Source organism: Haliotis cracherodii, unplaced genomic scaffold, assembly GCF_022045235.1.
Source record: "Haliotis cracherodii isolate W230 unplaced genomic scaffold, xgHalCrac1.p SCAF_1, whole genome shotgun sequence".
Taxonomy (NCBI): Eukaryota; Metazoa; Mollusca; class Gastropoda; order Lepetellida; family Haliotidae; genus Haliotis; species Haliotis cracherodii.
The window spans coordinates 73,999,356-74,287,713 of record NW_027266264.1 but is presented as its reverse complement, the minus strand read 5'-3'; the positions used below and the strand labels follow the sequence as shown (position 1 = coordinate 74,287,713).

Sequence of the window (288,358 nt, the reverse complement as noted above, 5' to 3'; positions counted from 1 at the left end):
TTGACCTCCAGCCAGTGAACCAGCTGGCGACATTTGAAAGGATGTCTAAAAGTGGTATCGGCAACACCCACGTATCGGACTGCCACACAAATATGAGGGCCCCTGTTATAAACTCAAGTAAATGAATTAAGCTGTCAAAAGAATATAATATTGCGGTTAGAACTCATAACATAATACATTAGGTGGTTTCTTTGCAGTCATAATATTCCCCGAACTACCTTAGGTTATGTCGCTCGGTCCAACCTTGATCAGCTTGATCGAGCGTTCGTTTTCTCAAATATTCGGGCAATCAGCTTTGTAATAATTGTTTTGCCTTTTTTGTCCATTTTTGAAGCATAACAGTCACAAACATAATTTATAATCGTTAAAAAGCACTCAAATGAAAAAAAGATATTTCCCTACATTCCTTAATTCCCTACATTTGCCATCTACGTTTCTTCACAAATGACCCAACAATACACGTCTATCAACTCGGGTGACTTATCAGTCACCCACCCACGACTGTTAAGTCTAATTCTGAAGTCACAGACCGCGGCCGTGGTCTAGTGGTAGACCGTCCGCCCGAACCGCGTCATACCAAAACATACCAAATGGTACTTGTTGTTACCCTGTCTGGCGCTCGGCATTAAGGGGCTAAAACAAGCACTGGTCGGCTCGGAGTCAGTATACTGTGTCTGAGTGGGGTATTCATGTTAAACTGCGGCATGGTATCTCAGTCAGCTAGCACTATAAATCGGCATCAGTCCGGACTTATACAAGCAGACACACAAACACACACACGTACATGCACGTCGCTATATAAGTGCAATAATCTTGGACACGACGTTAAACACCATTTCACCTCACACCTGAAGTCACCATGCAACTGTATTGACTTACACAGAAAACATTGTAATTAATTTCAACATGGGGTTTATAGTAGGTCTATCATAATACCTACAGAAAATGTTTTTAGTAAGTTTCACTTTCTAACTATCCACCCAAAGCTACCTGCATATCCTATGTAGGTGACAAGACATACGTATCTTTTACTGCTACGACTTGAAGCTGATACAACTACGTGCTTTAATCCATGAGGAGAGTCCTATGTGAGAACTTGAAGGACATTGTTTATATCCTGATTTACTCGGCCAATATGCAAACATGTTCATAGTGTCCTCCTCCTTTCGACCCCTGAAGGTCCGGGCTAGAATAGGTTTTTAGCAACCCATGCTTGTCGTAAAAGGCGACTATGCTTGTCGTAAGAGGTGACTATCGGGTGGTCGGGCTCGCTGACTTGGTTGATGCATGTCATCGTATCCCAATTGCGTGGATCGATGCTCATGATGTCAATCACTGGCTTGTCTGGTACAGACTCGATTATTTACAGACCGTCTGGAATGTTGCTGAGTTAAACAACAAACAAACAAACAAACTCCTCCTTGCAACTGAACCAGAAAACTTTGAATTGATACAGAATGTGTCGTCTTCATCATAACCACCACATGTACCATTAGATAGAAAGGTTTTCACTTTCAATGAGAATCAAGGGTTCAAATGTTTGAGAGCTGATGTAGGAACCCGCTCGATTGGGATACAAACTACATTTTGTGACATAAGTAAAAATAAACGACAGAACCATTGCGATAATCATGAGCATCTCTGCTAAAAGGAGAGCTCATTATGCCATCCTAACCATATCATAAGCATGTGTCTATGAATAACTTTCACTATGAACTTAGAATTTTTTTATAAGGATTTCAACTTCTTTATTGTGGATAAGCATACATGGTTGGCGATTGTTCAGCAAAATATCGATTATCAATAAATGATTGATACTTCAGTTTCTGAATAATTATTTCATGATGAATGCCAAACATGTTCATATATATGTTTTACACAGGGTTACTATTCCACATGTGACAGATACGGTACTATCGTTTTACTATAATTATCACAATATTTACAAATATCAAGCTTTTGAAGTATCAGGACAGTTGGTTATGTTGCCATGCATGGCGTTAGGGGTTTAACTGCATGAGACCATGATATGATCACAAGCGCTGAGGTTTTGAAATCCTTGACAAGAACTTGGTTGAATTGGGTTGATCTTGGGCCACCAGGAAGTGTATTCACGCCTAGCATGCAGCTGATATCATCAGTTTATTTTCGTTTATTTTGTTTTTCGTTCTTCTCCCGACGGAGAGCTAGCGGCGTAGCCTACGGCTGCCCCGGCCGTGCCCAATGCTACCTTCGTGCCCACAGCTACGCCAGCGGACCCTGTGAGAAAACAAAATCATACGATGCAAGATGATAGTTGATTATTTGTAACTGATGTATATTATTGTTTCAAGTATTAGACTGTCAGTAGTCATGTACCGAGCCTTCAGCAATATTATATCTGTATCACGTTAGGGGACACCAGGAATAGGCTTCACATATTGTACCCGTGTGAGGAATAGAATTCAGATGTTTTAACCTCTAGGCTACCCCACTGTCCCTTTAAGAAAATACGAATTATTTAAGCGATAAAGGAACTAATACATGCAAAAAATCTGACCATTTAATCCAGCCTGTGAAAACATGATGACAAGAGTGGGGTCAACGAAAAAACAAAGATTAGTCAACAAATGCTCACATCAATTGTATCAAGGGCTAAAACTTTTTATTATTAAGACCGTGGGTAAATCAGTGATGAAGTTAAAACGTAAAAATGGTACGATCGCTAGTTTGGACACCTGTTCGATAATTGTAACATATTTCATAGGCTCATTAATTAGCTATACGTAATAGACTCAATGCTTTGTTCAAAGCAACAGACAACACTCCTACTCCACTGATACATCGAACAGACGTACCTACAGACTGTGCCAAAACAACGAGACCCGCGCCAACTCCCGTCGTTGCCGCTGCTGACATGGCACCCGCTGTCAAAGAGCTCGCTGTAATCAATGTCGCTGTGAACCCCATTCCTGCAAGTCCAGCCGTCAGTACAACTGGCCCCAGTGCCACACCTGCTACTGCACCACCCACAACAGCAGGAACCCAAAACAATGGGCAGCTCCAAAACCCATCGTCATTGTCATCTGAAATACATGCACATCTTTCATGAATTATGGTTCTAATTCAAAATTCTTTTCCGCAATGTAAGTAAGAATTTTGAGATCCTACTCTGGCGATCATGTACATGTTCATTGACATTCGTCAACTCCCAATCATATTATGTTCACGGACTTCCCTTACACCTTCAATGTTATCCATTTAAATCTTAAGTAAACTTCCCAAGGGCTATATAGGTGGTCTACAAAGAAAGATTGGATTGGATTGGATTGTTGTTTAACGCCGCACTCAGCAATATTCCAGCTATATGATGGTGGTCTGTAAATAATCGAGTCTGGGCCAGACAATCCAGTGATTAATATCATGAGCATCGATCCATGCAATTGGGATCGATGACATGCAAGAACCAAGTCAAGCGAACCTGACCACCCGATCCCGTTAGTCGCCTTTAACAAGCATAGTTTTACGGCAAGCATGGGATGCTGAAGACCTATTCTACCCCGGATCTTCACGGGTCCTACAAAGAAAGACGTGTCTGACGTTTCGACTGAGAAAACGAATTGCGGCTACAGAGGGGCTACTTATGTCACATGACCTATGTGGGATCGACCGATGTGCTCGGTATTTTCTAAGAGGATCGGAGAAAGACATAATGCCTGGAAAAAAAGACAACGAAAGGGCCGGTTTTAAAAGATATTATGTAAACAATGTAAACATGCAAAAAGGATTAGATTCCATAAATTACATAAATATGTTCCTTGTAAGTACAGGTCCGTTAAATCACAACATACTAATAAAATGAATAATTAAATCATTGGAACATATTCAATTATGTTTGATGATCAACTTCAACATATTCCTTTGCCATCGTTGGATGAATTATAATTCGTCCTAGGTATCATCAAAGTGGAAAATGTCTCAGCATCGCTGTCCTCGCACATGAAGCTAATACGCGGTGATAAAACTAAAATGCCTTTTAAAAGCAGTGTTAAAACCAAACGCACACACTCATGTATCGATCCTGGTGAAAGAATATATGGCAAAATAATGTTATGTGTCTGTTTGTGGTTTAGAAATTCAGCAATATTTAATTTACATGACGGTCTGTAAAAAATCGAGTCTGAACCAGACCATCAAGTGATTGATTACATGGACATTTGTCCACGAACCTGGGATACGATGACATTCGCCAACAAGTCACTGTCAACAACATGGGGTACTTACACACCTGCCACAGCCACATTCAACAATATGGGGTACTTGCACACCCGCCACAGCCACATTCAACATCATAGGGTACCCACAACATGCCAGTCAATTTCGGTAACATTTGGTACTCACAACATGCCAGTCACATTTAACAACATGTGTACTCACAACCTGCAAGTCACATTCAACAACATTAGGTTCTCACAACATGCCAGTCACATTCAACAGCATGTGTACTCACAACCTGCAAGTCACATTCAACAACATTGGGTTTTCACACCATGCCAGTCACATTCAACAGCATGTGTACTCACAACCTGCCAGTCACATTCAACAACATTGGGTTCTCACACCATGTCAGTCACATTCAACAACATGTGTACTCACAACCTACAGGTCACATTCAACAACATTGGGTTCTCACACCATGCCAGTCACATTCAACAGCATGTGTACTCACAACCTGCCAGTCACATTCAACAACATTGGGTTCTCACACCATGTCAGTCACATTCAACAACATGTGTACTCACAACCTGCAGGTCACATTCAACAACATTGGGTTCTCACAACCTGCCAGTCAAATTCGGCAACATGGGGTACTCACAACCTCCAAGTCACATTCAACAACATTGGGTTCTCACAACATGCCAGTCACATTCAACAACATGAGTACTTGAACAGGCGGCGTTTGCTGAGCACAATAGACAAACATATAGTCCATGAAATAACATTATGCTTCAGGTTTAACCTACGATTATTTAAGGAAGTACAACCCTCGTGATGCCTCAATTTCAGGAACTAAATAAATCAGCCAAGCTCTTATTTGGAGGAACGTGCAAACAGTTGTGGGAGGCATTCTTAATTACTGGGCCCTGTCACTGGACAAGAGGGATGGATGGCATAGTTCTTTTCCGTACTCCATGATGACCAGTGCTTAATTCTTTAAATCAAAAATATTTTCCTGTTTTATATCAAAAACGTGGTCAATGATCGGTATGGGGATCACAGAGTTTAGGCGGTTTTGTTGAGTTTGTTTTGCTTAGGCTTCGTGATTAGCCCCCCATACCATCGGACCGCGCTCCTATTGATATATTGGTGTAACATTATATACAGTCACACTCAACCGTATTCAACAGATAGGTATTGCAAGACGATTAACGTTTATTAATCTAATTCCGAGTTGTCAAGATCTAATTAATCGAACAGTGTTACCCTGGACTATTCACACATTTATGGTATAAGAACATGCGATAAATGTTTTCTCTGGCTCCTTTAAACGTCAATAAATGTAAGATTTTGTCGCCTTAGTTGTGGACATGAAGTTGTTTTTCCAGATTAAAATAGCTCCACGAATATAGCCATGACGTGGCACGGACAGCAATGGGACGTCCCCAAGGGGTCTTCTACCCCTACTCAACTGTGAGCACCCTTTTCAGCCGTGATGGTCTCGTTGTATTACAGGTGTAGATGTTGTATGCTAACATATTCATGATATCTCTTGATACAACTTTCTATTGTGAAACCGAAAGTGAAAGTAGACAAAATTCACTGTAATACAGCAGAGAGTTCTCAGAAATCGATCTGCGTGTCAAACATGCGCCGGCATTCGATTGTAGTATTTCAATGGAATATTGTATGAAGGTACAATACGATATTGTTAAATGTTATCACAATGTTAAATGTTCAAATTCCGCATTTTCGGGTTCAGTTCAGATTCGAGTTTTGAGAAAAGGTAGAATGGACAAAAACACGAGAACATAAGATCGCGAGAAGGCGACACTTTTGCCCAAATCTAGTATTCTCCTACACTTCATAAGCACATGCTCACAATGTAATTGGTAGCGTTCGTCGAAATACATTCGTATGAACATGAAAAAGGGTTTTGTCGCATTTTTCAAATTCTTTTGCAGCTGATTTTCAAAGTAATAACTACATGTACACAATATGTGTATTATCCTATTTTCCGCGATTCTGATTGGCTACCGTGTAATCAGGGCTCAATGTTATTTTTCTCTATCTGCAGAAACAAAATTGAGATCCGGAAGTACTTTCTCAATAGGGTTGCCCTTGACCTCCAGCCAGTGCACCAGCTGGCGACATTTGAAAGGATGTCTAAAAATAGTATCGGCAACACCCACGTATCACGCACAAATATGAGGGCCCCTGTTATAAACTCAAGTAAATGAATTAAGCTGTCAAAAGAAGATAATATTGCGGTTAGAATCCATAACATAATACATTAGGTGGTTTCTTTACAGTCATAATATTCCCCGAACTACCTTAGGTTATGTCGCTCGGTCCAACCTTGATCAGCTTGATCGAGCGTTCGTTTTCTCAAATATTTGGGCGATCAGCTTTGTAATTATTGTTTTGCCATTTTTGTCCATTTTTGAAGCATAACAGTCACAAACGTAATTTATAATCGTTAAAAAGCACTCAAATGAAAAAAATATTTCCCTACATTTCTTAATTCCCTACATTTGCCATCTACTCTTCTTCACAAATGACCCAACAATACACGTCTATCAACTCGGGTGACTTATCAGTTATCCATACCCACCCATGACTGTTAAGTCTGATTCTGAAGTCACAGACCGCCTCCATGGTCTAGTGGTAGAGCGTCCGCCCGAAGAGCGGAAGGTCCAGGGTTCGATCCCCGACCGCGTAATACCAAAGACGTTAAAAGATGGTACTTGTTGTTACCCTGTCTGGCTCTCGGCATTAAGGGGCTAAAACAAGGACTGGTCGGCTCGGAGTCAGTATACTGTGTCTGAGTGGGGTATTCATGTTAAACTGCGGCATGGTATCTAGCTAGCACTGTAAATCGGCATCAGTCCGGACTTGTACAAGCAGACACACAAACACACACACGTACATGCACGTCGCTATATAAGTGCAATAATCTTGGACACGACGTTAAACCCCATTTCACCTCACACCTGAAGTCACCATGCAACTGTATTGACTACAGTAGCATGATATTGACTTACACAGAAAACATTGTAATGAATTTCAACATGGGGTTTATGATAGGTCTATCATAATACCCACAGAAAATGTTTTTATTAAGTTTCACTTTCTAACTATCCACCCAAAGCTACCTGCATATCCTATGTAGGTGACAAGACATACGTATCTTTTACTGCTACGACTTGAAGCTGATACAAGTACGTGCTTTAATCCATGAAGAGAGTCCCATGTGAGAACATGAAGGACTTTGTTTATATCCTGATTTACTCGACCAATATGCAAACATGTTCATAGTGTCCTCCTCCTTTCGACCCGTGAAGGTCCGGGGTAGAATAGGTTTTCAGCAACCCATGCTTGTCGTAAAAGGCGACTATGCTTGTCGTAAGAGGTGACTATCGGGTGGTCGGGCTCGCTGACTTGGTTGATGCATGTCATCGTATCCCAATTGCGTGGATCGATGCTCATGATGTCAATCACTGGATTGTCTGGTACAGACTCGATTATTTACAGACCGTCGTCATATAGCTGGAATGTTGCTGAGTTAAACCCCAAACAAATAAACAAACTCCTCCTTACAATGAACCAGAAAACTTTGAATTGATACAGAATGTGTCGTCTTCCTCATAACCACCACATGTACCATTAGATAGAAAGGTTTTCACTTTCAATGAGAATCAAGGGTTCAAATGTTTGAGAACTGATGTAGGAACCCGCTCGATTGGGATACAAACTACATTTTGTGACATAAGTAAAAATAAACGACAGAACCATTGCGATAATCATGAGCATCTCTGCTAAAAGGAGAGCTCATTATGCCATCCTAACCATATCATAAGCATGTGTCTATGAATAACTTTCACTATGAACTAAGAAGTTTTTTATAAGGATTTAGAAGTGGTGTACACAAGAACAAAGCTTTGTGAAGGTCAACTGCTTTATTGTGGATAAGCATACATGGTTGGCGATTGTTCAGCAAAACATCGATTATCAATAACTGATTGATACTTCAGTTTCTGAATAATTATTTCATGATGAATGCAAAACATGTTCATATACATGTTTTACACAGGGTGCACAACTAAGATCTATTTATTGTCTTTGGTGGTAATTTATACAGAAATAAAGATTCTTTTCGAAATAAAAAGGGGGGCTTCACATATTGTACCCGTGTGAGGAATAGAATTCAGATGTTTTAACCTCTAAGCTTCCCCACTGTCCGTTTAAGAAAATACGAATTATTTAAGTGAACTAATACATGCAAAGAATCTGACCATTTAATCCAGCCTGTGAAAAAATGATGACAAGAGTGTGGTCAACGAAAAAGCAAAGATTAGTCAACAAATGCTCACATCAATTGTATGAAGGGCTAAAACTTATTATTAAGACCGTGGGTAAATCAGTGATGAAGTTAAAACGTGAAAATGGTACGATCGCTAGTTTGCACACTTGTTCAATAATTGTAACATATTTCATGGCTATACGTAATAGACTCAATGCTTTGTTCAAAGCAACAGACAACACTCCTACTCCACTGATACATCGAAGAAACGTACCTACAGACTGTGCCAAACCAACGAGACCCGCTCCAACTCCCGTCGTTGCCGCAGCTGACATGGCACCCGCTGCAGCAGGAACCCAAAATAATGGGCAGCTCCAAAACCCATCATTATCGTCATCTGAAATACATGGACATCTTTCATGAATTATGGTTCTAATTCAAAACTGTTTTCTGCAATGTAAGTAAGAATTTTAAGATCCTACTCTGGCGATCATGTACATTGACATTCGTCAACTCCCAATCATATTATGTTTACGGACTTCTCTTACACCATCAATGTCATCCTTTTAAATGTAAAGTAAACATCCCAAGGGCTATATAGGTGGTCTACAAAGAAAGATTGGATTGGATTGGATTGTTGTTTAACGCCGCACTCAGCAATATTCCAGCTATATGATGGCGGTCTGTAAATAATCGAGTCTGGGCCAGACAATCCAGTGATTAATATCATGAGCATCGATCCACGCAATTGGGATCAATTACATTCATCAACCAAGTCAAGTGAACCTGACCACCCGATCCCGTTAGTCGCCTTTTACGACAAGCATAGTCACCTTTTACGGCAAGCATAGGATGCTGAAGACCTATTCTACCCCGGATCTTCACGGGTCCTACAAAGAAAGACGTGTCTGACGTTTCGACTGAGAAAACGAATTGCGGCTACAAAGGGGCTACCTATGTCACATGACCTATGTGGGGTCGACCTATGTGCTAGGTATCTTCTAAGATCACAATACATTCACTTGTGACGCAGAGAAACTGAAATACTGATACTACTTCCAAGGTGTACCTTTTGAAGGAGCTTGTTCATACCGGAACATGAAAAGTAGTATGGAGGTTCACTCACCTCTGGCACCGACATCCGCGGAGATGATAAGGAGCAGGTAACATTCCACGAGCGCTCGAGAACCGGAGAGAGACATAATGTCTGGAAAAGAGACAACGAAAGGGCCGGTTTTAAAAGATATTATGTAAACAATGTAAACATGCAAAAAGCATTACATTACATAAATTACATAAATATGTTCCTTGTAAGTAAAGGTCCGTTAAATCACAGCATACTAATAAAATGAATTAAATCATTGGAACATATTCAATCATGTTTGATGATCAACTTCAACATATTCCTTTGCCATCGTTGGATGAATTATAATTCGTCCTAGGTATCATCAAAGTGGAAAATGTCTCAGCATCACATCCAGTTGGACATTTGTCCACGAAATTGGGATACGATGACATTCGCCAACAAGTCAGCGAGCCTGGCCACCCGATCCCGTCAGTCGTTTCTTTCGACCAAGTCTACCATGCCATTAAAAGAAGATCTCCTTTGATTGGTTAATTTTGATTGTTTAATATTCCTAAGAAATCAACGATAGAGGGGTTGAAGAATTTCAAGGGTGGGAGCCTAAGGTTTCAACAGTAGAATATGAAGTAATTGAGCACTGTCACCATACTTATCTAGAATGGCACGTGGCCTATGTCAGGGTTGATTCTATATGAATGTAGGGAAGATGGGCTAATGCAGATCTTGCTATGCAAAACTAGATCCATTTGTCATCTGAATTTTAAAATGAGAGTAAACTGCATTCCGGCCGCATCACTTCGATGAATGCGTGCGCAAGAAAAGAGTCCGTTTTAAAGACTAATTCTAGTCTAATTGCAAGCCGGAATTTTATGAGGCATTTTTAAGAAATGCAACATTACACTGGAAAAACAAGATATCTATGGGTAGGTTTCATCACAAATTCCTATTTGACAAAAAAACATTTGTATCCGCTTATCCCAGGATACATGGGTCAAGAAAAAGTATGTTTATTTATATAATTATCCAACCGATAGCATGAAGTATTAAAATTACCGGTATTATCACACAAACAATTGCAACCTAGAGTACACTTAACGTCCCACACCTGCTTTCCTCTCACAAACTGACACTTGTGTGGAGAAGGGAACTTCCTTACCCCAATACTAAGTCACTTAACCCTACATGCTATCATCGATGACGGGCTGTTAGGCTGAAAATCATTTAAGTTGAAACTATGGCTACTAGTTCAACCCAATGTGTACAAAGTAAAACAAAACGGGTTAAAATGCTTTCAATGAAGATATTTAAACACTTAGCATATAATGACTAATATCAATCCAATCACATACCCTATATCCTGCCGCTGCCCTTGCCGCCAGTTCTGACAATGAATGCTCTCTGCTTGCTACATTTGTCATCTCTAACCCAAATATGGGATACCTTGAACCTGTCTTGGTAAAGTTTTTACCAATATGGATAACCTTGAACCTATCTTGGTAAAGTTTTTACCAATATGGATAGCCTTGAACCTGTCTTGATAAAGTTTTTACCAATATGGGAAACCTTGAACCTGTCTTGATAAAGTTTTTACCAATATGGGAAACCTTGAACCTGTCTTGAAAAAGTTTTTATATGGGTATCATTGAAACTGTCTTGGTAACGTTTTTACCAATATAGGATATCAAAAAGTATCAAAAATAGCCACACACCTGCCTCGTTACATTCAACAACATAGGGTACCCTCAGCCTGTCATAGTCACATTCAACAACATGGGACACCAACACTCTGCCACAGTCACAATGGGTACTCAGTTCCTGCTACAGTTACATTAAACGCAATAGGATACCCACAACCTCCCACAGTCACAGTCGAGAAGAATGGGTTCTCAGAAACTGCTACATCCACATTCAACAACAAGTGTACTCACACACACGCCACAGTCATATCCATCAAGATGGGGTACTCACAACCTGCCATAGTCACAGTCAACAACATGGGGAACTTACACACCTGCCACAGCCACATTCAACACAATAGGGTACCCACAACATGCCAGTCAAATTCGAATTCGGTAACATGGGATACTCACAACATGCCAGTCACATTCAACAACATGTATACTCACAACCTGCCAGTCACATTCAACAACATGTATCCTCATAACCTGCCAGTCACATTCAACAACATGTGTCCTCATAACCTGCCAGTCACATTCAACAACATTTGTACTCACAACCTGCTAGTCACATTCAACAACATTTGTACTCTCAACCTGCCAGTCACATTCAACAACATTAGGTTCTCACAACCTGCCAGTCACATTCAACAACGTAGGGTACCCACAAACTGCCAGTCAAATTCGGTAACATGGAGTACTCACAACCTACAAGTCACATTCAACAACATTGGGTTCTCACAACATGCCAGTCACATTCAACAACATGAGTACTTGAACAGGCGGCGTTAGCTGAGCACAACAGACAAACATATAGTCCATGAAATAAAATTATGCTTCAGGTTTAACCTACGAGTATTTAAGGAACCCTCATGATGCCTCTTCAGGAACTAAATAAATCAGCCAAGCTCTTATTTGGAGGAATGTGCCAACAGTTGTGGAAGACATTCTTAATTACTGGCCACTGTCACTGGACGAGACGGATGGATTCCATAGGTCTTTTCCGTACTCCATGATGACCAGTGCTTAATTCTTTAAATCAAAAATATTTTCCTGTTTTATATTAAAAACGTGGTCAGTGATCGGTATGGGGATCACAGAGTTTGGGCGGTTTTGTTGAGTTTTGTTTTGCTTAGGCTTCGTGATTAGCCCCCCATACCATCGGACCGCGCTACTATCGATAAAATGGTGCAACATTATATACAGTCACACTCAACCGTATTCAACAGATAGGTGTTGCAAGACGATTAACGTTTATTAATCTAATTCCGAGTTGTCAAGATCTAATCAATTGAACAGTGTTACCCTGGACTATTCACACATTTATGGTATAAGAACATGCGATAAATGCTTTCTCTGGCTCCTTTAAACGTCAATAAATGTAAGATTTTGTCGCCTTAATTGTGGACATCAAGTTGTTTTTCCAGATGAAAATAGCTCCACGAATATAGCCATGACGTGGCACGGACAGCAGTGGAACGTCCCCGGGGGTCTTCTACCCCTAGTCAACTGTGAGCACCCTTTTCAGCCGTGATGGTCTCGTTGTATGACAGGTGTAGATGTTGTATACTAACATATTCCTGATATCTCTTGATACAACTTTCTATTGCGAAACCGAAAGTGAAAGTAGACAAAATTCACTGTAATACAGCAGAGAGTTCTCAGAAATCGATCTGCGTGTCAAACATGCGCCGGCATTCGATTGTAGTATTTCAATGGAATATTGTATGAAGGTACAATACGATATTGTTAAATGTTATCACAATGTTAAATGTTCAAATTCCGCATTTTCGGGTTCAGTTCAGATTCGAGTTTTGAGAAAAGGTAGAATGGACAAAAACACGAGAACGTAAGATCGAGAGAAGGCGACACTTTTGCCCAAATCTAGTATTCTCCTACACTTCATAAACACATGCTCACAATGTAATTGGTAGCGTTCCGTCGAAACACATTCGTATGAATATGAAAAAGGGTTTTGTCGCGTTTTTCAAATTGTTTTGGAGCTGATTTTCAAAGTAATAACTACATGTACACAATAGTCGTATTATCCTATTTTCCGCGATTTTGATTGTCTACCGTGTAATCAGGGCTCAATGTTATTTTTCTCTATCTGCAGAAACAAAATTGAGATCCGGAACTACTTTCTCAATAGGGTTGCCCTTGACCTACAGCCAGTGCACCAGCTGGCGACATTTGAAAGGATGTCTAAAAGTAGTATCGGCAACACCCACGTATCGGACTGCCACACAAATATGAGGGCCCCTGTTGTAAACTCAAGTAAATGAATTAAGCTGTCAAAAGAAGATAATATTGCGGTTAGAACTCATAACATAATACATTAGGTGGTTTCTTTGCAGTCATAATATTCCCCGAACTACCTTAGGTTATGTCGCTCGGTCCAACCTTGATCAGCTTGATCGCGCGTTCGTTTTCTCAAATATTCGGGCAATCAGCTTTGTAATAATTGTTTTGCCTTTTTTGTCCATTTTTGAAGCATAACAGTCACAAACATAATTCATAATCGTTAAAAAGCACTCAAATGAAAAAAAGATATTTCCCTACATTCCTTAATTCCCTACATTTGCCATCTACGTTTCTTCACAAATGACCCAACAATACACGTCTATCAACTCGGGTGACTTATCAGTCACCCACCCACGACTGTTAAGTCTAATTCTGAAGTCACCATGCAACTGTATTGGCTATCATGATATTGACTTACACAGAAAACATAGTAATGAGTGAGCGACTGAGTGAGTATGGTTTTACGCCGCTTTTAGCAATATTCCAGCAATATCACGGCGGCAACACCAGAAATGGGCTTCACACATTGTACCCATGTCGGGAATCGAACCCAGATCTTCGGCGTGACGAGCGAACGCTTTAACCACTAGGCCACTCGACCGCCCCTCATAGTAATGAATTTCAACATGGGGTTTATAGTAGGTCTATCATAATACCCATAGAAAATGTTTTTAGTAAGTTTCACTTTCTAACTATCCACCCAAAGCTACCTGCAGATCCAATGTAGGTGACAAGACATACGTATCTTTTACTGCTACGACTTGAAGCTGATACAACTACGTGCTATAATCCATGAAGAGAGTCCCATGTGAGAACTTGAAGGACCTTGTTTATATCCTGATTTACTCGGCCAATATGCAAACATGTTCATAGTGACCTCCTCCTTTCGACCCGTGAAGATCCGGGGTAGAATTGGTCTTCAGCAACCCATGCTTGCCGTAAAAGGCGACTATGCTTGTCGTAAGAGGTGACTATCGGGTGGTCGGGCTCGCTGACTTGGTTGATGCATGTCCTCGTATCCCAATTGCGTGGATCGATGCTCATGATGTCAATCACTGGATTGTCTGGTAGAGACTCGATTATTTACAGACCGTCGTCATATAGCTGGAATGTTGCTGAGTTAAACCCCAAACAAATAAACAAACTCCTCCTTACAATGAACCAGAAAACTTTGAATTGATACAGAATGTGTCGTCTTCATCATAACCACCACATGTACCATTAGATAGAAAGGTTTTCACTTTCAATGAGAATCAAGGGTTCAAATGTTTGAGAACTGATGTAGGAACCCGCTCGATTGGGATACAAACTACATTTTGTGACATAAGTAAAAATAAACGACAGAACCATTGCGATAATCATGAGCATCTCTGCTAAAAGGAGAGGTCATTATGCCATCCTTACCATATCATAAGCATGTGTCTATGAATAACTTTTGCTATGTACTTAGAAGGTTTTTTTATAAGGGTTTAGAAGTGGTGTACACAAGAACAAAGCTTGTGGATGTCAACTTCTTTATTGTGGATAAGCATACATGGTTGGCGATTGTTCAGCAAAACATCGATTATCAATAAATGATTGATACTTCAGTTTCTGAATAATTATTTCATGATGTGTGCCAAACATGTTCATATACATGTTTTACACAGGGTTACTATTCCACATGTGACAGATACGGTATTATTGTTTTACTATAATTATCACAATATTTACAAATATGAAGCTTTTGAAGTATCAGGACAGTTGGTTATGTTGCCATGCATGGCGTTAGGGGTTTAACTGTATGAGACCATGATATGATCACAAGCACTGAGGTTTTGTAATCCTTGACAAGTAGTTGTAATTAGAATTTGGTTGATCTTGGGCCACCAGGAAGTGTATTTGTGCACAACTAAGATCTATTTATTGTCTTTGGTGGTAATTTATACAGAAATAAAGATTCTTTTCGAAATAAAAAAAAGGGGGGGGGGGGGGGGGGGGCTCTTCACATATTGTACCCGTGTGAGGAATAGAATTCAGATGTTTTAACCTCTAGGCTACCCCACTGTCCCTTTAAGAAAATACGAATTATTTAAATGATAAAGGAACTAATACATGCAAAGAATCTGACCATTTAATCCAGCCTGTGAAAAAATGATGACAAGCGTGTGGTCAACAAAAAAACAAAGATTAGTCAACAAATGCTCACATCAATTGTATGAAGGGCTAAAACTTCTTATTATTAAGACCATGGGTAAATCAGTGATGAAGTAAAACGTAAAAATGGTACGATCGCTAGTTTGCACACCTGTTCGATAATTGTAACATATTTCATAGGCTCATTAATTAGCTATATGTAATAGACTCAACGCTTTGTTCAAAGCAACAGACAACACTCCTACTCCTGATACATCGAACCAACGTACCTACAGACTGCCAAACCAACGAGACCCGCTCCAACTCCCGTCGCTGCCGCTGTTGACATGGCACTCGCTGCCGCAGAGCCCGCCGTAATCCCTGTCGCTGTGAACCCCATTCCTCCCAGTCCAGCCGTCAGTGCAACTGGACCCAGTGCCACACCTGCTACTGCACCACCCACAACAACAGGAACCCAAAACAATGGGCAGCTCCAAAACCCATCGTCATTGTCATCTGAAATACATGCACATCTTTCATGAATTATGCTTCTAATTCAAAATTCTTTTCCGCAATGTAAGTAAGAATTTTGAGATCCAGCATTGGATTTTTTACATGTAGGTGTTAGTTGGCATTAGAATGTCTAGAAAGTGACTTTAAAACACCCTAGTTACTTTTAATGCGGTAGAATTTGTTAAGATATTTACGAGTTAAGACTGGCACTTGAATGATCAACAATAATACACTATTTCAAACTGTTCATTTCATATTTACCCTGAAGAGGTCCTACGTATACTGATGGTGTTGTGAGTACCTGGAATCATCGCTCGCCGCTACTGCAGCAGGTCACACAAAACATGAGAATAACGTCAACACTATTCGTGCATCTAAGCTTCCTCTACTGCTAGTATAATAAATTATCGTTTTATGTATATTTGGCGGAAATCATACAAAAACGAACCGTTCTATAGTCAACAGGATTATCAATTTTCAACAAATATCGAATTAATCAAAATTCGTTTGTTCTGTTGGTATTGAATTTTAAAAATAAATAAGGGACACTGCACACATACATAGTAAAGCCACTTGCCATTGTGATCATTGAATAGGGGTAAAAAGACGGCAACGGACACTTTCTGAATATCGTTTATGTTGATTTTATGAGCTCGTCTCTTCCGACGTTTTTCTAACAGTTTTCTAACTATTTCGCTGAATACGTGCGCAAGAAAAGAGTCCGGTTTTCACAGACCCATTTTAGTCTAATTGCAAGCCGGAATTTTACGAGAATTTTTTAAGAAATGCAATATTACACTGGAAAAATAAGATATCTATGGGTAGGTTTCATCACAAATTCCTATTGTATACACATAAATATTTAATGGAGCCATGTATCCGCTTATCCCAGGATACATGGGTCAAGAAAAAGTATGTTTATTTGTGTACTGGTACGAATTCCTGCGGTTTCATGAACACATTGTTGAGGAATGAATGTTGATTTGACCTCTCTGTCACTGTACAGTCTTATGTCTCCAAATTCTTTTCTGTGTGTTGCAAATGGTTGTCGAGCGCTTGGCTTTTATAAGCTTGTTAATAAAACCATGACGTCAGCCGCCACGTGGAATATAGTATAACTGTATATATTCACACGAATCCGTTCTACTTTCGGTTTCGCTTCTGTGAATATGTGCTACTTTTGGTTAATAACTGTTCAATGAAATCAATTGATCACCTGGTAGGTTTACAAGCCGCCATCGCATGGCGGGATTACTGCCATGCGGCGGTTGGCAACAAACACTTACTTTTTCAGACAAATTGTGTTGGTTGTTTTCAATGAAAGTTCAATGCAGGAACTTCCAAGACGTTTTGCTATAATTATTATTTACTTTGAAACTAGCTGCCATTGGGATTCGAATCCGTGATATCATCTCAAAGGCTGAGGAATGTAGTCATTCACCAAGGACGCAATTGAAATGAGTAACAATTTAATATTTATGAACTTTAATACGAATAGTTTACTGTTGAATAAAGGGGAAACATTTTCACTGAAAGAGCCATAAACATGTGTCGGCTTTTGGAAAGAATATCTTATTACCCACGTGGTGAAGATACAGGTGGTAAGATACTAAATCCGTACGTCACACGTGTGTTGTACAAGGTTGACCTTGTTTTATTCGTTTTGATTGGATAACCGTGACCTCTATCAAAACCGGGACGACTTATTTCATTCATAAAACATCGCGAGACGTAATTCATTTTGCAACCACAAGGCAGAACTGATGAAATTAATGAGAACGAGAGATATTTACAAACACTTTATTAAACCAAACAAAACAGTCACACGCATCAAATTCGGTTTGCATTATATATAAGTTATGGATAGAGCTTCTAAAGACATTATATAATCCAGCTTTATCAATTAACAATGTAATATGCGACTACCGAAAAGGGATAAGCGTGGTGAAATGAAGTCTGTTTGAACTATCTGGACAGATATTTAAACTTACTTGGGATGATCCGGTTGTGCCATCATTGCCCACTTCGAAGCGTATTTTGTGGCGCTGTTTCGGAAGGTGTTGTTCATGAATGAACGTACACGACCGCACTACCAAATCACCAAAAGTGAACAGTTCTGATACAAATCATTCGAAAACTCCGTGGAAGTGTGCCTGACTTCTGATTTTGTGGCCCCAAACATCCCAAATGTGAACAATAACATTCCCTATCTCTAGCGTAAAACGCTGTGAGTAGGCCTAGATCACGGTTGTCTTTTCTTATTCCGGAGGTGACCTTGCCCTTCGATCGTTCGAAGCTGTGACTGACATGCAAACAGACTTGAGTTTGTTGATTTTCACGTCTTCAGTATAGGGTGGTACAGTTAACATGAATGTCTTTGGCGAACACTCTGATTTCCCTCTTCCAAAATGGTACGAACATGATATAAATTCAGCTGATTGATCAAGGAAACCGAACCATTTTGATTGCACAGACGTGACAACGGCAGTGCAAGTGACCGACTGTTAGTCCGATATTCAAAGCGCGGCGCTAATGTGACTTTTCAAATTTTCATAAAGGTGTCCTTGAATTACCATAAGTTGAAGAATTTCTTCCAAAAGGATCCTGAGCGTCGGTGCTGTTTTGTTTGCAAACACAACTGCAGGGGCATGTTGTTTATGCGTATGCATAGACATGTCAACAATGCCCATATTTGGGCATATATCAATATTCATGCGCAACCAGATTTTGCAACCGGTTTCAGTTTGGTCGGTCAACGAACGAAAGTTGTAATGTATTTACACTTAAATATATATTTAACGTGGGTAATAAATAAAATACCACACTCATTCTCGTTAGATACCATTTTTACTAAAACTCGTGAACTTTCTATGGTATCTAACGAGAACGAGTGTAGTATTCTCTATATATTTTCTTGATCAGGTCTGTAAAAACATAGCGAAGTAATATCCGTTTATATATAACGATTATTGATAAACATGGCTGAGTAAATCATTTAGAAAAGACTGGAGTTCGGTAACAGCTGGCAACTCATAGTCAAGTGATCAAGATACGTCTATGTAGCCACACCTCCGCATTTCATGGTGACGCCACGATAAGTCTACACCCGCTATTACAACTTGTTTACAGTATATGGGAGTCGATCTGTTTGCAAATTGTTTCGATGTGTCAACCCGGAGAGCGTGTCCTGCGCCTCGTGATTAGCAGACCGGAATATTGATTATTATGACCAGGTCGGCCCGTCAAAATAAGTACAAGAAGATAATTATTGTACGTGTCACAGATTGTATGACATACAATATCCTGCCTGATGGTACCTTTCCGAGGAAAGGGCGTTAAGTGACTATAAGATTCTAATTTTCACCCTTGCCGAACTAGGCTGCAATTTCAAGCCTAGATCGTAACGCCACCAGTGGCTATTTTGTTATGTCCCTTCTATGTTCCTCCTCTTTACCAATCAGATTCCATCACTCATATTACAAGACGTTCTGATCGATAATCAAGATCCATATTGCAATAAAACGGGAGAGAGAGAGAGAGAGAGAGAGAGAGAGAGAGAGACACAGAGAGAGAGAGAGAGAGAGAGAGATATGTATAAAATTGGATTTAGATTCACGTTCATTCCCACGGGATTTAGGAAATTCGCTTTTCACCATCTGACTATTACAGTATGTCCAGTTATTTGCATATACTATCGTTGTTCAACAGCCACCTCTTTACTTAGATAATATATGTATCCGCCGAAACAGATTTCATTGGGGGTAAAAGGCAAAAGGTAAATTATATGAATGGATCAGTGATGACACCAGGTGTTAGCGAAAATTACCCTACCCTTCCATATCATTATTGTTCAAATACGAATCACCGTTGGGATTAAGCACCCACCAATCTATGTCGTTGTCGTAGGCGCCTCCGAAGGCGTTGAACGTTGCTCGTAATTTCAATCACTGTTTTTTCTGACCCAGACTCGATTATTTACAGGCCGTCATCGAATCGCAGTTGATTGTGGCGTTAAACAACGATCAACAATCCGCATTATCGTAAGTTGTAACTTAAGTTTGAAGTATATGGAATTCACAGATAGATACGAGGAAATTGTAAAAGTCAGTGTGGCCAAAGATAAAAAGAAATCCGTGTTTTGTAAATATACTCGCCTATAAATGGTACTAGGACATTAACACAGACAGATCTCAAATACATATTTCGTAGTTACAATGTGTTGTTGGAGTGTAGAGAAAACTGTAATATCTATAGCCATTGCCGTTGTCCCCGCACACAGTAACATGTTTCATACATTCGCATTGCGACTGAGCTCTGCCCAGTGATTGGTCGAGGTAATTCCGTCTCTCCGTTCTCATCGTTATGAATTACACCACAAACGCATAATTCGATATCTTTATTCACAGTCACGGTCCATGTGAATGTTTCTTTCTTCTTTTATCATGGCAATCTTGCCCTGAACAGCTGTTTGGAAAGTAGTCGTTGACTGCCGACTTCAAAGCATCACCTGTTTGGAAAGAATATCTACTTTAATAATATGAAGGTATTAAAACTATACACTGTTATGTAATTATAAAGATACAAAGAAAATTGTGGATACCCTCGATCTATCAACAGTTTAGAGACATTTGGACATTGACTTTAAAAAGAAAATGAATATTATCCTAATGCTACTCACGATGAATAGATGGCTGAACAAATTATATATATGTATAAACCCTGTACCTCATAACCGTAAACGCGATCCTCGTTGAAATCCACATGTGCAGAACAGTGTACAGTGAATATAATTATCCAACCGATAGCATGAAGTATTAAAACTAACGGTATTATCACACAAACTATTGCAACCTAGAGTACACTTAACGTCTCACACCTGCTTTCCTCTCACAAACTGACACTTGTGTGGAGAAGGGAACGTCCTTACCGCAATACTAAGTCACTTAACCCTACATGCTGTCATCGATGACGGGCTGTTAGGCTGAAAATCATTTCCGTTGAAACTATGGCTACTAGTTAAACCTAATGTGTACAAAGTAAAACAAAACGGGTGAAAATGCTTTCAATGAAGACATTTAAACACTCGGCATATAATGACTAATATCAATCCAATCACATACCGATATATCCTGCCGCTGCCCTTGCCGCCAGCTCTGTCAATGAATACTCTCTGCTTGCTACATTTGTACCCGCTTTGTTCTTTCTGTTCCTTCCTGAAAAAACATCATTTGTAATGCAGCAGCTATATCTACGCTAAAGAGAAAAATATATTTTTGTGAGAATAATCTTATAAGCTACATGCAAGGACATCATATTATGTCTAAGGGACTGACGATATGTTATTCTTTTTTTATTCAAGAAACAACTGCATAACCAAATGCTTGGTGTTTTGGTCTGAAGCAAAATTATTTTTTTCAAGAATCGTCTTGGGCAATTTATTTTTGTCGTAAAAAGCCCAGTATTATGGAACATTTTAACCCCCATGCCTTTACAAAGTAAATGAAAAATTGTTATGATATGGAATTACCTTATTATACACAAAGGGCAAAAACTATTACAACAATCATAAGTTACCTCTAGTAAAGGAAGAGTACATTGCTTGATTCCAACTATAGCTATGATATAAGTGATGACATCTCACCTCTGGTATTGACAACCAGTGAGATGACGAGAAGTAGACATAGAACAAGGGCCGTTTTCGACATGACTGTGTTTGGCACACAAGAAGGACAACTCTGTAAATAGAAAACACAAATGACGACTGTTTTTTTTCAGAATGAGTAAGGTTTCACTTATATGCTAGAACATAATGAAATCTTATACATATTAGCATAATTTAGAAAAAATCACTACACAAACCCTTAAAAAACCAAGTGTCCAAAGTGTTTGAAAGTTATAAAGAATTCAACACATTATTGGCTGTAATAATGACAAATCACGCAATATTTCGGACAAAATGTACACTTACATTTGCTGCAGTGTTACAGTGTTCTTCACCCTGTGTTTCTCGCAGGTAGTGTCGAAAGCTCCACCTACATATGCTGCCATCTTATGTCGGAAAACCCCAGAAGTAAGTTACTAATATTACACGTTCTTCACGTGGCAAATCCTCTTCTTTAAATAATACAAGTAAAACCCATGACTCAAACACCATTTGCATGTTGGCAAAATGGCTCAGTTTTATTATTTCTTTAGGACTCCAGCCCTGCTGCTTTCACTTTCGTTTCCGACACTGTGGGCCTGGCTTGTTGTGTATTTTGAGTAGTTCAGTTCTTTATTGTTAACCTGACAGTATTTCCCACCATACATCTATATCAGCTGTTCTGAAAACATATCCATCGGAATTATAAATACTTTTACAATTCAAACATGTACAAAACAGTGTACTGTGCACAACATACCCCATACGCTTTGAACAGAACTTAACAAACCCATGTGATCTTACTATCTAAATCATGGTCTATGGGGATCCCAGAGTTTGGGCGTTTTTTGTTTGTTTGTTTCTGTTGAGTTTTGCCTAGGCTTTGTGATATAGCCTCCCCATACCATCGAACCGTGCTGGATGTTATCTGCTGATCTGCGGTTATATACAGAAACACCGAGCCACATTCAAAAGATAGGTATCGCTACATATTGAACTTTTCTTAACCTTATTCTCAGTTTTCAAGATGTTATCTGTGAAAAGGTGTTAGGCTTTATTATTTTCAAATTTAAGTTATAAAAAACATGCAATAATTGTTTTCCCTAGCTCCTCTAAACGTTGTAAATGTAATATTTGTTCGTGTAAAATGTCAACAGCAAAGTTTTGTTCAAGATGGAAATAGCGCCACGTTCACAGCCACGACGTGGCACTGATAGCATTGGGGACTTCTCTTCTATTCAACTGTAACCACACTTGTCAGCCGTGGTGGTCTCGTTTGACACGTGCGGAAATTTTCCACTGTCATATACAAAACTTTTCTGTAAAAGACTCCTTTGTATTGTGAAGAGCGAAAGTGACACAGTTCACGGAAATCTCGGAGGGAGTTGTCCACAATCGGTTTGCATGTCAATCATACGCCAGTATTTCAATAAACTATTAATAGAATTTGTTTGGAATAGTTTAAGGCACATTGCGAGACAGATGACAGACGTTATGTCTAAATTTCGCATTTTCTCCGAAACAATGTACTTAAAACACCGGCGCACAGAATATGCGACACCATAGTGTTCCGTGTGGGTAATACTTACATTACCAACTGAAAAACGACTTGACGACCTGTACATCAAGTTTGACTCAGACAAACCAATGCCTAAAAGCATGAGCGGCGATCCACGCCATCGGAGCACGGTGCTTCCCAAATCAGCCAAGTCGCAGACCAGTCATTTGTCGGTTTCTTTGCGACAAGCATGGGACACTGGTGATCTTGATTCACCTTTCTGATTTAACGAATTATAGGGATTGAGTGGTACGGTCTCCTTAATTATAGAGAAACGTTCCAAAGTCAACGTCCGATTTCCGGTGTCCGGAATAATTGGTCATGGGTTTATTTGGTCACGTAAGGTCTAATTTTATTCATTTTCTGTCTGAAGTCATGAGGTGGATGAGTATGAGTGAGTGAGTATGGTTTTGCGCCGCTTTTAGCAATATTCCAGCAATATCACAGCGGGGGACCCCAGAAATGGGCTTCACACAAAGCGAACGCTTTAACCACTAGGCTTTAACCGGCCCCCTCCCCCAAATGTGGGGAAGGCATGCTAATTGTGAATGTCCTGACCTTGTCATCTGTACTACGTCACGTTATTGTGAAAAAGTGCGAGGCATATCTTAATTCCGTCACTTAACGGAGCTGTTGGGGTTGTTGTCCACACAGGTACTTAACAAGTGTACCCTACATGTAGGTACCTTTATGTATACATGTATGTACCCTACCCAAAATTGAAAATACAGAAATTCCCAGCGTGGAGTTATTAATGGCGATGATGCCAGGATTTAGAGGATAAGGTAACAGAAACACTTGCGGCATATTACACATGCGAGTCTACATGACAGCCAATCTGAAACCGATTCCATGCATTGTAAAAACAGACTGTCGTAAATTTATTGCCTAGCTGACGTAATTTGTGCCTACAGAAATGTAACTGTACATTTGGTTATACAGAAAGTAACCCGGGGTTAAATTGCTGTAGTAATATGTCCACTACAGTCTGCAAGAGCCTAAATGACCAATATGACGTCATTGTCACGTTAAATTTTAAACTTTCCTTGCAATAACAGAGCCATTAAATCTCGTAAGATCAATAAATCAGTTTTCATGCTGATCGTCTTCAACATGATACAGGGACATGCATGGCCCAGTCGTCTAAGGCGCCGCGATTCGCTGTGCAGAATTGCGTCCCTTGGGCACACCAGAAACCTGTGATTGTGGGTTCGAATCCCGGTTCGCCCCGATTATGTTTCAAGGTTTTTCAGCACCACGTGCTCGTGGGTTTCACCGAAGTGGTAAACGTCTGAGACCTGCATCGCTTGGGGCTTTCCTCCCACACTAAGGTGACACGCCGTGTTATAACTGGAATATTGTTTAAAGCGGCGTTAACCCAAACTCACTCACTCACTCACTCTTCCTGTCGCAGGTGGTTACTGAGCGCTCCGCTTTTTCAAGCTTGAAATCAATCGCGGGTAAACCTGTGAGCATCTAAGAATTTATGCGGATAATAGCCTTGCTGTTTATCCACACGAACCTGTTCTACTTTCTCTTTCGTTTCTGTGAACATGTGCTACCTTTGGTCCGGACTCATTATAACAAGTAAATACCTCGCGCCCGTCACAGACGATTAACATTATAGGGCTACATTAACAGTGGTTTGCAGATATTTGAAATGAGTAGAGGGTTCCTAGAAAGGACAACAAGCTGTGAAGATGTAGACTGTTTCAAACAGAGTTGTGCCCACAGCCTTATATACCAGAGTTATGTCTAGACATCACCGTAAAACCTTCAAGGGATTACCTGCATGTATCCTACCTATGGCAATCGAGGTTGGAAGGCATCCCAACCCGCCGATCCCTCTTAAAATAGACTCTACACCTTGTGCCCGTCATTTGTTGAACATGAAACTTATATGTTCATGAAAACGTATTGATCGCGCTACCTAATTCAAATTTCGGGCGGTCGGGTAGCCCAGTGGTTAAAGCGTTCGCTCGTCACGTCGAAGGCCCGGGTTCGATTCCCGACATGGGTACAATGTTTGAAGTCCATGTTTCCACATTGCGAGTGAACTCCACTCATTGATTTGTTGAGGTATTTTTTTTCTCCCTCCGTGTTACAATGACGTATAACTTGACACAAACATGGCGAATGATTAGCGTTATGGAATTTAATCATGTCATCATTATAACTTTCATCTCAAACGTTAATTAAATCGACATTTTCGTCTCTGTCCCTGATACCTTTTCAATCGTCTTTTATACTGCGTATGTATGATATAAGGGAGACCAGTGAAGATCCGGGGTAGAATGGGTCTTCAGCAACCCATGCTTGGCGTAAAAGGCGACTATGCTTGTCGTAAGGCGACGTACGGGATCGGGTGGTCAGGCTCGCTGACTTGGTTGATGAATGTCATCGTATCCCAAGTGCGTGTATTGATGCTTCCGATATCAATCACTGGATTGTCTGGTCCAGACTCGATTTATTTACAGACCGCCGTCATATAGCTGGAATATTGCTGAGTGCGGCGTTAAACAATAAACCAACCAACCAATGATATTCTTAGTTATTTCCTATCACTTGTATCCAGGAGCACGCATCAGTGTAAGAGCTCCTAGTAGCAACCGATGCTTGTCGTTAGAAGCGACTAACGGGTTCGGGTGGCCAGGCTCACTGACTTGATTGATGCTTGTCATCGTTCACCAATTGCCTAGATCGATATTCAAGATGTCAATCACTGGAATGTCTGGTCCAGTCTCGATTATTGACAGACCGCCGTCTTATATAGCTGGAATATTGGAATATTGCCGAGTGCGGCGACAAAGAACAAATATCTTAGTTGCATCCATTCATAGAGGGAAGTTCCACCATGTATGTCCATGTTTACGGTAATAACCCCTCTGTTATTGATAGAGTTGTTGTAAAATGACACTTTTGGGGAAAGGCTTTATCACACGATGTGTCACAAACAAAGAAACGGGCTTCACACATTGTGCCCATGTGGGGAATAGAATCCGGGTCTTCGGCGTGACGAGAGACTGCTTTAATCACTGGGCTACCTAACCGCCCTTCGGCTACAGAAAGAACACCACGCTTACTAAGCATGCTGCAGAGGTATGGTATAATTCATTTCATGTAATGGGCGATCATATTCAGGAATAAAAAACATAAAAAGTTTGTACTAATATTTGCTGTTATAAATAGTGTATGACGCACATACTTGTCTGACGATGTATGTCATCGGTCCCAATTGCGTGGATCGATGCTCATGATATCAATCACTGGATTGTATGGTCCAGACTCGATTATTTACACAGACCGCCGTCAAATAGCTGGAATATTGCTGAGTGCGGCGTTAAATAAGAACAAACAAACTTGTCTGACGCTTTAGACGATCGTGCAGACAACGATTTGATTTCAACCACTAGCTGACCAAACACATCTTGGATTTATTTTTGGTTCGTGGCAGGTGACGAGGCCTGCATCCATCACCTTGACCCCGGGAGCCAAACCAAACCAAGCTCTAGAAGTCTGAAGCAACCGGATCCTCTGAGAAGGTTACGACCACTTTCGTTTGGGACAGCAAAGTGATACATCGATTATTCAAATACGGGTACAACTGTGAATGGTGAATATTATGCCAACCTATTGAGAAAATTTTGCATGTCAATCAGCGAGAGCGTCTCGTCAATAACGTGATGTTCTCCTCCAGGATAATGCTCCAGTTCACCAGTCATGTTGCTATGGTTGCTGTACGAGAATGTGGATACAAGTATCTACTCCAGGATTTGGCCTTCTACAAAGTTTATGACAACTGACTGGGACAAGAGATGAAACAAACGTATTGAACTTCATGGGACTATGTTGAAAAATATTTAAAGCTCAATAAAATATTCGTTTGTGTGTTCATTAACGCCGCACTCAACACGAAAATATTTAAGGTTTAAGTAAGCTGGGCTCAAAACATTTGATAACCACTGGTATTATAAATATAATCTTTCAGAAGTGACTTGTTAAAGGTATCACCTGATTGTGAATAAGATTAATTATATTACAAAATACTGATCGACGTGTCACTGTGCTATGTTATGTCCCTTAGCCCAGAAACCCTATGATCGTTGGTTCGAATCTTGGGTCGCCTTGGTTATGTTTATTGGTTATCAGAGCCGTGGTTGTGTGTTTCACCAAAGTGGAAAACGCCTAATATCTGCACGACTTAAGACTTTCGATCCTCATCAAGACGTGATAAAACTGAAATAGCGTTCAAAGTGCTCTTAAATCAAACTAACTTTCTCGATATGTTAACTCCTTATTTCAATGGGGGCACGGGTGGCCCAGTCGTCTAAGGCGCCGCGATTCGCTGTGCAGAGTTGCGTCCCTTGGGCATGACAGAAACCTATGGTTGTGGGTTCGAATCCCGGTTCGCTCCGATTATGTTTCAAGGTTTGTCAGCACCATATCCGTGCTCGTGGGTGTCACCGAAGTGGTAAACGTCTGAGACCTGCATCACTTCGGGCTTCCTTCCCACATTAAGCTGACACGTCGCGATATAACTGGAATAATGTTAAAAGCGGCGTTAAACCCAACTCACTCCCGCATTCCTTATTTCAAACTTTGTGGGATCGTGTCAAATGTTTGGGTTACACAGGACTGAATTCAAATACGTGTCCTTTACGTTATTCAGATGATAGCATGTTACTTTATCCCGTCACTCGAGTACTTTATGTCAACGAAAATAACACATATTTCTTAGAGGATGATTCATTGAAAAAATGAGTAATTGCATTAACAAATCCTTTTCAAAATAAATGAAAAAATCTCTTTAATAATTCTGTTAAATGTAATTTTCTTCAAGGCCCCTCTGTTCTCACACTGGACGCATTGCAGGCTGGGGCGGGTTCAACATGCTGTTGACACATGTGGCTGAAATAGGAAATAGAACAAATATCTGGTTTTGGTTTGGTTTGGTTTGTTGTTTTACGCCGCACTTATCAATATTCCAGCTATATGACGGCGGTCTGTAAATAATCGAGTCTGAGCCGGACAATCCAGAGATTTACATCATGAACATCGATCCACGCAATTGGGAGCGATGACATGCATCAACCAAGTCAGCCAGTCTGACCACCCGATCCCGTTAGTCGCCTTTTACGACAAGTATAGTCACCTTTTACTGCCAGCATGGGTTGCTGAAGACCTATTCTACCCCGGATCTTCACGGTTTAACACATATCTGGATCAGCTACAGGTTACCATGTAAATGTACGCAATTTCGTGTCACACACATGCATCAGTTTGCATATATTTCATTTGAAACAGGAATGACAATTCAAAGATACGGATAGAGACGAAGGGCATGTAACGCTATTTCTACCATGGACAGTTCAATCGGGTTTCAAATCATATCACCCTCCTGTGATTGAAACAGGTAATTTAACGACCGTATCATCGCGGAAGTTAATATTTATAGATACCAATAATTTCTCAATGATTGCCAGTTGGCATTTAATAATAATAATATTATTATTGCCTTTCGCAAATTCGTTTTGAGAATCATCTATCTGTTTACCTTCATTTAGTGTGAGATTAGCTGAGGTCAAGTCTTGGTTAACTCTGTACTCGTAGTTCCCTGTGTCCTCAAACTGTACATCTGTTATCGTTAACTCACGTTCCCTGCCATCGACAGCGATGCGAGTCTTGTCTGAGTGTGTCAGTGGTACATTGTTTCGGAACCACTGTCCTATAGCCGCCGTGTCACCATTCAACACGCACCTGAAGATGGCGGAAGCTCTCCGTATTACCTCGAGGTTCTTCAGTCTGCTAAAGAAGCCTAATGAAAATTCATCTATTGTACTTGAAAACTGTCATTCTTAGAGCGATCAACTAGACATCATTGACATTGTCTCGAAACAAAACACATATGATAATATTTTTACTTCAGAATCAGAACCTCGGTTGAAATCACCAAGCCTTTGAATGCATAAAACTTTATATCTTGGGGTTAATATTTCATTATGATTTAGTTTTTAATTAACATCATGGTGTGGTACATTTGTTTAAGAATTTGTTTATATGAGCGAGTGTGATCACCAATCTGGAAGCCACGAAATATTTATTGTAAATTATTGTAAATACCCATATCTACATACCTGATGTTGAAAATAATGGCCACAAAACGGTGCTTTTAGGCGGCGTCAATGAGGTATAATAGGTCGTACCTTTACCTATATCGAGGGATGGGAATTCGTCAAACTGCAAAAAATCAAGACAGGGATGTGTCATGTTAACATTCGTTGTAATTTGATAGTGTGTATTGATTATAGGATTTAAATCTCTATATTCCATTTTGTATAGAGTATTTTCCTTTTTTTATAAATCTTATCGTGACCACGAGGATGCAGCCTTAGTATGACAAGTAAGCAGTTCACTTTCAGAAAGGACGGTGCACATCTCAAGAAGAATGTGCTATAATTCCTCTCGTACAATGGGCGATCACATTTAGCAATGAAAAATAGATTTGTACGAATATTTGGTGTAATGTTTAACATAATTAATTATCTCTGTTGTGATGCTTAAAACAATCGAGCCGACAACATTTTGATTGGGCATGTTTTGTGCACCCTTTGTGTATTATTACGGTCGCAATGTCAATGTTCTTTTTAACTTAACTCGTTTTCATTCGACATTATTGGCGTCATTAGAAATATAGCGCCAAACTACAAACACATTAAGAAAGGAACTGTGTATCTTAAAATTAAATTAAGTCAAATAAACACAAATAGCAAGAAAACACTGAATTTTGAAAAACTTGAACTTGAAACATAGAAATGTCATTTTGGTAAACACACACCAGAATAGGAGGCAGTTGAGCATAACATTCAGACCTGGTTTCGTCTCTCTCTCTCTCTCTCTCTCTCTCTCTCTCTCTCTCTCTATATATATATATATATATATATATATATAATAAAACAAAACGTTAAGCAGCAGCCTGACAACATTAAAAACTGAAAGTTCCATTTATTTAGGAAATAAACGTTGGAAATATGGTGGGTTCAAGCAAAAACCTGAAAAGTTACAAATGCATACATTTTGACATAAATTAAAAACAGATAAAAAAACGGCTTGCCCGTCAGATACTCAAATGTCAATGAAACTCATTTGGCGGGTGTTAGAAATGTCATTCCTAATGTCAACAGGCTGACACGGCTCAGTAACATGTAGAGGTACCATGTGCAGATCAGACGTTGAATTGTTAGCTTTTTGTAAAGCAGAATCCAGGTCTGACAGTCTTGACTTGGGAACTGCTACGTTGAATTTGCCGTCCAAGAATGTCCCACGGGTGCTCTGTGGGATTAAGATCCGGGCTCCGAGCAGGCCACGGCAAGGTTGTAATCATGGCTTCGTGGCGTAGAAACTCTATCACTGCTCGTGATCTGTGTGGTCAGGCATTATCGTCCATGTACACAGGCCGTATCCTCAATGGTTGTCCTAATAGCCTACCTATGTCCCTTTAAGACATCCGAGTGTTTACCATGCCAATTTGGGTCTGTCTTTAACCAACAGATATTCGTCGACGAGCCATTGGACCGTATCAAACAATATGTATTTATTTGTTTAGTTATCCCGCGATATGCCAAGGAGAGGCACGGGCCACCGAGCCGTTGGTGCCCGTGCCTGTAATAAAACAGAAGATGAGATTGGGTTAAATGGCCGAGGGTGTGCAGGTACTAGTGGGCTACTTAGCTGCTAATTGTATATACCAAAAATGCTACCGTTGCCATGGCCACGCGCGTGGCCGACGGCGATTGCAGCTAGCGCTGCTGGCCTGAGACTGCTACCGCTGTCCGGCCCCCACGGTAGCATATTTAAACGCTACCATTGCTTGGCAACTCCCACGTTGCCAAAAGCAGCTCCACGCTGCTGGCCTAAGTCAGACTGCCGCTGCCCGGCCCCAGGTAGCCGGCCAAAGCAGATCCCACTGCCCGGCCCCATTTGCAAAACCATTGTGCGGCTCCCGCCGCGGACCCAACTGTCAGCTACCGCTTGACAAGACGACTTCCGCCGCCGGGCCCATATACGTGGCAACTGTTTGCCCCAACGTATGTTATTCTACGATTCCCCGGCTGAAAAGTCGGGAAAGACAAGGTTCCCACTGAGAAGCAGGTAACCCCGGAAAGGTTCCCGCTGAAAAGCAGGTAGCCTTCAGCACGAGTATTAATTTGGAAGCAAGTTAATTTGTTACTAGCAGTGTAGCCCACAAGAACCCCGCACACCTCGACATAGTTTATTGTTGAGACAGGTATTGCATATATACAGATATACAGCTATTAAGAAGTCATGTTTATTTACATATATCAGAATCGTTTAGAAGTATGTACATATATACAAGCGCTCTGAAAACCTATTTTACATATTTACAGGTTTATATACATATATATACAATCCGTTCTGCTGGTACCTGTAATAGAATAAACGCTGAAGAAAAGAAGTGATTAGCATTCCAGGTGAAGAGGACACGTCAGGCTGAAAAGGAAAGAAAAAGGAGTGGCAAGCTGGGTGGGTGGGTGGGTGGGAAAGCGATTAGATACAGTGACACACGTGTGTACTTGGGGAAGGGCTGCTCGCGAATGACGGACTAACAAAGGGCGGGATGATGCTTGCGCGGGATTATTCCCCGGGCACGGTGCCGAGTGGTGGCCCGGGGTGATTCAGTTACGAGGGGTGATTGGGTTACAGACGTAATTAGCCCATGGTTTGGATACGCGCGATAAAGTCATTTAGTAGTTAGTACTAAATGTAATTATCCCGCGATATGCCAAGGAGAGGCACGGGCCACCGAGCCGTTGGTGCCCGTGCCTGTAATAAAACAGAAGATGAGATTGGGTTAAATGGCCGAGGGTGTGCAGGTACTAGTGGGCTACTTAGCTGCTAATTGTATATACCAAAAATGCTACCGTTGCCATGGCCACGCGCGTGGCCGACGGCGATTGCAGCTAGCGCTGCTGGCCTGAGACTGCTACCGCTGTCCGGCCCCCACGGTAGCATATTTAAACGCTACCATTGCTTGGCAACTCCCACGTTGCCAAAAGCAGCTCCACGCTGCTGGCCTAAGTCAGACTGCCGCTGCCCGGCCCCAGGTAGCCGGCCAAAGCAGATCCCACTGCCCGGCCCCATTTGCAAAACCATTGTGCGGCTCCCGCCGCGGACCCAACTGTCAGCTACCGCTTGACAAGACGACTTCCGCCGCCGGGCCCATATACGTGGCAACTGTTTGCCCCAACGTATGTTATTCTACGATTCCCCGGCTGAAAAGTCGGGAAAGACAAGGTTCCCACTGAGAAGCAGGTAACCCCGGAAAGGTTCCCGCTGAAAAGCAGGTAGCCTTCAGCACGAGTATTAATTTGGAAGCAAGTTAATTTGTTACTAGCAGTGTAGCCCACAAGAACCCCGCCACAAAGCACCAGAGTGCTACCCCACACCCACGACCACGCGATACGCGGAGATAGCATTGTTGCCCGGCTTGCTTATGTACTGAAAGGAAACACTAACCTGTGGAGATAATATCCTTACTGGCGCAAAACGAGCGCCAGGGCATGCAATAAATTGTCCGTAAACACACACAGTCCTTTGTCACTGAGGTGGACGCCCTCCCAGGCGTACCATGTCTTGTCAGATGCCAGGATCTGGGGATGTGGCACTGTTGTACCGCCGAGCTCTTTGACTCGGTTGGTCAGTCGGCGGTTGATATTCTTTCGCATCCCCTCGATCTTTCGTGGATCCCTGGCATCGTGCCAGTAGCGCCTGGGCAGCATTGAGGATACGATGATCTTGGTGTCAGGAAGCTGGAGTTGTATCCGAAGGATTGATGCCACCATGTCAAGGTAGAGTTGGCTGCCTTTGACCGAGCACAGGTCGTTGGAGCCCAGGTGAATGATGAGGGCTCTGGGGCTGCGCCGTGTCGCCTTGACCTGTGTATCCAGAATGGTGTCCAGCTCCTTCCACCTCATCCCCCCTCGTGCCAGCCATTGCATCCTCGGTTGGTTCGGGCTGGTGCCCTTCAGGAGCAAGTACTGCCGTGCCCTGGCCATGTAGCTGGATCCCACCTTCCAAACTGTAAACAATAAGAAGTGTAGTAAGTACCATGAAAGACTATTTGATTTAATTGTGCAACATTGAATTTGTTGGTAAGCGTATGTAAGCATTGTAGCAATCTGATTTCCACCTGCCGTATTGTTGTATGAGGTGTTCAGGCACCCCGTTCATGGCTGCTGATGTGGCTGCCCCAATGCGGCAGGAGTGCGAAGAATAGCAGGCCGTGTTTATGTTGCTGTGTGCTAAGGCCTTTTTTAGGAGTGCCTGGAATTGGTACCTTGTAACGGGGGAATGGTCAAAGTGGACGAATGCATGTTGTGGGCCGGAGGGGCGCGCCTCCAGGTAGTGCTTGATGGCGACTACCGGACATAGCGGATTACCTGGTATAGGTGACATTGTAACTGTTGTCCCCATCCTGTACTGATCAGACTTTGAGTGTGGTAAATGGATTGAAAGCTGCTGGGGGTTGCCCGAGAAGCTTAAATTCTGGATGGCGCAACCTGTTTTTGAGGGTCCAGTTTGGACGAGTTCGCTAACCCTAAAGAAACCGAAGAATGCTGTGCAGTAGACTGCCTTGAACAACCTGGCTTCATATGCTGATGAGCATACATGAGGCAGATTGTTGGTTACTACCTGCAGCAGATCTGCAGTGATCGGTTTTCTGGTGTCTGGTCGGCCCGCTGATTTGTGTAAGCCGGTTACAATCTTGCCTACCAGGAAATGGTTTGTACAGTCGGTGAGCCCGTGGAATTTGTGGTGTGAAGACAGCGCTGCAATGTAAGTCTTGACTGTGTTAGGGGAGTGGTGAGTGACTGACAGATAAGCAATAAAGTTTACGACCTGATCCAGCGGGACTGGCCACACCTCTTGTAGCTGGTGTGCGGACCGGAACTGGTGCAAGGCATTGATGCCTGTTTGGTAAGTGGCCCATGTATTAGTAGACAGAGATTGTTGTAGGAGTCTGCCGGCTTCCTGCCTCAGATCAGCCATATGTTGCACGGGATAGGTGTGGGGTTCTGGTCCGCGGCTGGTGCTGCCTCTCGGAAGCGTTTGAGCTGAAACCTCGAGAGAGCATCGGCAATAGTGTTAGCAGTGGAACATACATACTTTGCCTTAAACATAATATTATATCGGAGACACTGCAGGATTAGGCGACGGAGTAGGCTCATCACTCTGGGGGCCTTGGTTGACTGCTTGTTGATTATTGTTACGACGGCTTGGTTGTCGCAGTAAAAGAGGACCTTTTTGTTTACGAGTTGCTTGCCCCAGATTTGGATGGCCAGTGTGATGGGGAACAGCTCCAGGAGCGTCAAGTCCCGTGTAGTTCCATCCGTCACCCACTGGGGTGACCATGCGCCGTTAAACCATTTGCCCTGCATGTAGGCCCCAAAGCCGGCGCCACCCGCTGCGTCTGAAAACAGCTGGAGGAAATCGCTGTCCACCCATAGTTGGTCCTGAAACACTGAAATGCCGTTATAACTCGTAAGAAATGTTAACCACATTTGTAGGTCTTCCTTGACCCAGCTGGTAATCCTAATGTGGTGAAATGGTTGCTTACCTTTGCTAAGCAGATCGATTAGCCTGCGGCTGAATACCCTTGCCATTGGTATAGCCCTGCACATAAAGTTAAGCTTGCCTATGAGGGACTGAAGGGCCCTTTTTGTGACCTTGATGTTACCTGTTGACAGGATGTCTTGGATTTCCCTTGTTGCCTCCTTGATCTTGGGCTCTGGGATTCTGATCTGCATTGCAATGGTGTCGATTTCCAGCCCTAGGAATGTCAGTTTGGTTGTGGGGCCCACCGTCTTGTCGTGCGCAATAGGAACCCCAAGCTGTTCAAGTGTATTCACGCATCCGTTGAGGTTGTCTGAGCAGTGGCTGGTGCCTGCTGTGCCCCCCGTTAGGAAGTCATCCAGGTAATGCATGACCGGACACGTTGGAAGATGCGATTGCATGCACCATTGCAAGAAGGTACTAAACGTTTCAAATATGGCGCAAGATATGGAGCAGCCAAATGGTAAGCATTTATCGAAATAGAACTCACCCTCGAATCTGATGCCTAGCAGCTCGAAATCGGATGGGTGGACTGGTATAATTCTAAAGGCCGACTGAATGTCGAATTTTGCTAGTAATGCTCCCTTTCCCAGTTGTTGCACCATCTGGGTAGCTTCATCAAATCTGGCGTACACAACGGAGCAGGCCTCTGTGTCTATGAAGTCATTTATAGATTTACCCCTGGGATAGGATAGATGGTGAATTAGACGGAATTCCTCCGCATGCTTACCCAGGTGCTGACCATATCCTGGCTGCTTCTTGGGCACCAGGCCTATTGGGGATACTTGGAGGTTGTCTAGGGGGGTGTCCTTGAAGGGGCCCGCCATCCTGCCAAGGTCGACTTCCTTTTGTAGTTTTTGTTTCACGTAGCCTGCCGTATCTTGGTGTGTGGCTGATCGCAAGTTTCGTGCCAGGCGACCCGTGCGGCTTCCCTGGAACTCGAGCTTAAAGCCAAAGCTAAAACCTACCCATAAATAATTTGCATCTCTGTAATTGACCCTAGCATATTGGCGTAACCAGGGTGCCATTTCATTGAGATCCACGGGGGAAGGGGCCACTGAATTTACCTGCCTTGCCGGCTGGTTTTCTGTTAGGAAAGGGCTGATTGGGCTTGTATGGGGTCGGTTGGACCCCATTCCCTCGAAAGCAGGTCCTAGAGCTATGGGAATGTTTGCCACACTTACCGCAATTGTGAGTGTACTTACAGTTGACCCTGCTACAGCCAAATTTATTGAAATCCCAGCATACCTGACTGGCGATGTCCCCCTGTACGCGTGTCATTGCGCCCCGTCCGCCTGATTCTGGTTGTAGTACCGGCTGTGTTACCATGTACTTCAGCCACAACTCCCCGTCGATGTTGTCCCAGCGTCGTGAGGGGTCCCTTGACATTCTGTGTCGGAATTGTTGGTCGTAGGTTGACCAGGCATCCCCCCCGAATCGAAGTGCCGCCGTTCTTATGGTTTCCATGTAGGACAGCAACCCCTGGGTTGTGCGGACCTCGGAGTGCCTACTAACGTAAGTACACATGAAAATGTGGAAAGCTGAAGTCCAGCTTGCCAGGGACAGGCGCTTTGGTTGCTGTTTTATTGGTTTAAAAATTACCTTACCTGAGGAGTCATACGCCATGGTAATCGTATTGTAATAGTGTAAATCGTTTCAATACTTTTATTTAACATTTCATTTATCTAAATACCTAACTGGTTCAATATGTTTCCAAGTCCACCGAAATTCTATGCCCTTTGTCTGTTTTATTTATTCAGTAACAATTCGGCGTATCCCCTCTTATCATAAGCCCCTCCGGGCAGGACCCTTAATCTCCAGCGCTATCTATAAATTTCAATTAACACCTCCTAACGTCGCCGGAGCTTACGTATATAAATACACGTGGGACAATGACCTTGCCACGCGTTACGTAATACCTCGCTCTACAAAACCGGACTGACATGGTCAGTCAGGGAGACAGCCTAGAGAACAGCCAGAAGGTAAGTGACAGAACGGTTCTCCCACCCGGGAAGATTGGCCACTCGGTCCCGGTGTGCGTTCTGTCACGTTATTATCAACATGTACCATTTCGATTTATTCCAAACCATCAACAATAAACATGGCTGCTGTCGTCTTAAACTTCACCCCTGAGTTTTGTCTTCCGTCATCACCCTGAGCTACCATCCGAGGGCCGAAACATACGCCCTTGGACAGTACCGTCCTCGTGACTTCCCTCGGTGTTTGGTAGTATTGTGCCGAGGTCGACATACTCGCCACGCCAGATTTTTTCCCTCACCTGTTGTTTGACGTGCGCGTCTATTCCGTCCGCACGGAAGGAAAGGGAATCCCCGTATCCGGCGATGTGATTGGCTGGGGCCGCGTCACCGTCGGCCTCGTTGTGCGCATCGGGGATTCTCCCTATGTTGGGCGAAATGGCGGGAGAACTAAAACCAAGCCCTACCTGTTGGTTTGCGCTAACCGGCCCGGGCGCTGAATGTTCCAGCAACTGGAGTATTTTTCCCAGTTGCTCGTTTACCTGGGTAGCCGAGTTGGCAACCTGCGCGGCATTTACAAGCTGCGCCGATTGTACGTTAATTCTGTTGCCACCTTCGATATTTCCGTAATTGGCAGACTCACCATCAGCTGTTGTCTCCTGTACACTGTGTACTCCCGGGGTTTGTCTTCTGGTTGTCCTGGCCTGCTTGGCTCCCCTCACAAGCTTGTGGTTGACGGTTGCTCTTCTCTTGGGAGGCATCACGAAAAGTCGGGGTGGCGAGTTGGTATTCCACAAGCGTAAATTGTCCCGAGGGTGAAGTTCGGGAGCAGAGCGGAATAAATGCGATACGGCGAGTGCTGAAATAGATGGTATTCAAAGCGTAATCGGCGAAACGGTCGCGATTGTGTAAATGCGATACGGCGAGTGTTGGAATAGATGGTATTCAAAGCGTAATCGGCGAAACGTTCGCGACTGGGTACAAAGGAAACGTAAAATGGGAAAGCGATTAGATACAGTGACACACGTGTGTACTTGGGGAAGGGCTGCTCGCGAATGACGGACTAACAAAGGGCGGGATGATGCTTGCGCGGGATTATTCCCCGGGCACGGTGCCGAGTGGTGGCCCGGGGTGATTCAGTTACGAGGGGTGATTGGGTTACAGACGTAATTAGCCCATGGTTTGGATACGCGCGATAAAGTCATTTAGTAGTTAGTACTAAATGTAATTGTTTGCCACACTCAGCAATATTCCAGCTATATGACGACAGTCTGTAGATAATCGAGTCTCGACCAGACAATCCAGCGATTGAGATCATGAGCATCTATCCACGCAGTTGGGATGCAATGACCGTCAACCATGTCAGCGAGCCTGACCACCCGATCCCGTTAGTCGCCTCATACGACAAGAATGGGTTGCTGAAGACCAATTCTCTACTCGGATCTTCACCGGCTCCTAGTGTATTCACAATATAGATAACGGGAACTAAATCGAACTGAATGCATGTTTAATGACGATACGCTCACCTTTTCGCGAGAACCTGGTATCATACAATTTGATAGTGATTCATAAACACATGCTCGTGGTGTAGTCGGAACCGTACAAACGACTCTGTTTTTGACAGAGATTTCTTATGATTATGGAAAGGGTTTTGACGCTTTTATTTACAATATATTTAATAAAGAATGAAATATAAGGTATGCGAACATTATTATTAACCATATGCCCTATCAGCACTTGCATACACTGAACCCAAATATGACATTATTACATTTCAAAATGTACCTATAACAATGTATTGGCGAGGAAAAAGATCATACAATAAATACGCAATTTAACATAAATTTATATTACATCGTTCTATTGTTCAGAATAATGGGCAACATAATATAAACTGAATAAAATTTATTTGACACATGTCATAGTAATAATATGTTATCTATTAAACGCCAATAATTTATTTTGAAGATACTGTACTATACCGATTTCTTTCTTATCTTCCTTGTTTCTCCTTTGTCCGTCCTGGAGAAAGAATTTCCCATTCTGCTTCTGAAACAAATGCCTTTTTGTATTCACTACTTATTCCATATACCGATGCTTTGTACAAGGCCCGTTTAACACATGGGACTTGAGTATTATCCGTTTGACAATCCATATTTTATGAACTTTCAGGATGGAATACCAGAACCGCCAGTACAGCAGCTCTGAGAATGGCCTCAGGCTACAAGGCTACAGTCGAATCCAGGATGACTCCTCAGTGATAAGTACATTCAATGCATTCAAGTGCATTCGATTACATTCAAAGCCTCAGTAAAATTGTCACCATGTTTTATGGTAGATGTGAGGAGGAAACATGACTGTTTGAAAGTGAATGTAGCATTGTAAGAAATTGATAATAATACCTTACCTCTGGCACTGACACTAAATCTTATCAGGAACAGATGAAATAAGATCAGGTGCACGTGCGGCATGTCTTACAAGGCAATGTGATTCCGAGACTCATCTTAGTGAGTGCAGTTTTCCTACTTTCCCTTTATGTCGAGCAATATTGCTGCAGCTCGAGCGCCTGGTGTCTTCATTTCACAATGTTTTTGGTACAACCCAACATGCTCCTATTTCTACCAAGATTTCGCCAAACAAGGAGCGTCATAAAACTCTGCCTAAAAGTTGTTTGATCAAAGTTACATTCAAGGCATCAGTGGGGGCGGTCAGGTAGCCTTGTGGTTAAAGCGTTCGCTCGTCACGCCGAAGACCCGGGTTCGATTTCCGACATGGTTAGAATATGTGAAGCCCATTGCTGGTGTCCCCAGCCTTTAACAACGGCGTAAAACCAAACTCACATGCATCAGTGATGCTTTGAAACGTTTTACGGTAGATATGTGATGGACATTTGACGCATCAGTAACACAAATGATGTTCGATGCAATTCTCTATTTCGACTTGTCCTTTATTTTTCCGTGTGTTTTTTTCAGGTAAACAATCGCCTTTCCTTTGCATGTATTTGTGACGGGTGCCACCGGTGGGGCAGGGTACGTTCACCTTATCGTCCGGTAATTCTCTGGCGTTAACGTTTTATATCAATAATTATGGAAATAATTTTGTCTCTTATATTTTATTAAATTAGTATTTAAGAAATGAAAGAGAAACCAACAGTTTTCATTAACCAGTGATTACCAAACCCATAATATGTTTTTGGCATAAGCTGATCGGCGGTAGAATGGAAGAAAAAATTAATTCAGAGAATGACAAATGTCAGGGATTATTGCTTTCCCTCACTGAATATATTCCCTGTAACACATATCATATTGATAGATCTTACCTATCTTAATGCGACGCATACATTCACGTCCTCTCTTCCCTTTCCATCCAAATGACCGTGTTGGACCCTGACACATTGCAGTAAATGAGTGAATTGAGATAAGAACTAATCTATGCACCTTAGTTAAAAGGTACATAGTCCATAGCGAGGTCGCTGTGCAAAGCGTATGATTTCTGTTTGGTGGCTGACTACTACTAAGGAATCCATGCATGGTATTGAATACAGGTTAAGGCTGCACATCTTTGCCCATGCCTACACACATTCACTTTTGCCCATTCCTACACTCGCATTTTCGCATTTAATTCACGCTCGCGTTAATTTCAAGATTTACGGTGTATACATCTGACATACAAAAATTTAGGAGTTGGAAAAACACGAATATATGAAACGCTTGTGGATAACACCGCTTTCTTGTATGCAAATATGTTACAGCACTACTTCTTGCCCCCATCATAGGTTTGAGTAAGTGTATGATTATATGTTTACCCAGGGTAGGGTCAGATAACACCATAACAAGGAATACACTTTGATTAACGGGAGAGAAGTCAATGGGGCTTGTAAGCAGGTTTCAGGTCAATGGCATTAGCGGTGTTACGTTTGACTGAACATGGCCAATAACACTCGATGGTCGCTGGTGCAATTTTTTTTAAAACTTCCCAGGCTAAAATACGCTCGAGCTAGGTAACATGTGTGCGCTTGTAAATGCTGTTGCTGTGTTGTAAAAACGTCCAAAGACGACAAAGGCTGTGCTCGAAGTCAACACGGCCTTCACCCATTCATTATTAATCATAGTTTATTGCCAAGTTCCACTGATATGCATTGTATATCAAATACAAATTAACCAGTCTTGAATATGTCCCAATATATCGTAATAAGGTATCTCACAAAATCATATTTGTGTGTCCAGGTGAGATGAGACAAATTAAATTAATAAATTATGTGCATTATGACCATTGTAAATTGACTGAAAGCTCCAACATGCGACCAGTCTCACTGGCAATGCTTTTACAATGAATGCGAATATTCTTTTCTCTTTTTCCCAAATACCTTTCCTTCATATATGGTTTAAATACATATACACGGATGTAAAATATATTGTTATTCTTTTGCTATACTCTGATACAGACATATCCACTGATATATTTGATATTAATTTAAAACTTTTAAGCTTCTAAAACATCAGTACTTCCTCTTCATTTCACTTTTTAATTACATGTAGTTTTTTTTCACTTTAAAAAAAACTAACATCAAAATGATCGAATTGATCCAACAGGTCAGGTAAAAAATGTCGTGAAAATGGTGATGGATTGTTGTTATAATTAATATTGGCCCTTTTCTATACACGGGGGCTAGTTTGGGTCCAATGGTGTCATCAGTACGCGACTGGTTTAATAAAAGGCAAATATTGAGGCAGATATTTTGGAAGCACCCCACACTACATTCTCAGTGGATTCAGTGAACATATCTATCAAATAAAGAGAAAATTTGCAGTCTGCTTAAATTTGAAGTGCAATGAGTGATACTGGCTTTTTGAAAGTATAATTATGTATCAGAAATTATATTCTTCGGGCTATTGTAGCACTGGTCAATAGGTTCGTATGATATGATATCATGCTACAGAATTGCTCAGTGTGTTCGAGATAAACTGACGTCCAAAAGAAACGTTACCAGAGTTTGAAATCACTCTTGCTCAAAAACAACAAAACATACATGCATGAAGTAAAGTGTATTGAGAAGATGAATATATCAACATAATCAACACTGAAAATGACAATCATACCGCGACCGAGAATGACGTCAGAGCCCCCCAAAGTTGGGTGTGGTACAAAACTCGAGCTTTCAGAATAATGGACAATAGACAATAGAGTACATAAACAATCGTTCACGTTCAATAACAAGTCATTAGTAGCGTGTGTGGCCACCAAATGCCTCAATACACGCAAAAACTCTTCGACGCACAGAAAAAGTCAGTCGTCTTATGAGGTCACGTGGGATTTGACGCCATTCTTCTTGGAGGGGCCAAGATACGTTCTTGCAGGTTGGCTGGAGAGTGTGGTCATCAAGTCACAGAGGTGTTCTATGGGGGACATGTAGGGTGAGCGTGCAGGCCACGGCAGGTCGTTGACGTTGTTGGCTGCGAGGAAGTTAGTGACAATTCTGGCTGTATGGGCTCTAGCGTTGTCATGCTGATAAATGACACCACGTGGCTGCTGTTGGAGAAATGGTAGGTCAACTGGACATAAAAGGCATATAGGCATAAAAGTACAGTAATTAACAACTAATTAAAGTAATTAACAATTCATTAAGACACCTACGTCATTGTATATAAAGGCCAAGAAGAGGAGTTGAAACCAGCAAGATGTAAACATAACACATTGATATATATACGAGACGGGCAACTCTGATAGCTGAAGACTACGGGGAACATTCTTGGCCACGAATAACCAGGGATGAGGGTAGTAGGTCGAGGGTTATACATTAATGAAAAATGATTAACCAGATGGGAAGTAGATAAAAAGTGGGACGGAGATGTTAGGGACCTGAGACATATATGGTATTGGGGGGAAAATAGTTCGAATTCGAGAAGGCTGAGAAGCTACATCATAACAAGTCTGAATAAGGTACTGGTTATTAGATAAGAGTGGGTTAGAATGATCTAGTGTAGGGGGGAAATTTGGTTGACCAATGATAGATGGAAAAATGAGTAGAGCTGTGACGTAGGTACCGGTTTAAAAAGGGGTAAAAATCCCAAATCAAGGACTACGGCTGGAGAGACGAATAGAGACGGCTAGAGAGCGGCTAGGTAGCGGCCGCGGCTGGGGAGACTACATCTGGACTGGTGCTCCGCTCTCGGCTTGTTGTCTCGATCTTTCGAACCAGAAACCAAACCTAGGCACCAGCATTTCGACTGAGACTGAAGCTTTGCGGCCGAAGTCTCATAATTAAGTGACAAATAGTGTGGGTTGACCGGCAACACAAAGTGGGAATAAAAGCTGTTAAACGAAGATCACTCTTTGTGCTTGTTGGAGGAACTACGGTAATAGGTCCAAGGCCCTCGGGTACTGACATTGTACCTCTCGCTCATCCCAGACAGTCAGCACCAAAGAACGAGGGGATTACCGTAGTTCAGAAGAAGAGGTACGCGACTGGCCACACTCCGGTAACTAAAGACAATTACCGCCGGTCTTTAATGCGTTTTAAAATTACCTTGGACAGAATGTTATCCATGTAACGCTGAGCTGTCAAGTTTCCGTCAACGATGACCAACGGTGTCCTCTCCTGCCCACAGATCCCTCCCCACACCATGACACTCCCTCCACCATATGTTACGACCTCCTGCACGCAACACGCCGCCTTTCGTTCAGCCCTTCGGCGGTAACCACGGTAAACAGACAGAATCGACTTTCGTCAGTGAAGACAACCCTCTGCCAGTCACGTCATTGCCAACGTCGTACAGTCCGGGCCCATCTCAATCGCAGACGACGATGTTGCGCTGTCAATAGCTGTCCTCTGTATGGTCTAAAAGCCCTGATTCCATGAGCCCTGAGTCTCCTGGCCACTGTCGATTAACCCTGTGACCTAAGGCATTTGTCGCCGATGACGTCACTGCCAGGAAGCGATTTCGGAGGTGCGAGGTACGTGGTCACCCTGGGTCTGCCTGTTCTTGGCCTGTCAGCGGTCCGCCCTGTCTGTAACGTTGCATCAAGTTGGTAACGGCAACACGGGAGCAACCGAAGGTTGTGCGTGAGTGGTTCCCATCTGTACCATACCCAAGGCTCGTTTACGTTGTTCGACTGTGAGTCGTGGCATTTCTTTTGTGTTTTTTTATCACTGTAAATGTCTGACTTGCCGTTGCAATCGTTTTATACCCTTACCCGCACGTGCATTTGCAGTTGTCCCTGGTGCACGTGTTTTTCACTTTTTCGCATGTTATTTCGCAAACATGTAACAGACGATTAACATTTTCTGCATACACTATTGTTGTATTTAGGTTATGTGTTTTAGATAGACATCATCGAAAACAAATTCATACTTGTCTGAAATTTATATTTTCAATTGGTAAAGTTTCTTTTGGACGTCAGTTAATATTTGCTTTTCTTAGACTGTATAAAATTTTTGCAATTGACATGTATCATCTATCATGGAATAGTATTACAGAAAATAGTTCAAGATATAACACATATAAATAGTTTAAAAGCATAATCGAACAGAGAAGTACCTCTCCCTTATAACAGATAGAAAACAAGGTACCACGATGATAAGACTGAGAGCGGTGGTTGTTAAGGTTGAAGGTTAACGAAGGGAGATAATCGGGGAATGATTTAAGTTGACGTTTATGTCCCCTTTGTAATCTAGGGATAGAAGATGAATATCATTTTATCTTAATATGTAATTCGCTCGTCATACCGAGGTTCGATTCCCGACATGGGTACAATGTGTGAAGCCCATATCTGGTGTCCCCCGCCGTGATGTTGCTGGAATATTGCTAAAATCGGCGCAAAACCATACTCACTACTCTTAAATTGTAACCCCTATAAGAACATAAAACACCCCTATTTGCCTGAAATGTATTGCTATAATCCGAATATCTATAAATTTAGAATGCTTCTGTCTTCGAACGATGTAAGGTTATTACGAAACTTATGTAAATATCTATGTCGAAGTTATGAAGCGAGACAAAGTTTTGCAAACACTAGACTATATACTATGATATAAGTTACTTATGAATGTATATGCCATTGCAATATGTATGTATCCATGTTATCTCTATATAGGCCAGGGGCCCTCATGCGAGTAAAAGACTTGACTTCTTGACACTTCATGTTGGTCTAAGGTCATCTGTGTCTGGTGGCATATTGCTTTCAAGCCGTATTTAGTTTTGACAGAGTCATTTTTATGTAAATGACGTCATAAGAGACTTACATCTACTAAATACCCCTCAAAGTACTCACAAAGGACCAAGTTTCAATACTACATACTGCATAATCTACTTTCAGTTTTACGGATTATCTATCTTGGCACAATAACAATAATCATTCCAAGCAGCAATCATCCAATATGAGGTTTCTTAATCCAATCCGTACGGAGTAACTCGACAAAAGCTGTTGAAAACAAAGAGTTAGTATTTTTATTTGGCTAAATAGGTTAAGCAATGCATAAGCACATAATTATATAAAATAGTAAATGAAGCAAACCAACATATCTATGGAAATAATATTTTCCACAAAACAGTTTATTAGATGTGCACACATAATACGAGACAAACTCCCTGCGTTCAATAAAAGCGACGAAAAAGATGTTGTGACATATACATATACTTTATTTCCTCCGTTGTCACGAAGAACAGTTCACGATATGAACAAGACGAAATACAACATAATGAGTCAGTCATAATGCAGGAACGAACAAAGATATTACAGATGTACATGTACATAGAGGTTATCACGCGAGTGTGTTTGGGGATGGTAAATATCCTGCATTAGGAATAAACATTGTATTTAGCGAGCCTTGGCGAGCTAAATACATAGTGTTTATTCCTAATACAGGATATTTACCATCCCCAAACACACAAGCGTGATAACCTCTTTATCATATAATGTCATTCTTTTATTCTGTGCTTCAAAATCGCTTTCCCTCTCTCACAAACATTACGGAAACATTGCGAGTTTTCCTGGAATGCGCGCATTAATATTTTTTACGTCACAGGGTAAGTGATGTATCAGTCGGACAGTGACAGTAGCCAACTGAAATCTGTTTCTTATACAGTGGTGAAGCAACACATACGCAAAACAACAATTGTTATTAATTGCCTTTCGCGGCAATCCACCAGTCTGTCCGCTTGAGTAACTGCCCTTTGTCAAATGTTCTTGATACTGATCGGATGGCTAGTTGAGGGCTGGATATACTTACATGTTCTTGATACTGATCGGATGGCTAGTTGAGGGCTGGATATATATTTATATACATTTGTGTACGAATTTAGGAAGTTTTAACATGAGGAATATTTACATTTATCAAATGGTCCAAGTCATAGTGGTTGACCCCTTGGTTCAACCTTGTCAGTGAAACAGTTGACAGCGAAAAATGTATTAGTATCTTAATTTGGCCATATAGATTAAGTGTTACATTAACATATATGTAGCTAAATAAAATCTAAATTGTTTATTAGGTATGCATACATTAATACATGAGAAACTCGTTGCATTCTGCAAAAATGGCGAAAAAAATGTCATGTATATTTGTACATTGTGTCTTCAAAACAAGAGATGTTCACAACTTTACATCTTATCTTCTGAAGGTGTTTGGTGGTATCACGGTGTTCGCACAACATCGAAAAGGTCTTCCAGGACTTCATCAACCACCACGTCATCATCATTGGACGTGTCAACAAGTCTGACTGATACCACTGCATTGTCATCAGCTCTATCACATATCAGACAAACAAAGTCCCGCTCTGTTGTGATATTACTGAAATCTATTCGAGCCTGCTCGGACCACTGGTTGCTTCCGTCAGCTGGGGCAACACCTGGAACAGGGGGTTAGTGTAGCTGCATGTTCTATCTTGGAAACCTGGTGAACGTATTAGACCAAAACTTAAGTTGGTGTAAATTTAATTTTCCAGAGCAGAACATGCTTATCCTTTCGCGAACACCTGGTGTCATCACATTTGTTGTCAGTGATCCTTTCATATAATTTTCATCACTAATACCAATGGAGTTTGTTTCGGCAGATAATCGAAAACGGGTATTCCCTGCGTTGACCTTATATATATACTGTAGGATGTATGATTAGATAGTGTAACCTTAACAACTGGATATTATAAGAGAACTATTTACCTGTAACTAACAAGGAGACATGTGATCTCGTGGGTGCACAAATATTTGACAGTTTCTGATATGTGTGTATCTACATACCATTATCAGATGTCAACATTAATCACTTAATTTCAAAATGGCTCTAAGTCGTTAGAAACAAACATGATATGAGAACGAAATTAACCAACCATGAAGTCGTGCTTTAAAACTACCGAAAGGAAGGCTGTGAAATTTGTTTGGTAGTTCCTGTAGCTGGTCCTTATTGAGCTTTACAGCATTGCAGTAATCAGCCAAATACGTCATCACCTCGAATGAAAAAGTGTTTGTGCAAAACAAGGAATAAAGCTAGTGTCCGAGTTTAACGAGGCTTTAAGCAATATTTAAGTTACAATGTGCCAGCAGTGGTAGCAAAACCCGAAGACTATTTCACTCATTCTTTCTGTATTGAATTCGGATTTTATCATAAGATTCAATATCCATGTTAACATATTCTGGACAATGTTTAGGGCAGCAAATAATAAAAGCAGCAGTATTTCTTTCTCACCATGTTATCTTCTGAATATCCCTTAAAGATAACTCGATACCAAGTGCCACGGTAATTCCCCGCATATACGTCATCTGGAACCAGTGCCGCATTCAACATTGTCTACAGGAAAAATAAAAGATAAATGTTTACAGTTTACAGGTGCATTTGAACCCTCTTTTAGGATGAAACCCTATCGCAAAACAATTTCAGTATAAAAGAAGACTTGAAACTATACATTACATAGAGGTTTGCAAACTTTCAAATTTGTAAAAAACATTCTCAGATGAAAGCTGGAATTGTTGATACATTTGTCCACAAACATTCCCAAAATACGTAGTTCCTTATACATGTGTGTGCTAATAAGTGAAACAATGTATTTGTTTGTGCGTGTAGTTTTCATGGACACGCGTTTGTCTTCATACTTCTGATTTAGCAGCAAGGCATGCGTTGAGCTCTTCCATCATTGATTTTAGTTCCGGATGATGTTTATACAGGATACACTGTAACAGGAAACATAATTGTGACCATTAATATTTCTACCAATGGCTGAAATCTAGTATGGAATATTAATGGTTTTGTACCACACAATGCGATGGAATGCGTAGCTCTTAACAGACACGCCGTGATATATATTTCATCTGGCAGAGGTGTGTAGTGACATCAAATAGTAATGTGTGTTTAATTTTTATGCATAATTAGCACCAATGTAACAAACTGTCCTGAAGCGGATGTCGACCTCGGTACACAGTATGGAACTACCTATGCACCACCTATATAACGGTATCTGTTCGTATAAGTGATGTTCATAACTTTAAGTTACTATCTGGCTCGTCGATAATAAAACTTCGTACACATAATGACAAACAGTCTCTTACACAAAAGTCTGTTGGGCTTTCCGACCATTTTACGTGCACGTCCAAAAATGATCCTTCTTCAGGTATGCAGACTGACTTGGAAACTGTTTTGTTATCTGAAGTGCTTCAAAATTGATTGGATTGTTTATTAAAGCTGAAAAGATGTGAAATACGAAACCCATATTTTAGCATGTGTTTCACCTCAATACTAAACACAATCAGGGGATGTATTGCTTAATAGTGTGTTGTGAATATGAAGTTAGTGAAAACAGCATCTCACCTGCCCCCTAAGACATAATTTATAATCTAACCATATCATAACATTAGCCCAAATTAAGATGTTTGAAAACCTGTTTTACCTTTCCTTCATGACCAGTGTGTCTTCGTCTTGTGGTTTCTAAAATTAGAATGAGAAAATATTTTTTCCTTGTTATTTACTTGTTGGTCAATAACGAAATGCAAACATTATGCAATTCAGCAATGAGGAATATGAATGTCCGGATGAGTGAGAAAGATCTACTTTGAAGTTGGTTCACCTTTGGATGGCGTGTTGGAGATATTCTTGATGTTGACGTCATAATCTCTCGTCCATGAATACTAGAAAGACAAAGACGATAACATTATACAGGAAAAGACTTTGTCATACTCATGTGTATGCACGCATGACAATGCAAGAGGAATGCACTGTTTTCCTAACGCATGACACACCAAACTAAACTAAAACATATAATCAGTTACCAAACTACAAACTGTTTTAAAACAGTTTCATAGTTGAGAAATCTGGCATTCTGGTAACACCTACCTTTCGATTTGAACCATATTAGTCCATGACCGTGTCTTCGTAATCAGATCTTCAGGTGCCGGAGCATTGAAGTTTTCTTTGAAGAGACGAGGAATATCCGTCATCAAAATTCCACTGTTGCTTTTGGACAGTTCCTTTTGTATCATTAAAGCATGTATAAATGCATGATCTCATCGTAACATGTTACTACTAACAAACTTGTATTTACAGATTTTAGTCACCTTTTTTGTTTTTTAGTTTGATAAACGTTGCCGGATCCATTTTCATTCATTTTTTCTTTCAAAATAAGCTTTCCTAATACATCTGTAAAAAGGTGTCAATATATCTTTATTTCACATACTTGAAGGACACAGGCCTATAGTACATTACAAATTGTCAAGTAGTGAGTTTCTTGCATGACAAACAAACCTTTATCCAACATATTTTCTAAAATTCATAGCCGGAAATATATACATGGATACGTTTCGCAAACGTATCACATTTTCTGTTGACATGAGTACACTAAGGTGAAATACTGTCATAATAAGTGAACTGGAATAGGACACCTCTGTTATATTCAACCAACGTAATCACATATGTTAGTGATTGACGTTCATCCACACACACACACACACACACATACACACACACACACACACAATTACCTTTTTCAGCCAAATCTGTATGTACTTGTCCGGAACAGTTTCAACATTTGGTGTTGATTCCTTCAAATGAAAAGTCAGAATTCTGCGTCAAAACTCAATTTTCATATCCATAAAATATGGATAATATATGCCTTAAAACCACAAACTTGATATTAGAAACAAATATCACTTTGTTCAGTATTTACCTCTGTATTTCCTCCTTGTTCAACGTGGACTTCGGGTGACAGCCGTATGATTTCTCCTCCTGTGATGCTAGAAAGAATAAGCAGGATGTCATATAGCTTATGCAAATAGTGTATGGAAATATAAGCGACAAAACACTTTCCATAGTCATCAGAAATTTCTGCCAATAGTGGAGCCGATTGTATGTTCAATCAACATGAAACCTCTCAACACCACAAAACGTACAGTAATACAATTGGTACAATACCTGAATCAGATTACAAAGTGTTTACGATCTCCATAAACCTATATATAATTTGATATTATTACATCCAATGAAAATGCTAATAGCAGGTGCGACGGACAAGAAATGTCAAAGACAACACCAACCTGTCAATTTGAAACATTTGAGACCAACTCTGTATCTTCCTGATGAAGTCATCTGGCGCACTGGCATGAAAGAATTTGCTAAAGAACTCCGGCAAATGCCTGGTCCATATCCCACCGTTGCGTCCGGTCAGCTCCTGTATTATATGTGATGTTAAAAGTTCACTTTTTAACAGTATCCTGGCAGGCAGTTTAATTTGAAAGAAGAAAGAAAATCGTTTTGGCAATCTTTACGAGCAGGAAAAATAGGGCGTTTTACAGAATGACTGCCTCCAACATGTTCGTCAAAATTGGTAACTTATTTTATATAACAGTCATATATATTCATGTTGCATTCATTTAAAAAAAAACGTTTAATGCTTAAGGGAAGAAAATGAAACGTGAAGAGAGCAGATACCGTTATTTTCATTTCCTCCACTGAAGTTAAAATCGAAAGGTGTGTTATGTGTGTTGACTGCTGTACTACAAATTATTGAGGGAGAGCTGACATCTCAGCGGAAGCTTACAAATCGTTGTCGCCCATCTCTCGAAGTTTCTGCATGCAAGTAGGAACAAGGCTCGTGGAATAGCCAAAGCCATTACTGCTCAGTTTTTAACTGGTCATATTTATTGACAATTAGCTCCTCTCTATGTGTGTCTGATCTTGCAAGAACTGCTTTTAGAAATGTCGTCCAATAACCATAGTTTAAATTCACCCATGGAACTAATCAACATTTAAGAGTTAGAAATTCATCCAACCAATGACAACTTTAAACGGAACAATATGGCATGTAAGTTTTCGCGGGTGCTCATTTTGTAGTAAAGACTTATGTAGCATGCAGTTTCTGTAATGGGAAGAAAACCTACCTCTTTTAACCATTTCTTGATCTCTTCGTCTGATGCAGTCGATTGATTTGGTTCTTGGACTAATAAAAAAGAGTGTGTTTTTTAAGCTTTGATACATGCTCTCTAAACCAAACAAGCATCATTTATAGATGAAGTAGCATTCCAGATCGGCAATACTGCGGTAACTAACCACGTGTTCGTGTTCAAGATTTATGGTGGAGTATGTTGATATACTCACTTTTTGACATTTCTCCAGTATTTGTTTCGGATTTCACCTGAGTGAAAAGGAGAACATGTGCACGTTTATAACAATACAGATTTATTGGTAATTACAAGAAAAGAGGATCAAAACAACATGAACTTTCAATAGGCTTATTGTGACTGCCAGTACTCATCATACTGCTGTTGGTCACAGGTGACAAGTGACTACTTAATTGTTCACAATGACAACCTTCGCCAGTTATTCAAATTTGGACCAGAATATCGTGAACATCCTGCTACTATTTGAGATAATAACTTTAACTCATTGTGGATGATATAGAAGCCTATGCCAATGAATGGGCCAGTAGAGAACATGAACCTTTTGAATGCCTTTCAGAGTGGGTTAAGTTAGTGTGGATGTGCCTGAACTAAGTTCAATTATGTCAAAACATTTTGTAAACCATTATCTCACACGACAAACTTTATGAAAAGCTTCGTCCCTTGATCCATTTGATATTTGTCACTAAACGTGGTGACCATACCTATAGTTACATCTCCATCTTCACAGCTTGGAAAGAATGCATCCCAGACAGGTTATCAACAAGCTCTTTTATTGACAACCATCCATAAGATATAGTTGATTGTTGTTTCAGGGCGATTCAGCGATATAGGGTTTTCTAAATGTTAATCTTTGTATTGAAAGTTTGCAGTATTACAGAAGAAGAGCTTTCTTGCATCACTGAGATCTTATAGCTGGTGGATGGAGCTAGTTTAAATACAGTAACCACTAACATCGAAGTACACACCAGCACAAAAGCAAAGAACTAAAACGCTATTCTAAATAGCCCATTCTTGTCACATAAAAGAATAATCGCATGGTGCCATTGTTATAGAAAAAGTTGGGTTTTTTATTCTAAGTGAAGCATGTATAACGGTTCGTGTTGATTACCCTATTAGTTGATGTTGCGTCTTCAATGGCTTGCTTCAGGATATACCCCCTTCCCCGTCCACACCCTTGACCGAGTCCAACGTCCGGCTGGTCCATACTGCGTCTGTTACTATGACTGCAAAGTGCTTAATAGATTTTAGTACGCGGTGGCGTGGTTTCCTTGGTGTGTGTCTGTGCTTACAGTAGGTAGGTTGCGGTTCTCACAACATTTCTTCTCTATGCCAAAAGATGCATTCCATGTGTTGTTTTTTTTGGAAATGGCCTTTGTAACGACTGAAACGAAAATCACGATCGTCTTAATCATTCTTCATCTATAATTAGACAGCAGATTCTGTAAATAAGGGGATGTGTTATTCTAAAAAATTGAAATCAGCAAATCATCATGTCCATCTCTGTCATGTACAAAAATAGAATGAAATTTTGTTTCGCGAACACCTGACGTTATCACGATGTGATCATGAAACACATATTCGATATAGTCGAAATCGTATAATTGACGCTGCTATTGGCAGCGATTTCTTATGAATATCGGAAGGGTTTTGTCCCTTTATTCCATTGATTAAAGTGTACTGACGTCAATAATATATTGTCCATCACAAGACACCTTCTAATCCCCACAAAGTGAATGTAAGTTGAACTACGAATAGAATTTCAGCAAAAACTCACAAGACGGTTAACGATATCCTTGTATTATTTTAGTTCAACTGTTGTAAATAAGTTGGCTTTTTTTGAGTTGCTCAAAAATATGCTCAAAAACGAAATTTATTGTGACATGGATTTGTTTTCTAAGGAGCATTGGGTTGCTTTATATGATCCAGAAAATTGTTTATGAATAAATCGTTGTTTTTAGTAATAGTTGCTTCAATTACAGTTGACAGAAGGAATAATATAAATATGGATAAACTCAAAAATGACATATAAGGGTTGAAATCAAGAAAAAACATTGCTCTTAATCTTAAATCACAGAAGAGAATTGGGCCGTTCACTTTGTAAATGAAGCGACAAACCCCTTTCCATATCCAATAGAAACCTATTGTCGATTTACGATTCCGACTATATCATGAGCATGTGTTTATGAATCACTATCAAATAGTAATGATACCAGGTGTTCGCAAAAAGGTGAGCGTATTCTGCCCCTCCGGTTGCACACGTCACAAACACATGCAAAGGCAAATCGATTGTTCACCTGAAAAAAATACACGGGAACATATTGTACAAGTCAAAAAGTCATTTCAAGTCATTTGTTAGCGACTTCATTTGTCTTCTCTTGTAGTTTTATGTTAGGACATGTGTGTAATTCGGTACTTTTGTGAACGACTTTATAGCTTTAGTTCGCGGACGCTTTTAGTGATATGACAGATAAAACACGGCGGAAATATAGAACGGGCTTTATATATATAGGACACCTGTAGTTTAGTCATAACAGTTAACGTTTCAGATTATACCTGATAACAGAAGATAGTAAAACACCAACGAACACGGGTATGGTACAAACAGACAGTCATAATCGGGACGACAACCTTCGACCTGCAGACCTGTAACTCAGAATCTTGTTTTGACACAGAGTGACGTCAACACACCATTGTTAGCCAACAGCCTTCAAAAGATCGACTTCAGAGTCAATAACTTGCAAGTTACAGTACATAACGACGGCGACGTATTAAGGAACTACTCAGCGACAGTTGGTTCAAACGGATTTTGGAATATCAATAATACAATGAAACAAGGGACCCTAGAATGTTTTCGTTGATATATTTCTATTGGCTACATCACACACCCAAGCTTATCGCGGGAATGATTATAAACATTATTCGAACCAGTTGTGTCATGTGTCACATATTATGCAAAGAATATGAGTACACAAAAATGAACTCGATGAATTTTTCTTGCAAGTTTACAGTTGGGGGATGATTCCATCGAGTGCACGTCTTGCTTCCGGGTATCACATACGAGATCAACAATTTTTAACCAACTGCGGAAATAGCGTATAAAAAATACATTAAAAGTCAAGTCCTAGATTGATTGAGATAGACGCATGTTTTAGTTACCTATCCTTTAAGGATATCTTCAGTTATATTTTAATAATTCATTTAAAACATATTGTAAAGAAAATAATTACGAAGGATGGGCTTTATTCTCCCTCGTAACAAGACCATATGCGTGATTATTATGTCTCAAAGGGAGATTGACCAATCGGAGAGCAGAACTACTGACACCACATGAGCCCGTATACCGTAAGTAAAATTCCAAGATGGTTATTTCTGACCTAATATGACCTAATACCTCACATACTTCACCTGAAAATTCTGGTACAGAAATTCGTTATTCGACACTATTTTGTGTTTTAATATCATTGATTGTGATGAGCAAAGACATTATTTATTAAAGAACCCATATTCGGGACTTTATTTATAAAGAAATTATAGAGAAAAAAAGGTCACTGAGTTACAGATAGCAACGTCATAGAACACACTATTGGATGACGTCACAAAAAAGAAACGCGACGTCAATGACGTCACATAGCAATAGAATAGATGGCAGCCCGTCGTTAGGAGAAAGCGGACTGCTATCAAGGTACAGTGGCCCGCAGATTTCTGAAAACATGCGGGCATTTCTTTAATAATTCTATCCATTTTAGCTATAGTAATTTAAACGTTCACATTGGGTGCATTATATATTCCATTGTGAACGTTTATGTTTACATTAAAGCGTTGTATCGGACACATATGTACCGGTCCGGTCGTTTATACCGGTTATAAGTGTCAAATTTTCATTTTGACATGACATGTGCGACAAAGATACCAAATAGTGTAAACTTTTCGGCATAATAAATTCGTTTTGTTGTCTTTAGTTGGCGTCTAAAATATAATTTCCTGCTAACCTGATATGACACCGTATACGGCTACTAAAGACACCATAACTGTGACCCGTGAGGATCCGGGGAAGAATAGGAAATGGTTGCTGCATTTCATCATATCCCAATTACGTGAATTGATGCTTATGATGTCAGTCACTGGATTGTCTGGTACAGACTCGATTATTTACCAACCGCCGTCATATAGTTTGAACATTGCTGAGTGCGGCGTTAAACAAAAAACAAACAAACAAATCATGAACATGTAACAACATAATTAAAAGAATACGTTCTTGAAACATGTTCACAATACGCTTCTTAATAATGATAAACCGTAAACCCTCTATCACACAATACAATGTCATTTCCTCAATGTGATTCTATGTTAAGTTCCCAAAATTACTTCCACGGTGTTTATATGTAATGTCAAATTCAAATTACAGTTCCAGAATTCTAACGTCTCAGTACAAATATAAAACCATGTAAATCTTTAACAATGCATCATAAATTAGGTATAAAATGACATACACTATACCTGCACTTGACATGACGTGAGGATCAAACTATACTTCACTCGCTTCAGGTCATGGTGTCCTGTACAAGGACTGTGTCCAATCATGTTTAAGTCGGTCACTATCACATCAACTGGGGAACAGGATAGGATGTAATGATATATGTTGATATAAATGTAACCTTCACCTAAACATGCAAGATATCGAGTTCCTGACTGATATTTATAACCGGCCGTTATGAAAGCGAATGTGCGCGTTAGTATTGGCAAATCGTTGCAGCACAACACTTCTTTGTTTGAAACGAGGCGTTGACGCCGTGCAACCGGACTAACCTGTCCTTATCACGTCATATCAATCGTTTATGGAGTATAGTTATATATCGGGCTCTTAAGCGGGTACATGTTCAACACATGTCCAAGGGTGTGGCGAGGATCATAAAGAAATAACACTGTACACATAGTTGGGGAGGGTCATGAAAGAATTGACATTGTATGATAAAATATCTAATAAGGGGGGTGGGGGGTGTCATCCAAACACTGTTACAGGCATTAAGAGAGGGTCATTATTTTCAATACATTACGGTATCGAAAACCTCTGGCTCACGCACCCTGTGATAAATAACTGGTCCCCAGGGACATGTCCTTGACATGGTGTGCTATTCATATGATAAGTTTGTCCTATATTGCTATTACCAATACAAAAGTATTACACTGATTATTCCCCGTAATGTATAAATGCTGATTTCATGTATTCGGGTTAAAATATTTGGATAGATACACGTTCCTTAGCTTGGCAAATAATCTATCGTCTATCATGTTTGAGTCATGGAAGCCTCAGCTGACATGTCACACATGCACCCTATGCACGTACATCTGAATCCCCAACCCACACACGAACATACATGTGACCCGAGTATCCATTAAGATTTCAACACTGAATGTGTGATTTATTGACATAAACTGTACACGCCAGTACCCATGTGCTATTTAGATCAATGCAAGGCAGTAATGTCACTCTGACCCAATACGCCCAGTGCGAGGTCTACAAATCCATGGTGAAACACGAACCACATAATACTCATACGCTGGCATGCAGTTGAGAATACTTACACGTAACATACACCGTCAGGCCGTATGTAGAACCGCCATCGACATATTCTTGTTGTATTGATTTGAGTGTTGTCTCACGACTATGTTGTAGCAAAACAATCTGGTATACTGCTGAACCGAAAGTTGACATGACTTCTGAGAAACTATCAATAATGCAAAGCACCGGGAAGTAAATGTACAACTCCTACTGATATCGAATCTAGCAGCTTGAATTCCGGTCACCGTATAGTACGATATTGACGAACAAGTAAAAATTTAACACAGAACGCTGCTGTTAACTGAGGCATGGACACATTGCTTGCTGCTTTTTATTATACATAATTTGCTTAAAATCATAACTGATATTTTCCTTCATTTAAATGTAAACTGAGCAGGATTTGCTACATGAGTGAATGTTGTTTCACACAATATTTAGCTCTATGCATGTGTGTGTGTGTGTGTGTGTGTGTGTGTGTGTGTGTGTGTGTGTATGTATGTATGTATGTATGTATGTATGTGTGTGTGTGTGTGTGTGTGTGTGTGTGTGTGTGTGTGTGTGTGTGTGTGTGTGTGTGTGTTACACACAGAGAGAGTGTGGGGGAGGGGGGGGGGGGGGGGGGGGGAGGATCCTGTCTGTTAAACATAAATCTAAATTTCATATTTCATCGTCGAAATATTTCATTCTGGTCGCCGACAGCGCATACCGATGCTGAAAACAAACAAGACCCGGAAATCAGCCAGTGTTAGTCTTTTCATAATTTAATATCATATATATTTTTCAAAATATTTTACTACTAATCAACTGTGCAATATGTATTTCCCCTGGGGTAATAAAGTCTTATCTTATCTTATCTGATTCACTGGAACATATGGCACAATTTAAAATAGGGAATTTCATCGACATAATTTTTGTTACTGATACATCAAATTTGGAAATGTTTTGTACATGCCGACCATTTCTAACCCTATTCAAACAAGAGTCCTTACGCTTCACATCATCTTGGGGCACACATAACTATGCTTGGAGGTGAGATAGAATGCGGTTTAACGTCACGTCCAAGATTATTGCACTTATAAAGCGACCTGCTGTGTGTGTGTGTGTGTGTGTGTGTGTGTGTGTGTGTGTGTGTGTGTGTGTGTGTGTGTGTGTGTGTGTGTGTGTGTGTGTGCTTGTACTAGTCCGGACTAGTGCCGATTTTATAATGCTAGCCCACTGAGTTAACATGCCGAAGTTTTAACATGAATACCCCACTCTGACACAGTATACTGACTCCTGAGCCGATCAGTCCTTGTTTTAGCTCCTTAAAGCCGAGCTCCAGACAGGGTAACAATAAGTACCACATTTTGGTATGATACGGCCGGGGATCAAACTCGGGACCTCCCTCTCTCCGGGCGGACGCTCTACCACTGGACCTACGGAGGTGGTCAGTTATGCCTAGAACAGGGTTGTAAGCTACCTGTATGTTTTAGAGATGAACTCTGACAAAACTGCTTAGTTATTTCTGTAAAGGTCATATATTATAGGGGAGGCTGTACGTAGAGTTTAACAACGCAATCACAGTCCTCATACCTTCCTAGTCGAGCCAACGTCCAATAGGCGATAACTCGTCCGACCTTATCGATAGTTTGTCTGAAGATCGTCGCTGATGTTACCCAATTTGCATGATGACGAATCCTGGTACCTTGCCAGCCTCAGACGGAATGGTTCACAACATGTGCGCCAACCTCTACTTACGCGTATTTGGTGGTTGCCTGACACTTATATCCAACTGAAATTATGTTTGTTACGTAACAAATGTCTTCGGGTAAACATAAACAGTCGCCATGTTGTCTCCTTGATCTGGTCTATAAACCTATAAACCCCTTTTCTGACATCAGGATTTGTAAACGTCCTTCACAAGATGTAGACACTAGACCATCTGGGAATGTTCTAAGTGATTGTATTCGTTATGTTTTTTCAAGAGTTTCCAGAACTGTTTTGGTTCAGATTTTGATGACGATAATAATGTACTCTGTTTATCAAATAGGGTATTCGTTTTTCAGGTAAATAATAATTGCTTAAACTGTTTTCTCTCTGTTCTATAAATGTCATTATCATGTCTCAGATCTTGGTGGCTTCTTAACGCTCCGTAATTAATTTACTTAGTTTCAAATATTGTCCGAATCCCACCATAGTGGTTGTTTACGCTTTGTGCTAAATTGATATTTCTTGAAGATTTTAACAAAGTCCTTCCCTGGTATGTGATACAGATTGGCGATTCACTGGTGGACTTTATGAATATTATCCAGAATCAATCAGTGTCATATATAATCACATTTGCCTTGAAATAATAAATGAAAATTCCTTGAGAATACAACACTGTTTTCTTCATTTAAACCGTGTTTCAACATTCATATGGTCATATTTGGTTTCTCTATAGCAAATGTCAGACCTGTTGATTAGTGTCATCATGACAACCATATCAAATGGCTGCTTGAAGCTGATTTTATGGGAGAGTGGGAAGTAACAAGATACACCTTCCCAGCACTCCAAGTGAAACGTGTGGAAACAGATCAGAAGAAGCTAACATAAAATCCACAAATATTGCCCCGTTACGTGTAATTCATGTACATGTACAGCTTTATCTTCAAACAGACGCCGATTAAGAGTGTGAATGCCACAAATTGCCCAGTATTATCCATAATTATTATGCATAACATTGTCCTTAGCACATCGAGGTATGTCGAAGTTATCTGCAGGGTAGTCTTCATTATCTGTATGGATAAACTCAATATTTTCGGACGGTTATAGATAATAATAATCATCATGTTCATGATTGTTTCAATTTATTATGATAAGCGATCAATTCCATCCAAATCCATCAAGTTGTATGTTAGCGAATTGACCGAAAAAATATACATGAAGAGTAAAATAGTATCGTTCTTAAAACTAAAGACACTGGTCCGAAAGTGCAGTGCAATACAGTCTTCTGATTTACCTCGATATCGCAGCTTAACAATAGTAATGAAAACACCAACTGGATTAAGGAAACACTACGCTTATCCAGGGAAATGACCCGTAGATGCGTTCGGCACTTACTTTTTGCACCCTTTTTGTTCCGTACTTACACCCTTTGTATAGAAGTATTGGACACGTGGTCTTGTTCAGTTTACACAGCATGCTAACCAGCCCATATTCAAGATATCCTTGCTTGAGTGTTAAGTTGTATGTAATTTTATTCATACAAACAGTCAACGGATTTGCTATGCGTGTCGTTATACAATGTCTTTGAGGTCTGTCCACGTTTTGTTGCCATATCTGACATCTCATTTTAGTTGCAAAACCTTGCAACATTCCGACAGCTTTCCAAGAGTTAAATGGAAATCTGACACGTACACTACGACCGAAGTTGTATATGATCAGGTGCACTTCAGATTGCACTACAATTTATCCAGGTTTATTGTCAGATAGGTTGACTCTCCACAAATCTATGCCAGTTGTGCCAGGTGCCAGTACAGTAGACTGATTATGTACACTGATTACTCTTTGGCGCTGAGGGTATGATTTGCCCCTAATCCTTGTCCATTATTTCCTCGTGATGTCATGTGTAGTTATGTAAATGAGGAATGATATGAAATATGACCACTTGCTTTCACCTGAAGTTGCCATTTGCTTGGATGCCCGTTGGGATTTCGGTTCAAAATGGGTCCTCAGCAACCTTGGCTTGTGTCCCAATCGGGAGTCCGGGTTACAATAGATCCTCAGCAACATAGGTTGGTCTCCCCGTCGGGATTCCGGGTTACAATAGGTCCTCAGCAACCTGTGCTGGTCTCCCAGTCGGGAGTCCGGGTAACAATAGGTCCTCAGCAACATATGTTGGTCTCCCCGTCGGGAGTCGGGGTTACAGTAGGTCCTCAGTAACATATGTTGGTCCCATACATATCCCTCATTCTGTTAATCTTTATTCTCATTAAAACCTACGTAATCGTAGACAGTCCAACTGTGCCTATTTTACAGGACAACTACGCATGCGTAAAACCTACGCACAGGACGTCACAGGTAATGCCATTCAATCTCGCCACTACTTTGTTCGTGCTCCTCCTTCCTCTCCCGCTGGAAACGTAATTCATCTTGTTTAACGCTGCATTCGGCACTCGGCATGTCGGCACGAAGCAACGTTAGTGTTAGACGATTTCACATGAGCACGGATGTGGTGCTGACAAACCTACAATCACTATGAGGCTATATTTAGACTAGAGAAACGTGATCAAAACACATTTTACCTTTATAAACCCAAATGTCATACTAAACCAAAAGGACGATAATTCGTCTGTCCATATTGATTCCAGGATAAACATGGGCTCAAGTACCACTTTGAATGTTAGGCTGTCAAAATTGTTTTGTAGTTGATTCACTCATGGGTATTTTATATGCAACAAATTTCAAACCTAACTTCATGGCGCTCGGCATTAAGGGGCTAAAACAAGGACTGGTCGGCTCGGAGTCAGTATACTGTGTACAAGCAGCCACACACACACGCACACGCACACGCTATATGAGTGCAATAATCTTGGACGCGACGTTAAACCCCATTTCACCTCACCTCACCTCAAACCTAACTTCAAGTCTGCGCCAGTGCTCCTTTCGACATGTAACATGGGACACTAAACGTTGTCAACCGATCTCGAGGGGTGTACGGTGCGATGTACCCTGTGCCTCGAGGAATCGGGTGACAACGAATTTATCTCACCGACATTCACACAGACCCGTAATATGTGTCCCAAGTTTCACTGAGTGAAACGCTCTGATTCAGCCATTGTGACAGCTAGCAGACGACGCAAACGAACTGAATTACTTATACGAGATATGCAAGTTACCTCGGGTATGTTTCAATTTATTTCTCAGTCGGGTACTTGGTCGGGTTATATGAGCGGGAGACATGGAAAATAATTGCCCGCTCCTAAACCTATCAGAAGCTAGTACTTTAATGTAGTGTGAGATATAAATCCTGCCTCTGTTAACACGCTCCTTCTTCAAGAATGATTATAGTCCTTTGTATTTTACAGTAAAATTGGACTAAGCGAGGTCAGAACACAGCGGACAAAAAATCAGTTACACCTGACTTACTGGTCTATTTCTGGTGAGAAGATGTGATGAAAAGAAACTTCTGACTTCAATGGGGAAATGACCTTCATGCTTCAACACAGTTTGACTCACACAAACTTCTTCCAGGTCGTGGCGGTGGGATAGTCTTTAAGGAGTGATTATAGCGTTGGTTTGCCACGCTCAATTTCGCGGGTTGGATTCGGGGATCCGGCAGATTTGACTGAAATCTTTCCTAATCACATCGGCAATATTACAGACATATCGCGATAACAATTAATTAATCTTAAATGCCTGTGGACAAAGGACAGTAAAATAGGAATGTAAATATCACAGTTTAGGTAGAAAACAAACCAGATCAAAGTTAAAACAAATAATCTTTCAATAGATAAGACAGTATAAATTAAAAACAGGTTGTAGACCACTAGCAACCTAAGCTAGACCACCTTACTAAGCATATTAGGGATGATTAGTATGATATCTTGACGTTCCGTTCTCATAGATTAACTGGTCTTCAACTGTATTTTGTTGGCAATACATACAATCGTGCTCCGTTCGTCTGTTTGTATGTATACAATCGCTGTGAGACCTGTAGGACGTGTTTTTTATGCTTGTTAACTAGGACACACAACTCTGGTACTGTACCAGATCATGAGGAGTAAAAGCTACATGTACGTTCTTAAATCTAAGACATTACGGTGCGAGCCTGCAAATTCCGCTTAATATCGAAACTCCTCCAACGTGATGTACTATTTAAGTCATGAAAGTCTGTTTAACCTGACAGGAGAACTCTGAGGCATGTATGTTTCTCGCAAACTAAAAGTTACATAAAAGTCGGACATTAATAACCTCTACCTCATACCTTCTTATCTAATACAATTGCACTATGACTTCAAACCCGATATTCAGCTATGTGAGCATTACAATCACTTTTGAGTGTGTGAGTTAGAAATAGAGACTCCTGGCCCACTTTTAAATACTGAACTTCAGTGTCCCCGATTTAAAATGTGATCTCTCAAATTTAGAAGTGGTTCAGCATCACAAATAACATTCCATTGCCAATGACCGCCGTCATATAGTTGGAATAGTGCTGAGTGTGGTGTTAAATAAGGAACCGACTTAAATCAGGTTGGTACTTCACAACACTACAATCCCCGTAAAATCAATCATGATATATTTGCATATAATTACAATTAGGGAAGCAAAGCAATCTTGTCGAGACGGGTAATACCCATTATCGATGTTCATCCTGGAAGCACCGTATAAATACTGATTTGGTGCGTTGTACGGGAACATGCACGTGTCGTTGTATACAGAAATTAGACAAACACGATATGAACCTGACACTGCAGTTTTTTAATAGAAAACTAGAAAAATAATATGTTTAAACACTTAAAATAAAAATATTGACATGTCATGTCTTCTACTTTGGGTGACTGTATATCTAGGTTGTAAATTGTTTCTCTGGTCTGAACGCTTTGGAATAACTTTCACAAAATCCTTGTCTTAACGACCATTTTATCATTATATGTATAAATATTTTATAAAATTCCTAACTGCACTACAGCTTTGATGTTGATCTTGTAGAGAATGTTGATGACAGGACAAGGCAGGGTGTATTCACGATCTGGTTCAGTATGGCTTTGATTCCAGAAGATTCAGTTAAACCATTTGGGATCCGTCATATGGACACCTGCATCCGTGTCGACAAGACACGACATTCTTGTAACCAATGGCATATCCAGTGCAAGTTCTTCTATAGCCGGTTCTGTAGGATAAATAAATGAAAATGAATTAGATGTTTTCCACACTATTTTACCTGTGCCAAGTTGAAATTAATAACATGTGATGCAATCGATCGCATGATTCATAAGTGAATATTATTTATCATCACACGTGCAATTAAATAACACGTGATGAATGACTTATATTATATCTAAGCTACACTCATTCACTTGGGATAATTACATTTGATTGTTTAACGCTGTCTTATGTATTTCAGCAATGTGACGACGGCCTGTAAACAAGTGAGACTTGACCAGGCAAACCAGTGATCGTTATTGCGAACAACGTCCCACGCCGTCTGGGAAGGGGTACGATAATACGCAATCAACCGAGGCACCTGATCTATCACTATATCCATTTAGTTGCCACTTACGACAAGCATAGTCTGTTTGGATCTTTTCTAACCCGGAATTTGATGAAATGATTTCAAAGTGAACATTTTTACAATCTCACCGGTATCTGGTACACCTTTCCAATCTCCAAAATCCACAACCTGTGGTGTATCTTTGACGATAGGTTGTTGATGTGTATATACTTCAATAAAAATGTCAAGTCTTTGTAAATGAACACATTTCAAGTAATAATATACACACAAAATAATTAGTCTATTCGATGTTCCACTGAATTAATTTAAGGCCCATCCTGCCTTTGATGTGAGGTGGAGTGTCCACGGCTTTACAGGTGAAAGTTGCAGTTACATGTTCCTGATTTTGTCATTTGGGAATACAAAACAAGTTCGAGGAAATCGAAAATTCAAATAATGACAAAGGATTGAAGGAATTCAGCTGAACTGGACAGACAATTACTTCAATTACAGAGTTAAACACAACAAAATTAAATAAAAAATCAACAGTGGCCTTACGGTTTCTTGAACGAGACACACTCCGTTACTTTGCACCTGTCACAGAAGCAGTCCCGGACTGAAAGGAAATAAGATACTCTACACGTATACACACCCACGGAAACACAAAAAAACACAGCCACACAAACATTCGCGCAGGCGCGCTCACTTCTCTAAGAAATACAGCAGCGTGACACAACACCCTGCATCAGCTCTAGATATATTCATATTTTATGAGATACTATTAATTCAAACATTAAGCGAATTGTGTCGTGAGCGTCAAGATATCTGAGGAAACACATACATTTCTGGCATATCAGAGCAGATTTTAGCAGTAAAAGTGTTATTGTGTGAAATTTGTGGATATGTTTCATGAACACAAAAAAGTTCCAATTAATGGAATTAATGCTTTTAACATGAACGAGTCACTTCAAAACCAACTTTATCACAATTCACTTTCAATTCAAACGTGAGCATAATGAAAGAAAGTGTAACCCTAAAGAATGTATGCCCCTCTCGAAATCCACGCCCAAGGGCTCTCCCTAAAGGCGAGGTATGTTGTTGCTATGTTTATTACACATATGCTATCAATATTTCAATCACAAAACTTGCGTAACTTCATTCCATGACTCTGAGTCCTGCATCACTTCGGGCTTTCCTCCCACATTAAGCTGACACGCCGTGATATAACTGGAATACTGTTAAAAGCGGCGTTAAACCCAACTCACTCACTCACTCACTCATTCCATGACCCTTCCCCTTACGTTTCCAAACGTGTTTCGTAACGCATACCCTAATCATATACACAACACAACACATCACAACGCACAACTTAAAGATCACTGGTATTTTTCATTGATATCGATATGTTGGATTTCGTGTTATAAATAAAGGCCATGCATCGATAGATAGATAGATAGATAGATAGATAGACAGATAGATAGATAGATAGATAGATCAGTCGTTACTCCCTTTTATGATATAAAGGTATGGTTGAAAGGTGCCCGAACAGTTCTTTTTTTAGGAAGAGCTAAACACGAACACGAATGATCTTTGACCCAAGTTGTGTCTGCAGGTGAAGGCAGCGCACACGTTTGGCAAAACCTCATCTATGTCTTCATGAAAGTTATACACTTCGCATTTGTCACTCATTCAGTCAAAGTTAGACATATTATCTCATGATTCCAAAAGTTCAAACAACTTCCTAGTTGCCGTGTCAAAATGTCCAAAACTTTCAGTAGAATCGACGGTCATATGAACATGACCGATAGGCTTTCTGTACATCAAAATTTAACACGTACACATCACTGTCATTGCCCTTATCTTACCCATCATTAGACTAACGGCATCGATATGAAAAAACAACAACATTCATGTCAAGAAACTTTACACTCAATTCCTCATGAATTCAGAATATGATTAATAAACGCTACTGACTCTAAATGGACAAAGCCTGTCTTACCGAGTGACTCCACCAGTCCAAGACAGATGAGGACCACGCACAGTTTCAGTACAGCTGCCATTGTTGTTTTGCCTCCGTGGACAACACCAGACTGATGTATGTGAGGGCCGCCTCAAATGTTTAACCAGTCGTAACATCGTATGCTACGTATAATACACAGGGCCAATTAGACTTCTCCTTAAACCTCATATAGATGTGCATTATAAAAAAAACATGTTATGACGCGAGTATATCTATATTTAGAAAACAAGTCCCGGTAACCTTGAAGTAAATGTGAACAGTTTCCTTCAGGAAAATTTAGGTAAAAGAAAAACAATGCACATATATGGTGTGCATCTAAACTTGTACACATAATTACACACAGGATATATACTCTCCAAGAAAGATAGAGAACATCAGAAAATAACAAATGTTTGCAATAATGCAAAGTGATATCGAGAAATCTCTGCTAAATGCAGAGTCCATTGTACGATTTCGAGTATATCATAAGCATGTCATAAGCATACTAGGCAAGTCAATTGTTCACCTAAAACTAACACGTGCACACACAGCACAAGTAAAAATAGTGAATTGCATCGCACATACTTTTTGTCAATATAGCGTCAAATTTGGAAATGACCTCCACATGTCTACCATAAAACATGTTTAAAGATTCTCTGAGGCCTTGAATGTTGTAAACAACTTTTGAGCAAGAGTCGTATTACGTCCTGTGACATTTTCGCAGGAAATGCATGCTCGATTGCACCTACAAAGCTGTGAAATGTAGACGTAACGTGCAGGTAAAATAACCAATGGCATTACTCTTTGCAACGAGACTTACATTTTGTTACTTATTAATGCTCTGTTCACAGTGTATGTGCATCGTTTGTTTCTTTCATGGCATTGTGAATAGATGGTTCCAACGAAATACATTGTTATCTGAGTTTGAAATTGTACATAAACTTGAAAGAAAACGGGTAAAAATATCTGTGCTGTAATAACGGTAACACCCACTGTGCATGAAGATCGAGGTCATTGCATCACAGTTTTAGAATTTTGACAAATATTACAGAAAAGACGATTTTTCCAAAAACGTATAACTCCAATCCATATGTCTACAACTACGTATCTGGTTGTCTGGATTCGCAGCTGTTTGTTTGTGATATTGGTGTTCGACAGGGATATTGTCTCAGTCCTTCTTACTCTCCATGTTTATATATAAATTCGCGAAAGATATAGAGACTGAACAAAAGGACATTCTGGAATATCTGATACATGGTCACGATTGTATGACAGTATTTTACACATGCTATGCAAAATCTCTTCCGTTCAAATGTTTATTCCACTGAAACGAGAGCCAGACGATGATTTTGACGGAATAGGTCTCTGGTTCGGAATAGCCCGGGTTAACCTTTTCGAGGTTGCATGATTAGAAAAACACATTCCGTCTGTCATTTCCTGATCTGGTAGGCGACGCTCTGATTGGTAGTATGAAATGTGGTTCTGACGTGAGCCGTAATGGGATGTCCTCCGATCTTTGTATAGCGGTAGCGAGAACTAAGATCTGATTTAAATGAGATTGTGGTGTGACAAACCAAGAAACAAAATCGGGATTCGAACCAATCGTCATAGGTCTCTGGCGTGCCCAAGGGACTTAACCCTGCACAGCGAATTGCTACGTCTTAGACGATTGAGCGACCCATGCCCCCCGTATCGCTGCAGAATGATTTGGTACACCATAATTGGCTGAATGTAATTCCATATTCATTAGCAATCGAATCCCAACGCCACCTTCTAGTAATGATCTCCCCCATAAAGATCCGGGTTAGTATTGCTCTTAACCAACCCATGCTTGCAGAAAGAGGCGTCAAGCGGGATCGGGTGGTCAGGCTCGTTGACGTGGTTGATGTATGTCATCGTTTCATTGATCGATGCTCATGATATCAATCACCGGATTGTCAAGTCCAGACTCGATTATTTACCGACATAAAACAAGAAACAAACAAACAAGAAAAACTTTTAAGAATTTTATGAGATTGGTACTTCCTGACACCACAAGTCATGATGTATTTGCAAAGAATTTCAATTAAGATACCAGAGTCTAATAGGCCCTTTGGAATATTTGATTAAGCTTTCAGTGAATATCTTATTTGCATCGTTATTTACTATTCAATAGCCAAATTAAAGGAAATCTTGTCGAGGCAGGGAATACTCATCATCGATGTTCATCCGGGAAGTACCGTTTAAATACTAATTTGCTTCGTTGAACGGGAACATGTGCGTTCAATAGAAAACCAGAAAACCAGCCTGCTGTGGAATGACGTACACGAAATCACCATCTTAACGACAATTTTATTATTCTATATGTCAATATGTTCTGAAATTCTAAGCTGCAACATTGATGTTGACCTTGCAGAGAAAGTAGGAGACTTTGGACAAGGCCGGGTTTATTCAAGATCCGGTTCAATACGGCTTAAATTCCAGAAGCTTCAGTAAAATAGCCTCTTTTAACTTGACGTCTTTGGACACTTGCAACCGAGTCGACAAGACACGAAACTCTTCTTGTAGCATAAGGGATGGCCAGTGCAAGTACTTCTGTAGCCCGTTCTGTATTTGTATGACAAATGGATATGTCGTGGATGTTTTCTTCAATATATCACATTGGCCAAGTTGGAATTGATAATATACTGAACAACAAAAGTTCCTTTGACATTGAATAAGATTCAATGCAAAGTTATGTTTTTTACCAAATCTGAAACAATTTCGGTTTGCAACAGATAAAAGTCTCCTGTAAGTGTTCAAATGGTTTAATTTGCCAAACTGGCTTCAGAAAATGCGTAATAAAAACATGAACATGCCAAAATGTCAATTTACAAATCAGTAGCGTGTGTGTCCACTTCTGGTTGCGATGCAAGCAACACATCTTTGTCTCATGGAATGAACCAGGCGTCGCTCAAAGTCCTATGGGATACCTGTCCATATCTGCTGGAGCATGTTTCGAAGTTCCTGGAGTGTCTGTGGAACACGTGGTTGACGTCGAAGGCGCCGATCCATCTCATCCCACATGTGCTCGATTGGTGAGAGATCAGGGGAGCGAGCCCGCCAGGGGATGACATTCACGTTGTTTTGTTGAAGAGACTCCTGAACAAGTCGAGCAATATGAGGCCGGGCGTTGTCATGTTGAAAGGTAATGCCTGGGCCATGACGACGCAAAAAGGGTAGAACAAAAGGGCCGATGATCTCGTCGCAGTAGCGCTGTCCATTGAGATTTCCCTCTACCATTATCAAACGGTTCCTCTGTCTTGCTGTAATCCCACCCCATACCATAACGCTGCCGCCCCCGAACCGATCTTCTTCCATGACACAATGATTGACGTAACGTTCACCTCGACGTCGGTACACTCGAATCCGTCCATCGCTGTGGCTGAGGTGAAAACGAGACTCGTCAGTGAATAGAACTTGTCCCCACTGCATGGCCGTCTAGCGTAGACGCTGTCTGCACCACTGTAGACGTGCTTGACGGCGGTTTCCTGTCAAAATGGGACGTCTGGTGGGTCTTCTGGCAAAAATCCCTGCACATCTGAGGCGACGACGTAAGATATTCGTCGAAGGCCAGGGATGCTTCTTACAGTCACCGTTGCTGGCTGGAATCGATTTCGTAGGTGTGTTCGAATCCAGTTGTCTTGTCGATTTTAGGTTACGCGAGGCCTGCCACTCCGAGGATGGTCTCTGATTGCATTCGTCTGTTGCCAATGTTGGGATAAACACCAAATGGTGTTTCTGTGGACGTTAAATTGTCTTGCAACATCACGTTGACTCGATCCTGCTTCAAACATACCAATGGCTCGAAGACGCTCAATTTCGGACAGGCGTGGCATTTCGTAATGTTGAATAATTGCGTAATTTTGTTGTTTTTCTGAGTGGTTGTTGTCAGCACGATGCTTAACAATGCATATGGAATCCCGTTAACGCACATGTTTTTATACTCATTCTTGGGTAGTGAAATGCATGGGGCTTGCATAAAAGTCAACTTTTGCATGGAATGTATGCTTTTCTGTAGCAGTTGCGTTTTTGTGACTTGATTCCATACATGAACTACAATATTGAAAACCAAACTTTACTTGTTTGAAAAATACACTAAAATTAGGTGTCACAGGAACTTTTGTTGTTGAGTATATGTAACAATCGATTGCATGATTCAAAAGTGAATATTATTAATCACATGTGCAATTTAATAGCACTTGATGAATGACAAGTGTTTTATATTATTTCTAACTGAGCTGATATACAGATGTGGAACACAAAAATTCAAGACCTGTTCAAGGCTTTCAACTTTTTAAAAGTCTTTTTAGTTGAGTTATTAGCTCTGGCTGTCAATATGTTTTTAAATCCTGTACACTATTTATTAGTCAAACGACCTAAAAAGCAGTATGAGCCGTATTAATAGTTTTAGTACATGTACATTTTGTAGAAATTCATGAATGAATTGGTGATTTTCAAGGCTTTTCAATGTTATCACTAAAAGAGAGAGAGAGATGAGGGGGGGGGGGGGGGGGGGAGGGAGGGGGGCTTAAAACACCTTATTGGTGCTCTAATGTACACAATGCACCACTGTGATGATATAGTACGTCACCGCAGTCGCCCGTGACGTGATGTCAGACAAGACACTTTCCTTGTTGTGGTTGTCTAGACGGTACACTAAAATGTATGTCAATTATGCTAAATTACCTTTACTTCGGTGATCATAACGTGACTTAATTTTGTTCTTTTATCTTCAAATTCCCGACGACAATAAATACACCAGTTTAAAACCATATTTAACAAAGCTTCCATGTAAAATTAGTATAATCAAATCTACAGGTAGCATACAATTTACCTCCATACTGAAAAGCAGTATGTGTAGCTTCATTCTATTCTACCTTGACAATGTAAAACGCGAACTATTTTATGTCAAATAATGAGTGAAGCAGAACAGGTGGATTCCAATGTTTTGAGCGGCTGTCGAATGTGGAAGTATCTCTCATAAACATTAAACAGCGGCGTGCCTTTATATGCTCTAGTTCTGCTGTTTGCAACGATGTAGTTTACTCGCATATATCAAATGTATAGAAAGTGTATACAACAGCGACTTTCGTGAACAAACATTAAGCGGTCACCCCTAACGAAATGAAGGTACATGCAGAGCTATTACCAATTCACACAACGTTTCAGCTTTCTAGGCCTTGCATATCTTGAGAATACACATGTGATGTAATTTCTTAAAAATAAAGATAGATTCACCATTCTGAACAAACATCTGATGTCTCCATTAGAAGGAACGTTCAGATTTCAGCTTTCACAAGTCCAAAAAACATTTCTATCAGTGATGCGTTCAATCTGGAAATATCCCCCACATGTCTACATAAAACATTTCGAAAGCTTTGCTGAAGCCTTTAAGCACGTGGTCAAAATAAATACGTCAAATCAAAGTCAATATTAAACGTATTGCAAACACGGAACACATACGACAAACTGCGAGAGCTTTACTCATAGTTGTTAGAGCTTTACAGAAGGCAGTTTGTGATTACATTGTAGGGTATTTCAGTGAAGGATCCGGGTATGCATATCTCGTTACACAACAGGTACAAACCAGTGCTTGTGTGTGCTGTGGCGTGGCGTGGCGTGGCGTGGCGTGGCGTGCCGTGTTAACAATTTCCAAGTTATATCATGGCTTCAAATCGCGGTTGAAGAATCGGGTTGGTTTAACGCCTCACGCAGCAATATTCCAGCTTCATGAAGGCGGTCCGAAAATAAACGACTCTGGACCAGACAATTCAGTGATTGACATCATGAGCATCGATCCACGCAAATGGGACCGATGACATGCATCAACCAAGTCAGCGAGTGTGTAAATTGAGATAGATTTTGATATAATACTCAATTTCGGAAGAAACACACACCCTAAAATATGAGATATTCGAAAACGAAAAGATATTTTACAAATAGTTTTCGGACATTTCTTACTTAAGAATGTGTTTCTCTTTTGGAAATCATTATAAATTACATAATTTATACAAATAGAAAAACACTCGTTTGTACGTTTGATCAGTATGTGCCATGACACATGATAGTGTACCGCCATTCATTCAAGTAACAGGGCTCCAACTGTAGTTCAAACCCCATATTCAGCTAAGTGAGCATTAAAATCACGTTTGAGTGTGTGAGTTAGAAATAGAGCCTACTGGCCCATTTTAAAATACTAAACTTCATTGTCCCCGATTTAAAATGTGATCTCTCAAATTTAAAAGTGGCCCGTGTACGGTTCAGTATCAAAAATAACATTCCATTGCCAATGATTGCCTTTATATAGTTGGAATAGTGCTGAGTGTGGCGTTAAACAAGAAACCGACTTAAATCAGGTTGGTACTTCACGACACTACAATCCCCTTAAAATAAATCATGAGATATCTGCACATAATTCAAATTAAGGTTCCAAAGCCTAATAGGCAATTTTGAATAATGGATTAAGCTTTTAGTGGAGATCTTTGATACTATTTGCATTGTTATTTACTATCCAACAGCCAAATTAGAGGCGGCCTTGTCGAGACGGGTAATACCCGTCCGTGAACATGCACGTGTTGTTGTATACAGAAATTAGACAAACACACGATATAAACGTGACACTGCAGTTTTTTAATGGAAAACTAGAAAAACTATATGCTGTTTAACCATTAAAGATAAAAATATTGAGAAAAAACACAAGTCTTCTACTTTGGGGGACAGTACTTGTTGGTAATAAATTGTTTCTCTGATGTGAACACTGTGGAATAACTTTCACAAAATCGTTGTCTGAACGACCATTTCATAATTATATATATATAAATGTTTTTTGTTTTTTTAATACTTTACTATACTACAACTTTGATGTTGATCTTGTAGAGAATGTAAGAGACAGGGCAAGGCAGGGTGTATTCACGATCTGGTTCAGTATGGCTTTGATTCCAGAAGATTCAGTTCACCTTGGAATTGGGCCCTTCGGACACCTGCAACCGCGTCGACAAGACACGAAACTATCCACATAACCAATGGTATAGCCAGTGCAAGTTCTTCTAGAGGCGGTTCTGTAGGATGAATAAATCAAAATGTATAAGATGTTTTCTACACGATTTTACATATTCCGAGTTGGAATTATGAACATATGACGCGATCGATGGCATGATTCATAAGTGAATAGTATTAATCAAACGGGCAATTAAAAAACACGTGATGAATTACTTAATTTTTTTGCTAAGCTACACACATTCAGTTGAGACAATTACATTTGATTGTTTAATGCCGTAAAACGTATTTTAGTTATGTGACGAGGACCTGTAAACAATTGAGGACTTGACCAGGAAACCAGTGATCGTTATTGCGAACAACGTCCCACGCCGTCTGGGTAGTGGGACGATAACACGCAATCAACCGATACACCTGATTGGTCTATTCTAACCCGGAATTTGATGAAATGATTTCTAAGTGAACATTTTTTCAATCTCACCGGTATCTGGCACATCTTCCCCATCCCCAAAAGCCACAACTTGTGGTATATCTTTGAGAATACTTTGTATATTTCCATATTCTGCAATAAAAATGTCAATTCAATTCAAGTAATATCATACACACAAAATAATTAGCCTATAAGATGTTCCACTGGATTTATTTAAGGCCCATCCTCCCTTTGATGTGTGGTGGAGTGTCCACGGCTTTACAGGTGAAAGTTGCAGTTACATGTACCTGATTTTGTCATTTGTGACTACAAAACAAGTTCGAGGAAATCGAAAATTAAAATTCGACTGATCAGAGATCAAATAATGACAAAGGATTGAAGGAATTCAGCTTAACTGAACAGACAATTATTTCGGTATAACAGAGTTCGACACAACAAAACTAAATAACCAACAGTGGCCTTACGGTTCTTTCCTCGAAACACGCTCCGTTATTTTGCACTCAACACAGTGGCAGTCCCAGACTGAAAGGAAATACGATATTGTATTGGAGGGTTCATGTGTGAAATTTGTGGACATGTTTCATGAACACAAAAAGATCCAATTAATGCAATTGATGCTAGTAACATGATCGAGTCAGTTCAAAGACAACTGTATCACAAATCACATACAATTCAAACGTGAGCATCATGAAAGATGGTGTAACCTTCAACAAATGTATGTCCTTTCTTCAGCCCCTCTCGAAATCCACGCCCGTGCGCCCTGCGTAAGGTCAAGGTAGTTTGTTGCTATGTTAATGACACATATGCTATCAATATTTCAATCACGTGTGTAGTTATATTCCATAACCCTTCACCTTAAGTATCCAAACATGTTTCGTTACGCATATCCTAAACATATATACAACACAACACAACACACAACAACCCAAACCGTAAGGATATTGATTTTCATTGAGATTTATATCTTGGCTTTCGGGTTATGAATAAACCAAATGCATTGATAAATAGATCAGCCGTCCAGTAACATTACCCTGATCTTACCCATCATAAGACTAACGGCATCCATATTAAAACCAAACAAAACATTCATATCATGAACCTTTACACCCAATACATTATGAATAAAGAATATGATTAATAAACCCTACTGGATGAATAGACTGAATGACTGAATGGACTTAGCATAACTCACTCACTGACTCCACCAGTCCAAGACAGATGAGGACCACACATAGTTTCAGTACAGCTGCCATGGTTGTTTTGCCTCTGTGGTCAACACCAGACTGATGTATGTAAGGGCCGCCTCAAACGTTTAACGAGTTGTAACATCCGCTTGCTATGTAAAGTAAACATGGCCAGACTCCTTAGACTGCTCCTCACACCTCATATGCACCTGCATTGTGAATACACATTTTATGGCGCGAGTATATCTATATTTAGAAAACATGTCATGGTAACCTTGAAGTAAATGTAAACAGTTTCTTCGGTTTCGGCCTCGCTCTTTAAACAGTCACATTTTCTAGCATGTGTGTTACGTAGATTGTCATGTGTATTTATGTACAATAACACTAAGTTAGATAGTATAAAAATCACAAATCACAGACAATTCAGTGATTGACATTATGAGCATCGATCCACGCAAATGGGACCGATGACATGCATCAACCAAGTCAGCGAGCCTGAAGAATCAGGAATCCCCACAAGGGTTTGTGTAAATTGAGATAGATTTTGATATGGTACTCAATTTCGGAAGAAACACACACCCTAAAGTATGAGATATTCGAAAACGAAAAGATATTTTACAAATAGTTTTCGTACATTTCTTACTTAAGAATGTGTTTCTCTTTTGGAAATCATTATAAATTATATAATTTATACAAATAGAAAAATACTCGTTTGTACGTTTGATCTGTATGTGCCATGACACATGATAGTGTACCGCCATTCATTCAAGTAACAGGGCTCCAACTGTAGTTCAAACCCCATATTCAGCTATGTGAGCATTAAAATCACGTTTGAGTGTGTGAGTTAGAAATAGAGCCTACTGGCCCACTTTAAAATACTAAATTTCAGTGTCCCCGATTTAAAATGTGATCTCTCAGATTTAAAAGTGGCCCGTGTACTGTTCAGTATCAAAAATAGCATTCCATTGCCAATGACCACCATCATATAGTTGGAATAGTGCTGAGTGTGGCGTTAAACAAGAAACCGACTTAAATCAGGTTGGTACTTCACGACACTACAATCCCCTTAAAATAAATCATGATATATCTGCACATAATTCAAATTAAGGTACCAAAGCCTAATAGGCAATTTTGAATAATGGATTAAGCTTTTAGTGGAGATCTTTGATACTATTTGCATTGTTATTTACTATCCAACAGCCAAATTAGAGGCGGCCTTGTCGAGACGGGTAATACCCGTCCGTGAACATGCACGTGTTGTTGTATACAGAAATTAGACAAACACACGATATAAACGTGACACTGCAGTTTTTTAATGGAAAACTAGAAAAACTATATGCTGTTTAACCATTAAAGATAAAAATATTGAGAAAAAACACAAGTCTTCTACTTTGGGGGACAGTACTTGTTGGTAATAAATTGTTTCTCTGATGTGAACACTGTGGAATAACTTTCACAAAATCGTTGTCTGAACGACCATTTCATAATTATATATATATAAATGTTTTTTGTTTTTTTAATACTGTACTATACTACAACTTTGATGTTGATCTTGTAGAGAATGTAAGAGACAGGGCAAGACAGGGTGTATTCACGATCTGGTTCAGTATGGCTTTGATTCCAGAAGATTCAGTTCACCTTGGAATTGGGCCCTTTGGACACCTGCAACCGCGTCGACAAGACACGAACCTATCCACGTAACCAATGGTATAGCCAGTGCAAGTTCTCCTATAGCCGGTTCTGTAGGATGAATAAATCAAAATGTATAAGATGTTTTCTACACGATTTTACATATTCCGAGTTGGAATTATGAACATATGACGCGATCGATGGCATGATTCATAAGTGAATAGTATTAATCAAACGGGCAATTAAAAAACACGTGATGAATTACTTAATTTTTTGCTAAGCTACACACATTCAGTTGAGACAATTACATTTGATTGTTTAATGCCGTAAAACGTATTTTAGTTATGTGACGAGGACCTGTAAACAATTGAGGACTTGACCAGGAAACCAGTGATCGTTATTGCGAACAACGTTCCACGCCGTCTGGGTAGTGGGACGATAACACGCAATCAACCGATACACCTGATTGGTCTATTCTAACCCGGAATTTGATGAAATGATTTCTAAGTGAACATTTTTTCAATCTCACCGGTATCTGGCACACCTTCCCCATCCCCAAAAGCCACAACTTGTGGTATATCTTTGAAAATACTTTGTATATTTCCATATTCTGCAATAAAAATGTCAATTCAATTCAAGTAATATCATACACACAAAATAATTAGCCTATAGGATGTTCCACTGGATTTATTTAAGGCCCATCCTCCCTTTGATGTGTGGTGGAGTGTCCACGGCTTTACAGGTGAAAGTTGCAGTTACATGTACCTGATTTTGTCATTTGTGACTACAAAACAAGTTCGAGGAAATCGAAAATTAAAATTCGACTGATCAGAGATCAAATAATGACAAAGGATTGAAGGAATTCAGCTTAACTGAACAGACAATTATTTCGGTATAACAGAGTTCGACACAACAAAACTAAATAACCAACAGTGGCCTTACGGTTCTTTCCTCGAAACACACTCCGTTATTTTGCACTCAACACAGTGGCAGTCCCAGACTGATAGGAAATACGATATTGTATTGGAGGGTTCATGTGTGAAATTTGTGGACATGTTTCATGAACACAAAAAGATCCAATTAATGCAATTGATGCTAGTAACATGATCGAGTCAGTTCAAAGACAACTGTATCACAAATCACATACAATTCAAACGTGAGCATCATGAAAGATGGTGTAACCTTCAACAAATGTATGTCCTTTCTTCAGCCCCTCTCGAAATCCACGCCCGTGCGCCCTGCGTAAGGTCAAGGTAGTTTGTTGCTATGTTAATGACACATATGCTATCAATATTTCAATCACGTGTGTAGTTATACTTAACCCTTCACCTTAAGTATCCAAACATGTTTCGTTACGCATATCCTAAACATATATACAACACAACACAACACAACAACACAACACAACACACAACAACCCAAACCGTAAGGATATTGATTTTCATTGAGATTTATATCTTGGCTTTCGGGTTATGAATAAACCAAATGCATTGATAAATAGATCAGCCGTCCAGTAACATTGCCCTGATCTTACCCATCATAAGACTAACGGCATCCATATTAAAACCAAACAAAACATTCGTATCATGAAACTTTACACCCAATACATTATGAATTCAGAATATGATTAATAAACCCTACTGGACGAATGGACTGAATGACTGAATGGACTTAGCATAACTCCACCAGTCCAAGACAGATGAGGACCACACATAGTTTCAGTACAGCTGCCATGGTTGTTTTGCCTCTGTGCTTACTTACTTACTTACTTACTTTGGAGATTTAACGTGCGCTTTCCGACTGATGCGTTTTTCGCACAATGGCCCGGCCAGGCCATTTAATGTGTTTCTGAAAGGGGCGAAGGTGGCCTGTGCAACCCTAAGAGGGGGCTTTAGGGGTTGCTTATATAATTTGGGAATTTTGAGATTTGGAATAGATGCCGATGGGGTTGGGGAGGAGAACTAAGGGAGCTGGGTATGGTGGATGTTTGTTTATTTATGTGATTTTGATTTGGTAGGTTATTATGTTTTTAGATGTGTTTTATTAGTTCCGTTTTGATTAAGAATACGCCTAAGGCCTTGAAGTTTTCTAGTTTATTTTGTGGGTTTAGTATTGCTTCTAGAGTGAGAGCCTTGTTTAGATTGAGGGTGGTTTGTAATGCGGTTCGATGTGTGAGGTAGTGTGTGCAGTGGATGAGTGCGTGTTCTGGGGTTTCTGGTTGTTTGCAATGTGGGCAGTTACCTGTAGTGTGTTTTTTAATTTTTTTTAGGTGGTTATTTAGGTTGGTGTGTCCTGTTTGGAATTTAGTGATTACTCTGTCGATTTTTTTTGATGGATGGAGAATTTTTGGTTTGGTTAGTGGTTTGCTGAGCACTTTTTTGATTTGGCTATTTGAGTTTAGATAAAGCATTACCATTTTTTGGTGATTTTTTGCTTGTTTTACACTTTTAATTTCTGATTTTGAGATGGGTAAGTTTAAGCTTATTTCTGGGATTTTGAGGGATAGTTTAGCTGCTTTATCTGCGTTTTCATTACCGTATATTCCTACGTGGGCGGGGATCCCCAAGAAGGTTATTTGTTTGCCTGCCTTAGTTAGGTCGTTGGAGCTTTTAAGTATTTGATTTATTAATTTAGGTCGGTTTTTGGTATTTTTGTTTTGGAGGGCTTGCTGTCCACTTAGGAAGTCGGTAAGTATTAGGATTTTTTTGTGGTTTTTGGATTCTTGATTATGGAGGGCTGAGGCCATGCCCATTAGTTCTGCCGTGAATATTGATTGGTTATTTGGGAGTCGGAAGGATTGTATGGTTTTAGTTGGTTGTGTGGTATGGACTCCGAAACCTGTGTGTTTGGAGGTCGGATCTGAGGATCCGTCCGTGTAAATGTGACACCAATTTGGCCAATTTTCGTGTATGTATGCTAGTGTGGTGGTTTTAGCTATGTTTGGGTCGGTTTGTTTATTTATTTGGCTAGCTAGTGTTGTGTCTATTTTGGGTATTTTAAGTTTAGGGGTGAAGATATTTGATTGTTTGCTGTTTTGTTTAAGATTTTTAATTTGGTGTTCATTTAGGTAGTTTGTTATTCTTTGGGATATTGGGGTAAGTAAGGGGTGTTTACGAGCTAGAGCTTGGTTTTTAGGGCTGATGTTTTGGTTTATTAAGTTTTGGATGAGAGGGTTTGATTGGGACGCGGCCCAGAAATTTAAGCTTAGCTGTTCCCTGCGTAGACTTAGTGGCATCTCTCCTGTTAAGGCCTGAAGTGAGGTGTAGGAGGTGCCATGTTGGGTGCGTGTAATTAGTTTGAGAGCCTGATATTGTATTGAGTCAAGTTTTTTAGATAGGGAGTTGTTAAGGGTGTTGTATATGGCGCAGCCGTAGTCTAGTTTTGATCTAATTAGTGCTTATGTAGAGAGAGAGAAGAGTATCTTTGGAGGCTCCCCAGTTAGAGCCAGTTAGGCATCTTAGGGTGTTTAGGTCTTTACTGCATTTAGTTGTTAGGTTTTGGATGTGAGCATCCCAGGTGAGATGTTCATCGAAAATAAGTCCTAAGAATTTGGTTTGTTTTTGAAATTTGATTGTTTGATTGTTTAGCTGGAGGATTGGGGAGTCGGGTTTCATGTTTTTATGTTTGAATACTATTCCTGTTGTTTTTTCTGAGTTAAGGGAGAAGCCCCATTTGTCAGCCCATTGTTGTATTTTATTAAGAGATTTTTGGAGTAAATTTTGGGCCATTTTCATGCTTTTAGTGCGGATCCAGATGGCTCCATCATCCGCGAATTTTGATGTGTTTACCTTAGGGGATAGGCCCTCGAATAGATCGTTTATCATTATATTGAAGAGGGTGGGGCTGTCTCTGTGGTCAACACAAAACTGATGTATGTGAGGGCCGCCTCAAACGTTTAACGAGTTGTAACATCCGCTTGCTATGTAAAGTAAACATGGCCAGACTCCTTAGATTGCTCCTCACACCTCATATACACCTGTATTGTGAATACACATTTTATGGCGCGAGTATATCTATGTTTAGAAAACATGTCATGGTAACCTTGAAGTAAATGTAAACAGTTTCTTCGGTTTCGGCCTCGCTCTTTAAACAGTCACATTTTCTAGCATGTGTGTTACGTAGATTGTCATGTGTATTTATGTACAATAACACTAAGTTAGATAGTATTTGAAAAACACGTTCAAACGGGACAGAATATTGTTTGTGAACAGTGTATCCCCGTAAGAAATATGCACCATGCACAATGTCGTAACACCACCATGAAAGATGTCCTCACAAAAAGCCTGCGCATTAATGTGTTCGCTGGATCACCCTTTATTCGGTTACTGTTAAATCTCGTACATGGTGTTCATACCATACATAACCACTTCTTTTCTCAGGTTTCCACGTCAGCAAATACACCTGTTTAGTTTATACAATATGCTTTCTGGAAAGATGAAAGCACTTGGTGCTAAAAGTGGAACATTACAATGAAGAACAAGTTATATTATGTAAGATACCTATTGATTCAACCCACACAAACAAACCTTCATGGTCCATTTCAAAACTGCGCATATCAATCCCAACTCCATATTTCTGATCACATTGTTCCTATATGCAGGCAAGTATCAATGCACAATGTACATGTACGTACATATCGTCTTTCAGCAATAAATATATCTGCTATTTTCGTTTGAGTTGTTTGATCATGGTCACTACAATCAAGAGCTCAGTAAACCAAACTCGGACCTGTCCATCCAACGCTGGCATTTGCAAGGGGACCACGTCTCACAAGTCTGAGCAATGCACTGTTTTCTCTTACTGATGTTACTCTGGGTCTTCCTAATCTTGGTTGATCCTGCACATAATTGATTTGACTGCTAAACGACTGATAACAGTACGTTGATACCCTAATTGGCTACCTACATGTATGTTCCTGTAAGATATCCCAGTGTTTATTATTACAATTCTGGTCTGTCTTTAACGTACAGATATTGGAGGAGGAAGTGACTTACTCAACAAATGTGCTTCCTGTCACATATCACTTAAATAGGACGAGGAAGTGAGAAATAAAGACATGAAAACCCACTTTGACATGTTATTGCTGACTCAACAGGATGTGGGAACATTAGTTATTCTCCAAATGAAATTTACGGCATTGCATTTTTGGGGTACAATTTGAGGTTGGTGTGTTCATAAACATAAAACACCATTTACGAGTGTATTTGCATGTAATTATCCCCCGCCCCAAAGAAGTTGGGGGATATAGAAATATAGAAATGGGTTCCGTCCGTGTGTGTGTGTGTGTGTGTGTGTGTGTGCGTGCGTGTGTGCGTGCGTGTGTGTGTGTGTGTGTGTGCGTGTGTGCGTGTGTGTGTGTGTGTGTGTGTGTGTGTGTGTGTGTGTGTGTGTGTGTGTGTGTGTGTGTGTGTGTGTGTGTGTGCGTGTGCGAGTGTGCGTCCCGATATCGTTTCCGGAGCATGCGATTTAGGAATTTTATAAATTGATATTTTTTACGTTTCCATGGCAACAAGTTGGACTTAGGTTCTAAAAGGGTGGTATTCGTTTCCGGAGCGTAACTCAAAAACCATTAAATCCTTTCTTACAAAACTTTGCATGTCTACTAGGCACATACTGAACTGGTGCCTTTTGCTATTTAGGAATTTTATTATTTTTTATTTTTTACGTTTCCATTGCAACAAGTTGGACTTAAGTTCTATAAGGGTGGTGTTCGTTTCCAGAGCATGCCTCAAAAACTGTTAAATCCTTTCTTACAAAACTTTGCATGTCTACTAGGCACATACTGAACTGGTGCCTTTTGCTATTTAGGAATTTTATAAATTTTTATTTTTTACGTTTCCATTGCAACAAGTTGGACTTCGGTTCTATAGGGTAGAGTTTCTTTCCGGAGCATAACTCAAAACCCATTCAATACTTTCCAACAAAAACTGTGCATGTTTACCAGACACATACTGGACTGGTGCCTCTTGCTATTTAGGAATTTTAGAAATTTATATTTTTCACGTTTCCATGGCAATTAGTTGGACTTAGGTTCTACAGGGGTGTAACTCCAGAGTGTAACTCAAAAACCATTAAATACTTTCTTACAAAACTTTGCATGTCTACCAGGCACATACTGAACTGGTGCCTTTTGATATATAGCACTTTTAGAAATTTTTATTGTTTATGTTTCCATGACAACAAGTTGGATTTAAGTTTTAAAATATGATTGGTTTACTTAAGTAGTATAACAAATAAACTGTTAAATATTTCCTTGCCAAACATTGCATGTCTATATATAAAGCGCATACTGAACTAGTGCCATTTGATATTAAGAAGTTTAAGAAATGTTTATTTTAGAATTTCCATTGCAGTTATTTTGACATGGGCTAAAAGAAATGTTGGGTCAGTTACCTGGTAGGGACAATAACGTGTTAAAATGGGCGGGGGACAATAACGTGTTAAAATGGGCGGGGGATATAGATGACTTTGTCAACTATACGCTTGTTACAATTAAGGTGTCAAAGCCTGATAGGTCATTTTGAATATTGGATTAAGCTTTTAGTACAGACTATTTGCCTTGTTATTTACTAAACACAAAAATATTGACATGACAAGTCTTCTACTTTGGGTGACTGTACATGTAGGTAATAAATTGTATCTCTGGTCTGAATGCTGTGGAATAACTTCAACAAAATCATTGTCTTAACGACAATTTTATAAATATATGTATACATATTTTTCTAAAATTCTTTTCTGCGCTACAACTGTGATGTTGGTGACAGGACAAGGCAGAGTTTATTCACGATCTGGTTCAATATGGCTTTGATTCCAGAAGATTCAGTTAAACCATTTGACACCTGCAACCGGGTCGACAAGACACGAACCTATCCCCGTAGCCAATGGTATAGCCAGTGCAAGTTCTCCTGTAGCCGGTTCTGCAGGATAAATAGATGAAAATGAATTAGATGTTTTCCACACTATTTCAAATATTCCAAGTTCGAATTAATAACATGTGATGCAATCGATCGCATGATTCATAAGTGAATATATTAATCACACGTGCAATTAAATAACACGTGATGAATGACTTATATTATATCTAAGCTACACGCATTCACTTGGGATAATTACATTGGATTGTTTAACGCTGTCTTACGTATTTCAGCAATGTGACGACGGCCTGTAAACAAGTGAGACTTGACCAGGCAAACCAGTGATCGTTATTGCGAACAACGTCTCACGATGTCTGGGTAGTGGGACGATAACAGGCTATCAACTGAGACACCTGATCTATCACTATATACATTTAATTGCCACTTACGACAAGCATAGTCTGCTTTTGATCTATTCTAACCCGGAATTTGATGAAATTATTTCAAAGTGAACATTTTTACACATTTCAAGTGAAACATTTTTACAATCTCACCGGTATCTGATACACCTTTCCCATCCCCAAAATCCACAACATGTGGTGTATCTTTGACGATAGGTTGTTGATGTGTATATACTGCAATAGAAATGTCAAGTCTTTGTAAATGAACACATTTCAAGTAATAACATACACACAAAATAATTAGCCTATAAGATGTTCCACTGGATTTATTTAAGGCCCACTCTGCCTTTGATGTGTGGTGGAGTGTCCACGGCTTTACAGGTGAAAGTTGCAGTTACATGTTCCTGATTTTGTCATTTTGGACTACAAAACAAGTTCGAGGAAATCGAAAATTCGGTACTGATAGAGAAAAAATAATGACAAAGGATTGAAGGAATTCAGCTGAATTGAACAGACAACTAATTCGGCATAACAGAGTTAGAGTCAACAAAAATGAATAAATAATCAACCATGGCCTTACGGTTTCCTGACCGAGACATGCTTCATTATTTTGCACTTGTCACAGGGGCAGTCCCCGACTGAAAGGAAATAAGATACTGTTCACGTATGCACACCCAAAGGATCACCAACGAAACACAGACAAATCAACATATGCGCAATCGCACAAACTTCATTAAAAAATAGGTTTTCACCCCTCTTGAAATACAGCAGCCTGTCACAAAACCCTGCATCAATTCTAGATATGTTCATGTTTTATGAGATTCTATTAATTCAAACATATAGCGAATTGTGTCGTGAGTGTCACGATATCTGAGGAAACACACATATTTCTGGCATATCAGATTTTAGCAGTCAAACAGCCATGCAGGGTTCTTGTGTGAAATTTGTGGACAGGTTTCATGAACACAAAAAGTTCAAAACCAACTGTATCACAAATCACTTACAATTCAAACGTGAGCATAATGAAAGAAGGTGAAACCCTCAACAAATGTTTGTCCTTTCTTCAGCCCCTCTCTAAATCCACGTCCAAGCGCTCCCCGTTACGTCGAGGCAGTTTGTTGCCATGTAAATAACACATATGCTATCAATATTTCAATCACAAAACTTGTGTAGTTTTATTCAAAGACCCTTCCCCTTAAGTTTCCAAACTTGTTTCGTTACGCATATGCTAATCATATACACAATACAAGAAAACAAAACACAACACAACACAACATACAACTTTAGGGTCACTGGTATTTTTCATTGATATTGATATCTTGGATTTGAATATATGCAATGTATCGAGAAATAGATCAGTCGTTAATCCCTTACAGGATATAAAAATATGGCTGAAAGGTGCCAAAGTATCTATTTTTAGGAAGAGTCTTTGACCCAAGATGTGTATCGTAGAGTTTGTCGGTAAAGGCATCACACACTTTTGGCAAAACCTCTTCTTTTTCACGAAAGGTAAACACTTCGCATTTGTCGCTCATTTTAGTCAAATGAATGCATGTTATCTCATCATCACAAAAGTTAAAACACTGATAGTTTTTTCATAATTATCGTGTCAAAAGGTCCAAAACTTTCAGTAAAATCGACGGTCAAATGAACGTGTCCGATAGGCTTTTTACGTCAAAGAATAACATGTCCACATCAGTGTCATTGCCCTCATCCAGCATTAGACCAACGACATTGATGTTAAAAAACATTCATTTCATGAAACTTTACACTAAATACCTCATGAATTCAGAATATGATTAATAAACTTTACTGACTCTGAATTGGCGATGCCTGTCTTACCGAATGACTCCACCAGTCCAAGACAGATGAGGACCACGCACAGTTTCAGTACAGCTGCCATGGTTGTGTTTGCCTCCGTGGTCAACACCCGACTGATGTATGTGAAGGCCGCCTCAAATGTTTAACCAGTCGTAACATGGTTGGTAATTGTAACCAATTGTAACATTGTATGGTACACATGGCCATTTAGACTTCTCCTTACACCTCAATGTACACCTCCTATAGACCTGCATTATAAATAAACATTTTATGGCGCGAATATATCTATATTTAGAAAACGAGTTCTGGTAACCTTGAAGTAAATGTGAACAGTTTTTTCAGGAGAATTTGAGTAAAGAAAACAATGCACATTTATGGTGTGCATCTAAACTTGTACACATAATTACACACTTGATATATACTCTCCAAGAAAGATAGAGAACATTAGAAAATAAAAAAATGTTTGCAGAAATGCAAAGAGATATGGAGAAATCTCTGCTAAATGCTGAGTCCATTGTACGATTTCGAGAATACCATAAGCATGTCATAAGCATACTAGGCAAGTCAATTGTTCACCTTAAACAAACACGTGACCACACATACGGTGTAAGTCAAAATAGTAAATTGCATCGCACATACTGTTTGTCAATATAGCGTCAAATTTAGAAATGACTTCCACATGTCTACCATAAAACATGTTTAAAGCTTCACTTGTGGCCTTGAATGTTGTAAACAACTTTTGAGCAAGAGTCGTATGACGTTTTATGACATTGTCGTTGGAAATGTATGCTCGATTGCACCTCTAAAGCTGTGGAATGTAGACGTAACGTGCAGGTAAAATAACCAATGACATTACTCTTTGCAACGAGACTTACATTTTTGTGCTTATAAACGTTCTGTTAGCATTGTGAATAGATGGTTTCAACGAAATACATTTTCATCTGAATTTGAAATTGTACATAAACTTGGACTTTGAAAGAAAAAGTGTGAAAATATATCATAACGGTAACACCCACTGTGCGTGAAGATCGAGGTCAATGCACCACAGTTTTATAATTTTGACAATATTAGAGAAACGACGATGTTTCCAAAAACGTATAACTCCAATCCATATGTCTACAACTACGCATCTGGTTGTGCTAAATTTAACAATTCTGATTCACAGCTGTTTGTGATCTTGGTGTTTGACAGGGATATTTCCTCAGTCCTTTTTACTCTCTATGTTTATAAATGAATTCGCGAAAGAAGTAGAGAGTTCATGTGAACTTCATTCAGACATTACTCCTACTACAGATCTTATATTTGGTTTACAGAAACGAATTGACATTCTGGAAAAATATTATTTTAAGTACCATTTGACTGTGAATTAAGATAAAACCATGGTGGTTGAAGTAAAAAGGTGGAATGTTATCAAAGTACGAGAGATGGTATTACCGTAGTGAGAAGTATAAGTATATAAACGTCCTTCACAAGATGTAGTCACTAGACCATCTGGAAATATTCTAAGTGATTGGATCCGTTATGTTTTTTTCAAAAGTTTCCAGAACTGTTTTTGTTCAGATGCTGATGACGATAATAATGTACTCTGTTTATCAAAACATGGTATTCGTTTTTCAGGTGAATAATAATTGCTTCAACTGTTTTCTCTGTTCTGTAAATGTCAATATCATGTCTAAAATCTCTGTGGCTCCTTAATGTTCCGTATTTACTTAGTTTCAAATATTATCCGTAACCCACCATAGTGGTTGTTTATGCTTTGTGCTAAATTGATATTTCTTGAAGATTTTAACAAAGTCCCCCCCTGGTGTTCGATACAGATGGACGATTCACTGGTTGATTTATGAATCAATCAGTGTCATATATAATCACATTTGCCTTGAAATAATAAATGAAAATTCCTTGAGAATACAGCACTGTTTTCTTCTGTAGTTTTTCTATAGCATATCAACCATATCAACCATATCAACCATATCAAATAGCTGCTTGGGACTGATTGTATGGGAGAGTGGGAAGTAACATAACATTGTCCTTAGCACATCGAGGTATGTCGAAGTTATCTGCAGGGTAGTCTTCATTATCTGTATGGATAAACTCAATATTTTCGGACGGTTATAGATAATGATAATCATCATGTTCATGATTGTTTCAATTTATTATGATAAGCCATCAATACCATCCAAATCCATCAAGTGGTATGTTGGCGAATTGTCCTAGGAAATATACATGAAGAGTAAAATAGTATCGTTCTTAAAACTAAAGACAATGGTCCGAAAGTGCAGTGCAATACACTCAGTCTTCTGATTTTCCTCGACATCGCAGCTTGACAATAGTAATGAAAACACCAACTGGATTAAGGAAACACTACGCTTATCCAGGGAAATGACCCGTAGATGCGTTCGGCACTTACTTTTTGCACCCTTTTTGTTCCGTACTTACACCCTTTGTATAGAAGTATTGGACACGTGGTCTTGTTCAGTTTACACAGCATGCTAACCAGCCCATATTCAAGATATCCTTGCTTGAGTGTTAAATTGTATGTAATTTTATTCATACAAACAGTCAACGGATTCGCTATGCGTGTCGTTATACAATATCTTTGAGATCTGTCCACGTTTTGTTGCCATATCTGACATCTCATTTTAGTTGCAAAACCTTGCAACATTCTGACAGCTTTCCAAGAGTTAAATGGAAATCTGACACGTTCACTACGACCGAAGTTGTATATGATCAGGTGCACTTCAGATTGCACTACAATTTATCCAGGTTTATTGTCAGATAGGTTGACTCTCCACAAATCTATGCCAGTTGTGCCAGGTGCTAGTACAGTAGACTGATTATGTACACTGATTACTCTTTGGCGCTGAGGGTATGATTTGCCCCTAATCCTTGTCCATTATTTCCTCGTGATGTCATGTGTAGTTATGTAAATGAGGAATGATATGAAATATGACCACTTGCTTTCACCTGAAGTTGCCATTTGCTTGGATGCCCGTTGGGATTTCGGTTCAAAATGGGTCCTCGGCAACCTTTGCTTGTGTCCCAATCGGGAGTCCGGGTTACAATAGATCCTCAGCAACATAGATTGGTCTCCCCGTCGGGATTCCAGGTTGCAATAGGTCCTCAGCAACATATGCTGGTCTCCCCGTCGGGAGTCCGGTTTACAATAGGTCCTCAGCAACATATGCTGGTCTCCCCGTCGGGAGCCCGGGTTACAATAGGTCCTCAGCAACCTGTGCTGGTCTCCCAGTCGGGAGTCCGGGTAACAGTAGGTCCTAAGCAACATATGTTGGTCTCCCCGTCGGGATTCGGGAGTCGGGGTTACAGTAGGTCCTCAGTAACATATGTTGGTCCCATACATATCCCTCATTCTGTTAATCTTTATTCTCATTAAAACCTACGTAATCGTAGACAGTCCATCTGTACCTATTTTACGGTACAACTACGCATGCATAAAACCTACGCACAGGACGTCACAGGTTGTGCCATTCAATCTCGCCACTACTTTGCCCCTTATTCACTGTTGTTCGTGCTCCTCCTTCCTCTCCCGCTGGAAACGTAATTCATCTTGTTCATCTTAACGCTGCATTCGGCATGTCGGCACGAAGCAATGTAAGTGTTAGACGATTTCACATGAGTACGGATGTGGTGCTGACAAACCTACAATCACTATGAGGCTATATTTAGACTAGAGAAACGTGATCCAAACACATTTAACCTTTATAAACCCAACCGTCATACTAAACCAAAAGGACGATAATTCGTCTGTCCATATTGATTCCAGGATAAACAAAGTACCACTTTGAATGTTAGTCTGTCAAAATCCCTTTTCAACTAAACTATAAGCCTTAACATATTTCAAAAAAGCGCCGGTGTTTGGTTCGGTAAATATGTAAAGTTTTCTATTTTTAAATCTAAAACATCTTCTTTTATGTTCCTGCAGCAAACATTACTTTGTCGTCCATGTCGCCTATCACCATCACATCCATTAGCTACTGTGGAATCCCAAATACCTTTTTGTGTAACTTTCAGGGTTGCCTTGAGTAGTTCAGGCACTCAAGCCAGATAGGTTATGAAAGTATTATGATTAATTATTATTCGTATTGTCGAATATGACAAGCTCTGTCATTGCCACGCAAACAGCTGATATTCCTGTGAAGGCATTACCATTGTTATATAGTTGATTCACTCATGGGTGTTTTATATGCAACAAATTTTAAACCTAACTTCATGGTGCTCTTCATTAAGGGGCTAAAACAAGGACTGGTCGGCTCGGAGTCAGTATACTGTGTACAAGCAGCCACACACACACACACACACACACACACACACACACACACACACACACACACACACACACACACACACACACACACACACACACACACACACACACACACACACACACACACACACACGGTATATGAGTGCAATAATCTTGGACGCGACGTTAAACCCCATTTCACCTCACCTCACCTCAAACCTAACTTCAAGTCTGCGCCAATGCTCCTTTCGACATGTAACATGGGACACTAAACGTTGTCAACCGATCTCGAGGGGTGTACGGTGCGATGTACCCTGTGGGTGAGCCTAAAGCTATAGTACATCACACCATATGCCTCGAGGAATCGGTTGACAACGAATTTATCTCACCGACATTCACACAGACCCGTAATATGTGTCCCAAGTTTCACTGAGTGAAACGCTTTGATTCAGCCATTGTGACAGCTAGCAGACGACGCAAACGAACTGAATTACTTATACGAGATATGCAAGTTACCTCGGGTATGTTTCAGTTTATTTCTCAGTCGGGTACTTGGTCGGGTTACATGAGCGGGAGACATGGAAAATAATTGCCCGCTCCTAAACCAATCAGAAGCTAGTAATTTAATGTAGTGTGAGACATAAATCCTGCCTCTGTTAACACGCTCCTTCTTCAAGAATGCTTATAGTCCTTTGTATTTTACAGTAAAATTGGACTAAGCGAGGTCAGAACACAGCGGACAAAAAATCAGTTACACGTGACTTCCTGGTCTATTTCTGGTGTGAAGATGTGATGAAAAGAAACTTCGGACTTCAATGGAGAAATGACCTTCATGCTTCAACACAGTTTGACTCACACAAACTTCTTCCAGGTCGTGGCGGTGGGATAGTCTTCAAGGAGTGATTATAGCGTTGGTTCGCCACGTTCAATTTCGCGGGTTGGATTCGGGGATCCGGCAGATTTGACTGAAATCTTTCCTAATCACATCGGCAATATTACAGACATATCGCGATGAGAACAATTAATTATTCTTAAATGCCTGTTGACAAAGGACAGTAAAATAGGAATGTAAATATCACAGTTTAGGTGGAAAACAAACCAGATCAAAGTTAAAACAAATAATCTTTCAATAGATAAGACAGTATAAATTAAAAACAGGTTGTAGACCACTAGCAACCTAAGCTAGACCACCTTACTAAGCATATTAGGGATGATTAGTATGATATCTTGACGTTCCGTTCTCATAGATTAACTAGTCTTCAACTGTATTTTGTTGGCAATACATACAATCGTGCTCCGTTCGTCTGTTTGTATGTGCACAATCGCTGTGAGACCTGTAGGACGTGTTGTTTTTTATGCTTGTTAACTAGGACACACAACTCTGGTACTGTACCAGATCATGAGGAGTAAAAGCTACATGTACGTTCTTAAATCTAAGACATTACGGTGCGAGCCTGCAAATTCCGCTTAATATCGAAACTCCTCCAACGTGGTGTACTATTTAAGTCATGAAAGTCTGTTTAACCTGACAGGAGATCTCTGAGGCCTGTATGTTTCTCGCAAACTAAAAGTTACATAAAAGTCGGACATTAATAACCTCTACCTCATACCTTCTTATCTAATACAATTGCACTATGACTTCAAACCCGATATTCAGCTATGTTAGCATTAAAATCACTTTTGAGTGTGTGAGTTAGAAATAGAGACTACTGGCCCACTTTAAAATACTGAACTTCAGTTTCTCCGATTTAAAATGTGATCTCTCAAATTTAAAAGTGGGCCGTGTACGGTTCAGCATCACAAATAACATTCCATTGCCAATGACCGCCGTCATATAGTTGGAATAGTGCTGAGTGTGGTGTCAAATAAGGAACCGACTTAAATCAGGTTGGTACTTCACAACACTACAATCCCCGTAAAATCAATCATGATATATTTGCATATAATTACAATTAGGAAAGCAAAGCCTGATAGGCCATTTTGAACACCGGATTATGCTTTCAGTGAAGATCTTACAGACTACTGCATTGTTATTTACTATCCAATAGCCAAATTAGAGGCAATCTTGTCGAGACGGGTAATACCCATTATCGATGTTCATCCGGGAAGCACCGTATAAATACTGATTTGGTGCGTTGTACGGGAACATGTACGTGTCGTTGTATACAGAAATTAGACAAACACGATATGAACCTGACACTGCATTTTTTTAATAGAAAACTAGAAAAATAATATGTTTAAACACTTAAAATAAAAATATTGACATGTCATGTCTTCTACTTTGGGTGACTGTATATCTAGGTTGTAAATTGTTTCTCTGGTCTGAACGCTTTGGAATAACTTTCACAAAATCCTTGTCTTAACGACCATTTTATCATTATATGTATAAATATTTTATAAAATTCCTAACTGCACTACAGCTTTGATGTTGATCTCGTAGAGAATGTTGATGACAGGACAAGGCAGGGTGTATTCACGATCTGGTTCAGTATGGAAGATTCAGTTAAACCATTTGGGATCCGTCATATGGACACCTGCATCCGTGTCGACAAGACACGACATTCTTGTAACCAATGGCATATCTAGTGCAAGTTCTCCTATAGCCGGTTCTGTAGGATAAATAAATGAAAATGAATTAGATGTTTTCCACACTATTTCACCTGTGCCAAGTTGAAATTAATAACATGTGATGCAATCGATCGCATGATTCATAAGTGAATATTATTTATCATCACACGTGCAATTAAATAACACGTGATGAATGACTTATATTATATCTAAGCTACACTCATTCACTTGGGATAATTACATTGGATTGTTTAACGCTGTCTTATGTATTTCAGCAATGTGACGACGGCCTGTAAACAATTGAGACTTGACCAGGCAAACCAGTGATCGTTATTGCGAACAACGTCCCACGCAGTCTGGGAAGGGGTACGATAATACGCAATCAACCGAGGCACCTGATCTATCACTATATCCATTTAGTTGCCACTTACGACAAGCATAGTCTGTTTGGATCTTTTCTAACCCGGAATTTGATGAAATGATTTCAAAGTGAACATTTTTACAATCTCACCGGTATCTGATACACCTTTCCATTCCCCAAAATCCACAACCTATGGTGTATCTTTGACGATAGGTTGTTGATGTGTATATACTGCAATAAAAATGTCAAGTCTTTGTAAATGAACACATTTCAAGTAATAATATACACACAAAATAATTAGTCTATTCGATGTTCCACTGAACTTATTTAAGGCCCACCCTGCCTTTGATGTGAGGTGGAGTGTCAAAGGCTTTACAGGTGAAAGTTGCAGTTACATGTTCCAGGTTTTGTCATTTGGGAATACAAAACAAGTTCGAGGAAATCGAAAATTCAAATAATGACAAAGGATTGAAGGAATTCAGCTGAACTGGACAGACAATTACTTCAATTACAGAGTTAAACACAACAAAAATAAATAAAAAATCAACATTGGCCTTACGGTTTCTTGAACGAGACACACTCCGTTACTTTGCACCTATCACAGAAGCAGTCCCGGACTGAAAGGAAATAAGATACTCTACACGTATACACACCCACGGAAACACAAAAAAACACAGCCACACAAACATTCGCGCAGGCGCACTTACTTCACTAAGAAATACAGCAGCGTGACACAACACCCTGCATCAGTTCTAGATATATTCATATTTTATGAGATACTATTAATTCAAACATTAAGCGAATTGTGTCGTGAGCGTCAAGATATCTGAGAAAACACATACATTTCTGGCATATCAGAGCAGATTTTAGCAGTAAAAGTGTTATTGTGTGAAATTTGTGGATATGTTTCATGAACACAAAAAAGTTCCAATTAATGGAATTAATGCTTTTAACATGAACGAGTCACTTCAAAACCAACTTTATCACAATTCACTTTCAATTCAAACGTGAGCATAATGAAAGAAAGTGTAACTCTAAAGAATGTATGCCCCTCTCGAAATCCACGCCCAAGCGCTCTCCCTAAAGGCGAGGTATGTTGTTGCTATGTTTATTACACATAAGCTATCAATATTTCAATCACAAAACTTGCGTAACTTCATTCCATGACTCTGAGTCCTGCATCACTTCGGGCTTTCCTCCCACATTAAGCTGACACGCCGTGATATAACTGGAATACTGTTAAAAGCGGCGTTAAACCCAACTCACTCACTCACTCACTCATTCCATGACCCTTCCCCTTACGTTTCCAAACGTGTTTCGTAAGGCATATCCTAATCATATACACAACACAACACATCACAACGCACAACTTAAAGATCACTGGTATTTTTCATTGATATCGATATGTTGGATTTCGTGTTATAAATAAAGGCCATGCATCGATAGATAGATAGATAGATAGATAGATCAGTCGTTACTCCCTTTTATGATATAAAGGTATGGTTGAAAGGTGCCCGAACAGTTCTTTTTTTAGGAAGAGCTAAACACGAACACGAATGATCTTTGACCCAAGTTGTGTCTGTAGGCGAAGGCCGCGCACACTTTTGGCAAAACCTCATCTATGTCTTCATGAAAGTTAAACACTTCGCATTTGTCACTCATTCAGTCAAAGTTAGACATATTATCTCATGATTCCAAAAGTTCAAACAACTTCCTAGTTGCCGTGTCAAAACGTCCAAAACTTTCAGTAGAATCGACGGTCATATGAACATGACCGATAGGCTTTCTGTACGTCAAAATATAACACGTACACATCACTGTCATTGCCCTTATCTTACCCATCATTAGACTAACCAGTCGTAACATCGTATGCTACGTATAATACACAGGGCCAATTAGACTTCTCCTTAAACCTCATATAGATGTGCATTATAAAAAAAACATGTTATGACGCGAGTATATCTATATTTAGAAAACAAGTCCCGGTAACCTTGAAGTAAATGTGAACAGTTTCCTTCAGGAAAATTTAGGTAAAAGAAAAACAATGCACATATATGGTGTGCATCTAAACTTGTACACATAATTACACACAGGATATATACTCTCCAAGAAAGATAGAGAACATCAGAAAATAACAAATGTTTGCAATAATGCAAAGTGATATCGAGAAATCTCTGCTAAATGCAGAGTCCATTGTACGATTTCGAGTATATCATAAGCATGTCATAAGCATACTAGGCAAGTCAATTGTTCACCTAAAACTAACACGTGCACACACAGCACAAGTAAAAATAGTGAATTGCATCGCACATACTTTTTGTCAATATAGCGTCAAATTTGGAAATGACCTCCACATGTCTACCATAAAACATGTTTAAAGATTCTCTGAGGCCTTGAATGTTGTAAACAACTTTTGAGCAAGAGTCGTATTACGTCCTGTGACATTTTCGCAGGAAATGCATGCTCGATTGCACCTACAAAGCTGTGAAATGTAGACGTAACGTGCAGGTAAAATAACCAATGGCATTACTCTTTGCAACGAGACTTACATTTTGTTACTTATTAATGCTCTGTTCACAGTGTATGTGCATCGTTTGTTTCTTTCATGGCATTGTGAATAGATGGTTCCAACGAAATACATTGTTATCTGAGTTTGAAATTGTACATAAACTTGAAAGAAAACGGGTAAAAATATCTGTGCTGTAATAACGGTAACACCCACTGTGCATGAAGATCGAGGTCATTGCATCACAGTTTTAGAATTTTGACAAATATTACAGAAAAGACGATTTTTCCAAAAACGTATAACTCCAATCCATATGTCTACAACTACGTATCTGGTTGTCTGGATTCGCAGCTGTTTGTTTGTGATATTGGTGTTCGACAGGGATATTGTCTCAGTCCTTCTTACTCTCCATGTTTATATATAAATTCGCGAAAGATATAGAGACTGAACAAAAGGACATTCTGGAATATCTGATACATGGTCACGATTGTATGACAGTATTTTACACATGCTATGCAAAATCTCTTCCGTTCAAATGTTTATTCCACTGAAACGAGAGCCAGACGATGATTTTGACGGAATAGGTCTCTGGTTCGGAATAGCCCGGGTTAACCTTTTCGAGGTTGCATGATTAGAAAAACACATTCCGTCTGTCATTTCCTGATCTGGTAGGCGACGCTCTGATTGGTCGTATGAAATGTGGTTCTGACGTGAGCCGTAATGGGATGTCCTCCGATCTTTGTATAGCGGTAGCGAGAACTAAGATCTGATTTAAATGAGATTGTGGTGTGACAAACCTAGAAACAAAATCGGGATTCGAACCAATCGTCATAGGTCTCTGGCGTGCCCAAGGGACTTAACCCTGCACAGCGAATTGCTACGTCTTAGACGATTGAGCGACCCATGCCCCCGTATCGCTGCAGAATGATTTGGTACACCATAATTGGCTGAATGTAATTCCATATTCATTAGCAATCGAATCCCAACGCCACCTTCTAGTAATGATCTCCCCCATAAAGATCCGGGTTAGTATTGCTCTTAATCAATCCATGCTTGCAGAAAGAGGCGTCAAGCGGGATACGGGTGGTCAGGCTCGTTGACGTGGTTGATGTATGTCATCGTTTCATTGATCGATGCTCATGATATCAATCACCGGATTGTCAAGTCCAGACTCGATTATTTACCGACATAAAACAAGAAACAAACAAACAAGAAAAACTTTTAAGAATTTTATGAGATTGGTACTTCCTGACACCACAAGTCATGATGTATTTGCAAAGAATTTCAATTAAGATACCAGAGTCTAATAGGCCCTTTGGAATATTTGATTAAGCTTTCAGTGAATATCTTATTTGCATCGTTATTTACTATTCAATAGCCAAATTAAAGGAAATCTTGTCGAGGCAGGGAATACTCATCATCGATGTTCATCCGGGAAGTACCGTTTAAATACTAATTTGCTTCGTTAAACGGGTTCATGTGCGTTCAATAGAAAACCAGAAAAACAGTCTGCTGTGGAATGACGTACACGAAATCACCATCTTAACGACAATTTTATTATTCTATATGTCAATATGTTCTGAAATTCTAAGCTGCAACATTGATGTTGACCTTGCAGAGAAAGTAGGAGACTTTGGACAAGGCCGGGTTTATTCAAGATCCGGTTCAATATGGCTTAAATTCCAGAAGCTTCAGTAAAATAGCCTCTTTTAACTTGACGTCTTTGGACACTTGCAACCGAGTCGACAAGACACGAAACTCTTCTTGTAGCATAAGGGATAGCCAGTGCAAGTACTTCTGTAGCCCGTTCTGTATTTGTATGACAAATGGATATGTCGTGGATGTTTTCTTCAATATATCACATTGGCCAAGTTGGAATTGATAATATACGGAACAACAAAAGTTCCTTTGACATTGAATAAGATTCAATGCAAAGTTATGTTTTTTACCAAATCTGAAACAATTTCGGTTTGCAACAGATAAAAGTCTCCTGTAAGTGTTCAAATGGTTTAATTTGCCAAACTGGCTTCAGAAAATGCGTAATAAAAACATGAACATGCCAAAATGTCAATTTACAAATCAGTAGCGTGTGTGTCCACTTCTGGTTGCGATGCAAGCAACACATCTTTGTCTCATGGAATGAACCAGGCGTCGCACAAAGTCCTATGGGATATCTGTCCATATCTGCTGGAGCATGTTTCGAAGTTCCTGGAGTGTCTGTGGAACACGTGGTTGACGTCGAAGGCGCCGATCCATCTCATCCCACATGTGCTCGATTGGTGAGAGATCAGGGGAGCGAGCCCGCCAGGGGATGACATTCACGTTGTTTTGTTGAAGAGAATCCTGAACAAGTCGAGCAATATGAGGCCGGGCGTTGTCATGTTGAAAGGTAATGCCTGGGCCATGACGAGGCAAAAACCGTTGAACAAAAGGGCCGATGATCTCGTCGCAGTAGCGCTGTCCATTGAGATTTCCCTCTACCATTATCAAACGGTTCCTCTGTCTTGCTGTAATCCCACCCCATACCATAACGCTGCCGCCCCCGAACCGATCTTCTTCCATGACACAATGATTGAGGTAACGTTCACCTCGACGTCGGTACACTCGAATCCGTCCATCGCTGTGGCTGAGGTGAAAACGAGACTCGTCAGTGAATAGAACTTGTCCCCACTGCATGGCCGTCTAGCGTAGACGCTGTCTGCACCACTGTAGACGTGCTTGACGGTGGTTGCCTGTCAAAATGGGACGTCTAGTGGGTCTTCTGGCAAAAATCCCTGCACATCTGAGGCGACGACGTAAGATATTCGTCGAAGGCCAGGGATGCTTCTTACAGTCACCGTTGCTGGCTGGAATCGATTTCGTAGGAGTGTTCGAATCCAGTTGTCTTGTCGATTTTAGGTTACGCGTGGCCTGCCACTCCGAGGATGGTCTCTGACTGCATTCGTCTGTTGCCAATGTTGCCATAAACACCAAATGGTGTTTCTGTGGACGTTAAATTGTCTTGCAACATCACGTTGACTCGATCCTGCTTCAAGCATACCAATGGCTCGCAGAAGCTCAATTTCGGACAGGCGTGGCATTTCGTAATGTTGAATAATTGCGTAATTTTGTTGTTTTTCTGAGTGGTTGTTGTCAGCACGATGCTTAACACTGCATATGGAATCCCGTTAACGCACATGTTTTTATACTCATTCTTGGGTAGTGAAATGCATGGGGCTTGCATAAAAGTCAACTTTTGCATGGAATGTATGCTTTTCTGTAGCAGTTGCGTTTTTGTGACTTGATTCCATACATGAACTACAATATTGAAAACCAAACTTTACTTGTTTGAAAAATACACTAAAATTAGGTGTCACAGGAACTTTTGTTGTTGAGTATATGTAACAATCGATTGCATGATTCAAAAGTGAATATTATTAATCACATGTGCAATTTAATAACACTTGATGAATGACAAGTGTTTTATATTATTTCTAACTGAGCTGATATACAGATGTGGAACACAAAAATTCAAGACCTGTTCAAGGCTTTCAACTTTTTAAAAGTCTTTTTAGTTGAGTTATTAGCTCTGGCTGTCAATATGTTTTTAAATCCTGTACACTATTTATTAGTCAAACGACCTAAAAAGCAGTATGAGCCGTATTAATAGTTTTAGTACATGTACATTTTCACTGTTATCTTGCATGATACAGTATTAAAGAAGTTGTTATCCATAAAAAATTGTGTCTATCTTGTCATCCGTCAACTTCTAAGTAATGCCTATCAAACAATTCATGTACATTTTGTAGAAATTCATGAATGTTTAAAGCTATTTTGGTGATTTTCAAGGCTTTTCAATGTTATCACTAAAAGAGAGAGAGAGATGAGGGGGGGGGGGGGGGGGGGTGGGGGGGGGGGGGGGGGAGGGAGGGGGGCTTAAAACACCTTATTGGTGCTCTAATGTACACAATGCACCACTGTGATGATATAGTACGCCACCGCAGTCGCCCGTGACGTGATGTCAGACAAGACACTTTCCTTGTTGTGGTTGTCTAGACGGTACACTAAAATGTATGTCAATTATGCTAAATTACCTTTACTTCGGTGATCATAACGTGACTTAATTTTGTTCTTTTATCTTCAAATTCCCGACGACAATAAATACACCAGTTTAAAACCATATTTAACAAAGCTTCCATGTAAAATTAGTATAATCAAATCTACAGGTAGCATACAATTTACCTCCATACTGAAAAGCAGTATGTGTAGCTTCATTCTATTCTACCTTGACAATGTGAAACGCGAACTATTTTATGTCAAATAATGAGTGAAGCAGAACAGGTGGATTCCAATGTTTTGAGCGGCTGTCGAATGTGGAAGTATCTCTCATAAACATCAAACAGCGGCGTGCCTTTATATGCTCTAGTTCTGCTGTTTGCAACGATGTAGTTTACTCGCATATATCAAATGTATAGAAAGTGTATACAACAGCGACTTTCGTGAACAAACATTAAGCGGTCACCCCTAACGAAATGAAGGTACATGCAGAGCTATTACCAATTCACACAACGTTTCAGCTTTCTAGGCCTTGCATATCTTGAGAATACACATGTGATGTAATTTCTTAAAAATAAAGATAGATTCACCATTCTGAACAAACATCTGATGTCTCCATTAGAAGGAACGATTACATTGTAGGGTATTTCAGTGAAGGATCCGAGTATGCATATGTCGTTAAACAACAGGTACAAACCAGTGCTTGTGTGTGGTGTGGCGTGGCGTGGCGTGGCGTGGCGTGGCGTGGCGTGCCGTGTTAACAATTTCCAAGTTATATCATGGCTTCAAATCGCGGTTGAAGAATCGGGTTGGTTTAACGCCTCACGCAGCAATATTCCAGCTTCATGAAGGCGGTCCGAAAATAAACGAGTCTGGACCAGACAATTCAGTGATTGACATCATGAGCATCGATCCACGCAAATGGGACCGATGACATGCATCAACCAAGTCAGCGAGTGTGTAAATTGAGATAGATTTTGATATAATACTCAATTTCGGAAGAAACACACACCCTAAAATATGAGATATTCGAAAACGAAAAGATATTTTACAAATAGTTTTCGAACATTTCTTACTTAAGAATGTGTTTATCTTTTGGAAATCAGCATAAATTACATAATTTATACAAATAGAAAAACACTCGTTTGTACGTTTGATCTGTATGTGCCATGACACATGATAGTGTACTGCCATTCATTCAAGTAACAGGGCTCCAACTGTAGTTCAAACCCCATATTCAGCTATGTGAGCATTAAAATCACGTTTGAGTGTGTGAGTTAGAAATAGAGCCTACTGGCCCACTTTAAAATACGAATCTTCAGTGTCCCCGATTTAAAATGTGATCTCTCAAATTTAAAAGTGGCCCGTGTACTGTTCAGTATCAAAAATAACATTCCATTGCCGATGGCCGCCATCGTATAGTTGGAATAGTGCTGAGTGTGGCGTTAAACAAGGATACGACTTAAATCAGGTTGGTACTTCACGACACTACAATTCCCTTAAAATAAATCATGATATATCTGCACATAATTAAAATTAAGGTACCAAAGCCTAATAGGCCATTTTGAATAATGGATTAAGCTTTTAGTGGAGATCTTTCATACTATTTGCATTGTTATTTACTATCCAACAGCCAAATTAGAGGCGACCTTGTCGCGACGGGTAATACCCGTCAGTGAACATGCACGTGTTGTTGTATACAGAAATTAGACAAACACACGATATAAACGTGACACTGCAGTTTTTTAATGGAAAACTAGAAAAACTATATGCTGTTAAACCATTAAAGATAAAAATATTGAGAAAAAAACACAAGTCTTCTACTTTGGGTGACAGTACTTGTTGGTAATAAATTGTTTCTCTGATGTGAACACTGTGGAATAACTTTCACAAAATCGTTGTCTGAACGACCATTTCATAATTATATATATAAATGTTTTTTGTTTTTTTTAATACTTTACTATGCTACAACTTTGATGTTGATCTTGTAGAGAATGTAAGTGACAGGGCAAGGCAGGGTGTATTCACGATCTGGTTCAGTATGGCTTTGATTCCAGAAGATTCAGTTCACCTTGGACACTTGCAACCGCGTCGACAAGACACGAACCTATTCTCGTAACTTTTGGTATAGCCAGTGCAAGTTCTTCTAGAGGCGGTTCTGTAGGATGAATAAATCAAAATGTATGAGATGTTTTCTACACGATTTTACATATTCCGAGTTGGAATTATGAACATATGAGGCGATCGATGGCATGATTCATAAGTGAATAGTATTAATCAAACGGGCAATTAAATAACACGTGATGAATTACTTAAATTTTTGCTAAGCTACACACATTCAGTTGAGACAATTACATTTGACTGTTTAATGCCGTAAAACGTATTTTAGTTATGTGACAAGGACCTGTAAACAATTGAGGACTTGACCAGGAAACCAGTGATCGTTATTGCGAACAACGTCCCACGCCGTCTGGGTAGTGGGACGATAACACGCAATCAAACGATACACCTGATTGGTCTATTCTAAACCGGAATTTGATGAAATGATTTCTAAGTGAACATTTTTTCAATCTCACCGGTATCTGGCACACCTTCCCCATCCCCAAAAGCCACAACCTGTGGTATATCTTTGAGAATACTTTGTATATTTCCATATTCTGCAATAAAAATGTCAATTCAATTCAAGTAATACCATACACACAAAATAATTAGCCTATAAGATGTTCCACTAGATTTATTTAAGGCCCATCCTCCCTTTGATGTGTGGTGGAGTGTCCACGGCTTTACAGGTGAAAGTTGCAGTTACATGTACCTGATTTTGTCATTTGGGACTACAAAACAAGTTCGAAGAAATCGAAAATTAGAATTCGACTGATCAGAGATCAAATAATGACAAAGGATTGAAGGAATTCAGCTTAACTGAACAGACAATTATTTCGGTATAACAGAGTTCGACACAACAAAACTAAATAACCAACAGTGGCCTTATGGTTCTTTCCTCGAGACACGCTCCGTTATTTTGCACTCAACACAGTGGCAGTCCCAGACTGAAAGGAAATACGATATTGTATTGGAGGGTTCATGTGTGAAATTTGTGGACATGTTTCATGAACACAAAAAGCTCCAATTAATGCAAATGATGCTAGTAACATGATCGAGTCAGTTCAAAGCCAACTGTATCACAAATCACATACAATTCAAACGTGAGCATAATGAAAGAAGGTGTACCCTTCAACAAATGTATGTCCTTTCTTCAGCCCCTCTCGAAATCCACGCCCAAGCGCCCTCCGTAAGGTCAAGGTAGTTTGTTGCTATGTTAATGACACATATGCTATCAATATTTCAATCACGTGTGTAGTTATATTCCATAACCCTTCACCTTAAGTATCCAAACATGTTTCGTTACGCATATCCTAAACATATATACTACACAACACAACACACAACAACCCAAACCGTAAGGATATTGATTTTCATTGAGATTTATATCTTGGCTTTCGGGTTATGAATAAACGCAATGCATTGATAAATAGATCAGCCGTCCAGTAACATTGACCTAATCTTACCCATCGTAAGACTAACGGCATCCATATTAAAACCAAACAAAACATTCATATCATGAAACTTTACACCCAATACATTATGAAGTCAGAATATGATTAATAAACCCTACATGAAACTTGATAATCTACGCGCATAATATGGTATATATAATCAGTTTTGGATGATTCATAAACAACGTAATATTAAAATATATCCAGCATACAAGATAAAGTGTAAATAGACTGTATATATTTTACGAAAAGAATACTTTGATATTTTTGTTCGGTATTATCAAATGATACATTTATCAGCATGAACTTCATTATTTAGACCAGACACACTTACTGGTACATTTGAAAACCTGTTTTACTAACTCTTTTTCTTTTAGAAGATTTGGTGTATGAAAGGTTTGGTAGCCAGTGGTTTCATGATCAGTGTCAAAGAAAGAATATATACAAAAAGTTGAAAGAAGACAAGCTAAATTTATTCTTGTCACTCTGAACTGAAGCGTAACAAAATCTATCTACAGACCCAGATTGCAACCTTAATTCCTTTTATTAATTTACTGACATGGTTTCTATTGTCAATCTGAAATCAAACAAATAATTAATTAATGTCCTGCTATGACTAAAAAGGAACAGCAAACTTTTATTTGGCTTTCAATTTGATGTCACAATGGACACATCACATATTTTAACCTCTTTACAGTGATTGATATTGATGGTTAGTTTATGTTTTATTTTGCCTCATTCCATCAACATTATTTGTACCGTTATATCTATTTTATCTTGGTTTATTACCAACTGAAGTTGATTCCTTTTCATCTTTTGTTATTTTTTCTGACCCATATCCGATCAATACATTTTCATTCTTCTCAGGATAATTGTGTTAGTAGCCTCATTTTGGTATACAATTCCCTATCATCATATAGGTGAAGTGAAATGGGGTGTAAAGTCGCGTCCAAGATTATTGCACTTATATAGCGACGTGCATGTACGTGTGTGTGTTTGTGTAGCTGCTTGTACTAGTCCGGACTGATGCCGATTTTATAGTGCTAGCTCACTGCGATACCATGCCGCAGTGTAACATGAATACCCCACTCAGACACAGTATACTGACTCCGAGGGTAACAACAAGTACCATCTTTTAACGGACAACGGACCTTCCGCTCACACGAGTTATTTTTGTGAACTAATTCAATTTACATCGTAATATGTTTGGATAGAAATCGTGTCTTATGTTCAATCCTACAACAACATTTTTCAATATGGCCGTCGGGGCAGCCATATCAAAAATCGGATTCGCACTTCTTGAAAAAATTGATGTGTCATCATTGGGGGGAATCAGCATACGAATTTCAACTTCATTGGCTGAGTGGTTTCTGCGTTTATGATGTTTAGATAATGAGAAAGTGCAGTTAGAGAGCATTTAGTACCATAGTCAATGTGTAAATGTCAAATAAAGGCCAACTTGAAAATGTCGCAAAAAACAGATGATATACATGTAGATGACTCCCACTTTTAACTACACATACGCCGAATTGCATTACATTTTGAAAAACACTTTGTGAGTAATGCTCATATGAAGTTTCAGCTTGCGGTATGATCAAAGTCCCAAGTTCAAGTCAAAGTTAATTAACATGCGCCCTTTGTCGAAATCTTTATAGATCACAGTTAACCAATCAGTGTTTATGCAAAATTGCGTAAAACAAATATTGCTTCCAGCCTCAAAGTTTATTTAACTGTCCTTGCAGACGGTAGCCCAGTCTCTGGTCACGCTCAGTTGCGTTGCGTATCATTCGGGTACTCACGGGGGAAAAAACAATAACAAAGGCAACAACCAGTACGGGGAATTGCGTTAGATCAGTGCCCCTTTAAAGAGGTAGCGCAACCTTCATATGACAATAATGCACAAGAACGTTATTAGATATTCTCGGAGTGAATAACTTAACGTGTGGTGTACGTTACCTCATGTGACTTTGGCATGTCACGCTCTAAATGTTCGGTTGAAATATAAACGTTTACATCAGTGGTAAGGGCATCCATGTCATCCCCTTACAAAGAAGGAAGATGATTTTGCAGTTTTTTTATTGTGTCGGGTTGACAAAGCTCGCCGTCAGTATATACCGAAGCACACAAAACTGTGAAATAACAAGGTCCGTCACACCACAAGTATATATGATGTGTATCACATTGTTTCTTTTGCCAATCTAGAGTCTCACTTATTGCACGTAACTACCCGGCAAGAATAAGCCAGCCAGATTCATGGGAGACTAAAACCAGTCTTAAAATGTGAACATTAGTCACATATTATAGGATGTGTAGTAATCAGTGAATCCGCCCATATTGAAGAATCTGAACCTTTTTTCGAAAAGTACGAGTCATAACGAGATATCATATTATAGAAATAAGATCTCCAAGTGCCAAACATGCTCAAATAAAGTGTACATCATGGAAACGTCTAGTTCAATACAAATTGAAATATCAAACCATAGTGTTGTCCCTGTTATCACAACAGTAGTATTGGCAATGGTATGGACAAGTATATAATATTTGGCTATAACGTACTAATTTTAAAAACTTATCATTCTATGTCATCTAACTTTTGGCGGTGCTAAATTAAATTCAAGGTGTTTAGTTAACATTAAGCATGCTGAATTGTTTTAGCATAAGGCGTTGTAAAGAGGGTTGACGATTTCAAACAGTCGCTGTATCATAAAGCCACTTGAAGAAATATTTCACGAATCTATTTCTGGTAGAAAACTACACATTTCTACATAAAAAATAACCTGATGATTTCAATCATACCAAGGATAGGTCCAAAGCGAACACAAAATGTATAAATTTTCTTGAACTTACCTGAATTACGTTATTGCAGATGGTTTGGGTTTCATGCTATGAACCTTTTTAAATCGTTGTATTTGTGCAAATTGTTTTCAATAATCATATCTCCGATATCTTTATTTTAACTGAGTATTAATTCGATATTTTTGTATCGGCAAATAACAGCATGATGGTAAATTATGAACCATGTCAGTAAAGTTATTATCCAAACGTTAAACAGAAAAAACCTTTAATTTTCGAGGTCATCATCTCAGTTGCAGAAATACAAACATTCGGGTTCGGGTTAATCATCGGGTGTCATGTTATAAAATTTGCACGAGACAATTAATGACTTATAGATATTCACCAATCCTAATATCTTTAATAAAACTTAAATAAGAAAAAACAGATATCACCACACATCAGATAGTCCTCTTCTATTAAAGATCTCCCCGTAAAGATAAGGGTCAAATTGCTCTTCGGCAACTCATACTTGTTATGAGGTGGTCAGGCTCGCTGACTTGGTTGATGCATGTCATCCTACTTGCGTGGATCGATGCTCATGATTTCAACCACTGGATTGTCTGTTCTAGACTCGATTATTTACAGACCTCTGTCATATAGCTGGAATATTGCTGAGTGCGGCGTTAGACAACAAACAACATTAAAGAACTGAATTATATGAGGTTGGTACTTCATGACACAAAAATCCGCGGATTGATACATTTGCATGTAATTACAATTAAGGTGTCAAAGCCTAATAGGTCATTTTGAATATTGGATTAAGCTTTTAGTACAGATTATTTTCATTGTTATTTACTATCCAATAGCCAAATTAGAGGCGACCTTGTCGAGACGGGTAATCCAGGAAGCACCGTGTAAATACTGATTTAGAAAATAGACAAAAACACGATAAGAACGTGACTCCGCAGTATTTTAATAGAAAACTAGAAAAATAATATGCTGTTTAAACACTAAAGACAAAAATATTGACATGACATGTCTTCTACTTTGGGTGACTGTACATGTAGGTAATAAATTGTATCATTGTCTGAACGACAATTTTATAAATATATGTATAATTTTTCTAAAATTCTTTTCTGCGCTACAACTGTGATGTTGGTGACAGGACAAGGCGGAGTTTATTCACGATCTGGTTCAATATGGCTTTGATTCCAGAAGCTTCAGTTAAACCATTTGACACCTGCAACCGGGTCGACAAGACACGAACCTATCCTCGTAACCAGTGGTATAGCCAGTGCAAGTACCCCTCTTATAGCCGGTTCTGCAGGATAAATAGACGAAAATGAATTAGATGTTTTCTACACGATTTCACATATTCAAAGTTCGAATTGATAACATGTGATGCAATCGATCGCATGATTCATAAGTGAATATATTAATCACACGTGCAATTAAATAACACGTGATGAATGACTGATATTATAGCTAAGCTACACGCATTCAGTTGGAATAATTACATTTGATTGTTTAACGCTGTCTTACATGTACGTATTTCAGCAATGTGACGACGGCCTGTAAACAAGTGAAACTTGACCAGGCAAACCAGTGCTGGTTATTGCGAACAGCGTCTTACGATGTCTGGGTAGTGGGTCGATAACACGCTATCAACTGAGACACCTGATCTATCACTATATCCATTTAGTTGCCACTTACGACATGCATAGTCTTCTTTTGATCTATTCTAACCCGGAAGTTGATGAAATGATTTCAAAGTGAACAATTTTACAATCTCACCGGTATCTGGTACACCTTTCCAATCTCCAAAATCCACAACCTGTGGTGTATCTTTGACGATAGGTTGTTGATGTGTATATACTGCAATAAAAATGTCAAGTCTTTGTAAATGAACACATTTCAAGTAATAATTTACACACAAAATAATTAGTCTATTCGATGTTCCACTGAACTTATTTAAGGCCCATCCTGCCTTTGATGTGAGGTGGAGTGTCCACGGCTTTACAGGTGAAAGTTGCAGTTACATGTTCCTGATTTTGTCACTTGGAAATACAAAACAAGTTCGAGGAAATCGAAAATTCGAAACTGATTAGAGAACAAATAATGACAAAGGATTGAAGGAATTCAGCTGAATTGAACAGACAACTAATTCGGCATAACAGAGTTAGACACAACAAAAATGAATAAATAATCAACCATGGCCTTACGGTTTCCTGACCGAGACATGCTTCATTATTTTGCACTTGTCACAGGGGCAGTCCCCGACTGAAAGGAAATAAGATACTGTTCACGTATGCACACCCAAAGGAACACAACGAAACACAGACAAATCAACATATGCGCAATCGCACAAACTTCATTAAAAAATAGGTTTTCACCCCTCTTGAAATACAGCAGCCTGTCACAAAACCCTGCATCAATTCTAGATATGTTCATGTTTTATGAGATTCTATTAATTCAAACATATAGCGAATTGTGTCGTGAGTGTCACGATATCTGAGGAAACACACATATTTCTGGCATATCAGATTTTAGCAGTCAAACAGCCATGCAGGGTTCATGTGTGAAATTTGTGGACATGTTTCATGAACACAAAAAGTTCAAAACCAACTGTATCACAAATCACTTACAATTCAAACGTGAGCATAATGAAAGAAGGTGAAACCCTCAACAAATGTTTGTCCTTTCTTCAGCCCCTCTCTAAATCCACGTCCAAGCGCTCCCCGTAACGTCGAGGCAGTTTGTTGCCATGTAAATAACACATATGCTATCAATATTTCAATCACAAACCTTGTGTAGTTTTATTCAAAGACCCTTCCCCTTAAGTTTCCAAACTTGTTTCGTTACGCATATGCTAATCATATACACAATACAAGAAAACAAAACACAACACAACACAACACAACATACAACTTTAGGGTCACTGGTATTTTTCATTGATATTGATATCTTGGATTTGAATATATGCAATGTATCGAGAAATAGATCAGTCGTTAATTTTTACAGGATATAAAAATATGGCTGAAAGGTGCCAAAGTATCTATTTTTAGGAAGAGTCTTTGACCCAAGATGTGTATCGTAGAGTCTGTCGGTAAAGGCAGCACACACTTTTGGCAAAACCTCTTCTTTTTCACGAAAGGTAAACACTTCGCATTTGTAGCTCATTTTAGTCAAATGAATGCATGTTATCTCATCATCACAAAAGTTAAAACACTGATAGTTTTTTCATAATTATCGTGTCAAAAGGTCCAAAACTTTAAAATCGACGGTCAAATGAACGTGTCCGATAGGCTTTTTACGTCAAAGAATAACATGTCCACATCAGTGTCATTGCCCTTATCCAGCATTAGACTAACGACATTGATGTTAAGAAACATTCATTTCATGAAACTTTACACTAAATACCTCATGAATTCAGAATATGATTAATAAACTTTACTGACTCTGAATTGGCGATGCCTGTCTTACCGAATGACTCCACCAGTCCAAGACAGATGAGGACCACGCACAGTTTCAGTACAGCTGCCATGGTTGTGTTTGCCTCCGTGGTCAACACCCGACTGATGTATGTGAAGGCCGCCTCAAATGTTTAACCAGTCGTAACATGGTTGGTAATTGTAACCAATTGTAACATTGTATGGTACACATGGCCATTTAGACTTCTCCTTACACCTCAATGTACACCTCCTATAGACCTGCATTATAAATAAACATTTTATGGCGCGAATATATCTATATTTAGAAAACGAGTTCTGGTAACCTTGAAGTAAATGTGAACAGTTTTTTTCAGGAGAATTTGAGTAAAGAAAACAATGCACATTTATGGTGTGCATCTAAACTTGTACACATAATTACACACTTGATATATACTCTCCAAGAAAGATAGAGAACATTAGAAAATAAAAAATGTTTGCAGAAATGCAAAGAGATATGGAGAAATCTCTGCTAAATGCTGAGTCCATTGTACGATTTCGAGAATACCATAAGCATGTCATAAGCATAGGCAAGTCAATTGTTCACCTTAAACAAACACGTGACCACACATACGGTGTAAGTCAAAATAGTAAATTGCATCGCTCATTCTGTTTGTCAATATAGGGTCAAATTTAGAAATGACTTCCACATGTCTACCATAAAACATGTTTAAAGCTTCACTTGTGGCCTTGAATGTTGTAAACAACTTTTGAGCAAGAGTCGTATGACGTTTTATGACATTGTCGTTGGAAATGTATGTTCGATTGCACCTCTAAAGCTGTGGAATGTAGACGTAACGTGCAGGTAAAATAACCAATGACATTACTCTTTGCAACGAGACTTACATTTTTGTGCTTATAAACGTTCTGTTAGCATTGTGAATAGATGGTTTCAACGAAATACATTTTCATCTGAATTTGAAATTGTACATAAACTTGGACTTTGAAAGAAAAAGTGTGAAAATATATGTGCTGTCATAACGGTAACACACACTGTGCGTGAAGATCGAGGTCAATGCACCACAGTTTTATAATTTTGACAATATTAGAGAAACGACGATGTTTCCAGAAACGTATAACTCCAATCCATATGTCTACAACTACGCATCTGGTTGTGCTAAATTTAACAATTCTGATTCACAGCTGTTTGTGATCTTGGTGTTCGACAGGGATATTTCCTCAGTCCTTTTTACTCTCTATGTTTATAAATGAATTCGCGAAAGAAATAGAGAGTTCATGTGAACTTCATTCAGACATTACTCCTACTACAGATCTTATATTTGGTTTACAGAAACGAATTGACATTCTGGAAAAATATTATTTTAAGTACCATTTGACTGTGAATTAAGATAAAACCATGGTGGTTGAAGTAAAAAGGTGGAATGTTATCAAAGTACGAGAGATGGTATTACCGTAGTGAGAAGTATAAGTATATAAACGTCCTTCACAAGATGTAGTCACTAGACCATCTGGAAATATTCTAAGTGATTGGATCCGTTATGTTTTTTTCAAGAGTTTCTAGAACTGTTTTTGTTCAGATGCTGATGACGATAATAATGTACTCTGTTTATCAAAACATGGTATTCGTATTTCAGGTGAATCATAATTGCTTCAACTGTTTTCTCTGTTCTATAAATGTCAATATCATGTCTAAAATCTCTGTGGCTCCTTAATGTTCCGTATTTACTTAGTTTCAAATATTATCCGTAACCCACCATAGTGGTTGTTTATGCTTTGTGCTAAATTGATATTTCTTGAAGATTTTAACAAAGTCCCCCCCTGGTGTTCGATACAGATGGACGATTCACTGGTTGATTTATGAATCAATCAGTGTCATATATAATCACATTTGCCTTGAAATAATAAATGAAAATTCCTTGAGAATACAACACTGTTTTCTTCTGTAGTTTTTCTATAGCAAATGTCAGACCTATTGATTAGTCTCATCATAACAACCATATCAAATAGCTGCTTGGGACTGATTTTATGGGAGAGTGGGAAGTAACATAACATTGTCCTTAGCACATCGAGGTATGTCGAAGTTATCTGCAGGGTAGTCTTCATTATCTGTATGGATAAACTCAATATTTTCGGACGGTTATAGATAATAATAATCATCATGTTCATGATTGTTTCAATTTATTATGATAAGCCATCAATACCATCCAAATCCATCAAGTGGTATGTTGGCGAATTGTCCGAAGAAATATACATGAAGAGTAAAATAGTAATGTTCTTAAAACTAAAGACACTGGTCCGAAAGTGCAGTGCAATACAGTCTTCTGATTTTCCTCGACATCGCAGCTTGACAATAGTAATGAAAACACCAACTGGATTAAGGAAACACTACGCTTATCCAGGGAAATGACCCGTAGATGCGTTCGGCACTTACTTTTTGCACCCTTTTTGTTCCGTACTTACACCCTTTGTATAGAAGTATTGGACACGTGGTCTTGTTCAGTTTACACAGCATGCTAACCAGCCCATATTCAAGATATCCTTGCTTGAGTGTTAAGTTGTATGTAATTTTATTCATACAAACAGTCAACGGATTTGCTATGCGTGTCGTTATACAATATCTTTGAGGTCTGTCCACGTTTTGTTGCCATATCTGACATCTCATTTTAGTTGCAAAACCTTGCAACATTCTGACAGCTTTCCAAGAGTTAAATGGAAATCTGACCCGTACACTACGACCGAAGTTGTATATGATCAGGTGCACTTCAGATTGCACTACAATTTATCCAGGTTTATTGTCAGATAGGTTGACTCTCCACAAATCTATGCCAGTTGTGCCAGGTGCCAGTACAGTAGACTGATTATGTACACTGATTACTCTTTGGCGCTGAGGGTATGATTTGCCCCTAATCCTTGTCCATTATTTCCTCGTGATGTCATGTGTAGTTATGTAAATGAGGAATGATCTGAAATATGACCACTTGCTTTCACCTGAAGTTGCCATTTGCTTGGATGCCCGTTGGGATTTCGGTTCAAAATGGGTCCTCAGCAACCTTTGCTTGTGTCCCAATCGGGAGTCCGGGTTACAGTAGATCCTCCTCAGCAACATAGGTTGGTCTCCCCGTCGGAATTCCGGGTTACAATAGGTCCTCAGCAACATATGCTGGTCTCCCCGTCGGGAGTCCGGTTTACAATAGGTCTTCAGCAACATATGCTGGTCTCCCAGTCGGGAGCCCGGGTTACAATAGGTCCTCAGCAACCTGTGCTGGTCTCCCAGTCGGGAGTCCGGGTAACAATAGGTCCTCAGCAACATATGTTGGTCCCATACATATCCCTCATTCTGTTAATCTTTATTCTCATTAAAACCTACGTAATCGTAGACAGTCCATCTGTACCTATTTTTCGGGACAACTACGTATGCATAAAACCTACGCACAGGACGTCACAGGTTATGCCATTCAATCTCGCCACTACTTTGCCCCTTATTCACTGTTGTTCGTGCTCCTCCTTCCTCTCCCGCTGGAAACGTAATTCATCTTGTTTAACGCTGCATTCGGCATTCGGCATGTCGGCACGAAGCAATGTAAGTGTTAGACAATTTTACATGAGCACGGATGTGGTGCTGACAAACCTACAATCACTATGAGGCTATATTTAGACTAGAGAAACGTGATCAAAACACATTTTACCTTTATAAACCCAACCGTCATACTAAACCAAAAGGACGATAATTCGTCTGTCCATATTGACTCCAGGATAAACATGGTCTCAAGTACCACTTTGAATGTTAGTCTGTCAAAATCCCTTTTCAACTAAACTAATATGCCTTAACATACCTTAAAAAAGCGCCGGTGTTTGGTTCGGTAAATATGTAAAGTTTTCTATTTTTAAATCTAAAACATCTTCTTTTATGTTCCTGCAGCAAACATTACTTTGTCGTCCATGTCACCCACCACCATCACATCCATTAGCTACTGTGGAATCCCAAATACCTTTTTGTGTAACTTTCAGGGTTGCCTTGAGTAGTTCAGGCACTCAAGCCAGATAGGTTATGAAAGTATTATGATTAATTATTACTCGTAGTAGATATTAGTACGTGTTTCCTAATGGAGTAAAAGTGTCGTTGTTAAATAAACCCGAAACCCGTCGACATAATTAAATGTATTTTGATCCATTAAATCGAGCTAGGGAATGATTGTGTCAAATTCGTATTGTCGAATATGACAAGCTGTGTCATTGCCATGCAAACAGTTGATATTCCTGTGAAGACATTACCATCGTTTTGTAGTTGATTCACTCATGGATATTTTATATGCAACATATTTCAAACCTTACTTCAAGTCTGCGCCAATGCTCATTTCGACATGTAACATGGGACACTAAACGTTGTCAACCGATCTCGAGGGGTGTACAGTGCGATGTACATGTACCCTGTTTGTGAGCCTATAGCTATAGTACATCACACCATATACCCCGAGGAATCGGTTGACAACGAATTTATCTCACCGACATTCATACAGACCCGTAATATTTGCCCGAAGTTTCATTTAGTGAAACGCTTTGATTCAGCCATTTTGACAGCTAGCAGACGACGCAAACGAACTGAGTTACTTCCCTTTATCTAATACATTCGGTTCATTTCAGTGCAACGAAACTTATGCGAGATAAGCAAGTTACCTCGGGTGTGTTACGATTAATTTTTCAGTCGGGTACATGAACGGGCTACATGAGCGGGAGACATGGAAAATAATTGCCCGCTCCTAAACCAATCAGAGGCTAGTATTTTAATGCAGTGTGAGATAGAAAGCCTGCCTCTGTTAACACGCTCCTTCTTCACGAATAATTATACTCCTTTGTATTTTACAGTAAAATTGGCCTAAGCGAGTTCAGAACACAGCGGACAAAAAAATCAGTTACACGTGACTTCCTGGTCTATTTCTGGTGAGAAGATTTGATGAAAAGAAACTTCTGACTTCAATGGAGAAAAGAACTTATCAAAATCAGAGCATGCTTTAACACACTGTGACTCACACAAACTTCTTCCTGGTCGCCGTAAGTTCGTTTCGGTGGGATAGTCTTCAAGGAGTGATTATAGTGTTGGTTCGCCGCGCTCAAGTTCGCGGGTTGGATTCGCGGATACGGCAGATTTGATTTACATCTTTCCTAATGGGTACGAAACAGCTACTTCGTGGACCATAACAAAGGAACATCAGCATATTAGGAATGAGCGAGTGAGTCAGTGAGTGAGTTAATATTTTACATCGCATCGTTGATATTACAGCCATATCGCGATGAGAACAAGTTAGTTATTCTACCTATTGACAAAGGACAGTAAAACAAGAATGTAAATATCACAGTTTAGGTAGAAAACAAACCAGATCAAAATTAAAACAATTAATGTTTCAATAGATAAGACAATATAATTTAAACCAGAATGTAGACCATTAGCAACCTAAGCTAGACAACCTTACTAAGCATATTAGGGATGATTAGTACGATATCTTGACGAATTTCCGTTCTCATAGATTTACTGGTCTTCACCTGTATTTGGTTGGCAATACATACAATCGTGCTTCGTGCGTCTGTTTGTATGTACACAATCGCTGTGAGACCTGTAGGACGTGTTGCTTTTTATGCTTGTTAACTAGGACACACAACTCTGGTATTGTACCAGATCATGAGGAGTAAAAGCTACATGTACGTTCTTAAATCTAAGACATTACGCTGCGAGCCTCCAAATTCCGCTTAATATCGAAACTCCTCCAACGTGGTGTACTATTTAAGTCATGAAAGTCTGTTTAACCTGACAGGAGATCTCTGAGGCCTGTATGTTTCTCGCAAACTAAAAGTTACATAAAAGTCGGACATTAATAACCTCTACCTCATACCTTCTTATCTAATACAATTGAACTTTGACTTCAAACCCGATATTCAGTATGTGAGAATTAAAATCGCGTTTGAGTGTGTGAGTTAGAAATAGAGACTACTGGCCCACTTTAAAATTTTAAACTTCAGTGTCCCCGATTTAAAATGTGATTTCTCAAATTTAAAAGTGGCCTTTGTACGGTGCAGCATAAAAAAATAACATTCCATTGCCAATGGCCGCCGTCATATAGTTGGAATAGTGCTGAGTATGGCGTTAAACAAGGAACCGACTTAAATCAGGTTGGTACTTCACGACACTGCAATCCCCGTAAAATAAATCATGATATATTTGCATACAATTACAATTAAGGTACCAAAGCCTAATAGGCCATTTTGAATATTGGATTAAGCTTTTAGTGAAGATCTTACAGATTATTGAATTGTTCTTTACTATCCAATAGCCAAATTAGAGGCGATCTTGTAATACCAATTATCGATATAAATACTGATTTGGTGCGTTGTATGGGAACATGCACCTGTTGTATGTAGAAATTATACAAACACACGATATGAACACTGCATTTTTTAATAGGAAACTAGAAAAAAACAATATGCTGTATAATATACAATATATGTAAAAATGTTTTCTAAAACTCTATACTGCACTACAACTTTGATGTTGATCTTGTAGAGAATGTTGATGACAGGACAAGGCAGGGTGCATTCACGATCTGGTTCGGTATGGCTTTGATTCCAGAAGATTGGGTTAAACCTATTTGAATATGTCCAGAAGCTTCAGTGAAAGTTTCCATTTTTGTCATATATGCCACGTGAACCGTGACACGTGCAACCGCGTCGACAAGACACGACATTCTTGTAGCCAATGGTATAGCCAGTGCAAGTTCTCCTGTAGACGGTTCTGTAGGATAAATAAATGAAAATGATTAAGATGTTTTCCACACTATTTCACCTGTGCCAAGTTGAAATTAATAACATGTGATGCAATCGATCGCATGATTCATAAGTGAATATTATTAATCACACGTGCAATTAAATAACACGTGACGAATGACTTATATTATATCTGAGCTACACTCATTCACTTGGGATAATTACATTTGATTGTTTAACGTCGATTTACGTATTTCAGAAATGTGACTACGGCCTGTAAACCTTTTGAGACTTAACCAGGCAAACCGGTGATCGTTATTGTGAACAACGTCCAATGCCGTCTGGGAAGCGGTGCGACAATACGCAATCAACTGAGAAACCCGATCCACCACTATTATAAGGGTAACGCTATTTTTCAGGGCATTATCATTTGCAGAAGTCCGAGGTCTTCTTCAAATGATAATGCCCTCAACAATAGGGTAACCGTTATTATAGCTAAAATGGATGGAATTTATTATCATATTAAAAGAAGCAACAATATTGGTTTTGAGACATTTACTACAATCAACACGCATGTCACTGACCCACTTTTACAAATATGGAAACGTCATAGAACAAACCAGATGACGTCACCTATCCCTATCCTATGATGTCACCTGACAACGGCCGTGATAATGGACCGCCGTCAAGCAATATGACGGCATTATCAAATTACAGTGGCCCGCTCATTTTTGCGGGCGGTTTAATGATAATTCTATCCATTTTGGCTATAAATCCATTTAGTCGCCTCTTACGACAAGCATAGATTGCTATGGATCTATTCTAAACCGGAATTTGATGAAATAATTTCTCAGTGAACATTTTTACAATCTCACCGGTATCTGGTACACCTTCCCCATCCCCAAAATCCACAACATGTGGTGTATCTTTGACGATACGTTGTTGATGTGTATATACTGCAACACAAATTTCAAGTTATTATAAATGTACACATTTCAAGTAATAACATACACACAAAATGATTATCCCAAAAGATGAATATATTTAAGGTCCATCGCCCCTTTGATGTGAGATGGAGTGTTCACTACTTTTCAAGTTAAATTTGCAGTTACTTCTACTTGATATTGTCATTTGGGACTACAAAACAAGTTCGAGGAAATCGAGAATTAGAAAAATCTAATTCGACTGATCAGCGATCAAATAATGACAAACGAGTGAAGGTTTTCAGCTGAACTGGACATACAAATAAATTGACATAACAGAGTTCGACACAACAAAAATAAATAAATAATCATCAGTGGCCTTACGGTTTCTTGAACGAGACACGGTTCATTTTTTTGCACTTGTCACAGCAGTCCCGGGCTGAAAGGAAATAAGATACTGTACACGTATGCACACCCACAGAAACACAACAAAACACAGTCACACAAACATTCGCGCAGGCGCGCTCACTTCACTAAGAATTACAGCAGCGTGACGCAACACCATGCATCAATTCTAGATATATTCATGTTTTATGAGATTCTATTAATTCAAACATTAAGCGACTTGTGTCGTGGGCGTCACTATATCTGAGGAAACACATACATTTCTGGCATATCAGAGCAGATTTTAGCAGTAAAAGGGTTCTTGAGTGAAATTTGTGGATATGTTTCATGAAAACAAAAGGCTCCAATTAATGGAATTGATGCTTAGTAACATGATCGAGTCAGTTCAAAACCAACTGTATCACAAATCACTTACAATTCAAACGTGAGCATAATGAAAGAAAGTGAAAGCCCACAACATTTATATGTCCTTTCTTCAGCCCCTCTCGAAATCCAAGTCCAAGCGCTCTCCGTAACGTCGAGGTAGTTTGTTGCTATGTTAATCATGCTATCAATATTTAAATCACAAAACTTGCGTAGCTTTATTCCATGACCCTTCCCCTTACGTTTCCAACGTAACGCATACCCTAATCATATACACAACACAACACACAACTTAAAGGTCACTGGTAGTTTTCATTGATATTGATATCTTGGCTTGTGGGTTATGAATAAACGCAATGCATCGATAAATAGATCAGTCGTTACTCCCTTTTAGGATATAAAAGCATGGCTGGAAGGTGCCCAAATAGTTCTTTTTAGGAAGAGGTTGAACACGAACACGAACGATCTTTCACCCAAGTTGTGTCTCGTAGGATATGTAGGTAAAGGCAGCGCACATTTATCGCAAAACCTTTTCTTTTTCATGAAAGTTAAATACTTCGCATTTGTCGATCATTTTAGTCAATTTTATGCGTTTTATCTCATCATTCCAAAAGTCCAAACAACTGTTATCTTATTCATATTTATCGTGTCAAAATGTCCAAAATTTTCAGTAAAATCGACGGTCATATAAACATGTTCGATAGGCTTTCTGTACGTCAAAATATAACATGTCCACATCAGTGTCATTGCCCTTTTCTTACCCATCATTAGACTAACGGCATCGATATTAAAAACAACAACATTCATGTCATGAAACTTTACACTCAATTCCTCATGAATTTAGAATATGATTAATAAACCCTACTGACTCTAAATGGACTAAGTCTTTCTTACGGATTGACTCCACCAGTCCAAGACAGATGAGGACCACACACAGTTTCAGTACAGCTGCCATGGTTGTTTTGCCTCCGTGGTCAACACCAGACTGATGTATGTGGAGGCCGCCTCAAACGTTTAACCAGTTGTAACACCCGTTAGCTATGTAAAGTAAACATGGCCAATTAGACCGCTCCTTACACCTCGTATAGACCTGTATTATAAATAAACATATTATGGCGCGAGTATATCTATATTTAGAAAACAAGTCCTGGTAACCTTGAAGTAAATGTGAACAGTTTCTTTCAGGAATATCTGATCAAAAGAAAAACAATGAATCGCAAGCACATATATGGCTTGCATCTAAAATTGTACACATAATTACTGGATATATACTCTCCTAAAAAGATAGAGAACATTACAAAATAACATATGTTTGCAAAGAGATGTGGAGAAATCTCTGCTAAATGCAGAGTCCATTTAACAATTTCGAGTATATCATACGCAAGTCAATTGTTCACCTAAAACACGTGAACACATGGTGCAAGTTAAAATAGTGAATTGCATCGCACATACGTTTTCTCAATATAGCGTCAAATTTGGATATGACCTCCACATGTCTACCATAAAACATTTTAAAAGTTTCACTGAGGCCTAAAATGTTGTAACCCTGATCAAACAACTTTTGAGCAAGAGTCGTATGACGTTTTTTGACATCGTGTAGGAAATGCATGCTCGATTGTACCTAAAAAGCCATGAAATGTAGACGTAACGTGCAGGTAAAATAACCAATGACATTACTCTTTGCAACGAGACATTTTTAACTTATAAACGTTCTGTTAACAGTATGTGTGCATCGTTTGTTTCTTTAATGCAATGTGAATAGATAGTTTCAACGGAATACATTTTTATCTGAGTTTGAAACTGTACAAGGGGCGGTCGGGTAGCCTTGTGGTTAAAGCGTTCGCTCGTCACGCCGAAGACCCGGGTTCGATTCCTGACATGGGTACAATGTGTGAAGCCCATTTCTGGTGTCCCCCGCCGTGATATTGCTGGAACATTGCTAAATGCGGCATAAAACCATACTCACTCACTTGAAATTGTACAAAACCTTGGACATTGAAAGAATACAGGGAAAATATTTGTGCTGTCATAACGGTAACACCCACCATGTGTGAAGATTGAGGCCATAGCATCAGTTTTAGAATTTTGACAAAATTACAGAAAAGACGAATTTTCCAAAACGTATAACTCCAACCAATATGTCTAAAAATACGTATCTGCTTGTGCTTAATTCAACAATTCTGATTCACAGCTGTTTGTTTGTGATATTGGCGTTCGACAAGGATATTGCCTCAGTCCTTTTTACTCTTCATGTTTATATATGAATTCGCGAAAGAAATAGAGAGTTCATGTGAATGCGGAAATTTAACTTCATCCAGACATTAGTAGATTGTGTTAAGACATCTTAAGACCAGAAAACCAAACATCTATTGTTTACAGGATGCACACTTTACAGGTGATATGGAGATATATAGATATATTAATGACACTAAAATGAGTGCAGAATTAGTTTATATTCAAAGAATAATTTGACCTTGATCTTGTCAGAGAAAAAAGTACGTTGGTAAGGGAAAATTATCACGCACGCCAGACTTAAATTTCTTACATAACACCTATGCTAACACACCACCTAGCACATATAGTACGGTCCAAACAATGAATCTGCCTATTTCCTGTTTTCTATTTTATATTCGAGGACGTCAGGAAATTGTCTTGTCCAACCCAAGCTATAGATTAGATAATTCACGATATCGAATTACACTACAATTGACTGAGACTGAATACATCAAATTGTGAAAAAATAAGGAAGCTGAGTTGCAATATACCTAATACATGGGCAGTGATAGCATAAACGTATTTAACTTAATTAGAAAACTGTCTTGGGAAACACTTTAACCGATGTTCAAAGTAAAAGTTTTAAATCGTAATATCTCAAAATGAAAAGGAGAGAAATCAACAAATTATAGCACAAATTTTGCTAAATGAACCTGAACTACATGCTTATTGCTAATTTAGACGCAAATAATACCAAACACTAAACACTAAACAGATATAACAAACACTAAATAAGATGAAGTCAATAAATCAAATATCGAAGGTTTTATCATTAGATCAAAAGGTAATGGACTGAAAATTGGAGAAACCAACTAAACATATTTTTGCCATTGAGAGAAAGACGTTTTTAAACAAAGCACTGTTAAAACTTGAAACAAAAAACGGGACAACTGTATCAAAAACAAAATAATTCATCAACCAAGTACAAATGTATTAAGATATTACCAATATCACGAGGATTTCGAACTTTGGTACACCTACAAATAAACATAATAGCATAGAGGGACAAATAACCCATAATGAAGTACCAAACGCCCTCAAACATAAAGGAAATGAAAAAGTCCCTGACCATCGGGTTATACAGTCGAATTTAAATTTTCTCCTGGAAAGACGTTAAAATTTACTATACATAACAAAAACAGGGATTTATTACATCTTTGCCTCAAAGCGTTGAACCAAAACACTTTCTCAAAAATTGGTAATCATTCACAATTCAGGGTTGAAGTCAACAAACAAACTTTCACTATTTCATGCAAATTGAGTGAGTGTTTGGTGCTACCGGGAGGACAGTATACATGATCATTCTTTTTCGCTAACTCTTAGTGCCATTCATATATTTTTCACATATAATTAATCGCTTTATTGCTTTATGCGCCATTTTGTTTTGTTTGTTTGTTGTTAAACGCCGCACTCAGCAATATCCCAGCTATATGACGGTCTGTAAATAATCAAGTCTGGACCAGACAATCCAGTGATTGATATCAAGCACATCGATCCAAGCAATTGGGATACGATGACATGCATGAACCAAGTCAGCGAGCCTTACCACCTGATCCCGTTGGTTGCATCTTACGACAAGCATAGCCGCCTTTTACGACAAACATGGCTTGCTGAAGACCTATTCTAACCCTTTACGACAATGGAATTTGTTTCGGCGGATAAGCGAGACTGGTTATTCTCCGGCGTTGACCTTTGTATAACCATGAATAATTAACTTCGATCTTCGACATCCTGTTGGAAGTCCTACTTTTCAGATCATAAGAACGCCAAAACATGCCAGGCACAGACACAGTATACTGACTCCGAGCCGACCAGTCCTTGTTTTAGCCCCTTTATGCCGAGCGCCAGACAGGTTAACAACAAGTACCATCTTTTAAAATCTTTTGGTATGACGCGGCCGGGGATCGAACTCCGGACCTTCCACTCTCCGCACTTTTCAGATCATAACAACGCCAATACATGCCAGGCAAAAGAAACGGTTCTCATGAACGGCACATATGATCATGTTAGTTCATGTTCGAGCGGGAAATCTCGCTATTAAGATAATTAGAATGCCAAGACAAACTGCGGCGGTTCAAAAAACGGTTCTCATGACCTGCATCTATATGACCATTTTAATTCTGGTTCAAGTATATTATGACTGGATAAATGTTTCATGTTATAATGCAACTATAAAAACAGTAGGACTACCATTAAGATTTGTATATGTTTTGCATTTACAAGTGGGCAGAGACGAAAAGGCTGGGTGTGGTTTGGAAATGGCAATTCATTTAACAAGAAAAACCACATCTTCTTAAAAAGACATTATTCTCTGGAAAAAGTGACATCTTTATATTAGTCATGGGCATGTGACAGTCCCAATAGAAAATCAAATTCGTTTGTATCTGAAGCTTTGACACCAGATCATGTAATCGGATCCTTCAAATGTGCCTTTGAGATCATATGACTTTACAGTGCTGTTTGGTACATTACAAAGAGTTTTGAAATGCTTTCAAAAGCGACTGTCGTCAACTACACTGATACATGCCACGCCGGCAGCAACTGATCCACGGCAACAGCGTGTAGACTCACAGTGATATTCAATCAATCAATCAGTTTATTCATATATAACTGTAAGGCCACAGGCCCATAGTACAGAATACATGACAACGTGGAAGCGGTTAGGAATGTTACAAGGATTCATTTCTTAATAACATGGCATGATATATAAAGAGAGAGAGAGAGAGATTTTGTATAGCCGTTTTGTGAAATTAAAGAGATAAACTTGTATTTATTTGGATGTACATAGTATTTCTGTTCAATATATTTTTCCTTAAATTATCATATGTACAACATACAAGTAGAAAATGAAATTCATCTTCGACAACATTTAAAGAACATTGTTTACATAATCTTAAACATTTGGGTATTTTGTTGTGCCTGCCAACTTCAACCATTAACCTGTGTGAGCTGCATCTAAATTGTGTTAGTGATATTCTGCATTTTCTTATATTTACATCAGTTAAATATTTTTCTGCGCATATTTGCATTTTAAAATATCTATAATATTCGCATTTGCTAGAAACATCTACAGTAGATCTCCATGTTTGAAAGTACATGTCAAAAAGCGTCTGCCTTATTTTCGATATGAACATGGCATGATTCTCTAAGAAACATTGGTTTTCCCAGATGTAACCATACCCACATTTATACAGTAGACATTTAACATTGTATGCCCCATTTTGAGCTCCATTCTTTTCATACACTAGCATCATATTAAAACATTTTTTTGGCAATCTACTTACTGGCATTTTCAGTAATTTTAACCAGTATGATTTTTAAGAAGTGATATATATACAAGGGCATGCGACCACATTCACCATAAACCATTACGTTAGACGTACTATGTTTAACACCAAGAAATCTTTTGCATGCGTATAAATGTACGGATTCAATTTCTTCAGCCCCTATAAAACCCCATATTTCTGAACCATAGGAAAGAATAGGAGCTATTTTTGTGTCAAAGATTTTGAAGAAAGATTTATAAGCACACTCGCTAAAATGTTCAAACGTTTGTAAAATGCCCAATAGCATCTTTTTAGCTTGGATTGGATTGCTGCATTACAAATATGTCGGTTCCATGATAATTTACTTGAAAATATTACACAAAGATTTTTATATGAGGTTTCAGTTTAGAGTAATTGTCCCCGAAAGTACCACTTTTCGTTTTTTGACAGCGTATTTCCTTTGCTAAATACAACAATTTTTGTCTTATCTAGATTAACATTAAGTTTCCACGTATCACAGTACAACTCTAGCTGATTTATCAAAGTTTGTAAACCTTTTACAGTACTCGAGAACATGATTATATCATCTGCAAATAGTAACATAAATATTTTTATAAGTTCAGGATGTAATTGTATACCATCAGCATAATTTCTTTTGATTTGGGCTGCAAGCTCATTAATAAAAAAACAGAACAAAAAAGGGCTTAATACACATCCTTGGCGTACACCAGTATGACATATAAAAGAATCTGAATACATGCCGTTTTGTTTAACACATGATTTAACTTCCTTATAAAAACCACATAACAATTTACCCATTTATTACTGACACCATATGAATTAAATAAATACCATAACTTATCTCTACAGACTGAATCGAATGCTTTCGAAAAATCTACAAATATAGCATCAATTTTCCACGTTTACGTTGAATATACCTATCTATAAGAGCCTGGAGAATAAACATATTATCAGTGGTTGAGTAACCTTGTCGAAAACCTGCTTGCTCTTCCTCAATCTTATCAAGTGCTTCCGGCCACAATACCAAGCGTTTATTAATAATGCTTAGAAATATCTTACTGAATATACTGGTAAGTGTAATCCCCCTATAACTTTCAACATCAGTCACTGAGCCTTTTTTGTGAATTGGAACGATAGTTCCAAGTGTCCAACCTTTTGGAAAGTAAGAGGTATCCATTATTGTATTGAATAATATTTCCAAATACGACAAGGTATTATCAAGAGAGTATTTAAAGAATTCTGTTATAAGTTTATCAAATCCCAGGCTTTTCAAGTTTTTCAGATTTTGAATAACAGATTTAATTTCTTCTTTTGAGATTGGGGAATCTAATATTTCCGTTGCAAAATTGATTTCATCATTATCAAAAGAGTTCAACTGGAAGTTATTTGTGGAATCATCACCGCTGAAAAGATTTTTGAAGTAATTAAACCACTCATGCATTTCTATGTTACTTTTAGTTTCCTTCTTTTTGCTGATGTTTTTCAAGGTCGTCCAAAACTGTTTTGATGAGCTGATACTTTCTTCTAGTTTTTCTCTGCTTCTATCCATGAAATTTTGTTTCTTTTTTTCTGCAAGTAGCTTTATACTTATTTTTCGAATCAGTGTACTTAGCAAGTGAGTCTTTATCCTTTAATTTTCTGAAATGGTTTAAAAGAGTGCATCTTTCCTTCTTTAACAACTCACATTCCCAGTCAAACCACTGTTTACTTTCTCTGTTAGGGGTTACTTCCCTTTTCATTACATTCCCTGCATATGTAATAGCTTCTGTAAATAACGATACACTTTCATCAATCTTTGTAAAAACAGAATCAATAGCTTCTCTTAGGAGGCATGCAAAGGTGTCTGACAACAGTCGTTCTTGGAAAATATCTGCTTTGCTGTTATCCCACTTAAACATTGAATGACTCTGGTAGGCGTTTTCAAATGACGTTTTACCACCTGTATGAAGCGCTCGTAATGACATTGTGATAGGCAGGTGCTGTGATTCGTGGCGTGACTCAAAATCAAAATTTTGGCACAAGTCAAATATATCTATGGTGCTAATAATGTAGTCGATAACACTTGCTCCAGCATTGCCGACAAATGTGAAATCACCTTTCTCGGAATCTCTTCCACAGCGGCCATTCATTATGTGTACATTTAAAACAGCACATAAATTGATAAAACATTTTCCAAAGTTATTAAGAATAGTATCGTTTGAATATCTACACAGATTAAACCTGTCTAAGAGGAAGTCCCAGTGTGAAGTATCCTGGCCATGGAGATATTCAAATATATCATCCTCTACATAATCTGGCTCTTTGCCAGTTCTTGCATTAAAGTCACCCCCTAAAATGCACGAAACGTCACCAACATCACCTAGGATGTCAAGCAGTTCATCCTGAAATATCACTATACCGTTTTTAGATCCAACATTAGTGTCATACCATGTAGTTCCTTCTGGGTGAATATACACACAGCAGTATAACACGTGTTTTTCAAGTCCAAACAGTGACATGTCAAGTAATAGATATACACCATTTGCTGTGATCCATGAGTTTTTAACATAAGCTAAAAGATGCTTTATTACGAAGACACAAATTCCACCTGAAGGTCTTCCAAAATTTGCTATCTTGTCTGCTGTCTTAATAAAGTCGGTATATTCGCAGAACGTATCATCAAAATTTAGTTTCTGGGTCCATGTCTCTGTCAAACCAATTATGTCAAATGTTTTTTAAAATGATAGACATTCACAGTCTGATAACTTTGAGAGCAACCCTGAGATATTCCAAAACACTTGTTTCACAGCATTAATGATACTACAAGTAGGTTCAGACGACGCCCCCTGTATATCCGGGCCCTGGCCACACCCCTATCTCTTCTATGTCGGTCTCCCACCCCTGCCTGCGTTACCTCTGTCGGCCCGACGTGGGTTGTTTCCGTCACGTGACTCGGGTCGAGTCACCTCTGTATTTGCACGTGAAGCGTACGTATCACGTACAGGAGCAGACGACAGTTTACCACCTTTATAGAAATAATGTTTGCTTAGATCTTGTTCTTTGCATTGTTTTATTTCTTGTCTCCGGTTCATCGTCAGATCGTTTGCTATACCGTAGCCTCTGGACTTAAGAGAACCTCTCAAGTTCAGAGTCTTTATTTTATCATCCCAATGAACCATTCTTGCAATAACTGGGCGTGGTTTATCGGACGTCGTGCGTCCTATCCTGTGTGCCCTCTCGATATCCCTCCGAGTTAATGGTTCATTGTCATCAGTTCTGGCAGAGTTCAGAACATCCTGAGTTTTATTTTTGCAAACAGAATAAGATTCGTTTGCGCTCTCTGGGATACCAAAGATAATAATGTTGTTCCTTCTGCTACGCCTCTCAAGGTCCTCTATGCGTGAATCAATAGCATCAAAACCATTATGGATCTCATCAACATTATCATTGACAGCATCAATATCCAACCTCATGATGTTATTTTCTTCTTTGATCTCATTGAGTTGTTTTTCAAGATTTGTGACGTCACCACGTAACAACTGAATGTCGTTCCTCATCGAACTGATCTCGTTTGTTAGTTTATCCTCCGAATCTTTTATTTGCTGAATGATTGCTAATTTCATGTCTTCTAGGTCTTTATTTAATGGCCCAGGGTTTAACTCTATGTCTCCTGACAGATATATAAGAGTACATGCACATGGATTACACATCCAACTGTCTCGAGTGTAGTCTGTTTTTTCAAATGTAAACAAAGGGGTGTGATTGTACTCACATATATGAAAGTTTATTCTGGTGTCGAACATACTCAGATAGGAACACACGTAGCTTGCGTTGTTTGCAATGGTCATACCTGAAGTGTAGATCGACAGTAATAACACTGTGCAAAGTAGTATCCGATATGCCATGACTGTTCCTGGCGTCCATTGCGATGTTGATCGATACGGTTGCATTTTTTCAGTCCGTTCGTGACCCGTTGGCTGCTGAAAATATCCGATCCGGGCTCCCCATATATTTATCGGAACACCCATGCTTACTGAGTAGAGTTTTGTCACTTATATACCTTCTTTTCAAATCCTTTTCTTCGATGTTTGTGGGAGCTATGATAACAACAACCGCTTCCAACGGGAGGTAATTCAGTAAATCAGTGATATTAGATTTTTGTGAATGAGCCTTTATATGTTGACTGAGGTTTTTGTTTTTGCTACGCGTCCTTACAGTCTCAGTCTCCTCTAAAATTAAATCTCAGTAGGTATCTGTTTCCCTGATATTTCATGGACACGGGAACGTTGTCACTTGTTGTTCCAACACCTGATATGTTTTAATGGAGCATAGGAAGAATGGTCTTATACTTTGAAAAGTTAAGCAAGAACTTTGGACATGGCAATTAACACATAATCTATATGTCATAATCTCTAGGCTCCAACTAAAACAAAACACATAGCTCATAGGAGCTGAATACATTTCCCCATTCAACTACTGCAGTGTATCTTGATACAGAGCTCAGTGTCTTAGTGAATCATGATAGACTCACAATGGGAAGTTTGCCTTGTGAAAACCACCCTGACTAGATCTGTGCATTGTAGCGTACGTGACATTCTACTGGGGAATTACGGGGAAATAATTCATTCATTAAGACCTCTTCTTAATGACGAATACATAATTACACATCCACTCGATAATTAATTCGTGTCAATGTATGTGACATAATTATATTCTCAGTTAGTACTGACTATAGGTTGTGATTTTAAAATTTTAAAATTGTCATTCAAAGTCGGCATGAAGCGTTATTTGTACAGGTACGTTGGCTGTTTAAACTCAGTATGGAGCATTAGTCATTACCAACATAACATAAGGTGTGTTATATTCCGAACTTGGACTGATGAATTTGTTCTTCTGAGTCGGCATGGAACGTTATTTGTACAGGTGCGTTGGTTATTTAAACTCAGTATGGAGCATTTGTCATTACCAGTATAACATAAGGTGTGTTATATTCGTTCTAAAAACCTATTTGGTGGAATTTTTCAAGTTTCTGCATATGAATTTACATTGCCTGTACTTGTTGTGCTGCATCATAAGAACATGTGGTATTGTGCGTCTGCCGCCTAATAATTAATATATGCCACACACGTTAAAACCTTACAGTGATTAATCATTGATTGTATTCTGTATAGTCATAGTGTTACATAAGGAGGAAACAATTCCCGCACGTCGGTCGCCATAATTTTACCACACAGGAGACACCGTCACTAAACGGTACCTTATGCAGTAGCCATACATAACAGTCATGCCTTTGCACTGGGAGAGGGTATTCTAAAACATGCATTAGTAACCTAACGCCAATATTAACGAATTGTTCTGCTATATTTTTCAGCTTTATATTCAGTGAGAAGTGATTACAGTTACAGACTGAGATTATATTATGATATCACTATTTCATGACGTCACAATGCAATAGTTACAGATTATATCGAGTCGTATGATTAATTTGTGAATTTCATTACATATGTGCGACTGTACACAAGTGAATCTCACCATATATCTACAAAATATGTGAGACTCACACCGAATCAATTTATAGCATCTTCTGAGTAATATATTTGCCAGTAACGTCTCTAAAGCCTTAAATTGGGAATACATGACTAGATAATGAAACAAAGTGTTTGAACGAGGAGACGACGGAGGTTGGAAATATGTAAGCAATAAAGAATGCCCTGTAGGAATATGTAATCAGACCAATAACCATGGCCAGAGAATTCCTAAATGTAAAATTATGTAATTTGTTATTACAGTTCAGTAGGTGTTTATATTTATTACAATATTTATATACTCAACAGCAAAACTTCCAGTGACACCAATATTTTAGTGTATTTTTCAAACAAGTAAAGTTTGGTTTTCAATAGTGTAGTACATGTATGAAATCAAATCACAAAAACGCAAGTGCTACAGAAAAGCATGCATTCCATGCAAAAGTTGACTTTTATGCAAGCCCCATGCATTTCACTACCCAAGAATGGGTATAAAAACATGTGCGTTAACGGGATTCCATATGCATTGTTTAGCATCGTCCTGACAACAACTCAGAAAAAACAACAAAATAACGTAATTTTTCAACATTACGAAATGCCACGCTTGTCCGAAAATGAGCGTCTGCGAGCCATTGGTATGCTTGAAGCAGGATCGAGTCAACGTGATGTTGCAAGACAATTTAACGTCCACAGAAACACCATTTGGTGTTTATGGCAACTTTGGCAACAGACGAATGCAATCAGAGACCATCCTCGGAGTGGCAGGCCACGCGTAACCAATAATCGACAAGACAACTGGATTCGAACAACACACCTACGAAATCGATTCCAGCCAGCAACAGTGACTGCAAGAAGCATCCCTGGCCTTCGACGAATATCTTCACAAACCGTACGTCGCCGCCTCAGATGTGCAGGGATTGTCGCCAGAAGACCCGCCAGCCGTCTCATTTTGACAGGAAACCACCGTCAAGCACGTCTACAGTGGTGCAGACAACGTCTACGCTAGACGGCCATGCAGTGGAGACAAGTTCTATTCACTGACAAGTCTCGTTTTCACCTCAGCCACAGCTATGAACGAATTCGAGTGTACCGACGTCGAGGTGAACGTTACCTCAATCATTGTGTCATGGAAGAAGATCGGTTCGGGGGCGGCAGCGTTATGGTATGTGGTGGTATTACAGCAAGACAGAGGACCCGTTGAATAGTGGTAGAGGGAAATCTCAATGGACAGCGCTACTGGTACAAGATCATCGTCCCCGCCCGCATATTGCTCGACTTGTTCAGGATTCCCTTCAACAAAACAACGTAAATGTCAACCCCTGGCAGGCTCGCTCCCCTGATCTCTGACCAATCGAGCACATGTTGGATGAGATGAATCGGCGCCTTCGACGTCAACCATGTGTTCCACAGACACTCCAGGTACTTCGAAACATGCTCCAGCAGATATGGACAGATATCCCACAGGACTTTGTGCGACGCCTTGTCCATTCCATGAGACGAAGATGTGTTGCTTGCATCGCAACCAGAGGTGGACACACACGCTATTGATTTGTAAATTGACATTTTGGCATGTTCATGGTTCTTTTTATAAAATCACGCATTTTCTGAAGTCAGTATGGCAAATTAAACAATTTGAACAGTGTCACTTACAGGAGTCTTTTATCTGTTGCAAACCGACATTATTTCAGATTTGATAAAAAATATAACTTTGCATTAAATCTTATTCAATGCCACAGGAACTTTTGTTGTTCAGTATACATCAATACATATGACATCCTCACAAAGAATTGTAGTGACATATACTTATACGGTAGCTTTTTCAAGACATGGACACATCTGAGTCATCTGTCGAAGCATGAACCAAGGCAATCTACCTCTCTAGCAAAACAGTTCAACGAACCATTATTTCTTACGGTGTTCTTTTTTCTATTTTGAATATGTCACTGACAATTTTGATGTAAACGTCGAGAGACAAGCTATGTTTTTTTATGCATGAATACATCTCTTGACTAGGATCAAAATGTGCTTCAAAGGAAAATTGCTAGAATTATTGAAACAAAATAATATCTCATGGAATGTTCCAGTAAGGGAAATACGACTTCCTAAATGTAGGTAGAGAGAACATTTTCAATTTGTAACCAGAATGGTTTCACAGGTTCACATTCAATATACACACGAAATGGTCTTTCTTGTTCATACTCACAATAAGAGCATACATCATTATCTACACCTTTCATGTTCAACAGCTCTCTTTAGTATAAATAACTCAAACAATGAATCGAATTTAATGAATTTAACAATGCACATGTATTTGGTATTTTTAACCGCTAGTTTGGCACAGATATGTGTCGGGCACTTTCAGGCACTGAAATTATTTCCTACGGGTCTGCATGAACAAGTGTTAGGTTTACTACCAAGGACCATCAGAAATATACCCATATAGGTATACACTATATACAACGTATGGTCACATGTATGAACAATAAATATTGATATCTCATACTGATGTCATTCATTAAAAAACATTCATTGACTTGGATTTTTTTTCTCTCTGGCTGAATTTCCATAACAAGTACACTCTGTCGATAAAGAGTATTGAATTAATTACTGGTATACGGTAACTTCCCCACAACAGGCACGAGGTGTAAGCTTCACGAGGATTTATAAAACAGTGACTGGCCAGCGACCCTGTATAGTTGATGTAAATATGTTGTGCCCTTTGAGATTTTAGAAATTGACTGTATGTCTGCTCAAACTATGCCTTTACCAACAAACAAACCAAAGTAAGATATCATATTCTCTAGCAATAACAGCATATCATGTGTTACAGTATCAGAACACTTCATTGTTAGTATCAAACTTCAAAATCATATAATTATGGGAAATTAGTGTTTCCAGTAACTTAAACCTGAATGGAAGTCCACATTGTGACGATATTAAATTGCTGCTGTAGCTGAGCCGCTTTGTTTTTGGTGACAGTGGTCACATCCTGATATCTTAATCTCTTAATCTCATGTCCTCTGTGACATCCCTGTGCTGTTTTATGAGCAAGCGATTACATAAAACGAATTATTTGTAAACTGGTTTCAGTAATCATATAATTTAAATTATATTATAACAGGTCCTTGGTTATAGCGAAGATGCAAGTGTAACATATGCCGACCAAAACATGCTAGTCCTTGGACCTGCTTGATTTCACTGACATTGTTATAATTAGTTCAATAATTGAAATCAGGGATGTGTTTCTACATCACATTGTGGTCACAAAAGTATATGTAATAGAATCGTCCATATTACAATAGTAAAAGCAGTAACTTGAGAGGTTTCTGAAATATGTCTGATTGTGGCCGTGGAATAAATGAGCCTTGACTAGTTATTCAATCCATTTTTAGTTTTTGTTTTGTTTGTAACTGTAAACAATTTTCCGTATTCAGATCATGGTGGCCCAATTTAACGTGCAGTCTCTTCCAATCCCACGATGTGAATAGAAATGCACAACATTTATCCTCGCTAATTTATTTAATATAACTGTGCTGAAGGGAATCTTTGTAATTCACATATGAATAGATGTGATAAATCCTATTTAAATAAATTTTCAAAACAATTATTTCACTTGTCTCTACATTTAGACATGTTCTTTCTACTTCTTTAAATTAGTTGTATTGATTAATTGTAAATGGTATGCCACAAGGTTTAGACGAAAATTACATTAGATCAAAGTGTTTTATAATTCTTTTTATAAAGTTAAGACCGCTCGCCTGGAGAAAATTAATATCGCTTTATATGAAAGACTGTTCGGAATTAAATTCTGTTCGTGCAAAACGATAGCTATGGATTGTAGGCGGTATATACAAGAACCAAATATATCATACACTGCACTTTGACCCCGATCTATGGGGGTTGGTGCATATCGAATATGTTATATACATATATTATTGTGAAAGAAATATCGAGAAGTGCACACATACAGCGGACATGAAATATACATCACTCATAGTTAAACGCGGGGTGTTTTATATCAGCCATGTTATATATACATCATTGAAATTAATTGTTTGATAGGCATTACTTAGACGTTGACGGATGACAAAGTAAACACAATTGATGGATAACTTCTTTAATACTGTAAAAGTGACGTTTCGGTATAGACCCTTATGTCGTTGTCAAGCAAGTCTTGCTTGACAACGGTATAAGGATCTATACCGAAACGTCGCCTTTACAGTATTAAAGAAGTTGTGTCTACTTTATCTTTAAAAATGAAAGGCGCGGGGAAGTATGTCTATCGGATATAAAATATACATCACTCAGAACGATTGATAACGACAGAGGGTTTTTATTGGATGTATTATATTATACATACTTCAGAATGCTGTAGATAATTTATCCACATATACAAGTAACTCAAATGCCTCCTTAACTTAACCCTATCATATATACATGATACGGGTAATGCAAGCTCAGAAGTTTGGTGTGAAAAATTAAAACGAACAGATATAAGCGGTAAGAAGGATATGACTGCTCGTCCATGCATGCACCAGTAAACCAGAAGTGTTTTAGGAACAAGACAGCTTCAATGTGAAATTGCAGTTTGCCTTGTTTGGAAGATCTCCAAATGACAGGAAAGATATATTGAAGCAAGTCGAAATAATATATTTAGCCTAAAATCACGATGATCCATGGACAGTGCAGTGTGTATGTCTATGTTGGACATGGCTTAAAATATACCCACAGCTACGCTTGTCGTGGGAGGCGACAATCGATGGACCGGGTGGTCATGCTTGTATAGTGACTTCGTTGATTGTGTGTCATGTGACCCGATATGAATACATGTAATCGAGACTGGGCCAGACAAACTAGTGGTTTAAGTATGAACAACGTCCTACGCCGACATGTACGATGACTCGCAATCAGCCGAAAAACGAACATGACTCCCCGAGGCTCTTTAGCTGCCTCTCTGACACGATTCTAAGCCGGACTTCCCATAGGATCAAGGGAATATTACCTGCATGCTCGTCTTTGATGTTACTGGTACTTGCAGTAAAATGTTGGTCCACGTGGGTACAGAGCAAAATAGTGAACGATATTATAAACAAACATCCAGCAGGTCGGAGGACGATGAACCTCAGATCCATAAAGTCACCTAGTAAGACAACTAAGCATGTGTTGCTGGGGGACCACTTCTAGACGGAATCAACTGCCCTGGTGGCCTATAGTGGATAGACGTGTGCAGAAGGAGTAAGTTTGTTTGTTTGTTTGGTGTTTAACGCCGCACTCAGCAATATTCAAGCTATATGACGACGGTCTGTAAATAACCGAGTCTGGACCAGACAATCCAGTAATTGACATCATGAGCATCGATCCACGCACCTGATCATGAGATACGATGACATGTATCAACCAGGTCAGCGATCGTGACCACCCGATCCCGTAAGTCGCCTTTTACGGCAAGCATGGGTTGGTGAAGATCTATTCTACCCTGGATCTTCACGGTTCAGAAGGAGTAAGTGGGTGAATATGTATTTACACTGCTTTTAGCAGCATTCCAGGAATATCATGGCGCGGAACACTAGAAATAGACTTTACACACAGAACACATGATGGGAATCGAACCCGGGCCTTCGACGTGAAGAGCGAACTCTTTGACCACTACGCTAACCCATCGCACCCCTGGGAGCGGAAGTTAAAATAAACGGGAAAAGATAGTACCCATGCTTGGCGATTGGCATGAAGTTGATAAAAGAACTGTACACAGTACATATTCTGTTTTACAAAACTCATGTAAGAATCCATGTATTACCCTCACCCTCACTCGGTAAATACAAGAATTTCTGAATTCTGACACTTCTTGTGTGACACACATACTGGTATAAAAAAAAATCGCTATGAAAGTACCAATCATGACCTGTCTCAATATTTGCTAAGTCTGTAGTTCTATCAAAACCTAAAATTAATTATAAATATTCAACAGTTGATTTTCAAGGTGTTATGCCACCTTTGCACAGTTTGATTACGGTAATACAAAGGTAAATATATAATCAATAATTCATAAAAATCAATACCAATCTTGGACCATGACCCCTCAATATGTGCTCATAAGTTGTATTGTCAACAGCTAAAAGAATTCCATTCATTGAACATGTGAAAGGGCTATCCCATTTCTGGTCAAGGGGACACGGGTGATAATATAGTAAAAGATCTCTTAAAATTAGTAGTATTCACCAATTGCATTCATATTCTGCTCACAAGTGAGAAATGTTATTTACTATCAGCAGCCAAAAGAAAATCTTAAGATTCCATAAACTGTAGATTTTAAAGGCATTTCCACTTCTGGTCGAGGCGATATGAGTGATAACATAGTAAAAAATCTCTTAAGATTAACAGTTTTGACCCACTGCATTCAGATTCTGTTCTAATTTCACAAGATTTTTTACTATATTATTAGATATTGTTCACTCTATATCTATATGACGGCGGTCTGAAAATAATCGAGTCTGGACGAGACAATTCAGTGAGACAATTGACATCATGAGCATCGATCCACGCAGTTGGGACCGATGACATGCATCAACCAAGTCAGCGAGCCTGAAGAATCAGGAATCCCCACAAGGGTTTGTGTAAATTCAATAGTCAGTGATTGAGATATATTTTGATGTAGTACTCAATTCCGAAAGAAACACACCCCCTAAAGTACGAAATCTTCGAAAACGAAAAGATATAATATATTACAAATAGTTTTCGAACATTTCTTACTTTAGGATGTGTTTCTCTTTTGGAAATGAGTATAAATTACATAATTGTATCAAATAAAAAATACACTCGTTTGTACGTTTGACCTGTTTGTGCCATGACACATGATGGTGTACAGCCATTCATTCAAGTAACAGGGCTCCAACTGTAGTTCAAACCCGATATTCAGCTATGTGAGCATTAAAATTACGTTTAAGTGTGTGGGTTAGAAATAGAGACTACTGGCCCACTTTAAAATACCAATCTTCAGTGTCCCCGATTTAAAATGTGATCTCTCAAATTTAAAAGTGGCCCGTGTACGGTTCAGCATAAAAAATAACATTCCATTGCCGATGGCCGCCATCATATAGTTGGAATAGTGCTGAGTGTGGTGTTAAACAAGGAACCGACTTGAATCAGGTTGGTACTTCACGACACTACAATCCCCGTAAAATAAATCATGAAATATATTTGCATACAATTACAATTAAGGTACCAAAGCCCAATAGGCCATTTTTAATATTGGATTAACCTTTTAGTGAAGATCTTACAGACTATTCCATTGTTCTTTACTATCCAATAGCCAAATTAGAGGCGATATTGTAATTCCCATTATCGATATAAATACTGATTTGGTGCGTTGTATGGGAATATGCACCTATTGTATGTATAAATTAGGCAAACACACGATATGAACGTGACACTGCATTTCTTTAATAGAAAACCAGAAAAGCAGAAAAAAACAATATGCTGTTTAAACACTAATGATAAAAATATTGACATGACATGTCTTCTACTTGGGATGACTGTACATCTAGGTTGTAAATTGTTTCCCTGGTCTGAGCGCTTTGGAATAAATTTCTTAAAATCATTGTCTTAACGATCATTTAAAATTCCTATGAATAAATGTTTTCTAAAATTCTATACTGCACTACAGCTTTGATGTTGATCTTGTAGAGAATGTTGGTGACAGGACAAGGCAGGGTGTATTCACGATCTGGTTCGGTATGGCTTTGATTCCAGAAGATTCAGTTAACACATCTTGGAATTGGGCCCTTCGGACACCTGCAACCGGGTCGACAAGACACGAACCTATTCTTGTAACCAGTGGTATAGCCAGTGCAAGTTCTCCTATAACCGGTTCTGTAGGATAAATAAATGAAAATGAATTAGATGTTGTCCGCACTATTTTACCTGTGCCAAGTTGAAATTAATAACATGTGATACAATCGATTGCATGATTCATAAGTGAATATTATTAATCACACGTGCAGTTAAATAACACGTGATTTATGACTTATATTATATCTTAGCTTCACGCATTCACTTGGGATAATTACGTTTGATTGTTTAACGCTGTCTTACGTATTTCAACAATTTGACGACGGACAGGCAAACCAGTGATCGTTATTGCGGACAACGTCCCACTCCGTCTGGGAAGGGGTACGATAATACGCAATCAACCGAGGCACCTGATCTATCACTATATCCATTTAGTCGCCTCTTACGACAAACATAGATTGCTATGGATCTATTCTAACTCGGAATTTGATGAAATGATTTCAAAAAGTGAACATTGTTACAATCTCACCGGTATTTGGTACACCTTCCCCATCCCAAAAATCCACATTTTGTGGTGTATCTTTGACGATACGTTGTTGATGGGCATATACTGCAATAAAAATGTCAAGTCATTGTAAATGAACACAATCCAAGTAATTAAATACAGACAAAATAATAAGCCAAAATGATGAACTTATTACAGGCCCATCCTCCTTTGATGTGAGATGGAGTGTTCACGACTTTAGAAGTGAAATTTGCAGTTACTTCTACTTGATATTGTCATTTGGGATTACAAAACAAGTAGACAAATCTAATTCGTTCGACACAACAAAAATAAATAAATCATCATCAGTGGCCTTACGGTTTCTTGAACGAGACACGCTCCGTTACTGTGCACACGTCACAGAGGCAGTCCTGGACTGAAAGGAAATAAGATACTGTACACGTATGCACACCCACAGAAACACAACAAAACACAGCCACACAAACATTCGCGCAGGCGCGCTCACTTCACTAAGAATTACAGCAGCGTGACACAACACCCTGCATCAGTTCTAGATATGTTCATATTTTATGAGATTCTATTAATTCAAACATTAAGCGAATTGTGTCGTGGGCGTCACGATATCTGAGGAAACACATACATTTCTGGCATATCAGAGCAGATTTTAGCAGTAAAAGGGTTCTTGAGTGAAATTTGTGGACATGTTTCATGAAAACAAAAGGCTCCAATTAATGGAATTGATGCTTAGTAACATGATCGAGTCAGTTCAAAACCAACTGTATCACAAATCACTTACAATTCAAACGTGAGCATAATGAAAGAAGGTGTAAGCCCACAACATTTATATGTCCTTTCTTCAGCCCCTCTCGAAATCCAAGTCCAAGCGCTCTCCGTAACGTCGAGGTAATTTGTTGCTATGTTAATCACAGATATGCTATCAATATTTAAATCACAAAACTTGCGTAGCTTTATTCCATGACCCTTCCCCTTACGTTTCCAAACGTAACGCATATCCTAATCATATACACAACACAACACCACACACAACTTAAAGGTCACTGGTATTTTTCATTGATATTGATATCTTGCCTTGCGGGTTATGAATAAACGCAATGCATCGATAAATAGATCAGTCGTTACTCCCTTATAGGATATAAAAGCATGGCTTGAAGGTGCCCAAATAGTTCTTTTTAGGAAGAGGTTGAACACGAACACGAACGATCTTTTACCCAAGTTGTGTCTCGTAGGATATGTAGGTAAAGGCAGCGCACATTTATCGCAAAACCTTTTCTTTTTCATGAAAGTTAAATACTTCGCATTTGTCGATCATTTTAGTCAATTGTATGCGTTTTATCTCATCATTCCAAAAGTTCAAACAACTGTTATCTTATTCATATTTATCGTGTCAAAATGTCCAAACTTTTCAGTAAAATCGACGGTCATATAAGCATGTTCGATAGGCTTTCTGTACGTCAAAATATAACATGTCCACATTAGCGTCAGTGTCCTTCTCTTACCCATCATAGGACTAACGGCATCGATATTAAAAACAACATTCATGTCATGAAACTTTACACTCATTTCCTCATGAATTTAGAATGTGATTAATAAACCATGCTGACTCTAAATGGACTAAGCCTGTCTTACCGAGTGACTCCACCAGTCCAAGACAGATGAGGACCACACACAGTTTCAGTACAGCTGCCATGGTTGTTTCGCCTCCGTGGTCTACACCAGACTGCTGTATGTCAGGGCCGCCTCAAACGTTTAACCAGTCGTAACATCCGTTTGCTATGTAAAGTAAACATGGCCGCTCCTTACACCTAATATATACCTGCATTGTGAATAAAAAAATTATGGTATATCTATATTTAGAAAACATGTCATGGTAACCTTGGAGTAAATGTAAGCAGTTTGTTTCAGGAAAATTTGAGTAAAAGAAAAATATGAATCGCAAGCACATATATGGCTTGCATCTAATCACACAATTACACACTGGATGTATACTATCCAAAAAGATAGAGAACATTAGAAAATAACAAATGTTTGCAAAGAGATATCGAGAAATCTTTGCTAAATGCGGAGTCCATTGTACGATTTCGAGTATATCATAAGCATAGGCAATTGTTAACCTAAGAAAACAAGAGAACACGAACTCGCACGATCTTTTACCCAAGTTGTGTCTCGTAGGATTATGTATAGTGCTGGATATGTAGATAAAGGCAGCACACACCTCTGGCAAAACCTCTTCTTTTTCATGAAAGCTAAACACTTCGCATTTGTCGCTCATTTGAGTCATTTTTATGCTTTTTATCTCATCATTCAAAAAGTTCAAACAACTGATATTTCATTGAATGTTGTAACCCTGATCAAACAACTTTTGAGTCGTATGACGTTCTATGACATTTTCGTAGGAAATGCATGCTCGATTGTACCTAAAAAGCCATGAAATGTAGACGTAACGTGCAGGTAAAATAACCAATGACATTACTCTTTGCAACGAGGCTTACATTTTGTACTTATAAACGTTCTGTTAACAGTATATGTGCATCGTTTGTTTCTTTCATGGCATTGTGAATAGATAGTTTCAACGAAATACATTTTCATCTGAGTTTGAAATTTTACATGAACTTGAACATTGAAAGAAAACGGGGGAAAACATATATGCTGTCATAACGGTAACACCCACTGTGTGTGAAGATCGAGGTCATAGCATCACAGTTTTAGAATTTTGACAATATTACAGAAAAGACGAATTTTCCAAAACGTGTAACTCCAACCCATATGTCTACAACCACGTATCTGGTTGTGCTAAATTTAACAATTCTGATTCTAAACTGTTTGTTTGCGATATTGGTGTTCGACAGGGATATTTCCTCAGTCCGTTTTACTCTCTATGTTTATAAATGAATTCGCGAAAGAAATAGAGAGTCCATGTGAAAACGGAAAATCAACTTCATCCAGACATTACTACTATTACAGATCCTATATTTGGTTCACAGAAACGAATTGACATTCTGGAAAAAAAACATTATTGTAAGTATCATTTGACTGTGAATTTAAATAAAACCAAGATGGTTGAATTCAAAAGGGTTGAATGTTATGAGTACGAGAGGTGGTATTACCGTAGTTCATGTGTGGAGTTTTACAAGTACTTTCTTACATTTTCTAAATCCTTACGTGGTCACGATATACTTTATCAGCTGCTTAACAGGCTTGAAAGGTATTGTTTTGTAGGTTTAAGACTCATTAAAAATGTAACCCAATACCTTAACATTTGAACTGTAAGATCTTAACACCAAGGTGAAACCAGTCGGCTGAAGTATGGGGTCTCGATAATATGGATAGTATAGAAATGATTCATAATTTTGCTTTTAGGTGTGAAATTGTTGTACATAGAGAAAGTGGCAGGTTCCCATTGGAGTATAGTTGTGCATTAAAGGTTGTATTAAACACTGTTTTAAATTGTTGTGTAAGTCAGAATTTATTTTTTCCTAAAACCTGCTAAAATGTGTTTTTACATGGATTAGCTAGTGGTAAAATTAAGTGGGCAACAAAATAATGTTTTTACTTTTTCATGGTGGTTTCGGGTATGTGTGGGAAATTCAACGTATTAACAATCTTAAATGTTTTATTCCATAATTTGTACAAAGACTAAGGCGTCCAAATGCACACGACGTTGTTTAGCCAGTCAAAAACACAACGTTTCATTTGGTTTTGAGCTCTATTTAAAATGTATAACGCTTTCAAAATTCGAAAGAAAGATTTCGTTGCAGTTCACACAATCTAATTATTGAGAGTGGTAGTTATTCCAACATACCTCTGGGGGAAAGGTGGATAATAAATTATAAAAATAATTGTGTAGAAGTTGAAAATAATTTGTAATAAGTATGTGAGAAAATATGATTTTTATATACCAAAAAGTATGCAGTGCAACCCTCTCTTCGTCATTTTAATATTCTCTTATTAAAATCAGATGCAAACACCATCGACCACTTATCCATGTTTGTCTACAATGCAAACCGCTTGAGCGATTCTTGTTTGTTTTTGTTTAATCATGTGTACATAATGTACGTTTTTGAAAGGCTTTTTAGAATTGATACACATAACGAAGAGAATATATGGACGTCAACTTCTTTATTGTGAGGAACACAACGTTTCGGAGTATATGCTTACTCCTTCATCGGGCGAATGATGTACATTGTCAACTACAGCTGCAGTAGAGTGTTATTAATGTAATAATGGGCCACCATTGTGAATATGGGCCGATGGCCTACATTCTTCTTGAAAATTGATTCCGAGCCAGAATAAGACAACTAATTGAGTTTGCCTTTGTTCTGGAATATTGGAATAAACCGCTAAACAAAGATCCGAGGGTATCCCATTACTGGTCACCTCGGAACCACATTTCATTCGACCAATCAGAGCGTCGCTTACCAGATCAGGAAATGACAGACGGAATGTGTTTTCTAATCATGCAACCTCGAAAAGGTTAACCTTGGGTATTCCGAACGAGGGTTACGGCATTTATGACTGATTCCGTCAAAATCATCGTCTGTCTCTCGTTTCAGTGGGATAAACATTTGAACGGAAGAGAAGTTGCATAGCATGTGTGAAGTACTGCCGTACAATCGCGACCAAATGTTAGATATTCCAGAAAGTCCTTTTGTTCAGTTTTAACATTTTTCTTCGACAACGTCGTCAACATATTTTTCAAGCGTAGGCATGAATGGAGGTCGCTCTAGCAAGCTGCCTTTTGATTGGCTAATGTCGATTTCTGGTCAGTCATTTCATTGGTCGGTCAAAATTCGCGAAAACTCGCTCTGACGTGACCCGTAATGGGATGTGCACAGATCTTTGTCTAGAGGTAGCGAGAACTAAGATCTGATTTTAATGAGATTGTGGTGTGAAAACCTAGAAACAAAATCGAGATTAGAACCAATGGTCATAGGTTTCTGGCGTGCCCAAGAGACGCAACTCTGCACAGCAAATTGCGACGCCGAAGAAGATTTGGCCACCTATGCCCCCGTATCGCTGCAGAATGATTTGGTACACTATAACTGACTGAATGAAATTCAACATTCAATAGCAATTGAATCCTAACGCGACCTTCTAGCAAAGATCTCCCCCCATAAAGATCCGGGTTAGAATTGCTTTTAACCAACCCATGCTTGTAGAAGGAGGCGACTAACGGGATCGGGTGGTCAGGCTCGCTGATGTGGTTGATGTATGTCATCGTTTCATAGATCGATGTTCATGATGTCAATCACTGGAATGTGAAGCCAAGCCTCGATTATTTACAGACATCCGCCATATAAGTGAGTGCGGCGTTAAACATCAAACAAACAAAAAACAAATAAAGAATTTTATTATATTGGTACTTCATGACACCACAAATCATGGAAAATAAATCATGATATATATGCAGATAATTACAATAAAGATACCAGAGCGGAATAGGCAATTTGTAATATTGGATTAAGCTTTCAGTGAAGATCTTACAGACTTTTTGCATTGTTATTTACTTTTCAATAGTCAATTTAAGGCAATCTTGTCGAGACAGGGAAGACTCATCATCGATGTTCATCCGGGAAGTACCGTTTAAATACTTTTGGTGCGTTGGACGGGAACACGTGCGTTTTATTGACAACCAGAAAAACAATCTGCTGTAGAATGACTTGCACGAAATAACCATCTTAATTATTCTATATATCAAAATGTTCTGAAATTCTAAGCTGCAACATTGATGTTGACCTTTTCCGATAAAGTAGGAGACTAAGGACAAGGCCGGGTTTATTCAAGATCCGGTTCACAATATGGCTTAAATTCCAGAAGCTTCGGTTAAATAGCCTCCTTTAATTTGCCAAATGGGCTTCGACACACGCATCCGGGTATAGCCAGTACAATCACCCCTGAGGCCGGTTCTGTATTTGTATATGCTTAAAATAACAATCTGGCGCTCCCGGCCCGAGACCGTATTGACACAATGCACCGCTGTGTTGATGTAGGTCGACTCCGCAGTCGCCCTTGGCGTGATCTTCCTTGTTGTGGTTGTCTAGACGGTACACTAAAATGTCCATTATGCTGTATTACCTTTACTTCAGTGATCATAAAGTCACTTCAAACAATTCAAACAAAACTTTTCAAAATTGGTTCTATCATCTTCCAATTCCCGAAGAAAATAAATACACAAGTTTAAAACTATATTCAACAAAGCTTCCATGTAAAATTAGTATAATCATACAATTTACCTCTATATTGAAACGATTCCAACGTTTTGAGTGGCTGTCGATTTGGAATAAGGAAGTATCTCTAATAAATATTAAACAGCGGTGTGCCTTTATATGGTCAAGTTCTGCTGTTTGCATCAGTGTACTTACCTCGCATAGGTATCATAGGTATGGAATGTGTATAGAACAGCGACTTTCGTAAACAAACATATAGCGGTTACCCCTAACGAAATGAAGGTACATGCAGAGCCATTATCATTTCACACAACGTTTCAGCTTTCTAGGCCTTGTATATCTTCAGAATACACATTTGATGTAATTTCTTAAAAATAAAGATAGATTCACCATTCTGAACAAACATCTGATGTCTCCTTTAGAAGGAACATTCAGATTTCAGCTTATTTCTCGGTCAAGCAGAAAACAGAGCCTTAAATGCATTTGACTTAAAAAGCCACAAAATCATTTCCCTAATCATCATTTTGACTATTTCAACTATATCTTAAAAGCTGAGTGTACCTTGCTCTGCAAGAAAAACACGGAAACATGCTACAAGTCAAAATATCATTTCAATCAGTGATGCGTTCAATTTGGAAATATCCCCCACATGTCAACAAAAAAAAACATTTCGAGAGCTTTGCTGAAGCCTTTAAGCACGTGGTCAAAATACAAACCTCAAATCAAAGTCAATAGTAAACGTATGGCAAACACGGAACACATACTACTTGTCCTACTACTAACTACACAAATTTGATAACGTTTTGAAAAGAAATGGTCGTGAACTGGCGTTAAAACACATCTATGACGTCATTCTATTGTTTGAACGCTCTATTGGTTTTTAGGAATGGAGAGTTGTTTGTAAACTGTACATTATCTTGAACCAACATTTGACTTAAGTTCCACTTGGAATGGACGGAACTATTTACATTTATTGACAAGTGAATAATTTCATTTTTTCCAGCGCCAGCGGGGTTCGAACCCGTATAGTTTGATTTGAGAATGTGTAAATGTTAACGTCAGCTACAGCGGCACATGAAGGTATGGTGTGAAATTAACTATTAAATATTTTCATAATTTTGCATAATGCTTATAAGCTCATAATAATATGTATATATATTGTGTAAGAGCAGGTTACCTACAACAATGTAGATATTTATAGCAATTTATATATAATTAGACAACCTTTGGCGAGAAAAAACAAATAAGGTAATATAAATATCCCTTGACGGGGCTCTATATTTCCTATTATTCCCATCAGCATGTATCAAAAATGTGCAAGCGATTGATAAATACAAGTTTTGGACCCAACGAAATTATGAAGAGCCGTGTACCATGTATTGTAAATGTTAGCTCGCGATGTAGCTTGGCGCACGTGCCACAGCGGCAGAGAACGCATCACGCAAGGGCGACTCACGCAGTATATACAGACAGCAAAGAGTTCTGGTATATATTTCAAATACTTTCAACAAAAGAATATTTTGTCAAAGTGTAAATGTAGGGATGAGTTTAAAGTAGAGGCCGAGGGTTATTATATTTAATGAATGGAGAGTTACGTGGACATTCCCCTCCACATAAAAGGGGTTTCGAATATTGCTTTTGTGGAGGCCACATCCAAAACTGGATTTAGAGAAGGCGGACAACCAGCCTATGACATGAGCTCATTGACTTTCAGACAGGTGATCTAGGAATGGGAGAACAAAAACAAGACATTTTATGTACAATGATAATAATAAGAAAATACACCAGCATGCCTGCGAGGGCTTTAGCTGCGAGAGATTTAATCATAGCTGTTAGAGCTTTAAGGAAGGCAGTTTGTGATTACATTGTAGAGTATTTCAGTGAAGGATCCGGGTATGCATATGTCGTTAACCAACAGGTTCAACCCAGTACATGTGTGTGGTGTGGCATGGCATGGCGTGGCATGACATGGCATGGCATGGCATGGCGTGGCATGGCATGTTAACAGTATCCAAGCTACATCACGGCTGCAAATCGTGGTTGAAGAATCAGGAACCCAACATGGGTTTGTGTAAGTGATTGAGATTGATTATGATATAATACTCAGTTCCGAAAGAAAAGCACACACTGAAGTATGAAATGTTTGAAAATGAAAAGATTTATGTATTACAAATAGTTTTCGAACATTTCTTACTTTAGGTTGTGTTTCTCTTTTGGAAATTAGTATAAATAACACAATTGTATTTAATAGAAAATAGACTTCTTTGATAGGCATTTAGAACGTAACGCATGTTTTATTTGGGATAACACTTTCTTAGTAAAGTACGAGGCTTCCACAAAAATGAAAGTCCGACAACTGGTAGTCTAGATCACGTACTTTGAGTACCACTCTGACAAGTGGCTGAGTGGGTTAGATCGCTGACTTTGTGTGCTGGCGATTAGGTGCCTCTCTATGGCAAGTGTGGGTTCGAAGCCCGGACGGGACACAACTAAAAAAAAGTACTAGAATCTGTACTTTACTAAGAAAGTGTTATCCCAAATATAACATATGTTGCATTTGACCACTTTCTAAATGGCACTGTGTATTCAAGGCATTTAGAAGTTGGAGTACTAAATAAGGAAAGGAATATATGGATGAACAAGTTCTTTATTACAATTAAGAGCGACGTTTCGGTGTAGGTCCTATTACCGTTATCACTGATCACTTGCTTGATAACGGTGTTAGGACCTACATCGACACATCGTTCTTAATTGTAATAAAGAAGTTGTTCATCCATATATTCTTTTCCTTACTTAGAAAATACACTTGTTTGTACGTTTGAACTGTATGTGCCATGACACATGATAGTATACAGCCATTCATTCAAGTAACAGGGATCCAACTGCAGTGAGTACAAATGAGAGTATTCATGCTAGAATGCATTGTAATAACTGCAGTCATTGCCGGTACAAAGCTAGGGGGAACTAATACAGATCATATTGCCCTTAGTAACATTCATATACAGTCAAGTCTCGTTAATCCGACAATCGACTTTCATCCGACACTAATGATGGGAACCAATGAAATCAGTGCTATTTTGACCCGTTTAGCCGACAGTCTCGCACTCCGACTCCGACAGACCCGATTTGCAACGAATCACCGAAATCACTCATTAATCAGTCTCGTTAATCCGACACAGTGATCAGAGTACTCCATGGTCATCTGCCCGCGAGTACAGAGCCCCGTGTTTGGATACGAGACGAGTCGTCGAGTTGCTGCACATTTCATCGGCTGCAGAGATAAACTTGCTTAACAATAAACAATTACTGCTTTAAATAAACTAAACAGGATTTTCGGTATTCGGTCGTAACCATCGATACAAAGGTTACATCAATGAGAAATTTGTGTGTGTCATCATGCAACCATGTCAACGGAATCAGAGGCATGAAATGCAATACCACTCACTCGTCAAGGCAATGAAAATGATGAAGCTCCGCACAGAAACTAGCGTAGCAATCGACTTCTGAGCCACTTTCTCCTCGACCAAACAGGAGACGATGACTCAATTCATAATGGAATGTTTCAGAAAGACGTGAGTCACAACATAATGTAGGCTGGATGTCAACACGTTATCAGGGAGAGTTTTCAAATATTTCCACACGAGCAGGTCTTTGACCCAAGCTTCGGAGAGGTAGGTTTGTTTGTTGTTTAACGCCGCAATCAGCAATATTTAAGCTATATGAATGCGGTCTGTAAATAATCGAGTCTGCACCAGACAATCCAGTGATTGACATCATGAGCATCGATCTACGCAATTGGGATACGATGACATGCATCAACCAAGTCAGCGAACCTGACTTAGTCGATGCATACCATCGTATCCCAATTGCGTAGATAGATGCTGGGTCACAGGCCTGCTCCTTGTTTTTCCATAAAATTACAACACTTGGCATTTGACACTCTTAGGGAATCCCGGTATGAATAAGGGTCCTCGTCAACCTGTTGGTCGTAAGAAGAGACTAAATGGATCGGGGGTCATACTCAGCGAATTGGTTGTATGAATGTTAATTGCGTAGACAGGTGTCCATGTGAGTCATTGGATTGTCTGGTTTTGACTCAATTATTTACAAACCGCCGCCACACTAATGGAACAAAGAGGAGTGCGGCGTTAAACAGAACAGAACACTAATTTTAGACATATTTGGGTATTCTATCGTATCATGATTTCCAAATTGTAAATATTCGAAAGACATAGGGCTAGTTATTAATCATAAGAACGCTCGAGTCTCCTACCTCATTCGTTGACCTGCCGTATCTTTATTCCTCGATATTTGGAATATTATTTACATCAAATACCTTATGAAATCGGCATACTGTTATTAATCCCTTGCCGTGCTAGAAGTACTAATTGCGATTCCAGTCCGATATATGGATGACGGCTACAGCTGCTGTGGTCCTATGTCATAAGACACATTGCATGCTTCTGGCACTGGGAGTATAAAGTAAGTGGGTGAGTATGGTTTTAGGCCGCTTCTTGCAATATTCCAGCAATATCACGACAGGGGACACCAGAAATGGGCTTCACAAATCGTACCTATGTGGGGAATCGAACCCGGGTCTTCGGCGTGACGAGCGAACGATTTAACCACTAGACTACCCCACCGCACTGGGAGTACACAAACCGTCATGTAGACAGATCGAAGGTACAATTGTCGAATGAATTAAACACAAGACACACTTTCAAGTGATTTAGGATACTAGCAAGCACAGTGGCTTCCTAGAATTAGCACAAAGGTTTGCTGCAAATTCGGATGGTTTTTTTTACCAATATGGACAACACTAGGGTGAAAACAAAACCATGGAAAGGGAGAGTCATAATAGTTCATCTATTTTAGGATGTATTTTAAGAGATTATTAGAAAAAAACATATTTTTAAATAGACAAGGATGTAGCGTCAATATGTCAAACACGTAAGGGCAACATATATCCACAAGCCTCGACTGACTGACTGACTGAGTATGGTTTTACGCCGCTTTTAGCAATATTCCAGCAATATCACGGCGGGGGACACCAGAAATGGGCTTCACACATTGTACCCATGTCGGGAATCGAACCCGGGTCTTCGGCGTGACGAGCGAACGCTTTAACCACTAGGCTACCCGCACAAGCCTCGAGGATCCACAGCTTGATTTCTGTGCAGCAAATGGAATGGATGTGAATGAAAGCTACCACTGTGGTGTTGTCCGAAGCTATGAGGAGTGAGATAGTTCGGCTTTCCAGGTCCTGACGGCGTAGAATATTGATTCTTTCAGGAAGCTTTCTAAAAACTTTGAACCTTGAGATTGACCATATTGGCTCCCCATCATAAGTTTGATGCGTCCATGAATAGGTTATGATGGAGTGTCTTATTCACAAGGGAAATGCTGTTCCTCACATGATCTTTTTTTGCTCTGAACTAAATCTCCTGGTATCTGTATAAGTGAGTCCAGGGGTTGTGATCTCGAAGTATTGATCCAATTCTGGAGAGGGTGTAATGTCAATCTCCCTCTGTGTGCCAAATCTTGAAAGGATGTTATGCTCCCTAATAGAGACATCCAGCAATCTCATTAAATCAGATCTTAGTTCTCGCTATATCTAAACAAAGATCCGAGGACATCCCATTACGGGTCACGTCAGAACGACCTTTCACCCGACCAATCAAAGCGTCGCTTACCAGATCGTGAAAGTGACAGTCGGAATGTGTTTTCTAACCATGCAACCCCGAAAACGTTAACACGGGGTATTCCGAACGACAGTTACGGCCCGTACTGCTGATTCCGTCAAAATTGTCGTCTATCTCTCGCTTCCGTGGAATAAACATTTTAACGGAGGAGGCGTTGCACAGTACGTGGGAAGCACTGCCATACAATCTCTACTATATATTGGGCATTCCGGAATGTTCGATTGTTCAGTTTTCCAAATTTTAATAGAGAACTGTGTCAACATATTTTTCAAGCGTAGTCTGAAATGGAAGTCGCCAGGTTTAAACGAGTGCCGTAAAGCTCGAGAAAGCTGCTTTCTAATTGGCGGATGTCGACTTCTTGTTAGTCATTTCAGTGGTCGGTCAAAGTTCGCGAAAGGTCGTTCTGACGTGACTCCTAATGGGGCGTCCTCAGATCTTTGTTTAGCAGCAGCAAGAACCTAGATCTGATTCTAATGAGATTGAGACACCCAGCAACGTAGCAACTGTATGGATCTGCTGCTAGTAGTTTTGGCTCCTTCCAGATGAAATCTTCAGCCTTCTAGCCAGGAACGAGTAGAGAGTAGTAGAGGAGGTAAAGCTTGTATCTGTATTCTGATTTCTTGTTAATTAATTCAACATTGAATATTCTGGAAGGTAATGTAGGATTGTGGTGTTTGTATAATTTAGTCACTATTCATGCCACACTCTTCAAATATGTCATGGGACTTAGAAATACCAGACTTGGTACATTACTGCCAGAATTGTTGATGATCATGTGAAAATTCTGTCTCGTATAAATTATCTGTATATTCAATCACTTTCACGCTAACACTGCCAAGTGGGTTAAAACTTAACTTGGAACAACCAAAAAAGGTCAATGCAAGCTATGTAATGATGACTTAGGGCATGTGTTTTTCTCTTCAGATGCTTCGCATTTGAGCAAATATTAGTCTCTCCGTTCGTGTCATTATCTTGTTTAAATGTACATGTCAGAACATTAAATCAAATGCACTGACCAAAGTTGCTGTTACAGGGTGCGTTGAGCTCCATGGTAGTGTTAGCAGCAAAGAGATTGAAAATACAGATAGCTATTTAGATTAAATTTTCTCATGATCATTAAAAATTCAAGCCAAATTTGAAGAGAAATGGTCCAGAGATCATTGATCACAGTGGATACCTAGCACAAGAGTGAGTGATGCGGTTTCAACACTAGTCATCAATATTTCAATCATATGTTCAATGACATGTAAATAACTCGACCAGTAATACTAGTGGTTGAAAGCATGAGCACCCATCCACGTTATTGTGGCATGGTGACAACCAGCCAGGACCAGGACCTTGTGACAAGTATGGGGTAACCATGGTTACAGACACCTATTCTGACCAAATCCCCAGTGTATAAGGAGAAGAGAACTCATGATAAGGTACATAAGTTCTGAAATGGCTCGTGAATACCTTCTGGTACTGAGAAGAGTTGATATACATATAAGCAAAAAAAACCATGATTCATATGAAAAAGAAGCAATGACTCCAAACTGTTTTGATATTTATTTTATGTACAAAAGTCACAAAGCATCTTGTGCTGAGGATGAAATTAAACTGAAAACAGTTTCGATAATAAAGCACTGAAGTATGTTCAACAAAGACACACATTGCTAAGTGACAGGTAACAAATAATACTTTCAACGTCCTGGTTATGCCAGTGTTTATTTTTTCTCCTTCATCAACTGCCACGACGAGGACAGGTGCTTGTGCTGAGTGAGAGGAACTGGACGAACCAGCGGGCTCCCTGTACTTAATGGTAGGCTGCCATGGACTTCACCTTGCCTAGGTCCCGGATGAGAGAATGAAGAGATTTCTTGAGAATGGGTACATCCCCCAGGATGGACTTAGGTGGTGTTGGAGTGGTCTGTGCCTGGTTCGGCTGAGAAGATGGCTGTGGTGCACGCTGGGAAGAATCTGCCTTCTCGAGGGCTGAAACACAGGAACTCACATGTATGTCTGCTGTTACACATACTCTTCCACTGGGTGCTGTAGCATGGGCACATCACAAAGATGGCAGAAAGTTAGAATAATTCATGATGAGTACAACGTGGTTACCAGATTAAGTGGGATAGTGTCCTTAAGGCCCTGAAACTTTAAGTTTTGTATAATACAACAGCAATTCTTTCACAAAATTGATAAAATATTACAAAGAGCAGCATAAAACCCAACTCCCTCACTCTAAGATTATTCTACTCTCATTCATAACCTGATCCTTATTAACCTGGTAATAAACATCGTATTCCCTACTTGTGAGATTGTCCTACCTTCTATCTGATCCTCTATCAGGTCGAGACGGTCATTAAGCCCGGCCTGGACCCTGACAATGTGCAGCAGGAGGGCACGCTCACACTCCTCAAACTCAACTTCCTCATCCAGAGCATCTTCCTTCTCAGACTCCGGCAGCTGTCACAGATTGACATATATTCCATAATCAGCGAGTCATGTTTATCTCATATAATTATCCTGCATTACACATTGCTCTTACTACCGAAGTTCTAATGGGAAATGAATGACAATCTATCAGCATCTTCAGTAACTCTTTCGGCCAACATGATCTCTATGACCTCGTGACACCTGGTGTTGGAAGACACCTTTATGCCATTATTGTCTTCAAATGTCCCTCAGGGCTGACGGTACAGTGGGAAGGAAGACATCAGTCACGGGGCGGCCCTTGGGTAATGCAGGATAAGTATATAAAATAAACATAATCATACTCTGATTATGGAATATTTTTAACTTATCCTGCATTACAGTGCTAGGATATCTGTTACATGTCATGGCATTTTGTAAAGTGTTCCTGTAGGTTGGGCTTGCCTGAGATGGTTTGTCTCCACAACTCCCTTGGCAGTGAACACCTGCAACAGTAGCACATGTGAACAATCAGACATAACCTTCACAACTCTAAGGAGATCTAGGCTAACCAAAAGGTAACCAAGTCCCAGACCAGGGCTATCATCGCGATCCAGTAAAAAGATAACCTAAAACCAAGAGTTTTGATAAACTGAAAATGCTTACTACCACTCCTCCCCTCTTCAAACCTGGGAATGGTTAGACCAAGGGGGTAGGGGTAGGCTGCGTCGCAGTCGACCAGCGTTTCTTGAGGTTGGTGATCTGCTGGGCGACTACGAACGGTCCAACATTATGCACGCATCCACATCTTCTTGGGACTCATCCCAGAGGTAATGGCTTGAGAAGACAGTGGTAGAGCTCCAAAAGCATCCCAGCATGACGGATTCGACTGAACAGTTTCCGCTGTGAGCCAGGGCCCAGATCTCATGCAGGTTGTTGGTCCTGCTCCAATCCTGCTGCATCATAGGTCTCTCCTTTACAAGTCAGAAAGATGGTAATGAACAGGTGGCGTCTAGTCATTCTTCTGGGCCTCGCTGCTTCTATGTAGCATCCTGGTCCTCCATTCCTACGATGGAATGGATGGGTGGCATAGTAAAATGTCTATCTGGTTGGCCAGGCTGTTGGTTTTCGGGCAATAAAATCCCAGCACAGGCTAAGATGGACGGACCCTCTGTACCTCTGTAGTGTTGTTCCCACTGGACTCAAGTGACATTTAGCTCAAGTAGCTCGCTAAAACTGGCTGCCGTAGCTAGAGCTAGTAGGAAGTCAGTCTTCTGAGTCAAGAGCTGGAAAGAGGCCTTGTCAAGTGGTTTATTGGGGCGTTGCGGGAGGATAGAAGTTCAACCTGCAACTCCTTATGATAGCCGTCAACTCCAGTATTGTGGATAGCTTCCAGTCTTGAGCAAAAGCACAGACAGTATTGATGGCGGAGAGGTATATGGCTATAGTACCACCCTCAAGGTGTTTCTCTGTTCTCAGGTGGAGCATGTAATCCGCTACGAATTGCGCCATTGCATTTGTGGGAGTAACAGAAGATCTCAAAGGAGGCCCATTGATCAACCATTATACAGTCCCCTGTAGTTGACTGGTGGATGGTGTGAGAGCCTGAGCTATGGCTTGGGCTGCTCTCCCCGAGGGAGCAGTGCTGGTGGGAGAAACGTGTAGGTGCTGAGACCTTCTCAGTCTAAGGCCAGGGCATTGACGGTCTTGCATTGGAGACACGAACGTTGACAACTGCGTGATGTGTCTTGTGGCAAACAGGTCGATGTTCGGCTGCCCAAACTGCTGGCACAGTGGATGGAAGGACTCCAGATACAGCTTTAACTCTGTGGGGGGTGGGCGGTCCAGCCTTGATCGTGCATCGACCAGGACATTTCTGCACCCAGGGATGTGAATCGTTCTGGTCTCCAGTATAATCCTGTCTATTAGATAATGGAGCTCAAGTGGGTCGATCCCTGTTTGTTGATGAACCAGACGAACTGTTGTGTTGTCCGTGGCAAACAGCAGCTTGGCATTGGTCAGTTGATGAGCCCAATACTGTACTGCCAGGATGACAGCTTCCAGTTCCAAGTTGTTACTGTGCCACTGCTTTTGTTTTGGAGACCACAGCCCTGAGGCTGTATGGTCCAAGAAGTGGGCATCCCATCCCAGGAGTGAGGCGTCGACGAACAGGTGGGATGCTCTGTCAAAGTGAGTAGTTGCATCTAACTGCTGCCACCTCAGCTAACAGAGTTTGGAATTATCCATCAATTGCGGAGCCCAAGTGGGAGGTGCATCCTGTGCACTGGAAGGTGCAGCTGCTGAAGGCGCTGCTTCTTGAGGCATCACTGCTGGAGGCGCAGACGTCTAGGTAGACTTGGACGATGTCTTAGGTGGACTTTCAAGGCGAGGAGGAAGCCAATGAGTGGAAGGTGCTGCTGGAAGGTGCTGCTGCTGAAGGCGCTGTTTCTTGAGGCATCACTGCTGGAGGCGCAAACATCAAGGTAGACTTGGACAATGTCTTAGGTGGACTTTCAAGGCGATGAGGAAGCGAATGAGTGGTCAGACATTCTGCAAAAAGCCTGTTGTCGTTTCCTCTCATTGACGACTCTGGTATAAGTGAGGAAGTCACTTTCGGGTTCGGAAGACACAGTGTAAAAAGATCCGGGCAGCGGAGATGTGGATCCTTCACCGATTTCTTGCAATTACATAAACCACACTTGGCAGCAAACATCTGCAACATTCGAGTAAAAGATAACTCCGTAAATGACACAAAAGCCTGCTCAAATCTAGCTATTTGCACTGCGATGTGACGTCACAGTGAAAAATTGATGAGCAAGTAAAAGCATATTTTGTATAGCAAATAAGTTTGATTACTTGTAATATGAAGGATAAATGCAACAAAAGTGAAAAACATTCATATCAAACATGAATCATGCTGTCAATGACAATCATCTGTGTCTCCAGCCAAAAGTAAAAATGGCAGCCAACACAAAGCACGACATGAAGCACGACCCAAGGTGAAGGCATGGATATTTTTACTTCCATGCATTGAAAACGCTGAATAACCTGGTCCACTGAGATAAAATGGATGGATAACACACCAACTATGTTCAGAACAGTATGAAATTCAACCAGCAAAGGATAGAATCAACAGACCAGGTAGGATCTCGTCTCTCACGTCCTGCAAAGTTAGCGAAGAAGAAAATAATGACATATAGGGGGCGTGCCTTTTGACACCAGGTGTCATCCGAGGGTCATGGAGGTCATGTTTGGCAAAAGAGTACTGAAGATGCTGATAGATCATCATTCATTTCCAGTTAGGACTTGGGTTGTAAGACTAATGTGCAATATATAATGCAGGAGAAGAAAAAAATATATATACCAACAAAATGGAGGAGAAATATGAATATCTCATATGAACTTCTACATTACTGTCAGACAAAAATACTTTAGTCTTCCAACAGAATTCTTAAAGAGGATGACGTTACTGCTGATTGCTTAGTCTGTGACTTGTGGAATGATTGAGGCTCTCTCACATTTCAAGTCCAGCCTATATTCACACACACAGTGGTGTGTGAATACATTGTAATAGTTGTTTGTAGGACAGTTTGTTTCACCACTTGCTGGATCCAATGAGCAGTAGAAACTTTTTTTTTTCATGAATGCTACCCTTATTTTTTGGCACATTACTTGCCAAGAAACAGGAATATCTTGATTTTTCATTGTCTTTGAAGTTTGAGTTTCACTGAAGTTGGATAAAGACACCTCCAGTTTACAATAAAAATTAAGCTTACCTCAACTTTGACTTTAATGTGTTCCATTTTTACTTCACTGGCTATGTCAGATTTGTCCAAATTGTCACTAGATGGCACTATCTGGCTGTCATCTGCTAAAGAAGCAGACGTTCCTGAAGGGAGACAACTCATGTAGCTTACAGATGACTCTGAAGCAGTCATGGTGGATGTATCACTGTCATTGTCAGCCATAGATATGTCGACGGATTTTTCATCTGATCGATCTAGACTACTCCCAGATAGATCTAATGAAGCCTGACAACCCATGGACTTTGACAGAGGACTTTCCTGCTCTGGAATATTAGGCTTCTCCTTTCCAGCAGTGTCAGTATCGAGGGAAAATGTTACAACAGTTGATGTATCTTGACTCTCATCAGGAGTCTCCTTTGAAACTTCTTGTTTCGTGTTGTCCGATTCAGACTCCGACACAGCTGGGGCATTGGTGGTCAATGGGTCCATGGTAACAGACTGGGTCACTGTCGTTGTTGCTGTAGCTTCGGTAGTATATGAAGCTGTAGTTGTCGTTGCAGCTGCTGCAACTCTGTCTTTCTTTCTTTTCTCTTCACAAACTCGCCTCCAGGTGCGCATCTCGGGGTGATTTTCACTGCTTTAAACAGCAAAATTAACATTGTAAACTTTAGGGAAAATCAACTCTACCCTAAAAAGAACACCTATGTCAAATAATCCTTACATTGATTTATTTTGATAATATTGCACACTAACATTTCTTTCACATTGACAAAGTTCAGTAGTGTTATTCTGTCAGTTATACAGAGCTATTAAGTTTCAAACATTCAACATATTCTACCGTGGCTAATTTTCATGACATACAATTAGCCGAAAGATCAATAATGAGGCTGTTGATGGCCTTTACAGTTTCAGAGTTGTCATCGACTGTTTAACATCCAAGAAGCTGAATGTTTTCATTATTGTTATGAGGAATGCGTACTATTCAAGTTTTGATTGGGATATTATGTTCCCTCAGAACTGATGTATTTTCAGCCTCGTATTTAGTCAAAAGATACATAAGTACACATTTCCCTAAGTAAACATATACGTAAGTATGCATTTCCCCAAGACAAAATATACACAAGTACACCTATCCCTGAGTCAAAATATACACAAGTACACATTTCCATGCATATTCCCGATGCAAGGGAGTGAACTGACTTTAAAAGTCAAGTTTCTATCCTTGACGAACTAGGCTGCAGTTAAGGAGTTATATTTTGGCTGGACTGATGAGTCATCTGGTTTTTAAATTACATGGCAACTGCCGTGACGAATTCGTTCGATTGCAGTATTTGCAAAGCATGTGTGCCATTAACATTCTGTCAACAGAAATTTTCCAAATCTTTTCATGTTTTTAATCAAGGTGCTCACGTGATTTGATGCACTTCATGAAGTAAGACCAGTTTTATTACAATATAGATTTTGTTATCGATCAGATCTTCTTGACTTTGACCCATCATTTTGTTTAAAGCAAATGCAAGTATTATGAGAGGTGGAATCTGACTGGTCAATAGTAGGGACACAGTAGGGACATAGAAGGGACACAACTCATAATAGCCACTGGTTGCTTTAAGATCAAGCCCAGAAATTCCAGCCTGGAATGTTAAAATCAGTTAACTCCATTGCCTCGGGAAAATGATTTCAATAAGTTGTCCCTGAGCTTTGTAACATTATGAAACTTCTAAGTATCCTTATCAAAGGTGAGTAGTATACAATCTATTACATCTGGACATGACGACAAACACATGGTCATAACTGTGAACATGAAGGTCTTTACGTTTTCCATATCTGTCACAAGAAATGAGTCCAAACAAATTGGCGTGACCCATCTTCACGAACATGTCAAGAACAGAATAATGTTGTTGGTCCTCACCCTGTGACATGAATCTCCTGTTTGAGAGAGTGCAGCGCTGACTTCACATTGAGGATGTCCCCAATGAGGCTGTTGGTGGCCTTCACAGTTTCCGAGTTGTCATCAGACTGTTTGACATCCAAGAAGCTGAATGTTTTCAGATGCCCAGTCTTGCACCAGTCCTGGTCATGGATATATCGACGACTATCACGAACTCCTAGTTGATGGAAACAAACATACTGTTGATCTTACGTCTCCTAAAGAGTCTGGATTCAATAAACACATATGTGCCTAGGCCTCATTGCATTGTTGTAAGTGTAAAAAGCAGCTGTGCTTGTCGTAAGAGGTACAGATGGTCAGGCTCGCTGACTTGATTGATGCATGTCGTCGTATCCCAGTTGCAGGAATCAATGCTCATGATGTCAATCACTGAATTGTCTGGTCCAGACTTGATTATTTACAGACCACCGTCATATAACTCTAATTGTGGCGTAAAACAACAAACAAACAAAACTGTTGTAAGTAAATTATAGAGTATAGGAGTAACCATATTCGTAGCACAAAGATACTTAACGGAACAGAGTTCTGGTTTCATAAATTATACTGTACATGTTCAGTTTATTCATGATCAAAAGACGAAACAAGGAACACAAAACTTGTCATGTGTACTTGATCCTATTTGTAACTTAAGCTCTTTCTGTAAAGCTATGAATTATGGAAAAGACAACACAGAAAGAGGAAGGAAAATAATTTACCATGTGCCTTACCTGGTGGGTTCTCACACACAAAGCAGATGTATTTCGATGGCAAGGACTCATACTTGATGCTGAAACAGCTTGCATGTTGCCAGCACAGGCACACATCACACTGGAACACACAGAAACTCTTTACCATCGGCGCTCAGTCATACAGACACATCTCTTGAGCAATGATAATAAAAACAACAAGGTAAAGTTTACATTAAACTGTATATTTAGGTTAAAGAAAATAATAGCCTTGGTTCTCAAAGCACCGCCCGCATCATCATCAAGTCTTCTGCATGTTTCGTTTTTTTCTCTCCATTGTCCAAAAAATATATAAAAATCCTAATTCTTAAAAACAATGCGATCCATTATAGCATGCAGTTACTTCCCTTTACATGCACACTGCTTTACTGCCCATCTTGTGTTATGGTCATGGCGGCAAAAGGAGTTTATACTTGTTTATGTAGGGGGACCCTTTCCAAGGTTGACAGCACATAACTGTTTATTTGGTTACATACCAGTTTAAACAAGCGAAAAAAAACCCCACCCACCCGCCCGCACTACATTTTCAAAAGTCATCGCCTGAGAACCAATTCTCGCAGTATTTTAAGCCTTATATACCTATCCTATCTCAAGTGACATATTAAGTGGAAAATGTGCTTGAACAAAGTTTCTAGCTTCTAAAAACAATTCACCCAAACACATCCCAGCATCACCATGGTCACCACCCAAAGAAATGAGTAACGCATCGTCATCCTGTGAGTGTGACCTTCCATGATTTGATCACCTTACTACCCCTGCCTTAGCTCACAGGCCAGAGGAGCTGTGATGTGGGGCTGGTGCAGTGGGCATATGGCGTGTGAGGTAGGATTTGTGTGTAAATATACAATTGAAAGTATTTACAATTTTTTAAACTTATCCTATCTCACACTATGCATTTATCCCACAGTTGGAGAGTGGGCCACAGATACCCTAGCCTGTAGAGACTACAACTGTGAAATTTACATGAGGAAACTGGTGCCACACAGTGTTACAAATAATAGGCTCAGCTCCACAAGACAGACCAACAACTGTCTCCGATGAGCCAGCTTGGCATCTCTGTTAACACTCCCGTCAAATCTATCGATCATGCCTGAGGGATTGAAGTATGGTAGTATGGGATGATGAACGCTTTACAAATATATAAATAACACAACATCCCTTTCAATTTTAGAAGAAAAATCTCCACAAACGTCCATGTGAATAAACTTCGCGTACCTGTATCATCAACCCGTTTTCTTCATCGTAGCCACACACGCAGTTGACCACCTCCTCTGATATAGCCTCGTCCTCCGTTTCCTGTAGTGACGCCTCCTCCATTACACTGGTGTCAGCTGCTGCAGACTTTCCCACTTCTGCTGGGCCTGGAGTCACTGGAGTTGCGGGGGTCAAAGGTGTTGCCATGGCAACCTTCTCTTCCTCTACTAATCAAAAATGGGCAAGATAACAATGAGATTCATGGTTGATGAAATTGCTGAAGGCTGAGTCATTTTCCTGTTACTAATTTACCTGTCAATAGCATGCTAGATAAGTGTTTCAAAATATCAAAGAACTTCCATGCATTAATCGAAGGAAAAACCTAGACAAAGATACCCAATAAACCTGATACATTATGATAACCTTTTTCTGAATTCACTACTGCTACACACATGGAATGACATGCTTATTACCAAGGCTCTACCCCCCACATTGGTAGAGTTTAGTGTCCAGTTGGTTTTTCTTTCCTTCGTGAATTCCTTATCGGGCCAGCCTACAAATAATCAAGTCGGAGCCAGGCAAACAAGTGACTAAACTATGAGGAACAAATTATCCATGCCATAGGGTACAATGGTCAGCCAAGTCCTTACATGGGACAGTAGGGAGCTGGTTCATACCATAGGGTACAATGGTCAGCCAAGTCCTTACATGGGACAGTAGGGAGCAGATCCATGCCATAGGGTACAATGGTCAGCCAAGTCCTTACATGGGACAGTAGGGAGCTGGTACATGCCATAGGGTACAATGGTCAGCCAAGTCCTTACATGGGACAGTAGGAAGCTGGTCCATACCAAAGGGTACAATGGTCAGCCAAGTCCTTACATGGGACAGAAGGGAGCTGGTCCATGTCATAGGGTACAATGGTCAGCCAAGTACCTTACATGGGACAGAAGGGAGCTGGTCCATGTCATAGGGTACAATGGTCAGCCAAGTACCTTACATGGGACAGAAGGGAGCTGGTCCATGCCATAGGGTACAATGGTCGGCCAAGTCCTTACATGGGACAGAAGGGAGCTGGTCCATGCCATAGGGTACAATGGTCAGCCAAGTCCTTACATGGGACAGTAGGGAGCTGGTCCATACCATAGGGTACAATGGTCAGCCAAGTCCTTTCATAGGACACAAGGGAGCTGGTCCATACCATAGGGTACAATGGCCAGCCAAGTCCTTACATAGGACAGTAGGGAGCTGGTCCATGCCATAGGGGACAATGGTCAGCCAAGTCCTTACATGGGACACTAGGGAGCTGGCCAGCCCAGGAATCCCTCCAGGTCTGATGTTGTATCAAGAAGAAAATGCTATCCCACCCCCTTCCGAACAAGTTCAATACTTTCTCACCTTCAATGACTTCCTCTTTCTTGATTTCCGCTACAGGTTCTTCTTTGAGAACATCACTGGCAGACGAGATGTGGCGTTTGCGTTTAGTTTCACCCGGAGTTGTCTTCCCCTTAGAGGACACTGATATGTCACTGTCAGTGGAACCTGCCAATATGGATGGAAACAATTCAACATTCAATTTCCCACTTGTTTAGCATGTTTAAGCACTGTAATATCACCAGGTCCAAGAGCCCCTGGGTGACAAGTCAGTTTAAGCTGTCCATGTGTTCATACGATATCTTAAGGAGTTTTTCTACTGCATCAAAAAAATGTTTCCTTCTGTTCTCCTTAGAAAACTGTACCTGGTCTCAATATTAAAAAACCCCGTAAATAGTCCAGTACTATCACAAATTTGTACCTCTGACAAACAATTGCATGCTGAAACTTATTTTGTTTGTTTGTTGTTTAATTCTGTACTCAGAAATGACTGTGGTCTGTAAACAATCAAGTTTGGACCAGACAATCCAGTGAATGACATCATGAGCATCAATCCACACAATTGGGATATGATGACATGCATCATCCAAGTCAATGGTTTTATGCCGCTATTAGCAATATTCCAGCAACATCACGGCGGGGGAGACCTGAAAATGGGCTTCACAAATTGTACCAATGTGGGGAATCAAACCCGTTTCTTCGGCGTGATGAACCAACTCTTTAACCACTAGGCTACCCCAGCGCCACTGATGATATTAGATGACATGACAATTTCAAATCATCAAAATCATCTTCATCTTCATCATGGTCACGCTCACATATGCTCGAGGTCTTGCGCCTCTTGGTCCTGGATGCTGGTGGTTGCGGAGTGCGGGGCTCCTCCGTGTGGTAGTACTTGAAGTGGTAGTCCAGCAGGCTCTCCTTGCGGAAGCTCTTGGCACAGCCAGGGATCATACACTTGAACAGGTTGTGATCTGGCTGTATCACAAACTCCTTGGGGGCGAGGCCTCCAGCTGCAATAATAAACATGCACCTCATCACCTTATTATTCTCAATTCCTTTCAGATATCCAAACTGCATTAGAAATAACTTGAAATATTACATCCACAGCAACTTGAGTTTACAAAATGTTACTGTGTAATAATTTTATTTGGTCGATTCTGGATTTAGAAAGCTTCTGTCTTTTACAGAGGTATATGCCAGCTGTGGAAGTGTGTACACTCACATTTATCTTTCTCGGTAGACTTGGCCCTCTTGGCTGGTACTGCTGGGGCTGATGAGGGTGTGTGGGGATGATCTCGAGTGTGAGTCAAACTGAGGCTGGCCTCCTCGGCCGGCAGAGAAAGCGCCCGCTTCTTGCCCCGCTTTTCAGCTGTAAAGAATCAGCTTGTTAACACTCCCTGATGCCAGCTTGTTATTTTACATGAGTTCCAGCAATATCAACTTTTGTTCTCTTCATATCACCATGCAGGATGAATATATAACCTCCATTTCTTCAAGAAATGCACCATTAGCAGGCAAATTTGGAGAAAAAAAGCAGTTTTGTTCAAATGTGGGATTTTAAAAATGTGACAAATAATCTCCTCACTTTTTACTTCAGGAGTTTCTCCTGCAGCAGACGTGTCTCTTTTGGCCTGCAAGGGACTCACACGTGGCGTGTACGACTTAGTGGGAACCGGACTTGTCTTCACATTGAACCCCTTCCTAGGGCTGGTTTTCATACCAAAACCTTTCCTCTGAACATTCGTAAAAGAAAACAAATGTCTTGGTAAAAAAGCTGGCAATTAATGAATAAATCTACAAATAAATAACATATAAACAAACACTGCATACACATCATGCATGTTCATGAATAGGGAAAATGATATCGGTAGTTGTACAAAAGACGCCCCAGCTATGTTTTACATAACAGACACAGAAACCATCAACAAAACATCAGCAATATTCCAGCCAAGTTACGTTGGCCTGGAAAGTATCAATGTCTTGGCCAGGCAAAACAGTGGTTCTAAAAAAATCTATAAAATCATTCTTTGATGGATTCGAGTCCTACCTACTCTATGCAAGTGTTAAAATGAACAAGTCCAATTCTCAGTTATAAGAACAAATCTGATAACTTTCGTAACATTACCTAAATGTTTTTCTCATTTCATAAATTGTGCAGATGCCATGAGCCAGAAAGGGCTTTATCATACCATGCCCCTCAAGCAGGTACTATATGTAAGTCAAATTGTTGCCATACTCTGTTCACTTTGACTTCAGTCTTCTGTTGCCTTGGTTTAGTAACCAGTCCTGGTGCACTGGCTGACCTCTCCCTCTTTGCCAAGAAGGATCCGGCGACAATCAACTTGTGCTTCCGGCGTCTTTCAGCAAGTCCACCCTTCTCACCTATCATGCAGATTTTAAAAGATGTATTAGGCTCAAGTCAGCAAAGCAACATCACCCTGCAGCAACATGTAAGTAACAGCTTTGTGGCCATGTGACCTTCATTCCAGGGGGCTCTTAGACAAGCATGGGGTACTGGGGACCTACTCTGTCCTGGAAACTCCACACCTTGACAAGCATGGGGTACTGGGGACCTAATCTGTCCTGGAAACTCCACACCTTGACAAGCATGGCGTACTGGGGACCTACTATGTCCTGGAAACTCCACACCTTGACAAACATGGGATACTGGGGTCCTACACTGCCCAGGAATCCCCACAGTGATAAGATCAAATGGTACCTAATCGCCCTAGTTAAAAACACAAGACACGAACAGTGCCACAATATCAGCATGGGGATACAGGGTTAGGAATTGGCACTAGTCCTGTAGTCCTTGCCAAACTGCCCAATAGTAAAGGTATCCAAAGGACTAGTAGAGTTTGCCATTTTTAAAGGTTTTGCTATATGTTATCATTATAAGGACTAGTGGACTGAAACTGTTAGTTTCTACCGCTGGGATACCGATGATGGATAAAGCTGTCATGTCAACAAGTGAGTGAACGAGTGAAGTTTTTTTTCAAGTTGTAATGAGCATTATTCAAGCGATATCAAGTAGCTCTGTAAACAATCAGGTCTGGAGGCCAGACAAACCATTTGTTGACAGTATGAGCAACATCCCAGACCACTGGGCTATGAAGACATGTTGTCAACCAAGTCAGTGAGCCTAACCATCTGATCAGAATTATTCATGTTTTTTTGGTTTGGTTTGGTTTGTTGTTTAACGCCGCACTCAGCAATATTCCAGCTATATGACGGCAGTCTGTAAATAATCGAGTCTGGACCAGACAATCCAGTGATTAATATCATGAGCATCGATCCACGCAATTGGGACCGATGACATGTATAAATCAAGTCAGCCAGCCTGACCACCTGATCCTGTTAGTCGCCTATTACGACAAGCATAGTCGCCTTTTACGGCAAGCATGGGTTGCTGAAGACCTACCGGTATTCTACCCCGGATCTTCACGGGTCGAATTATTCCTGTAGTCACTTCTTACAACATGAGAAAGAGTGCTTGGGACCATGGGGTCAAATTACTTATTAGGAAAGTCCACAAAGACAAATATTTAGTGAAGAAATACTTAGTGACAGACAAATGTCATTGTTTTGTGAAATAAACAGCTGCCAAGGAACTTTGCCTTGCTCTCTAATGACACAACTTGTCAATCTAGACATATGTTTTATTTGTGATACAGAATTTATCATTTCTGAAATCTATGTGATAATGGATGTCTTGAAATCTACATGTGAAACAAATGAATTTCAACTCTTGATTTTTCTCAATGGTCTGATGCACTGATAACCAGCTAACAGTGACTTTTTCAAATTACTTTCTTATCCAGGCTACTTCTTGAAAACTGCCTTCGCACATAATTCATACCTTTTTCCTTGCTATCTTGACTAGTTGATCGCACCCTCTCTGCACTTTGCTTGCGACCTGTTGCAACAGTCAGCATGCAATGAGTTTTCTTTAGTTGCAATGACAAAAAGTAGTCTAAGTAAACTAGACAAAATATGTATCTTGAATAAAGATATGAAAGTGAAAGTTGAAACTGATCAAACATGAAACTGCTTTGTCAAGAAAATGTAAGTATGTTCACAATTGTAAACTTCAAATCAACACTTTGACCCTCATAAAACTCACAGTATCATAAGAGGTAACAACACACTCAAGACAAGAACAACATCAAGATGAAGGTCAATTGTAAGACCGGCCATTTTCATAAACATGTTTTGTCAGCCCAGTCAAACTTACAAAAAGTACAAATATTTTTGTCTAACTACAGAAACAGAATCTCCTATAAGAAAGGCTGTACTACAGACAACCTAATGTAGATCTTTTACAACAGTCTGAAAACTGGTCCTGCTTGTTCATGACATCTCTACATTCATACAATGTATAAAATGAATGTTTAACTAGCAAGCATTCTGCTGCAGAAAACTGGCTCAAACCTCAGTCAGTAGTATGAGCCATGAACATACAGACATATACTAACTACCTATTGCTGTATGTTGACCAAAAAAAGAAAAAATCAATTATCATTATTCTCAATGACCTATTTCTTGTACTTGTCAATATTGTTATTGATTAAATCTGAGAAAAAAAATATCATTACAAGACATTTTGCTCCTACAAGTTAACATTAAAATCTCTCATAAAGCTCTCCCACAGTTTAACTGAAGGTGCAACTTTTTCCCATCTCTCTGTGCTGTAACCTGTGACAGGTAGCTAATGTGTATCAACACCACTGTCAGAAGGGTAAAGGGGAGTAACTCTCATGTACTGTTGCTCTTGACAGACCACTAAGAGTTTTCAACTTATTGAAGCAGTTGTAAAATACTTAGTTCCTAAAGGAGATGTATGTAAATAAGCTATATTTGACACAGTATACAAATTGTAGAACTACATTAGGAGCTACATATTTCAACTTCTACAGAGACCATTTATCACAGAAAAGTGCAACCTTAAAATTATTTTTAGGAATACAATTCACATTCAAGTTGAACAGAAATGATGCAAACATTTTCGTAGATATTTTCATATTCAGTGTCTGAATTCCATTTCAGATAGCATGTTGATTGATCACTCTTCCTAAGATTTAAGTCATTAATCATGTAATCAGCATCCAACTTGGAGAGAAAAACTGGTACCCTGATAAAATTTAATGTTTAGCTATGGTTGATTCGTAAACTATTTGAAGCCATTTTGGTTAGTGTTTCTTCATAAACTTCAAGCCATACATGTACATTTTTATGGAAATAGATGTTAAATAATTTTTTTTTGTAATAATACATGTTAATTCATATTTAAAACTTATAATGATAGAATTGAGATACCAATGTCAATGCTCATATGACTTCATGGTCATCTAGTGAAACAACTTGGATGTAGTAGAAAGCGAAGTGAAATCAATTCTGTTTGTAAGTGTGGACGGTAAAGCAGACTGTGTTTGGAATACACTATTTTCTTGTTACTTTCAAATGTAGAATACAAAAGCAGTACTCTGTTCTGGAGTGAGCTGATAAGTAAGTGAATTTCAAAGCCAACACATCCCACACACCCAGCAACTTCGATGTACATGAGGGGAGTGCTTGGGATCCTTGAGGATCTTAATCTCAGGACCCTCACATTCCTTAATCTAATGTAATCATAAAGCCTGTGACAAGGGCCCCTGGAACTGCATGCTTTATTTTGAACACTGACCTGCAAAACTGCAATGTTTTATATAGGAAAAATCTACCGTTGAAAAACAAAATGACACCAGTACTGAAACATGTGACAACAACCTACCTTCACTGGAGCGACGCCCTCTCCGCACCTCCTTAGGTAATGTGGCTACTTTGCCCTGCAAGAAATCATACACTTACTACAAGCACTTGTAAACATGACTCTGTCATACTCTACCCTGAAAAGGGAGAACTTTGTTGAAGATCTAATAGTACCACACTGTACATGTGTAACCAAATATGTAACAAGAATTTTCAAACTAACAAAATCAGAAATTGATCTTTGGACTTCATATTTTGGTGACAGCCCCTGCCATTTTATGCAACATACCAACCCCCACCCATGAGGCACAAACACTACCATGAGGCACAAACACTTCCATGAGGCACAAACATTACCATGTCACATACACACTGCGACATCGAAATAACTAAGTAAAGTAAGTATTATGAGTATACCTGGCTTTTTCATATTTTCCAGAATTTAACATTTGTGTGATAACATGGTTTATACAAGGTTAATACAAAACATGGGACACCACTTTTCCAGGCAATGTTCATACCTCTTGGGCCAAAAGCATGATCCAAATGTGCTTAAAGAAAGATTGACTATGACATTCTTACTTTATTTCATTGTCAAAATGTCTCCCTTGTACATCTAAACACACTATACAAATATTCTAGTCAACATCAGTGTTTCAATGTAAATCATGCTAAAGACAAAACATTTGCTATATGATCTCATAATGCATTTCAGAAACATTCACTGTAATATATTTATTTACCAGCAGACATAGCAGAGTTAACAATTCATGGACTTATAAAGACCTTCTGTGTAACGTTAAGGCCTTAAAATGATACAGGTTTAAAAAAGGAAAAGATATATGGCATGGTATGTTTTATGACAGTTTGTTTTAATCCGCATGCATTGTCACTAAAACAGTGGCAGTTGAGAATCTTGTCTGTCCAATAGATGATTGAAATTATCATCTTTACAATAAGTCAAGTTGCATTTTATATGTATCAACTATAAATAAAATGACTTTTGACAACTTGTTTTTGCTGACTATGAGGTGAAATGAAAAAGACACACAAGATTAATGGTGACTAATACAAACCAAAATCTTTATTTTACTACAAACAACAATCTATTATCTGTTGGCATGCTGCTAATTTGAAACTTGTTTGTTTTTCATTCATATGTTGCAGTGCTAACCCGCAGCAATAGAAGCCCACAGCAATAGAAGCTAACAGTTTTAGTCCACTGGTCCTTACGATAACATATAGCAAAACACTTAAAAAGGGCAAATTTCTAATAGTACTTATGATACCTTAACTATTGGGCAGTTTTGCAAGAACAATAGGACTAGTGCCAATTTCTAACGCTGACCTCGAAGTTGAAAATATATTTATTTTCCACCACCTACACAGAATTTTAGGCCCCATCTATTATACACCGGCTGCTACTTACGAGGACTTCACTGGGAAGCAGCTCCAGACAGTGGTGCATGGCCTCTTTAACACAGAACTAGGACAACGGGTGCTTCTCATCATGTCAAGGACAGTATCTCATTATCTGACTGTTATACAAGACATCTGCTGACCTATAGTTACATTGTGTAACTGCCTATCACCTTTCAGTACCAATATCTCTTGAAATCATATTGGTTCATTGTGAACTCCAGATGAAGATATGATGACTCAGCCTATACTATAAGTTGTAGCAGGATCACGAGGGGTACATGGGGTTTTATGCGTCCCGAGTTAGGTTTCTATATATGGTATAAAACCTAACGAGGAGTACCCCGAGTGAGCCTGCTACAACAAATTTGTCTTACCCATAAGTTTTAATATGATATTGTAAAATAATTCAAAGAAATTAAAAATTGACAGAAAACAGCTGTTCACACTGAGCTGAGGTTAGCTTGCGCTATGTCACGTGACTTCCATAGATTCGGAAAAAGTGTGCAGCTTTGTCCATCAATGCAGGGTAAAAGGGATTTATTCCGCCTCTCAGAAATCCATGTACACCCTGACTTGCTCATGGTGGGGTATAAGGGATTTATCCACCTGCTGAGAAATATATTTTCCTCCAAGGCAGGAAACATGGTATTTTATCAAGATCACGTTGACCAATCAGATTTCATCTTTCTGACATGGAGGTATGATAAAAGTTAATATCAACATGCATCTGTTTCTGTGATCAACAAAAACAATCTTAATACTTAAAAATACAGCACTCTTCTGCTTGTGGCCACTTGATGCTTTTTACAATGGAATTCTAAGACAATAAACACCAGAATTCATAAGTATGATGAGCAGACCTAGAGGGTAGAGAAGGTCTTATCCATCCACATGGGTAGCATGGGTCCGTTTCATGAGGAATCAGTGGTCAACAAAACTCAATAATCACCACTGGGAGACAAGTTTGAGTCTGTGTGTGTGTGTTTTTATCGCTGTAATATCCAGCTATGTGATGGCAGCCTGTAAATAATCAAGTCTCAACCAGATGATCCAGTGATTGATATTGTGGGCAGTGATCAATGCTGTCAGGGTATGATCACACACAATCAACCGATGGAGAGACAATTACAGGGTGCCAGAGAGCTCCTCTGTCCTGGAATCCCAAGGGGAGACAAGCAGGATCCACAGGGGAGGACCAATTCTGCCCGGGAATCACAACTGGTAGAGAGACAAGCATGGAGTACATGACACACAATCTGACCTTGAATACCAATACTAGTAATTAAAGTCTTGTTACAGGTGAAAACTCTTCTGCAGTAGAGAAGGAAAGTTTATTCTTTCTCATAGTATCAAGAGCCCAATTGGGTAGTTACCTGATGTTTATCGGAGAACGGCTTCACGTTTATTGGCTGAACTGTCTTTTGAAAACCATCATAGAAAACCACTTCCATGTTGCCTGAAAAAAAAAACATTTAAACAACTGTGATCATTCGATGATACTGGCAGCTCTTACAACATGTCCTATCTCTTTACAATGGATATATCAAGGGTACGTATTCATCAAACCAATTAACACAAAAGAGTGATAAGATATATAAATGTCAATCACTGTTGTCACTAAAAGTGCCAAAATATAGGCTCTTTTCAGACCAGGCATAGCCTGTCCCTCAAAGACATAAATATCTACGACCTGTTAGTGCCCTCCTCAAACAATAAACATATTTCTCTTACGACTACATATGATGACAAGAGATTACTGTTGGACTGTTTGTTTGCTTGTTGTTTAACCCACACTCAACAGCCTGTAAATAATCTAGTCTGGAACTGACAATCCAGTGATCGACAATGTGAGCAACAAGCCTGAAAAACGAGTGACCCATTTAGTAGCCTCTTACGAGGTTGGGGACCAATTCTAGAGGGTTGTAGCTCAAAGATGTTTACTCTTATGGTACAACCCACAAAGCACCGGTATGGAGCTCATAACCTGGAAGAATCCGGGAATCAAATATATGATCAGCAATATTATATGATCCTAGCCAAGGGACACAACTCACAATAAATTTCAATGCAAAGAGCACTGACTTACTTGACCCCTCTTTACAAATAAACCTAAAACATACTGACCATTACGATTGATGTTGCTGATCTTTGCCGGGTACATCTTGCAGTCACTCCATTTGGCCAGGATCTTTTCTCCTACTCGGAACTAATTCAATAGAAGAAGATGTATTAAATGTATGAAGAAGAAATTCTTTGTGTGATAATAGTACTTAAGGCCATTAAAACATAATAATCGAAAGGGAAAAGCAAAGAATAGCATGGCACTAACACTCAACAAACAATAGTATTAGATGCCAACCATGTCATCATGATTGGACATTTTACTTATGTAAATCACTAGTCCTAATGATTAAGCACAGTGTTAGAAATTAGGGGGATCCTAGGGCACTTGAGGTTTTTATCAGTAGATTTCCCAATCTCATTAAAATCATATCCAAGTTCTCGCTATCGCTAAACAAAGATCTGAGGACATCCCATTACGGGTCACGTCAGAACGACCTTTCATCCGACCAATCAGAGCCTCGCTTACCAGATCATGAAAGTGACAGACGGAATGTGTTTTCTAATCATGCATCCTCGAAAACATTAACATGGGGTATTCCGAATGATAGCTACAGGTTTAACGACTGAATCCATACAATCTAAACCATCTGTTAGCTATTCCAGAATGTTCGTTTGTTCAGGTTTCAAATTTTTAATCGAGAATTTGTCACAATATGTTTCGAAGTGTAGTCGCCAATTTGAAATTAGTGCTATAAAGCACGAGAAAGCTGCCTTCTGATTGGTCATTCCATTGGTCGGTCAAAGTTCGCGAAAGGTTGGTCTGACGTGACCCGTAATGGGATGTCCTCAGATCTTTGTTTAGCGATAGCGAGAATTAAGATCTGACTTTAATGAGATTGGTAGATTTCCAATCTCATTTATGAACACAGATCATACTGAAGTTCTAGTAATTTCTACTATTAAGATGTATGGCTATCTCAAACACTGAGAACTCTTGTTCAGGATGCTGTTCTACAAAACAACCTAAGCTCTACGACTGTCATAAGTCTATGTAAAGGTATGGGAGATACCATCACCTTAGCGCTAAGATCGCTTTGTACAACGGCACCCTGGTCATTAAACTGAGTGTTTGAGTCACCATTTCTTTGAAGATGTCTGTTGACAGTTGTACTTACTTCTCTCACCTTCTTCCTGCCTCGTTCTTTCCGTTCCGAGTGTCGCGTGAGAGGTCGGATTCCTTCGCTCGTCATGACAGTCCACTCATCATACCTCTGGTTCCAGCCCTCGAAGTGGATCAGCACAGTCTTGTCATCTTCATCAATGTCCATGATCTTAGCTGGGTACCTGTCAACCAACATCAACAGGATAGTAAGTGAGTGAGTATGGTTTTACGCCGCTTTTAGCAATATTCCAGCAATATCACGGCGGGGGACACCAGAAATGGGCTTTACACATTGTACCTATGTGGGGAATCGAACCTGGGTCTTCGGCGTGACGAGCGAACGCTTTAACCACTAGGCTACCCGATCGTCCCTCAACAGGATAGAGTGGATCTGCAACACTGGGGCTCCTCTGCAGCAATCTTTCTTTCTTTGTTGTTTATTCCAAAACTGAGCAATATTCAAAGAAATTAACAATGGCCAGTAGATAATCAAGTCCGGAACAGGACCTGTGGTTGATATCATGAACAACCTTCCATGCCGGGGTACAATGACACACGATCAACAAAGCCACTGAGTCTGACAACACAGTCCATTAACTCACGTTGTATGAAAAGCATAGATTTCTAGTAGTAGTTGGACGATACACCGATGCATCGATGGATCACGACTTTTTACTTCTTTATACAAGTATCGATCACAGTCGCTCACTAAGTAAAAAATATTGATTCTTAACTAAAAACTGTACACCAAACACTTATTAGTAGTGAAAGTAGCAGTGAAAATGTAAATATGTTCACCAATTGCACCATACTTAATACTGCCTTACGCACCACAGATAAGAGCACATGCAAGTATCGCCATACGTATAGTATCGTGAGTAAGATATCGGGATATGTATCAGATTACACAGTTGGTGTATCGTCCCAGCCCTGGTTTCTATGGGACACTTCTGTTAACACGGAATCCACATGGAAAGGTTGTCCTGACGTGACCTGTAATGGGATGTCCTCAGCAGGTGCAAGAACTTGTATCTGATTTTGATAAGAATGAGGTAATCTAAGCATGTGATTAATCCTGTTTTGTTTATTTAAAGCATTAACTGTTTTTTGTTAAGCTAGTTTATCTCTGCACCTGTTGTAATAGGTAGCTACTAGGCGACTCGTCTCGCATCAAAATACCTGTTGTGTACTCCCAGCAGATGGCCACGGAGTATGCTGATCACTGTGATGGATTGACGAGACTGCAAGAGTGATTTCAGTAATTCGTTGCAAATTAGGTGTGCCCAAGTTGAAGTGCGAGATTGTCAGAATAAACGATCTAAATAGAACTGATTTCATTGGTTCCCATCATAGGTGTCGGATAAAGCTGATTGTCGGAATAATGAGTGTTGGATTAACGAGACACATGCAGTATACGGAAGTATCAGCTTACCAGTTATTTAGGAAATCCATTGCCTCGACCCTCTCCCCCTTCCTCCAGGCAATCCCAGGGCGTAGAGGGAAGCCCGAGCCTGTACCTGGTGTCCCGTCCTTCTTGACTGGGGTGGAGTGCAATGATGTAAGGCCTGCTGTAGGGGTGTGGGGCAGAGTCAAGGAGTTCTCCCGATCTGTCGATACAGCACTCTCAGTCTCTTCCGTCTCGTTGTTTGTGGAGTTGGAGTCCTCAGAGTGATGGAAAGGAGAGTGGGTTTCACTGGTGTCCATGGCTGTCTCCCCCTCTTCCGCTGTGTCTGTCATCTCCTGCAAACAACAAAACTTATTTCTAGTGCACAAACAACAGCAGTACCACGCTGCAGAAGCTCACCTTCTTTCAGTGATATAACATTTAGGAGATGAAGATGTGCAAATTATTTTGTATAAAGACAATACCCAATCATTGGATACAATAGTGTTTTTATATAGAATATGTTCTCTGAACAATATGTGATTTTCATTATAAATGACCTAATATTTTGCTAAAAACAATTATTTCATTTCTTTCAGTGATTTGCCATTAGTTAATAATTCTGAATGGTAGTTACATCAAATTCTGTTTTACAAAGCCCAGTGGTTGTATGGACATTGTCATTTTCCACATATCACCACTGAAAATCGCAACTTATCATGCTTATTATCGGAGGGTGGTGAAAATGTTTAATCACATACAACCAAATACTGACTCACTTTTAAGAACCATTAAATATTTGATTGACAATTTTGAAGGATGAAATGAACTTATCAGTATCCCAAGAATTACAATATTTATAACATTTGTATTAATCAATAATTGATAAAATAAATCTGCCTATGTGGTGTATCTGGTACTAATCAGGCTAGCAAGATCAAAATCATGATAAAGTATATATATAGACCGGATATACATCAAGGCCTGCCTTTGTGTGTCTTGAAAAAAACATAATACGTAGGTAATATTACATCTGGTTATTCCCTGCTATCATTCAGTTACAATATCTGTTATATTGTTTAATATATTTAGGATATCATTTCATCGATATGCATTATGATTATTGAATTACACATGGAACACCAATAAATATTGGTGAGTGAGTTGGGTTTGAACAATATTCTAGCTTGTCAGCCTAAAATGGGCTAAAGATGGAGGAAAGCCAAAAGTGATGCAGGACTCAGATGTTTACCACTTTGGTGAAACTCACGAGCATGGTCATGATCCTGACAAACCAAGAAACATAATCTTGGGGGACCAGGATTCGAATCCATAATCATAGGTTTCTGGTGTGCCCAAGGGACACAACTCTGCTCAGCATGTTGCAGCCTTAGATGACTGGGACATCTGAGCCCCCTAAGCAATGGTGCCCATGTGTAGGCTATAAACATAACATATCTAAAGGGACCTACATGAGATCAAAAGATCATATCCTGCATATCAAACTGTGTACAGAACCTGCTTATTGATGCAATATCTGATAAGTGGTAGGTCTTTTTTTCTTAAAAGAAAATATGTTTTTACCCCATACCAAGGACATCAACATTTCAACATCAGTAGCTTTGCCTTAATAGTGAGTGAGTGAGTGAGTGAGTTGGGTTTAACATGTTTAACGCCGCTTTTAACAGTATTCCAGTTATATCACGGCGTGTCAGCTTAATATGGGAGGAAAGCCCGAAGTGATGCAGGTTACCACTTTTTTGAAACCCACGAGCACAGGTATGGTGATGACAAACCTAGAAACATAATCGGGGTGAACCGGGATTGGAACCCACAATCATAGGTTTCTGGCGTAGCCAAGGGACGCAACTCTGCACAGCGAATCGCAGCACCTTAGACAAGTAGGCCACCCGTGCCCCCTTTGCCTTTGCCTTATTATATATCATAAAGACATTTATTCTTACAGACTGCATTTATAAAGAATTTCAAATGAAGCATGGTCAAATGTCAAAGGTCAAACTCCAGTTAACATGATTAACACACAAAAGAAAAGATATTTGTTGAGCTCCACTCAATGCCACTCAGATGAATTATATGAATTTGGTGACAAAACATGTTATTTAATGGTCATACATGAAATGTTTCAGTATGACTGAAAATTGTGTCCACACCACTAAACAAACTTTACAGATTTCATCTTTGTATGGTGTACTGACATAGTGGAAATTTCACTCCATCTAGAGAGACCTTGCAGAGATTATAATTATTTCAGTGAGCGGGTGTCTGCGAGTTATGACATGAAGACATGAAAATTACAGGAAATCGGTTTGCTGAATGAACGGACATAAATTACACAATGATTTGTAATCATGATAATACAAAAATAAAAAGTCGAAGTGGACTGTTACAATCCGTATTCGCTTCCAGGATTTCGAATACCTCTTTTGTGCATTATTGATGTCGAGTTTCATCAACTCGCTATATTGCTCGCTTTGAAGGGTCTTATTAATATTTAACAGCATTTTCTGCAAGCAGGTAGCAGGTCGTTCATATAAATACAACCAATGACAATAAAAACATTATTGCGTATGTTCTTGGTCTGGCCGAAATCAGGTCATGCACGAGTCACGTCCGCGGGAAAATACACGCGGTTTAACAAGTATGTAGTATCATTCATAGTTTACATACAACTCGCCTTCAAGTAATTTCCTAGCGACTATCGCATAGATCAACAAAATTGCAAAAATATATTACTAACACCACATTAACTGTCATATTTACCTGTTCAGATGTCATTCCAGTTTCGGACGACGCCATTTTAGAACATGGGTGATTATAAAACTGGGACTTCACCGTTTACTCAGTCAAAACATTACTCATGTCTAAAAATACAAGTTCTCACGCTACTCGAAATGACGTTTTATGCAAAGTCCGTATTGAAATAGTAACAAATGAAACCACATCCCCGCCCTAAATTCACTGACACAAGACATCAAGGCATGCCCGCCACCCCACTTAAGGACATAATACGGATAAAAAAGGCCATTAACACGATGTGCTTGGATATTATATAGAATTCTTGTAAGGCGTTAGATATTTGTTTTATGGATCCGACAACCCAACTTTTCAAGAATGTGTGATCAAGTTATAAATTGATATTTTGTAAGGCGGTCGATTATGCTGCCTTGTAAAACAACACCACTTAAAAAGTTGTTTAGATCTTGATTGTTCAAAATTTCTTTAATGTATTTTAAAATATATGATAGTATTTATATTCCAATATTATGAGTATCTTTGTTTCCCACTGATCGATCGGATTTTAATATTCCCGAGTAGATCGAATCTGACCGCGGCGTAAAAGATCACTCATTTACTCTGTTGTCGACTCCTTAATGAGACCAGAGACCATGGTCTCTGATGAGACATATATTGCCAGTACTGAGATAAATATCGCTTTTTTGTGTATTGCAAACTAAAATAAACTGTCTAAGATCCATATATTTTTTTTAATTTAAACGACTTAGATTATTTAGATTAAAGCTTTATTTGTCCACAAATGAATAAACCACGCGTCTCCATGCGCTTGAAATATGCAAAATCTGCAACTTCGTCGCTGATATGGATGAGCGAGCACAACACTTTATTTACATTCAAATTAAATTTACAAAATGTTTGAGTAATGTAATTAATTGCCGAAAATATTTGCTTACCTTGTTTTGGTTAGTTACAACAGAGACCGATATAATAGATTTTTATATGGTCTCTGGTTACAACACGTTTTCCTATGCATTATGGGCGATGCTTTCCCTTTTATACTCTGATATACTGGTGGCAAGTGGTAAGAAATCTAATGTTATTATCCCTGCTGGTATTAGGATACGTTTATGAATAAACACTGGTAACATGTCACAGTTCAGTAATTTAGACAGAGAAGGGAATTATACGTTAACATTAAAATATGATAAGAAATAATATTACACACGAGGCAGCTCAACAAAGATATGTTTCATGCATGCATGGGCTTACTGCTATTCATCGGAAATACCCGAGGTATTCCGAATGAGATATCGTCGACAGTAATCAATTTTATTCTGATTTTCACTTACTTTCGTTAACATTGATCCATGTTTATAGTATGGTGTTTTAGACAAACACTGGTATAACCAAGAAGAATTGTAAACGTTTGAGTTATGGCATAACCCGCTTATAGCAGAGGTCGCTCAGCGGCGTTCCGATTGTAGTTATTAGTTGACAGTATCCACGCAACAGGGGCAGTCTATTGACTCTCTACAGGAAGGTACTACCGGGCTATTTTTGCTCGTGTGTTTTACAGTGTTATGGTTAGTGGTTCGCAGTGAGGGGGACATGAGGTGGTTACTTTTGGCAATCAATCCAACACATTCAGTCAAGGAATACTGATGACATGTTGACGGGCCACGTGCCCGGAATATTAAAACTGAAAGTTCATTTCAGAAGCATTGACTTGGGCTCCCTTGACAGCGGAGAAGTGGAGACTGTTTCCTTGATGTACGGATTTCAAAAACGGAGGTGGATTTCAACAATGCATAATTAGGAATAACTGCTACCAGTTACCATAGTAAGTAAAGTATAAAGTATGATATTCGTTTATCTGTATTGCCGAAAAAAGCCAAATGTTAAGTTGATACAATATAGAAAAAAAAGTGATAACCATTTTGTCAGTTAAATGTTAAAAAGGTGATTATAATTATAATGTGAATAAGATCTGATTGAGTGCATGAAAATATGTGAGTGTCTTGAGAATGTTATTTGAATTAATTGTGGCCTATCTTAATAAAAGTTGAGCTAGTTATTTATTCAGATGTACTTCATACAGTGACGTGTAATCAGCTGTAATTAATATGATTTGAAATAGTGATATCTGTTTTCTTTTTCCTTCTTATTATTTTTGGGTTTTATTTTCTTTAAAGGAAAATAATTCTATATCTATTTATCAAAGACACATAATAAAATGATACTATGCTTTTACAGTTTGCCAGATTAATCAAGTGTGTGTCGGGAGACAGTTATGCCTTCAAGAGATCCTCAGGGGTATGTGGCCCTCCTTCCTCTGCCGATTCCATCTCAGCGGGGGGTGAAAATACAAGCCCGAAGTGCCACTGTCTTCAATCCAACGATTCCATCACGAGATGAAGTTAGACGTTCAAATTACAGACGTCGACTTCAGCAGTTGACGTCACAAGGATTTCGATCTGTGTCCCATAAACCATATCAAGGAATTGGAGACCCATTTTACCTGGAAGAACAAAGGCTCATTCTTCATTCACTTGGACAGTGGGATGGGGTAAATATACCTACATTTAGTGCTCCAATACTTGACATAATTTAGTTTTGTTTGTTTGTTGTTTAACGCCACACTCAGCAATATTCCAGCTATATGACAGCGGTCTGTAAATAATCGAGTCTGAACCAGACAGTCCAGTGATTGGCATCATGATAATCGATCCATGCAATTGGGATTGATGACATGCATCAACCAAGTCAGCGTGCCTGGCCACCCGATCCCGTTAGCCTCCTCTTACGACAAGCATGGTCATCTTTTACGACAAGCATGGGTTGCTGAAGACCTATTCTATCCCAGATCTTCACGGGTCCATAAATTACTATAAATGCCAGGCAAAACAAAGTATACACCCTTGTTTGATGGTGTCTAAAAATGAAACAAACAAGAAATGGTTATTCAGTGGTGATGTCTTTGTTTTAGGTATCACAGTTGTGTTTTGTTCCTTAAGTTAGCAGTATTTTGCAAATGTTACATTTGACAATGTTTGTAATATTTTGGTCATATCCAATTTTCAAATATGTGGTATACTTTCTTTTGAATGACATTTTATGTACTATCAACCAGTTTGATTAGATTACAACATATTAGTTATGTGCTTATCAAAATCATTGACGTTAACGCAATATACATCCCAATAAATCATGAAATGAAAATATGAATTTAAAAAAAAAAAATGTCTAGACACTACTTTATATGTTTGTAGTATCTATGAGTGATATGTTGTATAATGCTTATAATACCCAGTTCATAGAAACTAGATTCAACTTTGTTGTAATATGCAACATTGTGTCATTCCTTATACAAACAACTAATGTATATATTTAGAGGACTGCCAAAGTATTGTGTTTCTGATCCCTGTTCAACCACCTGCGTGAGGCTTATATTTTTTAATTTTTAACCAAGGGCAGGCAACTCTAGCCTGCTCTCCCCAAAACAAACGTACAAACTGCACATGACACATGACTCCTCTCGGTCTATGCAGCCTATTTGTGTGTAATTGTAAGGCCTTTTGTGAATGCCGTTTAGACATCATTCACCATCAATTGCTACGAAAAGGGCATTTTAATACCGGAGACAAAATATGTTTTTCTGCTAGATTTTGAGGATTGTTAATGTCATGCTAAACAAACAAAGCAGCGTCGCATCATTTTTGGCCATACCTAAAGATCAGAAAAGTAATACGTTTTTGTTTGGTCTGAGATTGCTTATTCTACAGCAAAACTAACTAAGGTGTCCAAAATAGTCCTTATATTTTCATTGTTGTTTCTTTCCAACCATCTAGCTCATAATTAACTAGAAGACTATTTATTATCATATTTAGATTTTTATATGTGAATTATTATTCATTAAGGGTGTGCGGTATTATCGGTATATCGGTATATCGGTAAATTGAGATTCATTCTTTCCCCGATACTATCACAATATCATTTTTCCATACTCGATTTATTGGGTGATTTAAAATAGCGATTTTTATCATGTGTTTACTGTTATAAACTCAGAGGCTTGGCAAGGAGTTTTTGCACTTTTATCTACAATGTAGATTTTGCTTGATCTCACCCAAGCTATATGTGCTGCGGGAGCCAGTTTTGGATGATAAATCGCAAAACGGCAATATCGCAATATTGTGATACACTTTAAATTTCCAATACCCATCCCTATAATTCATGAAGTTCACTCTGGCTCGGGAATTAACAAGACTTCTGACATTTTTCAGTATAACAATTTACTGGTGTATGTTAACATGTTGAGCCCCAGTTGGGAATCCGGGTTAGAATTTGTCCCCTGTGGGCAACCTTTGCTGCACCAAGGTCAGACATGGTGACGTGGTTGTTTGCATGTCTTCGTACCCTGATAGTGTGAATTATTGTTCACAATATCAATCACTGGATTGTCTGGTCCAGAAATGATTATGTAAAGGCTGTGTCATAAGCTTGAATATTGCTAAGTGCAGCATTCAACAAATGAATGAATGAATGAATGAATGAATGAATAAATAAATAAATAAATAAATAAATAAATAAATAAATAAATAAATAAATAAATAAGACATTTTGAGTTAGTTTTGGTGCAACTGGGAGCATCTATTTTCAAAGATACAAGAATATGGAGAGGTCACCTCCTGGATGACTGGTCCATTCTTACACTCCTGTGGCGGTGGGGTAGCCTATTGGTTAAAGTGTTTGCTTGTCATGCTGTAGCCCTGGGTTTGATTCCCCACATGGGTACAATGTGTGGCGCCCATTTCTGGTGTTCCCCGACATGATATTGCTGGAATGTTGCTAAAAGTTGCATACGATCATACTCACTCACTCACCCACTCACCCATTCACCCACTCACCCACTCACTCACTCACTCACTCACTCACTTCCTTGTCTATTATGTGCAGAACGAAGGAAGCGATGGATCCAGCAGCTCCGAAGATGAAGGTATACAGGCAGCCCACATACCTAGTCCAAAGAAAACCATGGTAAGTTATGTTTAATATTTGTCGGAATACATGTACATGTATTTATTTTCTAAAAATATATGTACATTTGATTGTTAGGAATATCAGAGGCATTTCAGTGTCTTTGCATATGTCATGGATTTTAATTGTGAGAATGCACTGTGTCAATATATACATACATAAAGGCAGTTGTAACAATTTCTTTTCAGCAGCATTGATCATAAGCACACTTTTGCAAATGAACAGTCAGATAATTGCTTGAGAACGAAATCTGTAGTTCAAATAAAGCAGTGTATCAATGGAGCTGTGGGCCAGGGCAACAAACTAGGGCTGGGATGAGTCTACTACCCTGGTACCCTACCCCCTATTACCTGACCTGACCCGCTGTAGATCTTAAGAGATCGGTACGATTGGGAACAGTTTTACTGTAGCCCTCGAAAAATGTATTTAGTTGTCCACGTATATAACAATCTGGTCATGCAAACTCTGAAGTTGACTGAAGTTTTATCTTTATTCAAACATATGAAAGTCAGAAGTAGAAGTGACTTGTCGTGTTACCATGGAGTTCTACATAATTTTTGTCATTAAACTACCCACAGTTCCGAGTAGTTCTGTGGGTACCCGGGTCCTACTCAGTACCCACCTGACCCGAGTATATGAGTTACCTGTCCCAGCCCTACAACAAACAGACCTCTTCTTTTTCATAAAGATATGGGGGCGGTCGGGTAGCCTAGTGGTTAAAGCGTTCGCTCGTCACGCCGAAGACCCAGGTTTCGATTCCCGACATGGGTACAATGTGTGAAGCCCATTTCTGGTGTCCCCCGCCGTGATATTGCTGGAATATTGCTAAAAGCAGTGTAAAACCATACTCACTCACTCACTCATAAAGATATGGCGATTGATCCACTAAAAAGGTCAAATATACAATATTGCTGCTGAGACAGATTTGTTAAATGTAAAGTATATATGAGTGTGTGAACAGTTAATGATACTTGTGACATATATCAGTTTATCCCAGAGAAATACATTTGTTCACTTTGCATAACATGACCATCAAAGTCCTCCTAAGACACAACATAAGAAACATATACCGTATTCGATGTAGAAAGCGCCCAGGGCACTCTCAAAATTAGAAATAGGGGGCTTTTATTAGAATATTATTTTGGTGAAAAAAACTGAGTTGAAAGATAAATTTTGTGTTTTTGGCTGACAGCCTGAAATGTTTATGTTCGACAGATATATTTTTCCAGAATTAAATTGCCCATAATTAAGGGTGCATATAACACACACGTACGTATTATATGCGAATAAATAAGTCTTGTGTACATTGATCAATCAGAAGTGCTAACCGGGATTGTTCACTTGCCAATATATCAGCAAATATCGCTGTGGCGCTTATAAGAGCGGGGCGCTTATTACGTCAAATACGATATGTGTGATTAATTGATCTTTAAAGGAAGTATATATATATATATATATATATATATATATATATCTTACATGAACTCAAATAATATGTCATAATAAACCCAATTTTTTTATTAGAAACAATTTGTAGATTGACTAAATGAACAGATATCCAAGATATGAGGTGAGGTGAGGTGAAATGGGATTCCATCCACCAGTTTTATGTGTTTATTTAAAAAATATTTGTGTGTCCTCTGGTTTTATCAAATTCTTAGAAAGGTCAGGGTCATTGGGTCCCGCTTTCCAGTTTCTGAAATGAACACTGGAATACTGGTATGCCATCAAGCTGTGTGTTGCACTATTCCAGTCTACCAGGGCGTTTGCCACTTCTGTTATAAAGGTGCTGTGGTAATCAGATATTGATTAATGGAGTACAGGCAACAGTAAATGATATAATGTATCAGGAACTGTCAAAACACTATCAGCAAGTGACAGGCTCTTTGTGTCAGAATCAAAATAAATGGGCTCTTGTCTGTTTGATTAATATTGAGAAGCAAAATCTTGTGAAATCCCTGTTGAGAAATATGAACTGAATCCGTCCAATGTCAGCTGTGTACATAATCCAAATTAATGTAAATGGTAGAATATAGATCTTTCTGTAATATTAGTGGAAACTGCCTTAGGGACTGGGGATTTATTATAGGGGTGGAGGGTAGGGGTGGGATTAGTCATAGGACTGATAATATTTTTCCACACAAACCTCATTTTTTGTAACATTTTTTTATGGCCTTTCCAAATACATGTCTCATTTTTTATGACCCCACCCTCCTATGATAAATGACCAGTCCTTAAATAAGTGTATAGCTGTAAATGTTGGCCACCCCCCTCTCTTGCTGTATCATGTTTTCCTGACCCACCCTTAATCTCATTCTTTATGAAATAAACAATTTTTCTTGCAACTTGATGCAACATTTACAGATATTTACAGATGAAGGTTATATATACAAGGTGAACACCTTTTTAGATGTAAATGGGATAATATGGGGAAAATGCCCCCCAAAGTGACCCATGCAACATAATGCTTTGGCGAGCTCTGATGTCTTATGCTGGTGGAATTTCAAAGTTTCGGGGAATGTTTCTTTTAACTATATGTGCTGGTAACTTAAAGAGGGTTAGATTCTGCAGCTGGGTACAAATTCTACATGTATCACATTTTCAGGGTGGAGAAATCATTTCACATCCATCATGTCCTTTGAAGGTACTTTTATTATAAGTCATCTCTTGTAGACAGGCAATGGGTTTAGACGAGTCCTACACCCCCAGGCTCACTCTGTTATCTTCAGTGTATGCATGAGTGTCCCAGAGCTCCAGATAACTTTTTGAGCAATTGAGTTTTTGCTCGAAGGCTTATATTTCAATTAGGTTATTACATTTTTTATTGGGTAACCAATATTTTTTCACTCATCTATTCATCACTCTATTTGGTTTTTCCCCAAATGAGTAAGCATTTTGAGATTTATTAAATAATGAAATAATGTTTTAGATTCTAAACGGTTCTAAATGTAGGCTTGACTCGGAAAGTAAATTAGTTTGTAATTGTGTTTTGGAAATTAGCTCTGCTTTACGAATACTGGAAAAGCTTCATTGGGTATTTACGCATGCTGTTTTCAAACAATTTAGTTTTCACTGTAAGACAACAAACACCCACTTATTAGTATCATTATGTCGGCAAGATGTGGTTAATGTAAATTTGGAACCTACACTTTACAAAACTGGAGCAAATTCAGAAATGTGTACAGATATGAGTGTCAGGTGCATATTAAAGGAACACATTTCAATACCTGTCAACAAAACACAATGCTGTTATGAGGTCCCCCCCTCTGAATAAAGTACCCCTCCCTGAATAAACTATCCCCATGAATACAATGGAGTACAGATTGCACGACCCAAACCTCCATTACCCTACATCCCCCATATATGTGTACCTGCTCGGGGTACCACCACAGTATAATAAACACATTAATGCCCCAAACAATATTCCCCACACACATGAATGAAGGACATATATTCCATTTCACTCTCACTGAATGGACAAGCGGGGACATATGAGTGTTATTATGAAATCCCCTTCTAGCCACAAAGTACATGTTCAATGCCGGTAATAGGATTATGTATTTCAGCAATATGAATGTTTGTGATCCTCTTTCATACATTGAAATGCATGGCTATGTGTCAGTGAATAAAAGCCTGTTAATGCAATCAGCCTGTTGAGGCAAGAATTAGCCCTTGGCAACGTGCTAATATTATGATGGCGGCGCTATGCTTGTGTGGAATTGACTTCTTGCTTCAGAGGTTTCGGTTAATGACTCAGATTTAAGCTTGTTTATTGTGTCTTGTGAAGGAGTTGTTATTCTTGTCAGATTGTGTTTTCAGAACAATCAGCATTGATTAGTCAGAGTAAACATAAACATATCACATGTGCAGTTATTAAAATTCTTTGGTGGAAATATAGAAAAAGTATATATATCTCTCAATATATTGGGCAGGAAAAATACCCTTTCAGGACTCGATTTAACTATATAAAAATGCAATCTGTTAGGGCTGGGATGGGTAACTCAGGTACCTGGGTTGGGTGGGTACTGAGTAGGACCCGGGTACCTACAGGACTACCCGAACCCGTAGTTAGTCATGTGATTATATTGTTTAATGGCAAAAATTATCTAGAACTCTACACTATAAATGATAAATGTTCACATTTCTTTCTGACTTTATATGTTTACATAATGATAAAACCTCAGTCAACTTCCGTGTATGCCTGACCAGATCGGTTTATACATGTATCTAAATTTATTTTGACAGGAGTATGGTCAATCTATTCCCAATAGGACATGTTTTACCTATCTCTTGAGACCTACAGCAGGTGCCCGGGTAGGGTTGGGTCATACGGAGGTGGGTACCCGGGTAGGGTTGGGTCATAGGGAGGTGGGTGCCCGGGTAGTAAATTTGGACTGGTCCCTGCCCTACAACCTATTATTGAAAAATGCAACCTAATATTTATGTATACATGCACAAAGTGCATGTAAAACAGATTGTGTCCGACAAACCTTTGCTTGTCCTATCATAGTATAACATTTATACTAAGTTATCCTATAATAATTAGATCTACACCATTATAACTCATAAAAGCACTTGATGTAGATCTAATTATTATAGGATAACTTAGTATAAATGTTATACCATGATAACTACTAAGTTATCCTATAATAATTAGATCTACATCAAGTGCTTTTATGAGTTATAATGGTGTAGATCTAATTATTATAGGATAACTTAGTATAAATGTTATACCATGATAGTCCACACAACGATCTTTGAACACACTCCATACCCCTCTGCTGTATTTACCACACTACATCACCCGTCTCTGTGTTATGTGTAATTCATGCCACATGACACAGTCTTCAGAGATTTTACTTATTTAGACTAGTTTATGCATCTATGTTTAAACATTGATAAATGTGTGGCACCAGAGTGCAACCAGGTTTCATTTGGTGCATCTAGCTTTTCATGTCAACAGGCACCTGGTGCAAGTTAAATCCAGTTCCTTAATCGAGTCCTGCCTTTGTTGGGATATTATTTATCCAGGATTTGAAACAATGTGCCAATGGAAAATGTTGTTTAGTTCAAAAGTGTTATTTGTTAAAAGTTCTTACTTTCTTATTCTCTGAAGTATCTTAACATTGTATTCAATGCAATAATTGTCCTGTATGCCATAATCCGAGAATGACTGGAAAGGTTGGGTGGGCTAGTGGTTAAAGCGTTGGCTTGTCAAGGCGAGGATCTGGGTTTGAATGATTTACAACATAGGTATGATGTGTGGAGCTTTTATACTTTGCTAAACTTGGAGTAAGTTATTTTACCTCTCCTTTAACAAATTGGTTTCACAAGTTGTACCCATGCATTTTAGGAATTGACACCAGGTATTGATGGCAGGTAGTCAATGCTTTTACCCCTAGGCTACCCAAAAGACATATAAACAGAAAATAAGAATCACTTGAGAGAAAAGATACAGGTTTGACATCTCCAGTGTGACCTGGTCTTAAGGTAAATCAGGGCGGTTGGATAGCCTAGTGGTTAAAGCGTTCGCTCGTCACGCCGAAGACCCCAGGTTCGATTCCCGACATGGGTACAATGTGTGAAGCCCATTACTGGTGTCCCCCGGCGTGATGTTGCTGGAATATTGCTAAAAGCGGTGTAAAACAATACTCACTCACTCACTTAAGGTAAATCACTAGTCTTAAGGTTGAGATGATTAAGACAAGGGATTATCTGCCAGTGCCTAAGGCAGTGTATTGGTTTATAGCTAAGCTATTAGTGTATGCACTAATCCACAAGAAGCTTCCACCATAAACAGATCTGTATTAAAGATTAGGATTATTATTATACTTCTTTGATTATTGTACATGGAGACATCAATGATTCTCATTTCTTATTTTTACAACCATCTTTTTGTGATAGAAGAAGAAAATAATAAGTAATAAATAAATTTATTTTTTCCAGACTGCTGCCAAGTTTGTACTCCGTAGGACACGAAAGGACCTGAATACACTCAAGAAAGAGGTTGACAGTGGGAGGTAGGCTAGCTATCTGATTGGTGGATGGTCAGAGTAGGGGCTGTCTCAAAGTAACAATTGTCACTGTTATGAACAAAGTGTTTCAACTTTGTCAGGAAGTTATTTCGTAATTCTACATGAAATACCAGGTCGAATAAAGTTGGAATTGAAGAATAAATAAATGATATTTATAGTTTTGATACAGTCCCTCTAACAAGATATGCCTGCCATTGTGGAGGTGCTATAGGAGCACAACAGTGGTTTAATGAGCCCTGTGATATGGGTGTGATGTAATGTAATCTGTATATCACCTTACAGGCAATAGACCATTAAATAGGTGTTCCTGAATAAGTCTAGGTCAAAAGTCAATATTCCCCCACAGGGATTCTGGGTTGTTATAGGTTTGAATGTTGTATCACTCTGTTTGGTGTGGAATAGAAGCAATGCTAACTCTCTTGAAATATGGAATAAGTCTATTGATTAAGTACCAAGTAATGAGCTGAGACAAGGATGAGTTGGTGGGGTAGGTCAGAAGATAAAGCTGAGATGAAGGCCTGGGTTTGATTTCCTAATGGACCCAATCTGTGAAGCCTATTCACGGTATTGTCCATTACAAATTTACGTGTATGAACGGAGTGTGAGGTGAAACTGGGTTTTACGTCGCGTCCAAGACTATTGCACTTATATAGCAAAGTACATGCACATGTGTGTGTGGCTGCTTTTACCAATCCGATTGATGCCGATTTGTAGAGCTAAGATACCATCCCACAGTTTAACATGAATACCCCACTCAGACACAGTATGCTGACTCCGAGCTGACCAGTCCTTGTTTTAGCCCCTTAATGACGTGCACCAGACAGGGTAGCATGTACCTTCTGGATCAAACCCCGGACCTACCTCTCTCCATACAGACACTCTACCACTAGAGCATGGAGGTGGTCTGATATTGCTGGAATATTGTTAAAATGTGATGTTCACTGATGCTCAAAGAATTTGTTGTCTTTATGAAAAGTTTGCAGTGGCCATGGACCACACTTTGCTCTTCTAAGCACACTATGCATACCAATCATTGTTATCTATTACTTTGAAATATTTGTATTCAGTCAAATTACCTATTAATCAATCCACTCATAATAGACAATGTTAAACTAAATCATGTGTTACTGATACAGAAAGTCATCCGTCAGTGTTCTCCATGTATACCACATCTTCCTGAGGCAAGGGAGTTAACTGACCATAAAAGTCCAGTTTCCACCCTTGCCGAACTAGGCTGGTATTATGGAGTTACAATTTGGCTGGACTAACGAGTCTATACATAGTCCAATCAAAATTGCGCAACGAAATCGAAATCTGGTTCATAAACTCTCATGCAAATTTAGGTCGATTGTAGGATTTGCAATGCATGTGCACCGCCAACTCGTTCTCAACAGATATTTTCAAAATCTTTGTTTGAATCAAATGCAAGAGATGCAAGAGGTGGAATCTGATTGGTCCATAGGAGAGGCTTAGAAGGGACATAATTGGTAATAGCCACTGGTGGCGCTACGATAGAGCCCAGGAATTCCAGCCTAGTTCGGCAAGGGTGGAAACTGGACTTTTAAAGTCAGTTAACTCTCTTGCCTCGGGACGATGTGTATACAACTGCCTGGATGTCCTCGTACAGTCATATATTGCCTTTTTTTCTTTTTCCAATTTTAAGTCAACAACATTTGTTTTACCTGCTCTAGTGAAAAATAAGAAAGGTTTGTCAAGGCTCATGTGTAAACATTTGTTTTGACATGAAAACAGAAAGTGAATCAATGCAAACCACTTGTCAGTCTCCTGGAGTCAATTACCTGCATACTTCTACCTGTCTGTCCACACCACGATAATGTCAGCAATACCTGTGTTGTGTTTGCCTTCACCGTGGAGGTCCAAACAAGTGTACAACCATGGCTATGTTTAAACAGACAGAGACTAGACCACCCTGGCAACGTACCTAGCCCTTGTTAGCCTTAATAATTTAATGTATGCTTCATGTCATAGCATATAGCGGCCATACAAACAGACATCCTTGATCATTACATATCCTTGAACATTGTGTGTCTCTGATGAGACCTTTATACATTTGAAAGGACCTTTTTATGTCATTGACAAGACCAGTATATTTCCTTGAGGCGGCCTCCTTGGTCTTGTGGTAGAGCATCCGCCCTTAGCGGAAGGTCCAGGGTTTGATCCCTGGCTGTGTCATACCAAAAGACACCTTAAAAGATGGAATTTGTTGTTAGTCTGTCTGGTGCTCGGCGTTAAGGGGCTAAAACAAGGACTGGTCGGCTCGGAGTCCGTATACTGTATCTGCATGGGGTATTCATGTTAAACTGTGGCAGTTGGTATCTCAGTGGGCTAGCTCTATAATTGGCATCAATCTGGAGTATAACAAGCAGCCACACACCGTTATTATACTTGACAAATCATCATTATATATTATTGACAAGGTAATATTTGTCTGATATATTGTATATCCTTTGATATCTTGTGCATTATCATTATATATCCTTCATTAGATCAATTCCGAAATCTGAAATCAGGTTATGAAACCCGTGTTGGGTTTTATACCATGAGATGGAGGCAAGTTTTATAAAACCTAATGAGGGACACACAAAACCCTGTAAACCCCAAGTGATCCTGCTACAACAAATTTATGTTACTGACATGTTTTGATGTGACTTTGTTAAAGAATTAAAACAAATTCAAAATTGATAGAAAACAGCTGTTCAGCTGATGTTATCTTGTGCTATGTCACGTGACTTCCATAGACTCGGAAAAAGTGTGCAGCTTTGATTTATTCTGCCTCTCAGAAATCAATGTGCAGCCTGACTTGCTCGTGTTGGGGTATAAGGGATTTATTCTGCCTCTCAGAAATCCATGTGCAACCTGACTTGCTCGTGGTGGGGTATAAGGAAATTATTTTGCCTCTCAGAAATCCATGTGCAACCTGACTTGCTCGTGGTGGGGTATAAGGAAATTATTCTGCCTCTCAGAAATCCATGTGCAGCCTGACTTGCTTGTGGTGGGGTATAAGGGATTTATCCACCTGCTGAGAAATTTATTTCCCTCCAAGGCGGGATACATAGTATTTTATCAAGATCACGTGGACCAATCAGATTTCATCATTCTGACATGGATGTAGGATAAAATACATTGTAGCCTTCATAAGAGAACATTTTCTTCTTGATCGCAGATTATGACCATGAAAATATGTTGAGAACAAGAACTGCTTTAGTTACAAATTGCACCAACACAATATTTAACAAATATGAAATGAAATAAGAAACTGAGCTCAGTCTATTTTCATTGCCTTTTGGTCCTGTCCCACAATATTTTACAAGATCATTAAGATTAATTTTTTCAGAAATAAATCGTTTTTTATGAAAGGATTAAACATATCAGGGAGAAGGCGGCAATAAGTGGTCCACTTGTGCCGGGGAATCCCTTTGTCTTTTTGGACAATAAAATATGTTTAATAAAACATATGCTTACATGGTTACCATAGTGCCATAGCTGTACATGGAGTTCCAGGGAGATAAGAATGAATTACATCACATCACATCCCAGATTAAGCCATCAGAATTCAGAAATGCTCAGTGCAACAATCTGTTATTTTACACAAAGTAAGAAAATTCTAAATGACATTATTCAAAAGTAATGTGTCTTTATAAGCTGACCTTAAGTTGGAATAACTTTCTTTTGTTTTTATAAGTATGGTTAAGTAAATATATCCGAACCATTACATTATTTTCTTTAAACATTTTTATCTGTTAGACTCTGGTGCACTTAATTCTCCTTTGTCTTGTAAGTGACATAGAAATGGATTAGTCCATTGTGTCTGGTGGCAATATAAATCTTATGTTAATGGTGCCATGTACTGTAACAATAAAACTGGCTTTGATATATTATATATAAATCCATAAATCCTTACAGGTGATGAATTCTTCAGTAAACACGAATGAAGGCATTGTTTTGGTACAATTTTAAGTAGTAGAAAATGTCTTTAATCCCTCTGCCAGATCACGACTGAAGATGTATTACAATGATGAAAGAACCCCTTTAAACAACCTGGCAACTTGGTGCATGTGTCTCATGGAATCTGGCAGTGTGGCGTTGATGTATTGATTGACATGAGGGATCGGTGTCAATTGCTTCATGGAGTCTCATTAAGAGGGATCATGCCAGTATATATTAGGGGGGCTGCAATAAACAAGTCTTTAACACTGGCGTACATAGCAACATACAATGTCAGGCCATGGGAATCCAGGCTCATGTTCTTCCACCAGTGTAGAACACTGGTAATGTTTATTGAGTATTTGGGACAATAGGTGGTGGTGTTTGAGGGAAAGTGATAGAATATAGTCTGAGGTTAGCTGTGCGTGAAAGGTCAAGGATTTCATATCAATAATGATTTCAATGTCAACAACAACAACAACCAGATCACATGAGGCAGTTTGTAAATATTTAATGATGATTAAAATGAATCGCTTCAAATTTTTTGCCTTTATCTTGGCATCTAAAATAAAAACTGAAGATTTCACAGTGATCAGTATTGAGTGTCAGGTTTTTGTAAAACTAAATTTTGCTGTGTATTTTGACAAATAATTGTCTGATACATCTTGATGTGATGGAATATTAGGGCTCATCTCCTAGGAACTGTAGACTGCCTCAGTGATGTAGTCGATAGAGCATATGCCAGGAGAAAGGAAGGTTGGGGGTTTGATTCCTGGCCGCGTCATACCAAAAGATGTTAAAAGATGGTACTTGTTGTTACCCTGCGCGGCACTCAGTATTAAGAGGATCACACAAGGACTGTTCGGCTCAATGTCAACATATTCTAACTGAGTAGGGTATTAACCTACAGCATGGTCTCTGAGGGCTAAGCACTATAAAACCAGCATCAGTTCGGACTAGTACAAGCAGTCACACACCCGTGCAAGCACACACCTATCTAAGTGCAGCATTGTTGCTTGTATGCAAAGTTCAAATACCTGGAAGCAAGAGGAACAAAGAATAAATAAAAAACACTTTTTAAAATAAAAAAAATCATGGGAAAATTTATTACTGCATTGTGTCACTTACTTTCTTGCCATGCGTACAGGGCAATGTGGGAAATAAGTTCTCCTTTTGCTTAAGGTGAATTGTTTGCTCGCACTATGCATGCATTACTTCTGACCTTCACATGTTTGAATACAAATAAAACTTCAGTCAACTTCAGTGTGTGCATGACCAGATCATTTTATAGTGTACCTAAATACGTTTTTTTCAGAGCTAGGGTCAACCTATTCCCAATCAGACATTTTGTACTGGTATCTCTTGAGACCTACAGCAGGTACCTGGGTAGGGTTGGGTAATAGGGGTGTGGGTACCCGGGTAGTATATCTGGACCCGTCCCAGCCCTACTCAGTATGACATGTATAAATAATTAAATGCAATCAACCTGTTTCTGATGAAATCATTGACACTAAGAATTATATGATTCAAAATAAAAGACCTGTTACCAAGGCATCTGTCTGTCTGTCTGTCTGTCTGTCTGTCTGTATCATTCATTACTTGGTTGTAGTCACCCGAGCTTGATAACGGTGTAATAATCTACATCGAAATAACCAGAAATTGTTATCCATAATCAGGTGTTATAAAAAAAACTAAACAAAATAAAAACATAATTGTTTGCAGTACTACTTTAATTACATCGGCTACATTGATTAGCCATATTTCACTTTGACATGTAAATCCAAGGAGATTTCTACTTAGATATTGAACATGCTGCTCATTGTTATACAATCAATACACGTCACCAGCCACATTATGCCCTAATTAAAGTGAGTGAACTATTGACTGCTGTGGTATCCAGGAGTACCTGGTCGGAGAGCGGGACGTCACTGGTTCGATCCATGTTCCCATCATATGAAAGGACATTGAAAGAATGTACTTGTTGTTACTCTGCCTAGTACTCAGCTTTAATGGGATAGAACATGAGGACTCGTCAGCTGAGAGTCAGTATAATCTGTCTGACTGGTGTTGTTAACTGATGCATGGTATCTCAGTGCTAGCACTTTGAGACTAGGGCTTCAACAGGTCCAAAAATATGGACGCGAGTACCCGAGGGGTAAGACTCGGCTCGTGCTCAAATACCTGCAATTATACATCTTTTCAATAAAATTGGCAATTATCCTATCATATTCAAAATGAAAGAGTCACAGTGACATCGTAGGTCACCTTATATGATAAATAAGATCATTTGATGTCAGCGCCGATGGAAGTTGTCAATAAATGACAAATATAGCTAATGAGTTAAAATTAACATTTTCAATCTTATCACAAAGTCAAAAGTCAGTATTTACCTTTTTCTTAATTGAAAACAAAACATTGAAAGATTACTAGGCTTGAAAATTTTTAGTTGGCTTCTGTAAGACGTTTTCCTGACATTTGAAGAGATAAATAATAATGGGATACAGTAACACAATGTTAATATTCAATAAAGTGATGTCCAGTTATAAATATCTTATGAAAATATTGAATTAATAATGATTAACGTCACAACGCTAATTAAGAATGAATAGGTCTACTGCTTGCGACAGTTTAATAGTTTCGTAAACCATCTGTTTTAAAGTAGAAATAAAGTACTTTTTAAAACCAGGAAATATCCTTATGAAATGTTTGTAAATAAGTGTATTGTTTCGAAAAATAACTAAAAGGAAAGCTATTGACACTTTTATTTGATTTAATTGATTACTCATGAAAAAGAAAGTTACTTAAAGACACATTTCTATTAACTTATTGAAAGTCGACCAAACTAGAGTTATCTTCCTTGGTCGAGTACTCGAGTCCTTCAAACTGGACTCGAGTCCCACTAAACTCGGCCCGTGACCGAATACTCGAGTACTCTTTGAAGCCTTATTTGAGACCAGCATTTGTCCGAACTAGTACAAGAAGACACAAATTGGATGGCACCGGTTATCAAAATAACATACGACTATTGCCATTGGGTTGTGCCTGTATTGCAATAATATCAAATAAATGTTTTCAGCTATCGTAATAGTAATACTATCCCCTTGATAGTCATCCCTAACAGAGGCAGTGTGGTTTGACTGAAGGACAAAAATACATTAAACCATACTCACAATAATAATACACATTGCTCCACAAGTGCAATAATCTTGTTATACCCCATTTCCCCTGACCACAGTCATAATAAGACAAATCCTGGGTGGCCATGCATGTTATCCTTAATGAGTATGTTTGCGATGGAACGGGTATTCTTGTCAGGTCTGGTTACAGAGCTATTCATACATTGATTGTGTTAGTTAATGTCCCATATGTGTGATGTCCCCTCGAGAGGCTGTGATTACATCCATGTCAGCCATGTTTCATTGGAGTTCCTAATCACAATGTTCTTGGGACATTCTTCATCTTTCAGGAACATGATCCGGAATGTGAAGCTTGGCCATGGATTGTTCCAACTCATCAAACACGAGAGAGAGACTAAAGTGAGTATTGTGGAATCTGTCAAAACCAGACTAATCCATACCTTGGTCAATTCTGGGGTTGGGTTGTCAGGCGCACTGACTTGGTTGATATATGTCTTCGTATCACAATTGTGTGGATGCTCATGATATCAGTCACTGGTGGGTCTGTTCCAGACTCGATTATCTACAGACCATATCCCAATGCGTGGATCGATGCTAATGATATCAATCACTGGATTGTCTGTTCCAGACTCAATTATCTACAGACCGACTGATATCTACACAACAGCGATAAACATGTCTGATTGACAATAGGCAAGATGGAACGTCTTGTTTATGCATGATTCTCTGCAGTAGAGTTCATGTTTGTATAATGACTGCTTTTGATCAGTAAGTGAAGATCTGTAAATAAATACTGAAAAAGATACAAATTTTGGTAATTACATGGAGAGTTGCTGTATGCTATAAAAGGTTTTGTCTCTTGCTTACCCAACTTGTTCTGACAATGTTGCAGACTGCAGCTTTGTACGCTGAGAAGAGGAAGAAGGAAGAAGAGGCACGGAATGCATGGCAGGCTCCGAAGCGTGACAGTGACAGTGACAGCGACAGCGAGGCAGATGAGGAGCTGGGGGAGGATGTGGATCTGACGGGGTAGGCATGCCACGCAATGGCAAAGAAGCATGTTCCATCCACAATTTTCATTCATATCTCTTTAGTGTAAAGGATACTTTTCTGGTGTAGAACAATATTTGTCTCAGAATTTCCAGAATAGGTTGAATTACACTTGTAGGATTTGAAATGATTTTGTTTGTGTGTGTTGCTTTTTGTGACTAGTTGTTACACAGATGTTGTTGTGGAGCACCTGCACGCCTGGCCAGCAGCTGCACACTCCGCAGGCTTCGTCTCCGCAGGCTTTTGTCTCCGCAGGCTTTGTCTCCGCGGCAATCTCACTGAGTCTAATAATTAAGTGCAGAAGTATTTGGAGAGAAAACAGTATACCAGTGAAACCTTGTCAAACTTCCAGTGCTGCGTGTAGTATTGGAGACTTTAAGGATTCCGTCAGGACCATAAGTTACATTGTCTTAATGTTGTGGGTGAGTGAGTGAGTAGTGTGGTGATGTGGACAGCAATGTGGTGTATGGAACCCGGGTCTTCGGCATGATGAGCGAACCCTTTAACAACAAGGCTACCCAATGTTGAGTGAGTGAGTGAGTTAGGTTTAATGCTGCTTTTAACATTATTCCAGTTATATCACAGCATGTCAGCTTAATGTTGGAGGAAAGCTGGAAGTGATGCAGGTCTCAGACATTTACCACTTCGGTAAAACCCACAAGCACGGATATGGTGCTGACAAACCTAGAAACCTAATTGGGGCGAACCTGGATTCAAACCCACAATCATAGGTTTCTGGCATGCCCAAGGGACAAAACTCTGCACAGCAAATCGTGGTACCTTAGACGACTGGGCCACCTGTGCCCCCTACCAAATGTTGAGGGGTGATCGGATAGTTTAGTGGTCAAAGCATTTACTTGTCAAGCTGAAGACCCTGGTTCAAATCCCCACATATATACAATATGTGAAGCTCGTAACTTGCATCCCTAGCCATGGTATTGCAGTGATATTGCTAAAAGCTGTGTAAGACCATACTTGCTCACTCACTCACTCACTTAATGTTGAGTTTACTGGAGTTAATCCTATCAATCAGATCTTAGTTCTCGCTACTGCTAAACAAAGATGTGAGGACATCCCATTACGGGTCACGTCAGACCGACCTTGCGCGAACTTTGACCGACCAATGGAATGACCAATCGGAGGGCAGCTTTCTCCTGCTTTACGGCACTTATTTCAAATTGGTGAAACCTGAACAAAAAACATTTTGGAATGGCTAATAGATGGTCTAGATTGTAAGGATTCTGTCGTTAAACCTGTTACTATCGTTCGGAATACCCCATGTTAAAGTTTTCGAGGTTGCATGGTTAGAAATCACATTCCGACTGTCACTTTCATAATCTGGTAAGCGACGCTCTGATTGGTCGGATGAAAGGTCATTCTGACGTGACCCCTAATGGGATGTCCTCAGATCTTTGTTTAGCGGTAGTGAGAACTAAGGTATGATTTTAATGAGATTGTTAATGCTATGTAATATCAGCAATATTTCAGCTATGTCACTGTAGCCTCTAAACAAATGAGTTTGGCAAACCAGTGACTGAAATCATGAGCAGCGATCTGTGCCACTGGAGCACAATAACAAGCTATCAGCCAAGTCACTGAACCTGACCACCCTATTATGGGGGTGGACTCTCTTGACAAGCACAGTTTACTGGGCATTGGTCCTACCCCATAATCCCCATGTGGGTATAGGGCGACAAGGTTTCACTGTAGCTTTGTGATTTCTGAAAGTTATTTCTGGGAACTTAATGGTTATAGACATTTTGATTTGAACCACAAACAGCTCTCAAGAGAACATGGTTCGAAAGATTTAATGGACACGAATAATTGAGATCTGATGACAGAATTTCTGCGATAAAGGCGTATCATGTGCTTTCTGCTCTTTTACCTCAGTTCAGTAAATTTAGCATAGGCCAACACTCTCTAGTGCATACACATGCTAGTGCTATTCCAATACAGGCAGTGCAGATATATTTATTTCATATCAGAAATACAAAGACTCAACATTAATTCAGAATACAAAATGCTTCCAGAGCACCAATGGTTTCTTTAAGATTTATGAAACCAGTGTTCGGAGTAACTGAAATATGTAACTGGTCAGATGGAGTACCATTTTCTTTAACACTGTGAAGAAAGGTTTGTTTTCTTATCATTGATTAACAATACATTAGTATTGGGAATTCTTTTTCCTAATGTGACATTAGAGTCACCATTTATAATTATAACACCACCACATACCTGAATGGTGAAATCGGGAACTTATGTTTTAGGGGAGTCCTTCAGGCAGTCACAACTTATGATTTGAACATGGACAGACTGGATTATGAGTGACACTAGAAACTAACAATCCACCTGAGATAGTACTGGGATGTTGTTATCTCGAACACTGGTTAACACTCTTTTGTCGGTCTCAGGGAGGCCACATAAGTAAGGCTTGTATTTAAACTTTCAGGCCAGACCAAGTTTGTCCTTGTTTCATGGATTTTCTTGCTCTCAATGATAAGCTGCAGGAGACAAAATCTGAAAATATTATTTAATATGTCGCCAGGGTTGATTTGAGGTTAAATTTACTTAAAAACTTCTTGAAATAAAATTTTAAACAACAATCAAAGTAAGATTTTCCATTTTAGCATCACTATATATCCTTACTCAAAGAAAACAAGGTGGCATCCATAAGACAATTTTTCGTTTCAACAATTGTGACACCTGTATGCATTTTAACAATTAAAGGAGTCTACAGTATTAAGTTTTCCAAAGTTTTTCTCTTCATCTTTATCTGTCATGAATTACAGAAATTTCACTTTTCCAGTTACGATTATGTTGTATTTGAAATATTGAAACGCAACGACATCATATGAAAAATACAATGTTAGAAATTAAAGGGATGCCTGGCTTTTTTGGACATATTGTTTAAACTTGAGAATGCCCCTTTAAATATTCTAACATTAGGGTAATGACAAAAAGATTTGATCTCAATTATTCCTCAATCGAACACAGGCAGTGCATAATGAAATAATTATTGTTAAATTTTTTTATTTGGGTTATTTAGATGGATGTTTTGTCAATGTATGTCTGCATTGTCCTTTAGTATAGTCCTATTCATTGCTGCATTTGTATGTGAGTTTGTAGCTGGTAGTTTGTTCGCAGTGTAGACAGCGTAGTACAGATTCACACAGACGCACCTGTTTCTCCAACATGACTGTGTTGATCTGTGTAACACAAGTATAGACTCTTTCTCCCAAGGGGTAATTCCAGTTGAACACACATATCAAGTACCCCTTCCGTATCTCAAGTAGAATCTGTCTGTATTGATACTTATATCATTTCTGAACGGTTCTCATTAAAAAAATCTTAGCTTTTAGTATTTGACATTTTTTAACATGTAATGGCAATCTCACAGGTTTAAGAAATAATTTGCTTAAAGAACAAATAATTTGCTTAAAGACTTAAAGAAATCCTAAATGTTTGTGAGTAAATATCAGTTCAGATTAAGACCTTGGTGTCATGGCTGGGCAGATTCTACTTGTGTCTTCCCACTGTATCCAGACTCTAGGTTTCCCCGAACCACTTCAACACTCTCTAGTATCATAGATGTTTCACAGCAACAGATTTAATACAGGCCATGGAGATGTAGAACTGTGGGATCTGTTTTTCAAATATTAGTCATCTTTAGATATTCTCCTACATAATGAATAATTAAAAATATCAGAGAAAACATGAGATGGTAATTAGTTCTTTACAACTGCAAATGTTCTAAATAGTTCATGTAATGCAATTTATTGATTCCATTTTTGATGGACACTTGATTTCAGATATGTCTTAAGTCACTCGTGCTATTTGCCTAAATCCTGATTATAATTTTGAAGCTATATGGAGGAGTTGATGCATGACGATGACCAGGATGAATTTCGTTTGACCTTGACATCTGAGCCCAATCCTGACCCCCAGGAAAGGGACGTGTTTAGTGGGTTTGTATACATTGAAAACAAAATCAAAATAATAATACATGTCTCATATCAATCTATGTCAATCACTGGATTTATTTAGATTTACTTTATACACTTTATATAATTATAAATATGTATAAGTTGTTTACAAAAATAAACTTTCCACTAAAGCTCGGCAACAGATAGAACAGGAAAATAGAACAGGCTGTTTAAGCCATTATCCTGTGTTTTACACATCAGGTGAACATACATACTTTTTCATTGATAGGTTATTTTCAAACAGTATACTTGCTACTGCTCGGCATGTTCTGTGTATAAAGAAGTACATATCTGTCAATGCATCAAAAATAAAACAGCAGTGATTTTAAACACGTCAGGATCCATTGGTGGGTACATTTGCATTATACTGGATACATGTCGGCCATTTTTGTTCGATGCTTCTTATAAAGTGCCAAGTGAAATGTGGCTATTGGAAAAATAGGTGGAAAAAGTTCAAAGTAAAAACAGAAAAATGACCTGTTTGCATATGTATGGTTTAATATGATTAAACCATGAAACTGAAGATCAAGCAATTCATAAACGTTATCAGGCATCAACTTTGAAACATTCCAAAAAAAAGTTCCCTAATCAATTACATGTATTGAGGCCCCATTACAAAAAACATGTATTCATTCACATTGTTAACTGAAAACGACATTTACTTACAAAAGATTTTATCACAAGGGCTTAAATTTGTGTGTGGGTCGAGTTGGGTAACAACTTAGAAACCGTTACAATTAAGGAAGGAGCTTGTGCACATCGGTGGCAGGTATCCAGCATACTGCACTCTAGCCCATTAGTGATGTCTGGGTCCATTGATTACATTGATGTCAAGAAACATCTGAGGTCTTAACTGTCACCAGTTTATTCTCAACGTGGCCTTGGCATTGGGGAAGCCTAGTGGTTAAGGAGTTGGCTCCCCAAGCTGAAAGTTTGATTTCATATAGGTAAAATATGAAACCATTGTTGCGTTTATTACTGCTGTGATATTGCTGGAATAATGCTAATAGCAGTGTAAAACTGTACTTGTTCAGCTTGCCTTGCATCAATGCATTGATAAGTCTAAAGAGAAGATAGTTTCCAAATAGATAGAAAAAATGACAGCAAAAGTTTTTTTTCCTGCATTGACTTTACCATTCCCTGCTGAAACTAAAACCTAGCTTGTGGAATTAAACAGGCATACAGTACGTTATCTAATGTTTCAGCTGTGTTTTAACAAACTTCTGATTCTATGACTTATGTAGTTTCTTTGTCTACTAATACATCTCTTGAAATACAATCTGTTTACTAATACTGTACGGTTGTGGTGATCTTAACCTTTAGTTTGCTTTTAACATGAAATGAGTGACCTTTCTGTGTGAGACCTTTTGTGCTGCCTAACATTCAAATTTGTTCCAAACAACTGTTTTAGTACTGATATAATTGGTATTTTTTTTATCACAGGGAGTGGTTCTGAACATTACTGTTCTTTTATATCATGGTTGTGCTAATGATTAACAGTGAAATATGTGGGTTAGTCTACCATCCTGCCATGGACGTTTGCAGGAAACATGGGATCACGGAGCATAATCACCATTGTCAAATCTACTGCACAAATAGAAAACAAAATTCTGTTCAATGCGTTTTGTTTAGATTTTAGTGAAATAATAATGTGATCACAGATTCTTTTATTTAAAATATGTATGAATAACTGCAAGAATAATAGGTTACAAGTAATTACTATGAATATATTTTTGTCTATTAAGACATGTTATCTGAGACATGATCTGATAAGTAACTAATTGTATTATATCAACCATGAACTTCAGCTATGGATATAATTCATATTGATATAGGTCAACTGATTATTATTTGGAACACAAGATTATGCAGGAGGGTAGAAATTAAATATATGCTATATTGTATTTAAACAAGAATTAATGGAAATCCAGACTTGTTATTTCTTTCATTTTGTCCAACCTATGCACTGTTTTTAGGAGTTCCAAGTTAGGAGAAATTCCATATATTTTCAGATCCTGTGCAAAATATATTCAAAATGGCTTTAACCTGGTATGTAAAATACCACTGTATGAAATATTTAATGATGGAAGATTGGTGATCCAAGTAATATAAACATGGTGGCCTCATGATTTAGATACTGAATTGATTATGAATCAGTACTCAAATGATCTTTCTAACTTCGGTAACCTATGACAACTAGGATGGGCTACACAGACTTGGATTCCAAACCAACAAGTGCCAAGACAGTGCCAAGTGCTCGGCGGAAGAAGAACGTACTGCCACGCCCCTACACTCCTCAGCACACCAACCTGGCCGTCGTGTCAGATGACCGAGTGCCTGATATGTCAAGGTCAGTGTTGCATCTTGGGAGGTTGCGCAAACCAATACCTACATTCATTATGGTCAATAGGAACCAGAGCACGACTGCTTGATGGATGAGCTTCTGTTTAAAGTTTAATACGTAAATGAGGCACCGACTTGGTAGAGCAGAGTCTGTGAAGCCACCCCAGAAAATAATAAAAAAACCTGATCACTGAAAAAATTGGTTGGGCTTGAAATACCTGTAAGTATAATAAATTTCTACATGAAAGTAGGAATTATTATGTTTTCAGGATCGCAAGTAAAGTTTCTGCCTCTCTTGGTCTGTTTATGAATAATGTCTGAAGAACAAAATGGACAAATGATTTGTCTCATACAAAAATTTCATGATGCAACTCTGTGCCCTTTTAGCTATGATATTTGACTTGATTACCCATTTTTGGAAGTAACAATATTACTTTCTTTAATTCTTTAATCTGTAGACCAATGTTGAGACCAAGACCTTTATTGAGACCAAGTCTATCTTTGAGATGAATGCCCCCTGTGCTCCACCCAGGGCATTGAGTATGTATGGTGTTTTGAAGAAGGGGTTAGTATAATATGTGATTAATTTCAGACAAGCCTTGTTCCGTCAGCTGTGTGTGTTGAACTGGATCCTGGAGGCTATGAATATAGAACAAGGCTACGACATGTGCCCAATTACCAAGTCCTGGAGCTTCCTGTAAGTATAGTAGAACAAGGCTACGACATGTGCCCAATTACCAAGTCCTGGAGCTTCCTGTAAGTATAGTAGAACAAGGCTACGACATGTGCCCAATTACCAAGTCCTGGAGCTTCCTGTAAGTATAGTAGAACAAGGCTACGACATGTGCCCAATTACCAAGTCCTGGAGCTTCCTGTGAGTAAAGTAGAACAAGGCTACGACATGTGCCCAATAACCAAGTCCTGGAGCTTCCTGTAAGTATAGTAGAACAAGGCTACGACATGTGCCCAATTACCAAGTCCTGGAGCTTCCTGTGAGTATAGTAGAACAAGGCTACGACATGTGCCCAATTACCAAGTCCTGGAGCTTCCTGTAAGTATAGTAGAACAAGGCTACGACATTGCCCAATTACCAAGTCCTGGAGTTTCCTGTAAGTATAGTAGAACAAGGCTACGACATTGCCCAATTACCAAGTCCTGGAGCTTCCTGTAAGTATAGTAGAACAAGGCTACGACATTTCCCAATTACCAAGTCCTGGAGCTTCCTGTAAGTATAGTAGAACAAGGCTACGACATTGCCCAATTACCAAGTCCTGGAGCTTCCTGTAAGTATAGTAGAACAAGGCTACGACATTGCCCAATTACCAAGTCCTGGAGCTTCCTGTAAGTATAGTAGAACAAGGCTACGACATTTCCCAATTACCAAGTCCTGGAGCTTCCTGTAAGTATAGTAGAACAAGGCTACGACATTTCCCAATTACCAAGTCCTGGAGCTTCCTGTAAGTATAGTAGAACAAGGCTACGACATTGCCCAATTACCAAGTCCTGGAGCTTCCTGTAAGTATAGTAGAACAAGGCTACGACATTTCCCAATTACCAAGTCCTGGAGTTTCCTGTAAGTATAGTAGAACAAGGCTACGACATTGCCCAATTACCAAGTCCTGGAGCTTCCTGTAAGTATAGTAGAACAAGGCTTCGACATGTGCCCAATTACCAAGTCCTGGAGCTTCCTGTAAGTATAGTAGAACAAGGCTACAACATGTGCCCAATTACCAAATCCTAGAGCTTCCTGTAAGTATAGTAGAACAAGGCTATGACATGTGCCCTATTAACAAGTCCTGGAGCTTTCTGTAAGTATAGTAGAACAAAGCTATGACATCACCCATCACCAGGTCCTACATCCTCTATATCTCCAGTGCTCGCATTGCGGGACACCTACAATAACTCCTGGATCCATTCACATGGTTCTCACGATCTACCTGCCTTTGATTTTCATTAACATTTTACTGACCAATCAAATATCAAGATAGGAAAAGGGAAATGGGCCAAGGAGCAGAACATGTCTTAGTCTGTTGTTCAATGTTGACTTTCATGCAAATTCTATCATAATCAGTGGTATTATGACCGAGTAGCTTAGCTAATCAAATTGGTTAATGAAAATCAAGGGCGGGTAATTTGAGATGGAGAACTACGGGAATGGATCCAGGGGTTAGTGTGGGTTTACCGATGTGCAAGCCCTGGAGATATAGAAGATGCATATCCCAGAGCTTCCTGTATGTATAGATGTAAGTTAGTGTTAAGTATTTCTTCAACATTTCAGTGAGATTGGCGGCTCCAAGATGAACATGAAAAAAAAGCAGCGAGAAAAACAAGCAGAAAATAAATGGGAGCAGTTTGTGACCAACACCTCAACTGGAAAGGTGACTACCTGTCTTTGTGTGTTTCTGTCAGATTGCATAACACTGAGGCCAAACATCATGGAGGATGCTAGTGTATGGTGTTGAAATTAGGCGTTTAATATGCCACAATATGTGTTTTCTGCAGATTATATAATCTTGGTTCTTAAGCTATAAAAACCACTCTGTTGTATGGCATATTTTGTTGCATGTTTGTAAGAACTAAGATGCTTATGGACAGATACTGCTTCAGTACTTATACAAGATGTAACATATATTGCTTTAGTTCTTATGTAGGTAGTAACACACTTTAGGCCAGGTATTGCTTCAGTTCTTATAGATGAAGTAACATGCTTATCGCTGGGTATTCACGAACACCTGGTATCATCACTATTTCATACTGATTCATGAAGACATCCTCATGATGCCATGCATTCCATGATATATATCCTTGCATCAAAGCATTCCATGTTTTTTTATTTTGTTTTTGGCCCATAACTGACTATAGATAAAACACTTTTACTTTGGTATTTGACTTTTCCAATTATTAAAAAACATAGGATTATCTAGTTTTCTTGTATCATATAATAAGATAGTTAGGCATACTTTTTTCTCAAATGCTGAAAATCTTACATCAATGGGTTTCTGCTTATGGACATATTATTTTATATTTATAAATAGTTGATGTTTCTTCTTTGATTGTTGTAGTTAGGATTATATTTCTTTATTCCAATACACATTGTAAGTGCTATATCCACCTGCTTGCTATGCCTAAGACAAATCCTTGGATGAAAGCTATGCATTTCCTATCTGCCACCAAGCAACTGGTAAGCTGCGACCCAGGGAAGGGAAGGGCACTTGAGTTCAAACACAGATTAAATTTTTCGTTCCTTCATCATTCTTCCATCCATCCATCCATCCATCCATCCATCCATCCATCCATCCATTCATCAGCCCAAATTAAAGAAATGTACACAGCTCAAACCAAACTGTATGTTTGAACTCCAGTGCCTGTGCTTGAAGCCTGCTTGATGTTCTGCCTGACTTGGAATTTCACCTGCACCAAACAATTAAGATATTTTATGTTTGCTTCTTTGACTTTTCATATAAAACTTACAGTTGAATGAATTTATTCCCAATCATTAATCTGCTAAAATCACCCATTTCCTAAAAAGAAAATTTGCCATATTATTACTTCTTTGATTGGTGTAGTGTTGCATGCATCTGCACTTTGCACAAGCTATGTTTATAATCGTGTGGTTGGCAGTCACATGGGTACTGTCAGACATGCATGCTTTCTGTCGGTACCCATGTGACAAGGCTTAAGGTGTGCATGGGCGGATACAGAGGGGATGTGCAGGGGTGCGCACCCCCCCTTTTTATTTGGAAAAAAATCTTTATTTCTGTATAAATTACCACCAAAGACAATAAATAGATCTTAATTGTGCACCCCCCGTTTTCAAAAACCTGTATCCGCCCAGGGTGTGGTTGATGTTTTCATGCTAAGAATGTAATCAACACTATTTATCTAGTGACATAATGCACCTTGTTTTCAGGTTTTACTCATTGAGTTCTTATGGTAGACTTTTGAATGTCTGCCACTACTAATTTAAGACATGAATTAATTTGAGTGTTTGACTGACGGATTTGTTTGTTTGTTGCTTAAAGCTGCACTCAGCTATATTCAAGCTATATGACGGCAGTCAGTGAATAATCGAGTCTGGACCAGATAATCCAGTGATCAAATTGACATCATGAGCATTGATCTACACGATTGGGATATGATGAAATACATCAACCAAGTCAGCGAGTCTGAACACCCATTCCTGTTAGTCGGCTCTAGCACATGAATTAATGAGAGGGTTGTAATAATTTACCAAAGTATCGGTGCCACTTTGTGTCATGACATAGTTATCATATCCTAAGATCATGAAAAGATTCAAAACAATACATGTGTATATGTGAAGACAGTATGTTATATGGTATAAATATGGGTTGTAAATGTACTATTTTCTGTGGGAATGTACAAAAGTCCTTAAACTGTTGTTATTTGAAGCAAGTTCACTAAATATGTTTTGGTTTCCTCATGCCCTTGACCAGGGGTACAGTAGGCCCAGTTTGAGATGCAGAGTTGTGTCCCTTGGTCTTGTAAAGGGCAGTGGGGTAGCCTTGTGGTTAAAGTGTTCGCTCATCATGCTGTAGACCCAGGTTTGATTCCCCACATCGATACAATGTGTGAAGCCCATATCTGGTGTCCCCCTCCGTGATATTGCTGGAATATTGCTAAAAGCGGCATAAAACAATACTCACGCACTCGCCCTCTAGCCTTGTCAGGATCAGTGTATCATAGTTTGAGTCCGAGATTCCCCTGATTGTGGTCTCCCTGCACCATACCTGTACTTGTGGCTTCCAGTCTGGTAAACATCTGCAACCTGCGCACCTTGAGGCTAATTAATATTCCTTACACATTGGACCGCCTCCGTGGTCTAGTGGTAGAGTGTCCGGAGAGTGGAATGTCCAGGGTTCGATCCCCGGCTGTGTAATACCAAAAGATGACACTTGTTATTACCCTGTCTGGTGCTCGGCGTTAAGAGGCTAAAACAAGGGCTGATCGGCTCAGAGTCAGTATACTGTCTCTGAGTAGGGTATTCATGATAAACTGCGGCAAGGTATCTCAATGGGCTAGCACTATAAAATCGGCATCAGTCTGGACTGGTACAAGCAGTCACACAAACACACACACGCACACACACATGCATGAACATCGCGATGTAAGTGTAATAAACTTAGATGCGACGTTGAACCCCATTTCACCCCACCTCACCTCACCTCACCTTACACATTGAACTGAAATGCTGTGAAATGACTGAAATACTATTCAAAGATGCAGCAAGCAAAACTTTGATTAAAACAATATGGTTACTATTGAAGAGTTATAGAGTTCAATATTCATAAAGCTGTTTATTATGATAACATAACGTTAGCATGAATTACATTGTAGTTGTTCTTTGATGATTTTTAACTTCTGATCTGTATCCTGGATATGAATCTTGTGAAGAAGGACATGCAACTATTGTCACATTGCAAGTGTAATGTTTCCCAACACAGACCCATAAACGAGTCAGCACCCAAAAAAGCCGGGCATCACTACAGCGACGCAGCACCCACCTGTATGCGCGGACAGCATCCACGTCTATGTCGGCCAGCCCTAGCAGCAGCACCTCCCAGCTCAACATGAGCTCGGGGCAGCTTCCGCACCATGGCCTGCAGGATAATGTGATCATGGAGGAGAGTGCCGAAACAATTCCTGAAGAGGAGGATGCTACCTATAACAAGAGTAGGTACCAGATTAAATGTGGCAGTTTGGGTGGTACAATTTCATAAGAATTAATTACGTAATATGTTTGGTATAGCCAATCTAAGGTCTCTGTCCAAAAATATGACAATTTTATGTCAGCAATATTCAGCAACATGGTGACTTGTACAAGATGTGCATATTGTTATATGTAAAACATTCGTCAGAGGATGACGTGTTCAGATATCAGTAGGGAAGAAGATAACAACTTGATCAATGTGCCGATTTATAATGCCGAATGTGAAACTACTGACTGAAACTGTATAGCTTTGTGTTTATTAACAAGTATTTCTTGCATACTGTAAATCTTGAAATTAATGTGTCTCCAAATTAATACGATTGCTGACCCCAAGCCAAAAATGTGACTCAATATCAATGTGACTCCCCCCACCCCATCCCCACTGGAATGATATATTCCTTACCTTAGTCCAACCGTACCTTTATCCAATCAAGCGTTGAGTAGAGCACTTCTGTAAAAACAATAAACAGTGTTTTTCTGAAAAAAGGACAGTGTTTTTATGTGTTTATTCCCTTGACTGGCATTACGGAAGCTCTAAGGCAATGAAATATTTGAACCAACAACAGTTCCCTGATTGGTATGTGGAGAAGGTGTCAACAAACTTGAAGGCAGATGACAAGACAAGGGCTGTAGATCTGAGGAGTGTGATGAAGCCTATTGGTGTGCGTTGAGTCGTGTCAGCCTTTGACAAAGTGTTGTGTAGGTGGCGTCTGTCTGGACTGAGGGAGAGTTCAATGATGCCCTCTTATTGTTGATAGTCATTTTGGAGACATAAATGCGAAGTTTAATCACTGCGAACAAAGACCACTCGCATTTTATTCACACTCGCGTTACTTTCAAGATTTACAGTGTTTCTTTCGGAATATGCAAAATAGCACCTAGGTTATGTACCTCCATGCCCCCATCCATGAACAGTTCATGCAATTGTGATCATCCTTGTCAATCTGCACATGCACCGTTCCTTATAGTACTTTTATTGACCAGGTCCATATGTGGAAGAGAATATATGAATATACTTCTTTATTATAAGGAAGACAATGTTTCGGGGTATATACTTCCTCCTTCATCAGGTGAATGAATACACTCCAAAACAGTGTGTTCATCATAATACTGAAGCTGACATCCATAACTTCTCTTCCTTATGTGTATCGGGAGTACGGGTGGCCCAGTCGTCTAAGGCGCTGCGATTCGCTGTGCAGAGTTGCGTCCCTTTGGCAGGCCATAAACCTATGATTGTGGGTTCAAATCCTGGTTCGCCCCCATTATGTTTCTAGGTTTGTCAGAACCATACCCGTGCTTGTGGGTTTCACCGAAGTAGTAAACGTCTGAGACCTGCATCACTTCGGGCTTTCCTCCCACATTAAGCTGACACGCTGTGATATAACTGGAATAATGTTAAAAGCGGCATTAAACCCAACTCACTCACTCACCTTATGTGTATCGCTTCTAAATGCCTTTCAAGGACATGACCATATGTGTTCAATGATGCACACCTTTTAGAATATTATTTCAGGTTTTCTTTAAGAGTTGCATTTGCAATAACATGATTGATTTGTGACATTATAGATTTGATATATTGTGACATTGTCATGGTATCTTTTTTAATGGTCATGTGACAGTCATTCTGTCGTGTAGATAACAACATAATTGGATCTGACATACCTGATTTAACATCAAGGAATCGGATTAGTGACAGCTGCTGCTTATACACCCACAAACACCAGAGACTTGAAACAAATTATATGTGATGGTATACGTGGAGATGTATTTTGGTAAAAGTACATAGTGGCAGTCTATTATTACAACAGATTGTGTATTTATTCTGTGTTGGACCCTACAACTGTACCCTAGCCCCTGTACCCAGTGATTTGATTAAATGTTTTCATCAACGTCTTTTCAGAAAAATCATCAGGTATTGTAAATGATGTACAGCTTTTGTATAGATAATCTATGTGTGTGTACATACTACAGTAGACAATAACTTGAGGTGTTACGGTAGTGGGTGGATGTATGTATATATGCTGCAGTAGACAATAACTTTAGGTGTTACGGTAGTGGGTGCATGTGTGTATATATTCTACAGTAGGCAATAACTTGAGGTGTTACGGTAGTGGGTGCATGTGTGTATACATTCTACAGTAGACAATAACTTGAGGTGTTACGGTAGTGGGTGCATGTGTGTATATATTCTACAGTAGACAATAACTTGAGGTGTTACGGTAGTGGGTGCATGTGTGTATACATTCTACAGTAGACAATAACTTGAGGTGTTACGGTAGTGGGTGCATGTGTGTATATATTCTACAGTAGGCAATAACTTGAGGTGTTACGGTAGTGGGTGCATGTGTGTATACATTCTACAGTAGACAATAACTTGAGGTGTTACGGTAGTGGGTGCATGTGTGTATATATTCTACAGTAGGCAATAACTTGAGGTGTTACGGTAGTGGGTGCATGTGTGTATATATTCTACAGTAGACAATAACTTGAGGTGTTACGGTAGTGGGTGCATGTGTGTATACATTCTACAGTAGACAATAACTTGAGGTGTTACGGTAGTGGGTGCAAGTGTGTATATATTCTACAGTAGACAATAACTTGAGGTGTTACGGTAGTGGGTGCATGTGTGTATATATTCTACAGTAGGCAATAACTTGAGGTGTTACGGTAGTGGGTGCATGTGTGTATATATTCTACAGTAGGCAATTACTTGACGTGTTACGGTAGTGGGTGCATGTGTGTATATATTCTACAGTAGACAATAACTTGAGGTGTTACGGTAGTGGGTGCATGTGTGTATATATTCTACAGTAGACAATAACTTGAGGTGTTACGGTAGTGGGTGCATGTGTGTATATATTCTACAGTAGACAATAACTTGGGTGTTACGGTAGTGGGTGCATGTGTGTATATATTCTACAGTAGACAATTACTTGAGGTGTTACGGTAGTGGGTGCATGTGTGTATATATTCTACAGTAGACAATAACTTGAGGTGTTACGGTAGTGGGTGCATGTGTGTATATATTCTACAGTAGACAATAACTTGAGGTGTTACGGTAGTGGGTGCATGTGTGTATATATTCTACAGTAGGCAATAACTTGAGGTGTTACGGTAGTGGGTGCATGTGTGTATATATTCTACAGTAGACAATAACTTGAGGTGTTACGGTAGTGGGTGCATGTGTGTATATATTCTACAGTAGAAAATAACTTGAGGTGTTACGGTAGTGGGTGCATGTGTGTATATATTCTACAGTAGACAATAACTTGAGGTGTTACGGTAGTGGGTGCATGTGTGTATATATTCTACAGTAGGCAATAACTTGAGGTGTTACGGTAGTGGGTGCATGTGTGTATATATTCTACAGTAGACAATAACTTGAGGTGTTACGGTAGTGGGTGCATGTGTGTATATATTCTACAGTAGACAATAACTTGAGGTGTTACGGTAGTGGGTGCATGTGTGTATACATTCTACAGTAGACAATAACTTGAGGTGTTACGGTAGTGGGTGCATGTGTGTATACATTCTACAGTAGACAATAACTTGAGGTGTTACGGTAGTGGGTGCATGTGTGTATATATTCTACAGTAGACAATAACTTGAGGTGTTACGGTAGTGGGTGCATGTGTGTATATATTCTACAGTAGACAATAACTTGAGGTGTTACGGTAGTGGGTGCATGTGTGTATATATTCTACAGTAGGCAATAACTTCAGGTGTTACGGTAGTGGGTGCATGTGTGTATATATTCTACAGTAGACAATAACTTGAGGTGTTACGGTAGTGGGTGCATGTGTGTATATATTCTACAGTAGACAATAACTTGAGGTGTTACGGTAGTGGGTGCATGTGTGTATATATTCTACAGTAGACAATAACTTGAGGTGTTACGGTAGTGGGTGCATGTGTGTATATATTCTACAGTAGGCAATAACTTGAGGTGTTACGGTAGTGGGTGCATGTGTGTATACATTCTACAGTAGACAATAACTTGAGGTGTTACGGTAGTGGGTGCATGTGTGTATATATTCTACAGTAGACAATAACTTGAGGTGTTACGGTAGTGGGTGCATGTGTGTATACATTCTACAGTAGACAATAACTTGAGGTGTTACGGTAGTGGGTGCATGTGTGTATATATTCTACAGTAGACAATAACTTGAGGTGTTACGGTAGTGGGTGCATGTGTGTATATATTCTACAGTAGACAATAACTTGAGGTGTTACGGTAGTGGGTGCATGTGTGTATATATTCTACAGTAGACAATAACTTGAGGTGTTACGGTAGTGGGTGCATGTGTGTATATATTCTACAGTAGGCAATAACTTGAGGTGTTATGGTAGACGTATGATTGGCTGATGTTCTTTCCTGAGTCTTTACCATATGATCATACTGATATTATCTGGAGCTTCATCTGAGGTCAGGCAGCTAATTCATTTACTAAGTACCAAATATGAAATATGTGTTATAATGTGTGGCATGTCTGTAGCAAAACAGGGTCGGCATTTGCAAGCCTGCATTAACAATGCATGTATTCCCAGCCTGCCTGTTATAATACATACTGGCTGAATAATACTATACCTATAATCCCAATTTGTCTGTGGAAAAGATATCTAGTTGTTATCATTACCTCAACTCATATAATGTATACACGTCGAGATTAATGTGTGTGTGTTAACAATTTAATATACTGCTTATACTCTAGTCACTATAATTGTATGTTTTAGCTGAGAGTTTGGCTTGAGAGTTTTATGTAGTTGTGCAATTAACAGTTGCTGCTTGTTTAAAACAAGAGATTATATAAAGTCATAACCATGTAATATACAACTAAACTAAAACATTGATAGAATATTCATATGATTTACTCTTTTCTTATTACTGTTGATAGACGTAGCTATTTTCTTATGTCTTCAGACACAGTGTTAATACTGTTATGTCTAATTCCATATAATAATATTGATATTATATTTATATTTCAATATCAAATCATTTTTGAGTGAAATATAATATAGCTCTTTGGCTCATTTGTTTCATGACTTTTATAGGAGGGAAAGACAGTGATAATCCGTGATAAAATGTGATAAAAATACAGTTTGGAAGATATTGTTTAAAAGAAAATACAAAAACTTGGATACCTCTCATAATCCTATCTTGTCAAGAGATTATTTGTATTTGTAAAATAAACTGATACCTGTGGATGTATATGTATTGTGATTAATGATGAAAAATTAAGTAGTTTTGTTTGATGATGAAAATGTCACACAGTACAAAGATTGTATAAGTCCATATATATTCTTCCATGTTGCAGGCATATTCAAGTTTCTGGACGAGTACTATGAGAGTCTGAAGCGGGAGTCTCAGCAGGAGGAGGAGAGGAAGGAGGCGATGCTTGGACGGTCGGACGTCCGGACATCTCTCTCTGACCGGGGCAAGGACAGGTCAGCTGTAGGGAGGAACGTCTACTAGTTTAGTCGATGCTTGCATGCTGTAGTACCTGGGAATAAATATTACTTGACAGGAAACGTAATGTTTAAAGTCTTCTACAAAAAGAGAAACGAAACTTAACTAAGCTTACATACTTTTTATGGAAGCTGTTTTCCTTTTAAAAGTTTGTCAAAATTGGAATTTTTTCTATTATTTGATGAGTTTTTATGAATAATATATACATCTTACTTCAGGAAATCTGAACATGATGGCAGGACATCACGAAAATCGATTTTGAAATCTCCAGAGCGACCAGGAACGGTATGTATTTACTTTATTTGAATTTAAATATTTATTCCAAAGCCTCATTCTGGTCTGTTTGTGGTATCGGTAGCTGTTTTAACCATGACCTCGAGCCCTGTATCCTTCAAGCTTACAGGGTGTGTATCCCGCCTCCGTGGTCTAGTGGATAGAGCGTTTGCCCGCAGAGTGGAAAGTCGGTGGTTTGATCCCCAGGTGCATCACCCCTTTTCAATTTAAATACTTCTGTCTATCAAAATTATATATTTTCAGAGACAAAGCATTAATCAATGCTATTGGCACAGTTCAGAGTTATTCTTGGAAATGATTGTTTAATACATCTGTTTTGGCTTGCAGGATCATGATACAATCGATGTTAGCCCAGACAAGAAAGCTTCCCGTGAGCTGAGAGCTGACGTACATTTTATACGACCAAAGAGGTGAGCTGATATAAATTCCACATGCAGCTCTATGAGCTGAAGGTGATGTGTACCATTATCTGTGTCTGTTGTCAGAACAATTCATAGCACGGTGACTTTCTTTCCAGTTCACCACAACTCCTGGAATACATGGCATCATTGCCCAGCAACCGTCATGCTGGCATGACAACTGAAAGTAGACAGAAGTTTTCTGAGATTCTTGAGGACAAAGCTTTAACACTTCATGACATTCTGGAACAGATGGACAGGTACTGAGTTAACCATTTCTTACAAGGTCACTTTCCTTGTCATTTAAGTGGATTATTATCTCTTCATATAACTCTCGTAGTTAATTGAAAAATGATTTTCTGAAAGCTTGCTCAAATGATCATTTCACGTGTCTCACCTATTGCCCATACCTGAGTGTAAATCTCCAGTACACCAAGGGCGGATCCAGCATTTTTAAAAGAGAGGGGTCCAAAATCTTATTCCTGTCTCAGATAATTTTACATGCTACATTTGGTTTTCAAAAGGGAGTTGGGGAGGTCCGGACCCCCTGGACCACCTCCTGGATCCGCCAATGAGTACTCCCTGATTGAGTCCCTTTGGGCTTTAGTTATGCACAGGTGGCGTTATTTCCGGAACATTGATGATTTGATAACTGGCATTCACTCACTCATTTGACAAGGAATGGCAAGATGACGTATAAAATAAAGATTGCAGTGTACTGGACAACACAGTTATGCAAAATTGTCTCATTTGGAATGATAAGATAAACTGATTTACCATGGACATGATGAACTGAATATCATTTGTATGTTAGGGAAAGAATGGTGAAATGCAGCAGTAAACTGGTGGGTTTGAAAGCTGAAGGTCACAGTTTCCACCGCACGTTACGAGATATGCGCGACTCCACGGACCGAATCCTCCACCGACCGGCGGAACAGCAGAAGAAGGACAAGGACAAGGCAACAAAAAGAAATTGGTAAAAAAACATCACAACTCTACCAAAAAAAACAATTAGCAGTATTTCATGTTAGTACGTGGTAAGATTATTATTGAAGTTAGTTGGTGGGATAGCCTACTGGTCCACTAGTCTCTCATCTTGCCCCAAATTCTGGTTCAATCCCACATGTGTGCAATATGTGACACCTGTGAAGATCCGGGGTAGAATAGGTCTTCAGCAACCCATGCTTGTTGTAGGAGGCGACTATGCCTGTCGTAAGAGGTGACTAACGGGATCGGGTTGTCAGGCACGCTGACTTCGTTTGATGCTCATGATGTCAATCACTGGACTGTCTGGTCCAGATATTATTATTTACAGACCGCCGTCATTTAGCTGGAATATTGCTGAGTGTGGCGTTAAACAACAAAACAACAACGACTAACCTACAGTACTAGTATAGCCGAGGAGGTGCAGGATGGGCTGTGGTACTATAAAACAATCCTGTCTGTACTTTAAGGCTCACAGTACTTTGTGACAGTATCCCCGAGGAGGTGCAGGAAGGGCTTTGGTACTATAAAACAATCCTGTCTGTACTTTAAGGTTCACAGTACTTCGTGACAGTATACCCGAGGAGGTGCGGGAAGGGCTGTGGTACTATAAAACAATCCTGTCTGTACTTTAAGGTTCACAGTACTTCATGACAGTATACCCGAGGAGGCACGGGAAGGGCTGTGGTACTATAAAACAATCCTGTCTGTACTTTAAGGTTCACAGTACTTCGTGACAGTATAGCCGAGGATGGGCTGTGGTTCTATAAAACAATCCTGTCTGTACTTTAAGGTTCACAGTACTTCGTGACAGTATACCCGAGGAGGTGCAGGAAGGGCTGTGGTACTATAAAACAATCCTGTCTGTACTTTAAGGTTCACAGTACTTGGTGACAGTATACCCGAGGAGGCACGGGAAGGGCTGTGGTACTATAAAACAATCCTGTCTGTACTTTAAGGTTCACAGTACTTCGTGACAGTATCCCCGAGGAGGCACGGGAAGGGCTGTGGTACTATAAAACAATCCTGGCTAAACTGGAAAGATTTGGCATGGTATGTACATTGTCCATTGTTGATGTACCTTCATCTTATGTTATTAAAAGTACCACTGTCAGTTATGATATTATATTAATAGAGTGGTAATATGAATATGTAAATCTTTCACAAGATAATTCTTGCTTACAAATTTCCCCAAATTGCATGTATTCTGACTTTCTTCTTCAACCATTCTGTGTGATTTTCTGAAGACTTTAGTTCTTGTTTTGGTGTGTAAGCATGGTATTAAATGTGGGCACAACTGAATAATATTTGAAATACCTTTAATTTCCTGCATCTAAACAGACCTCATAGATCATATTGTACGAGTACCAATGCTAGATTTGTTAAAGTGAAATGTTGTTAGTATTGATGTAATTTAAACTCAGAATTTTTAATTTTGTTTCTGTGCTTTAACCAAAACAAATTCTGGTATGCACAAAGCATGAGAATTGATGGTAAATCTTTATTCATTTAAGTTTTCTTGATTTCTGGATTAAAGCTTTTCTCTTGTATTTAGGATCATGTATCTTTACATCTTCAAAATATTTTCTCAAAGTTAATAAATATGTGATACTGATTGAATGTGTGATAACAAGTACATATCATATGATGATTGATTCCTACCAGTCATGTTGCTAATATGTGATGTATACTCAGCGTCGTTATTAAGGGGTCACAGGGATAATAAGAGATAAAAGTATTCAAGAAATGCTGTTTTTTCAACTTCCAAGAGTGCAGTTCAGTTGCATCTGGAATGACAAATTTTATACCCAGTTAGACTGTTACTTGTCATGCATTACACGTGCATGGGTTAAACCCCTGGTTGCAATCAGGCGAGTGTTTTAGGAAACTTTCTCCATCTCATTCATTCTTGCAGTTTTCATTTATTTTAATAGTCGTCCATTTTTCCAGTTTCTTAAAATCATCCAATCAGTGTGACGTAGGCATCATCTTATACTGTTCATCACATTGTTAACATACACGTATGTTGATGTTTGACACCCTACATATTAAGGTGACCCTTCAATAATGACACTGAGTATCTGTTAAGTTAGAAGTTTCTGTGAGCATAACTTAAAAGCATTTTATTTTGATTAGGTGCAATTGGATTTGGATTCTGTACGTCAAAAGTCAAAGTTTATGTTTTTATTTATTCCTTCTGGGATATCTTCTAACTTTTTTCAAACACTGGTTCTACATACCTCCTCTTTTGGTTTTGGTACCTTTCTGCCAGTTTTCATCTTTTTGGCTTTTATCAGTTTTATTTTTTTATTGCTTTGGGACAATAATCATTGTCACATCTTCAAGCACTTGAGAGCATGTTAGACTTTTGTTGAAGGAAACATCTTGCAAGCCTTTATTTTACATTATTTGCTGCTTGTCATATGTCTAACTTTTTCTGCATTATTTTTTGGTATTGAAACTGATATCTATATTAATGTTTTCTCATTTTACTATTATTTTTCATCATCCTTTTGGATATAAACTTGTATTTTATGGAGTATATCCGACATCATAAACTTTTGGATCCTTGTACAATAAGTAATGCTGTCTTTCTGGTAGGGCATACCCTAAGTCTATGTACAGTAAGTATGTTGCCAGGCAAGAGGATAATGTTCAAAATTGATGTTGTTTCTTTATGCAGTGATATATGTATGCTGTTTATTTACAAATAACATTTGATTTCTTAATATTCTTATTTTTTACCATTTCTACTTTGAAACAAATTCTTTCATTTTTCAATCCTTTTACTAGATTTCAGAAATGAATTTACATGTATGTATCTACTAATATATTAAGCAATTTATAATAGCTTAATTTGTGCATTTTGTATGCTCCTAATCACTGCCACATAGTGCTTGTGTTTGAATAGTTCCTGATATGAGAGTAAATCAATCTGTTGCATGTTTGGTGTCATGCTGCTGAGCAAACATCCTATGCAGAAACACTTCAGTGTTCAGGGTTTTAGTTTCCGTGGGTAATTATGTTCACTATCATAATCAGGGGGTGGTCAGTATGTAGTAACATCATGCAGTGATAATTTTACTCAGTAAAAGTCAGTGCAAATAGGTTTTGATTTTTTTTCAGTATATGGTTGAATAGCAATGATTATTCTTTGTTAACTTTTTCTTTTGTTCATGGAAGTCATGTTTTACTAAAATGCTTGCACTGAGTACTATCTCTTTGTTATTAAACACAATTGTGAAGTAAGGCCATGTACAAGTTGATCTTGCACATAATTTTTCTTTTATGTTAAGCAGTATTTCAACATCATTTTGCATTTAATTTTAACATAAAACTTTGACCATTCTTATGTTAGAGTTTTTTAATCATTTTCACCAGTCAGTTAAGCCCAACAGGTCCCTCTGAAAACATTAATATGTGTTCTAGAAGAACCTAAACACTGAAGAGTGTGTGAGCTGTGTGTGCTGTAGAAATGATGCTTTGGTCACCTGTACAACAGATGAGCTTTCTGTGTGTGCCATTGTCCATCATCAGTGCAGTGGAGATTTAAGACAAAGGAAACCGTAGACCATTCTGTGATATTTGGCAGCATCTGATGCCAAAATACACAAGCTACAAACATTTGGGTTCCTCAACACAATAATATATTTCATGAAGTATGTTTAGAATAGATTAGGATAGATTTCTTTGTAAATATGTCATGGGCAGTAAACATAGAGGAGAGTGAAACACATGACTAGTTTCAACTGCTGATTTGGAACAGGGTTCAACAGAAAAATAAATGTCAATATCAAATGGTATAACTTGAGGAAAATAAAGTATATAACAATTAACTTGGCAAAGTTAAATTTTTAAAGTGTCAAAGGAAAGAAGAGTTAAATGAAACAACTTGTACATCCATCCTTAATAGTTGAAGCAATTCTTTACCACCGGTGGGGCGGGATACACTGTCCATTTCACGAACTCCTGGTTATCATTACAATTTGATAGTGATTCATAAACACATGCTCATGATATAATCAGAATTATACAACGGAGTCTGCTTTTAGCAGAGATTTTTTATGATTATGGAAATGTTTTGTGTCACTTTTATTTGCACTGATTCTTAAAGTGGAATAATGAAAGGTGAGCTTCAGTCCCTCTAGTGACTGTTGAGAGGTGCTTGTAGGGATTTGCTGAAGTACTGAACCTATATAGCGTAGAGTGAGTGTGTGATACACTTTGCTTGTTGTTGAATGCAGCCTAGAGTTAGGAGGAAGTCCACCAGGGCCCCCATCCAGCAGGTAACATGTCACCCACAGACGTCAGGGAGCTGACTGAAGCGTTATGGTTACAGCACTGTTATGTTGTGTTGTTTGTCAATATGAATATTAACATATATTTGTTTCAATCATTCAGTTCACCAACTTTTCAAATCCCTTTGTGTGTTTGATTTGGTAGGAATCATTTATGATACTCCTGACTCTACTGTACTACGGCTTTGATGAACTTATTTGTTTTTTGTCTAATTGTCAGATGAACGTGACATAAAGCCAAATAGCCCATATAGACATGAATCATTGTATGTTGTACAGAAGTATCTATCTGCCTACCAATGGAGAGTTTGGATAGGATTTAATGATGGGCAGAGATATATTTATTTACAACAATGCAAGTATACATTTCTACGTCACATTCATCTGACACTAGGGCAAAATGAACCAGAAGTTCATCAATGCAGTATTACTATAGTGTCATGGTCATAGACCCATCTATTAGTATTAGCCAACTCCCTATTTTGGATGGTTGAGTATATTTGGAAATGTCACAGTTTAAAGCCCAAATCCCTAATTTGCAAAATCATCTTCATGGTCAGTGAGACCTTGAGTACATCTAATAGTGACCAGTCATGACAGCAGCCAATATGTGACCAGTGACAATATGTAAAATATATGATATAACTCAGTATCTCTATCTTAAGTTTAGAAATATTTTAATATTTACCTCCCATATTCACCCATGAAGATCCGGGTGAGAATAGGTCTTCAGCAACCGATGCTTGCCCTAAAAGGTGACTATGCATGTAGTAAGAGGCGACTACCAGGATCAGGTGGTCAGGCTCGCTGACTAGGCTGATGCATGTTATCGTATCCCTATTGCATAGATTTATGCTCATGATATGAATCACTGGATTTGTCCAGATATAATTATTTACAGACCGCCATCATATAGCTGGAATATTGCTAAGTGCAGCGTTAAACAACAAACAAACAAACCTCCCATATTCAGAGTATGCATACGTGCCGACAAAACATGTTGACTACATCATGCATTACAGAGTACATTTTATATTGAATTTCCTAAACACATATTTATGGTAAATACAACAGTGAATGCTTGTCGTAAGAGGGGACAGGATTGGGTGGACAGGCTCGCTGACTTGCTAAGATCGATGCTCATGATGTGAATCCCTCGACTGACTGGCACAGACTCGCTTATGTACAGACCTTTGTCATATAAGTGGAATATTGTTGAGTGTTGAGTTAAAGAACTAAGAAACAGAACAAACTTTAAATGCCCATTCAATGCCAATGTCCAAAGGTGTTAGTTTGAAGAAGTTGACATGGTTGTGAAGGTTGCTTTTTGTTGTGTATAGATGTGAATAGTGTAGGATTATGAAATTATCATTTTGTTCTGATTTGTGATGCAGGCAGATAGATTTTGTTAAGGTGCACTTGTGGTTTCTTGGTTTCGTTGCACTAACAACCTGTTTCACTGACACTCATGTAGTTTAGTAGTAAGCACAGTCTCCATAAACACCTTGGGAGACTCACTTGATTTGCACTTCTCATTGTGATTTATGAAACACGTTGATGAGATTTAATAGACCATTAATAGTCACAATGATAATACTTACAATTATTACAAAGATAGAAATCAGAGAAAATACATATGCAAATGGTATTGTTCTTCAATAAATATGTGTCATATGCACAATCATATGCCCTCAATTATTTATTATGATTTTCAGAAAATATTATTGAGCACAACTTGCATGTACACATGTAGATATATTTTAGCTTCTTTGATGTTAAGGTATTGCGATAGCTAGTAACCTAGGGTAACCTTTTTTAGTGGCATACATGCAGACTGTGATAGATGCAGTATTAACAAATTTTGTCAGATGAACCATATTTGTGTTCCACAAATTGATGATGGTTGAGTGTAATGTATATATGGCAGATCAGTAAAGTGTTTTTGCTATTTGTTTAGATTGAGACTTACAAACAGAAAAAAAATGAGTTTTGAGTTCTGTAACCATAGGTTGACTTATTGATAACACAGCAGAAAGGTTGATCACAGCAGGAACTGGCAGCCCAGTAATGTGTGTTTGCTGTTTGGTAGGTTGAGAGCACCAGTAAGCAGAGTGTGTACAAGTTCCTCAAGGTCCTGGAGACTCTGCGAGACTGGGAACTCTGCAGCCCCGACATCTCTGCCGCCATTGAGTTCTGCCGGGAGAAGGTTGTGGAGATGACAGTGGAGGAGTATGAAGAATGGTTCCAGCAGCAGTTTCCCAAGATACAGCGGCCTCAGACAGCGCCACCTATGTTGAAGGGCAAGAAGAAGGAGGAAGTTCCTGCAACTCCAGAATTCAGTGCTGTCGGTGCCAAAATGAGATATGTTCAATCTGCCTTTGTGCGCAGATCTCAAACGTGATCTCAAACATAAAATACTGTTTTGTTAATTGTTTCAAACACATATCAGACAAAGATGATCTTAGTTTAATTAAACCTTTATCTTTGAAGAGTTTCATTCTCAAAGTATTTACTACTGAGCTAATAAGTGAGACTATATATGAATTGGGAACTTGAACTATTTTTATAATTTTTTTCTTAATGTTTTTGTGAAGAAAGCATTGCATGTATATCTGGAAGGTGATACCATGTTTGTATATTTACAATGCTAACTCCATTGTTAAGTCAAATACACAGTTCAGTGTATCGGTAGTTTCTTTCTAAACCTAAGTGAATATAAATATTTGATTTTAATAAACTTAGCCCCAGTGAATGTACAGTGTAACAGAATCTCACTGAAAAGAAATGTAATTGAAATTTCCTATAAATTTCAGAATTTCTGGATGTTTAGAATGGATGATAGTTTTATTTTATTTTTCTAAACTGATACGTTGTGAAACTTTACCATGACTGATCCCAAAGAATGAATCTGCTCACCCTATTGCAACTTGTTGTCTATGAACATCTTTCAACATACCATAGTCATTGGGAGATATGTATTCTTTCAGACACTTCTTATCATGATGTATGGTATTGTTCACTAGTCTTATGAAAATGTTCCAAGCCAAACCACATGACGATTATCCAAAGATGATAACACACCATACTAGCCTTTGAAATCCCCAGGGTAGTTGGTATGACTGTGCCTGTGTCATTGCTTTACATGTATATGTGTCTTTTAATGTTATTAACAGTATTAATAGAAGTTTCTTCAAGAACCTCCAATGCTGTTGAATATGCCAAAAATGTGTCTTGTCTGGAAGACCATGTTGCATGTTAGTTAGGCTTTAAAAAATAAAAGAACTGGTTCTCAGGCAATGACTTTTGAAAATATAGTGCAGGTGGGCGGTGTTTTTTTTTCTTGTTCAAACTAGTATGTAACCAAATAAACAGTTGTGTACCATCAATCTGGGAAAGGGCTTCCCTAAATACACAAACATATAAACTCCTATTGTCGCCATGATCATGACACAAGATGTACAGTGGGACAGTGCCCATGTAAAGGGAAGTAACTGCGTGCTATATTGGATTGCATTATTTTTAATCATTAGGATTGTATTAATAGTATTATGTTTTTGGAAAATGGAAATAAAAAGGAAATGTGGAGCAGACTTTATAATAATGCAGGCGGTGCCTGAGAACTAAGACTATTATTTTTTTTAGCCTTATGTATTTGTTAATTATGGGTGATATTTGTGAAATTCAATTGTTTTCGTTTGAATTCTGCAGTTACCTGCAGGAACATCATGTCAAAGGATGATATGAATGAGTGGAGTTGGGGCTGTTATCATGGTACTCATTTGAGCATCTCTCAATGACAAAATGCACTTTGAAATATTTCTTAATTATTTCAATAATCGATTTATTAGTTGTGGAGAGTTGTATCCCTTAGGCAGGTCAGAAACCTATCATCTTGGGTTTGGATCCCAGATTCGCCGTGATTGTCTTTCTTGGTTTGTCAGCGCCATACCCATGCTTGTGGATTGCAGTAATGAAGTGGAAAACGTCTGAGAACCTTGTCACTTTCCTCGTGTGATTTCCTCCCACTTTAAGTTGACATGCTGTGATACAACTGAAATACTCTCCAAAGCTGTGTTAAACCAGATTATCTCACTCACTTATATCATATGGCCATGTATCAATATTGTGTGTAAGGAGGGTATGCTATATCAACTGCAAAATACTATTTACTGACAGTTCTTGTGCCATTGTTGTAAATTTTGTATATTACAAGTATTTTCAGTTATATTCCCTTCTACAATTGAAAACAGCTCCTTAAAATGACAGTGATGAGTTTTCAAGTTTTGTATTGTGGATCTCATCACAAATGAACTTGTTTGATTTTGAAACACTGATTACTGTGCATGTCTTCTTGAAGAAGCTGTCACAGCATCTGCTGTTTACTTTCAAGAACAAGTAGAGAGACAAATGAAAAACAGACTACCGTGAAGCTCTGTAAGTACAGATGGTACCATTCCCAGTGAATGTATATCATGAACTTTGAACTGACATTCTCTCCTGGAGAGGCATCGTTGGAGAGAGACAAACATGGTTGGGACCAATGGGCCTTCACTGAGATGAGACACTTTTTTAAATGTTTTGATTTCTCTTTTTCTTGATTCCATTTCCTATGTTTCTAAGCTTGTCTTCACTGTTACTCCATGATAAGTATTGATGATAATTATTTATGGACACAGGCATGTCCCTTTTATGCCTCTCCTGGCGACCAATCAGATTCCAATTCTCGTATCACTTGCATTTGCTTTGAACAAAATGGCGGCGACCCGTCAAGACGATTTGATCGATAATCAAGATCTATATTGTGATAAAACTAGTCTTACATCAAGAAGTGCATCAAATCATGTGAGCATCTTGATTAAAAACATGAAAAGACAACGAGTTGGCAGTGCACATGCTTTGCAAACCCTGCAATCGACCGAAGTCTGCATGACAGTTTACGAACCGGATTTCGATTTCTTGCTTGATTTTGATTCGACTATACATAGACTCGTTAGTCCAGCCAAAATTAACTCCATAACATAGCCTAGTTCGTCAAGGGTGGAAACTGGACTTTTATAGTCAGTTAACTCCCTTGCCTCGGGAAGATGACTTATGTTGACTTTAAAGGAATCAGGTCCATGGTACATGTATTCTCCTTATTGACAAAGAGAACACGAGAGTTACACAATCTTTTGTCTACTGATTTAGCATTTAAGAATTTTTGTAAATATTTTTGTGCATACATCAAAGTAAATTGCATAAAATCACATAGTCAGAAAGTAAGTGTTTGTCTTTATTTATTAACACTTTCATCCAAATTTTCTTAAAGGGAATTCCCGACATCAAGCGATTTTTAGACTAAAACACGGTCAACATAATTCTGAAAGTAGTTCTGTCACTTCTGGGAAAAACATGCATTCATGATGTATAAATGCAAGTTTTTGTGCATTTTTTAAATATGTGCCTAAATATGTGTAAAAAATTCCTTTTGTAATTATTATAGTATTAATTATTGAATGCTCTTATTTGTAACTATGTTTCAGTTCATACCTTGTTGTGTTGCTTTCCTTGCTACAATGTTTACATCCTCATCGTTAATGCTTCTGCAGTTGTGACAGTAAAGAGACTTTTGTTGATACGTGTAGATATGGTGTACCTGTTGATTTTACTGATGTTTGATTTCTGACAGGTTGTGGATGTTTGCAAGTATTTGTCCTTCTTTCTGTAAATACCAAGCAGTGATATTGTATGTGATACATAATTTATACCTCAGTTGAAGTCATGTAGAGATATATTATTATATATATATGCTATATATGTGGGATGAAGAAAATTATTAATAAATTCAAATCTAAAATGTATTTTATTAATTCTTTAGAAAACAATATCAGGATGTTCACTGATTGAAGTATGAACAAAAGGAATAATTGACCCTTTCCAATATCAGCTGTAAAATCATTTTATGAACTTCTTGGTAAGCATGACATGATGTAGGATTTATTATGGTGGCATAAACATAGTTTCAGTATTTATTTTGGGTACATGTCCCGACTAATGTTCCTGAAATAAAAAGTATATGTAAAAGTACATCATGTTAAAAAAAACCAAAACATTTGCCTCTTCAGCACAGCAATTAAATTTTTGTTTTTTGCTTTTACATTTTAGTATTTTTAACCTGCAACAGCCCAGTTATTATCTTTGTAAAAATATGGGCCATGATGTTGCACCAGTAAAACTGTTGCCTGTGAAGAATTATCAATCATGTTTTTCATCATTACTTATGTTTAAATTTAAACCTTCAAAGATTTATGTAATACAAGAACATTAGTTTTGATGAATTAATAAGAATATGTGAAAGAAAGTATTGAATAATTGACATAAGTGATAATAACGTTACATTACTTGCTTGTTTTCAACTAGAGATTAATGGTACAATTAATGCTTGTTAGGTTAATCCTAGATGAAATAAAGACCTTTGGTATTCTAGGCTTGGTTACTGGGTATATTCTGGTTTTAATTAATCTAACTCCACAGTTACAATAATCATGATAATATGAGATAGCCATGAACTTGAATAAAAAAGTTTTGTTATAAATTGTTTGCTTGATTGTTCTTAAATCACTATTGTTGTACTTCAAGTACAATGAAGTACAGCTGATCACTTATCTTACACTACCAACTTTCAGTGCAGAACACCACACTGCATGATCCCTGATGGTTGGTTTGGTGTTTAACATTGCACTCAGCAATATTCCAGCTATACTACCAACTAAATATCAAGGGAACTGATGATAGATAGTGAAGATGTAATGACAATTCTTTGACAATTCCATTCTTACTAGGATCTTCATGGAGTTGGTGTCCCGGTCACCCACCTATGAAGATCCTGGGTAGAATAGGTCTGTAGCAACCCATGCTTGCCCTAAAAGGCGACTATGCTTGTGGTAAGAGGTGACTCACCGGATCGATGGTCAGGCTTGCTGCATGTCAGCGTTTCCCAATTAGTATACCATTGCTCAATATGTCAGTCACTGGATTTTCTGGTCCAGTCTTGATTATTTACAGACCGCCATCATGTAGCTGGACTTTTGGTGCGTTTGGCATTAAACAACAAAGACGTGGTCCCCAGTAAACTAGTTTGGTCGTAACAGAAGACGCCCAGGGTGACGTCCTTTATCTGTGTCTTCATGTTAATGATATTTCCAGTAAGGAACACCAAGACCTTGACTAGGTGTGATTATGAACTGATGGTAGTGGTACTGCTCCACGGCATTAGGCAGGAAACAAACCTTTACTTTTTTTCTGAAAATCTTGTGAGTTGCAGGTTCTACCGGTAGAACAGAACATGCTTTTTCGTGAACACATTGTGTTATCACTGACTTTCTACCCGTGGGGTAGAATTGGTCCTCAGCAACCCGTGCTTGCCGTAATAGGCAACTATGCTTGTCGTAGGAGGCGACTAACGGGATCGGGTGGTCAGGCTCGCCGACTTGGTTGATGCATGCCCATGATATTAAACACTGGATTGTCTGGTCCAGACTCGATTATTTACAGACCGCCATCATATAGCTGTAATATTGCTGAGTGCGGCGTTAAACAACAAACAAACAACCTTCACTGACTTTCATTTATATTTACATAATTGTCACCACTAGGACTGATTATTCTCTAGCGTTGACAGGTTATGTCTTATACTATGTTGTCATTCTATACGTACAGTAGGCTTGCGGAAATGCGAGCCCTGGAGATACCGAGGATGACTATGTTGTATGCATCACAACAAATTCAGACGTCAAGCCTCAGCACATTAATAATAAAACAGATCTAATTGTAGTTCTTAACAGTCATTCAAGATGATACTTAAGACAAATTCAGCGGATTTGCATGTAAAATGTTGCCTTCAAAGAGATGTGTGTAGCTTCGCACGTTACTTGACTGACAGTATGTCTTTGGGGAAGCATGCGGCCCAAGGCAGAGTCTCAGAATAGAGTTTGACCCAGTGGTAGTTCCTGCCACATTAAGCTGACACGCGGTGACATACGTGATTAAAGTTCAAAACAGCGTTAAAGGTATCCACAGAGCTAGTGCCGCTTAACCCTCAAAACGAGGCTAATACTGTTGTGATATCAACGTCACGGGTTTATGGTACCCATAAGTGCTTGCGCGGGGTGTTTATGAACAATTATAACTCGTGTCAAGTACAAAAAAGAAATTTTATTGTTCAAGTGTTGCTTTTGAATTTTAAAGCCTTTGGATGTTGCTCCATAGCTTCCTTTCAACCTCTTATTTCGTCAAGTCGCCCCTTGCTGAGGATTAAGACAGTTTAAGCCTGCTGTATAACACGGAGGGGAAAACAAACTGTCATGTCGAAATGAGAAGTAGTCGCCATTTGTTGTCACAAAGTTTGAAAAGTTAGCATTGGTACATTTGTTCAACCGGAAGTTCCATCTGCAGTACTGTCACTCCACTATACTCCAAGCCTCCGTCTCATCACAGAAGAATTCCTGACATCCGTGTCAATTCCACTGTAGACACACGTGTGCAAGAAATAAGATTCCGGAAATAAGGAAACCAAACCCAGCACCGATGTCCAGGTAGTAGCTGTAGTCCAACTGGAAGCCTCTCATTGGGAATCCCCAGAGCCTCAGCCCCGCGAGCAGGAGAGCCGCGAGAACTCCAAGTGCTGAAACATTATCATCGTGTTATACACTGCCGGGCAAAAGAAAGTATACACCCTTGTTTGACGGTGGCTTAAAATGAAACAAACAAGAAATGGTTATTCGATGGTGATGTATTTGATACGGGTATCATACGTTGTGTTTTGGACTTTTGGATAAGTCTGCAGTGTTTCGGAATCTGTTTTCAGTCAAGTAGTGAGTGAGTATGGTTTTACGCCGGTTTTAGCAATATTCCAGCAATATCACGGCGGGGGACACCAGAAATGGGCTCCACACATTGTACCCATGTCGGGAATCGAACCCGGGTCTTCGGCGTGACGAGCGAACGCTTTAACCACTAGGCTACCCGACCGCTCCTTCAGTCTAGTAACTCTTTGATAACGTTTTGGCCAAATCAAAGCGAATACTTTCTTTTGCCCTGCTGTTAACGTCAACCTTTCTATATTTCCAGATGTTTTAACATAAACTTTGTTATTCGATGATCTACACATTATAAATGGATGATCTAAACATAAAAACGTCGATATGTTTAATCTGATAATATCTGACAATACGATTCCATTCTGGGAATCCTCATTTAGAATATTTGGACTTTTTTGTCATTGCGCTTGTACATTATCAAGCTTTCCTGAAACTGACAATACCGAGATCAATTATATAACCCCTTGCAGATTTGTGTTTTCCCTTCTAGAACCATATGCTGCCTGCTCGAAGGTTGTTTCCTCACTCCACACTAATGGTTAATACAAAAGAATGCCTCTTTCGAAAATAAGCACGTTATAATCATTTACACAGGATACAACTTGCCACAGTGTGCATGGGTTATACCTATCCTGGTAGGGGTATAGTATAGTAAGGGGGTTTACTGGGGTAAGGTCGTATGCTGGGGTAAGGGGTATATTGGGGTAGGTGATATACTGGGGTAAGTGGTATACTGGGGTAAGTGATATATAGAGAATACTACACTCATTCTCGTTAGATACCATTTTTACGAAACCAGCGGACTTTCTATGGCAGCTGACCGAGCGAAAACGAGGTCAGACACTACAGAAAGTTCACGACCAAATTCGCTTCGAAGGGGACACTGATGGCACAACCCGACCATCCCAAGTAAGTCCAGATAGTTTAAACAGACTTCATTTCAGCACGCTTATCCTTTTACGTTAAATCAAATGGAAAGTTAAGTGGGGTAAGTGGTATACTGGGGCAATTAGTATACTGGGGTAAGCGATATACTGGGGTAAGTGATATACAGGGGCAGTTGGTACACTGGGGTAAGTGGTATACTGGGGTAAGTGATATACAGGGGCAGTTGGTACACTGGGGTAAGTGGTATACTGGGGTAAGTGATATACAGGGGTAGTTGGTACACTGGGGTAAGTGGTATACTGGGGTAAGTGGTATACTGGGGTAAGTGATATACAGGGGCAGTTGGTACACTGGGGTAAGTGGTATACTGGGGTAAGTGGTATACTGGGGTAAGTGATATACAGGGGCAGTTGGTACACTGGGGTAAGTGGTATACTGGGGTAAGTGATATACAGGGGCAGTTGGTACACTGGGGTAAGTGGTATACTGGGGTAAGTGATATACAGGGGCAGTTGGTACACTGGGGTAAGTGGTATACTGGGGTAAGTGATATACAGGGGCAGTTGGTACACTGGGGTAAGTGGTATACTGGGGTAAGTGATATACTGGGGCAGTTGGTATACTGGGGTAAGTGGTATACTGGGGTAATAGGATATACAGGGGCAGTTGGTACACTGGGGTAAGTGGTATACTGGGGTAAGTGATATACTGGGGCAGTTGGTATACTGGGGTAAGTGGTATACTGGGGTAATAGGATATACAGGGGCAGTTGGTATACTGGGGTAAGTGGTATACTGGGGTAATAGGATATACAGGGGCAGTTGGTACACTGGGGTAAGTGGTATACTGGGGTAAGTGGTATACTGGGGTAAGTGATATACAGGGGCAGTTGGTACACTGGGGTAAGTGGTATACTGGGGTAAGTGATATACAGGGGCAGTTGGTACACTGGGGTAAGTGGTATACTGGGGTAAGTGGTATACTGGGGTAAGTGATATACAGGGGCAGTTGGTACACTGGGGTAAGTGGTATACTGGGGTAAGTGATATACAGGGGCAGTTGGTACACTGGGGTAAGTGGTATACTGGGGTAAGTGATATACAGGGGCAGTTGGTACACTGGGGTAAGTGGTATACTGGGGTAAGTGATATACAGGGGCAGTTGGTACACTGGGGTAAGTGGTATACTGGGGTAAGTGATATACTGGGGCAGTTGGTATACTGGGGTAAGTGGTATACTGGGGTAATAGGATATACAGGGGCAGTTGGTACACTGGGGTAAGTGGTATACTGGGGTAAGTGATATACTGGGGCAGTTGGTATACTGGGGTAAGTGGTATACTGGGGTAATAGGATATACAGGGGCAGTTGGTATACTGGGGTAAGTGGTATACTGGGGTAATAGGATATACTGGGGCAGTTGGTATACTGGGGTAAGTGGTATACTGGGGTAATAGGATATACTGGGGCAGTTGGTATACTGGGGTAAGTGGTATACTGGGGTAATAGGATATACAGGGGCAGTTGGTACACTGGGGTAAGTGGTATACTGGGGTAAGTGATATACTGGGGCAGTTGGTATACTGGGGTAAGTGGTATACTGGGGTAATAGGATATACAGGGGCAGTTGGTATACTGGGGTAAGTGGTATACTGGGGTAATAGGATATACTGGGGCAGTTGGTACACTGGGGTAAGTGGTATACTGGGGTAAGTGATATACAGGGGCAGTTGGTACACTGGGGTAAGTGGTATACTGGGGTAAGTGATATACAGGGGTAGTTGGTACACTGGGGTAAGTGGTATACTGGGGTAAGTGGTATACTGGGGTAAGTGATATACAGGGGCAGTTGGTACACTGGGGTAAGTGGTATACTGGGGTAAGTGGTATACTGGGGTAAGTGATATACAGGGGCAGTTGGTACACTGGGGTAAGTGGTATACTGGGGTAAGTGATATACAGGGGCAGTTGGTACACTGGGGTAAGTGGTATACTGGGGTAAGTGATATACAGGGGCAGTTGGTACACTGGGGTAAGTGGTATACTGGGGTAAGTGATATACAGGGGCAGTTGGTACACTGGGGTAAGTGGTATACTGGGGTAAGTGATATACTGGGGCAGTTGGTATACTGGGGTAAGTGGTATACTGGGGTAATAGGATATACAGGGGCAGTTGGTACACTGGGGTAAGTGGTATACTGGGGTAAGTGATATACTGGGGCAGTTGGTATACTGGGGTAAGTGGTATACTGGGGTAATAGGATATACAGGGGCAGTTGGTATACTGGGGTAAGTGGTATACTGGGGTAATAGGATATACAGGGGCAGTTGGTACACTGGGGTAAGTGGTATACTGGGGTAAGTGGTATACTGGGGTAAGTGATATACAGGGGCAGTTGGTACACTGGGGTAAGTGGTATACTGGGGTAAGTGATATACAGGGGCAGTTGGTACACTGGGGTAAGTGGTATACTGGGGTAAGTGGTATACTGGGGTAAGTGATATACAGGGGCAGTTGGTACACTGGGGTAAGTGGTATACTGGGGTAAGTGATATACAGGGGCAGTTGGTACACTGGGGTAAGTGGTATACTGGGGTAAGTGATATACAGGGGCAGTTGGTACACTGGGGTAAGTGGTATACTGGGGTAAGTGATATACAGGGGCAGTTGGTACACTGGGGTAAGTGGTATACTGGGGTAAGTGATATACTGGGGCAGTTGGTATACTGGGGTAAGTGGTATACTGGGGTAATAGGATATACAGGGGCAGTTGGTACACTGGGGTAAGTGGTATACTGGGGTAAGTGATATACTGGGGCAGTTGGTATACTGGGGTAAGTGGTATACTGGGGTAATAGGATATACAGGGGCAGTTGGTATACTGGGGTAAGTGGTATACTGGGGTAATAGGATATACTGGGGCAGTTGGTATACTGGGGTAAGTGGTATACTGGGGTAATAGGATATACTGGGGCAGTTGGTATACTGGGGTAAGTGGTATACTGGGGTAATAGGATATACAGGGGCAGTTGGTACACTGGGGTAAGTGGTATACTGGGGTAAGTGATATACTGGGGCAGTTGGTATACTGGGGTAAGTGGTATACTGGGGTAATAGGATATACAGGGGCAGTTGGTATACTGGGGTAAGTGGTATACTGGGGTAATAGGATATACTGGGGCAGTTGGTATACTGGGGTAAGTGGTATACTGGGGTAATAGGATATACAGGGGCAGTTGGTATACTGGGGTAAGTGGTATACTGAGGTAAGTGATATACTGGGGTAAGTGGTATACTGGGGTAATAGGATATACTGGGGCAGTTGGTATACTGGGGTAAGTGGTATACTGGGGTAATAGGATATACTGGGGCAGTTGGTATACTGGGGTAAGTGGTATACTGGGGTAATAGGATATACAGGGGCAGTTGGTATACTGGGGTAAGTGGTATACTGGGGTAATAGGATATACTGGGGCAGTTGGTATACTGGGGTAAGTGGTATACTGGGGTAATAGGATATACAGGGGCAGTTGGTATACTGGGGTAAGTGGTATACTGGGGTAAGTGATATACTGGGGTAAGTGGTATACTGGGGTAATAGGATATACTGGGGCAGTTGGTATACTGGGGTAAGTGGTATACTGGGGTAATAGGATATACTGGGGCAGTTGGTATACTGGGGTAAGTGGTATACTGGGGTAATAGGATATACAGGGGCAGTTGGTACACTGGGGTAAGTGGTATACTGGGGTAAGTGATATACTGGGGCAGTTGGTATACTGGGGTAAGTGGTATACTGGGGTAATAGGATATACAGGGGCAGTTGGTATACTGGGGTAAGTGGTATACTGGGGTAATAGGATATACTGGGGCAGTTGGTATACTGGGGTAAGTGGTATACTGGGGTAATAGGATATACTGGGGCAGTTGGTATACTGGGGTAAGTGGTATACTGGGGTAATAGGATATACTGGGGTAAGTGGTATACTGGGGTAAGTGGTATACTGGGGTAATAGGATATACAGGGGCAGTTGGTATACTGGGGTAAGTGGTATACTGGGGTAATAGGATATACTGGGGTAAGTGGTATACTGGGGTAAGTGGTATACTGGGGTAATAGGATATACTGGGGTAAGTGGTATACTGGGGTAAGTGGTATACTGGGGTAATAGGATATACTGGGGTAGCGGTAGATTAAGCAAATAGGAATTAGTATTGAGTATACTTGGGTTATGGATATACGGGGTCTATCTTGCGTCTATCGGCATTCTCTACGTACTTGCCACGAAGCAGTTAGCAGCAGTGGCGTACTCCAGGTAACGCCCTCCCCAGCGTCTCCAGCAGCAGGTGGTGTAAATGACGAACAGGACGGGGACAGACACTCCATAGATCAGGGCGACGATGGTGGCGGCGCCTACAGGACCCACTGTGAACACACAGAACAGCTCCCAGTCTACCATGGGTGTATGTTGAAGACTTCTAACATTAAAATAGAATGGTTACGTTTGCGTTTATTTCTCTCCACAGTATCCCACTTTCCTGGTTCAGGCTATAGATGGTGAAGGGTCATATCACTTACAATGTCAAATAACGGGATATAAACTTTATCACACCAGTCCCGGGTTATTACAAAACCCATGCTCCTTCTTCAGTCATAAATAACGCGTGTGTTGTGCACCCTTTCGGATATTGTTAAACTGGAATTATGAAGTTGTTGAATGCTACAGCCATCAAGGCCGTAGTTAACTTTTACTGACGGGGGGCAAATATATGTACAAGAATCACTTGTCCCCAACTTGATTCAAATAAAACTGTTTTCTATAAAAAAAATCTAGGGGGGCAACTGTCCTCCCTGCTCCTCCCCCTCCCACCCCCCCACCCCGGCTGGCTACGGCACTTCGGCTAGAGTTTAATAACTAAGAGCCTGGACTAGACATACAGCATGGCATCAAATATCCAAGGGGTTTCGGTACAGTCACCTAAAACCACGTTACCACCCCAAACCCATTTTTTGGACTTCATTGATACCAAAGAAAGCGGGAAAAACAAACGACGTCTTCTGTGTCTTACATACTTGGAAGGCAGCCATGCAGATGTTGGCACTGAGGGAAGATACCAGCATTCACAAAATCACCGTCCTGTCTCTCGTGTGATGCCCAGGAAACCGTTGCCATGCTGACAATATGGATTGTCAGACCAATCAACGCGAATATAATTCCAGCTATCTCCAAATCGGACAACTTCCGGCAGGACCAACTTCGTCGTCTTTTTCTAACCATGGGGTCTATTTGGCGTGTTGGCTTGACGATCTCATGTCTCGGGGTGGTCACCCATACAGGCTTCTCATAGGGAAGCACTCGGTCCCGGTCGGCGATGGCCGTTGGCTTGTCGATCTCATTCCTCGGGGTGGCCACCCATACAGTCTTCTGATAGGGATGCACACGGGCCCGGTCGGCGATGGCCGTTCGAAACTGTTCTGCTGCCGTCGAGTTACTGTATCTCAACATCGTGGTGACTTTGAGTCACACAATGCAGAACAGAGAAAAACAGGTACAAATCCTCCGCGAATGTAGCACTCACCAAGCAAATAAACCAAGGACTTACGACGTAATATCAAAAGTCCGAGTCTGTTAGGAAAGAAACAGTTTGGATACAACTCAAAATGGTTAAAATATCACAGTCCTAAACTTGTTCCTGCATCGTCAGATGATGGGCCAGGGATTTGCACTGCTTGAAGTCTCAGGACTGTGAGAAGTGTGGCCGACACGACTGACTCAATGTTAATATCTTCGTCATCATTCCCCATGGGGCGACCTAGGCCGCCCTCAGGTGATTGCAGTTATTTGCTACCATGTAACCCTATCGGGAAATTGAAATAAATAGGCAGGGTCGTGATAACCTTGCCCTTTCTTTAGAAACCCATGGTATGATCTAGGTTCTATATTTACATTACAGTTAAAGTCATACATTGTTGTACTTTTACATTTCACTCTTGTTAAAGGCCCCTTTCTATAATGTATCGTCCAACTAGCTACCGCGTGTATTTTCAACATGAAATAAACCCTGATGATTTAATATACATTTAAATGTATATGTACATGTACCTAAATGAGTGAGTAGGTTTTTATGCCTCTTTTAACCATATCCCAGCGATATCACGAGGCGGACATCAGAAACTGGCTTACACATTGTACCCATGTGGGGAATCGAACACGGACCTTCGGCATGGCTAACGAACACTTTAACCACTTGACTATCCCACCACCCGAAATATCTTTGAATCTGCAGTATATAGTTATATGTAAGATGTAACGACCAGTTATGAACTTTTTTATCCTATTATAACTCACCAAAAGCCAACATTCAGTGACGTCCCAGATTAATTTGGATTTAATTTTGGAGTGTGTGTGTGAGTGTGTGTGTGTGTGTGTGTGTGTGTGTGTGTGTGTGTGTGTGTGTGTGTGAGAGAGAGAGAGAGAGAGAGTGTGTGTGTGTGAGAGTGTGTCTGTGTGTGTGTGTGTGTGTGTGTGTGTGGCTGCTTGTACTAGTCCAGACGGATGCCGATTTATAGTGCTAGCTCACTGAGATACCATAGATAGCCCCTTAATGCCGAGAGCCAGACAGGGTAACAACAAGTACCATCTTTTAACGTCTTTTGGTATGACGCGGCCGGGGAGCAAACCCCGGACCTTCCGCTTTCCGGGGGGACGCTCTACCACTAGAAGTTGTCTATATGCTGTCACTCCGATAAAGTTTGATCTCGCTCTGGAATCAAACACTTGTACCACTGTAGCCATGAAACCTACAATACAACACTGCACGATTAGGTGTTAGGGGTGTCACGATAAATCGAAATATCGATATATTGCTATTGGTAAGCACTTAAAGTCATTAAAGCGATTGTGAAATCAGTTTCCGATCAATAGTATCGTTTCAGTTGAGAATATCGATAGTTTCGATTGTATTTACCATATCAATAAAATACAGCAATGCTGTTCAAATTTGTTTTTCTTTTGATCATGAGTGGTAGTAATTTACACATGGAAATGTGAAAAAAATTTTTTCTTAAATTATTAGGGTAAAGAGAAAACAAATCTGTCATATCTCAAACTTTACTTTTTATTTGTTGTTGCGGTTATCACATTCAAAGGAAACTTCAGTTCCAAGGTTTAATTCAACTCTAAAATCCATCTAAGATGATACACTGAAAACTATCGATATTTATCGCAATAGTTGTTTGCAATATCAATAGTCATCGCAATAGTTTCTTTCAATCAATAGTGATTTGTGAATGGTTTGATCAGAACAGACATGTGCAAAAGGAGCTGGTCACGTGAGACAGTATTGTCTCATAAACTGGTGACCAAACCCAGATGACACGTGTTATATAGATTATACCGCAAACAATGCAGTGCCAGCATGCTGCGAGAAGCATTGCGTACTAAACAGGTGTCACGTGGTCACATACATGTAAGCTCTACAAACGTGCACGTTTACATTCAGTTCAAAAGTTTAAATCCGTTTTTTCTTTAAATATGGCCACCGCGTAAGTACTGAAAATAGCTTTCTAGGCATTCGCTTCTCCTTTTAATCTGTAATCTGGATTATATGTAATAGGGCTTTCTATATTTGTTGAATTAAAATGTATCGATTTAACACTTTGACCATTCCCTAAAAAGTTCTAAAAGCATGCAGTCTCAACTTTGACCACCTTCCGAAACAGGACATGCGTTTTCCAACATAAGATAATACCAAATGTCTTCGAAAATAGGTATGAAAAACGCATCATTTTATTTCACCTTACGCTCAAAACACCTTTCAGCCTCGACCCTCATACGAAATTAGCAAGGATAATTTTGAATAAAGACAACAGATCATGGTCATTTTGGGCCCAATTTTACGGGTAATGAAATGAAAGAGTATCTCAACAATTTGTGAAAACAAAACTGCCAGGATTACATGTATCTAATTAATTAAGTGTCTGTGAGTCATGTTTGGCCAGGGTGTTACATTCACCTTTTATAAATTACTTTGGTCTGAACTCTCTTTCAAAGTCCCACAGTTGAGATTGCTGACATGGTAAGTAATGGTCCCCTGACATTAGGCCAACCGCATTGGAGAAAGTTGAGGAAAACACTTGATCTAATGTATCAGTCATATTGATCTTACATCATTGATGTACGTAACCATCGTAACCATCCTTGAATACAGCTCTAGTTTATCTGTACACGTGTCACAATGAATGAGGAGCTGGAGTGTTGAAGCAATATACCAAAAACAGAGTAAACAAACAATTACTTATCTATGATTATTCTCTTTATTTACGTGCACAATGAAATCAGCCTACAACAATAATAACGGGTGTCATTGTGAAAAGTAACATTACTTTCCTTGAACATCAACCCTGGGCAAAGTGTTTGTGTGTGTGTTTGTGTGTGTGTGTTTGTGTGTGTGTGTGTGTGTGTGTGTGTGTGTGTGTGAGCGTGCGTGCGTGCGTGCGTGCGTGCGTGCGTGTGTGTGTGTATGAAATCACAAATTTTGTAATTGAGAAGATCAGGAACCTCTATTAAACATCAAGCTTTTCTTATAACTTGTCTGATTCGATGTAAATACTAACCGGAAGAAACAACAAATAAGGTGTTTTTATTGTTTGGTTAGCGAATCTGCCAAGCCATAGTTCTTACAAAAGTAAGACAACTTTTCTGTAAACATCAACTGTGTTTTTTTTTCAAGTTTAACATAACACCTTGTTAACATGAACCCCATAATGTCTATAAATCGTTTGAGACGAAGCAACTTAATCGTCATGTCAGAATCCTTCTCCGCACTATGGTCCAACGTTGCACACAAATATTATCGATGATCTCCAGTACTTAAAGGGGAAGTGTACACGCAAAAATCACTTTCTTTCTTTTTCTAAACAAAACGCAATTTTAGGATTAGTTAGTATCTGTGTTTGAAAATATACACTCATTTTTTTCACAGTGAAAGTAGGAAGCTCACAATAGTGTGAAAATGATATGCCGTTATGAGGCCTTCGTTTTTCGAGCTAAACAGGCCTGAGTTATCCCCCTTAGATTATGACGTAATTGGTGCCAATTCAACTGTGTCCCTGTCTATTCTCAACGCAAAAGATATCAAGTACCAGTTTGCGGTAAAACAACATGGCCTTCGACACACTCCGGCGCAGTGGTGACTCAGCATAACACTATGCTGGCTGGCATCTGAGACGCTAGAATCACACACCTGTACCTACACCACGTGAAGCGGCTCTAACTAAGCATGATGACGTCATAATGTTTATCAATTGGCACCAATGACGTCATATTGCAAGGGGCATAAGCCATGGTGTTTTTGTTATGGAAATAGAACACTTGGTAAATGTGAAATATATAAATCGTTTTAATGCAAAAAATATGTTAATTAATTGTGATATCTTTATATTTTTGTCTACGACACTTCTAGGTTAACACTTTTAATGTGGAAAAAGTACAAGAAAAATATGTTCATTTCCGTGTGAACCTGCCCTTTAAGGAGAGTTCAGTGTAAAAATAGATTAAATTATCCCATGCTAATAAGTCAAGGAAACATGGAGGCTGTGGTTCTTCCTGGCCTTCTGAAGTGAAATACAGATGCAGTGGTCTTCTTCATCCTTGGTCTTTCAAACATTGACGCTGTTGTTGTTTTCATCCTTGGTCTTTCAAACATGGACGCTGTTGTTCTGCCACGAGGTCGTCTTGACATCATCGTTGGCCGTGGCATCATCGATGCTGTTGTAGGCCCTCTTGAGTTGAGCGCAGAAGCGGCATTGGTCACAGCAAAGATGGACGCTGACGTCAAACCGCGCGTGCGCACTGGCGTCTCGGTGGCAATACCATTACATGTTGCACAGCATAGGAAGTCCCTCAAGATCGGGGTGGAGCAGGAATTGGCATTACACAGGACATCCGGATCATCTCCAGCGGGGCAGTTCTCTGCAAATATACAGACAGTCTACGATTATTTATAGGAACGATGTCATCAATTTAGGAAAGGGTTATCTTAGATAGTACTTGTATTTTACATGCTGGTGGGACATTTCAGAAATGAAAAACATGTAGCCTTACCAAGTGATTCGGAAATAGTCATAGCGCTACAACAGTCAATAGTTATCAATATTTACATCATAGGTAACATTTAATTTAAATTTTCATCTTGATTACCAGTTATATCAATGTTCGGGGTTTTGAGTTTGAAGTAAAAGAAAGTGCTCTTAATTTGGGCGATAGTAAACGTATGGTCGGTTTGGCAACTGAAACCACAAGAAGAAAATACCCAATTCAGTGCAATAAGCATTGTGTAGTGTCTTGCCGAATTGTAGTGAGAAAGTATAATATGTCAGTTTATCAATCAAATATGCATGAATCGTTATAAATGTAACCGCGTTACCTTAAACTAGTCATTTGAAAATATATTCGAGAAAGTGGAGACAACGTCACCCGTTTACTACTTTAACATTTAGCCATTGAAACAATAACTGTTGAAAACATATTAAACTATTGGAAGATTAACAATGTGTTCCTACGTCCAATATTAACTACTAGGGCTTGCTTGACAAAGATGGCCTCCGAAAGATATTCCTTCCAAATATATTTTTTATTCCTATATGAAACCTCAAATGATTATCTCCCTCCTAGTCAAAAAAAGGCAGATGGCATGTCCTCTGTAAGATTCATAGGTTCTGCAGATAATTTCAAAAGCGATTACTTAATTTTTTTTTAAAATATATCAATGAAATTCGTATATATAGCCAAACGTTTTTGAAAAGATCCGAGTGTAATGTACATGAGAAACAAAATCCGATTTATTAGTAATATGCATGTGTTTTTAGCTACAGATAGACAGTGACTTTACTCGTGTTTGTTAACGATATTTTATCACGTTTTCTGAGTTTATGTTAATATCTGTTGATAACATTCTTTGTACGATACACTCTTTTACCAAAGTGGGTGGTTAATGAGAAATACCACTGATTGATAGACAGTATTACAGTGGAGTGGACTTACCCGGTGTGGGAGGAGCGGCCCCCGAGACGACACATTGTCCTAACTGACACCACTGCAACAACACAACGCTCGATGATTGACACATGTATTTTTGTCATCTGGGTAAAGGTACGCTTAACTGCACCATTATCATTTCTGAACGCTCTATTTTTATTTATATCTAAATGTATTTTGTGATACCTTTTTTAAAGAAAACTTTGCGAACACGACGCAAAACCATAAATAATTACATATCAACTGTGATGATATATTATGGTGAGACTTGTTGAGATCTCTAAGAATGCAAATTTGGGTCAGATATAATACAGTAAAATAGTTTCAGTGTCAAATCAGAAATCTGAACAAGAAATGACGGCAAGATTTTCAACCTTTCTATTTCCACAGGATGTGCCATCGTGAGCGGGTATAGAGAAACAGAACCGAGATCCTGGATCGTCACAGAACATCGACCTGCACATGTCGTCAAATGTCCTTTCCTCGCCCATATACAGATCCTGTAACAGAGATCACTATGTAAAGAAAGGGGAGAGATGAACCTCTTGCAATCCCGACTGACTTTCTGAACAAGCCAATACTGGTGCTTCATACCTTGAAGAGTGTTTGCGCTGATAAGAAGCAGTAGATCGCTCCTAGGTTAATGATTGTAGTTTTGTCAAACTGATACACCAGCACGTCAACTGCAATGAGCTTTGAGTTGTATGTTTATGTCAAATTGCAATCTTTTTTATCGTGCATATATACCTACCCTACAGAGCTTCGATCCAGTTCCGAGAAATATCTCACATTGTACGTCGGCTTTGTACTTCTGACCAAACGGCTCAGTGAGGAAGGGAGACAAGTTCAGTGGACTTCCGGTCACGGTTCGCGTGCAGGATGCAGAGGATCTGTGAATAAAACACAAGGCAATGTGTTTAATGGGTATCATGTATTTACCATAATATCCTAAACACCGACATGATGTTTATTGAATCCCGTCTGTTGCTTATAACCTATCTAGCGCCATTTATTAGTACATAAACGTCATTAGATTACTAAAATAACAAATATGCTCATATAGCAGCAAGTAGCATGTATCATTATATATCAAAATGGAGGAATTGTAGAGTCAAATAAATGCCTAAGGCTTCGGTTTCAGCGATAGTTTGATACATCATCCGGGGTGTAGTATTCATGGTAAACTGCGGCATGGTATCTCAGTGGGCTAGCACCATAAAATCGACATCAGTCCGGACTAGTACAAGGACACACACACACACACACACACACACACACACACACACACACACACACACACACACACACACACACACACACACACACACACACACACACACACTCACACACACACACTCACTCACTCACTCACTCACTCACTCACTCACTCACTCACTCACTCACTCACTCACTCACTCACTCACTCACACACACAGGTGTATACATGCATGTCGGTATATAAGTGCAATAATCTTGGACGCGACGTTAAGTCACCTTGATGCATCATAACCCTGCTCTACTGCAATGAGGTTTACCTGGCCAAAAATACTCTGAAGTAGGCAATGGAACAGGTGGAGAAGAGCCAAGGGTTGGACGCCTGGCTCCGTGGGGGGATACCGAGGGACGGGGCCATGATGAATTTGGCGGTGCCGTCACAGCTGTTGCCGTCACCGTCGTGAAGAGCAGAGAGTCTGAAGACAGAAGCAACAGTAAGACTATGTCTGTAAGTGAATAATGTTTATGGCCACTAATGTCCCAGATCTTCTCTTCACTATGGCTATGTTTAATCTTCATTATGGCGATGTTTAATCTTCATTATGGCGATGTTTAATCGTTCAATGAAACTCATAGGTATATTATTTGTTGGTTTATCACACCTTCATGTCAGAATGATGAGACTTGACTGGATCACGTGATCTTGATAAACTGTGTATCCCGCATTGGAGCGTAATAAATTTCCCAGCGGGGAAATAAATCTCTTATACCCCGCTACGAGCAAGTCTGAACGTGGATTTCTGAGAGGCAGAATAAATCCCTTATATCCCGCTTTAAAGCAAAAGCCGCACGCTTTTTCCGAGTCAGTGGAAGTCACGTGACATTAGCGCAAGTTAACTTCAGCTCAATCGAACAGCTGTCTTCTATCGATTAAAACATGTTGGTAAGATAATTTCGCTGTACAAATACAATATAATGTTCAAATGGAGAACATGCTCGTAGCGTTTTATGCCCCATTATGTAGTTTCCCAGCAATTACACCACAGGGTACACCCAAGAATGTTCCCTACACCTTTATTGTAACCGACTCGTGAAGATCCGGAGTAGAATAGGTCTTCAGCAACCCATGCTTGCTGTAAAAGGCGACTATGCTTTTTGTAAGAGGCGACTAACGGGATCGGGTGGTCAGGCTCGCTGACCTGTGTTGATGTATGTGATCGATCCCAATTGCATGGATCGATGCTCATGATGTCAATCACTGGATTGTCTGGTCCAGACGCGATTATTTACAGACCGCCGTCATATAGCTGGAATATTGCTGAGTGCGGCGTTAAACAACAAACAAACAACGATCATTGTAACCATCGAAATCTTCGGCGTGGCTTGCGGACGCTTTAACCACTGAGCTAGTAGGCACTTACGCATGCCCAATCTCGTGGGCGATGATGCCAGCAGTCGACTCGCTCCTGATGTCTTCCGAGATGGAGCCTGATCTGACGTTACACACCCCGAACGAGGCTATACCTATGTGAAGAAGCAGTATAAATATGTCGTACATATAACGCTGATGTAGGTAAAGGTAGACTGATCCACAGCTTTAGGGAATGAACAATCTAGGTTATTGGGTGCAAGTCGAGTGGAACATCTGCTTAACTTGAAACTAAATGTACGTTTGAGTTATAAAGGCAGCGTCTGTAAAATCCCATGTTACGGCAGTACATTGTGTTTAACAGTGAGCTTCTTTGGAGTGAGTGAGTGAGTGAGTGTAGTTTTACGCCGCTTTAGCAATATTCCAGCAATATCACGGCGGGGACACCAGAAATGGGCTTCACACATTGTACACATGTCGGGAATCGAACCCAGGTCTTTGTCGTGACGAGAAAACGCTTTAACCACTAGGCTACCCGACCGCCCCTCTTTGGTAATAGTTTGCTTGACACTTCTAAAAAGTATTTACTGCCCGACTGATGTTGATTCAGAATGACCAACTCTGATGCCCATTGCTTGACCAACCATGATTCACGTAGCTTAGCCATAAACATAGACAATGTCCTTTTGTTTGGTACCCATACCCATACTATGTTGACAGTTAAATATGTGAAACAGAATCAACATCTTAGAACTGACAATAACTGCCCCATCATAAGATTTGAGAAAACATCAAACTGATGTTAAGAGACTTAAATCAAACTTGTTATGACCGTCGAATGACCCGAGCCTATCGCCAACCACCTTAAAGTTATTGACAACTCAACTATCCACACATAAACATGACATATGCGACAAAGCTTAATGCATTTTCCAACGACACTGGAAGACCTGCGTACTGTAGTGTTGTGATAGTTTATAGAAAACATTCTCTTACCTGCCGTGGATGTGCTTTCGCCCCGAACCAAATCGTATCTGCAGATAAATAAAGGTGACAAAACCCTTTCCATATTCATAAGAAATCTCTGCCAAAGTCGATTGTACGGTTCCGACTATATCACAAGCATGTGTTTATGAATCACTATCAAATAGTGATAATACCAGGTGTTAGCGAAAAGGTGAGCGTACTCTGCCCCACCGATGGCACCCATCACAAACACATGCAAAGGCAAGTAATAGTTGAAACAGAAATAGAAGCAGAAACAGTAATAGATCTCATCACACACCGACAAGTGGTTGACCATATGAGATTACACATAGAGTTGACTTGGGAAATGCCATCTCCACGATGAGTGAGTGAGTACATATTGTTTAACGCCATTGTCGCTAAAATTCTACTGGTAGCTATATCAAGTCGTATGTTTATATGAATTCAATAACTTACGGTATCATATAACGCATAGTGTTATCAATGCGGTAGGCCGATCAGATAAATATGCCAATGAGGTCATCTGTAGGAACTACTTGTTTCAAACAATGTTCTAAGTTCCTTGTTCATCAATGTTGTGCCCACCTGCCCACTTTGCATGACTAACACTGAAAGGCCAGATGGCGCTTTCACGGAACTGCCCATGTAAACAAACCTGGCTGCAAATCCACTCACCCATTGTATTCCTACGCGTTTTCGTAATTTACGTTAGTATATGTATTAAACTCCGATCATTTTAATATTGACATAATATGTTAAAGGGATTATTATCCTTATGTGTTTCCATATCGCAAATATCATATGTTAGGAATAACAAGAATGGAATATGCTAATTAAAGGAATAATTCAATTTCTATTCCTAATAGTGATATATAAGTCCATATTTTCTTCATGTCAATAAAAGAAGCTTCAACTAAATATAAGTTCGGAACCGATGTGCTGCTTGTTCTTAAGCATCACTTAACACACCATTAATTACATCCGCTCCACTGAATAGCTGCACAATTGGAAAAATGTTGTAAAACAATATTCATTCACGTCATTTATAACCACGACAATGACAGAAATGAAGTCAATAAAAAAACACATTAGTAACATGCAAAGTTAATGAGAGTTAATAGGTAAGATTGTCGGTGTGAAGTTAACATGGATACCCTGTAATAATGAAGGTATGGTCGTAGGGAATCCCCGCTATAACGCCGCCTGTGGTCAACAAGAACGCCTCCAGACTGTCCAGAGCTCTGTCCGCATCAATCCGGTTACTGACGTTCAGGTTCTGTGTCCATGGCGACTGGAGAGGGTTCTGTGACGAAGCATGATTGGAGTGAGTGAGTGGGTGCGTTTGCCAGTGAGGTTTTACGATAGTCAGCGCCACCTAAATGGGCTTCACACCTTGTCCTCCATATTGAAACAAGCCCGGGGAGTGAAACAACCTCCTAAACTGCCTCGACAAGTCTTACAAATAACATATTTAAGCCAAACAAACAAAACAAAACAATTAATGTCAGCAGAAAGGTCCCATAACTCGACAATGTATTTAACATTCCAACTTGGCGTCAGTAATTCTATCGGTGAAACAAGCGCACTAAACATTGTTCTTATTTCTCCGGAGAGTTACAGGAGATGAAAGGGTTAGGGTCTAATCTTCAGGCTTCACGTAGTTTTCCTTACATTTCACTCGTCGCCTTACTGAAACTTTGTACGCTGACTCCCGAATAACAAAAAACAATAGATAACAAACTTCTGGAACAAAATGCACCGTGGTTCTATCGTTTCGCTTCCTCGACAACACGGTGCATATACTCTGCTTCACAACTACTCCGTTGATAACACGTGACAGTTAACTACGGTTAGAACGAACTCAAAGGGACCCCTTAATTTAGTTCGTAATAACCGTAGTGCGTTATAAGCATATATACAGCATATATACAACAAATGGCCGGGACTAAACAATAAGTTCGTTATATCGGTCGGTTCGTTATAAGCGTGTTCGGTATAAACGTAGTTTACTGTAAAAGCAACATGAGATAAAGGGATTCTTGGAATAGTCGAAAATACCTTTCCCAGCAAAATAATGCACTGATAGGGAGATAAATCAGGGGCCAAAATCTGGGGATCTGGGTGCCGTTGTACAAAGCGATCTTAGCGCTAAGGTGATCGTAACTCCCATAGCTTAACATAGACTTACGACAGTCGTAGCGCTAAGGTTATTTTGTACAACGGCACCCTGTTTTATAACTATTTCTTGCATAAAGCCAAACTCACATACTTTTCCCTTTTCCCTTAAAGACATATTGAATGACAGTTTAATAAATTGATTAGTTATAACGTTGATTTAACAATCTGATTGGTTATAAAAAATAAACCTATTCTTATGAATTGTTATCTTGTTGTCATTGTGTGAAGAGTGAGTCAGTAAGTGGGTGAGAAGGGTTTAACGTCGGTTGTAACAGTGTTGTCAGTTATATCACGGTATATCAGCTTGGTGTGGGAAGAAAGTCACCATACACCGGGTTAGATTTTGGGGAAAGGAGGGTAGATTCTTGGAAGTCCCCAAAATCTACCCCGGTGTATGGTGACTTTCTTCCCACACCAAGCTGATATACCGTGATATAACTGACAACACTGTTACAACCGACGTTAAACCCTCTGAAGTGTGTGTGTGTGTGTGTGTGTGTGTGTGTGTGTGTTAGATTTTGGCAACTTACACCGGTATGATACTGACAAACCAAGGATGATAAACAGGGCGAATCTTAGATCCAAACCCGTGATCACAGATCCTGGCATGTCCAAGGGACTCCACTCTGTACAGCGACGTTTGATGAATGTACCAGAGCCATGTATACCCGTAATTCATTGAAAGAAATATTGGTATTTATTACAGATTCTTGAAAAAAGGTTAATGAATGAGTGATGTCGCTTTCAGTCAGTTTCGTCCATACCAGGACGGCGGACAGCAGATGAATGAATGGACCCATCTGGAGTTTGTGTGGTTGTTGAAGGTGTGTACGGAATTTCTTGAAAATGTTTAAATGAAATCGCTGTTATTTATCTTCATAATTCACTCAAGAATGAAAATACTCATTTTACAAACTATTTGTAGAGAATGTTGTTTTAAATGATATTACTGTTACAAGACATGGACAGTTCATTTACTTCTAACACACCTGTGGGTGATAACCATTTGAGATAACTTGTATCAAGCATATGTGTGAAATCGAATTCCAGGTCCGTAATTATCTTCTCCATGGTGATGCCCTAAAGTCAGATTATGACGGTCGGGACTATTTTTCTGATTGTAATTCATTGATAAGGTTCGCGTGCTTCTGTCGAGTTCACCTACGTCTGTGTCGAAACTTTGTGGTTTTACAGTGTTTAAAAAATGGTCTTTTATATTATCTAGTTTCCATCATCCTAGTGGCCTTGATATTAATCAGGATACAGCAGGACCTATTTTGGAGGGTGACACTAGGCGTGAGAAGTAAGCAGTAAGCCTGGTGAAGTCATTCACGACCGCTGTGTTATGTATGAATGCGCCACTGCGATTATGAGAACTGACAAAATATGCATCGAATCGATGCTAAAACGGTGCGATGTTAGGGTGTGTAAGGAACAGGCTACTGCACCCGTGCCTGTTAAGTACCATTTAGCTTACGACTTGTGTTTTCAAAACGTATTTAACTCGCTTTCGCCTACCCTTTGGAACACTTCCTCCTGTAAATGATATTTGACAGACACTCGTGTAGTAATCTCTATATCCTACCTCAGCTATTATGATGGCGTTGACAACGATGTCTACGGTGAAGCCGGGTGACGTCACACTGTCGTAACGTCTGTTTACCTGCAAAGTAAGTGACGTTCATGGAATCAGAATAGAACAGCAGAATCACATGTTTTTCTCTACATGCTACCAATATTTGTCACGCTGAATCATTATGCAAGTATCTAAATATAAAACTGATGAGACGGCCTTCCTTTACTGCTAGTTCCGTTGTGTAAATCAGTGGAATGGAATTGGCTTTTTGATGGTTATTGAACGATATTAGATCACCGATATACTTGAAGCTCAAGTTAATTTTTTTGGCCAAATTACTTTGTTTTGACTTTGCCAATCCGAGCAGCAATTCTTATTCATATGCACAAAAAACAGATCAGCAAGAATTGGAATTCACCCACATTGTACACTGATGTTATCAATGAGGAAGTCCAGCATTTCACACATTGTTTTCGGAGTAAACTTCAGATGGTATTTGCTTTCATTTTTGACAAATTGACCTGAACCGCTGAAGATAGAAATGTAACTGTATCTATGGTCACCACTTTTTGTAATAAAAGCCCCATGGGTCAAGGAATGAGGTTTTCCTTAAGTTTTTCATGCGGGATAGTGGCGTACAAAGTTGAAAAATCAGACGTTTTGACAGAATTGAACCTGCTTCTTTTCTGAGATTGTAAAAGGTCAAGCAAATCCTTTGAGTTTTTGAGAGTCCACATGGACTTAATTACACTTTTCTCAAATACTCACTGTAAAGATAAAGAAAGTCCTTCCTTGATTGTGTTAAGGATTATGGTTAATCGTTGAGACAAGAATTTGGTGGTACATTTGCTGGACCAAGCAATTTTCACTCTATGTATGGATTTTATGGAGCTTTGGAATCCAGTACAAAAGAGGAATGGACATGTCTTCAGGTTTTGGTGTCTAGTCAAAAGTTGATAGCACTGATGCATGGTTATTGCAGATTCTTCCTCAGCTAACATGCTGGCATTATATGTAGCATTATGTGATATGTCACTTATACGGAATTGGCAGTCACAAGGTGTAGAACTGACACGTCCTGTAATATTTCCTGCAACAATTTCCGATAATTAAACAACCTGGATGAAATGGTGTTCGTATTATAGGAAAATGAAATTGTTGGTGGTTCTTGAAATATGAAATTGTGACACCAATGCTCCACTTAGATTATTGACGCTAATGATTACATTTTTGGTGTTCGTCATTATACGCATTAAGCACTTAGCGACAAGTTTTGCGTGGACAGTTGTTAAAAACTTCAAGGACAAGGTCGTGTTGGTGACCTCTGACCTACTTACAGCTTCCACGATGTTGGCATAGTAGTCCACCATCTCCTGCTTCGTGGCGACGATGTCGTTCCTGTTCCTCCTACGCCAGCTGTTTGAAAGAAAAAAAGATGTTTGGGGAAAATGTCATCGTAGCATGACCCAACTTGCACAAAGCGATCTTAGAGCTAAGATGATCGTAAATCCCATTCTTTCACATAGGCGTACAATAGTCGTAGCGCTAAGATCGCTTTGTGCAAGTGGGCCCAGCTCAGCACTTCCAAGGTTTTATGTGCGTACGTGCGCATGCGTATATGCTTGTGTGACACTAAAGGTCACTGACTTGTCAACAGAAGAAATAATCTGACAGTCAGTGGTATGCAAAGGACAATGAAAGAGAGTTGAAATTCTGTTGAAATGTGATAGTCTACAATAACAAGAAATAATCATGTTACGTAACGCTTTATTGCATTTACTGTATCCTCGGTTACATTTACTGTATTCACGGGTACAACAGCTGAAGTATCTGGTAGGTAAAGGTATAGATACGAACCACTTAACACCGCGGTGATTCATCTCGAAAACATCAACAAATGGGATTTGATTTGTCAAAACATTCTTACAACAGAAATACTGGATAATCTAGAATGATGATGGTCTCGACAAGAAAGTTCCCAACCGCCTGTCTCTTTGATCTGTGTCCAAGAAACGGTTTCTTCATGAAATCTGTTATAAAGAAACGATGACGGTAACAGCTTAAAACAAAACATACGTGTTGTATAATGCAATACACTGCTACTGTATCACCGATCTGAGTCGCGGTATACGCCGCTTGTATCACTATTGCAGCCATACTACAGCAACTGAATTTAGGGTTTACGCATCTGGGACACGAACCCGGCGCTATGGAGTGATGAGCCAACACCTTATTGCATGGGTGTCTTCGTAGGAATGCGACCTATTAGTTTTAGGTAAACGCAGGAAATTAAGCGAATCGCGAATAAATCTTTCTACTTTACCATATCTGCTATAAAGTGTCACCGTTCTAAAACAATAATGTAATTGTTTAATCTGTTTTGTCAGATTTAGATTTAGGTAAGCTTCGGTGTTCTGCATTTTCTCTGTGCAAGAGTATAACACGTTTTTCAATCAGCAAGGATTTCTGCCCTTCTCTATCATCGCATTACAAAGTAGCCACAGTTTATGGATACACCGTGTTCTACTTCCTATTAAGCCCTCCCATTACAACAACATGACTTACTGATAGGTCTATAATAACCCCCAAGGTAAGTATTATCCCCGCTAAGTCAAAGTTGAGGATTAAAGTGGCCGTAGGGGACGTCAGTGCGGTTGACCCCCTGTCGGACATGGCGGTCACACCTCATGGGTGTCGTTAGCCTGTCGGAAGCACGGTCATACATTGACTTACCCTCATGGTGTATGTCCTCTGTGAAGGCTAGAGGTCTCATGTGGCCTGGAGTTTTACGGGGTTTTAGGTCCATGATTTCTGACTTACGTCGACCCGACTGAAACTTTGCCAGCTGATCACGACCTGACATCTGGAGGAATTAACAGTCAGTGTTGACGCATATCATCTTTGTGTAGATATCATTGAATGTTAAAACATCATAATAGTAACTTCTTTGAGTTGCATTTAGAAGTTGGAATGGTAACTAAGACAAAATTGTTATGATAAGCATTTGCTTGATAACGGTGTTAGAATCTACACCGAAACGTCGCCCAATTGTAATAAAGAAGTTGCTCAACCATAACAATTTTGTCTTAGTTATCATAATAGTATATTAGTTACATTTTAACAACAGTTTAGCCCTTAAAGTGAAGATCCGGGTTAGAACCAGTCTCCAGCAACCAATGCTTGTCGTAAGAAGCGACTAAAGGAATCGGGTGGTCTATTCTCTAATAGTTTCCTTAACTAAGTCTTTAGTCATAAATGCATAATCGACCCGTGATGATCCGGTTCGATTTGGTCTTCAGCCACCCATGCCTGCCGTAAGAGGCGACCATGCTTGTCGTAAGAGGCAGCTAACGGGATCGGTCGGGCAGTCTCGCTGACTTGGTTGATGCATGTCATCGTAACCCAATTGCGTAGATCGCTGTGCGTGATGCCAATCACAGGATTGGTCACTGGTATGGGTCAAGCTCGATTATTAATTACAGACAATCGTTGTAGGAATATTGCTGGGTGCGGAGTTAAACAACAAACAAACAACAGTTGACACAAGTATATCAAAACATCAGTAATGAGAGAATTAATGTTGGGCAAGAGTGAGTTAGTGAGTGGGTGAGTGGGGCGTTTTCGCCACTTTCGGCACATTGTACCCATCTAGAGTATCATGTGTGACCACAAGACCACCCATCCACCCCCAGATGATAATAAGTGAGTGAATTTGGTTTTAAGCAGTATTTCAGCCATGTCACGGCGGGGGACGAAATGATTAAGCTTCACACATTGGAACTCTAATCTTCGATGTGACGAGCCAATTCTGAGCCCGCTAGGCTTTCTCTTTAACGGTTATAATCTATTGGTTGTGAAGACAACAACGCTATCGCTCATATGAGCAATCTTCCATATAGGTAGTTTTACTTGATATTATTATGGAACTATTTACAAATATTGTGAAGATAAAACATCACGAGATCGGTTTAGGACAATGTCTTTTTAATAAAACCATCTCCAGGTGGATTTCATTTCATGAACTAGAAATACACCGAAACATACCGGTTTTATTTTGACATGATCCCTGACGATCTCGCCGTGGTCGGTGACGGTCAGCAGCACGGGGCCGGCGTCAGGTGCACCTGTACCGGGAAAAACGTCGTGTTGCACCAGCAGTCGCATTAATGAAGCAAACATTGTAGGGGTATATTTATCATGGTGAAACTACTACTACTACTACTACTACTACTACTACTACTACTACTACTACTGCCTAGTGGTAGAGCCTCCGCCCGGATAGCTGGCGGTCCGGGATTCGACCCCCTGCCGGGTCATACAAAAGACGTTAAAAGATGTTACTTGTTGTTACCCTGTCTGGCGCTCGGCATTCAGGGGCTAAAAGGATTGGCCGTCTCGGAGTCAGTAAACTGTGTCTGAGTTGGGTATCCATGTTAAAGTGTGGCATGGTATCTCAGTGGGCTAGCACAATAAAATCGGCATCATTCCGGACTAGTACAACCAGCAAATCACACACACACACACACACACACACACACACACACACACACACACACACACACACACACACACACACACACACACACACACACACACACACACACACACACACACACACACACACACACACACACACACACACACACACACACACGTCCATGCACATCGCTATATAAGTGCAATAATCTTGGACGCGACGTTAAACACCATTTCACCTCACCTCTCTATTACTACTACTTCACTACTACTACTACTTCTACTACTACTACTACTTCTTCTACTACTACTACTACTCCTACTCTTACTACTACTGCTACTACTACTGCTACTACTACTACTACTACTAGTACTACTACTGCTACTACTACTGCTACTACTACTACTACTGCTACTACTACTACTACTACTGCTACTACTACTACTACTTCTACTACTACTACTACTACTACTACTACTACTACTACTACTGCTACTACAACTGCTACTACTACTACTACTAGTAGTACTACTACTAGTACTCCTCCTCCTCCTAACCACCATCACGAACTGACATGAAACAAATATCATTACAGTAATGGCAGTTGTGATGTAATCTAGTAATAGAAATTAGATAGGTCTTCGAACGGCATTTAGAAGTGATTCACATAAGGAAGAGAATATATGGATGTCAACTTCTTTATTATGAGGAACTACCCGATGAAGGAGTAAGCATATACTCCGGAACGTTGTGTTCCTCATAATAAAGAAGTTGACATCCATATATTCTCATCCTTAGAAATTAAATAATTATCAAGGAATAATTGACTATTCATATTTCGTATGCCAACGGTTAAACGGTGAATATATAATCTATATGCCTTTGCATTCCACGAATTCAGATTTCAGGTTTCCTTATGTGTTTTCAAATTAAACCAACATGGTTTTTTTTTCCAATTACAGTTTATATTTCACACCTCAAGTAAATCGATATCTCAATGTAGATATAAAATGTAATTTAAATTCGGATTACAAAAAGTCATTTACGGTAAACATGGTACACACATTTCTTATTTCATATTACATAACGATTCCAGCTTATTTCTATCAAATACTGATTTCTGATTCAGTCTTTAAGAACCAATGTAAAGGTTGTTAAATATAAAACTAGGATACAAGAATTCACATACCCGAACATCCTCGTTGACAATGTATGAGTACAATGAACGCTGAAAATAGGTATTTCATCGTTAAACCCTTCATGGTCTGACACGCTCAGCAATGTTTATTTAGTAAATATGTATGTGCATCTACACCCCACACCACCATGCTACACGTGTATCCTCCACACATGACACACACATCACCTGGTGTCACCACCCAGCTCGACTTTCTGGTCCCTTAATGTCCCTTAAAGGATTGTATAAGATTAAGGATTTGGTAATTTTATTGATCCATATATGTTTAATGACACAAAATGCCTCGTATATACAATCCCTATAAATCTGATACCTTGGCGGGAACATGGGTGAATACGCATTTCATATACAAGCGTCTTTCTATGTTCGTTCAGCTGGATCCGAAATACTGCTCTTGAAGAAAAATAACATTAAATTGTAACTTACCGCCCAAGATATCCCACACATAAACATTCTACATGTACAAACACAGTACGAGTGTGTGTGTGTGTGTGTGTGTGTGTGTGTGTGTGTGTGTGTGTGTGTCCTAGTCCTGATCGAAACCTTTGGCGGTTTTTCGCCCTTTACACCAAATGGAATCTATTTCGGCGGATAATCAAGACTGGTGCATTGACATTTCATATTTATTGTGAAAACCCATGCCGCTGTTTTGAAACTGATAGTCCACCCAGACACATTGTACTATCCTCGAGCTCGAGCTCTGGCCGAGTGAGTGAGTGAGTGAGTGAGCCAACCATAAATTTCAACCAAGGATTCCACATAAACTATATATTTCACGCACGTAATACCATACCCCATATACCATATATTTTACCCACGGAATCCCCATTATCCAATGGCACTTATTTCACTAATGGTGTCCACATAAACCATATATTTCGGACATTAATGGAATGTCAGTACATTGCTGAAGCAGTGTTAAATATGAACTCGGCTTGGGCCAGTTGTCAGTTCTAGCATGTTTGATCCAGGTCAATCAAAACCACTTCTGTGTCTAACTCAAGTTGTAAATGTAATCAGTTAAGGATTACCATCATCACACACACAGACAATGTCCCAGTTTCCGGCTACTTGGAATCTATCGCATCGAGACACTTTCTATGGGCACCAGATTGCGGAGCAAAGAACATCTGTTAGCAAGTCTCCCACATCATATACACAATGCTGCTGCACACTATAGGTAATAAGGCACGGATGGCAGCATGTGTTATTGGCGTATTGGCGTACGTCGTGCACGCTGACTGCCACAATGTACAACGACTCTATGGTATTGATTAGCATACACTATATCAATCTCCCATGTTAATAAATGACTCGAAGCATTTTGTTCTGGATCGGATAATTTGAGTACTTTCGAACTAAAACACGAATGACCTCCAGCAACGCTGTGTTAATTTCTAACAGTGAAGACCTCCGGATTCGGCCGTCATCGTGTACGTTTGAATGACGTGTCTTCATGAAGGAAGTCAAGTTGGCCTTCATCGTGCTGGTGTTAGTGTCTTTCTATCTTGTGTTTCTCTACCTGGCTCTCACCACTGGCAAGCTTTTGCATTGGAAAGGTAGGCGTGCGTTGTTTGTGAGGTGAAGGTGAGTTGAAATTGGGTTTAACGTCGCGTCCCAAGATTATTGCACTTATATAGCGACGTGCATACACGTGTGTGTGTGGCTGCTTGTACTAGTCCGGACTGATGCCGATTTATAGTGCGAGCACACTGAGATACCATGCCGCAGTTTAACATGAATACCCCACTCACACACAGTATACTGACTCCGAGCCTACCGTTTTAGCCCTTTAATACCGAGCGCCAGACAGGGTACTAACAAGTACCATCTTTTAACGTATGACGCGACCGGGGATCGAGCGTTGTTTGTAAACACATTAGTAAGTATATTGTTAATCTGTAATAAATGATGATAAACTTGTGTACATTCAAATTTAAACAACTGATTAAGTTTGTATATACCTCATGAGGTGTGATATTGTAGGGATAAGCATAGTTAAATAGGTGTCCGTTTCCATCCCCGCAACCTCTTCCAGTCCGTATCTGGGGATGAACAGTTTAAGGTTTGTGTTTGTGGTACTGATTGAAATGAGATGTGTCACACGGATCGGTTTGCCGTTTTTAACTCTCCACGGTTTCACCATTAGTGAGAGACTCGGGCCATATTATTTTCGACTGGGCCTATGGAAATAATGCTTCTCTTTCTGTTCTACTAATGTGTGCATGTATTCGACTTAATGTGGAAATACATACAAGTACTCACTAAGACCGACGACTTCATGCGAGCGAGCGAGTGGGTGGGTGGGTGTTACATGAGTGAGTGAAAGAAAATATGTAAAATATTACTTCTTCGCTTGTTTCTGATAAAGTTTAAATATAAAACAAAGCAAAAAACCCATATACACACGCACCCTCAAATACTGAATAAACACAAGACAATGCCATACCTATGAAAGAACACGCACCCTCAAATACTGAATAAACACAAGACAATGCCATACCTATGAAAGAACACGCACCCTCAAATACTGAATAAACACAAGACAATGCCATACCTATGAAAGAACACGCACCCTCAAATACTGAATAAACACAAGACAATGCCATACCTATGAAAGAACACGCACACGCATATACATCTCAAATATCGATATGCAGTTGAAGTTATGATACTAGACATGGATCTGGATAACACTGCCATGATTGGAAGTAGATGTACTGAGAATATGCTCGGTAGCTGACATACATATTCATGTGGTCAGAATATCGATCACTGGAAACACGTGTCACCTTCATTATCGATGTGTAACATGCTTCTCTCACGGGGTAGAGTAAAATGTTATCAGCTTGTGTTCAGGATTGTGATTTTATTGTCGAAGGCAGACATACATGTATTAGATACACGTTTTACACTTACAAGACCTTTCGCTGATACCTTACATATAATATGTCAAACGGTAATCAGACATTGTTGAAGCATGTCATCATAACATGGCCCAGTCGTCTATGAGTTGCGTCCCTTGGGCACGCCAGAAACCCATGATTGTGAGTTCGAATCCCGGTTCCCCCCGATTATATTTCTATGTTTGTCAGCACCATACCCGTGCTCGTGGTTTCACCGAAGTGGTAAACATCTGAGACCTGCATCACTTGGGCTTTCCTCCCACATAAAGCGGACACGCCGTAATATAACTGGAATAATGTTAAAAGCGGCGTTAAACCCAACACTCTCACCCAACTCCTATCTTATTGGGACCTTTCTTTGGCAATACATATTCATTTTTCAAAGGGAATGTGATGTTCAAATTTGGGACTGAATACAATACAATGAACTCTCGTTTCAATGCATAAAATCAAAATGATACATAAAATCTACAAAAACAGTTCCATTGTCCTAAGAAATCTCTACTAAAAGCAGAGTCCGTTGTACGATTCGAACCATATTATAAGCATGTATTCGTGAAAAAGTGAGCGTATCCTGCCCAATCAGTGGAACAAGCCACAAACACAGGCAAGGGCAAATCAAGTATCCAAGTATTCAAGTATTCACCTAAAAAACAAACAAACACGGGAACACATGGTACAAAGCATGATATGGAATTGAATCGGACTCTAATCGGACTCGAGCACTCTAATCGGTTTTTACAAACACGTATGTACATTAATCACTATCTATGAAACCAGATCACGAGCAACAGCTGTCTGGAGATACAGATGCATTTCTGTAATTTTTATGGATACTTAGATACCTATCATTAAATCTGTAAATCAATTAACGGTCTAATAGTCTTGAGTAATGTGTTAATGGCTTTATTCCATATGACTACTCGAAATCATTGCATTCTTTCTTCAGGTTTCAAAGGTTCGCAGCCATGGCGAAACGTGCGACACGCCCACAAAGGTACGTGAGGCTTGTTTAAAGCTTATAAAGATATTGTGTTGGATAAAGAATGCAATGTCCTTGAGAGTGACTACAATCAACAACAGACGCAAGTGTCTGTTGGATGTAGTGTCTTATAGAAAACGTATCATTGATCGTGAGACAACGATGCTGTTATATTGATCAGTTGCTCGTCTTATCATTATTGGTAAGAAATGTAAGCTATCTGATTGGCTAGTTTAAGGATAACCAAAGTCGGCTGTTGGTCCGTACGGGCATCATAACGACACAGACGTTTATATGACGTCACTGGCAGCTCATGATGACACAGTTCGCACTCTACAAAAATCTAATATTGTCATACAAAAGTCATTCTCCAGTTAAAAAGTCTTTATACCCTTGAACCAGTACTGATAATGGTACACGTGGCACTGGCGGGGTCTACATGATTCGCACCAGTTGAATGTCCGTGTACCACCTTCTGACCTTCGGTATATTAACCATTGCGGATGAGCTGTTAATTTGTTTCATTATGTCGCAAAGCTGTATATTATTCTGATCTGTACATAAACATTATTTCTGTATGTCGTTTGCAAGTTGGCAGTAGCCATATTCACCAACCGTTAACCGGCTTACTGTTCCAGCAGACGATGAACCTAAAGACACACACACTAAATCACATATCCGGGTCTTTTGTTGGATAACCACACAAGAAAAAGCACTGCAAGACAAAATCCCTGCTGTGAATGAAACTTGGGCGAGAAGATGTGACAACAAGATCTTCATCATGACAACAAACGTCACCACCCCTGGACATTCAATAGTCGACTTCAACATCAAAGACGGTCGGAAACGCCTCACCAAAAAGACAATAGCAGCAATCAAATACATCTATCAACACTATTTGACGGATTATGATTGGTTCTTGAAGGCAGATGACGACACATTTATTGTCATGGAGAACCTGAAATACCTACTGTCGTTCCACAGCCCGGACGAGGCAGTGTACCTGGGACACCTGTTTAAGATGTTCCTCAGCCCAGGGTACATGAGTGGTGGCGCGGGGTACGTCCTCAGCCGTCAGGCTGTGCGCAGATTAGTGGAAGAAGGCTACAATGTGGAGGTCAGTGATGCCTCTAAGGCTGTACTAACCTATTTGATTTTTTTCTTTCCCAATCTGTGTCGATTTGGACCCCTGTCACGTTCAACTGGCTGTCACTAATATACAAACGGCCTCAACAGACTAAATACACTTGCAATAAACTACTCAAACAATGTACTACATTGACTAATTCACTTTGTTATGGTCCGTTGTTGAGAGTTAGTCAGGCTAAAAACCTTTTCACAACCCTTGTATTTGTTTGAAACTGCTGATTAAGAGGTGACCTATATTTGTTATGTGTAATGAGATCGCTGCCCAGAGCACAATTTCCCTACTTTAAGCACGATATCGCCAACATGAACCCACGAGAGATCGTGCCGTATCTGAGGGATCCGCATCACGTCCCACCTCCTTCAAATCAGGGTCCCTCGAAACTGGACACCCACTCCCCGAACACTGCAACACAATTCCTGGTGTACGTTCCACATCTGCACTTTAACACGGCCTAACTTTAACACAAAAACATACTCTTTCTATTTTACCTTAACTTCATCGACTTCAGCATGTCAGTAGCTTCGTAAACTATGGCGTAGCTTTTGGTCGAGTAACGAATCCGCTTCCCTTCTTCAAAGTAGCGATGGGCGGATCCGGGTATATCTGCAAGTCGACATATTCTGTATAAGAGTTGTCATGATACAGGGGGGCCATCTCAAAACAGATCTTGTTCATATCCAACGTAACAGGTGTTTACTAGGCTAACATCTAGTCTCTCAAATGAACATATTTTTCAGAACAAAACCCGAGTTGTTAAATTATAGTTATGAAATATTATAAAAAGGAATCCAGAGACTTTCTTCATTTTCAGAGATATCTAGACTTGAAATGGGCTGTATTGGATAATTATATATTTGTTTCAGGGTCTGTATGACAGACTAAGGTGTTCGCAATCGTGACGAGATCTAACACCCTCACTTTATCCCGTAATGGTATACCTTCCACCCAACCCATTCTTTGGACAGAAAAAAATGTAATATGTATGTATGTATGTATGTATGTATGTATGTATGTATGTATGTATGTATGTATATCTGTGTGTGTGTATATATCTGTGTGTGTATATATCTGTGTGTGTGTGTGTGTGTGTGTGTGTGTGTGTGTGTGTGTGTGTGTGTGTGTGTGTGTGTGTGTGTGTGTGTGTGTGTGTGTGTGTGTGTGTGTGTGTGATGTTCCCTTCGGTTACGATATTTAAATGCTTACCAGTAATACCAGCAGACATATACATTATTCTCAGGCGCACAAATACAGAACTGTAAACTTGAATTTAGCAGAATAGTTGTGGTAAGGTTATTATATGTATGTATCGAGTTGAACGAATAGTTACTTTGTAGTTAAGTTAATGTGTGTATTTGTCCGTGTAGACACCGGGCGGTGTGTTCCTCTACAGGGACACGCATTGTTAATATGTTTGTATTGTCATAAAAAAACACCTAAATGCAACAAGTTTGTCAACGCTAATATATGGATAAATGGATAGGGAAATCATTCTTGATCTGATAATAATTATGGAATACCAGTTATTCTTAGTACATATTTATTATTATGTAAAATATGCACAAGGAGTTAACCAAAATTGAGTTTGGAAAAACCAGAATGGAAATGGTCGAAAGTTTATTTTCCGCGGAACTTTTCCAATCATTTATTGACAAAATCATCGTTATCTCGAATATTTGGATGCCGTTAGCAAATTTAATATGACGGCGGTATAGTATTTTAGCTGAAGCACTTTTACCATCCATGTGCTAAACGACCAGTTTCGCGAACATCATCAATGTAAATTTACAATCGTTCATGTGTTTGAGGTGTTTCAAATGGTCGTTTCCATTTTGTTTAGACTTCCGTTTGTTCTAACAGAAATACAAATATGTATCCCTTCAGGAATAAACGATTTAGCTACTACTGTGGGTTTGGGTGAGTTTGATTTTACGTAGCTTCGAACAGCGTCATGTGTGAAAGTGACGTCATATATACTTGACCACACTTTATGTCCCGCTGCTGCAGGGCGCGTGTCGGAAGGGAGGTGCCCACGAGGATGTGGAGTTGGGCAAATGTCTGAAGAAGGTCGGTGTGCCTGCGTATAACTCTCTAGACGACACTGGTCGGGAGACCTTTTACCCCCTCAACCTTGGGGACTACATTATGGGGAACCTACCAAAGCAATTATACCGCTATGATCGGCACCCAGCTAAAACGGTAAGACGTCAAGTGCTTGAGAGAGTGAGTTGGGTTTAAAACCCATGTGAATAGTATTTTATTTCATTCATGTAGGAATGAAAGCCCGGAGTGATAAAACAAGGGATGTATTTCACTTATTGTGAAACTAACGAACACGGTAATGGAGTGAATGAGTGAGTGAGTTGGGTTTAACGCCGCTTTCAACAGTATTCAAGTTATATCGCCGCGTGTCAGCTTAATGAGGGTGTACCACTTTGGTGAAACCCATGAGCACGGGTATAGTGCTGACAAACCTAGAAACATAATCGGGGCGAACCGGGATTCAAACTCGCAATCATAAGTTTCTGGCGTGCCCAAGGGACGCAACTCTGCCCAGCGAATCGCTCCCCCGGTAATGGAAGATAAGTTATGCATGTAAACTTTTTTATTATGAGGAACGCAACGTATCGGAGTTTATGCTTACTCCTCAACAGGTGAATAAATGCTATGAGGATTTTTCTCATAGCATTTATTTCACAACTAAATGCCATTCAAAGCAAAGACTTGACGGCAAGGGCGTTGTCAAACCAAGGATCATACTCAGGCGTATAGTTAGGTTTAAGGATCAGCGGATCCTGAAGCAACTAAATGCGGGAACTTAGACCACTGGACCACTTGTTTCACCGTCTTGAATAAGTCTTTGATTAGCGTTGATCTAGATTCTAGTTTCCCTTGACCAACATAAGACGAATGGCTTAACTTTGCATATCAGTTTAAGTGTTCGCTTATATCTACCTTAGCTATATAAGCATTTATTGTTTAAAGAACACACAATCCTATTCCTACATTTCTGGCACAAGCTATTAAACCATCACCTATACGGTAACCTATGGACTTTGCAGCGTGGTACGCCATACAAACAGATGACTTCGCTGACATACGAGGGGCGTTCAACAAGCTTTACAACTTCAAAAAAGACCAAGTCGCAGAATATCTTTTGCACTTTTATCTTTCAATAAAATCTCCATTCACCTCAATACACGTATTCCATTTGTCCTACAACTTACTTACTTACTTACGTTTGGAGATTTAACGTGCGCTTTCCGACTGGAGCGTATTTCGCACACGGGCCCGGTCGGGCCATTTAGCGTGGTTTTGAAGGGAAAATAAAGGTGTTGCAACCAGAGGGGGGTTTTAGTGGTTGCTTATATAAGTTTTGGAGATTTTGAAATTTGGAATGCATGCCTAGGGGTGTGGTAGTGTACTAAGGGAGTGTGTTGGTGTGTGTTTGTTTGTTTATGTGGTGTGGTTGAGTGTTTTTAGATGCGGATCATTAGATTGGTTTTAGTTAAGTATACGCCTAGTGCTTTAAATTTTTCTATATTGTTATGTGGATTTAGGATTGATTCTAGGGTTATGGCTTTATCTACTTTTAGATTTGTTTGGAGTGTTGCTCGGTGGGTTTGGTAGTGCGTGCAGTGTAAGAGTGCATGTTCTATTGTTTCCAGGTGTGGGCAGTGTGGGCATTTTCCGGTTGCGTGTTTTTTTATTTTTAGGAGTTGACTGTTTAGTTTAGTGTGACCTGTTTGGAGTTTGGTGATTATTCTATCAATTTTCTTGGATGGATGGAGGATTTTAGGTTTGGTTAGAGGTTTTTTGAGGATTTTGATTATCTGTGTGTTTGTTTTTAGGTATGTCTTATGCCATTTTTGGGTGATTTTACGTTTGTTAATGCTTTTGATCTCTGCTTTAGATATTGGTAGATTAAGGCTTATTTCAGGAATTTTGAGGGATTTTTTGGCGGCTTGATCGGCGTTTTCGTTTCCATATATTCCTACGTGGGCTGGGATCCAGATAAATGCTATTTGTTTGCCTGCCTCTGTTAAGTTATTTGCGCTTTTGAGTATTTGGTTAATGAGTTTAGGGCGGTTTTTGGTGTTTATATTTTGGAGGGCCTGTAGTCCACTTAGTGAGTCTGTGAGTATTAGGATTTTTTTATGTTTTTTAGCATGTTGGTTATGGAGGGCGGATGCTATGCCCATTAACTCTGCAGTGAAGATGGATTGGTTGTTTGGGAGTCGATAAGATTGAGTGTTCCTATTTGGTTGTGCTATGTGGACTCCGAAACCAGTGCGATTTGTGATCGGATCGGAAGATCCGTCTGTGTAGATGTGGCACCAATTTGGCCAGTTTTCGTGTATGTAAGCTAGTGTGGTGGATTTAGCTATGTTTGGATCGGTTTGTTTGTTTATTGAGTTTGCCAGAGATGTGTCTATTTGGGGGATTTTTAGTTTTGGGGTAAATATATTTGATGGTTTGCAGTTTTGTTGGAGGTTATCTATTTGGTTTTCGTTTAGGTAGTTGAAAATTCGTTGAGATATTGGAGTAAGTAAAGGGTGCTTCCTAGTTAGAGCCTGGTTACGAGGGCGGATATTTTCGTTTATGAGGTTTTGGATGAGAGGGTTTGATTGGGACGAGGCCCAGAAATTAAGGGTTAAGTGTTGCCTACGTAGGTTTAGTGGCATTTCTCCTGTTAAGGCCTGAAGTGAAGTGAGAGAGGTGCCATGTTGGGAACGTGTGACTATTTTAAGAGCTTGGTATTGGATTGAGTCTAGTTTTTTGGTTAGGTTATTGCTAAGCGTATCATAGATCGCACATCCGTAATCTAATTTAGACCTAATTAGTGATGTGTAGAGAGAGAGTAGAGTATCTTTGGAGGCCCCCCAGTTGGAGCCGGTGAGGCATCTTAGTGCGTTTAGATCTTTGCTGCATTTAGTTGTTAAGTTTTTAACGTGGGCCTCCCATGTTAGGTGTTGATCGAAGATTAGCCCTAGGAATTTGGTTTGTTTTTGGAACTTAATTGGTTTATTGTTTAATTTAAGATTTGGGGTGGTGTGTTTCATTTTTCGGTGTTTGAAGACTATTCCTGTAGTTTTTTCGGAGTTTAGGGAGAAGCCCCACTTGTCTGCCCATTGCTGTATTTTATTTAGGGATTTTTGGAGTAGATTTTGGGAAGTTGACATACTTTTTGTGCGGATCCAGAGGGCTCCGTCATCTGCGAATTTGGATGTTTTAATTTTAGGGGATAGGCCCTCGAAGAGGTCATTGATCATTATGTTAAAGAGTGTTGGGCTAAGAATGCTGCCCTGGGGAGTGCCGTTTTCTAGGGGACACTGGTCCGATAGAACCTGGTCTATACCCACTGTGATTTTTCGGTTATTTAGGAAGTCCTGGATGTAGTTAACGATTTGTCCTTTTAGTCCTATTTTTTTAAGTTTTTGAATTAGCCCGTTGTGCCAAACCATGTCGAATGCTTTTGAGAAGTCCAAGAAGATGCCTGTAGTATATTGTTTGTTGAGTTGTCCTGTTTTGATCTCCTGTTCTAACCGGGCGAGATTGTCTAGAGTTGAGCGGCCAGGAGTGAACCCGCTTTGGTCTGTATTTATGGTGTTGTTTAGAGTTAGGTAGTGTTGTAATCTATTTTTGGTCATAGATTCCATTACTTTACATAAGTTTGAGGTCAGAGATATTGGCCTGTAAGAGTTAGCTTGGTTTGTAGGTTTGTCGGGTTTAGGGATAGGGATAACTAGAGCCTGTTTCCAAGAGGTTGGTACCTGGCCGTTTAGGTAGATTAGATTATAGAGTTTGAGTAGTGACTGTAGTAGCTTGGGAGGGAGTTTTTTGATTATTTGGTAGGATGTTAGGTCTAGTCCTGGGGCTGTTCCCTTTTTCCTGTTTTGGAGTACATAGTTTAGTTCTTCTATTGTGAAGGGTTGGTTTATTTCTAGGTTATCGTTTAATTCTTTGGTAGGTTTGGATTCTGTTTTGAGTTTTGTTTGGAATTTATCACTGAAGTTTTTGTTACTGCTGATGGTCGAAAAGTGTTTAGCTAGGTTATTTGCTTTTTCGCTGGGGTTGGTTGAGTTATTTATATTAGGAGTTTTTTTGTGTCTTTTTAGGCCTCTAATGGCATGAATTTTGCGCCAGACCGTCCTGGCCTCTGTGCGGTTATTTAATCCCTCGCAAAATTTTTTCCAGTCCCTGGTTTTGGCTATTTTGACTAGGTTTTGGACCTCATGGTTTAGTTTGTGGGCTATAGGTATGTAGTTATGGTCGCGTTTGGCTTTATTGAAGGCTTTTTTACGTTTTTGTCTGGTTTGTTCTATTTCCTCGTTCCACCAGGGTACTGAGGGTTTGCCTGATTTGTTTGCTTTTCTAAAGGGTATTGAATTTTTAGCTGAGGTGATTATGTATTCTGTTAGGTTTTTGCAGAAGGTTTCTGGGTCATTATGTTCTATCTCGTTTAGATTGGCTTGTTTGCAGATATTTTGGAATTTATCCCAGTTAGCCTGGTTATAGTTAAATTTGGGTTCTGAGTTTTCGGGTTTGTCGGGGACGTTGGTATTTCCTATGGTTATGTTTATTGGGAAGTGGTCACTTCCTAGTGGGGCGTCGTGAACTTCCCATTGAGTGCTTTGGGCTAAGTCTGAGGTGCATATACTTAGGTCGATAGCCGACATGTCTCTATTGCTTTTATCATATCTGGTTGGTTGGTTATTGTTAAGTAATACGAAATCGTTGGCCTCTATCCATTCAGAGATTATTTTACCGTGATTGTCTATTTTTTCCCCCGTGCCCCAGGAGGGGTGGTGGGCATTAAAGTCTCCTAGGAAAATTGTTGACTTTTTGCCTATTTGTTGAAGTATGTTTAGATCCTCTGCTTGGATTTTTTGTTGATGCCAGTGGTAGATATTTATGATGTTTATTTTTTTGTTGTTTAGGGTGATTTGAATACCGTTGGTTTCTAGGTTTGGGGTGTTTATTTTGATCTCTTCATAGTTTAAGTCTTCTCTAATTAGTATGGCTAAGCCTCCTGATGCTCTAGTTGTTTTGGTTTTAGGACGATCTGTTCTGACTATGTTATAGTTGGCTAAGTTAAATTTTGATTTATTTGAGAATTTAGTTTCTTGGATGCATGCTACATGCGGTCCTTTGTTTAGTTTAAATTTTGCTTTTAGTTCGTGGCTGTGCGAGTTAAGCCCGCCAGCATTCCACTGAAAAATATTTAGTCCTGCCATTATTTGGGTTTTTAGTGTTTGGAGATTGGTTGTTTTATGGGATTATTTTATATATATGAGATAATTAGTTGGTAACCTGTATTGAAGTCTTTATAGTTTTGGGTGGTGAGTTTGAGTTTGAATGCTACTTTATGCAGGGCTTTAGTGCTAGCATCTGGATTTATTTGTTTTAGCATGTAAGCTAGAAGGAGAGTAACACTATTTAGCGTGTTTTTGGGGAGAGTTTGGGGTTTACGTTGTAGTTTTTTGGTTCTTTTAGGTGCTGAGCGTGTTATTTCGTTTACGTCATCATCGGTTTCTACTTCGTAATAGTCTGAGTTATCGTTGTTTAGTTCCTCACTCTCCATGGGGGTTGGTAGCGTCTCTGGTTGTGTTTGCGTGTGCGTGCTGGGCGTGTCTGTGTCTTGGCTGCTGGTTGGATTTTCGGGTTTTGCCTGCTCGGGTGTGGTTGTTGTTGCCCTGGTGGCTGTAGGCTGAGTGGTGGAAGGTTGGGTGATGGCAGGTATAATGCGGTTTGTTTTGCGTGCAGGTGTGGATGTTGTGAGAGGGTTGGGGGTGGTGAAGGTTTGGGGGTGGTGTGGGTAGTGGGTGTGGGTGGTGATTGCTGGGTGTACTTCCTGGAGGATACCATCCCATGCGGAGTTTAGATGTCGGGGAATGTTTGGTTGCGGTGTGGGTATGAGTGGTTGTTTCGTGTGCTGTGTTAGTTTTCTTGTTTGGTGTTTGGCCGTATCTATATTAATGTGTCTGTTGGCCTGTTGTGTGAGAGTGTGCCTGTGTGGGCATTTGTTAGAGAGTGAGGAGTGGTTTGTTGTTTTACAGTGTATGCACCATGGTGCGCAAATCCCTGGGCATTCTGTTTGGGCGCATTTCCTGCATTTGGTTTTTTTAAAATTACATCCGTTTGCTGTATGGTTGTTGTCCTACAAGCTGTTAATATCCCTTTTATAGAAATCCGCAGATTGGCCCTCTAACCACGCCTCTGTGGCAGCCTTTATGTCCTCGTCATCCTGGAACCGTCTGCCACGTAGGGCAGATTTTATTTGCCGAAACAGGAAATAGTCACTGGGGCCTAAGTCTGGGCTGTATGGTGGGTGATTTAACTGTTCGAATCCACATTCACATATGGCGGCCTGTGCGATTCTCGACTTGTGAACCGGAACATGTAAGGAACTTTATTACAGCTCGTTCATGTTTGAGAGAATCCATGAATGTGACCACCCATAGGTGAATGAAGCCATCACATCTAACTTATTGTTGTGTCTGGAACTTGTTATGACACGTGTCAGCCTGATGTTATGACTAGTGTCACACCTGCCACAAGTTGACATTGTTTGTGTAAACACAAATGCCCAAGTTGCAAAACTTATTGAACGCCCCTCGTACCAACAGTGTAAACAACACTTATAATACCATCAGTTCAGAAATATCACTGGTCAGTGGTCACTATACACCATTTTAGGGCAAAGCTGCGACTATAGAGTAGTACATCCCCGGAGCGATATTCGACCTTCAGTATGACAGGAATCTCATAACCTTTGGTTTATTGTCTTCAACATTTGGCCACCATTCTTGTTAAGTAGACACACACGGAAATACAATACAGGCTCATTGAATCTCCTGGTTGTTTCAGGGTATGATGTGTTGCAGCAAGTTGCCGATCAGTTTCCACAGAGTGACCCCGCGGGAGATCCGATTGCTGGAGTTTCTGCTGTACCGGGCAGCTGTGTATGGACGGGACACTGACTGGACGCAGTTCCAACACTTCTTTAAAGCAGAAACAGAAGCTCCTTTACCGACCCAAAACAGATAAGACGAATGAGGTCTCGTTCGTTACAGTCAATAGTGGCTTGATCTCTACTTATTTTACACATTTGGCAAGTAGTGCTTTGCATGTCTGGTTGTACTCGTGCACTGTCCTGCAAGAAGATCATCTGAATTATACAACAATCTCACAAGTGTCACAAGAAGAGACCATGATGCGTTTAAAACCAGTGACACGAATACTCGGTTATTCATAACGGAATAATGCAGTTTGCGGATGCCTTGTGTAAAATACAATTCTCGTTTAGTCGAACGTCCATGAAGAACATAATGATGAAGTATGTTACGTTTTAGGGTGACAACTTATCGAAATTAATCTTCAACTGTATCTGGAATATGGTTAAGGGACTATGGTAGCGCCGTACGTTTTTAATATAAGGATATGTTCTTGGGTAGCAGGCATCTTAAGTGTCGAATTGCCATGTTATTGTTGGTAGATAGGTGTATCTGTATTCAAGTAATACTAATATGTTAACGCTTAAATGTGTAGATTGCATTGTCTAGTTGTGATGTTGTACTGTTTGAATTTGTATGTCCTCTTTCATATAATATTATATACATTTGCACACTGCACCTGAACGTGCACCTTTGTATGCGTTTTTTTGCAATGTCAAACTTTGCTGTTCCATTAATATTTATCGTGCATTTACAATATTGAAATGGATGCTTTGCAAAACACGGCATATTTGACGTTCAAACAGTTGTCGACATCTGGACCTATTATTGACAACTGATGCTTGATTGACGCGTAAGTTTGTGATTCAAAGTATAACATTCACCAACAGCATACATGGATTATCCTCCTGTGTGTGTGTGCAGTTCGTGAACTAGAGTCCTGAAGCTTACATAAAATCTGAAACATGCTTGTGTTTTGTTTGGCGACGCACTCAACAATATTCAAGCTAAATGACGACTGTCTGTAAATATTTGAGTCCATGTGGTTGACATCATGGGCATCGATATATACTATTGGGATACGATGACATACACCAACCATGTCAGCGAGTCGGATCACCAGATCCCGCTAGATCCCGAAGACCAATTCTTACCTGGGAATGGGTGGGTGGGTGGGGAGGGTGTGTGTATGTGTTGGGGTGTGTGTTACTGATAATAGTATAGAAAAAGTCGTTACATATATCATCTTTCCCTTGGCTTATGTATCAGCATCTGTATCTATGTAGCAGTTTATGGTTGTCACAGCCGCCATATGCACGCACCACTCTGATTGCGCTACCACCTTGTCTGGAAAGCATATCCATGCAAAAGCATCAACATTGACTTTCACCATCAGCAACACATAGACGATAACACTTGAAGACTTATCTGAAAATCGCTGACACCAGATAATCCTATAATTTACACACTAGCCTGAAGGATAACCTAAATTCCATGCAGAGAGTTTATTCAAATTGTCGATTTTGCTTGCCATTCTGTTATGCCTAAAGGGCAGTTCTTTAATTTCAAGTAACCATACACAAATGATTGCTTTTCCCCCTCTAGTAACCAAAAGCTGCCGTGGCATTTTGGTATCAATGCATGTAACATTTCACTTCGTTTCATTATCTTTTTATGAATCATGTTCTCAAAATGCTTTTTTCTATTGCAACATTTTAATAGCTTGTTTATGCAAACGTGAGCATTCTGTTGACGTATTTACACATCCGTGAGTTATTTCTTATTACACATCAGCTTCAAGGGCATTTTCATCACTTTAACATCAATCTTGATTTACGTCACAGATACACGTTACTACTAAAATGTTATTTTTGTGTGTTTCTGCAAATACGTAGATGGATTTGTGAGATGAGGTTTGAAAAGAATGATATGAAACAGACACGGGTTCTGAAGCTTCGTGTAATCCCTGAACAGTGCAGCACTGAAAACAGCACTGTTATTTTACATCACACACTAGATGTGCCGGGAAGATGAGGATGTTTGCCCCCTAGAAATATAAAGCATTTCGTCCTTCGGAACCTTAGGAAATATTTCATTAAGTAGTTTTTTATTTCAATTTATTTCTTCAATGCACCATCGTCATGTCATGGCCTGATGCAAAAGCATGTTACATGCATGAGTGATTACAGATATGAAAACAAGCCGTTCAGTGTGAAACTGTTGCCTAACCAAATTGTGTGTGTATATATATATATATATATATATATATATATATATATATATATATATATATATATATATATATATATATATATATTTGATTACATATATTTGATTACATATCTCAGGGATCGATTAATCTAAATAACATTTATGTTCATATGTGACAGATTTTGCGAAGTGACCATGACAATATATATCTGTTACAGTTAAAACATAATGAATTGTTATGTATATTTAATTTTCAGGTATTATTTGGATTCACTGTTATTATACATAATAACTGAACATTTCAAGAATTACATTTATATATATAAATATACTATCGGATAATTATCAGGTATTATATTGTATAAACTTATTGTACGTTAGCATTGCTCACAGGTATAACAAAATCTGGAAGAATCAGAAATGCAGACACTTTCATTTTGTGGAATTATCGCAGTTTTGCGGATTAGGAACTATGGGAAATATTAATAAAGACAACTATGTTGTTTGAAACACACACATTTCACCCTGAAACTAGTATAAACCAAATGGTCATTTAAACCGGCGTGCTGGGGAAAATGTTCTCTATTTCAGTCGAAGGCGTACTAAATCGCAGTGATCATGCATTCAAAGCCTAGATGCTCGCATGTTATGACTTTTGGACGGTCGGTATCATAACTATGCTCATAAAAGAGGCTAATAAAGCACGCGAGCTACCTCTCGTTGGGCTTTTCTTTGTTGCAATCTCAAAAAGAACCAAGTTTAAACTAATGTTTCAACTTTATACACCACGATCTCGCTCGACAAGCATAAGGAAAATCCTGATTCATGTGGCATTTGTTACTAAACGTGTTGGTCATAGATACAGAATCACTTGTACATTTCTACCATCAAAGACTCTTTGGTAAAAATAACAATTTGTTAAAAATTAATAGCTAATGTCATTTGAGGTTGACTGACAAAACAGAAAACTCTGTTGTACTGACTGTACTTTTAAAAGACATGGCAATGACAGAATCGACATTTCTACTCGGATTGACAAATTCAAAACAAGGAAAATTGACCTGAAAGTTTAGCTTATTAATCTTCAGGTATAGTGCTGATCTGATATCGTTCAGTAACGATCAAATAGCCAATTCCCTTCCTCTGATTTACTTACCGGAACTAGAACAGAGACCAGTGAAACAGCCTCGTTCCGTTCATATTTATATATGTGCACGAAACATCAGAGTTGAAAATACTATCCACAGGTCTGAAGGACAACTTTTGAGGTAGATCGAGCATAATCTTTCACCGATGATTCCAAAGAACGTCATACGACTCTTTCTCCGAAGGTAGTTTGATCAGGGTTACAACATTCATGACCTTAGTAAAAGCTTGAATAAGTTTTAGGATGTTCACGTGTTTTTTCAGGTGAACACTGAGATCCAGAAGGATAACAGTCATTCCTGTCTCAAGGATCTTGTATCAGTCTATGCTTCCAAAATAGGTCTCCGTTCCTCGAACCACTTCAGTCTCCGTTGTCCCCAAACAACCAGAGTGTGTGAGTGAGTGAGTATGGTTTTACGCCGCTTTTAGCAATATTCCAGCAATATCACGGCGGGGGACACCAATATGGGCTTCACACATTGTACCCATGTCGGGAATCGAACCCGGGTCTTCGGCGTGACGAGCGAACGCTTTAACCAGTAGGCTACCCGGCCGCAGCGGTCACAGCGGTCCTCCATCACGATACAGGCACCGGGCTCTGGTTGATATTAATATGTTTCCAGTGTGTTTCCAGAGAGTGTGCATCCATGTTCTTGTGATGCTAACTGCAACGTTTGAGATTAAAATTAAAAATGAGATCATAACAAAGTTTCAAGACCACTCACATACCTTTTCAGAGAGACCACAAGAGATGCATTTCTCTTTTTGAGAATGTGACAAAAGCAAACAAGGCATAAAGTAGAATACAAATATGATCTTGTACCTTTAAATTTCATTGCACTAAACGACGTTGGCGTCATAGATTGGCGAGGGACTACGTTCCCAACAACTGCTGTTATGCCGTGCACGAGTTGCACAGTGCATGTCCAGGGGCCTCGCGTTATCGCCCAGATAAGAAAAGAGGTCAGACAACAGATACGTTTCACTCGCATAATGAATCATTTAATCACTTTTTTCTTGTAATAGATAAACACAGCATGACCATAGGCTTCGTCTCGGTTTGAGCTTTATCCATCACGCCTCTCGTTCCTAAACTGAGAGTTTGGTTCGTATACTGGTTTTCTTATAAAATATAAACAACACATGTACACGTGGATACATTTTTTATCTATCAGATAGCATGTCAGTAGGGTATGTTTGGTTATGTCGACCCTTCTTTATCTAAATCGTCTCTATGTACAGCTGAACAAGATACAGAGAATATCAAACGCATATTCGGCAGCTATAGTCGCCTCACGCTGACTTAGCGCTACAGGAAAAGAAGCTTTCGAACTGTCTATTCAAGGGGAGATGTATGCGGATAAACAGCCTGACGTTATCAGCGGGTTCGTTCTTTTCGAATAACAAAAAACAGGTCGGCAGCGGATTCTTAGTTATTTGATGGCTGTATATTTAACAACTACAGTAATGTGGTCAAATACACTGAATTTCATGTAATAATGTTCGTCTGACCGATGTACCATCGTCCAAAAGCTTGTTCAGTTATTCAGTACTTTCGAATTACGAAAAACAAGCCAGCACCGGATTCGTTATAACAAAAATAAGATACTGTATTTCCAGCGGGTTCGTTTTTAGGGTGTCGTTTTTCGAATCCGCTGCTGGCTTGTTTTTCGTTGTTCGAACAACGTAACGAGAAACGAACCGCTGATAACGTTAGGATTCTATAGGGTTAATGAACGTTCATGCAAATCTGGAATATTTTTAGTTGAATAACATATATAGATATAAGCAGCTGAACTATGTTAGTTCGAATCTATTTACACCAGATGCGGTGTCATGTGTGGCGATTGCATCCACATGTTAGACACGCTATTAACATTATTTACTGTGAGCAAATAATGAACATGTGCCACTGTGTATTAAATACATCGACTGTAAAGAAAGTATTCCAGTTAAAGTACTGTTAGTAGGGCAATAGAGAGTAACATTATCCCAATTGAATATGTAATTTTGACCACCTTTCTGTCATGTTGTAATCGGCGTCTTCAACGCCTCTCTGACGTCAGACTCGAGAAAACAAAAACAAATGGACACAACAAACCCTTTGCTGGACATAAGCATGGTCACCACATACGACCATGCTGCAAGTGACCGGATATCCAACTGCATCGGCGCATGTGCACTCACTATATATGTTACTTGTCCAACGCATATCCAGACGAATACACACATACATTGTCTCAGTTGGGCTCGTTTCCGTAGTATCTCGTCGATATTGATTATTTCACGTTTCCTATCAAACAGTTTCCACATTGTTAGCATCAGAAAAAGTAATATCAGAAACAACAGTCCAAATTTCGGTCCTTCAATTATCCAGATACTTGACATAGAAAGATGACCGTTCCAACACTTCCCTTTATGAGTTAGCGCTAAAATCACAGTCCATGTAATTGTAGGGACACAGGAAAACAACCAACCAACTGCACATATTAAAGCCCGCGCACAATTTCCATTATACCAAGGCTTGGTACTCCTCCATTGGTACACTACCAATACTAGCACCCAGGTAAGGCTGGCCAAACTTGTATATTTGGACAGAACTAACAAAGTCTCACAGAAAACCGTACTCTTGAAGAAGCATCGTATATCTGGAACCTTCATCTTCCTGGCTAGGTAGACTAGGGCTTGTTGGATCAGCGTCAAGAAGTCCTCGAACAGGAACGCCACCAACAAGTGCTTCAACAACAACGTCCGGACATTCTGAAGGCTGACGAAAGAAGAAAAAATGAACATGGCCAAAAGAACTGCCGTTACTGATATACTCAGAAGGGAGATCCCGAGAATGTTGTTTCCTTTGTACAGGCTTGCTACAAATTCTGCCTCGTGCGTTTTCATCTTGCTGTAGATGGGGACTGTGGCGTATACAACAAGAAGAAAACGTTGTCAGGTCATCTTAGACTCGTGATACCGCGTGTTCTGAACGTTAATGGTGGGACAATTGGCCAAGCATGTCAGTGAACAGGTATATGATTAAGGCTTTTCAGTTATTAGATATGTAATTATTCCTCTCCTCAGAAGTTGAATAAATGTATATTACTGAGTTGAAACACGAGACCTTCGTGTAAGCATTGACTTGTTAAACATACTGTGGTCACAGGTGCTGAATATAAACACGACACAACGTTTAGCCATGTGATGACACTTTGAAGAATAATATCCCGACACAATAGATTCCACAAAATAGATAACAATATCGACAATATCAAAGTCATGGAAATGTTTCTTTTAATTCAACATCAGTGCCGAGGTAAGGAGCTTATTCATAGTTTAATGTCGACAGGTGAACTTATAACCATTTAATTTCTTTGCATAATGTTCATGCATACAACTTTGAGTCGGATAAAAACCGCCCAGAATGATTAGAAATTTGAAACGACAGCAATGCTCCATGGACGTATATTCCCACCATCCTTAATCATTTCCTTTCCAGGATGAGTGACATTCGTTTTTTCATCTTTGAAGTTTGAATTAATTTCTGTAGAACACTTTACGGATATGAAGAGTGGGTGGACAAATTGTGATTGTTTCATTGAAAGGGTAAAACATTGAGAAATTGGAATTCACGAAACAAATTATTCGTTTGCACCGTTGAAACTACTGGGAATGCTCTACTTGACTAGTTGAAGAAGTTCTGTCTGTTTTCGTCTTTCCGAACCAATTCAGAACGAAGATTTGTCCCAACACAAATCGATAATGGACAAATTATCCTTTTGTAGAGTCGAAATTTAGGCACTTGACACTCCCTGCTTGCAAGGTTAAGAAGGTATTGAAGCAACGAGCGTTCTTAATTTCTCAAGTCGTTTGACTTATTACGAAACCATGATGGATCTGGTTGTTTGCAAGACTGTGATGCACAGTATGGGTAGTTGCTGCTTATATGCCGTTTCTGACTTATATTCGTTACACGTTAACAACACGCACACCATCAGTCCTGTTCGCGAGGTGCAGTTGGCTTCAGAGACGTCATGAACTCGTCAGTACGTTCAACAATTTAGCGACCAAGTTTCGGACATCAAAGTAGATCTATATGGCCGTTGTAGAAACACCGTTCACCCTGTAGACGTGTCATTAACCCTGGCGCCAGTTCTTCCACTGCGGTCCCTTCGTGGCGTATTAAGACACAATTGCTGCATTTTGTTACTTCCGATACGAGGCTTGGTAATCCGTAGCAATCCCTTTTCGTTAAGATAATTGGTGTTCACTGCAAATCTCCTTGTCGCTATTTTTGGGACTATTTCTGCTTGTCGTTTTCTGCTCTTCCGCTTTTACCGTTTCGTTTTGATTCCTGAAAGTACAGTGGAAAACATGAACTCAGATCGTGTAACCAAAACGATTTAAACTTATTACCTGTACGACATATTCTAAAATCATATTATGAACTGAACCTAAATACTGAAGTAATGAACATTTGCCAGGTATACAGGCAATCACAGTTATAGAATTATTTTTAAACTTCACAGTTTGTACATTGAATATGAAATGTTTAAATATATGTCATGATATACGTCAAAGATATGGTAGTTATCAGTTTGACACTTTCAGAACAGCATGTAAAAAAAATATAATGACATCACGTCGAATACTTGTACAGTGAACTTTTTATGGATAATAACTTTTTTTGTATTGTTTGACGTTTCATGCCTACTATATAGAGGCATGAAACCGTCGTAAAAACAATTAAAAAAATTAGATACACTAAAAAAGTTGTTATCTATAAAATCTTACTGTTCTTTAAAATTACTAGATCAAAGAATTGATTTTACGTTTGCAGAAGAACTGCTTTGATTTTCTTGGTTTGTTGTTTCACATCGTGCCACGTATTGCAATCGTAATGTGAAAGTTGAAATGAACTGGTTTAACGTATTTCCTCAAAACTATTGTAGAGTATGTTGTATTATAGTGGATCTTGGCGCTCTGGAAAGAGGATTGTATTTACTTCATCGTTCAAAATTGATTCAACTGTTAAAGACACTTTACCATAGTTAAACTCTAGCTTAAAAAAACACAAAACATAGATGCATGAAGGAAAATGTATTGAAAAGATTCAAATCTAAACAAAATCAACATTTTAAATGACAGTGATACAGCATTTTATATTGGCATGACAGTTGCTCAAATTGAGTTGGGGTACCAAAAACAAGTTTTCAACGTAATGGACAAATGGCACACACATCTAAAATCGCACAAGTTAAAAAAACACGTCACATTAATAGCGTGCATGACCACCCTATGTACGACTCAGGCTATATGGGGACTGGCGTTGTCATACTGATAAAGGACACTACGTGGCACAGCTGTTGTAGCAGTGGTAGGACATTCGGACGAAGAATGTCCTCCATGTAAAGCAGCGCTGGCTATTGTCCGTTAACAATAACCAGTGGTGTTCTCTCATGCCCACAAATTCATCCCCCACTACCATACGGCACGACCGCCGGAACGCAGCATGCCGCCGTTCGTTCTCCCCCTGGTGGTAAACAAGCTGTCTTTCCCTCAGCTCTGAACAGACAGACCCGGCTTTCATTAGTGAAGACGACCCTCTGCCAGTCACGTCGTTGCCAACGATACACAGTCAAGACTCATCTCAATCTCTGCAACGATGTTGCGCTGTTTATAACTGTTCTCTGTAGGGTCTGTAAGCCCTAATTCCTTGTCTGTCGACTAATCATATGCCCTAATGCATTCGTAGCTGATGACGTCACAGTCAGGAATCGATTCCGGAGATGCAAAGTACACAAGTACCGGTCTTCATTGGACGTAGTTACTCTTGGTCTGCCTCTATGAGGAAGATATTGTCTTGAAACATTTGCACTGCAAAGCATACCTTGTATGATGGTATTATTATTTCTCATAGAGTCGATATAATGTGATACTAACTGGACCCTTCCCGTTCAAAGAATGCCAATTGTGGAACCAATCAGATATGTAGGAATTGTGCACTGGGCTGTAGGCAAAATGTCATTGCATCCGGAAACTAATCAAATCTCATACCCAGCCTTGATGTTGATTAAATTAAATATACGCTGCAACCATGCAAATGATAGTCACATTAAGTGGGAATGTTAGTTCTTCCGACCATCACATCACCGATCTCCTATGACTTTACATATTCCTTTTCAGGGTTGGTGTGTCTTCCGTTGCCGAGCCTTTTCTATAACAAAGGGTGTCTCTGACGTATAGATAGCCCTATTGTATGACACAAACGTCTTTTTGACTTGCAAAGTTACACCAATAATGTCCCTGATTAATCAATATCTGTTTCTTTACGATATTTGCGGATGGAACTTTTGGTGATTCATTTGATATTCAATTCTTGTTACTTAGTAAAGAATAGACATGGACGGCAATCTTTACCATGTCGCTGTGTAATTGATATAATCTTGGACGCGAGATTAAACCCGATTTCACCTCATTCTGCGCGCAATGAAGGGTGATTCTCAGTGCGTGCTTCTTTGTGGTACTAAGACTTACTTAAGTCTATGCTAAAGCATGGGATATACGACAATCGCAGTTCTAAAATCGGGGATCAGGGCAATTGCCTTCCTCTGTTATATACATGATCTGTTTGTCACGAGATGTTGATGATAGATGTGATTGCAACTGGCAACACCCGTTCAAGGAGTGTTCCCACAATATTATAATGACATTTGGGAATAGCCTTTCTCATGATCTCACCTGTTGCCCCTTTCCAAAACACGCCATGTTCGACCAAGCATCGTGATTAGTAAAACTGATTGTCTTGGCCTCGATGGGCCGTTAACGTTGCATGTTGCGGCAGATTAAGGTTGATTGGTTGGTTGGTTGGTTGGTTGGTTGGTTGGTTCGTTTGTTGTTTAACGCCGCACTCGTTTATTTACAAACCGCCGTCATATTCTAGTTATATGACGGCGGTCTGTAAGTAACCGACTCTGGACCAGACAATCCAGTGATTGACATCATGAGCACGCAATTGTGATCGATGACATGCATCAACCAAGTCACCGAGCCTGACCACCCGATCCCGTTAGTCGTCTTATACGGCAAGCATTGGTTGCTGAAGATCTATTCTAACCCTGATCTAACCCGGGTCGGCAGATTAAGGAAGAATATTACAATGAAGATCTGTATTTGGAAGTTTTCTTAGTGTTGCACCACATCACTTATATCACCGTTTTACCAAAGACACATCACATGACATACACTGTACCACAATTCGCAACTCGTGTTCCCCGTCCTAAAGCTTATGTCATCATGGTAAAATATATATGATGATACAATCACGATTCTTATATATAACAATCACGTAAATGTGTCGCTATCATTTAGTTTTCACTTTTTTGACAAAACAATTGAATTCCCTTAAGTCTTTGACGTTTTGATATCATGTGACAGATATTCAAATATGGGGTGAGGTGAGAAGAGGTGAACTGGGTTTTACGATTACTTCACATATATAGCTACGTGCATGTGTGTGTGCCTGCTTGTACCAGACCGGTTTTATAGTGCCGCCATTGAGATACCACACCAAAGTTTAACATGGATATCCCACTGCAAGCTCCAACTACCTCTCCAATACTAACTCCAAACCTCCAGGCAGGGTAACAGCAAGTACCATCTTTTAACGTCTTTGGGAAGGACGTAGCCCGGGTATGGAACCACCGAACTATCGATACAAACATGACGAGTTGAATATAGCATCATTCATAGTGCCTCGATAGCAACACACAAACACTTACGTAAAGAAACTCAAACCTTATATGTGACTATCTGTGAAAATTATTTCAATCTTAGCCGATTTAGAAATTAGTTGCGATATGACGACATGTGAGAAGTGCGCTATTTCTCGCTATGAACAAAGGTATCGCCCTGTTTCTGGATGAGAGGCATTGCTATGTGAGCCGCTGGGGAAAAACAGAGAAGGTAGAAGAGCGTAGGACGTCCTCCTAATCTCGGCTTACATGGAAATCAGAGAAACACAGATATGAACCCTTGCATGGGACAAAATGTGATTGTTTAGCTACTAAGACCTTCACTGCACACGGTAATAGGATCAGTTCGGGGAACGCAACATATATGTTTAATGTGTTTCTTGTTTAACGTCGCACTATATATTCCAACTATCATGACAGCGCTCTGTAAATATATCGGGTCTGGACAGGACAATCCCGTGACTGACATTATGAACAGCGATTTACGCTATTGCTTTAATCAAGTCCGCTAGCCGGACCTCCCGATTCCGTTAGTCATATCTTACGACAAGCGAAGTCGCCCCTTAAGGCAAGCAAAGTCGACTCTTAAGGCAAGCATGATGTTGAAGACCAATTTTTACCCGGATCTTCACGGGCGGGGATCGACTTTGAGATCCCAATCATTTATGTACCGCTTGCTGTCTTTTGTCATTGATCAATTATTTATGAAAGCATTGATATATACTAATTTTGGAGAGGCGTGAGGATTTATTTTCATTACCATGTTGGATTCGAAGGGTGATTATTTAGAGCTCGACCGGCAAAGTACACCTTAATAAATGTTAAGAAACTCACAATGAATTCGGAATAATATTAGTTGCACCCTGTCCCAATTGTTGACACGTCGTAGTGTACGTCAATAATGTGTCCTAGATTTCAGAACCCCCACCAGATCTCCAGATGATGACGCCATGCTGTACATGACCTCATACAGCTACTGAATATAAATCTTTCCAGAAGGTTGCGAGGTCCACACTTCGGAATCATTTCCATAATGATATGCTTTTCGTAAGAGGCGACTAACGGGATCGGGTGGTCAGGCTCGCGGACTTTGTTGATGCATGTCATCGGTCCCAATTGCGTGGATCGATGCTCATGATGTCAATCACTGGATTGTCTGGTCCAGACTCGATTATTTACAGACCGTCGTCATATAGCTGGAATATTACTGAGTGCGGCGTTAAACAACAAACAAACAAATGATTTGTGAATACGGAGGAGTTAAAAGCCACAGTCGTTCATTGCAGCCATCGTACACCGGCTCATGGACAGGCGCACTGTCCTTGTGGTACAACACGCCTTTAGTGAGTTTTCCAAGACGCTTAGCATTGATGTACTCGCAAAGATGCATTTTTTGTCATTAATGGTCTGATGACCCGTGAAAACCCGGGGTAGAGTAATTCTTCAGCAACCCATGCTTGCCCTGAAAGGCTATTATGCTTGTCGTAAGATACGACTAACGGGTGATCAGACTCGCTGACTTGGTTAATGCATGCCATCGTACCCAAACTGCGTAGATCGATGCTCATGATATCAAACAGATATCATATAGATGGAATATTGCTCAATGCGGCGTTAAACAACAAACAACATCAATGGTCTGACCTCTTGTAATGTTGTCTAACAATAGAATTCCTTTCGAATCCTATAAAACCGAAACTATCGCTTTACCAGCGGGTGGAACAGACTTTGTCCTTCTTCGGAACTTCGGATCTTCGGATCTTCGGATCTTCGTAGATCTATTTCCACTGCTTTGAATGTTGTTAAGTGTCTGGCTGATAGTGGCGAAACCAAACAATCAGCTGTGTCGGCTTCATAACAACGCAAAGTCTCAATAGAGACGATGAACCTGGAGCTTTCTGATCAAGAGTCACCAACGTGCTGCAACCGAGTGTTCTCAACTTTCTCATGGAAGCTGCCTTCTGTATTGGGTATGTCACGTGTGGCGAGTCGTCAGTCATCCAGGATCAAATTTATTTTTAGTACCTTCGTGGCTAACTTTCCGCTGCCCACATCTAAACAGTGACAAAGGAAGGAGCATCATCCCCAAACGTTGACATCAAGTCTGCTAGGATGGGCGTTGGGGTTTCAGGTGGACAGTGCTGTGTATTTCCATCAAAAGAAAATATTTGGTCACTTTGATGCCTGCAGAAATATGCTGACTGCTTGAACATTTGATGCAAATGCAGCCGGAGAGCATGAAAGTGTTGTACTTTATACACGCAAAATATTTAGTTTCCATACATCCTTCGTTGTTAGGCTCAGAATAACTTTAAGTCTTACATTTAATCGACAAATCTCCTTCGGGATACTAAACTAATATCTACTCTTATCAAGTATTTTACGTCACATTTTGTAGCATTATTTACAGTAAAATGTGTAGTGCTCGAAACAAAGCAACTCATACCAAAGTTGTTTGTTACCATCTGAGGCACAAAAACACCCATAACTTATCCACAACGTCTGGCCAACTAGCGTCTTAAAACAGTGCCCCACATTTTGTTTGTCCGAGACATCCCCAAATCGACAAATCTGTTACAGCTGCTGTAAATGCGCCTGACTAAACCTCTCATTAACGCGAGAACTGGGCCACAGGAACCTACAGTATTGAGGTAATGTAGGTAATTTACTCAAGGTTATTTCTAACTTTGACACCGACATACTTTGACATATTAGACAAATATAGACTCTGACCATCGATGCTGATCCACATATACCGAAAGAACTAGTCATGTTAACGAATAATCGATTATCAGCTCACCCAAACGGAAGCATTTATATGAAATTCTGTATTTGCTAAATGTTCGTGTCAGACTACGAGAGTGTGCATTAATAACTCAAGAGACTACGGCATTTAATTTGTTACATCATTAACCAAATTTAATTTATGTGAATGTCACATAATCCAGCTCTTTCTGACGAAGAATGTGAGTGGTCCATTTGGGTTGAACGCCGCTCGGAAAGTATTCTGGTTGTGGCACGGGGTTTCCGCTTTAAATTGGTATGGCAGAAAGGTACGAAATTCTGCAGGTCTTAGACGTTTACCACTTTGGTGAAACCTATGAACACGGGCATGGTGCTGGCAAACCTAGAAACAAAATAAGGTCAACAGGCATTCGAACAGTCCATCATATGTCAATTCTGGCACGCCGGCGGCACGCAACCGTTCACAGCTTATTACATTCACTGTTTATTTTCTGCAACATAAATTAGATAACCAGTTCTTTACCTCTTGTTTCTTTGCTCGACTGATTTTTGTTTGTTTAGTTGCAGAATGCCCTGCAATGAGCAGAAAAGGTCACTATTTTTTTAAATGTCCAAGATCTCTTTTTATCACCCGACATTTTTTAAGGAACCTAAACAATTACCTTGAGAGATTCTGTCATGTCGCGGAAGAATGTAAAAAGTTACATGGCCAGTACAATGATTGTACGGCTTCCGTTCCAGGACTGATCACGCTGTATAAGAAATGACGACAAATTGGCACTGTTAACGATCATAGATCTGGCAGACCAAAATGTACTAGAAGTCCTGAAGACAGGCATATCAGTGAAGAGTGTCTGATGTGGTATGATTAAATCACTCACCTAAAATTACACTCTAAAGTGATTTTTTTCCCTTGGATAGAATCACTGTTGATTGACCTGATCCTGAGACTGACTGATTGAAATTATCCAAGGATCATGATCAAACCCCCCCCCCCCCCCCCCCCCCCCCTCTCCCCCCCCACCCGGCATGAAATGAAACCCTCAACATCCTAGTACGTGGCCGATTACGCAGAACAATTGGCAGGCGTGTTAGTCACATGACCATCTCTTGTAGACTACATTAATTTGGCGTCCGATGTCTTGTTCCAAGACAAATCACAACGAGAGAAGTACCTTTAGGGCAAGGCAACATTGACAGTTTCAGGTGCAGGATTAACTAAAAGATCTCTTCTCAGACGAATCGATCTTCAGTTTTGTTTGATAGTCATTTGTTAGAAGTTGACTAAGAACTCTGAGAAACGTTGGCATTCCCTCACAAAAGACACCCTCCAACCATTATACGACATTATAACTAAAATGGAGAGAATTATCACTAAACCGCCACGTCACTAAAATTCTTATGACTCAAATTCATGTGACTCTTGATCACTAATATTCGTCGGGCAGTTAATGGAAGACCTCGGACTACTGCAAATGAAGAAGCCAGAAGAATCAAGGCAGTATTGCATGCGGAAGGACTCGGTACTAGTGTAGCAACGTAGTGTACAATTCTCTGAAACCACATTGCACTTATATTTTTGTTCATTCCAGGTATAGTTTGAAAATAAATAACTGTCCAGCAGCTGTATACAACCGTTTTCGGTTTGGTCTGTTTAACGAACGAAAATTGTTATTTGTTTACACTTAAATACATATTTAACATGGGTCATAAATGACACAACACTCAATCTCGTTTCTAATTTTTAAAACCTCTTGAACTTTCCATGATCATTGTTCATTAAATATGTTCGCAGTATTTGTCAATTGGTCTTTGGTGTTTTCCTTTTGGTTATATATATGGTAGGTACATAGGTATAATTACCATGCAAAGAATAGACAATCGACAGCTATGGCAGGCAGGCAGACAGTCATTTTCATCACACTGCCTGCTGCATATTTTCACAAAATCGTTTCACAAAGCGATCTTAGCACAATGACTACGATATATCTGTGATAACATATGGGATATATGACAATCACAACGCTACAGTCATTTTGGGGAGGGCGAGGGCAATATCCTACCTCTGTATACACATGAACTCTTTGTCACGTTCATGGAGATGTTGATGGTCGAGGTGATTGCGGCTGACACCACACGCTAAAGAAGTAGAGCTCCCACGGTATCAGTAATGGCATTTGGGAATAGCCTTTCTCCAGGTCTAATCTGTCACTACTTTTCACCCACACTTCTGTGCTTCAAGAACAAAGGCTTCTCTTGACCTTGTTGTTAATATTTGCATTAGTAAAGGTCAACATGTTCGACCAAACCTTGTTGATTAGTACTGCTTGTTCTGACCATGTTTGGGCAAATTATCGTTGCAAGTTAAGAAACCCAGAACAGATACTGGACAATAGAGAAATTGACCTTGAGTAATCTGAAAGTATTTATTCATGTTATTGATGACGCGGTTTCACCAAAAAGACATCACATGAGATATTAATCCCAACACATAACCACCCCGTATAGCTTGCCGTTACATCTCATGTCAACACTGCAATAAGGAGGGTGCGTACGAAAATTCTTAAATATATCTGTCTTGGGAATGCGTCGCTTTCACCTAGTGACGTGTTTGTTTGTATTCGACAGACAGTGATACACGTTTGAATACCTTTACTTCACCATAACGGATTGGACGTTTGGGTTAGATATATGGTGAAGAAACATTCTCGGACAACTGGTATCATTACTGCCTTTGTACAATGATTAATGAGTGTGTGTATCACTTTGTCCAACCGCTGGAATATTGCTGAGTGCGGCGTTAAACAACAAACAAACAAACAAACAAACACTTTGTCAAATGTAGTTTGGTCTCTGGTCTCGATTTAAACGATCAAACAACGTATATGTGCAGAAACTCAAACGATATATATGTCCTTAACATAAATGAGTAGGCTGTTTGTTCATCTGTTTCTTTTTGTAAATGACATTGTAGTCGCTCCAGTAAATGGCCCCTTGAGGTATACATATTTTTTTCTCACCATTCTCATTTAAATTCGCTCAAGGCTTATTGTCAAAGTCTTCACATTGGAGCAATGGAGCGAACACCTTCTTGTGAATACATGTATGTGGAGAGACAGTTGATGAATACTTAATAGCATACAAGATGGATGGACGGACAGATGGACGTGACGTGTAAACACGTTACATTCTCTCTCTCTCTCTCTCTCTCTCTCACACACACACACACACACCCACACATACACAGCACACGGTTTGTTGTGTTGTCGAGTTCAAATATTATACCCATAGAAATACTCGTAGGGGATTATGAAATATAATATGTTAATACCAAGCACTAGTATAAGTGACGTGATAATTGTTGACGACAAACATCCTATGCAAGGATATTTATGTCCGTAAATCTGAACACTCAAACACATCCTAAAGTCGTGCCTCGCGCAGTAGCACCACACACGTGCGTAGGGTGTCAGTCCTGATTTGGGCATATTCGATTAATCTCCATGAACCATTATTTCTGTCAGTCGTATTGATTCTGCTTATAATACATTTGTGATTTACTTGATGTGATTCATTGTTTGTGTTTGAACAAGCGATGCGGTTCCTGCAACGCGCGGGGCGTTTACGACATGATGGAAACTGGCAGAAGTCAGCGAGTGGTGGCCAGTGCTTCACAGTCTGTGACTAGCAGAACATGGAACGGGTACAAACAAACCCAACATGTTGACGATCAACACCGTTCAGGGCGTCCCAATTCAAAGACCACATTTCATGATCGATTGATCCGAAACCAGGCACAACGAAATCGAGCTCAAACGGCGAATCATATCGCTGCAAACTTTCATGAGGCTAGTGCTTACGGATATGACGATACACGCAGCTCATATCCTTGCTCGACGGTCACGTGTTGTGTCGCCCTTACAAGTCCTCATATTACCAACAGACGTCGAAACTGGGGTAATTGTAGCTGGTCACCTGTCATGTTTTCAGATGAGTCTCGATTCACTTTGCACTTACTTGATAGGCGTGCTCGTGTCTGGCGATATCGAAATGAACGTCTAGCCAATGTCAGCCTGACAGCTCATGACAGATTTGGCGGAGATCGGTTCAGGTGTGGGGTGGCATCACTATGACTGAGCGAACCCCATTCATATTATGCATGGAAGGGTCACAGGACAGTACTATCCGGACAACATTCTGACACCCTTTGTTGTCCAGTTTGCAAGGCGTGTGGGTCGACGTTTTGTTTTTCAGGACGACAACGCCCGTGCTCACCCTGCACGAATCGTCAATGTTCACCTCCAGCAGCACAACATCCATAGAATGCCATGGCCAGCAATGTGTCCAGATCAACGTCGTAGCCCGCCGACCACGTTGGCTGAACTTGACCAGGCGCTGCAAGAAGAGTGGGGCCGACTCCTTCAAATAGCCATTGGGAGACACACACACAGTCGAATAAATGAATGTTTTTCAAGATCGTTGGTGGTCACTCCACCATCTGTTGTACTTCACTAGCGGTTGTAATATGTCCCCAATTAGTTCATTATTATCATTCCACTATTACCAGAAACAAATTTGTCTTACGATTTTTGAAATTTTTCGTTATTACCGAGTATTCCCAACTACTCTGAAGTGTATATTTAGGCAGGACAAATCAATGGTGAATATTAAGAATGTCTGAGGCCACCAAGCCAGGGAATATACGACTTTCTGAACTCCCATACTTTAACATGGACTTACGATCGTCGTAGCACTAACATCGCTTCGTGTAACAGAGCCTAATGTAATCGACCCTGACGAGTGTCAATTGAGTACTGGGAACCTATTCTAACCCGGGCCCTCACGGGTAACTAGTACAAGATGATGAATAGATGAACATGGCTTATCTGTATGACCTCATACATTTTCATCTTGATACACATGCTACACATGTACTGTATAAACATAGAGCTAATTAGATAACATATGTAGCTTGGCATCCCCCTCGTATTTGCAGTTAATCTTCATAACCCGACATGTATCATCATGTGTCGCGTTAATGCGTTTGTGATATGGCGCTTCATCGCTGCATTGACCCCCTTGGGATATTACAGAGCTGCTGCAGGGGAATTATCACAACTTGCATTGGGACTCCCGACAATCCATTATGGTGAAAGTAGTCTGGGTGGGCGTAACCTATTTTTATATATTCATTGGGAATCGACTGCCAAAGAAACTGACCAATTCAGCCAATCAGAATGCATGGATTAAAATGAATACAGCATAACATATTAATTCTGCTCTGGCGGAACCATGTATAAACACCCTACACGAGTCATGTGTATTCAAAAAAAAAAAAAAGAAAAAAAAAAAGAAAGAAAAAAGAAGAAAAAAAGTCATGTGTATTCTTTTTTAGTTTGTACCGCTGCACACGCATTAATCTTCGTTAGTTAACAGCAATCGGGAGCGAATTAGACGGAATTGACTTTTCTAAAAGATTAAAACAGTTATCTTGTCAAAATAAATTACTTCTTGGCATCTAGGTTAATGCATGGATGTTTTCCACTCGATCAGGTCACAATTTATCTCAGTGTGGCCTTTGAATCATACTTAACTATTAAAGATAAACCGCCATTTCTAAACAACAAATATCGAGGTTCTCTCAGAATGGTGAATAGTAAACGCCAATGCCATAAGACGTATTTCTGTTAACATGTGTGTCTCTGTACGTTAGTGAGGGACAGCCCACCACAATGATGACGTCGGGCTTCCTGGGCGTTCAGATTTAAGTTTCACTTAACATCCATAACTTCCAAGGTTTGGCTTGTGTTTTGTTCTTCACTGGTTTGCCTCAAAGTATAAACTGCCAGGCAAAAATATCATCATACACACCCATGACTGATGGTGGCTTTAAATAGAACAAACAAGAAAAGGTTATTCGATGGTGATTTATTTGATACGGGTATCATAGTTGCGTCTTGGACCTTATGTTTGAGTTTCGGCGGCTGTTTTTAGCCTTGTAACGTTTCGATCACGATTGTAATTTGTCGGTCATGCGCGTGGGTTTCACCGAGGTGGTAAACGTCTGAGACCTGCATCACTTCGGGCTTCCTCCCACATTAAGCTGACACGACGCGATATAACTGGAATACTGTTAAATGCGGCATTAAACCCAACTCACTCACTCACTCACTCACTAATTTTTCGGTCAAATCCAATTTTCAAGTGTACGACGGGTGTTCATTTAAGACCCACTTCCGATGAATTTAGTGGAATGAAACTTGGCATAGGTATAAGGCTTTCTCCACATAGGAACCACCAAGAGTTACACACTTCTCCCGTCGTTTTATGCAACTATTGAGACCTCGCTTGTAAAATCCCTCATTTTGCGTCTCAAACCAGGACTTGACTTCAGAAATCAGTGTTTCATCATCTGTGAAACGTTTTCCCTACAAAAATGACTTCTTAGTCTCAGGATCGTAGTGATGGACCCATGTTTCTGTCTGTCAAAAAAGTTTGCCTGGTTTATTTGGCCAAAAGATCCTTTGAGCAATTGACTCGTTCCTGCTTTTGGAAAGGTGTGAACAACCTGGGAATCCATCGTGCAGACACCTTATGCATGTTCAAATTGTCATGGGTGATTTTTTCCACAGACCCTACACTGATCTTGACATCTTGTGCCAACTGGCGAACAGTTATACGTCGGTCTGCCAAAATGGCGGTCTCCACTTGATGGATAGTGTCCTCATCAATGGCTGAATGGGGGCGACCAGGAATGGCAGCTGTTTCCACAGATGTCCGACCACACTTGAACTGGCGATGCCAGTGTTTAACAACGTCATATGGTCGGGCATCTTCCCCATAAGTTGCTTTCATTTCATCGAAAGTTTCTTTTGGTGGCGACCTTTCAAATATAAAAACCTAATCACTGCTCGGTATTCTACTGGCTCCATTGTCACACCCTGCTCGATCATAACACCTGTAAAAGTGGTAAGATTAATAGTTCGGTGCTGCAAATTCAGACATAACCCATAGATACATGTATCATTACACATGTAAAATTTCACAAATATGACCCTAAGTAGGTCAGGGGAATTCTTTAATGAACACCCCTCGTATACTTTCTTTTGCCCGGCAGTTGAGTACCTGATTTGATTGAAACAGATGTTATTCAAATGGTTTGGATTAAAGTTATTTCAGCCTTTCGGGAAGGATTAATATGTTCTCAGATAATGACTGTTACACTTATCAAACTTACCAAGGAGACAAGGAAGGAGTTGACAACTTTGTCCTGGAATATAATTCTCCTTTAATACGTTAACATTAACGTTACAGAGAAATCTGCATTGTCACATGAAATGAAAGCTTGCCATTTATCAGAGTAGTTCTATTATTATCGTGCAGTTCATGTGATAAAAGGGAAATAAGCTTTTCATAGAATGCTACCTGTGCAACTAGGACAGTTATTCAAAATTACACAGATCAGATCGTTATTAAATACATGAAACTAGCTTATGTTATATTTTATATTTCCACATAGTGGAGTAGATAAGTGTACAAATATGGATGGAATGTGCATTTTATTATAAAGCATGAAACTTTGCTTACAGCAAGACTAAATATTAAAATAGATTTTAAGCTTAACCGCCACCGCATATTTTGCAAATGGCGTCTTTGGCATCCATCTTGAAAAATGGCTACCACAATCTGCCAGTGATATTTTTATCACACTCCTTGTGTGATCTTTGACTAAGTAGCTCTTATGATCGAATTCTGTACAGCTCAGCACAGTTGTGAAATATTGTCTGTCAATGTTATATGACAAGGCTGTTATATGACCTGGCTGTCAGTGGTGATGATCCGTCACTCAATGCAAGTTGTGGTAAAGGAAGTGGATCCGAGTCAGATTCCTATCACTGTTGACCTTTATTAAAGAAATACAGTAACATAGCCCGAAAGCCAGGGACGGGGGTCGTTGTGATGATTGGAGGACTACACATAGAAAAGACAGCTATGAAGGTATTTGGACACCTCACTGAGGACGGTGGATGGATCATGAATAATATGGCCTACTTGTCTTAAATCTGTGCATCCGACATGGGTATAATGCGCGAAGCCCATTTCTTGTGTCCCCTGCCGTGATATTGCTGGAATATTGTTAAAGGCGGCGTAAGGCTATACTCACTCTGTGTAAGCATATGTGAAAAGGAATTCGTGTTTATCTGCGCAATGAGCAACGCATTCTAAACGTTAAAAAAGAAAACATAGCACGACGCTATGTACCTGATTTATTGCACTGTTCTTTAAACAAATCTATCCCAACCAGACCTCACATGTGGTGATAGTAAATAATATTGTTCACATACTTCCATTTGAAAAATAGCTTTCGTGACGCGATTAACTGCTATTTCAGTGTACATGTGACGGAACATCTTATACCTCTTGCGTCAGTACATAGCGGTGTTTGGCTTGAGACGCACATGCCTTATTAAAATGTGCAACATCTTAACAGACCTAGGTGTATCCTTACACGCTTATGGATGGAAGAAATGTTCATGAAGTTAAGTTGGCGTCGAAGCATATAAATAGCTTTATTTATATATTTATTTAAACACATTTCATGGGATACATACACTTACATTATAACTTTATCTCTCAATGGGAAAACGGTACAAATGTATGTCCTCCGTAATTAGACAATGTGAAAACTATGAGGGAATGTACCCAGGTCGACATACACGTAGAGATATTGCTACTAAGCTGTCTGTACAAGAGAATATTTAATATACCTAGGTCGACATACACGTGGGGATGTTACAACTAAGCTGTCTGTACAAGAGAATATAAATATCCCTAGGTCGACATACACATGATGATGTAGCTGTAGATACTCAGCTGTCTGTACAAGAAATATAAATATACCTAGGTCGACATACACGTGAAGATATTGCTACTCAGCTGTCTTTACCAGTGAATGTAACACGACGATGTTTAATGTAAAGACTTAAACCTTGAAAGGTTTTACCACTTTACTTATGGCAAACGTACTTTAAAAAACCCGGCTCTTACACCCACATATACAGATACATCACTGAATCCCAAGAGTAATTGCTACTGAACATTAATGACAGTTTATTGATCAATATGTCAGATCCAGTCTATTTCACATCACGGTTCTCACTCCACGCACCTTCATCCACGAAACCGTACATATGGAGTGTGCTGGTAGGAGTTACCCCTGTCTTGTTATTAACCTAGATTGTCATTTCTTCAAGGGAAATGTTATACTACAAAACTAAGTCTATGGTTTTGGCGTCCATGATCAGTGATTAGCACAGGTCGCTGAATGCGGCTATGACTGAACCGGAAGTAATTAGGTACCAAGGGGCGGTAACATTTTCTTTTTTAAAAGCTGTTCTCAATGAAATTAATGAATGCTACTAGCAAGCCTTCTCGAGCTGAAGCGGTGCAAACGAAATTATATAGAAGTGCAT

General features: G+C 39.5%; 12 protein-coding genes, 3 long non-coding RNA genes and 1 pseudogene across 24 annotated transcripts; 2 read left to right on the top strand and 14 right to left on the bottom strand.

Moving 5' to 3' along the window:
- Window positions 1-20,518: 20,518 nt before the first annotated feature.
- On the bottom strand, window positions 20,519-22,234 carry LOC139468615 (uncharacterized). Its single transcript, XR_011653697.1, has 4 exons — window positions 22,161-22,234; window positions 21,834-21,927; window positions 21,313-21,405; window positions 20,519-20,699 (listed from the first exon to the last, which is right to left on the bottom strand). It is a non-coding gene; the product is annotated as an uncharacterized lncRNA (long non-coding RNA).
- A 5,944-nt stretch (window positions 22,235-28,178) lies between these two features.
- Window positions 28,179-30,967, bottom strand: LOC139468605 (obscurin-like). Its single transcript, XM_071250729.1, has 4 exons — window positions 30,604-30,967; window positions 29,526-29,628; window positions 28,946-29,206; window positions 28,179-28,299 (listed from the first exon to the last, which is right to left on the bottom strand). The coding sequence occupies exons 1-4, from the start codon at window positions 30,604-30,606 to the stop codon at window positions 28,244-28,246; spliced, it is 423 nt and encodes a 140-aa protein (XP_071106830.1). The 5' UTR covers window positions 30,607-30,967; the 3' UTR covers window positions 28,179-28,243.
- Window positions 30,968-32,897: 1,930 nt separating this feature from the next.
- On the bottom strand, window positions 32,898-36,202 carry LOC139468589 (uncharacterized). Its single transcript, XM_071250709.1, has 2 exons — window positions 34,911-36,202; window positions 32,898-33,479 (listed from the first exon to the last, which is right to left on the bottom strand). Exons 1-2 carry the CDS (start codon window positions 36,156-36,158, stop codon window positions 32,943-32,945), a joined length of 1,785 nt encoding a protein of 594 aa, XP_071106810.1. The 5' UTR covers window positions 36,159-36,202; the 3' UTR covers window positions 32,898-32,942.
- Window positions 36,203-36,223: 21 nt separating this feature from the next.
- LOC139468596 (uncharacterized) lies at window positions 36,224-37,766 on the bottom strand (annotated as a pseudogene).
- Window positions 37,767-45,881: 8,115 nt separating this feature from the next.
- On the bottom strand, window positions 45,882-57,095 carry LOC139468588 (tudor domain-containing protein 7-like). 3 transcript variants are annotated; one of them, XM_071250672.1, is made up of 15 exons: window positions 56,958-57,095; window positions 52,483-52,755; window positions 51,571-51,607; window positions 51,354-51,412; window positions 50,511-50,644; window positions 50,144-50,210; window positions 49,959-50,018; window positions 49,315-49,448; window positions 49,049-49,109; window positions 48,872-48,909; window positions 48,534-48,636; window positions 48,081-48,158; window positions 47,677-47,778; window positions 47,321-47,438; window positions 45,882-46,843 (listed from the first exon to the last, which is right to left on the bottom strand). In XM_071250672.1, the coding sequence occupies exons 2-15, from the start codon at window positions 52,576-52,578 to the stop codon at window positions 46,629-46,631; spliced, it is 1,302 nt and encodes a 433-aa protein (XP_071106773.1). In that variant the 5' UTR covers window positions 52,579-52,755; window positions 56,958-57,095; the 3' UTR covers window positions 45,882-46,628. The 3 variants fall into 3 exon arrangements, with proteins under 3 accessions (XP_071106773.1, XP_071106784.1, XP_071106795.1); XM_071250683.1 differs by lacking the exon at window positions 56,958-57,095 and adding an exon at window positions 55,872-56,033; XM_071250694.1 differs by lacking the exon at window positions 49,959-50,018.
- Window positions 57,096-63,356: 6,261 nt separating this feature from the next.
- On the bottom strand, window positions 63,357-66,234 carry LOC139468587 (uncharacterized). Its single transcript, XR_011653696.1, has 4 exons — window positions 66,108-66,234; window positions 64,667-64,724; window positions 64,258-64,338; window positions 63,357-63,787 (listed from the first exon to the last, which is right to left on the bottom strand). It is a non-coding gene; the product is annotated as an uncharacterized lncRNA (long non-coding RNA).
- A 16,603-nt stretch (window positions 66,235-82,837) lies between these two features.
- LOC139468580 (uncharacterized) lies at window positions 82,838-85,569 on the bottom strand. The gene is made up of 4 exons (XM_071250649.1): window positions 85,465-85,569; window positions 84,203-84,260; window positions 83,776-83,856; window positions 82,838-83,284 (listed from the first exon to the last, which is right to left on the bottom strand). Exons 1-4 carry the CDS (start codon window positions 85,523-85,525, stop codon window positions 83,191-83,193), a joined length of 294 nt encoding a protein of 97 aa, XP_071106750.1. The 5' UTR covers window positions 85,526-85,569; the 3' UTR covers window positions 82,838-83,190.
- Window positions 85,570-106,491: 20,922 nt separating this feature from the next.
- LOC139468574 (uncharacterized) lies at window positions 106,492-109,074 on the bottom strand. Its single transcript, XR_011653695.1, has 4 exons — window positions 108,987-109,074; window positions 107,726-107,783; window positions 107,298-107,378; window positions 106,492-106,824 (listed from the first exon to the last, which is right to left on the bottom strand). It is a non-coding gene; the product is annotated as an uncharacterized lncRNA (long non-coding RNA).
- Window positions 109,075-115,384: 6,310 nt separating this feature from the next.
- Window positions 115,385-118,415, bottom strand: LOC139468562 (uncharacterized). 2 transcript variants are annotated; one of them, XM_071250629.1, is made up of 4 exons: window positions 118,291-118,415; window positions 117,013-117,067; window positions 116,581-116,661; window positions 115,517-115,733 (listed from the first exon to the last, which is right to left on the bottom strand). In XM_071250629.1, exons 1-4 carry the CDS (start codon window positions 118,349-118,351, stop codon window positions 115,610-115,612), a joined length of 321 nt encoding a protein of 106 aa, XP_071106730.1. In that variant the 5' UTR covers window positions 118,352-118,415; the 3' UTR covers window positions 115,517-115,609. The 2 variants fall into 2 exon arrangements, with proteins under 2 accessions (XP_071106721.1, XP_071106730.1); XM_071250620.1 differs by lacking the exon at window positions 117,013-117,067 and having other exon boundaries at window positions 115,385-115,733.
- A 17,450-nt stretch (window positions 118,416-135,865) lies between these two features.
- Window positions 135,866-138,524, bottom strand: LOC139468552 (uncharacterized). Its single transcript, XM_071250608.1, has 3 exons — window positions 138,402-138,524; window positions 136,779-136,859; window positions 135,866-136,330 (listed from the first exon to the last, which is right to left on the bottom strand). Exons 1-3 carry the CDS (start codon window positions 138,460-138,462, stop codon window positions 136,119-136,121), a joined length of 354 nt encoding a protein of 117 aa, XP_071106709.1. The 5' UTR covers window positions 138,463-138,524; the 3' UTR covers window positions 135,866-136,118.
- Window positions 138,525-150,185: 11,661 nt separating this feature from the next.
- On the bottom strand, window positions 150,186-174,642 carry LOC139468532 (PHD finger protein 20-like). 4 transcript variants are annotated; one of them, XM_071250569.1, is made up of 18 exons: window positions 174,590-174,642; window positions 171,857-172,164; window positions 170,438-170,606; window positions 169,323-169,404; window positions 168,572-168,654; window positions 165,799-165,853; window positions 163,888-163,944; window positions 162,265-162,410; window positions 161,614-161,761; window positions 161,251-161,397; window positions 160,844-161,038; window positions 160,050-160,193; window positions 158,673-158,878; window positions 157,428-157,539; window positions 156,694-156,889; window positions 154,812-155,418; window positions 150,951-151,089; window positions 150,186-150,615 (listed from the first exon to the last, which is right to left on the bottom strand). In XM_071250569.1, exons 1-18 carry the CDS (start codon window positions 174,623-174,625, stop codon window positions 150,437-150,439), a joined length of 3,009 nt encoding a protein of 1,002 aa, XP_071106670.1. In that variant the 5' UTR covers window positions 174,626-174,642; the 3' UTR covers window positions 150,186-150,436. The 4 variants fall into 4 exon arrangements, with proteins under 4 accessions (XP_071106670.1, XP_071106697.1, XP_071106678.1 ...); XM_071250596.1 differs by having other exon boundaries at window positions 157,440-157,539; XM_071250577.1 differs by having other exon boundaries at window positions 158,673-158,875.
- Window positions 174,643-176,090: 1,448 nt separating this feature from the next.
- On the top strand, window positions 176,091-223,798 carry LOC139472168 (coiled-coil domain-containing protein 60-like). Of its 3 annotated transcripts, none has more exons than XM_071254576.1 (19): window positions 176,091-176,405; window positions 176,819-177,131; window positions 179,519-179,599; window positions 185,546-185,619; window positions 193,046-193,115; window positions 193,609-193,745; window positions 197,630-197,731; window positions 199,950-200,099; window positions 200,685-200,789; window positions 202,371-202,470; window positions 205,555-205,783; window positions 211,136-211,265; window positions 211,506-211,572; window positions 211,909-211,991; window positions 212,099-212,239; window positions 212,794-212,955; window positions 213,923-214,016; window positions 217,208-217,249; window positions 219,351-223,798. In XM_071254576.1, exons 2-19 carry the CDS (start codon window positions 176,856-176,858, stop codon window positions 219,660-219,662), a joined length of 2,355 nt encoding a protein of 784 aa, XP_071110677.1. In that variant the 5' UTR covers window positions 176,091-176,405; window positions 176,819-176,855; the 3' UTR covers window positions 219,663-223,798. The 3 variants fall into 3 exon arrangements, with proteins under 3 accessions (XP_071110677.1, XP_071110754.1, XP_071110840.1); XM_071254653.1 differs by lacking the exon at window positions 217,208-217,249 and adding an exon at window positions 215,100-215,120; XM_071254739.1 differs by lacking the exon at window positions 197,630-197,731.
- Window positions 223,799-225,756: 1,958 nt separating this feature from the next.
- Window positions 225,757-232,514, bottom strand: LOC139468531 (uncharacterized). The gene is made up of 3 exons (XM_071250553.1): window positions 232,082-232,514; window positions 231,287-231,433; window positions 225,757-225,923 (listed from the first exon to the last, which is right to left on the bottom strand). The coding sequence occupies exons 1-3, from the start codon at window positions 232,512-232,514 to the stop codon at window positions 225,757-225,759; spliced, it is 747 nt and encodes a 248-aa protein (XP_071106654.1).
- A 4,072-nt stretch (window positions 232,515-236,586) lies between these two features.
- On the bottom strand, window positions 236,587-248,234 carry LOC139468525 (A disintegrin and metalloproteinase with thrombospondin motifs 18-like). The gene is made up of 12 exons (XM_071250538.1): window positions 248,105-248,234; window positions 247,299-247,401; window positions 246,709-246,787; window positions 245,381-245,458; window positions 242,772-242,920; window positions 241,627-241,664; window positions 240,683-240,785; window positions 239,582-239,737; window positions 238,798-238,936; window positions 238,421-238,546; window positions 238,053-238,104; window positions 236,587-236,981 (listed from the first exon to the last, which is right to left on the bottom strand). Exons 1-12 carry the CDS (start codon window positions 248,232-248,234, stop codon window positions 236,587-236,589), a joined length of 1,548 nt encoding a protein of 515 aa, XP_071106639.1.
- Window positions 248,235-252,335: 4,101 nt separating this feature from the next.
- On the top strand, window positions 252,336-266,006 carry LOC139468515 (glycoprotein-N-acetylgalactosamine 3-beta-galactosyltransferase 1-like). Of its 2 annotated transcripts, none has more exons than XM_071250527.1 (5): window positions 252,336-252,605; window positions 254,902-254,949; window positions 255,576-256,051; window positions 258,089-258,280; window positions 264,953-266,006. In XM_071250527.1, exons 1-5 carry the CDS (start codon window positions 252,503-252,505, stop codon window positions 265,130-265,132), a joined length of 999 nt encoding a protein of 332 aa, XP_071106628.1. In that variant the 5' UTR covers window positions 252,336-252,502; the 3' UTR covers window positions 265,133-266,006. The 2 variants fall into 2 exon arrangements, with proteins under 2 accessions (XP_071106628.1, XP_071106618.1); XM_071250517.1 differs by having other exon boundaries at window positions 255,573-256,051.
- A 4,414-nt stretch (window positions 266,007-270,420) lies between these two features.
- Window positions 270,421-271,599, bottom strand: LOC139468508 (PDF receptor-like). Its single transcript, XM_071250503.1, has one exon. It carries the CDS (start codon window positions 271,288-271,290, stop codon window positions 270,421-270,423), a length of 870 nt encoding a protein of 289 aa, XP_071106604.1. The 5' UTR covers window positions 271,291-271,599.
- Between the last annotated feature and the right edge of the window lie 16,759 nt (window positions 271,600-288,358).

What these genes read in the sequence shown, in the direction of transcription:
- LOC139468605 (XM_071250729.1), bottom strand. An exon ending in GCCATTATTTTCAACATCAG is followed by an intron (nt 29,207 to 29,525) that starts GTATGTAGATAT and finishes AATTTTCATTAG; the next exon opens with GCTTCTTTAGCAGACTGAAG. An exon ending in TAATCTCACACTAAATGAAG is followed by an intron (nt 28,300 to 28,945) that starts GTAAACAGATAG and finishes TTCCTATTTCAG; the next exon opens with CCACATGTGTCAACAGCATG.
- LOC139468589 (XM_071250709.1), bottom strand. Translation starts at nt 36,158, where the DNA reads ATGGGGTCCAACCGACCCCATACAAGCCCAATCAGCCCTTTCCTAACA. An exon ending in TGTTTCAGGACCAACTATGG is followed by an intron (nt 33,480 to 34,910) that starts GTGGACAGCGAT and finishes ACAGTTTGGAAG; the next exon opens with GTGGGATCCAGCTACATGGC.
- LOC139468588 (XM_071250672.1), bottom strand. Translation starts at nt 52,578, where the DNA reads ATGGACCAGCCGGACGTTGGACTCGGTCAAGGGTGTGGACGGGGAAGG. An exon ending in TCAAGAAATGGTTAAAAGAG is followed by an intron (nt 50,645 to 51,353) that starts GTAGGTTTTCTT and finishes CATATAATACAG; the next exon opens with GAGCTGACCGGACGCAACGG. An exon ending in GCCTTGCTGCTAAATCAGAA is followed by an intron (nt 47,779 to 48,080) that starts GTATGAAGACAA and finishes TTTTTCCTGTAG; the next exon opens with ACAATGTTGAATGCGGCACT.
- LOC139468580 (XM_071250649.1), bottom strand. Translation starts at nt 85,525, where the DNA reads ATGGCAGCTGTACTGAAACTGTGCGTGGTCCTCATCTGTCTTGGACTG. An exon ending in TGGACTGGTGGAGTCATTCG is followed by an intron (nt 84,261 to 85,464) that starts GTAAGACAGGCA and finishes ATTTCCTTTCAG; the next exon opens with TCGGGGACTGCCCCTGTGAC. An exon ending in CATGTCTCGGTCAGGAAACC is followed by an intron (nt 83,857 to 84,202) that starts GTAAGGCCATGG and finishes TTTCTATTGCAG; the next exon opens with TATATACACATCAACAACCT.
- LOC139468562 (XM_071250620.1), bottom strand. Translation starts at nt 118,351, where the DNA reads ATGGCAGCTGTACTGAAACTGTGTGTGGTCCTCATCTGTCTTGGACTG. An exon ending in TGGACTGGTGGAGTCAATCC is followed by an intron (nt 116,662 to 118,290) that starts GTAAGAAAGACT and finishes TTTGTGTTGCAG; the next exon opens with TATATACACATCAACAACGT. An exon ending in GGAAGGTGTACCAGATACCG is followed by an intron (nt 115,734 to 116,580) that starts GTGAGATTGTAA and finishes TTTATCCTACAG; the next exon opens with AACCGTCTACAGGAGAACTT.
- LOC139468552 (XM_071250608.1), bottom strand. Translation starts at nt 138,462, where the DNA reads ATGGCAGCTGTACTGAAACTGTGTGTGGTCCTCATCTGTCTTGGACTG. An exon ending in TGGACTGGTGGAGTCACTCG is followed by an intron (nt 136,860 to 138,401) that starts GTAAGACAGGCT and finishes TTTTTATTGCAG; the next exon opens with TATATGCCCATCAACAACGT. An exon ending in GGAAGGTGTACCAAATACCG is followed by an intron (nt 136,331 to 136,778) that starts GTGAGATTGTAA and finishes TTTATCCTACAG; the next exon opens with AACCGGTTATAGGAGAACTT.
- LOC139468532 (XM_071250569.1), bottom strand. Translation starts at nt 174,625, where the DNA reads ATGGCGTCGTCCGAAACTGGAATGACATCTGAACAG. An exon ending in CTGAAGTCAAAGTGAACAGA is followed by an intron (nt 161,762 to 162,264) that starts GTATGGCAACAA and finishes ACGAATGTTCAG; the next exon opens with AGGAAAGGTTTTGGTATGAA. An exon ending in ACATTAAAGTCAAAGTTGAG is followed by an intron (nt 151,090 to 154,811) that starts GTAAGCTTAATT and finishes AATCTGTGACAG; the next exon opens with CTGCCGGAGTCTGAGAAGGA.
- LOC139472168 (XM_071254576.1), top strand. Translation starts at nt 176,856, where the DNA reads ATGCCTTCAAGAGATCCTCAGGGGTATGTGGCCCTCCTTCCTCTGCCG. An exon ending in AACACGAGAGAGAGACTAAA is followed by an intron (nt 193,116 to 193,608) that starts GTGAGTATTGTG and finishes ACAATGTTGCAG; the next exon opens with ACTGCAGCTTTGTACGCTGA. An exon ending in CCAACACCTCAACTGGAAAG is followed by an intron (nt 202,471 to 205,554) that starts GTGACTACCTGT and finishes TTCCCAACACAG; the next exon opens with ACCCATAAACGAGTCAGCAC.
- LOC139468531 (XM_071250553.1), bottom strand. Translation starts at nt 232,514, where the DNA reads ATGTTGAGATACAGTAACTCGACGGCAGCAGAACAGTTTCGAACGGCC. An exon ending in TCTGCATGGCTGCCTTCCAA is followed by an intron (nt 231,434 to 232,081) that starts GTATGTAAGACA and finishes GTGTGTTCACAG; the next exon opens with TGGGTCCTGTAGGCGCCGCC. An exon ending in TGCTAACTGCTTCGTGGCAA is followed by an intron (nt 225,924 to 231,286) that starts GTACGTAGAGAA and finishes ATAATGTTTCAG; the next exon opens with CACTTGGAGTTCTCGCGGCT.
- LOC139468525 (XM_071250538.1), bottom strand. Translation starts at nt 248,234, where the DNA reads ATGTCAGGTCGTGATCAGCTGGCAAAGTTTCAGTCGGGTCGACGTAAG. An exon ending in GATTATCCAGTATTTCTGTT is followed by an intron (nt 246,788 to 247,298) that starts GTAAGAATGTTT and finishes TCTTTCAAACAG; the next exon opens with CTGGCGTAGGAGGAACAGGA. An exon ending in CTGGATCGAAGCTCTGTAGG is followed by an intron (nt 238,547 to 238,797) that starts GTAGGTATATAT and finishes TCTCTGTTACAG; the next exon opens with GATCTGTATATGGGCGAGGA.
- LOC139468515 (XM_071250517.1), top strand. Translation starts at nt 252,503, where the DNA reads ATGAAGGAAGTCAAGTTGGCCTTCATCGTGCTGGTGTTAGTGTCTTTC. An exon ending in CAAGCTTTTGCATTGGAAAG is followed by an intron (nt 252,606 to 254,901) that starts GTAGGCGTGCGT and finishes TTCTTTCTTCAG; the next exon opens with GTTTCAAAGGTTCGCAGCCA. An exon ending in AAGAAGGCTACAATGTGGAG is followed by an intron (nt 256,052 to 258,088) that starts GTCAGTGATGCC and finishes CCGCTGCTGCAG; the next exon opens with GGCGCGTGTCGGAAGGGAGG.
- LOC139468508 (XM_071250503.1), bottom strand. Translation starts at nt 271,290, where the DNA reads ATGAAAACGCACGAGGCAGAATTTGTAGCAAGCCTGTACAAAGGAAAC.